General features: G+C 55.2%; 5 protein-coding genes across 21 annotated transcripts; 2 read left to right on the top strand and 3 right to left on the bottom strand.

Annotated features, from left to right (window-relative positions):
- Positions 1 to 92,542: 92,542 nt before the first annotated feature.
- LRPAP1 (LDL receptor related protein associated protein 1) lies at positions 92,543 to 106,702 on the top strand. The gene is made up of 8 exons (XM_082611069.1): positions 92,543 to 92,798; positions 97,576 to 97,720; positions 99,387 to 99,511; positions 99,860 to 99,980; positions 100,333 to 100,491; positions 101,766 to 101,848; positions 103,025 to 103,201; positions 106,230 to 106,702. The coding sequence occupies exons 1-8, from the start codon at positions 92,589 to 92,591 to the stop codon at positions 106,290 to 106,292; spliced, it is 1,083 nt and encodes a 360-aa protein (XP_082467195.1). The 5' UTR covers positions 92,543 to 92,588; the 3' UTR covers positions 106,293 to 106,702.
- A 13,643-nt stretch (positions 106,703 to 120,345) lies between these two features.
- On the bottom strand, positions 120,346 to 147,152 carry DOK7 (docking protein 7). Of its 5 annotated transcripts, none has more exons than XM_082608385.1 (7): positions 147,020 to 147,152; positions 146,902 to 146,947; positions 136,517 to 136,747; positions 134,285 to 134,485; positions 123,923 to 124,042; positions 122,020 to 122,136; positions 120,346 to 121,184 (listed from the first exon to the last, which is right to left on the bottom strand). In XM_082608385.1, exons 1-7 carry the CDS (start codon positions 147,071 to 147,073, stop codon positions 120,469 to 120,471), a joined length of 1,485 nt encoding a protein of 494 aa, XP_082464511.1. In that variant the 5' UTR covers positions 147,074 to 147,152; the 3' UTR covers positions 120,346 to 120,468. The 5 variants fall into 5 exon arrangements, with proteins under 5 accessions (XP_082464511.1, XP_082464515.1, XP_082464512.1 ...); XM_082608389.1 differs by having other exon boundaries at positions 123,923 to 124,148; positions 134,285 to 134,391; XM_082608386.1 differs by having other exon boundaries at positions 147,044 to 147,142.
- A 7,702-nt stretch (positions 147,153 to 154,854) lies between these two features.
- HGFAC (HGF activator) lies at positions 154,855 to 163,149 on the bottom strand. Of its 2 annotated transcripts, none has more exons than XM_082611296.1 (14): positions 162,866 to 163,149; positions 162,124 to 162,307; positions 161,879 to 161,978; positions 161,579 to 161,658; positions 160,791 to 160,913; positions 160,579 to 160,710; positions 160,330 to 160,440; positions 160,079 to 160,253; positions 159,784 to 159,869; positions 158,794 to 159,058; positions 157,084 to 157,223; positions 156,565 to 156,705; positions 156,316 to 156,464; positions 154,855 to 155,107 (listed from the first exon to the last, which is right to left on the bottom strand). In XM_082611296.1, the coding sequence occupies exons 1-14, from the start codon at positions 162,968 to 162,970 to the stop codon at positions 154,925 to 154,927; spliced, it is 1,974 nt and encodes a 657-aa protein (XP_082467422.1). In that variant the 5' UTR covers positions 162,971 to 163,149; the 3' UTR covers positions 154,855 to 154,924. The 2 variants fall into 2 exon arrangements, with proteins under 2 accessions (XP_082467422.1, XP_082467423.1); XM_082611297.1 differs by having other exon boundaries at positions 161,879 to 161,975; positions 162,866 to 163,148.
- On the top strand, positions 159,065 to 172,023 carry LOC309798741 (uncharacterized protein). 5 transcript variants are annotated; one of them, XM_082611299.1, is made up of 3 exons: positions 159,065 to 159,324; positions 159,512 to 159,610; positions 170,481 to 172,023. In XM_082611299.1, the coding sequence occupies exon 3, from the start codon at positions 170,572 to 170,574 to the stop codon at positions 171,802 to 171,804; it is 1,233 nt and encodes a 410-aa protein (XP_082467425.1). In that variant the 5' UTR covers positions 159,065 to 159,324; positions 159,512 to 159,610; positions 170,481 to 170,571; the 3' UTR covers positions 171,805 to 172,023. The 5 variants fall into 5 exon arrangements, with proteins under 5 accessions (XP_082467425.1, XP_082467428.1, XP_082467427.1 ...); XM_082611302.1 differs by having other exon boundaries at positions 159,065 to 159,610; positions 170,481 to 171,479; positions 171,624 to 172,023; XM_082611301.1 differs by having other exon boundaries at positions 159,065 to 159,610; positions 170,481 to 171,504; positions 171,624 to 172,023.
- RGS12 (regulator of G protein signaling 12) lies at positions 164,554 to 282,886 on the bottom strand (the record flags this gene model as incomplete). 8 transcript variants are annotated; one of them, XM_082611288.1, is made up of 19 exons in its annotated part: positions 164,554 to 165,362; positions 173,299 to 173,730; positions 175,070 to 175,223; positions 175,568 to 175,647; positions 177,088 to 177,184; positions 179,066 to 179,192; positions 179,632 to 179,705; positions 180,080 to 180,274; positions 182,162 to 182,238; positions 184,025 to 184,178; positions 184,516 to 184,695; positions 185,676 to 185,819; positions 186,522 to 186,614; positions 187,064 to 187,233; positions 214,074 to 214,095; positions 238,361 to 238,477; positions 253,241 to 255,218; positions 257,475 to 257,619; positions 282,822 to 282,886. In XM_082611288.1, 17 exons carry the CDS (start codon positions 255,116 to 255,118, stop codon positions 165,136 to 165,138), a joined length of 4,221 nt encoding a protein of 1,406 aa, XP_082467414.1. In that variant the 3' UTR covers positions 164,554 to 165,135. The 8 variants fall into 8 exon arrangements, with proteins under 8 accessions (XP_082467414.1, XP_082467415.1, XP_082467416.1 ...); XM_082611289.1 differs by lacking the exon at positions 282,822 to 282,886 and adding an exon at positions 280,874 to 280,934; XM_082611290.1 differs by lacking the exon at positions 257,475 to 257,619 and having other exon boundaries at positions 282,822 to 282,875.
- Between the last annotated feature and the right edge of the window lie 506 nt (positions 282,887 to 283,392).

The raw sequence follows: 283,392 nt of genomic DNA, 5'->3' as shown, positions 1-283,392 counted from the left end.
CGGGCTCCACGGCACCTGGACAGTCCTCCCCCAGCTCTAGCCCGCCAGCATGCAGGCTCCCCTCAGGGCTCACCCCCCAGGTTCAGGGGCCCTACTGACCCCTCACACTTCCGATGGAGTTGGGTGGTGATTCCCCACAGTCTGAGAATATTCTGAGCTCTTATGTTTTCTCTGCAGTGTGCACCAGCCCAGGTGGCCCCGCTGCAGGTTCTTTCCTGCCTGGAGGGGTCCTCGTGCTGGTGGGCTGCCATCAGGCATCATCTGGTGGCGGGGCCTTGCTGAGGGGAACTAAGAGTTGCTGAGGGTCGGCCCTGTGAGGGGCCTCCCACAGACATCTTTCTTAATCCTCACACACACCCACAAAATGATGATCATTGGGCCCATTTTACAGGTGAGGAAACTGAGGCTCAAAGCAGTGGTCACACAGCCCCATCTGGTGGGAACAGGAGTCAAATCCCAGCCTGCCTGCATCCTCTCCTCTGAGACTGGCTGGAGCAACAGAAATGATACAATTAATTCTCAGGGTAAAATAGCCTGGCCCAGGGGCCAGATTGCCGTCCTTGGGGCCCCAGGCCCTGCCCAGGCACTCACAGGCCTCTGCTGTCCACTGGGATGGACTGTGGTGGGCAGCCTGGCCTCTGGATCCCAGTGGAGGATGCTGCTGCCAAAGACCCCAATCTTGGAGGGGTGGGACAGGAAAAACACAGCGTTTCCTGGAATCAGGGTCCACTCTCAGGCTGGGAGGGTCAGGGAGAGCCAGAGCTTCAGTCCCCGGAGGGATGGACTCCCTGCCAGGCAGGAGGCTCTGCACCGACATCAGTAACGCAAGGGCCATAGAGCTGGACACTGGCTTCTACTTTAGTACGCAGCAGCTAATAACAAAAAAGGGGACGATTACAAATAGTGGTGATTAATTCACTAGTTTAAAGGCCACAGTAACGTGATCTTAGTTGACTGGTTAGAAGGAGCAAAGGTTTGGGCTTCCCTGGTGGCGCAGTGGTTGAGAGTCTGCCTGCCGATGCAGGGGACGCGGGTTCGTGCCCCGATCCGGGAGGATCCCACATGCCGCGGAGTGGCTGGGCCCGTGAGCCATGGCCACTGAGCCTGTGCGTCCGGAACTTGTGCTCCGCAGCGGGAGAGGCCACAACAGTGAGAGGCCCACGTACCACAAAAAAAAAAAAAAAAAAAAGAAAGAAAGAGCAAAGGTTTGAGGGAATATGGCCTTTCCAGCTCATCCGGGAGGAGAAGGAAATGAAACAGATCCACTAAGTGCTGCGTGGGGCCGGCCTCACGTGACGGCCGCAGCAGCGGAGGACGGGGGGAGCTGGACACAGGCCACATAATTGCCCGGGTCACGTAGCCCAGAGTTCACGTTCTTTCTCAGACCTGGAAAGACAGACGGCAGGAAAACCATGCAAAACTCTGCTGTGTGAAATGCATGATAAAGCTGGTGATGCTGAAGCTTCCAGAGAAGGTGGTCAGGGCTCTGGGCAGCGACATGAGGAAGGCCCCCAGCTCCCATGGCCAGACTCGCATCTGAGGGTTCAGGTGGGAGCAGCTGGCAGAGCAGACAGACCGGCGGGAGGGGCCCGGGGCCAGGGCCCAGTGGCCAGTTCTGCCTTCAGCACTAGAGGTGGAAAGATGTCGTCTCCAGAGCTCCGAGGGATCGGAGACAGTGTGGAGATGCTGGTAGCAGAGATGCTCCTGGGAGCCCTGGGCTCTGTGTCCCCCACTCCACATGTGGGGTGGCCCTGGCTGGCTAGTGGCGACTGCACAGCTCTGTCCACGGGCCAGTCCGGAGGGTGGAGTTAAAGACAAGAGGAAAACGGGCTCCGTCGTTCCCGCTTGGTCTCAAGCAAATCCACCAGTGTGTCCAGTTTGGTCAACAGAGGTTCAGCCAAGACACCAGCCCCACGCCTCTGTGTCCCTGGGCAGCTGGTGAGGCACGAGCATGTCGCCAGGTGCCTCAGGCTAACCATGGCCGAGCAGCCTCAATGACCCAGGACACAGTGACTCAGGTCTCCAGTCTCCAGGTGTGTAAAGGATGGTTACGGGGCAGGAGGAATGGATGTCTCCTTGACCCCAGAGCATGGCGCCAGGGCCAGCTCAGTACAAATAAAGAGCAGTCTAGGTATCAGAGCTGCCCAGTAATGAGTGAGCTCCCCATCCCTGGAAGAGTCTCAGAGGGGTTGTATGTACACATTCAAAATGTGTTCATTATATGATTCAGTCTAAAAAAGAAAGGACGTTCTGACTCAGGCTACAGCATGGGAGGACCTTAAAGCCACGATGCTGAGTGAAATAAACCAGACACAAAAGGGCACATCCTGTGTGATTCCGCTCACCTGAGGTCCCTACAGGAGTCAGGTTCATAGACACAAAACGTAGACGGTGGGCACCAGGGGCTGGGGAGGGAAGGGGGGAGTCGGTGTTTCATGGGGACAAAGTTTCTGATTTATAAGATGAAGAGTCATGGCTGGTGGTGATGGCTGCATAACGATATGAAAGCACTTACTACCGCTGAACGCGCACTTAAACTGTACACTTACAATGGTTACAGTGGTAAATTTTATGTTATGTGTTTTGACCACATTCAAATTTTTTTTAAAACATGTGTTCGCGGTCACCCATGATGCAGACTGACCACTGGTTGCCGGGGGTGCCATGGTGATTGGGACAGACGCCATCCCTGCTCGGGGGACTTGTGGGTGGATGAAGGAAGCAGGACAGGACAGAGGCAATCCGGGTGCAGAGGGGAGAGGGAAAGGGGAGGAGGGCAAGAGCGTGACGGAGTGTAGGGAAAACCCGGGAGGTGGGCAGGCTTCTGGGGAGAGCTGGGCTCCAGCCTGAGGCCCCAGGAAGGCGCTCGGCCGGGAAATCCATGTGCGGGGCAGAGCTCGGGGCAGAGCAGAGCCTGGCACACTAGGAGAGCCGAACCCACTGGACGGTGAGAGTGGGTGGGCAGCAGGGAAGGGCCGCATCCCCTAGTGGCCAGGAGCCAGGTGGGCTGTCGCCTCCAGGCAGGAAGAGGTGAGCGACCAGACCCCGCCCCTCGTGCCAGGCCAGGCACCCCAAGCACCATCTGACTCAGGCCTCCTGCTCACCATAAAAATGTCCATGCAAAGGATACTATCACCCCCATTTTGCAGATCAGAAAACTGAGGCTCAGTGGATGCGAATTGCACCGTGACGGAGAGACTGTTTTGTGAGCAGTGAGATGGACCGTTAACCCACAAGAAGACATCATCACACGGACAAGAGCGATGGCCCTAACATGGATGCGTGGGCTTATCTCACCGCGCAGATCCATTCAACAACTCCAAACCCAGGTACTTCCCAGCCCTCAGCCCAACAGCCACTCAGCCAAGCATCAGCTCTGCACCCAGCACAATTTCAGACCCGAAGTAGATGCAGAGAAAACGTGAGGCGTCACCTCTGTTCTACAAAGAAACACTCGCCTTTTAAGGAGAGGAGCGGAGCCCCCCACCTGGAAAAAATTAGAACAATCCTGGGGCTGCTGGTTCAAAATGGACCTGACCCAGCCTCCCCTGCTTCGAGCTCATGGAAGGACAAGCCCTCAGAACACTGAGAACTGGAGGCGGCCCTGCAGCCAGTGCTGAAGCCTCCGCCCTGCCCGGTGGACATGGGGGAGATGTTTCATCTCTTCTCTGTTTTCCCAACATCAGAAGTATGTTTCTCCCCTCCACGCATGGCGCTGCTTTCTCCTCCCGCTTATAAATCCTCAAAATCCGATGGAGCAGGCGGTGGGAACAGGTGGTGCCTGCGGGGCGGCAAGCAGGGGGAGCCCCGATGACCTGCGGCCTCAGCAGCCATCCCATCCATGTGCTCCGTCCATCCAGCCAGTGGGACCGGACTCCCAGCAGAGCCGAACCAGAATGTTCCTCCAGGAGCTCGCAGACGAGCCCGAGGAGGGGAGTAGACTGTCCTCTCCGGGCTTGGCCGTCCAGACCAAGGGCCATCCGTTCACCTGGGTGTGGACAGACTGGCTGGGCGGCTTCTTTGTCACCCAAGGACCAAGAAGAGAAAAAGCATCAGCAAGGGGCCTTTGAAAAATGGCACAGAAAAAAAAAAAAGAAAGAAAAGTGGCACAGATCAAGTCGGACAGAACTTCCTCTTATAGACTCGGCGGGGAGACTATGCCCTGAAAATGGCTTATCTTCAGAGCCCGGAGCGAATTTGGAAACCTTCAGAGGGGCGCAGGAAGACCACGTGGAGACACCAACAAAGAGAGAGGGTGACATGAGGACGAAACGGGCTGTGGAAGCAGAAGGATGCAGAACTGACACAGGAGAAAAGAGATGGACGGGAGGGGAAGACGCGAGACCTTGACCGGCGGGGGGCGGGGCGGGTGCTGAGATCCGGAAAAACGGTGGGTGGGAGAACAAACAGTGACCCACAGCCGATGCTCTGAAGCTCCGAAGCTCCGTCCGGCTGGTGGCGCAGGCAGGCGTCGAGGACAAACAGATTAAACAAACCTAGTCCAAGGGAGCCGAGACCTGCACGGCTTCTGGCAAACTTTGGAAGCGATGACGATAAAGCAGCCCCCTGGCCTAGAATCGCTGTGCTGTACGAAGCAGGCAGAAAAACACATGCCATCGAGTGAGGGGGGGAAAGGGTCCAGGAACCCCATTCCCGGCCCGGTTGCCTTCCTGCTGCTGAAGGTCAGAGGCTTCTCGGATTAATGGCAGGCACATTCTGTTTTTCTCATCAATGGCCTTCTGGAAAGACTCATTTGAAGATGAGCCCCAACCCAATGAGGGGTGATTCAAAGCTAAGAATTCAATCCTCGAGACCCCAGGCTGGGGGTCCATGGGGGCAAGTGGTTGGTGAAGCCGGTGCTGCCCCGCGGTCCACTTCCCTGCCCGCCTCTGGGCACATTCTACCAAAGGTGGTTCTGACCAACTGGTGAAACCACATGAAATGGTCCTCTTTTAGGTCAAAATTCCATATGGTTCACCCTGACCCTTGACCTTGCACTTCAGAGAGACTCTCCTTCCATGTCTGATGATGCCTTATTTCCGTACCTGGTACCACCGCACCAGGAGCGATGACTGAACGGAATATTTTGTTTTTCATCTTTTAAAAAGAAGTTATACTGAGTCACATAATGGCCATTTTTATTGCCGCGGTACTTGAGTTACGACTTCCTGCATGGTTATGTTCTAACATATATTTAATGACACGAGTCATAGGGCTGTATTTGCATCAAAAGGCCAATAATTCTCCCAGGGACACATCATACCTGCACTCACCATTTATCAGACTTCCTCATGGCATCTCACTGTCTTCTCAATTATGCCCTAAAATCACCACATGCAGAGTGTTCTCAGTGATATATCACTGGACATAAGATACATTAAAAGAATAAAAGGCTATACAAATACATAGCACCCAAAGCAAAAATAAACAAGTGGGACTACATCAAACTAAAAACCTTCTGCACAGCAAAAAAACCGTCAACAAAGTAAGAAGGCAACCTACCAAATGGGAGAAATATTTGCAAAACATATATCTGATAAAGGGTTAATATTCGAAATACATAAAGAACTCATTACAATCAATAGCAAAAAAGAACAATCCAATTAAAAAATGGGCAGAGGAACTGAATAGACATTTTTCCCAGAGAAGGTGCACAGATGGCCAACAGGTACATGAAAATGCTCAACATCACTAATTATTATAGAAATGCAAATCAAAACTGCGGTGAATTGGGACTTCCCTGGTGGCGCAGTCGTTGAGAATCCGTCTGCCAATGCAGGGGACACGGGTTCGAGCCCTGGTCCGGGAAGATCCCACATTCCGTGGAGCAACTAATCCCATGTGCCACAACTACTGAGCCTGCGCTCTAGAGCCCGCAAGCCACAACTACTGAAGCCCGCGTGCCTAGAGCCCGTGCTCCGCAGCAAGAGAAGCCACTGCAATGAGAAGCCTGCTCACTGCAAGGACAAGTAGCCCCCACTCGCCGTAACTGGAGGAAGCCCACGCACAGCAACAAAGACCCAATACAGCCAAAAATAAATAAATAAATAAATTTATATATTAAAAAAAAAAAAAACACCCTCAGGGAGCTACCATCTCACACCTGTCAGAATGGCTACTATCAAAAGACAAGAAACAGCAAGTGTTGGTGAGGATGTGGAGAGAAGGGAACCCTTGTGCACTCTTGTTGGGAATGTAAATTGGTGCATCCTCTGTGGAAAACAGTATGGAGTTTCCTCAAAAAATTAAGAATAGAACTACCATATGATCCAGCAATTCCACTTCTGTGTATTTATTCTAAGAAAATGGAAACACTAACTCGAAAAGATGCACCTCTGTGTTCATTGAAGCATTATTTACAATAGCCAAGGTATAGAATAGACCTGAGAGCCCACTGATGGATGAATGGATAAAGAAGATGTGGTGTGTATATACACAATGGAATATTACTCAGCCATAAAAAAGAATGAAATCTTGCCATTTGTGATGACATGGATGGACTTCGAGGGTATTAACACTACGTGAAGTAAGTCAGACAGAGAAGGACAAATACCATATGATCTCACTTATATGTGGAACCTAAAGAAGAACAAAAACAAAAAAGCAAGCTCACAGATCCAGAGAACAGATTGGTGGTTGCTAGAGCAGAGGGGAGGAGGGAAGAAATGAGTGAAGGGGGTCAAAATGTGAAAGAAAAATTCCAGTTTAATTTTTAAAGAAATAGTAAAAGGCTATACTAAACTATACCACAAACTCAATAGTGGTTATTCCTACATGAAGAAATTCTACAACATTTTACCTTTCTTTCTTTCTTCCTCCCTCCCTTCCTTCCTTCCTTCCCTCTTTCTCTCTCTTTCATTCTGTCTTTCTTTCTTATAATTTTCTATACATCCCAAATTTTCAAGAGTACGTATGTATTTTACAGTGGAAGTGTACGTCTCTCATGTGAATTCAGAGGTGTGCATAGAACGTGGAGTAGACAGCGGGGTGCCCCCAGTCCCCTTAGCTGCTGCACCACTGCCTCTCCTGGGGGTGTCGGCTGATAACTCACAGCCGCTCCGTTCCCTAGAGCTTTGCCTTCCCACAAAAGGGGGGCTGCTGCACCAGGAGGCCGCCTTCCCGGCCACGAGCAGGCCTTGGCCATGACTGAGCCCACACCCAGCTCCCCGAGGGATTGGGCTGCAGCGACCCAGCCGAGACCCCTTTCTAGCTCATCTGCTTTCCCTGCCCAGTCCTGCTCCCCTTCCCCTTGCCCTGAGATCACCCCCGATAAATCACACTACACGAGGATGGCCACAGCCACGGATGGCCACGAGAATCAGGAAATAAAGAGGCCAGTGTCCAGCGCGTGGTGGTGGGTGGCGCTCACCAAACACAAGTGCCTTGGGCGCCCTGAGGCTCCAGGCCAGCCAAGATCACGGCAGAGCACCGGCATCAGTGTGGGACGTGTTCCACAAAGGCCAGTGCACGTGCGGTGTCCAAGGCCTCTGCACCCCAAGCCCTGCTGGCCCGGGGCCAAGAGTGATGACCCCTCTGCAGAGGCTCGGCTCTCCAGCCCCAACTCCTGTGTGACCAGGGGGACAGTCACTCCTCACAGGCTCAACCCAGGCCCAAGGGAGAGCACGGGGTGGGGTACATAAGCCGCTGCACCCAGGACCATCTGCTGTGTCGTCCACTGTGATGACTGAGGCCCAGGGACCCTCCCGGAGAATGAGCAGCTATCCCGGGTGTGTCAAAGCCACTTTCTGGAAAGCCCCCTCCCCGTGTTAATAGCGGGGAGTCAGACCATGATGTGGGTTCGTCAGAATTAGGTCTCTTCAGGGAAACAGAGAAGCCCCTCTGGGCAGGGGTCCATGGATGGGCCCGACCCCACGCACACAGCCCGGGGGACCAGCAAGGGGGGGCCGCGTGGGTGTCGTGATGCCTAGGCCACCCACGTGCAATCTGTACAGTACCTGGAATTAGTCTTGAGTTTTACAAACATTTAAAGCCCATCATTTTCAACGACTGTAAAATTCGTAAAAGAGCTGAAAGTTCTAGTAAAAAGAGGCCCAAAATGACTACAGGAACGAAAGGGCATGGTTTTTAAAATAGAAACGGGTGAGATAAATGACAAATGTTGTGTGTTTGTTGGGGTGAATCATTTGACAGCAGCAATGATTCCCAGGACGGGTGAGTCAGGCCCCGTGGGAGGGGCTGCTGTCCTCAGGAGGCTGGGGGACCCCCCAGGACGGGCGTCTGTGTGCCCGAGGCCCGTGCCGGCTCCCGACCCAAAATCGGGAGGAAGCTGGGGTTTTGCCAGTGCTCAAAGGCCAGGCAGGGCCACGGTGCTGCCAGGAATCTTCTTGGGCCTCCCCGGGCCCCCGGCCGACCAGATTCACAGCCTGGACGTGAGACCTCATCCAAGCTCCGGTGCGCACCTCATTCACTCGTTCATTCATTCACCCTCTGCGCCAGGCACCGTTCTGGGCTCTGGGACCCCACAGGGAGCGACATCCTCGGGGAACGTGGGTCCTGAGTTCTGGGACCCGCCCTCACTCCTTCTGGGGAGAAACACTCCAGGCTCACAACCCAAAGACCTAACTAACCTCCTGGTCAGTGGAGATGCCTCAGAAGCCTCTGGATGATTCCAGGGCTTCAGGAAAACCTGCTCTCCAGACCTCGAGACTTAGCCTCAGAAGGAGGGCTCCCCCAGCCCCACCAAGGGGAAGGTCTGCCCTGGGGGAGCTCTGAGCCCCCTCCCCTATCCCTCAGGGAGGCTCACAGCATCCCCTGCTCCCCAGCTTGGGTTGGGACCCTCCTGAGGATGAGAGAGGATGACAGGAACAGACTCAGGAGGAAGAGTCCCAAGTGGCACAGACGAGGCATCTGGCCCATCCCGCAGGACACAGGGACCCACCAGCTCTGCCCAGGCCCCAGCACCATGCCCTCCACACACTGCCAGACAGAACCCAGGTGCTGCCTGGCCGTCCCTGGATGAGCATCCTGGGGCCGCTGTAACCAAGTCCCACAAACTGGGAACTTATAGCAAGATAAATTTGTTCTCTCACAGCTCTGGAGGCTGGAAGTCCAAAATCAAGGAGCTGGCAGGGCCGGGCTCCCCCTGGAGGCTCCCAGGAAGGGTCCTTCCCTCCTCCTCCAGCTCACGCGGCTCCTGGGCTTTGTGGCCGCATCACCCCAACCTCTGCCTCTGTCTCCACAAGGCCCCCTCCCCTGGGTCTCTGCACCTCCTTTTCTATCTTTATTTATTTATTTATTTCTGGCTGCGTTGGGTCTTCGTTTCTGTGTGAGGGCTTTCTCTAGTTGCGGAGAGCGGGGGCCACTCTTCATCACAGTGCGCAGGCCTCTCACTGTTGCAGCCTCTCTTGTTGTGGAGCACAGGCTCCAGACGTGCAGGCTCAGCAGTTGTGGCTCACGGGCCTAGTTGCTCCGCGGCATGTGGGATATTCCCATACCAGGGCTCGAACCCGTGGCCCCTGCATCAGCAGGTGGATTCTTAACCACTGCGCCACCAGGGAAGCCCTCCTTTTCCATCTTATAAGGACCCCTGTCATTGGACGTAGGGCCCATCCAGGGTGATCTCATCTCAAGACCCTTAACTTAATCACATCTGAAAAAACCCTTTTTTCAGATAAGGTCACGTTCACAGGCTCTGGGGTGTGGCCGTGAATGTACCTTTTGGGAGTCCCCATTCAACTGTGACCTTCCCAGCCCCTAGGCCTTCTCCCCTGATTTCGGACTTAGCTAGATCCCACAAAGCCAGATCTTTGGGAAAAAAATCTCTTTATATACATATTAATATATATTAATCTCTTTGTATACGTGTGTACACACACACACATACATATATGGTTCTTTTCACTGGAGAACCCTGACAGGTATACATACATAGAAAATAAGCAAGTAAAAAATGGGTAATTAACTCCAAGAAAAAGAAAACTTAGGACAGAATGGAACTAAGCACAGCACAACAGTGACAGCTAACACTGATGGTCTCTCTGTGCCGGGTGATTCTAAGCACTTTATGTGTACAACACATTATCCCTCACGATAACCCTGCGTGGTAAGTGCAACCGTCACTCACACACTCTCCAGATGGGGAAACAGAGGCACGGAGAGGCTTAGTAACTTGCCCCCGGCCACACAGCTGCCAGTGGCAAAGGCAGGGTTCAAACCCAGACAAGCTGGCCTCGGGGCCCCGATCCTGACCACAGTCAGGACATGTGACCCCAACTTGTGACATGACAGCTTAAAAGGATGAGGAGGAGAAGTACGTTTGGGAAAGCTGCAGCCTCAAGCATCGTAACAGGTGTGAAGGGTACTGAACTCCAGAGCCCAGAAGACTAGAGAACGAGCACATTATGTCGTGATCATGTGAACACTCGAAGAAGCGCGTTCAGATGCGCGGAGGTGGTCGTTCTGGGGATGCGTGTGACCCAGGTGGGTGGGAGGGGGTCGGCCTTTCAGGGTTTTTTACCTTTTTGACTACATGCAGGTTTTTCTGTAATAAAAGCAGAATTATTTGGAACGGGGTCCCTGCCTGTCACCAGCCCCCAGGAGGCATGTGACCTCCCAGGGCAGGTGCTGCAGGGTAGGGGAGGCCATGACCACTGGGCTGTGACCCCTGGGGCGCGTGGCCAGCCCCCGCATCCCTGGGGAAGCCACTCTCGGGAAGAGCAGGTAAGTCACAGTCCCCAGGGCTGTCTCGAGCCGCCCGCCGTCCCCTCTTGTCTGCACTCTCGGGGCTCTTGTCATTTTTCTTCCTTCACGCGGTGTTCCCGTCGCCGGCGGCACGGGAGTAACCCTGGCAGCTTCAAAACCTGCCCCACGGCCACGTGATTTGGCCTCCGTTTCCATCTCTGCCTCCTGCGCCTTCTCCCTGCGTCCTCTCCCTGGATCTGGATGTGCCAGGTGGCCCCTCACCCCCAGCCCTCTGCTCCCAAATCTCAGCCTCCCTGAACCACCCCCAGACCCATGCCCCCCTGGACCTCCGGCCCAGCCAGCCTCCCACCCCAGAAACTCTGAGCCACGTCTTATGGGTCTGGTCCCTTCTGCCCACGCGATCCATCACAGCCCAGGTGTCCTCCTAGATCAGCCCTCCCACTTTTTCCCTACTCTTGCCTGGGCACTGCAATGCGGGAACGGCTCTGAGCTTCCCCCCGCCCCGCCTGTGCCCCCGCCCTGCGCCCCCCGGCCCTCCTCCTGGGGCTTTGTCTTCACCCACATCACATACCTGCTCTAGAACCTCACTGGGCTCCCCACGGCCTGCCACTCCCTCTTCAAGGCCCCCAGGATGAAGCCCCATTTGCCACCGCAGCCTTCACCCTTTGCACGAGGCGGGCTGTGTACTCACGGCACGCTGAAAGCATCCCTAGTTTTCCTACCTCTGACCTGTCCACTCCCCCCGACCACCGACTCCCGTGTGCTGTCAGTCTTAGACCAACGCCGTCCCTCCCGCCAGCTTCGCTGGGAACCCCACATCTCCTCAGCTCACCCCACAGCCTTCCCTGTCAGGAAGCAGCACTGTCGCAGCTTCACAGGCCTGGGTGGAATCCACGCTCCCCTGCCCTCTGCCTGTGTGCCAACGACCAAGTCACCGCACTATCTGAAACTCAGTGTCCTTGTCTTTAAAATCAGGAAAATAATTCACAGCTCCATGGGGGGCTGTGAAAAGTCAGTGAAATAACATGTACAGCACACCTGTGGGAGCCAAGATGAGGCAGAGGTAATGAAATGACGTTTCCCCGACCTGACAACTTGGCAGTAAGCGTGGACGTCCCAGCCAGGTGCAAACATTTGGGGGTGGAGAGTATCCACCCTTAGGTCTCAGCACCGCCTGACCCCTAGAAACACAGGAAACCTGGTAAGTGAACAGCGGCAAGGGCTCCTTCCTTTTCAATTTTCTAGAAGAGGATATGCACACTGGTTTCCTTTCTTCCTAGGGGTTTGGTAGAATCCACCAGAGGAGGCCTCTGGGCCTGGAGTTTGCTTTACGGAAAGGTTTTAACCACGAATTCAATTTCTTTAATGCAGGTGCAGCTACTGAGATGCTGTTTCTTCTGGGCTGAGCTCTGAGAGTTTGTGTCTTTCAAGGAACTTGTCCATTTCATCCAAGTCATCCATTTACTGGCCTAAAGTTCTTGTTAATAGTCCCTTGTTAATAGTCCTTGTTAAATATCGTAGAATTTGTGATGAAATCACCTCTCTCCATCCTGATGTTGGTAATATGCATCTTCTTTCTTTTTTTCCTGATCACTCTGGCTAGAGGTTATCAGTTGTATCGGTCTTCCAAAGAAGCATCTTTTGGTTTCATTCGTTTTCTCTATTTTTTTTTTCTGTTTTCTATTCCACTGATTTCTGCTCTTATCTTTATGTTTTCCTCTCTTCTGATTATACTGGATTCAATTTACTCTTCTTCCTGTTTCTTAAGGTGGGAGCTGAGTTCATCAATTTAAGACCGGTTGTCTTTTCTAATACAAGCATTCCCTCAAAATACTACTTCGGTTGCATCCCATAAACTCTGATAGGTCATCCAGTTCAAAATATGTTCTAATTTTCCTTCCAATTTCTTCTTTGACTCAAGAGTTATGTGGAAGTGTGTCGGTTGGTCTCCAAATACTTGGGGTTTTCTAGATAGCATTCTGCTGCTGCTATTGATTTTTTCTTCCATCTTTATTTTTATTTGTTTAACATCTTTATTGGAGTATAATTGCTTTACAATGTTGTGTTAGTTTCTGCTATATAACAACGTGAATTAGCTATACATATATATATATATCCCCATATCCCCTCCCTCTTGTGTCTCCCTCCCTCCCACCCTCCCTATCCCACCCCTCTAGGTGGTCACAAAGCACCGAGCTGATCTCCCCGTGCTATGCGGCTGCTTCCCACTAGCTATCTGTTTTACATGTGGTAGTGTATATATGTCTATGCCACTCTCTCACTTCAACCCAGCTTACCCCTCCCCCTCCCCATATCCTCAAGTCCATTCTCTACATCTGTGTCTTTATTCCTGTCCTGCCCCTAGGTTCTTCAGAACCTTTTTTTTTTTTAGATTCCATACATATGTGTTAGCATATGGTATTTGTTTTTCTCTTTCTGACTTATTTCACTCTGTATGACAGACTCTAGGTCCATCCACCTCACTACAAATAACTCAATTTCATTTCTTTTTATGGCTGAGTAATATTCCATTGTATATATGTGCCACATCTTCTTTATCCATTCATCTGTCGATGGACACTTAGGTTGCTTCCCCCACTGTAGCCAGAGAACATACTTTAGATCACTGGAATCCTTTTAGTTTATTGAGACTTGTTGTAGGACTCAAATTTGGTCTGTCTTGGTGAATGTCTTCTGTGAATGTTTCCACTGCTGTTGGGAAGAGTGTCTACAAATGTCAATTAGGTCAGTTGGTTGATTGAGTTGCTTAAGGCTCTGGCTTGATGACTTTCTGTCTCCTTGTATCAGTTTTTGAGAGACAAGCTTTATCTCCACTTATAATTGTGAACTTATCTATTTCATCTTGTAGCTTTTTCAGTTTTTCCTTCACATATGTTGAAGTTCTGTTACAAGGTGCATAAACTTTCTGGATTGTAATATACCCTCTTGATGAATTGATTGACTCCCATATCCACATGAAATAACCCTCCTTTACCCTACTAATACTCTCTGCTCTGGAATCCACTTTGTCTGACTTAATATAGCCACCCCAGCTTTCTTTGGATGAATGTTTGCATGTATATTTTCTCTGTTCTTCTACTTTTATCCTACTTGTATCCATGTATTTAAAGTTCCTTGTATCACCTCATACTGGTCAGGATGGCTATTATCAAAAAGTCTACAAATAATAAATGCTAGAGAGGGTGTGGAGAAAAAGAGAACCCTCCTACACTATTGGTGGGAATGTAAGTTGGTGCAGCCACTGTGGAAAACAGTATGGAGGTTCCTTAAAAAACTAAAAATAGAACTACCATATTATTCAGCAATCCCACTCCTGGGCATATATCTGGAAAAGAAGAGAGCTCTGATTTGAAAAGATACATGCACCCTAATGTTCATAGCAGCATTATTCACAATAGCCCAGACATGGAAGCAACCTAAATACCCATCAACAGACAACTGGTTTAAGAAGATGTGAGATTATATATATACATATATATATATGTATATATATAATGGAATATTACTCAGCCATAAAAAAGAATGAAATATTGCCATTTGCAGCAACATGGATGGACCTAGACATTATAATACTAAGTGAAGTAAGTGAGACAAAGACAAATATTATATGATATCACTTATATGTGGAGTCTAAAAAATAATACAAATGAATCTATATACAAAACAGAAACAGACTCACAGACATAGAACACAAACTTACGGTTACCAAAGGGGGAAGGGGGGAGGGATGAATTGGGAGTATGGGATTAACAGATACACACTACTATATATAAAATTGATAAACCACAAGGACCTACTGTATAACACAGGAGAATATATACAGTATCTTGTAATAACCTATAATGGAAAATAATCTAATATATATATATATATGAATAACTTTGCTGTATACCTGAAACTAACATAACATTGTAAATCAACTATGCTTCAATTAAAAAAGTAAAATTTAATTTAATTTACAAATAAATAAATAAATAAATAATAAAATAAAGTTCCTTATAAGCAGCGTATTATTGGGTCTTAATTTTTCTTTATCCAACTGACCACCTCTGCCTTTATATTGGAGTGTTTAGAGCACTTACAGTTACTGTAATTTTTTTTTTTTTTTTTTTTTTTTTTTTTGCGGTACGCGGGCCTCTCACTGTAGTGGCCTCTCCCATTGCGGAGCACAGGCTCCGGACGCGCAGGCTCAGTGGCCATGGCTCACGGGCCCAGCCGCTCCGCGGCATGTGGGATCTTCCCGGACCGAGGCACGAACCCGTGTCCCCTGCATCGGCAGGCGGACTCTCAACCACTGCGCCACCACGGAAGCCCTACTGTAATTTTTAATGATTGAATTTAAATCTACTATCTTGCTATTTCTTTTCCCATTTTTTCTTTGTTCCTTTCCCTCTCCTTCTGCCTTCTTTTGGATTAACTGAGAATGTGTTATGTTTCCATCTTACCTCCTTTGTTGGCAGAAGAACAGTGATTTCCTGGGTTAACGTCTGGGGATTCTCTCCACCTGGGCTTACCTCCTGTTTGCTGGTGATCGTGCTCCTTAGCTGAATGCTATCTGATGTCCTAAACTCCACTGCTTCATACCTTTTGTCTGGGTTTTTTGTTGCTTTTCATTGTTCCCCACGGCACCATTTTGGCTAGAAGTGGAAATCCCTATTAATCCCTTTTTTTTGTATTTTTTTTAACTGAAGTATAGTTGATTTACAATGTTGTGTTAATTTCTGCTGTACAGCGAAGTGACTCAGTTATATATATATATATACACATATACACATTTTTTTTCATATTCTTTTCCATTATGGTTTATCACAGGATATTGAATATAGATCCCTGTGCTATACAATAGGTCCTGGTTGTTGACCCATTCTATATATAATAGTTTGCACTTGCTAATCCCAAATTCCTAATCCATCCCTCCCCCAACACCCACCCCCCTTGGCAACCACAAGTCTGTTCTCTATGTCTGTGAGTCTGTTTCTGTTTTGTAGCTAAGTTCATTTGTGTCATATTTTAGATTCCATATTTTAGATTCCACATGTAAGTGATATCATATGGTATTTGTCTTTTTCTTTCTGACTTACTCCACTTAGTATGATATTCTCTAGTTGCATCATCATGAGAGAGTTGCATCTCTCTCTCTCCCTCTCTCTCTCTCTCCCTCCCCCTATTAATCCCTTTTTGTCACAGTCACCTCTCTTGCTTATACCCAAAGACTCCTAAGTGGACACCTCATCCCCTGCCCGGCCAGCCCCGCTCTCTGTTTAGTCTCCGCTTAGACATCAGCCCCTCCCAGGGCCCTCCCTGCCCCTGTGTCTGTCTCAGATGACCGTTTTTGTGCCCTCCAGCCCGTTGCCTTGCTCCACCCCAGCCCTCTTCCCACTGCCACCATCATCTGTCCCCCACCAGACCATGGGCTCCTTGAGAGCGGGACAGTCCCCATTGCCTGGCACTGTGCCTGACACACCGTGAGCCCTCCGGAGATAAGGGGCTTTGTCTTACTGGCCAATGGATCTCACCTCTGCCATCCAGTAGATTCCAGGCCCTTCCTGACTGAGGAAGAACAAAGCACGTCAGGAAAGGCTTGTCTTGTAGGTGAATCCTGACTGGCCAAGTTACCAGTTCCAGGGCAAAAGCACGTGCTGTTTGGTACCCAATGTGGAGCTGTGCCAGTTCCAAGACTGACCCGAGGCCTCGGGCCAGCTCCTCTCCTCTCTCGGCTTTTCTTCCTTCTGGGGTTGCAGCAGTGCCCCCCCCACCGCCACCGCTGGGTTCTTCCGCAGACCCCATGAGTTGGGCCTGGAAAGTGTCGACCTCCGGGCTGCTCACGGGTCCAAACTGTCGTGGTTACTCCCTACATCACCGAGCTCCTTGGACAAGCATCGCAGAGGGTCTGCTCCCCGCATCAGGAACTGAAACACACGGGAATCTAACCAAACGACCATTCAGAGGGTTGGAGTGACGAGTGCTGGGCGGGGGCCGGACGGGGGAGCGGACAGCGGCACAGCCTGGTGACAGGTCCAGAGCGCGGGGAGGGGTGCACAGGCATGATTTTAAACATGGTGCTGGGAGGCTGCCCTGAGAAGGGACCCTGAGCTTAGACTGGAAGGAAAGGCCCCCACCCTGCCCAGCTGCATGTGAGAGGAACACCACCCCGTCACAAGAACCCATCCCGTGGCTGCGATGCTAGGACAGAGGTGTCCACCACCAGGACCTCCCGGGCGTCACCATCAAATGGGCCTCACCGTCAGATGGGCTGTTTCCACTGCCCCCCACTCCCCCTTCCTTGCCTCAGTCCGTGCTGTCTTGGCCTCTGTCTCGGTTATGATTTTAGGACTCTGGGCCTCGAGTTTGTTTCGTTTTTGCCCGGGGTAAACACATCTGTTCAAATTGATGGAGGAACATTTGCAGAGCAGAGTTTTATAGCTTGTTCTTTGAAATGATCTTTGAAATGATCACTCTATTTAAACTAAAAAGTGAGGTCAGATATTCAGGCGCAAGGAAGTAGAGTGCCCGTACTTTTCCAAGCACAATTTGCCTCTGCCCCCCAGGCCTTTGTTCATGCCGCCCCCTCCCCAACCCGGATACCGCCCACCCCAACCTGGGCCCCCTACCCACCTGGACCCTCCCCCACCTGGACCCCCCAAGGCTCCTGGACAACCCCAGCCTGGATAACTCATGCTCACCTTTAAGCAGTCTCCTTGCAGTGCAGCCTGAGAAGGCCCTGGGAAGTCTTCAGGAAGAACTTAGGGGTTGGCGCCCAGGATCCTAGGACCCTGAGATCCCAGGAGCTGGGAGGACGCAAGCTCACCCTCAGTGGAGTCGTGCATTCAGCTCCACTGAGCACCTACTGTGTGCTGGCTCAGAGGGGCAGGAACCAGACAGAGCGGTCCTGAGGGGTTTCTAGTCCTGTGTGTGTGTCGGGGGGTGCGTCCTAGTGCTGTTGTGGGGAGGGAGCCTAGTCCTCCTCCCCGTTACCTCCCCTCCCCCTTTCCCATCCTTCCCCCTCCTCTCCCCAACCTTTCCCTCCCTTCCCCCTCCCCCTCCCCCTTTCCCTCCCCTCTCCCTCCCTCCCCTCCCCCCTCCTCCTTTCCCTCCCCTCCCCTCCCTCCCCCTCCCCCTCCCCCCTTCCAGTGGAAAGTTCCAATGATGTGAGTATGACTTTTCAGAAGGACATGGTCTCCCTGGGGAAGTGCTCCTGAGAGGAGGAGGGAGCAGGAGGGGAGGGTGGAGAGGGAGCCGAGTGTCTGGAAGCAAGAGAGCTCTCTCCAAGAAGGAGAGACATCTCCAAACCACTCAGAGTCCTCTAAGGACCAAATCATCAGACCAAGTGTTTTCTATGGGTGTCTGGCAGGCTGGCCTTGAAGGCAGGCACTGGGGGGCCTGGCGATGCCGCCCTCTCAACAGGCAGTGAACTTGGCGTTCAGGGCGCAGGAGGACGCCGGGCTCAGAAGCTCGGCCGCGGTCGGCTGGTTCTGACCCAGGGAGGCCATCTCACTGTGCAGGTCTCAGCCCCCCACCTGCCAACGCCAGCATCACAGGCTCGTGAGAAAATTGAGCAATTCTTCATCTTGCCAGGCTCTGCCCTGGATAAACGATGACCTTCACCAGCACAGCTCAAAGTCAGGCCTTGAACCAGGTCTCTATGGCTCCAGGACTGACCTCTCCCCCTTGGTCAGTGCCCCCCACGGTGGACACGCCTCCCCACGAGGTCACCCCCAGACCATCCCAGGAGCCCCATGCAGACCCCCAGCTCTGTCGCCACATCCCCTGCCGTATGCAGCTCCCTCGACAGGCCAGCCTCTGTGGTCAGAGCAGGGGGTCAGCGTATGGCTGAGGTCCCAGGCCCCGCTCCTCGGGGATCATCTGGGGTCCCCAGGCTCCCTCCCCCTGTTGTCAGGCAGCCTCTGTGTTCTGGGGGGGCCTCTGGAGGCCCTTCTAGGAGGTCCAGGCCTGTCCAGCAGGGGAGAGGGGTGCTTCCCTGAGCATGCTGGAGGGCGGGGGATGGGGAGTGCACACTGATAGGCAAAGCCAAGAGGGGCAGCTCAGCCCACCTCCTGGCTCAGGGTGGTCCCAGGCCTGTAACCCCAAGCCATCAGGAGAGCAATGGGGTTGAGTCCAGCCCATCGGGGGTCAAGGCCAGCAGCCGGCCCCTGCCTCCCTCTCTGTCTGCCTGAAGGGTTCTGTGTCCTCTCCGACATGGTGAGTCTCTCTTGGTCCACCAAGGTCCAGCCCAGGCTCCCGAGCTGGCAGGTCTGGGGTCTACGGGGGCATGTCCATCCTTTCCATGCCTAAGAAGGCCACCCCTGACCCCAGCCAGCCAGGACCAACCCAGGGCAGCACAGGGCCCACTCCGCCCTCAGCATGACCCGGGTGGGCCTGGGAGAGACTGTCAGCAGCACCCCTGTCCCCACGGTTCCCCTCCCAGGAGACCCCTAAGGGCACAGCAGAGGGACGGGGGAAGGGACACAACCACCTCCCTGCAGGGCCTGTGCCTCTTCTCAAACTCAGGGCTTGCCTCGCCCAGCCTCTCTGCCCCCACCAGGCATGTCTCTCGGGACTAAAATAAACTCAGGACCCTGAGGTTACATAACCCTGCCCACAGACACTTTCCCTCCTGGGCCCGGGAGGGCAGTGGGAGGCCTCCGGGAGGAAGCAGGCTGTCCCCTGCCACCAGCCACCCAGGCCCTGGGAGACCCTGGGATTCATCCAAGGCCAAACTTTGAGGCCAGCCCTGTGCATCCCCACCCAGCAGGGAAAAACCAACTCCACAGGGCCAGCGACTTCCACACTAGACTTCCCAGAGCAGAAGGCTGGGACCTGGGCTTTAGTCCTGCCAACTGCCCGCGTGGCCCTGGGGACCACACAGCCTCTCTAGGCCTTGGGAACCAGCTACCTCTGTCCTGCCCAGCTCGGGGTCTGTGAACCGTAAAGCCCTCATGTGAAAAGCACAGCTGGTGCTAAAGTCCTGCCAAGGACCCACTGGCTCAGCCAACCTGACAGAAAAGCTGCAGACTTGAGGCCTGCCTCCCAGACCAGTGGGAAAGGGCCTGACATCTTCTGGTCAGTTGTAACTAACAGAGGCCTACTCAAACCAGCTCAAGCAAAACTAAATTTAAAATAAAAACATAAAATGTGCAATAAATTTTAATTAATTATTTATTCATTTTTTAATTTAAATTTTTAATTAATTTCCTGACTCTTGTAACTGAGGAATTGTGCACCTTCAGGCATGGCTGGATCCAGGGGCTCAGTGGCATCACCTCTTGCTATCTCTCACTGCTTTCTTCTGCATCAGACTCATCCTCAGACAACTTCTCCCCAAGTGGTGGCCAGATGGCCCCAGAAGCATAGCAAGACCAGCAGTGGCAGCCAAAGTCTCATGCTCGATACTGATTGGTCCAGTTTCGGCCCATCACCAGGGCTAGAGGGACATAGGGCCCTTCCTATTGACCATTCCTTGATCGTATGTCCCTGTTGGAGTAGAGAGGGGTGTTGCAACAACCCAGGCCACATGGACTGAGAGTCGAGGGAAAGGCTGAGCTGAGGGATGAAGAAAAAGAAGGCTTTTTCAGGCTGAGGGACAGCACGTGCAAAGGTCCGGAGGCCCAAGGTGCTGGGGTCGGCACACAGCATCAAGGCACAGCACTCCCTGCCTGGAGGAGCCAAGTGGACTGGAGGAGAAGGTAGGAGGTGAGGGATGTATTATGCTGTTATCTGCAAGCAAGCTGAGCAGTTTGGCCATCGCCTGCTGGCAGTCGGGATGCTGAAGAGTTGATGTGGGCCTGGTGAGTGTCCAGTGGTGGCTGGAGGACATTGGTGAACCAGGACTGCCCGCAGATGGGAGGCTCCAGGTTCCAGAGTCAGGGGCCAGATACTGCCCTGGCTGTGCCAGGACCCACAGTGAGACCTCGACCCAGCGCCTTCTTTCTGGCAACTTCAGTGTCCCGATCTGTAAAACCAGGATGTCTGTCCAAGGGGCCGGCCAGTTCTCCAGACATTCTGGGGTTTATAAGGTGAGGGCCGCCCTCTGGACAGCCTGAAAGGAAACGGTCCTGAGCCCCTGGGGCCCCGACATCCTCCCTGCTGGATGCTGGAGCCGCTCCTGCAGAAGGAGCCATGATACCCCTCCCCCCGCCCCCATGTTGCTGCCCAGTGGAAGGCGGGGTGGGATGGCCAACATCGCTGTGGCAGGGGCGGGGAAGGAGGGGCACCGAGGCAGCCACATCCCTGGAGACATGGCAGGGGAGCCACAGAATCTTCTAACAGAGCCCATCGGAATCCAGTCACTTAAGCTTACATTAGTCTAGGGGGATTCTAGGCCCCAGTAAGGCCATGCTAAAATCGCTCCTGGGACTCCCCTGTGGTCCAGTGGTAAAGAATCCACCTTACAATGCAGGGGATGCAGGTTCGATCCCTGGTCGGAGAACTAAGACTCCACATGCCATGGGACAACTAAGCCCACGTGCCACAGCTACTGAGGTCGCGTGCCTCAACTACAGCCCGCGTGCCATAAACTACAGAGCCAACGCGCTCTGGAAACTGCATGCTGCAAAGGAAGATCCTGTGTGCCGCAACGAAAGATCCTGCGTGCCGCAACTAAGACCCGATGCAGCCAAAAAGAAATTAAATAAATAGGTAATTAATAAATCTTTAAAAAATAAAAAATAAAGTAAAATCGCTCCTCTTTTTGCACTTGGATTCTCTTGGCAGCAGTGGGTTTTGGCTCCCTGACTTTTAAGCAGGAACCAGCAGCAAGAGACACAGGCTTTTTCTGCCTGGTCAGCATCTCCTGCCAGATCCCTCGAGCAGCCCCACCCTCTGGTCTAGGACAGCTGCCCTCACCACCTGCTTCCCATGAAATTCCTAGAGCAGGAGCTCTGACCAACCCCATGGCCAAGGTTCTGGCTCAAGAAGATCCAAGAAGGGTCTGCGTTGACCTAGGGCTTCCTGAGAAGAACAGGTCCCCGAAGAATAGACGTTCAGATCCTCAAGTCTGTGGAGATCAAGAGAGACTCACCTGTCGGGGTGTCAGGAAGGAGACTGGGGGCAAAACACCCCTGCCCTGAAGAACCGAGTCCTGCAAGCCCTGGGGTACAAGGTGGGTGGCAGGGTAGGCTGGTGTGGACCCGCCCCACGGCCAGGCCAGCCAGCCTCCATGCACACACTCATCGGGCCATCAACCCATCCCACCCCTAACATCACCAACCCAGCTCCCCAACCACCCGTCCGCATACCCAGCTAAAACCCAGCTCCCACCCTTCAGCCTTGACAAGCCCAACCTCACACACTCCTTCCACCCACCATTCATTCAGGGCATCCTTTTATCCCACCATCCCCCCCACCGTCCACCTACCTGCACACCCGTCATCCACCCACACGTCCAGCCAGGCACTGACCTGCTCCCCATCCATGTGCCATTCATCTACCCAACATACACCTAGCAGCTAATCATCTAGTCACTCGCCCATAGCCATCCAACTGGCAATGAATACATCCACCCAGTCATCCATCTGACTATCAACAATTCATTGATCCACCCATCCATCCAACCAGGAATCCATCCCCCACGCCCAAGTCCTAGCCACCCATACAACCACCTGTTCAATTATCCAATCATTTATCAATTAATCCACCTCCCACCTAGCAGTCCAGTCACTACTCCATCCTCCCATCTACATATCCATCTAATCAACCAACACCCACTCATTTAACTAACCCACCACCCATCCATCCATCAGTCTACCATCCATCCACCTGCTGCCATCCATCTATCCACTCATTCCTCTTGCCTCTAACCCCCCGGGCAATATGCACAACAATCTGCTCATCCATCTATCTGCCTATTCATCCATTATCCACCCTATCTCTCCTAACCATTCATTCATCCTCCAAACTCCCCTTCCATCCATCCATCCACACACCCACCCACTAATCCATGCATCCATTCATTCATCCAACAAATACTCATCTGTTAAATATTTATCAAGCACCCACCAACATCAGACATTGTTCTAGGGAGTAGACATACCACAGGGAACAAATTAGGCATAGTCCTTGCCTACGTGGAACACACATTCTCGTGGGGTGAGACAGACAACACAGCAACAAAGAGACATGATATATCACATTATGATCAGAGCTAAAATGAGTAAAGCATTAAAGGTCCTGGAGTGTGATGAGGGTCCGTCTCAGGTGAGGTGGTGGGAAGGTGTACGGGGAGTGACACATGGGGAGACGTGGAGTTTGGGAGGGAGATGTGACTCATAGGCGAGCGTTCCAGGCAGAAGGGACAGCAAGTGCAGAAGTCCTGGGGCTGGAGCGTGCCCAGATGTTCGAGGACACAGAAGGCTCCCTCAGCCTTTCTCACAGTGAGACGTGAAGCCACTGAGGGCTTCAGGCATCAAGGGACCTGATCCTTCCAAGCTCTGCCATTGACGTCGCAGGGCTGTGGCCGGGTGACATCCAAGGACTCTGAGTTACAAAGAAAATATGCACCCGACACTGTGAGGATGGCCTCGGCTGCCCCCTTCGTCCACCCGCAGAGCTGGGAGCTGCCTCTGCAGACCTCACTGCTGGGGAAAGGGCAGTGACAGCCAAGCTTTTGCCACATCGCCCCGCCACCATGAAACCTCACGACGGGGGCAGCCAAGGCATCCCACCCAAACTGTAAAAGAGAGAGAGAGAGAGGCCTCCTTTACCCCGAAGGTGGGGCTCACATGTGGCCACCTCTCGGGGAGAGAAGAGACAGCACAGAGAGTGACAAGAAGGACAGAGGGCAGCCTGATGCCACGTGAGCAGCGGAGTGTGAGCCAACCACGTGTGCCCAGGAGCCTTCCTCGTGTCCCACTCCCCCCGCCCCTAGACGCTGGGTCCAATCCCTAGTGCTGGCAGCCGGCGGGAGTGCTGAGGACGTCAGAGGCAGAGGCAGGCCAGGGCTCTACTTGGAACCCCCAGGGGCCGCCAGGCAGACAGCCATGCCCAGGACACTGTGCTAAGGGAGCTGTATCTCCCTGGATGAATCACCCCTTGAACCTGGCTTCCATTCCTGGTTTCCAAAGAAATCTGAGCCCCAGAAAGGCTTCTAGAAGCCTCAGGGTGACAGTCTCCTAGATGGTTCCATGCTGAAAGTTTGTCCAGTTTTGCTCTATCCATCCCTTGGACCATCCTGGGCGGGTTGGACCGGGACACGTGTCCCAAAGGAGAAATCAGCCGGTCCCAGGCAACAACCTGCACTAAGCATGCAGCAGTCACAGTCATCTGCTCTGCCATTCTAAGCAGGGGGTTCAGCCCACCCCTCACTGGGACAGAAGAGGAAACCAGAGCCCCCTGTGTAGGGAGCTGTCATCCTCGAGGGAGGGTGAGTGATGGTCAAAATAAATATCAGCACTGAGCCTGTAAAAAATACCGACAGCGTGGGAAGCCAAACTCAGGATCAAGGGCTTAGAGGAAAATCCATTTTCTCAAATAGATTTGCTCCATGAAACAGTAAAAAGGATTTTTAAAGATTCACTGTGTTGTCAATAAGCTACAAGGGATGCAGCCTCTATAAATCAAAATCAGGCTCACGTCTCAATAGCTGAAACATGGAAGCAGCCCAGGTATCCATCGACAGATGGATGGAGAAACAAAATGTGGTCCATCCATACAGTGGAATGTGATTCAGCCTTAAAAAGGAAGGGAATTCTGACACAGGCTACAATGTGGATGAGCCTCGAGGACATTATGCCCAGTGACATAAGCCAGTCACATAAGGACAAACACTGTGTGTCTCCACTTATATGAGGTCCCTAGAGGAGTCAAACCCATAGAGAAAGAAAGCAGATGGTGGGTGCAAGGGGCTGGGGGGAGGGGAGGATGGGGAGTGAGTTTTAACGGGGACAGTTTCAATGTTACAGATGAAAAGGATTCTGGAGACGGATGGTGGTGATGGTTGCACATTTTGGATGTACTTAATATCACTGAACTGTACACTTAAAATTGTTAAGATGGCAACTTTTATGTTATATGATTTTACCACAATAAAAAAAATTGGGGGAAAAAAGCTTAGAGAGACTAGGGTGTTATGATCCACATGAGGAAGATTCTAGAAGACATTGTCTGCTGAGTGCCCACCCCACTCAGGGGTTCAGTCCTTCCCATCTGAGTGCCCCGCACGCCGGGTGCTCCTGGTGAAGCACAGGTGCATCAAGACAGGCGCCTGGCCCAGCCTTGGCTACCAGCGGCCTCACCTGTGGACCCCAGGGGTCTGCGAGGAGGGTATCATTATCTGTGTACACTCCCAGGAGCACCCAGCTGGCAAGTGGACAATTATCCCCAGTTCAAGGAGATCAAGGCTCACCTGAAGTCACTCTCCCAAGGTCACACGTTCAAAGAAGCAGAGATTTGAAGCCAGGCCACCTAGCTCAAGTCTACTGTGTCATTACTAAACTACAAATTAATCACTAACCTTTGCACTGTGTGCTAAGCACCATACCTATGTTATCTTATCTACTCTCAGGAGACTGCCAGACAGGAATTTTTTTCTCCATGTTGACGAGAGTGAAAATGAGACTGATGGGATGAATCACACAGCTGCCGCAGGACTGGGTTCTGGAAGAACGGGTCAAGCCTCTGAAACTGAAAACAAAAGGAAAGTTTATGCCAGACAACTTAATGCACCCAGGAGAACGGATCCAGCAGAACACGCTTTAAAACAATAGCTAATAATGAAGACAGGTGCCATTGGTATAAGGACAGACAAACTGACAGATGGGACATGAGAGAGTCCAGAAACCAACCCACCTCTGTGTAGCCGCCTGACTTATAACAAAGGCAGCACCGCAGTGCAGTAGGGGGACAGATGGAGGGGATCATCCCTCAATAAATAGCGCTGAGTCGATTGGACAGTCAATGGAAAAAAAAAGATCTTGACCCCTACCTCACACAATACAGAAAAATAAATCCCAGGTGGGCTGAGACCTACAAGCAAAACGTGAAAAAATAAAGCTTCTGGAGGAAAACACAAGTCAACATCTTCCTGACCTTAGCCGTAACAAAGATTTCTTAAACAAACACAAAAAACACTCTCCACAAAATATTTGATAAGTTAGACTACATAGAAAAAAAACGTCTTGCCATCAAAAGACACCATTAGGAGTACTGCAATTCAATACATTATCTGAAAAAGGACTCGCAACAAAAACAGATAAAGAACTCACATAAATCAACAAGGAGAGGTTGACAACACCACAGAAAAGTGGGCAGAAAACGTGAAGGGCACTTCACAAAAGGCGAAATTCAAATGGGTGACAAACATATAAAAAGGGGTTCAACATCATTGATCATCAACCATAATGTGACACACTTCCACCCCACCAGCAAAACTAAAATGAAAGGACAGAAAATAGCAAGTGTGGGCAAGGCTGCGGACCAGGTGGGCTCTCACACCACTGCTGGTGGGGTGTGGTCACCTTGGAAACACGTTTGTGCCCACCCCACGATCCCACGGTTGCACCCAGGACACACAGGGGAAATGCACCCATGAGTTCCCCATCAACTCGTGCTGGAACATTCACAGCAGCAGCTACGATGATAGCCCCAGGCTGGAAGCTTCCCTGATCCCCACAGTGGACACACAAGCCCTGGTGAGGACGAGGACCCACGGCACCACCTGGACTCCCAGGGATGGGGGAAGCAGGCCTGTGTTCCACCGAGGGCAGAAAACCCAGCCCTGCCACCTGGGGACTAGAAGAGTGTGCTGGGCGCCGGGAACCCTCCTTCTCCTGACCTGGGCACTGCACTAGCTACAGAGTGTGTCCAGCTCATTAAAAACCCACTTACTATGTGAAATTTATAGAGATGTGTGTATTAGTGTCCTGGAGCTACTGTAACAAAGCACCACAGGCTGAGGGTCCTAAACATCAGAAACTCTCAGCTCTGGAGGCCAGAAGTCTGAGATCAAGGTGTCGGCAGGGCTGCTTCCTCCTGAGGCCTCTCTCCCAGCTTCTGGTGGCTGCCAGCATCTTCCATGTCCCTCGACTTGTAGAAGCATCACTCTGATCCCTGCCTTCATCTTCACATGGCTTTCTCCCTGTGTGTGTCTGTGTCCAAATGTCCCCTTTTTACAAGGACAATAGTCAGATTGGGTAAGAGCCCACCCTAATGACCTCATCTTAACTAGTTACATCTGCATTGACACTATTTCCAAATAAGTCCACATTCTGGGTTCCTTGGGGGTTAATACTTCAGCATATAAATTTTGGAGGAACACAATTCGATCCACAGCAATGTGTGCATGTCTATAAAGTACATTATACTACAACAAAAGGGTTTCGGTTTTCTTTTTGAGTTAACAATAAAAGTAACTGAGGTGTATTAAACATATGCTGAGCTGGGCACTGCTCCATGAATATTCCAGGCATTACCTCACCCTCACAACAACTGCTCCAGATCCTTGGGAAAGAGGTCTAGATTTGGGGTGCAGTGGAGAGAAAAGGAGGGGACCTATCTGAGGCAGGTGGTCCTCCCATCCTGGGCATCCACCCTCCAGAGGAAGTACCAGGCTCCTGTGTTGTGTCCATGCCAGGCTGCATCTCGGGGCAAGACCCTCATAGAAGGTTGGGCTCAGGTGCCCGTGGCCTGCTCCTCTCTGATGCCCCCCAGGGGGCATCTTAATCAGCAGCTCCCAAAATCCACTGAGAAAAGAGGGAGAGTCATGGCCCCAGCTGCTTTGTCTTTAGACGGATGTGATGCTGAGCTGGACCAGGATGAAAATCAGGCCAAGTGGCTGGGAGTTGCTGACCCGAGCAAAACCGCTATTGTGCTTTCCTTATCATCACACTTTCGGGGCTCAAACTTGCTTTTCTTTCATCATAGCTCAGGGCAACCTAATCCCAAACAGGATTCTAAATAATCTCCTCTCTAGACCTGAAGAAACATGACACAATGGCCGTAATAAAATCTTCAGGGCAAGAAGAAATGGCTGGCTTGATGGCAGACTTGAAGCTGGAGAAAAGCAAAACAGTGGTACAAAGGAAGAGCTTGAGAAACATTTTTAAATGCAAGTGAAAAGAAAAAAAACACAAAAGCGAGAAGCCAGGGAGAATGGTGGTCTCGCATAGCCTGACCCTAAATACGAGGAGACCCAGAAGGAGGCAGGGAAGGAAGGGGCAGAAGCACCCAGAAACTGAGATAAAAAGGCAGAGAGAGCAGGTACCAAAGGATATCGTGGTAAAGTGATCCATTTTCAGGAAAATCAAGGCATCTGAAAAGCTCCCAAGAGGAAAAGCCAACAGATGATTTGAGAGTAGCTACAAGCAAGTTGTGCTCGTGTTTTTAACCAAAATGAAGGATGCCAGAGGACCACAGAATAACCAACATCAGCATGTGTGTGTAGGAAGCATCAGGACCTGAGATGGTCTGGCCCTTTGGCGAAAGCCCCAGAAAGATGGCCCCCAAACGTGATTCTTCAAAGACCCACGCGATCCGTTTTAAATAAAACGACAAGGGGGTGTCATGCTAGAAAACATGTGTCTGAGATATGAGAGTCAGATAAAAACAAGAGAATAAAAGCACTAACCACTGTGGAGAAGGTTGCTGCTGACACGAATTTAAAATAAAGTTATAACAATGCCAACTAAACGGAATGCATTTAAAACCTCAGAGCGATTTAAATGGTACAGCAGGAAGAGTGAGGTTTCCAGGTTCTGAGGACTTAGATGCCCTGAGAGAAGGGGTGAAAAGGAAGATGAAGCCTTCCTGTGTAAAAGCAAGTCAGAAGTTACTGTTCAGATTTTGATTATTAGAGAAACACAAATTTAGGACTCTTCATTTAAAAAGGAAAGTTAAGTGGTAGAATCAAAAACACCATGTCTACCTTCTAAACCATTATACAAGATTAAAAAAGGAGAAAAGATGTGAACAAAAAAAGACCAAATAGAAACCATAACTTATAAGAGAAAAGAGTCTGAAAAAGAATGTATATATATGCAACTGAATCACTGTGCTGTACGCTTGAAACTAACACAACACTGTAAATCAACTATACTTCAATTTTTTAAAAAAGAAGAAGAAGAAGAAAAAAAAAAAAAACAATAACCCAGCAAGGAAAGAGGGAAGAAGGAAAGGATAAAAACTGCATCAAAACTCATTCCAAACCTATCAGGATTTCTGATTGTTTTTTAAAAAACACTCCAACCTCTTACTACTTATGAGAGACATCATAAAACAAAATAACACAGGAGCGTATTAAATGAAAAGATGAGGAAGGGCACAGATTGAAGTAAAAATACAGAAAGCTGCAGCAGGAGCTTTAATATTGAAAAATTGAATTTACAGCAAAAAATACTCAATGTGAACATTAGGGGTCGTATTATGTTGTTCAAATATGTGAATAAAGATGGAGAATAATAAGAAACATTTGTGAGCTGACCAAGACAACAAGAATACACCCCCCCAAAAAAAAGAAAGAAAATTATTATCAATACAGGGAGACGGGATTAGGTCTGCTTTACTGGCCAAAATAAACAAGCCTGGCAGGGCGGAGCCAGAGCAAGCAGATGGGTGAGGCAGGTGCCCTTCAGCGGACGCCTCAGGCGCTGTGGGATGTGCACACATATCCTTTAGACACAACATAATTTCAATCAATATGTAAAATGCAAAATTTATACAGTTCTTGTTTTCTTATCATAGTGTGATGAAGCTACAAATAATAAAAGTTTAAGTAGAAGAGTCAACCACTTAGAAATGTAAAAGTTTTGAAGCAAGAAGGATATAAAATAATGTATTGTTTGTCATAAAATAAATATAAGGATACTCAAGATCCCAATATGTGAGATAGAGCCAAAACTGTCATCAAGCATAAATCCATAGCTGCAACAACTAACGTAATTTTTAAAAGTACGAGTAAAGAGGCTTCCCTGGTGGCGCAGTGGTTGAGAGTCCGCCTGCCGATGCAGGGGAAGCGGGTTCGTGCCCTGGTCTGGGAAGATCCCACATGCCGCGGAGCGGCTGGGCTCGTGAGCCATGGCCGCTGAGCCTGCGCGTCCGGAGCCTGTGCTCCACAATGGGAGAGGCCACGGCAGTGAGAGGCCCGCGTACCTCAAAAAAAAAAAAAAAAAAAAAAAAGTACGAGTAAAGAAATATGCTTGGTGTTCAACTTGGGAGTTTGAAAAATACTCCTGGTTTGAAAGGATGTTTGGCCAGCAGCCCTTGACAGACGCCTCAACCCCCCGCTAGAGAGATGGCTGTCCACAGACAAAGCCACCCTCAAAGCTCTGCCAGCTCCTACAGGTGGACGAATGACCCCCAGTGAGGAAACTGGGCTGAGACACATCACTGGACACCCCCTCACATGCACCTGCCCCCATGACAGGGGACCCTGTGCCTGGACTCTGGGCCCGACACCAGCATCCCTCTGCCATGCCACACCACCTTTTGGGGTGACAGTCACACTACCCCTTCCAGGCCACCTTACCCCATCACCATCTTTTACTGTGGCCTAAAAACCTTGTACCCAGCTGTGATAGGCTGAATTGTGTCCCCCCAAATCCATATGTTGATGCCCTAACCACCCCACCCCCAGGCCTCGGAATGTGATTATACTCAGGGAGAGGGCTTTTAAAGAGGTAAAGTAAAATGAGGTCATTAGGGTGGGTCCTAACCCAATATGATTGGTGTCCTTATGAGAAGAGATTAGGACACAGACATGCACAGACAGACACAGGGAGACAACAGCCGTCTACAAGCCAAGGAGAGAGGCCCTAGAAGAAACCAACCTGTCCACACCTTGATCTCAGATTCCCAGCCTCCAAGACGGTGAGAAGATAAATTTCTGCTGCAGAAATTTATCTTCTCCCAGTCTGCAGTACTTTGTTACACAGCCTGAGCTGACTGGTACAACAGCCAAGAAAGCAACAGCAGACATCCCCAGAGACAAAGGACAGCCTCCCGTGTACCCATCTTGAAAACTTTGTTTGAAGATGAACCCAGCCAATTAAGACACGGATGGAAATAATGTTCAAAACACCAGGAGGAAGATGATGGAATGAAAAGAAGAAACGGTGGGGCCAGCCTGGAGTCAACAACACTGTGACTGTGATAGACGGAAAGACAGACGCGGCAGAAAGACTTCTCGAAAGGGGTATGACATGAGCTAACATCAAGAACACAACCCAAATAATCAAATACTACACAGCGTACTAAGAGGCTCTGGCCTCCTCCTTCACCAGGAACCCTAGGGTCCTTGCCATTAGCAGATCCCTCCATGAGACCCAGACGGTCCACTGGGAAAGCCCTCAGGTGTGCAGGAGGATGCGGGTGTCATCCTGAGGGTGAACCTAACCCAGGCGAGCTCCGGGTGTGCAGGAGGACCCCAGCATCATCCAGAGGTAGGACCTGACCCAGGTGAGCTCTGCCTGCTCCGGCCTCAGAGGCCATCTGGACTTTGCTGCCCTTGGGCCCGCTCTCCGGGGGGGCTGACTGCCCTCAAACAGAGCACCTTGGCACTTCTCCACTTGCAGCCCAATTACAGAAAACCTAAGGGAAAACTACTCAGAATGAAGACTGAAAAAGACACTGGGATGTGTGGCAGAAGCTCTGACGAAGCAAAAAAAAAGAGAATCCAGGAGATTACTTGATCATTTTCCAGCCCTGCGGCTCCACCGTGTAGACAGGTCCCCACCTTTCAGCCTCACTCTCTTCCCCAGCACATCACAGCTCACCCAGCCCTTGGGGACCTGTTTATAAGTGCTCCCCCCCGTCTCCTCCCCAGCAGGAGGCCAGGCACAAGAGAGAGAAAGCAAGAAGCAACTTTGCTCATCACCTGTCACCAGACACTCGTGCGGGTCCTTAGGATTCATCATCGAGCCAGACAGACCATGAACACCTGCCTTCAAATACTTAGTATGTGTGGGGAGATAGAAAATGATACACATAGTATCACTAAATACACCATATTTTTAGCAGGTCATGAGCGCCATGGCAAACCCGGCGTGAATGCCATGCCCGAGGGCAGCGCTCGAGCTGAGTCTCGAAGGCTGAGCAGAAAGGCCAGGGACGGCTGACAGCAATCGCGCCTGGGAGATGACATTCCAGGCAGAAAAAAGAGCTAGTGCAGGTCATCCGCGGCGGGCAGGAAAAGCGGGCAGATAGCGACTCTGTCAGCGTAGCCATGATCCCCAATTTCTCCACCCACCCGCCACTACTGCCCTCCACCCACCCCCGCAGACCCTCCAGGACTTGCCAGCCGTCACCTCGATGGGTGACAGAGGGGGTGCTAGGCTGACCTCATCAGGGGCCGCAGTTCCCCACCCTCCCTGCGTCCACCCTGCACCCTACCTGCGACCTGCAGGCCTCGCACTGAAGTGGGGGGAGCCTAACCCCTACCGCAGCCCGTTCCCTCCTGCCTTGGTTCTCCGGCAGTTTTGCTGGGATGTACCAGGTGTGGTTTTCTTTTTTGTCTGTAATCACTGCACTTCTTGAATCTGCAGGTTCATGTATTTCATTCGTTTGAAAATACTGGCAGCCAATATCTCTATAAATACGGTTTCTGCTGCATTCTCTCCCCGTCTGCTGGGGGCCAGTCCCACACACACCAGCCCACTCACCTCTCTGCTCTTTCATCCCTTGTGTTCTGTGTGCTTGGAGTCCCGGCTGCCCCAGTGGTCACTCAACACCTTCTAACAAGTGGTGCTTTGTTTTGCTATGGTCTTCATCTGGCTTCTCTCGTTCTCAGCAGGAGGCAGAGATCCAAGAACATTTTTAATCAAGGCCCCAACCTGGCCCAGCCAGAAACAAAGCAAACTGCAAAGCAGCAGGGATGGTGAGCCCAGCAGCACGGTCCACATTCGCCGAGTCCCCGCGGGTGCCTGGACCCACGCCGGCCAGCACTTCATTCTCACCTGGACGCTCAGCCTGAAAACTGACTGACCCCCTGTTCATGGAGGTTCTGTCCAGGCCCAGAGCCCACTCTTCCCTCTAAGCAGACAGCTTCCAGAATAGGAACAACAGGAGGGACTGGTGGGCCGTCAGGAGACGGGGGACGTGCGGGGCCTTGGGGTGAACGGGGCCAGGGAGGGGAGGGGGTGAGGGGAAGGGAGGAGAGTGTCCACCTTTCCGAGACCTGGCAACAAGACAGGGGGGAGGGGGGTAGACACAAGCAAACCCTCAGAACTCAGGGAGAAAACCCCTGCTTCCTCCAATCTTTCACCCATATCAGTCCAACCAGCGACCGTGTATTTAGTCTTGTTTAAAGTGAGAACCACACGTCAGTACCTTCAGATGCTTTTCCTCCAATGTTCCAATTATCTCGTCCCCTTGCTTAAGTCTCTGAAAGGGAGCGCATCTCATTTCAGTCCAGCGCAGGCTGAGCACCTGACTGTGCCCTCCCTCCCCCTCCCCCAGGCTGGGGTTAGAGACACAGACATGGGTCAGACCCACCCCAAGCCGAGGGAGGGAGACCGTGGACATGGGACAACCCAGAGGGAATGCTACGTCAGAGGAGAGTGTTAGGGCTGCAGGGGAACAAGAGACATCCATGGGGGTTTCCTGGAGGAGGCGGCATTTGAGCTGAGTCCGAAGGCTGAGCAAGAAGAGGTGTGCTGGGTGAGAAGGGAGAAAAGGGAATTTCAGTGGAAAGATGGACATGGACAAAGGCCCCAGGGCAGGAGCACAGAGGCCACGTTCAGGGCTGCTGTGGAGACACAGGCATGGACAGAAGTGGAGCTGCAGACAGGTCAGCTCAGTGAAGGCCTGCAAAGTGGACTTGACTTCACGCTGCGGCCAGTGGGAGCCCTTGAAGGATGTTTGGAGGTGATGGGGCATGAGCAGATCTGAAGGTGTTTGAATTGGGCTGTCATGGAGGCAGGAAGGCCAGGAGAAGGTGGGGGCAAGGACAGGGGTGGCAGCCGTCTTGGGCCCAGAGAGCGGAAGGCCAAGGAGAGCAGGGGGCAACCTTAGGTTCAGTCTGAGAGCGAGGTGTGGACGAGGAGGCGGGGGAGGAGGGAGCAGAGTGGAGCCCTTCCCTGGGGGCAGACAGGCCGGCCTCTCTGTTCCACCGTGTGACCTCCAGGACCCACGTGGTGAGACCTCCCCAGGACTGGTGACAAGCACCACCTGGCTGCCTAAGGACCCCTGGACTCCTGGGACCAGTTTCCTCGGAAAAGGAAGACATGCAAGGACCATGCTGAGCTGTGACAAACGTGAGCCGCCTTGGACACCTGGTCCCTCAGGTGCCGGGCTCAGGCTCTGGATGCTCTCGGGAAGCGGAGTTGGCAGATGTGATGCACGGCCCAGGGCTGCAGTCTTCCAGCCAGCGGGCCAGTCGCAGGAATCCACAGGAAACTTTGCCCACTCACCTGCATGGGGCTTTCAAAAAGGTGAACGAGGCTGAGTGGGCACCTGTAAGTGTCTGCAAACCCCCCGCAGTTATGGAGACCACACCTGCCACCTGAGGCCCAGGGGACCACCATGTCCCGGCCCATGGACCCATCAGTCCCTCCAGCCCAGACAGGCCAGGGGAAGCTGAGAGGCTACCCAGGTGACCATCAGGTTCCACGGCACCTTCCTGTGGCTGCCTCAACTGTTTATTCTCTCCTGGAGGGAGGGTGGTGCGAGGGAAGGGTCAGGGGGTGCTCCCATGGAGGGGGCAGCGGGTTCCGAGGGAAGGGGCAGAGGGGCTTCTCAGGAGGGGCTGCTTTTCTGAGCTGAGCCCCTAGAGAGATGCAGGCCTTAATTCCAGAGAGAAGCATCCAGTCTGGAAACTTCTGTCCATCCCAGGTGGGCTGGGCAGAAAGCCTGTGTGTTGGCACTCCTCGGGCATAGGGTCGGCCCTGCAGCACCTGCGGCCCTCCACATGCCCCCCATACCTAAAGCCTCGGCCGTGTGGAGAGAAGAATGTCTCGGTGAGACCAGCTGGGTCCTGCTCTAACTCTGCCCCTTCCAGCCCCACCAGTCACATGATGTCCCTGAGCCTCAGTTTGCCCATCTGTGCAGTGGGCAGAATCTGCCCAGCCTGGGGATGCTGAGAGGACCACAGGGGATGAGGAGCTCACGTGGGGCCAGTACGTGGTCCATGTCCTAGGTGACCTCACGGGCGTCCACTCAGGGATGAGCCCCGGGGAGGGGGAGAGGCACACCCCGACATGACACCAACCCCAGGGTGAAGTTCAGATTCAACCTGGGTCATGCATGACTGCCAGCCCCGTGGGCACTGGAGCCCACAGCTGCTTCTTGGGGTGAAGCTGAGACCGAGCCCCTCCCCTCTCCCCAAAGGACCAAAAAGGACCCAAACGAAGTGTAATCTGTCTGTGTTGTTCCAGTTGAGGGGATATCTGTGCCCATGACAACGGACACTGGGGTCCTCTCCATCGGACAGAACCACAGCACAGGGGCTTGAGACCAGAGGGGAGGTCACAGGCTGGGGTGGCCTGGGTGGAGGCCGGACCTCGGCCAGCCCGGCCCCCTGCCAGGGGCCCTTCCGACCCTACAAACCGCATTCTCTGAGCTTTTGCCAAGCCATCTGCCAAAGAAAACAGAGAGAACCCCTGCCTGGTCTGTGCCTCGGGACCACCAAGGACATGGATGGAATACACACACGTAACCTGTAAAGTGCAGTGCGCCCTGTGACATGAAACATCTATGAATGAAAAGGCTGGGAGTGATGCGGTCCAGGCAGTCTTTGGGGGGAAGAACATTCCAAGCAGAAGAGGACCAGTGAGGAGGGCAGGATTGCAGAGCAGAGAGTGACAGGGAAAAGGTGGGTGGGCAGGAGGGGCCACCAGGGCCCTGCGTGTGCTGCCAGGATCAGCTGGGGGACAGGCGGGTGGGCGGACCACGAGAGGAGCAGACACTGACCAAGACAGAGCCAGGCAAATAAGGGCTAGTCCCTGCCCAGCAAGGGGCAAGCTGGGCACAAGGGCCAGAAAGAGGGTGATCTGGAGACATCCCAGCCCTGTGTCCCCATCCAGCAGTCTGATGGGAGCCCCTGCCCCCTGTGCACTGCCCTCAGGTCCTCATCTGGGAACCCGGAAGTCAGAGTGCCTCTTGTCCAAGTTCCCTCTAGGCACGGATGTTCTGCCCGGCAGCCACCAGCTTGGGGACACTCCAGCCTGCAACAAGGAGCCGGGAAGGGAATGCGTGCCTAGGCTGCAGTCTCCCCGTGTGTGCCCTCTGCACGAGCCCTTGCTCACCACCTGAGGTCAAGCGGGATCAAGTGGAGAAAACCCTGAACCCAGCTCCTGCCTTCATGCCAGGACCACGGCACCCAGGTGCCAGAGAGATGGACTGTCCCTGCCCTCATCCATTCACGGTGACCGAGGTTTGAGCTCCCAGTGTCCCCGTGACGGCTGCATGTCGGGTCAGGCTGGCCACAGTCGCTGCCCTTGACAATGATTCCAAAACAGCTGATCGTTTGCAGTTCAACACAAAAACCCTATTTCAAAGGAAGCTATCATGAGAAGTGTGATCCCGAGAGGGAAGAGCTAGCATTTATTTACAGCCATCTGTGTGCAGGGACCACAGGAACGTTGCTTCCTCTTTTCTCTAATTTGTAGCAGCACTCGTTTCCATGAGAAAGTCGGGAACTTGTGTGATGCCAGCACACTCTGCCCTGGGAGCTCTGCTAAGACTCAGCCGTCCCCTTGAGGACTGTTCCCGACTGAAGAAGCAGACAGCCACAGGGACCACTAGGCCCAGACCCAGTGGGAAGGTCCAGGAATTCACAGCCCCAAAGCAGCTTCAGGGCCCTGGGGCACTTTGCCTTCTCTGGGGGAATTACGCAGTTTTCCTCTTGACTCCTGGCAATAAATCCCTGATTCTTCTGCCTGCCAACACAAGGGACACGGGTTCGAGCCCTGGTCCTGGAAGATCCCACCTGCTGCGGAGCAACTAAGCCCGTGCGCCACAACTACTGAGCCCACATGCCACAAGTACTGAAGCCTGCGTCTCTAGAGCCCATGCTCCACAACAAGAGAAGCCACCGCAATGAGAAGCCTGCGCACCGCAACGAAGAGTAGCCCCCGCTCGCCACAGCCAGAGAAAAGCCCACACGCAGCAAAGAAGACCCAACCCAGCCATAAATAAATAAATAAATAAATAAATAATTTTTAAAAATAAAATTAAATTAAAATTTAAAAAAATTTTTTTAAATGAAAATAATAAAATAACTTTAAAAAAAATCCCTGATTCTTCAAAGAACACAGAGCCCAGTGCCCTTCCCCCTCCCCCTCCCACACTGAAAAACTGGAGCAAAAGGAGGTTTGTTTCAAATATTCCAGACGACTGGCACTCTGATGGTATTGTGGGGGCGGGGTCCCCACCCTGGACATTCGGAAGGGGCAGGGATGTATGGAGGGAGGAAGTGCACATTGAACATTTCTGGACAATGGTGGTGCCCGAAGTGCAGGCTGCCTGGGGAAGAGGAAGTTTGGGGTGGAGCCTTGTAGCAGTCAGCTGGTGCTGCATAATGACTATTTCCCTGATGTACAAGCTCAGCCTTTCTGTTGTCTGGTCAAGTCTGGGCTCAGCTGGGAGGCCAGCTCTGAGCGGCCACTTGGGTCTGGGTCTGCTCCATGAGCTTCTCATTCCCCATGGTCCAGCAGCCTGATTGGGACCATCTCCTAGGATGAAGGCAGAGGCACAGGGTGGAGAGCAGGAAACCCTCTTAAAGCCCCAGCCCAGAACCCGCAGGCTCTCTCTTCTGTCCAAGGTTGATGCTGATCACGTGGTCCAGCCCCATCCAGGGTCCCAGACGCACATTCCTCTTTCAGTCAGGAGAAACAGTCTGGTGGCAAAGGGCTTGGATGCAGGACAGAGTGAAGAATGGCGGCCAAGGAAGCCAACTGCCACCCCAGCCTAAGAAACTTTGACTTGGTCCTAGGGTGATAAGGAGCCGTCAGCAAGTGACACATAACAAGGGCTGCAGGGGTGGGAGGGTGAGGTGGGGCTGCTACAGTTCATCACCCAGGGGATGGAGGGAGGGAGTGCACTGCCTGCCAGTGGCCTAGAGAGATGGCACACAGCCGGAGCGCCCGGCTGGTCCAGTGGCTGCGTGGGCCTGGGGGACGTCTGGACCACTGTGGCGCTTTGTCCCTGAGCCCAACTACAAAGGCTCCACTGCCCCTCTCTCCAGAGCCCGGGGAGTCTCTTCTGCGAGCCCCTCTTATCCTCCCCAGATCACGCAGGCCCTGGGCTCCAAAGGGTCCTTCTTCAGCAGGAGGTCTCCCCACCTTTGAGGGGAGGGTGCGCACGAGGACCCCTCTACCCAGCCTCAGTCTCCCCATACCCACTTTTCCAGCCCCTCCCAGGGAGCATCCCCCCACAGAAGGGAAGACTCTCCCGCTCCTGTCTTGTCTCCACGGCCCGAGTGCTTTAGAGTTTGGCTGTGCTGGAGGCTGGCGTGTGCCTTCCCTGCCCAGGGTGCCCCAGTACAGCAGCAGAGGTCCTCACGGCAGCTAGAAGGGGGGCCACAGGACAAGGCCCTGCACCTGTGCAGGCAGTGGGGCAGCAGGAGGCCAAGCGGAGGAGGCAGGGGCTTTCCAGACATCAGAAGCCTCCAGAACTACCCCCATCTCCCTCGAGAAGTAAGGAGCAAGGGAGGAGTGAGATGGAGGCAGGAGGGGGGCTTACATGCCTCCCTGGGCAGTGAGCTCACTCCTTGACTGGTCTAGGGGGCAGAGCCGACATGGGCGACACCCTTCTTCCTGCTCCTTCCCCCTGCCCCTCAGCCTCCTGTCTCTCTCTCTCTCTCTCTCACACACACACACACACACACACACACACACGCCAGGCAGTGCAAGGGAGCAGTATGCGGAGCTCTCAGCCCCCTCTGCCCAGGACTGCCCCGCAGAGATGGGGAAACAGGGCCTACGGCCCTTGGCAGGCAGGGAGGGGGAGCGGGCCGTTGGCAGACGATGGCCTGGGTGGGGGGCCGCCCTGGCGTCTGCACAGATGGAGGAGGCTACCCTGTGTCCAGCGCGGTCACATGGCCTCTGCCACGGCCTCCCCACCCACTGAGCATCTCGCCATCTGTGCACACACTTAGCTGCCAGCTCCGCCACCCTGGCTATGCTGAGCCTGCCCCGTCCCTGCCCCTTTGGCCTACCTGCCCCCAGCAGCCACCTTCTCCGGTGAGGGTTTGACCTCATCACGGCTCTTTCTACAGCCCTCCATGGCTCCCACTGTCCTTGGGACCAAGCCTGGGCCTGACGCTGCCGGCCTGGAAAGTCTCTTCTGCTGGGCCTGGTTCTGCCCTCCCTGCCCCAGACCCTCATTCCCTCGTGGCCCAGCGCTGGAGAACCCCACAATTGCCCCCTTTCCTCTGGATGTGCCACCTGCTGTCTGGGACCTTCCCCCAAGGCCTTGGAGACGAAAGACTCCGTCTGTGACTCAGCTCAGCTTCCCTTCCCCCTCACCAGTCACACCACCTCGGTTCACTCTGGATAACGCATTTTACAGAAGAAGGTGGCCTGTGGGCAGAGACCACAGGGGTGAGGGAGTGAGCCGCGTGGACGCAGGGAGCCATGCCCTGGGCAGCACGTGCAAAGGCCCTGAGGCAGGAACATCCTGGGGAGGCGGAAGGATGAGCAGAGAGGTCATGAGGCTAGGTGGGCTGAGAGTGGTGAGGGGGTGATGGGCTGTTGAGAGAGTTCAGTGCAGGAAGCGCAAGAAGCAGCTCGCAAGTGCCCGGCCCAGAACAGTAATTACTACCCTGTGTGGACCTCCCTCCTGCCAGCCACTGTCCTGTGCACACGTTCGTGCCAACAGTGTTTAACCCTCACAGCAATCCCCTCATTATGTCATCTTGCAGATAAATAAGCAGACAGAGGGGGGAAGTGACCTACCCAGGGCCACAGAGCAGGTAAAGAGCCACAGGTTGGGCCACACGTGTGCCCCTCCGCCACCCAGGCTTGTTTCCAATGGACAGTGACTCTCCCTCCCTGACCACCGCCCCCACCAAGGCAAGGCCCCATCTGGCCTGGGTCATGGGGTGACAGCACAGGACTCAGCACCAGCAACCCTCCCAGGAGCCAGCTAAATGGAGGAGATGCATGCTCCCAAGTCCCTCAGTTGCCTGAGCTGAAACATTAACCCATTCATTCATTCATTCATTCACTCACTCATTCATACATTCATTCACTCACTCACTCACTCATTAACTCATTTATTCAACAAATCCCACTAAGCCCCACCCAGTCCTCAAGCCCAAGCTGAGGACACTGAAAAGCACAGCCCCATCCCCAGCTGGAGGGGTCCATGGACAAAGACAAGAGCCATGGTGAGGAATGTACAGGGATGGCTGAGTGTGAGATCTCTCTCCTGGGCATCAGCCAAAAGACACTCCATCTTCGTGGGGATGGCCACTCTCTCCCAGGTTTTAGGGCCACACTGTCCGTTCCTGTCAGGATTCTCAGGGACACAAGAGACCCTGAAGTCTCCTGCCAGCCCTGCCACCCCACCCGCTCTGTGTCCCGAGCTGGGAAGGGAAGATGTCACCTGCCAGTGGCCTAGAGAGATGGCACACAGCCGGCCTACCCATCCAGACTGGTCCAGATGCTCTGTTGACCACTGAGCTTCGAGACGCCGGCAGATGGGCATAGGACGAGGACCGCCTGAGCCTGCCAGGCCCTCTGGCATATGGAGGTCAGCAGGGTTGCTCAGGCCAGACCTCAGGCAGGGGACTTGGGGTCTGGGGTCCCAAGAATCAAGGCAGATTGGGCGTGGGGCGTGGAGAGACATGTCCTGGCCTCGGCCCAACTGTGCAGAGAAGAGCAGTCGAGAGGGGCTGGAGGCGTGAGACCGCTCCCAGACCCCAGACACAGCAGACGCTTAAGTGAGAGGGAGTCCCTCCCCTGCAAAGGGGCTGCTCCGGGCTGAACTGTGTCCCCCAAATTCACATGTTGAAGCGTTAACCTCCAGTTCTTCAGCATGCGTCCATGTTTGGAGATACGGTCTGTAAAGAGGTGATCAGAGTGGCCCTAACCCAATATGACCAAGGTCCTTATAAGAAGAGCAGATTAGGACACAGACACACATAGAAGGAAAACGACAGAAGAAGACGGCCGTCTACACGCCAAGGAGAGAGGCCTCAGGAAGAACCATCACTGCCCACACCCTGACCTTGGACATCCAGCCTCCAGGACCTTGAGAAATAAATGTCTGTTTTTTTAAGCCACCCCGTCTGCGGTACTTGGCCATGGCAGCAGGAGCAGACTAACAGGGCCGCCCAGAGAGGGCAGCACATGTCAGAGTTTGGTCCTGCCTGGCCCCATCGCCACCCAGCTGCATGGGTCCAGGCCGTAACTGGGAGTGGTTGCCATGGTTACTGAGCACCATGGCCAAGGCCAGCACTTCATCATTTGGCTCAGAGCCTCGCAACAATGGGCGAAGTCCCTGCGGTTCCCACACAGTAACTGAGGCTCAGGGTGGCCTGCAGTGAGGGGCCGGGAAGCCAAGAGCCCCTGAACTCCTGTGCACCACCAACACCTCCTGGGGGGACAGGTAAGCACTCAGCAAGGACGATGGAGAGCAGGTGGTCCAGGACCTACCGCTTCACCCTGGGGAGCCTGGACCCTGGACTCTGGCCCAGGGAGCCCTCCACCCAAAGCTCGATACGCCCAGGAAGCCAGCCCTGCGGTGCCCTCCCAGCCCCCAGCCTCACAGAAGGATAGGGTACCCGGAGAGCCCTGCTAGGGATGGTGACCAATGACCAATGAAGCTCAGGGGCTCCCCGCAGAGCTCAGGGAGATCTGAGACCTGAATTCGCCAGTTGATCTTCCTCCTGGGAGGGATGAGGAGGGTGTCTGGGTCGGAGCCTGGGCTACCCTCACAGATGTGACGTAGGGACCCAACTTGCCGCTGGTCTTGGGGCAGGGCTGGAGCCTCCCCTGTGCTATGGCTTGGCCTCCAGTTTGTTTTCACCGCTCTTGTTTTGTAAGTGAGAAGGCTGGGCCCAGAAAGGTTGCAGCTTGCCTGGGGACACACCTCCGAAGGGATTGAGCAGAATTTGAACCCAGGGGTCCTTGGCTTGTGAGCCCCCCTCAGGTGGGTCCCACACACACACCCCACTGGCTCCTTCTCTAAGGTGTTCCCTCTACTGGGAATGCCCTTCAAAGTTCAGTGCAGACAGGTCACCTCCTCCAGGAAGACTTCCCTGACTCCCCCACCCCACCCAGCCAGCTTGTGTAGATGCCCCTTCTCCAATGTAGACAAGCTGTCATTAGCTCATTCGACACATTCTGGGCAGAACCATGTCCCTATCTGCATCTTCTCTCCATCCCCTGGTGCACAGCAAGGTACAAGCCCTGCTAGACCCACCCCAGTCTGAACAATTGCCATCCTCTGGGCAGCTATGAGTAAACCTTTGGTACCTTCAGCTAAGCTCTTTTCATTAGCTCTGTGTTTGTTTTGGTTGTTTTTGCCCTTTTAAAGTAGAAATTGTTTATTTTTAGCATACTGATGCTGTTGCTTTCTTTTAAAGAAGATGCAAAAACATGCCTGTTTCTTTGCTCGGCCCAGCATGTCTGTGAGCAGCCCTTCTGCTCAGACACCCTTGAGACTCTGTCTGGGCCCCGGCACCCATGGCTCCCCTGGATTCTCAGAGGGGAGGCGCTCTAGGTCGAGAGGAAGGGAACGTGGTGATTCACCTCTGGGGGACAAACCAAAGACGCAGAGGAAAGCCCCTTCCCCACTGGGAACAAGGCACCTTTGGGCTTCAGGGAGGCAGGGCTAGAACGCGGGCATCAGTGCTTCCTGCCACTCCCGGGAGCCCAGTGGCCACCCCTCCCGGCTGGATGCTGGAGCCTGGGGATGCAGCCCGTCCCTGCCCTCGAGAAGCTCAAAGAGCAGAGACAGAGACAGAATAAGAGGCGTGAGGGCTGCGGCCGAGTAAGGGAAAGGGAATGGGGCCACAAAGAGGGGTCCAGAAGGCCTCCTGGAGGAGGTGGCTCCTGAGCTGAGCCCTGAAGGACGGGCAGGAGTTCAGCAGTTGAACAGGCACAGAAGGGATGCAGCAGGAGCGCGCCAGACCCTGGAGGCACAGGAGACGGTCCTGGTCAATGACGTCCGCCGGGCAGTGCTGTGGTAAGGGCTCTCCAGGCTCTTCCACCCACTTATTCACTTCTCTCTTCTTCTGCCAGCGGTGTCCCCACTCTGAGAAGGTCCTATCCTCTGGCCAGGCCTCCTCCTTCAGTTTTTACTCACTTTCCTGCTTCCCTACGTTCCAGCCAAGGAGAAAGAAGACAATCAGGCCAGGAAGCCCCAGCCTGCCAAGAGGGAATGAGCCACGTGGGCATCTGCCTGGGTCCCCCATTTACACACGGGGATGGGAGAGCTGTGCCCACACACACCCACGCGACAGCACGCACTCCTGCACACGTGCACACACAGGGCACTCACATACTCACATGCAGGCACCTACCCATGCATGCACACACACGCCAAGGCCCCCTGATGCCCACATCACAGGCTGGTGGAAAGTGGCAGGAGTCACGGTCACCGGTTGCATCTCCGCGGTTTCCATGGCAACCTCCCTCGCGGACACCCTGGGTTTGGTCCGGCTCGGCGAGAAGCATGGCTCTTCCCACCTTCTGCAGCCTTTCAGAGAAGACGGCTCTGGTGCTGGATGGTTCAGCACTCCGTCATTGCCTTCTGCCCTCGTGGCAGGAGGGGGCAGCAAACTGCCAGGACTGCACTTGCCCTGACCTTAAGATGCTGCCTGACCTCCTGGAAGCTGCCACCTCACTGAGCCTCAGCTTCTCTGAGCCCGTGGAGCAGAAGCCACCGTCTGAGGGCTGGGCGTGCTGACTGGCCCGGCACACGTAGCTGCCGCCTAGCGGCTGTCCCTTGACTCGGTCTGGGGGTCTGGGGTGGGGGCCCCAGAAGGGGGGCTGCTCTGTATGTCGACCTGGCCGGGGTGCCAGGGAAGAGCTGGCAGAGGGCCTGTCTCTGCCTTGCAGTCCCCTCAGGAAGGTCACAGATGTGGCCCTTCCGGTCACAGCTCTGTGGTCCCACAAGGCAGAAAGCCACCTAGGCAGCGCCGGCCACCCAGGGTCCCTGGGGCCAAGAGCTCTGTGAACGGCAGTCATTTTCTCAGCCAAGCGTGGCCTGGGGCCATCCTGGGTCCCCCTCCAGCTGGATCCACGGGCCACTCTCCACTCAGCAGCAGGTGACCTTTCAGGGCCCCTGCCTCTCTCCCTAATTCTCTGCCCCAGCGACACACGCTCCCTCGGGGCCTCTGCACCGGCCTCCCGCCTGCTCTACCTTCTCACACCAGCACATGTGGGGCTCGATCCCAGCATTTCCGCTCACAGACTGCCAGGGGCAACCAGCGTGACCCCAAACCCCCAGCACGCTGTGCCCCAAGCCAAGACCCAGGTCTGCCCCTCCATCGAATGGCCAGACCCGGAGCCATGGGATGGGGGCATGGCCTCTGTCCCTGGGTGGGGACCGGCACAGCCTGCCTGCCCCCCAGCCTCCCTCACTCTTTGGGAGAGGCCACACAGCATCTTACCGGCCTTGTCTTCTGTCTTGTTAAGGAACAGACCGCGTTCCCCCCTGCTGCGGGTCACACAGGCTGACAGACCCTGCCGTTCCTACTGTCCCAGAGCTGCGCACATGGACTCCCGGCTACCCTTCACTGCCCACGCCCTGAGCCCACAGCATCCCTCCTCCATGCTCCTGTCACAGGTCCACCTGTGCCATGCACCCCTGGGCATTCTCCAGACACGGCAGTGGTCACCAGGCACAGTGTCTCCACATGGCCCACATCCCATATGCCCATACAGGCCGATCCAGGGACCACGTGGCCTTCCCCTTCCCTGTATGCACACGTACAACCTGTAGGGGGCGCGGGTTTGATCCCTGGTCAGGGAACTAAGATCCCTCAAGCCACACAGTGCAGCAAAAAAAAAAAGAAAGAAATTGAAATGTGACAGAAGAAACCGTACAATTGCCCCAGGAATTTGTAAGCAGATTCCTTTATAATCTAAGAGCAGGAAAAGCCTTTCTAATCATGACTCAAAGCCAGAAACAATGAAGGGAGATACTGGTGATCCCGAGGTGCAGATTGTATGTGTGCATGTGAAACACTGAGCCCATCAACAAGGTCAAACACATAAGGTCAAAACATGGAAGAAATACAACAATTCATGTCAGGGTCAAAGGGCTGATCCCCCTACTATATAAAGAGCTTTTGATATGACAGGGAGGGAGAGGACCAAATCTGATGAAAAAAAGAGGGGAGGACAGAAGACGTGAGCAGACAGGTCACAGAAGGAGAAACGCAGAAATGCAGAGGCCCCTCAATCACAGGAAAATGGGCTGAACCTCACTTATCATGAGAGAAATGCAAATAAACCACCAGAGATCCCCCCCCCTTCCCAAGCAGAGCTCCACGGAGTTCTGGGCAGGTGGGTGCAGAGTCAAGCACCCTCATCCGCTGCTGGAGGGGGAGCAACGCAGTGCAACACTGGACGGAAATTCAGCGACAGACGGCAATTTCCCTTTAGACCCAGGAATCTCCAATCCATCCGGAAGACACGCCTCCTAGAATGTGGAATAGTGCCTACAAAGGGTGCTCGTCAGGGCAGGGTCAACATTGTCACACCACAGGGCATTTGCCAGTGCCCTGGCTTCAGTTAGAAGGGCCAGGTGCTAAGAGCAGGCTTCCCGGCCCCAGAGCAAGGGCTACACAGGATCCATCCCCACAAAGCTTAAAAACCAGCTTCAGCTTACCCTTCCCCCTCCCCATATCCTCAAGTCCATGCTCTAGTAGGTCTGTGACAAAGTGAGAGAGCGGCATGGACATATATACACTACCAAACATAAAATAGGTAGCTAGTGGGAAGCAGCCGCATAGCACAGGGAGATCAGCTCCGTGCTTTGTGACCACCTAGAGGGACAGGATAGGGAGGGTGGGAGGGAGGGAGACGCAGTAGGAAAGAGATATGGGGACATATGTATATGTATAGCTGATTCACTTTGTTATAAAGGAGAAATTAACACACCATTGTAAAGCAATTATACTCCAATAAAGATGTTAAAAAACAAAACAAAACCAAAAAGAAACAGCTTCATAAGGACCACGCCGACTCACCAGTAAAATAATTGCCGGCCGGGGCACAATTCAACAGTCCAGACACAACCATGTTGATCATTTAAAAACGTATATTGTAAACCTTGGGGAAACCTCTAAAAAGTTTTTTAAAGAGGTGTAAATAAGTCAATAGAAGAGATTAATTGAATCATTTTTAAATGATCTATCGAAACAGAGATGGTAGGAAAAGAAGGGGAAAGATACAAAAAACAAACTTACTAAACGTCTTCACATACGTGCTTCTGAAGAATAACGGTAGAAGAACACAGCTCACTCACGGAAAAGAAAAGAATACCTTCACTTATGAAGGACTCATACCTAACTTCCCATTTACAGAAAAGACCAGCACACAAGGACACCTTGCACAATACTGGGGTAACGGACAAAGGCAGGACGTCGGGGCCATCCACACCTGACCCAGCCCTTCAGAATGAATGTCATGAAAGATGTGTCAAGGAATTACAGTTCTAACCCCAAACTTTAAATCTAGAAAGAACTTGTGTGGCTTAAAACATACCGAAGAGGCAAACAAGTGATGCAGTGCATAAAACTTGGCTGTGTCTTGGTTCAAACTCACAGCTACAAAACAAGTTTGAGGGACATTTTGGCCACTTTCAGTCTGGACAGGATATTACCTGGTATTTGAGAACTAATTGCTAATTTTCTTAGGTATGACAGTGGCCTTATGGTTCTGTATTTAGGGTTAAGTGTCACTGTGTCTGCAGCTTATATTGAAATGTTCAGGAAAAAAAGAGGGAAGGAGAGAAAGAACACACATAGCAAGATGTTGATAACAGGTGAACCTGGGTGGGAGAGATACAGGTGCTCATCTTCCATATTATTCTTCCATTATGAAAGCATTCGTAAGTAAGAAAAAATCCCGCAGTTACACGCAGATCAGATTTCCAGGAGATGCGACCATCTGGTGCACAGGCACGTGCCCAGAAGTGAGCAAGAAGGGCTGCTCAGCGGCCACCATGGCCAGCACCAGGCACACCAGGCTACATCTGCCATGTGCAAGTTGACTGGTCTGGCCCTCGCATCCAACCCACCCTCACCCCCCCGCCCTGCCCATCTGCTCTGATTTCCATCTGGGGATCCACGTGGTTTTCGGGAAGCTGACTCCACCCTAATCTGAGTGTTCTATCCTCCAACCTCAGAGGTTGGTTCAACGATGCTCAGGTGATCTAAGTCAGTCCAGTCAGCTCAGAGTGGATGTGGATAAAGAGCCATAGCCTCAGGAACTGCTGGCAAACAACTTGAGAACAGATGGGGAGGCAGCCCTAGGACAAACCAACCCTGCAGAAGCAGCATGCAGAGGCTAAGGACTGGGTCCTTGGTGACACCCTGGAGCTGCTGGAGCACACCTCACCTGAAGCTGCCACTACCGCTGGGTTGGTCTGTTGTAGAAGCTGATAGATTCACTTAGGCTGCATTTCTGTTGCTCGCAACCTAGAGCATCCTTTAATGCTATACAGTTCTATAGGGGAGTCCTTCAGGCCCTCAATTACAGCCTTAAATCAGTAAACAATTCTGTACCTTGTTTCCCAGAACTCAGGAGTGTAGACCCTAAAATTTAGGAGCGGGAAGGGCAGCTGCAGGCAGGCATGTCAAAAACATGGAACAGTGAGAACTGACAGCACACAAGCAGATGGGATCATCACAAAAGAGGAAGCCCAGATGCTCACCCTCATGCATAAGCAGGGAAATGCATATTAAAGCCACAGTGAGATAGAGCTGCACACCCACCAGACTGGCAAAAGTTCAAAACCAGGGTAAAATCAAGTGCTGTCAAGGATGTGAATGCCTAGAATGTTCGCACACTACTGGTAAGAGTGTCAATTCATGGAGCTCACTTTAGAAAGCAATTTAGCACACCTGAAACTAACACAACATTGTAAATCAACTATACCCCAATAGAAAATAAAAAAATTTTTTAATTAAAAATTTTAAAATTTAAAAAAATTTTTAAAATTGTTTAAAGGAAACCAATTTAGCACATACATACACATGCATATACATATATATGTGTGTCTGCATATTGTATTATACGTATGCATATATGTGTAGGTGTATGTGTATATAAATGTATACATTTATATGGCAAAATAGTAATAACTGGTGAATCTAATTGGAGGGCAGGCAAGTGGTCATTGCCTTATTCTTTCAACTTTTCTGTTTGCTTGAAAGTTCTCTAAAATAAGCTCAGGGAAATTGGGAGATTGGGATTGACACATATACACTAATATGTATAAAATGGATAACTAATAAGAACCTGCTATATAAAAAAATAAATAAAATAAAATTCAAAAATTCAAAAAAAAAGCTCAGGGAAAATAAACTCAAAGAAGGCAAGAAAGGGAAGAAAATATACACAGAATCAGTGGGCAAATAGAAAGCACAAGACAGAAGAGAAGCTTTGAACTTAAGTGTATCAGAAATGCATTAAGTATAAATGGACTAAGAACTCTAATTAAAATCCAACATTGTAGACGGAATACAGTTGCCCGGAGGGGTCAGGAAAAGGTGAGTCAACACCCAGAAGGCTCTGCGTCTGGTGTATCTTGGGAGGGTTTTCTCCAAAATGACTAAGACAACAAAGCCAGAGCCCTCCCACACAGGACAGAGCAGCTGAGGCCTGGCCAGACAGGGCCCCTGGCTGGCACTGCATGGCATCCCCACCACCGGGTCCCATCAGCCTGCCTGGCACACCCAGAAACTCCACCACGGGGGGGTCCTGGGTCTGCTTCCAGGAGAGGGGGCCACTGAGTCACACTGACAACTCCGAGAGGTGTAGTGCCAGGCCGGACGCCCTGTATTAACTGAATGATGGGCCGTCCGGCAGGTCAGACGCTCCCCCCGGGCTGGGCCAGGGCTCCCCCCGCTGTGGACAAGCCACGTGGGAGGGTTAGGGTCAGAAGGCAGCCAGGGACCGGAGTCAGGCTGGAAGCTGACACACGGGGAAAGGCAGGCCGTGGCAGCCAGGGGCCCACCTCCAAACTCAGGGAGGGCAGCTGGGGTGCCGGGGTGGAAACCCCTCCCCGACACCACCAGGGGCAGCCATCAGCCCTCCCTTGTCCTGGATCCCGGCCGTGCTCAGCCTGGGAAGGCCCCCCGGAAGGAGACTCTGCTACTCTTCATGGTCAAAGTCACGCGGGCCCCTCCTCCACTTCTCACTTAGGGAACATCACCACTACGCCTAGTCTAGCCTACACGTGCTCAGGACATTACCTGAGCCTACGGTTGGGCAAATCACCTTGCACAAAGCCTATTTCATAATAAAGCATTGACCGTCTCATGGAATTTACTGAATACTGGACTGAAAGTGAAAAACAGACCTGTCGTCTGCGTCCAGAAGGGTTGTGAGTGTATCGGTTGTCAACCCTGTGATCTCAGGCTGACCAGGCGCTGCAGCCACTGCCCAGTGTCACAAGACGGGATGGGACCAAATATAGAAAAGCCATAAGTCACACCATCATTAGTCAGGCACCACCTGTGTACAAAGGGAAAGATTTACTTCAAGGATTGGTTCATGCAATGGCGGAGGTTTGTGGGTCCAGGATCGCAGGGTGGGAAGGAAGCTGGAAACTCAGGGAAGAGTTGAGTTCAGGTCCACAGGCGGGCTCAGGAGCCCTCTTCCTGGGGGAGGGCAGTGTTTGTTCTATTAAGGCCTAACAGACTGGATGAGGCTCACCCCCATTACGGAGGGTAATCTACTTTACCCAAAATCCACCAATGTATTCAATAGATGTTAACCTCATCCCCAAATGCGCCATCACAGAAACATCCTGACCGGGTATCTGGGCACGTGGTCCAGCCAGGCTGACACATAAAACTACCCAACACAGATACCATTTCTAATAATATTGATAACATGAAATCCCTGGGAATAAACCTAACAAAATATGTGCAAGACAAACAGAAAAAAACAAAATAAAACTTTTTTTGCATGTTGTTAAAGAAACATTAATGGAGAGAGAAAAGAGGTACGTTTAAAAATCAAACATGTACATGAATTAAAGGTCCCCAAAATGTTGTGAAGATATCAATTTCCCCCAAAACGACTTGTAGAGTCAATACAATGCCAATCACAATCTCATGTGTGTGTGTGTGTGCATACGTGTGTGTATAGAACTTGACAATCTGATTCTAAAATTTCCATGGAATTACAAATTACCAAGATTAGCCAAGATACTCTTGAAGAATAACAAGGTAAGAGGGCCTGCCTGCCCTACCAGACCCCAAGATTTCCTTTAAAGCTACAATAAAGCCACCAGTGAGGAACCGGTGGGCACCACGTACGCTAGGGAAGCATGACCTCCCCTGTTTGCTGGAGAAGCCCGGAGATCAGTGGACAAAGGGCAGACCTTTCCTTACCACCAGTTTGGAGACCTGATTATCTAGAGAGAAAAAAATATTAATGAGACTCCTGTTTCACACTGTCCACAAAAATCAATGCCGGGACAAAAATGAGTAATAAATTAAAAGCAATACCAGGTGGATTAAAGACCAAAATACGAACGATAAATCCACAGATCTTTTGGAAAGGCATAAAGAAGAAAATCTGATGATTTCATGTTAGGGAGAAATTTCTTAAGCAGGACACAAAGGGCACAAATTATAAAGAGAAGGACGAATTAATTGGGCGACATTAAAATTTAGACCTTCTTTCTGTCCACCAGTCACCACACAGAAAATGAAAAAATAAGCCACACTGGGAGAAGATATTTGCAGCACAGATGACCAGCAAAGACTCATTAGGAAATATAGAGAGCACTCTTAACTATTCTCTAAGGAAAAGACCAAAAAAAAAAATTTTTTAATGGACTAAAGACTTGAAAGGGTGCTTCAGAAAAAAAGAAATTCATATGGCAAAGGAACACAAGCAAAGATGCAGCCCTGGTGAATACTTAAGGAAATGCAAATTAAACCACATGGAATCCTCTTTGACATTCATTCCGTTGTCAAACATGTTGAAATCGGACAGAACCAAGGGTTGGTGGGACGCAGAGTGAGGGCCCAGCTCACAGGACGCTGCTGGTCCTGCCCACGGCTACAGCCCCTCGGCCACCAGCCAGCGATTCCAGGGAAGGGGTGAAAACCGTGGACAAAGCAGGTCCCTTCTGGGTGTTTCAGTAAATGAGTGTTTGTGACCCGGGCACCAGAATACGATGCTTTCAGTGCCTGAAGCAACATCATGTTAGGTGTGGCACAGGTGTCCACAGGACACACACAGCAACAAGAGTGAACAATAGCCCGGCACCAGCCTGATTGAAGCAAGTCACTAAAGGATTCCTATCACGTGGCCCCATTTATAACAGATTCAAACACAGAGGAACAACCAAACGGTGTGGGTCTGGGGATGCACACATGGTAGAGAAACTGTAGCAGAAAGCCAGAACAAGCTGTCACAGAAGTAGGGTTCGGGATTCCAAAGCGGAAGGGGACTCCGAGGGGGCGGGCATCACTGTTCTTGTGTGTCTGTGATGCACTTAATGGTAATAAAGCAAAATCAATGTGCACAGAGACTCCCCTCTCTGCCAGTGGACTGGGAGGAACTGGACAGCCTCCGACCTGACCATCCAGGTGCACAGGGGCAGTGGATCACCAGGGCAACCCAGTGCCCAGAAGCACAGGAGCCAAGAGGCACCTTAGCAGCACCTCAGCCAACCTGGAGTCACGCCCACAGTGCAGCGCCCAGTCAGCCAGAGAGGCCCTGGCCAGACATCTGTCCGGACAGGAAAGGACCCCGCCAGTCTCTGGTCAGGCCCCTCTCTGGCATCTTGTCTTAAGGGGAATGAGGGAGAAGGACCCAGGCAGGGCATCCCTCCTCCTCCAAGGTGTGGCCATAGCTCTGGTCCCAGGCGGGCATGGGAGAGACCCCTCTTTGATGGACCTTTTGTCCTAGAGTTCCCTTCCCAGCCACAGGCACCCGGGAGAGGGAGGGGACACCACCGTCTGCTGGAGGCCTCCCCTGGCAGGCTTGACCCCATGGAACAAGGGGTCAACATGTGGCAGCTCCATCATTGTCTGGGGAGCAGCAGGGAGGCTCCTCCTAGGTCACACCGAGGTCCCCTCTCCAAGGTCATGCCGAGGTCACCTCTGGAAGGTGTGAGCCAGAACTGAAACCCAGAAGTGTCAGCCTCCAAGTGCTGTGGGCTGCCCCCACGGCGCCGCAGGTGCACATATACACTCACACACCCATTCACACTCACATTCACACACCCCAGCCCACTGACTCACAGAGGACTCACTCCTGGGCACAGCCAGTTGGGTCAGAATACAAGGTCAGCAGGACACCGTCCTTGGTCAGGCGGGTTAGACCCCAACCTGAGAACCGGGACCCGGGCTCCGTCAGCGGCCCGGACGGCCCAGGGGCTTTGGGGACACAGAGACTCGGATAGGAGGAAGCAAGAGAGTTGGAGAATGAAGCCGCTGCCCGTCCCCCTCCCCGCTTCCCCTCCTCTCCCCCACTCCTCACCCCTCCCCACCTTACCGACCTCCCAGTCTCCACACCCTGACCCCAAGCTCCAGCCTAAGCCCCGCCGTCATGCCAGTGATGACCTGTCCTCCCCGGACCCCAGGCAGACATCCCATGTGCATCAGAGCACATGGATGCCTCCCCCAACACCCTGTAACGCAGGTGTGTGGGAACCCCGTCACCACCACCCACCTAAATAAGATGGTGGGAAGAGCAAAGGACAGATGGGGGATACGAGTGAACCGTAGCTGAGGTTGGTCCTTGACCAGTATACACACGAATATGCACATAAGTTCCCCACCTGAGGAGCTGCAGCCAGAGAGATGGTCCCAGCACCAGCCCACCTCCGCGGAAGGCGTGGGGGCTGCAGTGGCTGGAGAGAGCCCCACCCCTCCTTTCCGGTGTCCCCCCCCAGTTATTCTCCAGGTCACCTGGAGAAGCGGCCTCCTTCAGTATCCTGGCTGGACCCCAGAGATCTGTAGGGTCGGAGCGCCCGGGATTGAGCCGCCTGTGCTGGAGGGGGAGTGGGTCCTGAGTCCAGCACTGGCTCTGCGCCCTTTGGTCCTGTGACCCAGAGCAACTCCCGACCCCTCACAGCCTCAGTTTCCCCAGGAGGTAGCAGAGAGAGCCTAGAAAATCTGCTGGATGAATGAGTGAGTGAAGGATTAACCCCCCGCCCTCCTCCCCGTCCCTCTGTCCCGTCATCTCCGGTCCTGCCCGGCAGCACTTACATGGGCTCCTCTGGTCCTTCTTAAACAGGAAAAAGGGCCACTGAACCCTGAACATCTCACCTCCCCTTTGCAGCCAAAGTCCAGGAATCCTTGCTGCCTCGGGCTCATGCTGCCCCTTCCTCCCTGGAAACCCCTTCTCCCTGTCACCCACCCAGTGACACTGCCCTCCTCACGCCCCCAGGGACCTCGGGCTGCAGGACTTTCTGTCCTTCCATCACTTCTTATCCTTGCTTCACTCAACCGGGGATCTCTCCCTCCCTCTCCCCCCACCCCCTTTCTCTCTCTCTCCCTCTCTCTCTCTCTCCTGAAAACCCACCTCCCATGGACCCTACCCACACACAGGCTGGAGCCTGGCATACAGTAGGAGCTCAAGCAGTGCCTTCTCCCTCCAGCCAGTGCATTTGCTCTCCAGACACCCACAAAGCACCCACCAAGTGCAGGCTCTAAGGACCCAGGGGCCACCCTGGGACTGTGGTCCTAAGCAGGAGGGTGGGCAGCAGGGCCAGGTGTTGCCAGGCACGGGACCTTCTGTGGGCCCCGAGGACAGTGGTGGACCGGGACAGCTGGAGCTCCTGAGGCTGCAGTGCCCGGTGGGATCTGGTAGGAGTGGGCTGGACAGAGGATTTCAGGCAAACATGGCGCAGACAGCATTTAAGGTGATGCCAGGGGTCACAGGGCCCTCGGAACCCAAGCAGCCAGGCCAGACATGCTGGGGAAGATGCTGATTTTCTGGGACAGGGCACAGCCATCACTGTGTCACCAGACAGAGCAAACAGACCCATGTCCCCGACGTGAGGGCCGGGCTGCTTCTGCTCTGTGTGCTGTGCTCCAGGGGAGGGCTGTGCTGGCCGGCATGGGTTCCCAGGCCAGCTCATTAGCCCTGGGCGGCCCCTGCAGTCCAGGCTTGGCCGTGGGGTGCCAGGCAGGGTGTCTCCCTGGAGGGCGCTGCCCTGCAGGGGGCTGTGAGGAAGCTCGGCGGGCTTCCCTTTGATGCCACAGGGACTGTCCCCCACGGAGAGCTGTCTCCTGTTCCTCCTTTCACAGTCCCCAAGTTCATGTCCTCAGCTCTAACGACGGTGGCAATTGTCCATTTGTCTGCGTCTATCCCCCCACAGGTCACCCAGCCCATAAGTGCACACACACACGTAGGACAGGCAGTATCCAGGAGGGCGCCTGGCAACAGTCCCAACAGGGGCAACTGGGACCAAGGGCTGGCCGGGAGCCCCGAGCACATGGACCCCAAAAGCCCTCATTGTGAGCCCACAGTGTGTGCTCCTTTCATAAACTCCATTGTCAAAATCCCACAGAAGGAAGAGCTGGGGTTTGAATCGGCGCCACTGGTGCCAGGAACCACACACCTACCTCTGCACCCATGATCCCAGACATTGCGGGGACAATGAAGCGAAAAGGGCAGAGGGGGGGCAGGGCCAGGGCCTCCCAATGCTGAGATGCCATGCACGTTCTGTGGGTCCAGAAGCAGCCTCTCTTTAGCTGTAGGTATTTATCAAGGGTCTGCCACCTACTAGGTCCTTTAGTAAATATTTATTGGGTGAATGGATGGATGACTGGGTAGATGAATGAATAGGTGGATGGATGGATAGAAGGGTGGGTGGATGGACAGATGGACAGATGGATGGATGGGTAGTTGAATAAGTGAATGAGCAGGTGGGAGGATTGGAGGATAGCTGGACAGGATGAACGGTAAGCGAGTAGATGGCTAGATGGCTGGATGAGTGGGTGTGTGGTGTTAATGTGAGATTGTTTTTATGTCCTCAAGCTGGCTTTCTATACTTAGGAAAGATTATTCAGAAATCTGGTTTTTTTCATTAAGTTTTCACTTATTAATGTTACAAAACCAGAAACCTAGATTTTTTTACCCTTAAACGATTAATTTGATCTACAAATCTATCATACTTTTAAGTCTAACAAATTTCAAAATTCTTTTTAAAGGTTCTTTGATTAACATGAGGTTCCACTTTCAAACTTACTTAACAAAAAAACACCTTCAGAAATTCAATTACATTCACAAACTTGATGTACTGTATTTTATCTGATAAACCTTCCCACTCTGTTAAGTAATTCTTGTAAACCTAAAAAGATAACTTCCTAATATGATTGTTTTGTTTCTTGGGGTTTTTTGGCCGCACCGTGCAGCATGCGGGATCTTAGCTCCCCGACTAGGGATCAAACCCGTGCCCCCTGCAGTGGAAGCGCAGAGTCTTGACCCCTGAACGGCCAGGGAAGTCCCCCTAATATGAAGAATCTTAGATTCTGTTAGATGCTCCAACACTGTGTAGTAGACACTTTATGGGATCTCAACGTAAAATCCTAAGTCTAAATCAAGTAATTAAGTGTATATTTTAAATTTGAATTGAAAGGTTGACTTGTTCTTCTCATGGCCCAAATTCTCTTAAACAAATGCTTACAATATCAAAGACACTCAGATTCCTTCACATAAAAATATCAATACTGTGGATTTGATGCCATTAAATATTTCTGTACTTAATCCTAAATATGCTTTGGGGTTTTCAAATGTGCTTATTCACTAAGCAAACAACCAAGAGATTTGGGGCCATTATCTTGCTAATCTGAGGTTGCAAAATACTAGGCCCTCACACCTCTTGGTTGTTTCACTGCATTGATGGTATTTCCATCCACACAGATGGGGCTCCCAGAGACCTGTTTATGTTTTATTATGAGAACTTCAGAACTTAGAGTTTGGTCTTCAACCCTTGACCCCATACAGACCCATCCCGGTCCTCTCATACACATCTGCAAACCCCACCCCGGAGGCTCTATTGGATTTTGCATTTATCAAACCCTCCATGACGGGCACAGTCTTCCCGGTAAGACCACACATTCCAGGTGCTAAGATGATGCCAACTGGATGCTGCAAATCTCAGAGCACTTGAGTTGGAGTCTGTGGACAAGCCTTCTAAGACCCCACCACCGCTGTGTGGTGTTCGGATGAATGCATGGATGAGGGGTGGACTGTGATCTGGTGAATAGACGGGTTGGTGAGTGGATGTACGAGCAGTTGTATAAGTGGGTGGATAGAAGTTTTATGCATGTGTGGGTGAGTGGGCAGTAGGGCGGGTGGGTGTGTAGGAGGATGACGCGTGGGTGAGTGGATGGGTGATGGGGAGGTGGGCTATGGATGGAGGAGAGGCAGCTAGGTTTGTGGACTTATAGGGAGTCGTTGCGCAGGTGGGTGTGTGGTGTGTTAAGGGGCAGGTGGGTCGATTGAGGGATGCGTGGGTGAATGAGGCAGTGGGTAGGTGGATGGACGGGTGGGTGGATGAATATGGGGAAATTTGGGAAGAAGCTTTCAGTGGGTTTGTGAGTGAACGGATGAGTGAGTAGGAGGATGAGTGGGTGATGGACAGGTGAGTGGGTGAATAGACAGAAGAAGATGGATGGGTGGGTGGGTGGTGAATGGTGAAGGAGGAAACGCATAAGTTTCTAGTTTAGAAGACTAGTTGGGAATTCCCTGGCAGTCCAGTGGTTAGGACTTGGTGCTTTCACTGCCGGCTCCGCTCCCATCTGCTCCGTGAGTGTCTTAGAGCAGACGGACATAATGAGTTGTGCCCGCTCAGTCCTCCAGCCCAGGCTCGGGTGCCTGGGAGTCACACCCCAGGACACGGCCCTTGCCACTGGGGCCAGGGTCACGGAAGAGAACTCCGCTCACTGGTGGTTGCTATGGGAAACCCTTGGCTGCTTGTTTTTCTCCTCGACTGATTAAGGAAAGAGACTCATATAGTGACAGGGCGTCACCGGGCCTCCCCTCTGGCCATCTCTGATTTGCCCCCTGACATTTCCCAAAAGCCGGCTAACCTTTTCTGCCGCAAATAGACTGATGGGGCTCCCTCGAGGCGGTCTGGCCTGCACAAGGTCCTTAGGAGAGTTGGGGACCCAGGGGACATTAAAGGGAGCCAGATAATGATAAAAACCAGGCAAGAGGGCAGACATTTCTGTGGGACCAGAGAGCGCGGGGGCTCGGGGGGGGACATGCCAGGGCGGGGTACGGCTACAGAAAAACAGACACCCAGTGGAGTGGGTGGCCACCGGGACCCCCTGACCCATGAGATGGTGAGCTTCCTGTCCCTGGAAGGGTGAAAGTTGAGGTCACTGGACCACCTGGCAGGAAGGTTGGAGAGCCCAGGGAATAGCGAGGTCTATAAATTCTCACCCAGCTCTGAGTTTCTGTGAGTCTGATGCTCTCACAGGATTCTGGATCTTCCTGATGGGGAATCAGAGAGTTAGGCAGCCACTGTCTTGTCAAGGGATAAGGCCTCTTCGGCTGCAGTGGTCAGGGAGGGCAACATGGAGGAGGTGCCAGTCAAGCAAAGAGCTGGGGGAAAAAGCATCGCAGTCAGAGGCAACAGCATTTGCAAAGGCCTTGGGGCTACAGGGTTGGTACGTTTGAGGAAGGGCCACTGGGGCACAGAGAGCACGAGGGGTCCAAGAGGGACTGGCAGTGCCCTGAGCTCAGGGCCCATTCTGAGCACGGGGTTGGGGAGTCCTGGGCAGGCCCCAGGGGAATGACAGCTCCTTCTCACCGCCTGGTCTCCCTGCTGCCTTCCCTGAGCCCCAGGGGTGAGATGGGGGCCCCCTCCCCCAGGTCTCTGCCCCTTGCTCTCTGACCATGAGTTTGGGTGGGGGCAGCTGAGCAGCTGGTGGCCCCCCTTGGAAATCTGACGGCCCCAGAAGTGGGCTCTGGCTGCCCTGCTCCGCATGCACGGCTGAGCAGGGCTCTACCAGTGGCTGGTGGGTGAGCAGAGCTCGGGTGATGTGGGAGGAGCTTCTCATCAAAGCCAAATCCTCAACACAGATTTCTCAGCCACCTCCCCCTCTGCCCATCCCCATGGCTATACCTCGAGGGGAAGGCTGAGTGTGCATCTTAGGGGCCCCCAAGACCCCAAAAGGTAGTGTGTACAGCCCGAAGCAGAGAGTCCCAGAGGCACAGAACCCCCCGCCCAGCGTCTGGGGTGCAGCCCTCATGGCCGAGCCCCCCTGGCTCCCAGTGGCTGGGCGCCCACATTGTAGGAGACGCAAGGCCTCCAGCGGCACAGCCCGATGGGGCCACAGGGCTCGGCCTGCCCAAGGTGCCAGTCAGGAAGCAGACAGCTTGGGGCAACCCTGGTGGGAGGGTCTCCACGGTGACCTCAGGGCCTCAGGACCAGGGCCAGAGTGGTCACTGGACGCTGGGCCCACGAGTCAGCCCCTCGGCACCCGTAGCAGGGCAGACGGTCCAGCATCCCACCCGTCTGCCTCGGCGGGGAGCTGGCTCCGCCCTGGGACAGATGCTCGCTGACCCTGCAGCCCGACAAGGGAGCTGTCGGCGGGCGCCTGCCCTGGCCTTGCTGGATGGACCTGCAGACCCGGGAGGTGGCTCGAGGGGGCTGTTTACACACGTCTGTGCCCCCCTCTGCCCTTTCAACTGTAAATCAAGAATTAGTCACAGGAGCTGCTACTGAGATGGAGGAGTTTGTCCACAGGACTGGAGCCTGGTCTGGGCCCCAGGACAACAGGACTCTCACCCTGGCAGGCCGGGCAGGAGGTCAGGCAAGAGTGTGAGTCAGCCTCGTGCCTCCTGTGCCGCCAGAAGCTCAGTTACAGACCAGGAGGCCGAGTGTGAGGCCCGCCCAGGTGCCACGGCCAGGACGGGGCAGGGCTGAGACCAGAAGTCAGGCCCACCCGAGGCGTCACACCCAGCCTCCATCACGCGGCCCTCACCTGCATCCTGTCCACACCGTCCCCCAGCAGATGTGGGTGAAGCTCACTCTCCTGCCATGGTGAGGGGCTAGGGAGGGGCTGGGAAGGGCTTCCTGGGTGAACGAGTGAGTGCGAGTGTGAACAGAGGGGGCGAAGGGGAACGAGGCCACAGCCACCCCCGCCTTGGGGGGCCCAGCCCAGCGACGCCCTGTCTGCGTCTGCCTCCCCCAGACACAGACGCAGCTGAACACACAGCCTTGACCTGGAAGGGCATCTGGGCCACCTGCCCCAGTCCCCTGGTTTTACTGATGGGGAAACTGAGTCCCAGAGCCACACACTCCCTCTTGGTGTTTCCAGCGACCCAGGCTCCCTCCAGGGTCCCTCCCTCCAGAGCCCCTCCCCCATCTGGGGTCCTAGCACCCCACCCAAGCAGTCAATCTGATCAACGCCCCCAATACTGGCCACCGTGCTCACATGGGGCCACTGGTCTTCTGGAGCAGATGGCATTGAACCAGGGATGTGTCTGGTGGTGACAGGACGGTGCTTTGGAGCAGGTGTGTCCATCTCCCCAGACCAGGCTGACCCCCCACAGGGTAGAGAAGTCCTGGATGGTCCCTCCCAACCCCCATCTCCTCCCACCCTGGCAGCTGAGAAACAAGAGGATGAGGCAGAGGGTGTCCGGGCTGCACATCTTAACGCCCCCCTCCACTGCTGGGCGGAGACCAGGCGCTGGGACCATGCGTGGTCAGGGCCCATCAAGGTCCCTCAAGACAAGGGGTCCCCCGGGCCCGGAGATCTTGGGCACACACCGCTCTGTCCTTCCTGGTGGCCGTCCTCACCAGGCACCACCCGTGTCACTCCTGCCACCGTGTTGAGACACCTCCCACACCACTCTCTCCAAGGGGACAACCTCCCCCTCCTCCTCCCCCACCCCGCCCTTGCCAAATCCCCCACTTGCCCCTCTGCTTTGGGAAGAACAGCCCCTGCCCCGGGGCCTGGTTAGCATGGAAGGAGTGACTCTGTCCCCAAAGAGGCGGCTTCCCAAGGCCAGGTGCTCCCGTGCCCTGGGCGTTCGGAAGGCCAGCACAGCCATACACGGCCCATCCCCGCGCCAGCAGGCTGATTCTCAACCAGACTGTGACAAGGGGTCCCTGGGGACAACTCAGACGGCAATGCCCATCCTCACCTCCTGCCGTGGCATGAACAGCTCCTTCCCTCCCACGGCATGCTCCGACATGGACCGGCTGGGTACCCGGGACGGCCAGGGCAGGGTGTGAGTGGGAAGACCAATGCTGTCCTCAGAGGACAACCAGGGACACGCGAGGCTTCAGGTGAAGGGGGAGTGGGCAGCAGTGGGGGACAGTGCTACACTTGGGCTCAGGAATGCAGGCCAGGCCCAGCCCAGCCACCCTGGGGAAGCCACCACGCCTCTCTGAGCCCAGCTCTCCCTTGAGATCGACCCCCGTGTCTCTTCTTCCAGAGAGCCTTGGGCGGGTCAGCCAGGCCGTGCACGGGGAAGAGCTTTGTGAGTTGTCATGCGCCATCCCCTGCGAGGCAGGGCCCCTCATCAAGGAGTCCGACTCCTGGTGATGGAGTAGGCCCACCATTCAAACAGGCAGATATGTGGATCCCCGTCCAGTAAGCCCTGCGTTCCTGTGATTTTCATGATAAAATCAGAGATGTAGTTTCACAGAAGTATAGAGAAGACCCAAGTGGCTGATGCTGACGATGCTTGGCAGGGAGGGCCCCGGGCCGGCGGCTGTGGTGGACCCGCGGGCAGCACCCACCAGGAGTGGACAGAGCAGGGGCGCAAGGACCGGCTTCCAGCCCTGGATCCCCACTTGCCATTCTTCCAGAAGTTTTGTGAGCATCTTGTTCCCTGCACTGGATCCGTCTCTGCTGGAGATTCCTAGAGCTGTTCGCACGTCCTGCTCTGAGCCCAGACCAACACCACAGCTGCCCGGAGCCCGGAGTCTTCCGTACCATCCCCACCACCTGCCCAGCTCCCGCGGGCTGGAAGGAGATTCTCCATGAGGCTGGCATTTCTGCACAGCCTCCAGCACAGGCCATCTCGAGAATATTTGCACGAGAGACAGACTTGCAAGCTAGAGAGCGTGGACATAGAGACCTCAGGAGCTCTTTCATGAAAGCAAAATCTCCCCCCTCCCCCGAGAGGAGAGCTGCCAACCCTCCAGGGTGAAGAGATAACATCCCCCTTGCAGGCCGCGCTAAGCAGGATTGCCAGCAGCTCCGTCACACCATCAAGGATTTCCTAATTCGGGGCTCCTAGGCCGCGACACAGTCCTGCCCCCTTTTGCCCCCATGGGACGTGGGGGCAAGAGGGCTGATTTGGGCCTTCTGTGCCTTGTTCCCTAACTGGTCAAATTTAGGGCAGTGCAGCAGGCAGATGTGACCACTGCCTGGCCACTTGACCCCCAGCCTCTCTCGGGCACCTACAACCACCAAGGGCCCCCCCTCCTCCAGCCAGGGCCTCACAGGTCCTGCCTCCTGGGCCTTCTCCCATATCACACCCTCACTTGGCCTTAACAGCCCAGCCGCTCTGTCCCTGCCTCAGGGCCTTTGCATGTGCTTATCCCTCTGCTTTCCCCAGGTCATCACATGACTAGCTCATTCTCATCATTCAAGGAGTCTCAGCCTTAATCTGCCCCCCACCCCCCACCCCCCACCCCCGCCCCAGCCCCACCCCCTGCCTCACAGAGGCCTGTACTGGCCACTTTCCAAAAATGGTCATTCTCTCTCCCTGCCCCAGTCACTCTGGCACTTTCGCTCTTGCCTGCATTCACTCATTCACCAGACAGAGCCCTACTGCACGCAGGCACTGGCTGGGCTCAGGACGCAGCTGAGAGCAGACACAGGAAACCCCTGCAGTCATGGAGCTTACGTTCTAACAGGGAGACAGAAAAGGAAATTGAATACACAGATGTAGGCTCAGTGCTGTGTGCTAAGTGGCAGGAAGGAAGGGGCAGCAGGGGATTTGAGCGGGGGATGTGCTGCCGTGTTCCGTTATCCCTTGGCCTTTCTCCTTTTCATGCCACGTTAGTCCTGGGGTTAAACGTGCAGGGACTTTATTGAGGGAAACGCCCAGGAGAGGTGATGGGGAGGTGGGGGAGGCATCAGCGGCAACACTGTGACCTCACTCCAGGGGGGAGGAAGAGTGGCAGCATCCCAGAAAGGTTCCGAAGGCTGATGGGGAGTCCTCGAGGCGAGCTGGCCATCAGAAGGGTCCGGGCGCCCCAGGGATGGGCCTGCCTCAGTGTCCCTGCTGCACTGGGAGCTGCTGCAGTGGGAAGCATGATCTCGGCATGAACGTGGCAATGCATTTCAGCCGGACCCTGGGTCAGTTACGCTGCCTGTAGTTGGAGCCCACGAGGTGTGTCCCTGACCTGGCTGTGTTTGCACGTCGATTGTCTCCACACCAAAATAAACCCTTCTGAGAACGGGCGCCCTCCCCGTGCCTGGCGCCCAGTGCTGAGCTGGCACGCAGATACTTAAACGATGAGAGAACAGGGTTAGTAGGTAGCAGACATGACCCCCGCCCTTCACCTGTGCACCCCCTGCAGCTCAGCTCTGCACCCCCGTCAGGAAACAGAGCCGCGCTCCCTGCCCCATGGAAGTGAGGCCACGTGGCCCTTTTAATCAAAGGGCATCAGCAAATGCGATGCCAGCAGAGGCTTGAAAAGCACTAGTGCCTGGGGGCCGTGCTCTCACACCTCCGCGTGCTGGCTGCGGAGGGAGGCCATGTACCTGACGCAGCTCCAGCCGCGCCACCAGCTGACCGCAGAGCCCAGCCAGGCCAGCTGGGACCAAAGAAGCTGCCCACTCGGTCAGGGAATCTGGAGCCGGGTGAGGTCACTGGTGTTTTAAGCCACTAAGTTTTGAGGGGTTTTACGCAGCCAAAGCTCCCCGGCACACTCCCTTCTTCCTCGGGGTCTCTATTTGCCCTGGAGGGTGAGCTTAAACGCAAGACCCCGGTCCATCAGGAGAGGTGGGCACTGCACCCCTCCCCACCTCCTGGGCAGAGCGCTGGGCTCCAAGCTCCTTCAGCAAGTGCCTAAGTGCAGTGGGTCGATTTTGCTTGGGATAAGGAATTCCACATTGTAACAATAAATACTCTGCCATTTGTCACCTAGATTTCTGAACTGGAAAACAGATGGTGCAGTAATTCTCACTGCTCCACTTCTCAATGAAGGCGCTGAGGAGAAATCACCCCAACCGTGGGAATGGCAGATCGAGAGAGAGGACCGTGCTGCTCAGCCATGCTGGCAGTGTGGCTCCTGAGGAGGACTCGGGCGGCGGGTGACGGATGTGGGTGGCCCCGCCCGCCCAACGTCAACAGCATCCTCGGTCCTGGCAAGGAGGCATGGCTCCCCCATCCCCACCCCATCACACAGGGCCCACCTCTGACCCCTTCCTGCCTCGACCCTGACCCTCTTCCCTGTGCGTGTCCTGGTCCCTCAGGGAACAATTAAGACAGTCATTACCCCTCCCAGGTCACACTGTAAACTGGAATCGAAAGGCCCCTGGCAGGAGAGGACGGAAGGGAGAAAGAGCTGGGTTCAATGCGCTGAATTGTCCTGAGGATCAAGGAGATTTCCCTGAGGAAAAGCTGATCCAAACGGGCCAGCAGCCCTGGAGCAGCATCCCCTCCCCCGGGTCAGCACCAGATCCTGGGCCTAGAGCTGGGGGAGGGGTTTCCCAGTATCTTAATTTTTGAACATTTAAACAATTACAACCTAGAAAAAAGTTACAAATCTCACTACTGGGCATATACCCAGAGAAAACCATAATTCAAAAAGACCCATGCAGGGCTTCCCTGGTGGCGCAGTGGTTGGGAGTCTGCCTGCCGGTGCAGGGGACATGGGTTTGTGCCCCGGTCCGGGAGGATCCTGCATGCCGCGGAGCGGCTGGGCCCGTGAGCCATGGCCGCTGGGCCTGCGCGTCCGGAGCCTGTGCTCCGCAATGGGAGAAGCCACAGCAGTGAGAGGCCCGCATACCGCAAAAAAAAAAAAAAAAAAAAAAAAAAAAGACACATGCACCCCAACGTTCATTGCAGCACCATTTACAATAGCCAGGTCAGGGAAGCAACCTAAATGCCCATCAACAGACAAATGGATAAAGAAGATGTGGCACATATACACAATGGAATATTATTCAGCCATAAAATGGAACGATATTGGGTGATTTATAGAGATGTGGATGGACCTAGAGAGTGAAGTAAGTCAGAAAGAGAAAAACGAATATCGTATATTAACACATATATGTGGAATCTAGAAAAATGGTACAGATGAACTGGTTTGCAAGGCAGAAATAGAGACACAGATGTAGAGAACAAACGTATGGACACCAAGGGTGAAAAGCGGAGTGGGGAGGGGTGGGATGAATTGGGAGATTGGGATTGATATGTATACACTAACTTGTATAAAATAGATAACTAGGGCTTCCCTGGTGGCGCAGTGGTTGAGAGTCCGCCTGCCGATGCAGGGGACATGGGTTCGTGCCCTGGTCCGGGAAGATCCCACATGCCGTGGAGCGGCTGGGCCCGTGAGCCATGGCTGCTGAGCCTGCACGTCCGGAGCCTGTGCTCCGCAACAGGAGAGGCCACAACAGTGAGAGGCCCGCATACCGTAAAAAAAAAAAAAAAAAAAAAAAAAGTAGATAACTAATAAGAACCTGCTGTATAAAAAAAATAAAGTAAGATAAAATTCAAAAAGAAAAGAAAACTTGTGGCAGAGATTGAAATTCAGTAAGCAACTAGACATGACTTGTTATTATAAATTTGGGTAATTAAATCTTAATACTTCTCCCCCTCCAAGAAAAGAAAAAAAGTTGCAAGAATAGTACAGTGAATACCCATATACTCAATTCCTTCTCCAGTAATGTTGTCTAATATATAATCAATACTCAAAATTACCCCAATGTCTTTTCTAGCCATATATTTTGATCTGGGATCCAACAACGAACACCCGTGGTGTTTGGGTGCTGGGGCTCGTGTGTCTGATTTTTCCTTTAATGACCCTGACAGCCTTGAAGGGGCCAGGCTGGTTTCTGTAGAATGTGCCACCATCTGGACTGGCCACGGTCAAATTCAGCTGGGGCACCAACACCCTAAGGGATGCTGTGTCCTTCTTGGCACAGCACATGGGGACACATGACATCCATCTGTCCCATTTCAGGTGATGCTAAGTTGGATCACTTGGGTAAGGGGTGCCTCCTGACACCTCCACCCTAAAGTTCCCATTTCCCTTTGTAATTAGTGAGTCAACCATCACGTGTTTCTTTGAGTGTGAATTTCCTGTTCCCCAACAGCCTTTAACTCAATGGTGTTAGTACCTGAATTAGTTTCCTCTTGCTGCTGAAACAAATTACCACAAGCTCAGTGGCTCTGAATGACATGAAATTATTCTCTTACAGTCTGTAGATCAGGAGTCTGAAGGAGCCTCACTAGGCTAAAGTCAAGGCGTTTCCTTCTCTTTTTTTTTTTTGCCTCCCTGCACAGCTTGCAGGATCTTAGTTCCCCAACCAGGGATTGAACCCAGGCCCTGACAGTGAAAGCCCGAGTCCTAACCACTGTCCTTCCCTTTTTAAGCTTCTAGAGGTGCCTGGCTCATGAGTGGCCCTCACTCCACCTTCAGCCTCTGTCTCCATCACAGCATCACCTGTTCGTCTGACTGATCTCCTGCTCCCTCTTCTAAGGACACTTGTGATTGCGTTTTGATAACCCAGAATAATTCCACATGTTAAAATCCTTCATTTAACCACCTCTGCAAAGTTCCTTTTACCATATAAGGCAACATTCACAGGTTCTGGGGATGTAGGCAGCTTTAGGGTTTAGGGACATATTTGGGGCCATTTTTCAACTGACCAGAGCATCCCTTGACTACCCTCACCTAAAAGAATAAATATTGCATGGGGGTTGAAAAAATGGGGATTTTTCTAAACCTATAGTCTCTCCAACATTGATTAGCTGGCATTGTTCTGTATAGAAATCTTTCCTTCTTTTTAGTATCTCTGTGGACTCATGGATGCTTTGATGTTTGATGTTCATCATAATATCGCCCAAATTTGGCCATTGGGAGCCCCAGCAGCCTGGCCCTCATGTCCTTTGACCTGCCCCCATTGGTCTTTGAGGGCTTCTGAATTTTCTGGCTGACGTGATGCTCAAGGCTCACCTTGGCCCACATCTGGAGTTAGTCTCTTGCGAGACCCTCAGCCCCATTAGTAGGATGGCTTCAGAAACCATTGGCGTGTTGCCTGCTATTGGGGTATCATTGCTTTTAGCTCCTTTCCGTGCTCAGAGCCAGGAAATGGATTTTTAAAATTTTTCGATCATGAATTATTCTGCAACTTTCAGTTCAAGCACAAGCCCCGGGGTCTTCATCACCTTCCCCCACTCTCTTTTCTTCTTTTTTTTAAAATAAATTTATTTATTTTATTATTTTATTTTATTTATTTATTGTTTCTGGCTGCGTCTGGGTCTTCATTGCTACGCGCAGGCTTTTCTCTGGTTGCGGCGAGTCAGGGCCACTCCTCGCTGTGGTGTGTGGGCCTCTCACCTCGGTGGCCTCTCCCGCTGTGGAGCACGGGCTCCAGGCACGTGGGCCCCAGCAGCCGTGGTACGTGGGCTCAGCAGTTGTGGCTCGCGGGCTCCAGAGCGCAGGCTCAGCAGCTGTGGCGCACAGGCTCTAGGCGCACAGGCTTCAGTAGTTGTGGCTCGTGGGCTCTAGAGCGCAGGCTCAGTAGTTGTGGCGCATGGGCTTAGTTGCTCTGTGGCATGTGGGATCTTCCCGGACCAAGGATCAAACCCATGTCCCTTGCACTGGCAGGCGGGCTCTCAACCACTGAGCCACCAGGGAAGCCCCTCTCTTTTCTTCTTCCCTTACCTCCCACTGCCCCCCGAGAGGACCCTGGCTCCCAGGAATATCTCTCTTATGTGATCAACCTTCAATACATACACAATATTTTCAAAATTATTACACAAGTACTGCTACTCCCTGCAACAACAAAGCTATAAAGGGAGGCTCAAGATTTCATCACAATTAGAAAACCATGGGCACTGCATCTGTGTTTTCCTTCCTTTCTTCATGCAAAATCAAACTCTTTCTCTCCCTCCTTCTCTTTTCCAGTAGATTGATGGAGAGATGACAGATAGACACTTAGGTTGTTTCCAGTACTTTGCTGTGATGCATAAGGCTACGATGCATCACCATACACATACATTGTCTCCTATTTGCAGACAAGTAGCCACCACGGAGAAATTCCCAGAAATGGCGAGGCTGGGTCGAAGGGTAAACATCTATGTAATTTTCTTAAGCGTCCACGTTCCGCTCCGCTCCTGGGGGTGTACAGTTTCCCTCCCCCAACCTCATGTGACAGCGCCTGGTTCCCAGGCTCCTCAACAGAGCATTGGGCCACTTTTGAATCACTGCCTATCTGATATGAGAGACACTGTATCTGAGTGCAGCTTTTATATGCTTTTTTTTTTTTCATTTATGTCTGCATTGGGTCTTCGTTGTTGCATGCAGGCTTTCTCTAGTTGCAGTGAGCAGGGGCTACTCTTCGTTGCAGTGTGCAGGCTTCTCATGGCGGTGGCTCCTCTTGTTGCGGAGCACGGGCCCTAGGCGCACGGGCTTCAGTAGTTACAGTGCACGGGCTCAGTAGTTGTGGCTCGTGGGCTCTAGAGCACAGGCTCAGTAGCTGTGGCTCACGGACTTAGTTGCTCCACGGCATGTGGGATCTTCCCGGACCAGGGCTCGAACCCGTGTCCCCTGCATTGGCAGGCGGATTCTCAACCTCTGCACCACCAGGGAAGTCCCTTTATATGCATTTAGTATAAGCATCTTTTCATGTGTTTAAGAGCCACTGATTTATCTTTTTCTTTGAACTGACTGTCCATGTCTTTTACCCACTTTTCTATGGAATCCTTGGTTTTGTATTCAGTTGGTTTTAATGGGTCACAGAAAAGGAACAGGACGCAAAGGGGCATGGGGATCAGAAATGCCCACCAAGGAGGGTGACACCTCCACAGAAGGACTAGGGGAGACCCTCCCCAGAGAGGGAGGTGGTAGCGCATGTCCCCTCAGCTAAGGAGGAGCAGGGGGAGGACTCCAGCCTCAAGCTGGACTCCAGCCTCAACTCAGGCCAGAACTCACACTTGCTGGGTGACCAGAAGGACCCCAACCCAGACATTCAGTTTGAAACAGTTTTGGCCACACAAGCTCTGGCAGAAGCAAAGGCAAGTCATCTCCAGAGAAAAGCATTTTAAACTCAGGCCTCAAAGAATTCCCACAAACAGAGTCTCAAGGTTCAGGGCTTGCCACAAAAAGCTACCCAACACACAAGCAAACAGCTACCCTGAGTGGGTCAGCCAAAACAACAGACTGCAGAATCAGACCCACAGAGACAGAAGATTTTGAATTATCAGGTAGGAATATGTAGAGTTTTTTCAATGTCTGTTCAATGTGTTTAAAAGAATAAAGCACATTAAAAGGGTGATGAAAAAGAGAGGCTGGGACTTCCCTGGTGGTCCAGTGGTTAAGACTCCATGCTTCCACTGCAGGGGGCATGGGTTCGATCCCTGGTTAGGGAACTAGATTCTGCATGCTGTTCAGCGTGGCCAAAAAAAAAAAAAAAGAAGAAGAAGAAAAAGAAAGAGAGGTTATCAAAATTGCCAAGGCAGATTTTAAAAGAGAGTAGATGTTAAAATGAGATCCAAATTAGAAACCCAGGTGGGTTAAGTAGAGGATGAAACCCAGCTGAAGAGAGAATTCAAGAACTGGAAGATGGATCTGAAGACGTCACCCAGAATGCAGCACAGAGAGGCAAAGATGGGGAAACAGGAGAAGCTAAGAGACCCAGAAGGGACACATCCAACAGGATCTAATTAAAGTCTGGACAGAGCTGGTCTTCAGCCAGGGCCCCAGCAGCACAACCTGCACTGAGCAGGGGCCAGGCAGGCATCTGCTCCCAGGGGACCCTGGTCAGGGAGTGGGGAGACAGGACAGCAAAGCCACACAGCGGTGGGATTCTGGGCAGCGCTGGCCTCACTCGGATCCCATGGGGGACTCTGGGGCATGAAATCCACCTCTAAGTTTGTCCTGCCTCAAGACAAGGGGGCCAGCTCTCACACCCGCCACCCTTGCCCCTGGGAACTTGGACTCCAAGGGAGCCCCAGGTGCCCCTGCAGCTGGCGGAGGAGATGGGAGGGGGGCTCAAGGGGCCCGAGAAGAGGGCCCACAGTGGGGGGTAGGCGATAATCAGTGATTATTAAGCTGAGATTTCCCCAGAATATTTTAAAGACATGGCTTCTGAGGAAGGAAGATCAGTGAGGGTAAATAAAGATAAACCCTCATCTAGAAACAAAAGAGTGGGACTGCAGGCTCTCAAAGACTAAGGGAAGATATTTTTAAAAAACAGCCGGAAAACAGAAGTCAGACTGTCCACCTGGACCGACAGACTCTCCATCGACTTCTCATCCGCCAACGGAAGCCAGAGACGTTGGAATCACAGCTTCAGGCTGCCTGGAATCCAAGACCCAGGGAAGCAAACTTTTCCTTCTAAACCCCAGGACTGAGAGAGTTAAAGGTCAGCAGACCCTCAAGAAAGGAGCTTGTACTTCCAGCAGCAGGAGACCTTCCCCCGGCCAGCAGCAGCCCCGTGCAGGATGCAGCACTGGGTGTCCAGCCAGAGGCCCTGGCCTCGCCCCACCGGCCCGACTCCCTCAGAGGCCTCAGTGAGCCCAGATCAGAGCCAGGCGGCCAGGGGCCTGTGGGCTGGTGGTCACTACGTCCCTGCCCAGAGGTCAGGGGGAAGTGGAGGGGGAGGTAGGCCCGCCCGGCCCCTGCCTCGAGGCTCTCTCAGTCCTGGGGAGGGGACAGGGCGGTGGCACAGGCCGAGGGAGCAGAAGAGGGGCCGCGCAGGGTGTGACAGGTCCCCATTTCATGTCTGCCCCGCCCCTAGGCCCCTCTCCCCACCAGCAGGAAAACAAACTGGGAGCTGCAAAACCACGTGTGAAAGAGGGGAATGGCTGGGGTCCTCAGGCACCGCCAGCCTTGAGCAGTGCTGGGTGCCACGGACACGAGGCCCCAGGGCCACCAACGCATCTGCACCCGCAGCCCCAGCCTCTTAGTAAAAAGAAAAGAGTCCAACAGGGGCGGTCAGGGGGAGCTTGAAGACAAGCAACTACATGTGTGCGTCCCGGGCACAATCCTGGGCAGGGAAAGGATGTTAGGGAAAAACAAAGGAAACCTGAATAAAATGTGGACTTCTGTTCCTAATCCCACATCCATATTGGTTCATGATGTGACAAATGTACAGTCTTCATGTAAGATATCGATAATAAGGGAAACTGGGTGCAGAGGCTGTGGGAACTCGGCACCATCTTCCCAATTTTTATGTTAATCTGAAGCTTTTCTAAAAAACAAAGTTTCTTTTTCTTGAGTGTAAATTAAAATAATTATTGTCAAAAGTAGACCACTCTGCAAACTGTCTCTTTCTGGATTACTGGGAATAAAATCCACACCCTGACCGGCCTCAGCTGGCCTCTGCCGCCACGGATCCCCACTCTGCTGTGACCCTGCTCCTGCAAAGGTGAACTCACCACCTACTGCAGACACCCGTGGGTCCAACCTCTGCACCACGCGTCTGCTGGCAGCTGGACGCGGCAGGGAGAGGGCCCCCGCCTTCTGCCCACTGCAAAACCTCAGCTGGTACCTCTGAACCCCAGCTGCAAGGGCATCTGGGAGATGCTGGGAAGGCCACTGGCAGGAGGAAGGAGGGTGGCCTGGGTGCAGAGTGGCCGAGCCCTCGCCCAGCTACCTGGGACCCCAGGCACCGCCCCAAGAGAGAAGCCGCTCGCTTCCCTAAGACACCTGCTGCAGCGGCCAGAGCAGCCCAGCTCTCCCACGCAACTGGGGATCTCTTGGCTGTGACAGAGGTCGGGGCGGGGGAGAATAAAAGAAATTGGAGAAGATAATCCGGGGACTTAACTTAAAGCTTTTGGACTTCGGCTTGTGGAGCTGCTGCAGACCCCTCCCAGCTTGGCTGACAGCAGGGTGGATGCAGGGGGGTCGGCCAGTAGAGGGTGAATTGTCAGCTCTGGTACAAAGGGGCCTTGGGGTCAGCTTCCTCAGCCCTGGGGTGAACCCAAACTGCCCCCAACACTGGGAGTGGCCTCATGAAGGGGAGACAGGGCTGTCCCACCCCCCAGGGGCAGCTCCCCCTCCCAGCGGACCACAGGCATGGTGGCAAAGCCCTCGGCCAGGGGACAAAGTGTGGGAAGGTGAGTACGCTTCTTCCCAACCCCTGAGGCTCTTTCCCCAGGGAGAAAGCCAATGGCTCCAACTCCTGCCTCTCTCTCACCTTTCTTCACCGACCCTCATGCAGGGAGGAGGTTGGCAAACTGGGGGCGGGGGGGGTGTCCGCTGGGCATGCTCAGCCCACTGCCCCCCACCCCTGCCCCCATGCCTGCAGGGGCTGTGCTGTGCAGGCTGGGGGCTCCCCCTGGGGTCTCTGGGCCCGGCAGTTGGTCTCACGCTGGGGGTCGGGTGGGAGGCCCAGCTGGCTTTCACGCTGAGGTGTGTCTTCTGACCAGCCCGTCAGGAAGAAAGGGCAGACCCGCATGGTGGTCTCGTGGGGTCCCGGCTCTGCACACAAATATTGGAAATGACAGTTTACAACTGTGTTGGTATGAAGATGAATATAATCCAAGTTGGGTTATGCTTTCTTCCGGTTTTAAAAGAAGTTCAGGGACTTCCCTGGTGGTCCAGTGGTTAAGACTTCCCCTTCCAATGCAGGGGGTGTGGGTTCAATTCCTGGTCTGGGAGCTAAGATCCCCATGGGTCTCGGGGCCAAAGTCTCGGGGCCAAAAAACTGAAACATAAGGCAAAAGCAATATTGTAACAAATTCAATAAAGACTTTGTTTCTAATTCTTTAAAAAATAAAAAAAAATGAAAGGAGTTCAAACATTTTTCATGGCCCCTAAAAGTCTCAAGGACCCTGGCACTGAGCCCGTTGTGCCCGTTGGAGAAGACGGTTCTGGTGAAGAAGGTTTGGGGGCCCAGCTACTGCCTTCATGCCTCATTTCTCCAAGGGTTCAGGATTCAGAATGGAAGAGTCGGCTATTTCTTGGTCCCCTTGGAGACCCTGGCAGCTCTCTACCCCACCTCTGTTTTATTTCTTTCACAGCACTTATCACCATCTGAAGCCAGCCTGTTAAGTGTCTGCCTGCCCCATCAGGAAGCCCTGTCCAGAGCAGGGTGGTGGCTGACCCCCAGCACCTCGGCACTGCAGGTGTTCTGTAAACAGCTGTTGGGTGGATAGATGATGGATGGGTAGATGGGTGGATGGATGGGTAGGACAGGAGGGAGTGCAAGGAAGAAAAGAAGGAAGGAAGATGGCTAGATGGGAGGGTGGGTACATGGATGGGAGATGGATAGATGGGCAGATGGATGAATGATAAATGGATGGGATGGGGGATGGGTGGATGGATGGAAAAATGGATGTGGGATGGGGGTGGATAAAAGAAAAGAAGGAAGGAAGGAAGGGAGATGTCTAGATGGTAGATGGATAGGTAGGTGGACGAATGGGAGGATGGATGTACTGATTTTTGATTTAATAAGTAGGTGGATGGTGAATGGATGGGTGGATGGATGGATAGATAGATGGATGGATGTTTGAGTGAATGGGTGAGTGGATGGGTGGGTGAGTAGATGGATGGATCACAGAGCAGCCTCAGCGCCATGCTTTGCAGGAAGCTCTATCAGTCCCTGCATCACCAGCACTGGGCCGGGCACAGAGGGAGGGGGCTGGGTAGTACTGGGGAGTCAGCCAAAGCATCGTCAGAGGGACTGAGATGACCCCCAGGCCTACCCCCCAGGCCAGGCCCCTCCTCAGGCCCACTGTCTCCACCTCCAGCCACTCTGATGGCTACAACCCGAGCCCGGGCCTTGAGGCTGCTTCCAGGTTCCTCCTGCGCAGCCTTCACAGGTTCTCTCTCCTGCTGGCTTTCATTTGTGACCGTGAGGACCAAAGCACAGTTCACAGTGATCCTGAACAGACTCTCAATTCTGTGCAGCCATTTACAGAGCTGTCTGTTGAGCTGTTCCCCTGGGAAGGTGGAGGGGGGTCTCGTGCCGCTGCCAACCCCCGGAGGAGAGTTCTCCTCCATTGCTCTCAGCCCCTCACTCGTGTCCCCTCGCCAAACTGTCAGACTGGGCAGGAGCCCAGCCGCTGTCCACCCGGCCTCCTCCTGGAGCCCGGCTCGGGGTCTGGCACAAGGTGAGCGCTCAACACACATGAATGAGTGAATTATCTAAGAAACTGGGGACTTCGCACAGTGACAAACTCCTGGTGCAGGGCTGCGGTCCAGGAGGATCTGGGAAGAAGCAGGCTCTCCAGGGCAGGACCAGTCCACACACACCCACACCCGCCCTGGTGTGTGCAGGACGCACGGGCAGGGCGAGTCTCCTTCCCTTCAGAGTGACGATGCAGATAGATTGACAGCGGCGACAGAGCAGGTGCCCCTAAACGCGCACTCCCCTTCCCAGTTGAGGCCACAAAGTGACACTACAGTTATCTTACTTCCAGTAACCCTCCCTCCCCACAAGTTTCCAGAAGTAGCAAGAGCCCGCGGAGCTACAGGAACCCGCATGGCTCTGCTCCCACGCACATCGCCCATATGAAGCACCGCAGGCTGCCGGCGTCAGGGTCACGAGTCACAAGTCACTTTGATGCAGGGGAATGCAGACGCTGCTGGCAAGGAGGAGGGGCACGTTTGGAATCTGCACCCACTTGTCTTCCGTGAAGTTGTCCTTGGGTGAGTGCCCACCCTGCATTCAGGGCTTACCTGCTACTTCCAGCTGTGTGACCTTGAGCAAGTGCCTTGACCTCTCTGGGCCTCCGTTTTTCCCTCTGTAGGAGAGCGGTTAAGGTTACGCTGAATATCAGCAATAATATATCCATTATGGTTTGGCTTGGCTGCACATAAGCAATCCCAACAAAAGAGGCATAAATGAGATAGAGGCTTATTTCTTTCCTAAGTAAAAATGTCTGAAGGTGACCAACCCAGGGAGGCGTGGCAGCTCCTCAGTGTCCTCAAGGACCCAGACTCTTGCCATCTGCTTCTCACCATTCCCAAAGCCACTTCATGGCCCAAGATAGCTGCTGGAGCTCCAGCCATCAAGACCATGGGACAGGAGGCAGAAAGCTGTGAAAGTACAGGGCAGGAAAGGGCCCCTCCCAGGAGTCAGTTCCTTTTTTAAGCAGCCTTCCTGGAAGCCTCACAGAGAACTTCCTCTTTTATTTCATTGGCCCAAACACAGTCACTTGGCCTCACTTAGCTGCCAGGGAGGGAGGTTGGGAGATGTAGCCTTTTATTCTGACTAGCTCTGTGGCCAGCTAAAACTCGGGGTCTCTTCCCACAGAGGACAGGGAGCAGGAATGTCTGGAAGCACGGTTTTCCTGCACAAGGCAGACCCATAACAACCAGAGCCACTGCTTTTGCTGATGTTGTCAGCATCCCCAGGGACCACCTACAACGCGGCCTCCCCTGAAGTCACCTGCGCCACGTCACACCCCTTCCACCAGCGTTCATCCCAGGCGGGTCCTCTCTGCAGTCTGGAGGGGACCAGGGGGCCAGGGGACAAAACCACATCCAGAGAGGGAGCTGAAGGGCCGGGCTGACAGAGGTTACCCAGGGGGAGAAAGTCCTGATGGCTGCCCGGGACGCCTCTCCCTCTGCCCCTTTCTTCCCCCACCACTTCCTTCCTGCTCCCCTTTCGTCTCTCACCCCCTTGCTGTGGACTGAATGTTGTGTGCCCCCAGATTCATACACTGGAACCCTAACCCCCGGTGTGATGGTTTGTGGAGTGATTAGGGTCACATGAGGTGGTAAGAGCGGGGCCCCGTTAAGGGATTAGTGTCTTTTTCAAATCAGGAACAGAGGGGAGACCTGTCACTCCAGCCCTGCCGAGTATACCCCGGGGAGGCTGTGAGGACAAACCAGGAAGGGGCCTCTGCCCCAGGACCCACCCTGACCCCAGTGTCCCCACCAGCAGACCATGAGGAGTGAACGTTTGTTGTTTAAGGCCCGTCTGTTGTGTTCTGTTTATGGCGGCCTTGGCCTGCCCAGCAGGGACACACACTCGCTCCCTAAGGAGGCCCTGGGGCGGGGGGTGATGGGGTGGGGTTGGGTGGGAGCCTGTGGTGCCCGGGGTGGGACAGACTGCCCACCAAGGACCACAGCTCTCTCAGACAAGCCTGAACTAGGGTCCCTCCTCACATCGGCCCTTTGGAGCCCCAAAGTGGGTGCAGGTTCAGAGCTAGGGAGCTGAGCTGGAGATCTTTCTCCTGTGGGTTCTGCACGGGGGCCTGGATCATGCTCACGTGTAACCTGAGTGTCCACTGAAAGAGCCCCCATTCTCATATAGTGGTCTTTTCACTTGATTATTCAGAGACACCTGGAGTGTCTAGATAAACATGTTTTTCAACATTTTATCCTAAAAATCTTCCAACATGCAGAAGGATAGAAGTTGTTCAGTCAACACCCATATACCCTCCACCCAGGGAGTCACTGCTTTTGTTTGTTTGTAGCATGCTGGATCTTAGTTCCCCGATCAGGTTTCGAACTCACGCCCCCTACAGTGGAAGTGCGGAGTCTTAACCACTGGACTGCCAGGCAAGTCCAAGTCACTGCTTTTTAAACTCACTTTCTCCTCCCTACATCCATTTACCCGCCTCTCTCTCTGTCCATCGACCCTCTTGATTTCCTGCCGCATTTCCAAGGACGTGGCAGACATCAGGACCCTTCGCTTCTAAACAATTCTGTATGCATATCATTAACTAGAGTTCAACACTTACAGTTTTAAGTAGAATCTCCAGAGATAATATTAGTGTCCCAGGGCTGCCATGACAAAGTACCACAGACTGGGTGGCTTGACCAGCAGAAGTTTATCGTCTCAGTTCTGGAGAGCAGAAGTGCAAGATCAGGGTGTCAGCAGGGCCGGTTCCTTCTGAGGCTGTGAGGGAGCCTCTGTTCCAGGCCGCTCCCCTGGCTGCTGGTTTGCTGGCAATCTTTGGTGTTCTTTGGCTTGTAGATGCTTCACCTCAGCTCATCTCTACCTTCACCTTCACATGGCCTCTCCCTGTAGTCTTGTCTGTGTCCCAATGTCCCCTTTGCATGAGGACACCAGTTATATTGGGTTAGGGGCCCACCCTTCTCCAGTATGACATCATCTTAACTAATTACCTCTACAGTGACCCTATTTCCAGATAAGGTCACATTCTGAAGTGCTAGGGGCTTCACATATGAATCTGGGGGGACGCGATTCAACCCATGCCAGTGAGATGTACAAATCTCAGTGTGTCACTCAAAGAGTTTGACAAATGCAAACCCCATCAAGCTACAAAGCAAGACCATCACCCAGACGCTTCCCCCCGTCCTTCGCATCCAAGCCTCACTGCTGTGCCCTGCTGAGGCAGCCCTGTCTTGACCCTTCTCACCACAGATCGTGTAGGTGGTTCTAGAACTTCAGACCAATAAAGTTGGGCTGAAGAGGCTGGTCCGGGTGCAGGGCCGCTATCACTCGGGCACTGGCAAAACCACCAGCTGCAACCAGGGATCAGGAGTTCGAGGAAGAGCCCGTCTAGGTGCCAGAGGGGAATGCACTGTGCTGAGGGCAGGAACCATGGCCCTGCACCCTTGCAAGAACCTTCTACGTGTCCAGGGAAATTCATCCCATGCAAAGATGAGTAAAAAGAAATGAGCCTCCTCTCCACTTTCAAGGCCGTACTGTCTCCCTGTAGAGGAAGACTCTCACCAGACAAAGGTCACAACCAGCAAAACCCGTCATCTAATAATCCAACATGAAGGAAGACCGCGATCCAGGGAAGCGTGGGCAAGGGAGTCTGAGATGGGAACTGACGTAATCCAGGAAATAAATGGAAGAAAAAGACAAAACCGTTTCAGAAATGAAGCGACGAAGTTACAAGGGAGATGAGAAGATAGATGGAAATCACAGTAAGGGACATAACAAAGGGGAAAAGTGAGCAAATGAGAAGAAACAGGAAACAGATTAAACAGGACTAGAGAGAAAACGGTAACTATAAAAGACAAAAGAGCTCAAACATATGCATAATCGAGGTCCTCAAGGTGACCACCAAAACTGTAATAGATCAGAACAAATATTTCAACCATTACTCAAGAAAGCTTTCTTAGAATAAAGGAAGATGTGCGTCTGTGTATCAAAGCACATGCCCTGTACTTGGGTAGGCTGACCAGGGAATGGTGACTAGCACGACATAGCCTGGTCAATCACCGGGCTTGAAAGGCAGAGAAAAAAAATCTGGGCAGCCAGACAAAAAGAACAAGCATCTTATCAAGGAAAGAGGACCATGTTAGCATCAGATTCTCAAAGGGAACATCAAATGCCAGAAGAAATAGAACAATATCTAAAAGATGCCTGTGGTTTGATGTGTGCCACGCCCCCGCCAAAATATATGTTGAAGCCCTGAGCCCCTGTACCTGTGAATGTGACCTTCTGTGGAAATAGGGTCTTTGCAGGTGTGATCAAGTAAAGATGAGGTCATACTTAATTAGGATGGGCCCTGATACAAGATGACTGGTGTCCTTAGAAGAAGGAAAAAAAAAAAAAAAAAGACGCAGACACACGGAGAGGAGGCCATGTGATGGGGAACCCAGAGTCTGAGTGTTGCGGTCACAAGCTAAGGGTCTCCAAGCATCGTCAGCAACCCCAGAAGCCAGGAGAAAGGCTGGAGCACATGAGGTTTCCTGGAGGAACTGATGAGCACACGTTCTCCCTGCAAAGCATGACGGAGAGAATCGTGGCAGTGGCGGGGCTGAGCACCTTAAACGTGACTAACCGAAGACGTTTAAAAAACTATCAGAAATGGGAATGAGATGAGCCTAAGGAGCTGAACGCACACGTGGCATGGTCCAACCTTGCAGCGAGAATAAACCAACACACTGTGGGGAGGCGAGGGGAAAACACAGCAGGCTCCGCGGCTCTGCTTTGTCAGAGCGGGAAGGCACAGGACAGCAAAGCGGACAGTTAGCCGCATTCAGCAGCACAGAGGTAAACAGAGAGAGAGAGAGAATTCCTGACCAGATGGGGAGTGAAAGAAGATGGAGGGGGATTGGGAGACACAAGCTGGACCTCCTCCGCTCCCCGTCCCCCCAGCACAGACAGACAGCAGCCCCAAGCACGGCTCACAGACAGACTCGCCCAAGAGTTTCCCATGAGGTGCAGTGACCACGCAGAGACCCAGCAGGACAAGCCGAGCTGTGGACATCAATCCTGAAGCTACAAGTTCAGATCCCGTGTGAACCCTTCTTTTCAGGCCCAAGACGTCCCCCCATTTTAATCCTGGGCTCTGCCCCATTCTGTCTCCTGTATAACATCCCAGACACATGGCCTTGGGGAACCCATGGGAACCAAAGGGACTGGAGCCTTACCCCTACAGAACCCCAAACTCTCCCGCACCCCCAGGACCCCCAGCATGGAAGGACCCCATGGAGCTCAGGACCCTCTGCCCCAAACGGGTCAGGGCCAAGGGTTATCACGCCCGGAGTCTGGCTTTCATGGGCGAGGGGATGGTAAGCCCCTCGACCTCTCCTTCCTCCCCTGGGTCTGGCAGCCAGCGGGACGGAGCAGGACCCTAGGGGCTCAGGTAGCAATGGGGGGTTTCAGGCTCTGAGACTGCAGCGGGGTTCCTGGTGCGGGTGAGCAGCTGGGCCCACCTCCCTCCCAGGGCAGAGGGGGACATGCACTTACCAGGCTGCTGAGGAGGAGATGCTGGGCCAGGGAAGGGGCGGGCCCAGCCTGGAGGCTCCTCTAGGGACCGGGATGGTTCCCAGGCCTGTTGCCATAGCTGCCGCTTGGAAACCCCTGGCAACAGGGCTCTGGCGTCCTCCAAGACACCAGGAGAGGGGGTGTGAGCAGAGGCTGCGGAGGGGAGATTCTGGATGGAGGCCTCCGTTCCCGCCTTGTGGTTTGAGACCCACCCAGACGCCTTTGCTGAGCTTCCCTGTCAGGGAGGCTGTGGGCGTGGTGCGGGCGTCCCCAGGTCTCCGGGTGAGCGCTGCTGACTGTGCACACCCAGCTCTGGGGAAAGGCTGGGGTGCAGTGTTTGCACAGATGCCCACCATGGCTGACCTCAAGCTACAAGGCAACACCACACCTCATCGGCTCTCACTGTAGAATCAGCCTTGAATTTCAGTCTGAGACTTTCATGGAAAAAGTTGGAAGGAAAGAATCCCCACTACAGTGTGTGTCCCTGTTTCATGTACCCACACGTGCCAACCTTGTCCGGCCCGACACCACATTTCAGATGCGCCGCCCAGCCCCTCCACTCAGGAGAAGCAGCAGCATCCTCCCCAAGGAGAGAGTGTGGCCAGTCAGCACAGGACACCACTGTTCCCACCCACAACCTGCCCAAACCACACCCCTCTGGCCCTGGACCCTGCCCTCCCTCCCCGGCCAGTTCTGACTCACAGGTCACTGGAAGGGCACAGCCTGTGGCAGACTGGGTCCCCACCCACCCCTAGGGGTCCCTGCACTGGCCACTGGCCCCTGCCCCACCTGGGAGCTGCGCATTCCTGTCTCCAGGCCCTCCCTGCCCTGGAGGGACCCTGGCTGGGCCCACAGGCTGGCCCAGACACACACCCACCACCCTCCCCCTCAGGACCCCATGCACCATTCTCACTGGAACACTCTCCACTGTAGGGAGGACAGGAATAGAGCCCAGCCCCCTTCACAGATGAGCAAACTGAGGTTCAGAGAGGTTAGGTCAGGACCCAGGTTGCACAGCCAGGTTGCAGAGCAGCCGCCCTTCCCCCTACTCACAAACACCCAGCCCTTCGCCCAAGGAGTGCCCAGTCCAGCCAAGCCCAGGGGGCCGTCAGGCCTGGGGGCAGCCAGGCCGGAGATCAGAGCCCTGGCTCATATCTCAGCCCTGCCTCTGGCTGACTGGCCATGGGGTGATGGCCAGGGGGCCGGATGCGCCTTTCTGAGCTGCAGCTCCTTTATCCACACCAGGCGTATCCACACTCGAGTGTGCTGAGCCCAGGAGATGCGGGGGGCGCTGGGCGAGCCCAGCTGCACCCGGAATCCTACTCCCCGCCCACACACACAGCGGCAGCTCAGTTATACCACCCCTCGAAGATGCAAAGAAGCCCACGAGACCTCAATAAGGTAATTTTCTTCCCAAATAGTCTCAGAGATCCCATTGTTGGAATCTCATCAGACAAGCTCAGAAGGCCTCCAGGATCCGGAATTACAGCCTCCAGGTAAGTTCAGGTGGGCCCCGGGTCTGGAGGTACAGGTCCTGTAGTAGGAGGTGGCAGGAGGTGGGGGGCTCTCGAGTGCCAAGCACTGGGTGGGGGGAGGTGGTTCTGGGCTTTGTTCCTCTCCTGGCCTCATTGTCTTTATCTGCAAAATGGGGAGAAAGGACCTTTCCCTCTTTAATTCTTGGAAACGCCGGGAGGACAAAATAAGAACATGATTTGGGAAGGTCGAATTTCTCTGCACACAAAAAGTATTCTTTGGCGGGGACTTCCCTGGTGGTGCAGTGGTTAAGGCTCCATGCTCCCAGTGCAGGGATCCGGGGTTCAATCCCTGGTCGGGGAACTAGATCCCACATGCCGCAACTAAGAGTTCACATGCCACAACTAAGGAGCCGGTGAGCCGCAACTAAGACCCGGTGCAACCAAATAAATAAATACTTTTTAAAAAGAAAAGTATTCTTTGGCAAAGTAACTGGGATTCAAATCCAGAGCTGTGGCTTTGGCTCGGTTGCCAGGGGGGACACAACCCTCCAGGACTCTGTCCTTGTATGAAATGGGAACGAGAATCCTTGTCCTGCTACGGCACTGCCACCTGCCCCACCAGCCGCCACCACCTCCTGACTGCTTCTCTGACGGCCGGACTGCACCCAGCCATAGCCAGCATCTCTGCTCGGTACCAGGGTCCCCCTCCCCCCACCCCTCACTGGGTCTTTGAGGCGGGGCTGCCCTCAGCAGCATCCCTGGCCTCTACTCCCTAGAGGTTGGTAGCAATGCCTCCACCCAGTTGTGACAACCAGCTTCCACCCAGGCCTTGCCAACTGTCCCCGGGGGCAAACTGCCCCCAGTTGAGAACCAGCGGTCAGGAGCCCAGATTGTCCTTTTTACCCTCTCTGACTCCTTCCCCAGACTGGGACGGCTCAGGCCCAGCCCTCGCTCTGCTCAGGTCTTTATAAAGCAAGCCCACATCCAGCATGGGGCACCACATTTGGGAGAGAAGGAAGCAGGGAAGGAAGGAAGGAAGTCAGGGAGGGAGGAGGAGGGGAGAGGGAGGGAGGGGGAGGGGAGAGGGAGGGAGAGAGAGAGGAGGGAAGGGAGGGAGGGGGAAGGGGAGGGAGGGGAAGGGGAGAGGGATGGAGGGAGGGAGGGAGGAAGGGAGGGATGTGTGCATGAGCGACTCACTTTGGGGTGACTCTTCATGGTGATGGGGAGGGAGTTCTTGTCTGTCGAGGCCCTCTGAGAGCCGGGTGCTACGCTGAGCACTGCAGGTGGCCACCTTCAGGCAGGATTCTGGGAGATTCTGTCGGCCCCCTGGCAGAATGACCCAAGGCCTCAGGAGCGCAACACTTCCCATCACCCCCCACCCCACCACCTCTTCCGGGTCCTCCCTCCACCTCCACCCAGCGGACAGGAGGTGGGGAGCAAGTTGGATCCAGGTTTTGTGGGGCCTGAAGCTCATACAGTTTCGGGCTCTCTTTACAGAAAAGAATACAAACTTACAGACACAAAATTATGTATGAAAGGGAACATTTATTTAGAGTGAGAAAAAAATGAAGACAAATTTAAATTCTGACAAAACGTACAAAATCTGGAAAAACAACAACATATTTTTATTCATTAGCTGCCTGATCCATCTCCATAATACTTTTCCTGGCACATTTTGGCCGCATCCTTTTCAGTCATCTCAGCGTATGACGATGCGACGTCACATTTGAAAGAAGGAATAGAAATATAGTTGTCTTTCTTCCAGCAGGGCTGATTGAAATTCGTTTTGTCTTATTCAGAGTTAGGATTCGTAGAATGTGGCCCCCGCCCACACATGCACTGTTTGCAGGACAGCTTAGTTTCTTGTGCCCTAAACAACAGTTCTGGTCAATTCCATTTCCTAAGCTTCCCATTTTTAAAAAGGAAACAATGCATGGCGCACGTTTATCGTTGCATACAACGTACGGTAGACCACATTTCCGTTCTGACGAGGTGTTGATGAGCATTGAATCATCTGTACAGTGGTGTGCATGTGAGGACGACTAGCAGGGCCCACAGCTGGCTCCAGTCTGTACCCCTCGTGTCGTGTCCCCTCCACCACCCGCATGCTTGCAGCGCTGGACACTCAGGATGCGTTCACATCCCATATAGCCCTTGCCCTGCATCTTCCCGTCACCCTGCCAAAGGGATGTTTTGTGCCCGGGTCTTAAGTTATACAAGAGGCTGAGTGATGACACACAGAGGTAAGGACCTTGAAACAAAAATTTGATGTTACTCATAGACGCCTAGAAATGAGAGGGCCGGCACACCTGGCAGGGACACAGGAGGAGCAGGGGGAAGGCCTGGACCACAGCCCTAATTGGGATTCTCGCAGGAAAGGCAAGGCAGGGTAGGGGAACCGCTTGGGACTGGTTAGTTTAAATAATTCCAGCAGGCTCTTGGGCACAGGGGCTGTTCCTAGTCGTCTGGTACCTGGCCCTGGGGACCTGGGTGATCAGGGCAGGGGAATACTTGCTTGGTGAGTGAGAGATAAGGAAAGAGGTGGTGCTGAGAATGGGCTCCAGGTCACAGGAGAGATGCAAACAACTTTATCTGTTAGTCTGTCCTTATGGCTAATGGATGCCAAGCAGATAAACACAGATGCTAGGAAAACACCAATCAAGTGAGGAGCTGGGACTTCCCTGGTGGCGCAGTGGTTAAGAATCCGCCTGCCAGTGCAGGGGACATGGTTTGAGCCCTGGTCCGGGAAGATCACACGTGCCGCCGAGCAACTAAGCCCATGCGCCACAACTACTGAGCCTGCACTCTAGAGCCCGCAAGCCACAACTACTGAGCCCGTGAGCCACAACTACTGAGCCTATGCTCTAGAGCCTGCAAGCCACAACTACTGAGCCTGCACTCTAGAGCCCATGAGCCACAACTACTGAGCCCATGAGCCACAACTACTGAGCCTGAGAGCCACAACTACTGAGCCCGTGCACCACAACTACTGAGCCTGTGCTCTAGAGCCTGCGTGCTGCAACTACTGAGCCCGTGAGCCACAACTACTGAAGCCAGCATGCCTAGAGCCCGTGCTCTGCAACAAGAGAAGCCACCACAATGAGAAGCCCGTGCACTGCAATGAAGAGTAACCCCTGCTCGCCACAACTAGAGAAAGCCTGCGCGCAGCAACAAAGACCCAACGCAGCCAAAAATAAATAAATAAATAAATTATTTTTTTAAAAAAGGAGGAGCTGGCAGGGGGACCGACAGTGGGAGGAGGGTGAGCTGGGGGTGCTTATTCCTCTGGCTCCCCCACTTCCCCTGAATAAACTGTGCTCCTCTTCCCAAAACCACAGGTACTCTCAGGCCCCCGAAGACAGTTCACACATTAACACACTAAAGACACAATGCAGGTGAGCATCTCAACGGATGCAGAAGAATTCGATAAAATTCCATTTCTGTTCTTAAGAAAGCATGTTAGCTGCTTCAGAGAAGGGAACACTGTTAATCTGATAAAGGCTATCTACCTAAAACCTCGAGTTAATGGGGAAATGTTGAAAGCTGTCCCTTTGAGATAAGCAAGGAAACAAAGGTTCCCATTGGTACCGCTGTTCAATGTCAGCCTGGATGTGGCAGGCAGCACGGTGAGTCAGGTCAAGTTTGTAAAGAAAGAAACAAAACTGTCTTTATTCACAGGTGACACGGTCGCATGTGCAAGAGAATCTGAAAAATCTTCAGAGAAATTAGGGTAATGAATAGAGAGTTCATCAAAGTTGTTGGACCCAAAATCTGTGCCATGTTCAACTTTACTTCTCTTTTCTTTTTTTTTTTTTTTTTTTTTTTTGCAGTACGCTGGCCTCTCACTGCTGTGGCCTCTCCCGTTGCGGAGCACAGGCTCCGGACGCACAGGCTCAGCGGCCATGACTCACGGGCCCAGCTGCTCCACGGCATGTAGGACCTTCCCGGACCGGGGCACGAACCCGCGTCCCCTGCATCAGCAGGCGGACTCTCAACCACTGCGCCACCAGGGAAGCCCTCAACTTTACTTCTGTATACAAGCAACAGTGTTGGAAAAATAAAATTTCATAATTAGACATTATTTATAACAGCATCAAAAATATCTAAAGTCTAGGAATAATGTAGTGGATCACTATAAGGGAGATGCTTAGACACTGTCAGACACATTAAAAAAAAAGGTCTAAATAAATGGAGATGAGCATGTTCATGGATTGGATGGCTCAATACAGATCCTCCCCAAATTCATTCATTCTTACCATACTGATTTATAGAACCAAAGACATTTCTATCCAAATCCCAACCAAGTTTTTGTGGAACTTAAAATACTGATTCCAAGATTAACATGGAAACACAGATTCAATTCAACAAGTACTTACTCCTCCTGCCACTTGGGAGACAGAATCAAATCAACAAAGATCCTGCCTCATGCAGCTCGCGTTCCAACAGAACTGACATTCAACACAGCACGTCAGCGAATTTCCCGGTGTGACCAGATAGTAGATGTTTGCTTTGGGGACACAAAGAGCAGGGCAGGTGAGGGGCACAGAGATGCTGTGGGCGGGCGGGAGGGAGGGAGGGCAGCCAGCAGATGGTGGGCGAAGGTGATGTTTGCAAGACACAAGCATGGCTGAAACACACCAAGTTATAAGAGGTGTGGTCTTGCTGTACCAGACATCAGGGCACATGATGGACCTTCATCATCAAGATGGTGTGGGGTTGGCACAGGGAAGACTCCGAAACAAGTGGGACAGAATAAAGACCCCCCAAAACAGACCCCCGTCTATGCAGACATTTGATTTAAGACAAAGCTGGTAGGGGTTGGGGAGCGGTGTGCTCCTACCTAAAGCCATCCTTCAAAATCAATCCCAGGTGGAGTAAAGACTCCAACGTGAAAGGCGAAGCTACAAAGAGCTTGGAAGATAATACGGAATGTATTCATGACCTTGAAGTTGGAAAAGCTCCCTTAAGAAAGACACCAAAAGCAGTAACAATCAAAGGAAAATGTTGATAATTTCAGGTATATTAAACTGCCTGTACATCAAAAGACGCCTGTAAAAGAATAAAACCGAGCCGCAGGATGGGAGAAGACATTTGCAACACACAAAATGACGAAGCACGAGTGTCTAGGTTATATAAAGAGCTTCGGGGACTTCACAAAGGAGGAACTCGGAATGGCTGATACAGACAGAGAAGTGCCTTAACAGTCAGGAAAATGCTGTTAGAGAACCCAGGCAGGGAGCCTGTCACAGCTATGCACTGCCTGTGGGCACACAGGTGCCTGTGGACACGGAGGGAAAAGGGTGGGCTTGGCTGTTCAAGCTGCGGACATGCAAGCCAGGGGACCCAGCAATTCCACTCCTGGGCAAATACTCCATGAAACGCAAGCTTGCGCACCTGCTCTTAGCAGCCTTGTTGACAGTCGCCAGAGACCAGGAACCAGCCAGGTGGCCATCATCACTAGACTGGATGAAGGAGGTGAGGCGTACTCTTGAGACGCCTGCCGTGCAGCCCTGAGCATGCAGGAACCAGAGCTCCTCGGAGCAGGGACGCGTCTTGCCAACATGATATATCGTGACATTGGTGGAGGGGAAAAGGTGCGAGGAATACACGCAGTGTGAGTCCACGTGTACAAAGTGCAAACCAAACCCTATTGTTTAGGGACGCATTCAATGTTGTAAAGAAATGCAAGGGGCTGATGACAGTAAACATAGGAGAGCAATTACCTTACCGCTAAGGAGGAGGAAGTCTGGGGAGGGAGGGGTCCCCGGGCTCACTCGTGCTGGGTGGCTTAACCTGGCCGGAGCCAGCGTCGCACCTGCCTGGGCAGGAAGGGTTCCAGGGCACGTCACCATGGCGATTTAGAAATCACTTTCATCGGACTTCCCTGGCGCTTCCACGCACTTCCCCTGCAGGGGGCATGGGTTCCATCCCTGGTGGGGAGCTAAGGTCCCACATGCCACACAGTGCCTCCTGGGAGGCAGGAAGCAAGTCGTGAGTGGAAAACACGCTCTCCTAATGCCTGGTCTAGGATGCATGCTTAGGGAGGCCAGGTCACTCAGTGATGGGACAGCTCATTGTCAGCACTGCCTGGTGACCACTCAGCAGAGCACTGCACGCACCTGCCTTAGAAGGGGCACGCCCTCACACCTCCCAAAGGCAGAGACTCTAGTTGTTTGTTTGCCACTGTGTCCCCAGCCCCCAAAACAGCCCCTGACCCATGGTGAGGGCTCGGCAGTACTTGCTTAGTGGACCAATGAACCTCTGGCTTTATGACAAATACCATAGCAATTGACCTTGGGGTCAGAGGGCAGGATGAGAGGAAGGGGAATCATCGTGTCCTGGGCTAGGTCAGCTGACATGAGTTCGAATCCTGGCTCTGCCACTTTCTAGCTGTCTGACCTTGGACAAGTGACCTCACCACTCCAAACCATAATTTTCTCCTCTGTAAATGGGGGTGTTTACGGGACACTTCCTAGCAGAAAGCCAGGCACCCACACAACACTCATTAGGCATAGAGGTCCTCACTCCCTCTCTTGAGAGCAGGAGGCCCAGCTGTGCTGTCCCCATCAGATGGCTGCTGCAGTCCCAGAAGCGTGTGACCTTCTCGAGTCACGCACCTGTCACTCTTGTCATCAGAAAAGGTGTCCTTTCCCCACCCCCCCCAAGTGCAACCACCCACTGAGATGGGACCCTGGGAACTGGGCCACTTAGGGAAGCGCTCAGGTGGCCGGGGGGAGGCGGGGGGGCAGTGCCAGGGACACTAAGCACAAGTCTTGGGGCAGAGTCCTGGCCACGGCGAGGGGCTGGGCCCAGAGCCGATTTAACTGCACCTCAGTGGGTGTTGCAAAGTTGGATTCACACAAAAAGTACCTGAGTGCATGTCTCTTTGGGGGAGGCTGGATCGCGGAGGAGGATGAACTCTTACAAAAACGTCAACTTTTAAAAATGCTTTTCCTTGCCAAGTTTCAGCCTGGTGGGAGTTTCATGTCGGAACCACTAAGTAGGAGTTGATAACGGACAGGTTAATCATCCCCATGCAGGGGTGCAGGGCTGAGCGATGATCCAGGCACCCAGGTGAGGTGCTTCCCGGGGCTGCCAGCGCGGGAGACCCCAGGGAGAGCAAAGGGCACGGGAGCAGGGGGTGGGAGAAAGCAGGGGAGGGGTCCCCATGTCCCCACCACGGTACACACCTGGGTGGGAGAGGCTTCAGGCCAGCCCCCATCCCCTTGGGACCAGGATGCCAGAGTCTGCAGAAACACTGGGGGGTGGGGGGACTTCCCTGGTGGCGCAGTGGTTAAGAATCCGCCTGCTGATGCAGGGGACACGGGTTCAAGCCCTGGTCCGGGAAGATCCTACATGCCGCGGAGCAACTAAGCCCACGAGCCACAACTACTGAAACCCGCGTGCCCTAGAGCCAGGGGGCTGCAACTACTGAGCCCGTGCACTGCAAGTACTGAAGCCCGCGTGCTAGAGCCCGTGCTCTGCAACAAGAGAAGCCACCACGATGAGAAGCCCGTGCACTGCAAGGGAGAGTAGCCCCTCCTCTCATCGCAACTAGAGAAAGCCCGCACGCAGCAACAAAGACCCAACGCAGCCCCAAAATAAAAATAAATAAAAAATTAAGAAATTTTAAAAAAGAAACACTGGGGGGCAGAGGGGAGTGAGGAGCTGTCTGGAGCCTGGAAAGAGCTTTGAGCTGCCTTCTCTGCCCCAACCCCCAGCCCCAGCCCCCTTCATCAGCCTGCAGATCCTGATGGCTGAGGTCTCCCCCAGGACTGTTCTGGATCTGAAGTGGGTACAAGATCTTCACCATCTATTCCTTTGCCCATCATCACCAAGGGCTTTGTGACACCTTGTTTTGAAGAAAAGGCAGCATATTCTAGGACCAGTCTGGGAACAAGAGAAGAATTCATCATGCCTCCCTCCATCCTTCCATCTTTCCATCCATCCACCCATCCATCTATCTATCCATCACTCCATCCATTCAACATCCATCACTCCATCCTTCCACCCATCCATCCATCCCTCCCTCCCTCCATCCATCTATCCATCCATCCATTCATCATCCATCCATCCTTCCATCCCTCCATCCACTTACACATCTACCCATCCATCTATTCATACATCCATCATCTATCCATCCATTCCACACACCTTCACTGAGCACCAACTCTGAGCCCAGCCCTGTGCTGGAGACAAGGATGCAGGAAACACAGTCACTGCTCTCAGAGAACATATGGTCCAGGAGGGAAGAAGACATGGACAGAAGCACAAGACAAAGACACAAAAGAAAGGCTGGCTCGCGGTCCACATCCTGTGGGGACAACTGGAGTTATCGGTGTTATGAAGAGAAGACTTGAGGGAATTGGCAATTGTTGCCAAAACTGTCGGGTACCCACCATAATAGCTGGCAGAGGAGAAGGAGGACAAGAGACGGTGATGAATAGTAAAAATGTTACCGGGTCAGCAGGTTATAAGTCCCAGCGGCTGAAGGATCCTTGGGGCAGGGCACTGGAGGGTCTACTGGAAAGACAGGTGGTGTGATTGCTACATGGGTGCTTGGAACTGTTCAGGAGGCAGGTAGAGTTCACGTAATGGGTCACAAAGTGGTCTGGCCATAGGAGTAGGTGGCTGGGGTAGGTTGGAGGTCAAGTTCATCAGAGGAGAGCAGGTGGGTGGATCACCCACCTGGAAATTGAAATCACTGAGGATGATAAGGGGAGAGAGTTAAAGAGGGATGCTGTCTCTGAAGGGCAGGGGAGCACCCATTTTCAGTTAGAGCGAGGTCAAGATTTAGACAAAAGGTCTAGGCTATGGCGGTGTCGTGGCTCAGAAGGGCACAGCTGGAGCGTTTGCGGGGGTCAGGGGGCCATGGGGGAAGGGTCAGAGAAGGGATGTACAGAGCCGCACAGGCAAGGCTGGCCTGGGAGACGTGAACGTGACATACAGAGGGAGAAGCAGCAGAACAAGACAAGTCTCCAACAGCTAAGTCAGCCAGCCCTTAAACACACTTGCTCCTGGAAGCTGACCCAGCCCAGACTCCACAGCCCGCGAGGTGAGCACTTTGCTTTGCTCAGGGAGGCGTCCCCCAAGCTCAGCCTCCCTTTGACTCAGCAGGCAATGGATGCAGCCAATTCCTGCGACACAGGTCGAGGGCTCCCCCAGCACTGTGTCTGTCTGTGGATGGACACACCTTCGCCCTCACAGCAGGCAGGGAGGGGCTTCTGCTCCATGTGGAGCCCTCAGCATCCAGCCCAGGCCGGGCAGGGTGGGTGCCCTGAATTGAAGAAGAAGAAGCTAGTCGGCAGCTGCTGAAAACCATCGTCCAACCTTGGGAGATAAGCCAAGGGGCAGAGACGGGCCTCCCCTGGAGCACCTGCTCGGTGCCAGGCCTGCTCTGAGTGCAATTCACTCACTGAAAGGAAGAGTTCCTATTTTGACATGTAGAATGCACACCAAGGAGTGTTTAAAATGTGGGCACCCAACTGGAAGAACGGTGACAAGACACACACCTGTGCTCTGCCCCCTTCCGCCAGAGGGAAGCCATCTTGGAAGTCCTGCATTGAAGATGGGGCAGGCTGGGTCCCTGCATCACCACCTGGATGACAACTGCCTGCAGATCAGGAGCATCTGCCTTTTAGATCTGAACAGGAGGAAGAAGAAACATCTCTCCTCTGGGAGCCTTTATGCATTTTGCATTTATATGTATTTTGTTATAGTAGTTAGCCTAATGTAACTAATAAACAGGATAAGTGCATTAACTGTTAATAGCCAAGCAGCTGGGAACTTGTGCTTCTGACTAAGATGGAGTAACAGGTACTGAATTTACCCTTTTGCCTGAAACAACTAAACAACTGGATAAAATATATGAAACAATGGCTCTCAAGATACTGGACATGAGGCAGGAAGGACAGCAAATCACTTTAATTCCAGGCACCTTAAACCCTTTTCTGGAATAACACAGGCTACGATTTAAAAGTAACTAAATATCATACTCAGCTGAGAAAAAGACTGAAATAATGCCATTTGCAGCAACATGGGTGGGCCTAGAGATTATCAAACTAAGTGAAATAAGACAGAGAAAGACAACTATCAAATGATATTAGTTATATGTGAAATCTAAAGAAAATTGATACAGGGACTTCCCTGGTGGCGCAGTGGTTAAGACTCCAAGCTCCCAATGCACGGGGCCCGGGTTCAATCCCTGGTCAGGGAACTAGATCCCACATGCCACAGGGCAACTAAGAGTTTGCATGCCACAACTAAGGAGCCCGCCTGCTGCAACTAAGACCTGGTGCAACCAAATAAATAAATAATTAAAAAAAAATAATAATAAAAATAACAAAAATTTTTTAATGATACAAATGAACTTATTTACAAAACAGAAATAGACTCACAGACATGGAAAATGAACTTATGGTTACCAACGGGGATAGAGGGGGGAGGGATAAACTGGGAGTATGGGATTAACAGTTATACACTACTATATATAAAATACATAAACAACAAAGACCTACTGTATAGCACAGGGAACTATAGTCAATATCTTGTAATAACCTATAATGGAAAAGAATCTGAAAAAGAATATATATATATGTATATAAAACTAAAACACTTTGCTGTACACTTGAAACTAACACAACGTTATAAATCAACTATACTTCAATTTTAAAAAAAGTAACTAAATATCAATTCCTGGGACTCCCTGGCTGTCCAAGGGTTAAGACTCTACATTTCCACTGTAGGGGGCACAGGTTCAATCCTGGGTCAGGAAACTAAGATCTAAGATCCCGCAAGCCGGCGCCCTCATCGACCCTCCACTTGGAATGCTCTCCTGTTACCTAAAAACTGGGTTTGGCTCTTAATGGGTGTCAAGCCAAAACACACAATCAAGTCAAGAAGTGGGAGAAGGATTTATTACTTGCAGTAAGTAAGGAGAACATCGAGGCTACTTCCCAAAGCAGTGTCGCCCTGAACAGCAAAATTGGGGAAGCTTTAAGCTAAGGGAACATGCATATTCATGAGGGGGCTTGTGCAGGAGGAATTTAGCATAGAACTGGGGCAAGAGTCATCCTAGGTTGACAGTCCAGGTCTTAGTTGATTGAAGCCGGCAAAGATCAGTATCGTCCATTCTCTGGCTCCAGTTAGTCTGGTGGCCAATTGTCCGAGGAGGTTCGGACCCTGTAAAACAGCTCGAGAATATGTATCAGAATAATCTTTACCTTTGAAACAGAACTGGGAGTCTTTATGACTGATTTAGTATCTCCGATATGGTTAAATTATTTTCCTGGCCTGGTAATAGCTGTTTGCTCTTACATTCTTTTGTTTCCTTAAAATCGTTAACTCCTGAGACCTGTTCTTCCGCAAAGGCAAGCATTGTGGCCAGGCTTAGATTACAACATGGCCTACACCTAAAGTGGCTTCTCTTATGTCAAGAAGCCATGCCTGGGGGCTTCCCTGGTGGCGCAGTGGCTGAGAGTCCGCCTGCCGATGCAGGGGACACGGGTTCGTGCCCCGGTCCGGGAGGATCCCACATGCTGCGGAGCGGCTGGGCCCGTGAGCCATGGCCGCTGAGCCTGCGCGTCCGGAGCCTGTGCTCCGCAACGGGAGAGGCCACAACAGTGAGAGGCCCGCGTACCGCAAAAAAAAAAAAAAAAAAAGAAGCTATGCCTGGTTCCCTTTCTTTGGGGTCTCCCTTGTCCCCCATCTGCCTGCACTCCCTCCCAGGCACAGTCCAGCGTCCTTACCAGATGGATTCACCCTCTCCCTTCTCAAACCATCAAAGCACCTAGGGGGTGCCTCTACCCGACCCTATAAGCTACTTGAGGGCCGCAATCTGCTTCTCACTCTTTCCCTGTTTCCTGCTCTTCCCCCAGGGCACTGACCGGCTCACTGTCCCCATCAAATTTGCTGCGTTCAATTTTGCTCGATTTACAAAACAACAGCAGGTGGGAAGAAAGGAAACAGGTACACAAGTATCTCTAATATAGAACAAGTGCATAGAAGATAAGCGGGATGCAGTTCAAAGACAAGTGTTGGGGTGCCAGCGCTCCCTGGGTCATGGGGAAAGCTTCGGGGAGACGGGAGCCAGAAGGCCCAGGACCCCTGGGGCTCCCTGGGCCTCCGCTGTTTTCCTCTGACAAGTGAAGGAGTGCGCTGGGTGGGTCTAGGTTCCTGACAGAGACACTGACGCTGGAGTGCCGAGCAGAGGCCACCTTCCAGAGACCATAATGACAAGGAAGGCTCAAGACCAAGGCAGATGACACAGAAACAATCTAAGGTGCAGCAGACACTCTCCCGATTTCTGAACTGTTTACTCTTTCTACGCAGTCGAAGGGAAAGGGAGCTCCGATCAATCTGAGCTGCGGGGTCGGGGCTCCGTCATGAGGCCGCGGCGTGGTTGCCTAAGAAACGCCTCCGTGCCTCCGCAGGGCTCCCCGGGCCTTGTAGTCCGCCGGCCGCCTCTCTTGGACCAGCCATGCGGGGGAGAGACTACAACTCCCAGGAGGCGGTGCGGCGGGTCCTGGGGGCGGGTCCTGGTGGGCGGGTCCGGGCTAGGGCCTTTTCCCTCCCGCAGCTCCCAGGGTCTCCGCGTCTGGAGGAGGAAGATGGCGTCTCGGAGGGCTCGAGCCTGGCTGCGTGAGCTCCGGCCGCCGCCGCTGCTACTGCTGCTGCTGCTCCTCGGGCCGTGGCCGGCGGCAGGCCACGGCGGCAAGTACTCGCGGGAGAAGAATGAGCCCGAGCCTTCTTCGAAGCGCGAGCCCTGGGGGGAGTTCCGCATGGAGAAGCTGAACCAGCTGTGGGAGAAGGCCCAGCGGGTGAGCGGCGACCGGGCCCCTCTACCTCGGGGGTCCGCGGGGCCGGGACTTCCTCTACCTCGGGGGTCCGTGGGGCAGGGGCTTCCTTTAATCCTGGGATCGGCGGAGCCCAGGCCGGGGTCTCTTCTAATCCTGGGGTCCCCGGTGCCTGGGTCTCCTCTAACTTTGGGGGTCTATGGGGCCGGGGCCTTCAGCCTTTGACAGCCTCACACCCGCCCGCAGATGTAGGTGTGGGTACCCCTTGCCTTTCGCCTCCGGGAAGAGGGACCCTGGCCTGGTGATGACAGGCGAAGACTTGGGAGGCCTTGGTGCCTGGGCAGAAGGGCTGCCCCGCCAGTTTGAACTGGCAGCTTTGCAGCTGAGGCCGAGATCCCTCCCTGCAGGCAGACCCAGGTCTCCTGCCTTGCACGTTTTTGCCTTTTCTCCTACGTTGTATTTCTCTGTATGGAGAAACAAGAAAAACAGGTGATGCTGAGCCTGAAGACAAGCCCAAGGACAGCAGAAGTCCTAGAAGCAAGCCAGTTCTTGTTAAATCGGGTGAGGAGATATGGTGAGGTGAGCGGAGAACACCTGAAACTTAAGACGCTAGTGAACTAAATCTAAATCCTACCGTCCTCATTTTAGAGGAGAAAGCAACAAAGCCCAGAGGGCAAAGGGCGCCTCCAAGGCCACTCCGCCTGGGGGTAGAATTGGGACTACAGCTTGCTGCTTGGGGGTGTGACCTGGACCAGCGGCCTCCTCATTAACATAACGGCCCCTCCTTTGTTAGGTGGGGTTTGTTTTTAGTGAAATGGGTATTTACAAACTTCCCCCAACCCTCTGGGCCTCAGCGTCTTCATTAGATCCAGTCTTCCAGTTTTAAGCATTCCTGAGTCCTTGAGAAGGAGAGTAAAACAAAGTAAGGACTAGTTTTGGAAGAGAGGAGAAACCGGTGGAAAAGAAAGGCGGGGGGAGGGGTAAAGGCTGGGGAAGGGGTGTGGCAGGGAGACTGCAGGGCAGGCAGGGGCGGGTGGATGCCCCCAGGCCCAGCACTGTTCCCAGACCAGTGGCCCTGAGGATTCTGCTGGGGGCCCAGCTGTCAGGGCCCACTGTGTGTGTGCAGCCTGCCCGGGTGAGAGAGAGCACTCTGGGCTGGAGAAGCAGGGGGGCTTCCTGGAGGAAGGGGATCTTGTGTCCAGGAACCTGCCCTGAGCCCTTCTGCTTGCAGGGCTGTCCTGGTCAGCCCCGCCTTGTCCGTCCAGATGCCGCTTTGCATCTGCCAGCCTCGGCAGCCTCTTCACACCCCCTGGCCGGCACCTGCCCTCGAGCTGCACCTGCCTGAACCCGCCACCCCCCCATGCTCAGTCCACTGCTGACCTGGGCAGCCTCAGGTCACATCTGTCCGAGAGAGTCTGACTTGGTTCTCCAGGAACCCCAACCCTGCCCCAGCCTTGGACGGACGGGCCTTGGACTAGATGACCTTTCCGGGCCCCTTGGCCCTGAATTCTACAATTGCACGTACAAGTCTTTTCTGCTGAACGAAATGTGCAGACCTTCCAGGGTGGGGTCCATGCCTGATGGCATTTTCCGGGTCCCTCCTCACATCTGAACGCCTCGTGCGGGTAGGCAGACCCACGGAATACAAGCTGGCCTGTCCCGGGTCTAGGCTGAGAAGCTTCAAGGGCGGCGGCGGAGCTGGTCCCGGGTGGCCAGCTGTGCAGTCCTCAAGCGGTGCCGGGCCAGGGTGGGCACTGCCGGTGCCCAGGGTGGTGTGGGGTGCCTGGCACACCTGTGCCAGTGTTCTCAGCTCTGGATAATTTGCTCTCTGAAAGCATCAAGTGTGTTTCTTTGTTTTCTAAACATGAAGCGATCTCATAGCATGTCATGCCTAGCGTGTACCCAGGGTGAGGGAGAGGAGTCTGATGGAGGCGCCCGCCTCGCCCTCTCTTTCCAGCCCACCTTCTACGGGGGTGGGGGGCAAATCCCGCCTTGGTCCACAGATGCCACGGTGGGGGCCTCCACACCGTGAGACCAGACCAGGGAACTACTGGTGTTGCTCCATCACAGCCCAGCATCTCCAGTCTTGACTTGCTGTGAAATTGTGCAGTTCCTTTTGATCCAAGCGCTTTAGAAGAGCTGTGGGCCAGACGGCAGGCACAGGGTTACTTCCAGAGCCTCGTGAGTCTTGTGACCTCTCCCGGGGTGTTGCAAGGCTCCTGAGCAGGGGTGGGCCGGAGCTGTCCTTGGAGCTTTGGGGGTGGGTGAAGCCATGGGAAGTCGTCCCGAGGGGTGCCCCTGTGGAGATGTCTGGTTGGCGTCTCCCTCCCGAGGTTGCTGTGTGTGTGTGTGTGTGTATTATGTCTTAACCCCTCTGTCCCTGTGTGCGGCCTTGTTCTCTGCACCCAGGCACCACATCCTCTGCTCCAGGGAGGACTCAGGGAGGGCAGGCCGAGCGACCAGGAGTCACCTGTACACCAGGCACTCCTGTCCCTACAGCAGCTCAGAGGCAGGCAGGGCTGTGTTCTGTCCTCGGGGCTCCTTTGCGGACTTTGGGGACACTGTGAGCAAGAGGGCTCTCAGGTCAGAGTGCAGAGCTGTGGCTGGAGGCTGAGGCTTGCATGGACGCTGGTTCCCAGAGACTTGGTTTTTTCGTTTTGTTTTGGTTTGGTTTTTTACCGGTTTTTGAGGTATGGTTGACCTCCAAAAAGCTACGTATTTAATGAGTTTGGAGGTAAGTGTACATCCCTGAAACCATCACCACCATCTGTGCCATAAACACCCATCACCACCCAGAGTATCCTCCCGCCCTCTAGTTATTGTGTGTGTGTGTGTGTGAGTGATAAGAACTTAAGGTAGATCTACCCTCTTAGCGAATTTTTAAATAATAAGTATGCAGTGTAAATAGTGGAGGCTGTTGGGCTGTGCACTGAGCCTCGGGACTTGCATAAACTGACTTTGTGCCCTTTGACCCGCACCTTCCATCGCCTCTTGGCTGTTGTGAATAGTGCTGCAGTGAGCATGGGACCACAGATCTTTCTTCAAGGTCCTGATGTCAGTTCCTTCAGATAAATACCCAGAAGTGGGCTTGCTGGATCACAGTGTATTGATAGTTCTTGCCTTCATTTTTGAGGAACCTCCGTACTGTTCTCCACAGTGACTGCACCAATTTGCATTCCTACCAGCAGTGCCTGAGGGTTCCCTTTTCTTATCCTCACCAACAGTTGTTTTCTGTTTGTTTCCCATAGTAACCATCCTAATGGGTGTGAGGCGGTACCTCATTGGGGTTGGATTTGCATTTCCCCGATGATTCGTGATGTGGTGCATCTTTCCATGTACCTGTAGGCCATTTGTATGTTGTGTTTGGAGCAATATTTATTCAAGGTCTTCACCTATTTTTTTAAAAATCAGGTCATTACTTCTATTCAACATAGTGGTGGAAGTTCTAGTCAGAACAGCTAGGGAAGAAAAAAGAAGTAAAAGTCATCCAAATCAGAAAGGAAGAGGTAAAAGTATCTGTTTGCAGATGATGTGATCTTATATGCAGAAAACCCTAAAGACTTCACGAAATAACTTAGATCTAGTTAACAAAGTCACCGTGGTTACAGGATACGGAATCAACATACAAGCCTCGGTTGCATTTCTGTGCGCCAACATCAAACTCTGAAAAGGAAATTAATGAAACAATCCCATTTACGGTAGCAGCAGAAAGGATAAAGTACCCAGTGACATTTCGCCATGTGTCCTGGGCCAGTTCTTAACCTCCCTGGGTCTCAGTTTACCCGAGCAGCCTGCAGGGTGACTGTGAAAGTTGCAGAGCAGAGGAGAAGGTGCCGGGCTTGTGAGGCCCTTGGCTGAGAGCAGCTCCACGGAGAGCGCTGTGCTCACCCTGAGCCTTGGGCCGAGGGTGTCCAGGATGCAGGCCCAGCGGCGACCACCGCTGATGAGCGGCTTCCTCCTGCCCAGCTGCTTGTCTCATGGTTGTAGGTGATTTACTCTGCTTTAATATTTGACAGAGCCTGCTTTGCATTTGGTGTCTATTAACTGGTTCTTTTCATGTGAGCCATTAACATTTAACTTCAAGTTAAGGAGGTTAGAAGGGTCCGGAGAGTGGCCTTTTTTGCCTGGGCTCCGTGCCTGCCGATGGGGGCACCACTGTCACCCAGGGCATCTCCAGCCCTGAGCCCGCAGGCCTCCACGTTTCAAAGGAAGGCTGGCACCAGATCATGACTCACCCTTGTGAGATGCAGAGCCTCGGACGCTGCTGGGCACCAGTCTGCAGCTCGGGACTCCGGCCCGGACGTTGGCGTCTGGGGAGGTGGACAGCCAGGAAGGTGTGCAGGGGTCAGGTCCCAGCGCCCCTGCCCACTGTCCTGTTATCTGCGGGGAGCGCCTGCCTGGGGTGGCACAGCCATCCGGGGAGCCGATGTGCCCAAGGGCTACCTGGGGGGAGCCCCGCACTCGCAGCCTCCCCAGGGCCCCGTCTGGGAAGGTGAGGCGTCATGCAGCAGGAGCCCCTGGGCCACCAGCACATGCACACTCAGGCCACTGGTGGCGGGAGGCTCCCTGGGGACCAGGGATCTGACGAGGCTGGAGAGCGGCCTCGGGGTGTAAGGGCCGGTGGTCTTCGTGCTGCGGTCAGAGGCCCCTTTGAGGTTCTCGTGCGGGAGCACATGCAGGATTTTGGCCACCTGGGACCCTGGCCCATCTCTGGCGTCTGCTCTCCGAGGTCAGTGTTTTCCGGGCTGTCGCTGGTCATCGTTCAGCTGGGGGTCACGTGTCCTCTTTTCTCCACCCGCAGCTTGATCTTCCTCCTTTGAAGTTGTCCGAGCTCCATGCTGATCTGAAGATACAAGAACGGGACGAGTTCAAGTGGAAGAAGTTGAAGGCTGAAGGCCTGGATGAAGACGGAGAGACAGAGGCAAAGCTTGCCCGCAGTCTCAACGGTATGTCTGTTCTCAGTCCAAGGGCAGCGGTCGCCCAGGCTCGGGCCCCAGCTTCTTACTCTGACTTGGTTTGTGAGCAAGACGAGAGCCGGGGCTGTCCTCGTGAGCCTGGCTCTGGCAAGGTGACCCTCAGCCGTGGGCAGGCACAGCTGCCGGACTGGCCTGTGCGGGCCCTTGGCACGTGGGAGGGGAGGGCCAGGGCGAGGACGTCTGGCCGCGTTAGCACACGAGCAACCAGGGCTGCTTGGTCCAGGGAGGCGGCTGGGATGGCCAGATGTCCACGGTCACCTGGACGAGGAAGCGGGGATGTTCCCAGGGTCTGGCCGTGTGAAGAGCATGGCCCCCGCTGGTCCGAGCCTTGTGGCCCCTGTGGCCCACCCTGCATCTAGGGCTCCCGGTGCATCCAGGTGGCCCGGGGCTGGGAGATGGAGGAGGGTGGGGGGCAGGGAGAGGTGGCCGGTGGTCAGCCCCCTGCCCATGATACCCGCACCACAGGCTGGACACCAGGAACACACACTCTTCACAGCTCACTCTCAAGGCTTCCAGTGGGCTGAGCTTCTGGGCAGGGTGAGTTCTGAGGCACAGGCAGTGTAGACAGGGAAGTGAAGCCCCAGGAGACGAGGTCAGGCTGAGCGGGGTGCTCCCAGGGCTGGCTCAGCTGAGGGTGGGCCCCGGGGCCCCTGTGGGGACCACTTGTGCCCAGCGCTTGTCAGAGGAGGTGCTGGGGGTCAGGGGTCAGGTGGGCCACTGCTCAGATGAGGACCTCAGGGATGGAGCACAGGGGAAAGGGAAGCCCGGATCCAGAGAGGCCCGGGTGAGGCCTGGAGGGGACAGTGGGGACTGTCTGCAGATGGGAGGAAGGACGCCCGGTCCTTCAGAGCAGGGCGGGTGGGGCAGGCCCACTCCCAACTCAGGAGGTAGGTGTGGGGCGGAGGAGATGCTGGGAGGGGCGTCCTCCAGGGCAGACCTGGCAGACCCAGCAGCCCGGCCCTGCTGAGGAGCGCTGCTTCCGGGTCCACTAGGCACCCCCGGCGTCGTGTTGGTGACGATGGTGCTGAGACGCAGGCCCCTGTCTGGCGCAGAGGCTATGGGCGGCGCTTTGTCCTGGGCGCTACGGACAGACGACACCTGGTCGCTGTCCCACAGTGACCGGCCAGCAGCAGGCTGGAGTCAGTGTCCCGTCCTGGCTACCGCTGTTAACTTTTCACTGGAAGCTGCCGAAACTGAGGTTTCTCCTTGTAGAAAATCTTTTCTGCAAATAAAAATATGACTTGGGCCGTGGAAAAGCCTCCCCTGGCCACCGCCCCATCCATTCGGTGGACTGTCGTCCTCTCCCGCCCTCGCTGGAGTTCGCCCCATGACACAAACGGGCTGCGGGTTTGGGTTTTGCAAACCCTTGAAGCTGGTCCTAAAGGCAGTCCCGGGGATGCTGAGCCCGTCCTGCCACACCGCGCTCTCCCCCGCGGGTCAGGGGACGGAGGCATCGGCCGGAAGCGCACGGCGGGAGCCCTGAGGCCGCCAGTGTGTGCAGGGGACGTTGCTGGAGCGGGATCCCCGGGTTTGTTCACGCTCCTTCCGCTGGGTCCCGAGTGGGCAGGAGAGCTGGGCGGGCGGTGGAGGGGCGGCCCCCAGACCACGGCCTCGACCCCCTCCCATGCCCTCCTAGTCATCCTGGCCAAGTACGGTCTGGACGGGAGGAAGGACGCCCGGGCTGTGAGCAGCAACTTCATCAGCCACGGCCCTGACGACCACAGCCTGGAGGACCCCCGGCTGGAGAAGCTGTGGCACAAGGTACCCTCGGTGCTGCCGTCCGCCTTGGAGGCGTCAGGCCTTGACTTTTGGTTTCCTGCCCCTGCGTCCCCTAGTGAAGGGGGGTAAAGGCCGAGACCTGGGCCTGAGTACTCCACCCGGGAGCAAGGGTCCTGCCTGACGTGTGGGAGTGATCCACAGGGGCACCCGTGTAACTAACCCCAGGTGGGCATGGCGGGCAGGGTGCACCCCGAGGTGTGGACAGGTGGGCTCGGCCTACAGGGGGACCCTGAGGTGTGGACAGGTGGGCGCGGCCTGTCGGGGGCCCCGAGGTGTGGACAGGTGAGGACAGCCCACGGGGGTGTTCACTGGAGGTGGCTTTCCTTCCAGGCGAAGACCTCTGGGAAGTTCTCCAGTGAAGAACTGGACAAGCTGTGGCGGGAGCTCCAGCATCACAAAGAGAAGGTCCAGGAGTACAACGTCCTGCTGGAGACCCTGAGCAGGACCGAAGGTGCCCCCGCAGGCGGCCCTGGCTCCAGAGCATTCCAGACAGAGCTGCTGGGGGGTTGGGGGCAGTGCCGTGCTGTCAGGCCTCCCTGCTATCTCAGCGTTTAGGAGCCCGTCGGGGTGCCCACGCACGTCTGTGAGCGTGGGTTCAGATGAACCCGTTCTGCGGTGACACGGGCCACCTCTCCTGTCACCGCTGGCGTGACTTCAGGGGGACTTGTGGGGGGCTCGGGACCCACCCTGAGAGAGTCAGCGGGGGTGGGCCTGCGGCTGCGGCGGCTCCACGACATCTAGACAGAGCTCCGCAGGCGGCTCAGGGCCGGGTCCTCACGGCCTCCTGCCTCTGGCTCCTGCAGAAATCCACGAAAACCTCATCAGCCCCATGGACGTGAGCCGCGTCAAGGAGGACGCGCTACAGGTGGGCCACGCCGAGCTGAAGGACAAGCTGCGGGACATCAGCCAGGGCTTCGACCGCCTGCGGAGAGTCAGCCATCAGGGCTACGGCGACCAGGCCGGTGAGCCCTGCACCCCACTGCCCGGCGGCCCGGGTGACGGCAGCAGAGCCCCTCCAGCCCCTCCGCTCCCAGGGCCACACCTGGGCTGCTTTCTCTCTCCTGGAAGGTGCACGCACCTTTATTTCTAGCCTCACAGCGTCCTTTGACCCTCACGGTGGCCCGCCGCCCCGCGCATTGGGATGGCTGTTCTGCTCCCATGCAGACGGCTCGCTGCTCAGGGGCCGAAGCCGGAGCTCCTCGCTGGGTGCCGCCCCCTGGAGAATGGCCTGGGCCTCTGTGCGCGTCTCCCGCGGGAGTCCGCGGCTCAAGCCTGGTGCGGGCTTGCAGGAAGTCGGCCAGGTGCTCTTTGCACCGTCTTCTGTCACCCGTCCGTTCCTTCTCCGGCCTGTTCCCTGAGCACTGGCCACATGGCGGGTGCTGCTGTCGACGCAGGGGTGCATCAGGGACACGAGGTGGGCTCCCTGCTCCTCCGCATGGCTCGGGTGCCCCAGGGCACGACTCTGCCCTGCTGGGCTCGCCCACCTGCCATGGTGAGGGGACCAGACCACCGTGTGGACCCGCTGTGCTGATCTGCTGAACTGCCATGGAACAGGGACCCCAAGGGCCTGGCCATGCAGAGAAGCGGGGCAACTGGTGCTGTGCCTCGGCCCCTCCCTTCCCAGGGCTGCATCTAGCCGGCCCCCGTTGCTGGCCTGCCGAGTCCTTCCAGCAGCGCCCCAGGGCCCCAGGCAGCAGGGACGGTCTGCCGGTGGGGAGGTGGGACAGCTGGTGAGATGACTGCTGGGCGGGCCACCGTGGCCACTTGCTCCCACCCGCCTCCAGCCATGGGAGGGAGGTGGGTGACAAGCCCACACCCTTGCCGCGTGCTCTCGGGAGTGGTGGCTGAAGTCACGGGGTCCCTTCCATTTGGTTTACTTCGCTTCAGAGCTACAGGGACAGGCAGCGCCTGAGCCTCAGCCTGGAACTGTGGGTAGGGGGACCCACAGTCTGAACCTCACCCCCTCCCCCGCCCCCTGAGCACTCCTGCTTGCTCGCGCAAGGGCTCCTGCGCCCCCGGGCAGCAGCGCTTGACCAGGGGCCAGTGAGGGCATCGCCGAGGCCCCACTCAGCGGGTCCCAGGAACCGCAGACTGAACGAGTGTGGAAGGCGTGCTCGGTCTGCTTCCAGAGGACAGCTGCGCACAGCACCGTGCACTGTGCAGGTGGCCTGTGTGGCCCCGGGCACCCCGGGCTGCCGCCGTGCAGGTCACCGAGCCTGCCTTTGCTCCTTTGCAGGGTTCGAGGAGCCTCGGGTGCTGGACCTGTGGGACATGGCCCAGTCAGCCAACTTCACCGAGAAGGAGCTGGAGTCCTTCCGGGTAGGGACGGCCTCTCAGCCACGGGCTGTGGCGGCATCTCTCCCAGTGAACTTTCTGATGATGTGGGGAAGGTCCTCTTCTTTAGTCCTAGCAGATAAGCGTTTTCACGGGAACATTCTCTCTCCTTGCCCTCTGTGTCCCTCCACTGCCCCGGTTGGCAGGCCGTGTGGGACAAAGCTGGCCTCCAGTGAACAGACAGTGTGGCTTCAGGCCATCTGCTCAGCTTTGGGTGCACTGGGCACGAGCCAGGGCTTGTGGGACGAGCGCATTGACAGGGATTTGGAGGGGGAGCCAGTAGGACCCTACAGGGCCATGGTGCTCGGCCCAGAGGGAGGAAGGGTCTTTGGGTCACCTGGGCATTGCCTCCACGTGGGTTCTGCCGTGGCAAAGCTGCCACAGGGCAGGGGGTCAGGGATCAAGGAAGGGCACAGGCCCGTGGGCATGAAGCTTCCGTCTCCTTGGACAGGAGTGCAGGGCAAGGGGAACCTGCCCGGGGCCTGGGGAGTTAAGATCACCGACACGTTCAGCAGGCATCTTCATGTGGGCCTGTAGGAACCCCTGGGGGGTCTGGGGGAGTCTAGGGGTCGGGCCTGGAGGCCCACCTGCACTGGGGTTGGGGGAGCCTAGAGGCCTTGGGGATGGAGAGGATGGGGGACAGTGCAGGGCTCAAGCGCCACATGTCAGGCTGGATATGGGGTCAGGGCCAGAGGGGACCAGATGCCTGGCAGGTGCCATTTACCTAGAGGGTGAGGGGTCACTGGGAGTGGGGAGGGAGCGCATAGGGTTGCGACCCTTGTCCCCTGAAGGCCGTCAGGTTCTGGTGGGTCCCTTTAGAGAGAAGGGCTGCTCACCTGATTTCCATGTGTGCTGCTTCGTGACCGCACGGCAGCCGGGAGGGCGGAGTCTGCCGTCCTCGGGCCCCGGGGCTGCCCTGGGCGGGCTGCCTGGGAATGGGCGCAGGGTGTGCAGCCTTCAGAGCGGGGGGGCCCGGCCCTGGCCTGCCTCCTTTGTGCCTTTTGCACAGGGATGTGTTATCTATTCAAAAATAAACAAAACTTAAGCGTGCAGCCACCTTCCCTGGGTGTTCTCCTGAAGCAGCCGTGAAATTCCATCAGGAACCCTAGGGTGGTAGTAAGAGCATGTTGGGGTAATTCAGTTGTTTAAACATTATTCTAGGAAGAGCTTAAGCACTTTGAAGCCAAAATTGAAAAGCATAACCACTACCAGAAGCAGCTGGAAATTTCTCATCAAAAACTGAAACACGTGGAAAGCTTTGGGGACCAGGAGCACGTCAGCCGGAACAAGGAACGGTACGCCATGTTGGAGGAGAAGACCAAGGAGCTGGGCTACAAGGTGGGTGTGCGGTTGCCAGCCCGGCCTCCGCGGGGACGGGCACGTGACAGTTCCGTCAGCGCCAGCGTGCCGGCCTCCGGGCCCCCCGGCCTCCCCTCCCTGGGTCTCGGCTTCCCCTCTGCAGAGGGGAGGGGATTGTCTCGCCCTCGTGGAGCTTGGTGGGAGCAGCCATGCAGCTGCTCCTGCCGGGGGGCTGCATAGCCCTGAAGGGGGTCAGCTGCAGGGGGTGGGGGGACAGGGGTTGCCCAGGCCTCCCCACCCCCACCTGCCTCTGGGTCTGTTTAGGGCCAGGCTGTGAACCAGGTGAGTAGGGAAGAGGCGCACACACGCGAGTGGGCAGGCGGGCGGGCAGCCAGGGCTGGAGCTGGGCTCTTCCAGCCACACCACTGGCATCCTGGCCCCCGAAATATGTGGCCTGTCACTGGTTCTGAAGGTCTTGGGAGCTGTCCACGTGGCTTTGGAGGCTCCTGAGTGGACGCGGGAGCCAGCAGTTTCCCAAGCGTTTGGCCTGGGGCGCGAGGAGACCATACTTGGCTCCGGAGCAGCGGCAGGGGTCCCGTGCGGGGTGCTCCTCACGTGCGGCTCAGTGGGGCTTGCCAATACCCTAAATGGGGGCGCTGGCTCCGTTATGGGGTGACGTGTGAACTCCAGACAGTGCTCAGGTGTGCAGGACATCGAGACTGAAGCACCAGCAGGGCCGCTGCCTGCCCTCCCCTGGTCATTCATGGTGAACCCACAAATCCAGGCACTTTGCAGGCACTAAGACGTGAGGGCCCGTCTGCAGCAGAGCCTCTGGTCAAGTTAAGTGAGAAAAGGAGGGGCAGGCGGTGTGGACCCTCCGTAGAGCCAGCCGCACGAGCATGGTACGTCGCCACAGATGCCCAGGAAATTCAAAACAGAGGAGCTGGGCCCTGGAGGGAGCCTCCTTTGTGCCTTTTGCGCAGGGATGTGTTATCTATTCAAAAATAAACGAAACTTAAAAAGTGAAAGAAGACCAAAGTACCGAGAAGGAAGGGAGCGTGTGGATTCTTTCCTGTGTTTGGCAGAGCCGAGCAGGGGGAAGCCAGGCACCCCTCATGGGGCGTCCACCTGCAGATGACACCGTGACGGACTGCACAGCGGGGATGAAGAGGAAGCCGGTGCTCCTGGCTTCCCCGACCGTGGAGAAGGGACTGATGCGCCGTGAGCACCGGAGCTGCCGGAGGAGACCTCCCCAGTTCCCCGCCTGGCCCAGGCTCCTGTGCGGAAGGCCGGCAGCACCAGCCTGTGGGGCTCTGTGTGAACTAGGAACAGAAAGAGCAGAGCCCAGGTCCTCGGGCTGCCGCGGCAGCGCCCACCATCGTGTGACAAGGACAAGCTGGCAGGAGCCGTGGACGAGTCAGGGTCTCCATTTGCTGCTTTTGAAATGACATACCGTAGGCAGCCCGCCACAACAGACAGGCCCCCCCGCAGCCCATGGGGTAGCCCCCCAGATCATGAAGCTCTGGTGACAGGAGGGGACCGTGGTGCTGGGCCCCATAGGACATCTACGTGAGCCTCGTACGTGTGCTGCCGGCAGGAGCCTCACCTCAGACCTAGAGGCGTGCAGACTGAAAGTGAGCGGGTGGAAAAAGGTATTCCACACAAATGGAAATCAAAGCCAAGACAGCAGTACTCACACCAGACAAAATAGACTTGAAAACGAAGATTGTAACAGGAGACAAAGGTAGACATTATATAATGGAATCAATCCGAGAAGATGACATAACAATTGTTTAAATGTAAATGCACCCAACATAGGAGCAACTAAACACATAAAGCAAATATGAACAGACATAAAGGGAGAAGTTGACAGTAACAATAATAGTGGGGGACTTTACCACCCCCCTTACATCAATGGACAGATCATCCAGACAGAAGATCAGGAAGGAAACACAGGCCTTAAGCGACGCATTAGACCAGATGAACGCTATAGATATTTATAGAGCATTCCATCCAAAAGCAGAATGCACATCCTTCTCAAGTGCACACAGAACATTCTCCAGGACAGATCACATGCTGGACCACAGAACAAGCCTCAGTGAATTGAAGAAAATCATATCAAGCATCTTTTCCAACACAAGAGATTGAGACTAGAAATAAACTACAAGAAAAAAAAACTCCAATAAACACAAACACATAGAGGCTAAACAGTACACTACTCAACAATCAGTGGGTTGCTGATGAAGAAAGAAATTTAAAAATACCTGAAGACAAGCAAAAAGACAACTTTCCCAAACCTAGAGGACACAGCAAAAAAAAGAGGGAAGTTTATTGCAATGCAGATCTACCTCAGGAAGTAAGAATCTCGAATAAACAACCTAACCTTACAGTTGAATAAGAAAAAGAACAGACAAAACCCAAAGTTAGTAGAAGGAAAGGAATCAGGAGGATCAGAACAGAAATAAAGACTAAAAAAAAAAAATAGAAAAGATCAATGAAATTAAGAGCTGGTTCTTTGGAAAGACAAACAAAACTGATAAACCTTTATCCAGACTCATCAAGAAGCAAACGAGTGGCTTCCCTGGTGGCTCAGTGGTTGGGAGTCCGCCTGCCTATGCAGGGGACACGGGTTCGTGCTCCGGTCCGGGAAGATCCCACATGCTGCGGAGCGGCTGGGCCCGTGAGCTATGGCCGCTGAGCCTGCGCGTCCGGAGCCTGTGCTCCGCAACGGGAGAAGCCACAGCAGTGAGAGGCCCACGTACTGCAAAAAACAAACAAACAAAAGAAGCAAACGAAAATGGGCCCAAATCAATGAAAGCAGAAATGAGGATGAGGGGGTGGAGAGCAGAAGCAGCGCTATTCCTCGCTCTTCTGCTTCTAGCTGTTCTTGATGTTCCTTGGGGGCAGTTTGTGGTTAACGAGCTGCCTTTATGATTTATTCATGATCAACTCTCGACGGGTAGGTACTTGGACAGCAGGATCACCGAGCTGAGAGTTCTTAGCAACAGGCTGCGTGTCTCAGGTCATGAGCAGATCTGCTAACTTGTTCACCGTGCTGTCCCCGCAGGTAAAGAAGCATCTGCAGGACCTGTCCAGCCGCATCTCCAGGGCTCGCCACAACGAGCTCTGAGGCCCCAGAGCCTGGCCGGCGGCACGGAGGAGGCGCCAGCTGCCTGAGGCTCCTGAAGACGGGCCTGGGTGCTCAGGGGTGGCTTGTCACCAGCAGAACCTCAGGGAGGGCGCGAGGGGGACTGGCCACAAGGGGCCTGAGCAGGAAGGATAATGCCGCGGGCCGGGAGGAGGAGCCCCATGATCCCACCCTGTCCACCCCCTGCTGGCGGCCCCGTGCCCTCGGCACAGCCAGCCGTCACCTCTGTTGGGAATGCAGTTCCCAGCTGCCCGTGGAGTGGTTGTCCCCTATGCTACAGGGTCACAGTTTGCATCAAAATCTTAAAAATCTGCCACTGGAAATGCTACGTACAGAAGTCCTTACAAATACATTGCAGTATTTAATTAAACCTTGAGGTCATTGAGGCGTCACTGGGTCCCATCTCACTCTGTCTGCTGGGCCAGGGGACTTCAGTCTCAGGTGAGGTGAGCGGTTCCAGGCTGCTGTGCCAGCTCCAAGGCCCTTCTTCCACCCCTTACCCCCCACAACCCCTGTGGCGTGAGATGGAGGAGGGGCTGGTGGGCTTGGCTGGGCCCTCTCTGGTCTGGCGCTGTAGTTACGGGGTAGAGATGGCAGGGCAGAGGGGACGGTGCCCTGGCCTCTGACCTGAGCTCCTGGCCATGCAGGTCAGGGTTGGCAAGAGGCCGACAGCCCACGGGGCTCCATGTCCAGCAAGAGGGACCAGCTCAGGGTTGTGTCCACAGCACACGTGGTTCCAAGAGGATCCACCTGGTGCTGTGTTCCCATCTTGGCCATGTCTGATCTCAGCTTCAGCACTGGGACCTGCCAAGTGCAGATACCCGTTAGTTGTTCTTACAAGAAAAGCCAAGGGTAACATGCCAGGCCTATGGCAGGGCACCATGAACACGAGTGGGGAGGTGGCCGCATGACAGGCAGCTTGGGTGCAGCCTCATTCCTCTGTGGGTCGCTTGGCCCGGCGCCAGGCCTGTCTAGCACAGGAGGTAACCCTAACCTGGGCCTTCATGTTATGTCTGCTACCAGCCTGACTGGCTGTTGTGTGCCTCACAGCCCTGGCCAGGCTTCAGGCAGGGCTGGGGCAACTGCACTGAGACACCTGTCGGGCCCAAGGGAGGACTCGGTGCCTGGCTTCCAGGCTGCTCCTGGGAGCTCAGAGCTCTCAGCCACATGCTTAGGCACTGGGTCCCCCATGTGCACGCACGGCCCAGCCAGGCTCACACTGGGGGGCAGTGCAAAGTTGGCCCAGGACGTGGAGTCGAAAGGGGTGACCATCGACTCGGTTTACCCTCGGAGGAGCCGACTGCCTAGAGGCAACTCCTGGCTTCAGACGTGTGCAAGGGAAACGGAGGGGCCTTTACTGTGGTTTGTCATCACTCTGGCCCTGGAGGAGATGGGTGAGGCGGAAGCCACTCGATTCAGGGGCAGTGGCTGCACTGTTCGACTGTAGCTTCTAAACAATCACTTCGAAGTGAAGGGGTGTTTGTGTGAGTGCACAGACATATGCCTGTGGCTCAGTGAGCTCTCCCACAAGTGCTGGGGCCCCACCCCTGCTCAAGAAGCGCAGGGCCCCAGACTCCCCAGGACCCCCTTCCCCAGCACTCCTCTTTCCTAGAGCTAACCACTTGCACATGTTCCCAAATCTGTATATTGGAACCTAATCCCCAAGGTGATGGTACCAGGAGGTGGGATCTTTGGGAGGTGATTAGGTCATGAGATTGGGGTCCTCGTGAACAGGGTCAGTGCCCTTATAAGAGAGACCCCAGAACTCCCTCACCACCTTCCACTGTGAGGACACAGAACCAGGAAGCTGGCCCTACCAGACACCAAGCCTCCACAGCATGATCCTGGACTTTGGAGCTCCAGAACTGAAAGTAAACGTATGCTGTTTAAGCCCCCAGTCTATGGTTTTCTGTTACAGTGGTCCAGGTGGACTAAGAAACCACTCTGTTTTAGTAAGGTTGGATTTCCCTGTTCAAACTTCATAAACATGCAGTTATAGTGGGGGGATGTGTCTGTGTCAGTGTGTCTTTTGAGTGTGTGTGTGTGTGTGTGTATGTTTGGCTTCCAATAGATGTGCTGGTGAGATCCAACAATGTCTAGCAGGAATTTGTTCCTTTTCATTGCTACGTAGTATTCCGTTATGGGGGTGTATCACACTTTGTTTTTACTCCATTCTGTTGATGGACACTTGAGTTTTCAGTTTTGTATGTAACATCAGTTAGAAATGACTGGTGAACATTCGTTGTGGGGGTGGAGCTGCTGCCTCCCAAGCACCTCACTTTCCTCCCCTGGGTTTCTCTCAGGTGCTTTAACGAGGTCCCTGTTGATGGGCAGTTATTTCTAATGTGTTTTTTCAAGATAAGGTGTCCTCAACATAATAAAGCCCACAGCTAACATCATACTCAGCAGTGAAAAGCTGAAAGCTTTTGCTCTAAAATCAGGAACAAGACAAGGATACCCACTCTCACTTCTATTCAACATAGTATTGGCAGTCCTAGCCACAGCAATTCGGCAAGAAAAAGAAAAGGCATCCAAATTGGAAAGGAAGAAGTAAAACTCACTTCTTGCAGATGACATGAAATTATACATAGAAAAAACTAAAGACTACATCCAAACACTTAGAACTGATAAAGGAATTTAGTAAAGTTGTAGGGTACAAAATTAATATATAGAAATCTGTTGTGTTTCTATATACAGTGAAAGTAAACTATCAGAGAAATGAAGAAAATAGTCCCATTTTTAATTGCATCAAAGAGAATAAAATACCTAGGAATAAGTTTAACCAAGGAGGTGAAAGTCCTGTACACTGAAAACTGTAAGACATTGATGAAGGAAACTGAGGAAGACATAAATGGAAAGATATTCCATGCTCATGGATTGGAAGAATTAATATTGTTTAAATGCCCATACTACCCAAAGCAATCTATAGATTCAGTGCAGTCCTCTAAAAATTCCAATGATGTTTTTCACAGAAACAGAACAAACAATCCTAAACTCTGTGGAAACACAAAAGACCCCAAATTGCCAAGTCACTCTTGAGAAAGAAAGACAAAGCTCGAGGCTTCATGCTCTGTGATTTCAAACTATATTACAAACCTATAGTAATCAAAACAATATGGTATTGGCATAAAACAGACACATAGATCAATGGAACAGAATAGACCAGAAATAAACCCACACTTATGTGGTCAGTTAATTTACAACAGAGAAGCCAAGAATATACAATGGGGAAAGGACAGTCTCTTCAATAAATGGTGTTGGGAAAACTGGACCACTATCTTACACCATGTACAAAATTTAACTCAAAATGGATTAAAAAACGTAAGACTTGAACCCATAAAACTCCTAGAAGAAAACAGTAAGCTCCCTGACATTGGTCTTGGCAATGATTTTTTGGATCTGACACCAAAAGCAAAGGCAACAAAAGCAAAAATAAATAAGTGGAACTACATCAAACTAAAAAGCTTCTGCACAGCAAAGGAAACCATCAACAAAATGAAAAGGGAACCTACGGAATGGGAGAAAATATTTGTGAACCACATATCCGATAATGAGTTAATATCCAAAATATATAAAGAACTCATATAACTCAGTAGTAAAAAAAAAAAAAATCCAGTTACAAGTGGGCAGAGGACCTGAATAGACATTTTCCCAAAAAAGACATACAAATGGCCCACAGATACATGAAAAGGTGCTCAACATCACTAATCATTAAGTTTTGTTTTTTGATTTTTGTTGGTTTTCCTATTTTTGGTCACACCTCGAGGCATGTGGGATCTTAGTTCCCTGACCAGGGCTTGAACCCGTGCCCCCTGCAGTGGAAGCGCAGAGTCCTAACCACTGGACCACCAGGGAATTCCATCATCACTAATCATTAGGGAAATGCAAATCTAGATCACAGAGAGACATCACCTCACACATATTAGAATGACTATTATCAAAAAGACAACAGATAACGAATGTTGACTAGGCAGTTCCACTTCTGGGTATTTATCTGAAGGAAATGAAAACACTAACTCAAAAAGATATCTGCACCCCTGTGTTCGTCCCAGCATTATTTACGATTGCCAAGATACAGAAGCAACTGAAGCGCCCATCGATGGATGAATGGATAGAAGATGTGGTACATACATACAATGGAATGTTACTCAGCCATTAAAAAAATGGAACCCTGCCATTTGTGACAACATGGATGTACCTAGAGGGCATTGTGCTAAGTGAAATAAGACAGACAGAAAGACGAATATATGATCTCACATGTATGTGGAATCTTAAAAAAAAAAAAAAACTGATACAGAGAACAGATGTGTGGTTGCCAGAGGCAGAAGGTAGGGAGTGGACAATGCGATGAAGGGGGTCAAAAGGCACAAACTTCCAATTATAAACTAAGTCACAGGATGTAATGTACAACATGGCAACTCTAGTTAACAATACTGTAGTGTGTATTGACAGCTGATGGAAAGTTGGTCTTCAGAGTTCTCATCACAGTCCGTAACTCTGTGAGGTGGTGGGTGTTAACTAGACTTACTGTGGTGGTCATTTCACAATATATACGAATATAGAATCGTTACGCTGTACACCAAAAACTGATATAATTTGTCAATTAAACCTCAATAAAACAATAATAAGGTGTTCTGTCTGACACTGATATTCCAGAATTAAGACGCTAAGCCCAGCACAGCACTGGAGGCCCCCCAGCCTCCAGGGCACCTCTCTGCCGGATCTGTGTCCAGTGCCCTGCACTCCCCTGAGGAGGGTCCAGCCTGGGGATCTGAGGGCACCGGGCATGACAGGACATGAGGGGAGTGGGAAGGGCAGTGATGGGGGTGTCACTGCAGGGGTGCTGGGCCAGGGATGCCCCTTCCCTCTCAGCAAAGGTGGGGAGCCCTTCCCAGACTTGAGTTGGGGTCCAGGGTCCCTGAGACCTCCTTCCACGACCACACAGTGGCCCATGGGCCTCACCCCTGGTGGTTGCAACAGCTTTGCCGAGGTGACCCCCGTGGACTTGGCCACCAAGTGCTGGCTAGCCGCCCCTCACAGCTCTGGAGGAAGGGCAGGCAGTTGTCTGGTCCCCACTTGGCCCTGTGTGGCCGCCCTAGCTGGCTTAGCCCTAGTACCCCTGAACCTCGCTGGCCAGAGGGCAGCCATTATACGTCAGGACAAACCCCTGCCCTTGGCATTTGTGCTCCATAGCCCCTCCACAGACTCCCGGCTCCCCGACTGCCCCTCTCGTGGTGCCCTTGGCCAGGCCTGGCTGACCCCGCTGGGAACTGCTCTGCTTCCCATGACCATGTTGCTGCAGGTGGATGCTGCCCAGGAGACCCCTCGGCCACCCACAGGGCCGGAGCAGGGCGTGGAGACCCTTCCTGGATGCCCCACACATCCATGGCCCTGTGTTAGCTTCATGAAAACTCAGCAGGCTCATCTTATTTGGAAAATAGGAGACCCCAGATGCCAGCCACTCAAGGTCACTGGTAAGGCCCGGGACCCCTAGTTGCCTGTCCCCAAGCAGGTGCATGCAGCCTGCCCAGGGCATGGAGGTCGGCCCCCCTCCCACCCGAGGGAACCCTGACACAGCTGAAGCCCCGGACTGGGGTGCACTGGCCACGCTTTGCCCCCACTTGTGCCTTAAAAGGGAAGCCTGCTACCCTGGAGTCCCATCCAGGGCGTGTGAAAACTGGACTTGTTTGTTGAGCAGCCCCGGGGCCTTTGCATCCCACTAGGCACTTTGCCGCCACAGGCTTGGCAGGGGAGGGGGACTGAAGTTCTAGCCCCACCAGCCTGAGGGACCCACCTCCAGGAGGAGGAGGTGTGGGGTGCAGCCACTTGGGCTCCCCACGGGCAGGCTAACCACGGCTCGCTGGGTCCGGGCTGGGATCACGGCAGGAGGCAGGGAGGGATGGGTCTGCGTGGGCCCTGGTCGGGATCCCCACCAGGCAGAGCAGGGCCCCATCTCATCTCCGAGACCCGGGTGGGACAGTCCAGCTTGGCGAGGACAGGAAGCCCACCGCCAACTCCAGGAACTTCCCAGCATCCAAACTCCCATTGGCCAGTGGAGCGGGGACCAGCCCACCGGCTGGAAATGCCTTACGACTCACCAAGGCCACAGGGAGAGCCCCACCCAGCCACCAGGAGTCCCTCCGTGTGTCCAGAGGCACGTGGCACGAACCCTCACCCTCAGGAAATAACTGGCCAGGTCGACAGTGGAACACGAGTGATTTTAAACCATTTACATAACTAACTAAATGGGTCCCAAGAAGCGGGCAGTCAGCTGAGCGCGCGAGAGCCACGCCATCCAGGCGCAGGGCAGCAGTGACCCAGAGGGGACAGCAGGGGCCCTGCAGAGGGCGCCACGTGGTGGGGCCTGGCCGGGTCCCCCGTGGTTGGGGACATGCGTTTGGTTGGGACACATCGTCGTCACCGGGCCGCCGCCTCCAGGGAAGGTGCGGGCAGGTCGCATCCCAGGACCGGAGACTGCTCGCCAGACTCCGCCTCAGGGCCACCTGGAGCCGCCCGACACCTGTCCAGGCGGCATCTCCCGCCGGCCTGGGGACCAGAGCAGGTGTCAGAGGAGCGTCCGGGAGCCGTCCACCCTCCCCCACCCCCGCCCCGGGCCCGGGCAGCGCGCCCACCCTCGGCTCGGAGCTTGACCGCCGGGACGCAGCAGAGGTGCTGCGGGGCCGCTCCCTCGAGCCGACGGGTCGCGTGGTAGTCCGGCCGCCTCACCGCGGGGTCCCCTTCCGCCTCTGCTCCAGCGCCGGCAGCCGCTCCTCCCGGGCCTGCGCGTGCCGGGCCCCCGCCCTGTGCGCCGCCTCTGTGGCCACGATGTCGATCTGCGCGTAGCGGGAAGCACCGGCCCCTGCGAGCAGCCCCAGGTGAGCCGGCGGGGGCGCACCCACCCCGCGCACCGGCCAGGGCCTGAGCACCGGCTTCGGGGCTGTGAGGGGGTGCCCGAGAGCCCCTGGTCCAGGGCCGATGCGCCCAGTGCTCAAGGCCCCTGCGGACCCACCTCGGACGCCTGCGCCGGCCTCCTGGAGCTGCAGGCCCAAGTAGTGCAGCTGCCTTGTGGGGGAAGGGCTGGCGGGGACGTTCACATATGTGGGCGCCTCACTGCACGACCTCTCGGGTCCTGCGGGGAGAGGGGCTGTGAGTCCCCAGGCAGTGGCCGAGGCTGAGCTGACCCCCTAGACTGTTTGGGAAAGAGCTCCCCACTGCCCACCCCTCACGCGTCCCGCCCTCCTCCTCTCCAGGGCCTGGGGAGCCTCCCCAACTCCCCCGTTTTCCTGGCCATCTTTTCCCACCCCACCCACGTCCCTCCCTGACCGGGGTGCCCCTGGCCCCCACAGCGGGCTGACCAGGGATGCCCCCTATGGCCCGCTGGACACACGTCTATCTTCAGCCCCTGGCCGCCCACCCTCAAACATCCCTCCCGGCCACTTCCTCCTTGTCTCCCGGGTGCCCTGCCCCTCCCAGGCAGGATGCCCCTGCCCTGTCCACGCCCCGTCCCTCCCCGTCAGCTGTCCTCCCGGCTCACCCCATCTGCTTCAGGGACCCTCTTTGGACCGGTGAGTCCCCACAGAGCATCGTTCCCTGAGCGCAGGCCCACACTTCCATCTGCTGTGACACCTCCTCAAGAGTGGCCCCAGGCACTTCAAGTCCCCTCCCCCATCCAAGAAACTGCCCCCTGCCTCCCCCATTTCCTAGAAGTCGATGGTTTCACTCAGCAAACACCAACGGGGCTCCGGGCAGGTGCGACAGGAGCAGGGGTGGGGACCCAGAGTGCCTGGATGCACACCCGATCCGCCTTTCCCCACCTGCCCAAGAGCTCTGCCTGTTGGGCCCTGGTGTCCCACAGGGAAGGACCTCGGCTGCAGGAGACCGGGGTCAAGACCCTGCCTGGCCATTCGCCGGTAGCCGAACCACATGGGGTGGGGAGCCAGAGCCACAACAGAGGGCAAGAGGCCAGTTCCTCCCTCCTCCCTGAGGGCCCATCTCGCGACACAGCCAGGCCTAAGGACTCGCACAAATCCACCTGGCCAGCTCCCGGCCCCAAGGGATTCAGGGCTGGGATTCTGGTGGGGGTGGGATTTGGGGGGAGTGGGATTCCGGGAGGGAGGACTCAGGAGGGGGGTGGGATCAGGTGGGGGGTTGAAGCTCCCACAGGACAGCCTGTCTCTGGCCACCTGCCCATGGGTCCGGGGGAGCTGAGCCCGGGAGGGTCCTGGCTCTGTCGGCACCGGGCACTAGAGAGCCAACCAGCCCAAGGGGCCTCAGTGGGCAGACCCTACCCCACTCGCTGCCATGTCCTGGCACAGGGCACCACTGTGGGCACCACCTTCTGGAGGCCCGCACCTGCACAGAAGCCTGTCACCTCATCCCTTTACCGCCCCAGCAAGGCCAGAGGGGGTCCTCCTTGCTCAGTGGGGAGACTGAGGCCAGAGAGACCCTGTGTTCCCAAGTCAGCCAGCCTGGTGGGAACGGCCAAAGCTGGGGGTGGGGACAGCAGCCAGAGCGGGCTGTACCCGGGGCTGACCTGCGGCGACAGGGATGGAAGGAGGAAGGCTTCTGCTGGACACAGACCCGCTCCCATGTAACCCGAGATGACAGGCAGAGGTGCTCGGGGAGGCACCTAGACCGGGGGTCCAGGGGAAATCTGGGCAGGCTGCCTGGAGAAGGGGGCACATGCTGAGGGGTGAAGCTGGGGAGCGGGGGTCAGGAAGGCCTGGTTGAAGCTAGGAGAGCCCAGCTGAGGGCTGAGACGGGGTCTGAGGGGAGTCTAGGAAGGAGGCCCGGCCTCCTGAAAGCTGAAAGGAGGGCTGTGGCTTGACCTGAGGTCACGTGGACAAGCTCCCCGTGGCTCAGCAGCTAGTGTTAGGGCTGGATCCGCATTTTCCACAGTGGAAGCAGGAGAGGGGGTGGAGGGTTCTGGGCAGCCCAGCATCTCCAGGGTCACACCAGGCAGCACAGGAAGGCTGCTCCATCCCACCTTGGCCTCTAGCAGCATCTGCGGGGGCAGGGGCGCCCCTCTGGTGGCTGCTCCCCAGCCCTGGCTCCCCCAGGCTCCCCTTTACCTCCCATCTCCCTCCCTGATCCTTCAGACTGAGCCTCCTGCCAGCATCTCGGGAGCTGTCTCGAATACTCTCTGGGCCAAGCAGAGATCGGGTGGGTCTGTCCTGACCTCTCCCTGGCCACACGGCAGACCCGGCCCGACCACACTGGGTGTCTCACCCATCACCGCTCTCTGGCCACGCTGTCCTGGGTCTGATTCATCTCTGCTCCCACCGGACCCAGGACCCCTCCTCCCCCAGGGCCCCCACCCCAGAGGAAAGGTTCCTCGTCCTCCAGTAGATCCTGACGCCTGTCCCCTGCCTGGGTAAAAGGGGGAGGGGTGGGTGGACAGCAGGCAGGAGGCATCCAGGACCATCTGGGCAGGCTGCCCGCTGCCCAGTGTCATCAGGGAGTGGCCCTCAGGGCCCCATCCTGACCCAGGGAACCCTAGGCTGGCCCGCATGGGGCTTTCCTGTGGCCCCTGTCTGACCCTGCATGCCCATGGCCTTGCCCTTTCCTTCCTGCGCCCTCCACTCTGAACGGGCCTGGGCTTTGCTTGGCCCACGGGGTCTAGCCCCAAACAGGCACCATGAGCCTCTGAAGAGGAAATAAAAAGATCCCGCCCCAGGCTGGAGGAGGCCTGTACTCCGTCGAGAAAATGAGGCCCAGAGCACACCCCCGACCTCCAGCCACGCCACCCGAGGCCAACCTCCCCCGACTTGCAGCCTCTCCCAGATTCCCAGGCCTTCCCCTGGGTCAGAGCCAGCATCTGCCAGCCGTCACCTCTTAACGGGGCTTCTCCAAGGGGACCCCGCGTCTCCCCCTGGCTCCCTATCTGGGCTTCCTCCCACCAAGGTCACCGATGCCCCTGCCCACTCCTGGGTCCCCAGAGCATCATCACCTCTGTTCTCTGTCACCTGCAGGACGAGCCTCCCTCTTAAAGGCTGCAGCTCCAGGCCAGTGCTGACCCTGCCCGCTCTTACCACGCACTGTCCCGGGCAGGCTGGCCACACTTGGCCACCTTGTCCTCAACTCGCTGCCTGGCCCCATCGTACCCCAGCCAGGGCTCAGCCCGGCTGCACACTGCTGCCCTGCTGTCCACTGTCACCCCTCCCCGCTGCACCCTCCTCCCACTGATCCCCTGCTGTCTTATCTGGCACAGACTTTCTGGCTGGGCTGTGACTGCAGCCACTGTGACCCCATGTCCCTTGTCCCGAGGCTGTGCCAAAGCCAAGGCCTACCTGAGTGCATCGCCGGGGGCCCAGGTGCTGAGGCAGCAGCTCCCTAGACCAAGGAGAACACACGTCAGTCTGTCCATCCAGCTCCCGCTCACCCTGCACCCAGCCCAAGAGCCAGGGTGCTACCCAAGAGTCACAAAGGGCCACCTGCCAGGGAGACCAGCCAGGGGCCCAACTCCTCTCCAGGGGTCCCTGCCCACCCTGACACCCACAAACCCATTTGGGATGAGGCGTCAGCAGCTCGGGCCTCCAGGCCACATCTGGCCTGGCTGCTCTTGTCAGTGTTGGTGGCCGTGTGTCACACGTTGCCAGCTGTGCGGCAGGGTTTGTAGCCATGAGATGCACGAGGGCTGTCATGTCACCCCTGGCCCCGGGCACTGCCGGCCTGCTCTAAGCAGGGCACTCTGGTTGAGCCACTCCTGGGGGCCCCGTGAGATGGGTCAAGGCCCCCAGACCACAGGGTGGCCACTTCGAGGTGCCTGATTGGAGGTGCAGAGAGACTCCGAGAAGGAAGGGGGTTCGGGGGCTTCAGAGCTGGGGGCAGTGTCTGCCGGCAGACTGGGAGGGAGGGACGGTGGCCCACTGCTGGCACATTCACTGCTGCCTGAGCCTCCATCTCCCAAACCCAGTAGGAGATGGGCCAGCCAGGGCCAGGGCACCAGACGGGAAAGGGTCCGGCATCCCCGGCGCTTCTGAGGAGGGCAGCCTGGCAGTGGGGTCTCGTGGGGGGGCTGCGGGCTGGCATAGGGGTGCAGAAGCCTGACCCGCTCTCTGGGAGGTCAAAGGGACTGCCCAAACTCAGGACACAGCACCTCGACCCTGGTCCCGGCCAGGCTGCTGGGCACCTGGGCTGGCCTAACCCATCACCTTGTGTAAAGGTGCCCGGGCAGGCTTGGGGACTTGGGGAGGGCGTGTCTGACCTCCAACACCTGGGACAAGAGCCGGCTGCCCTCAGGAGCCCCTATCACTAACTGTTCAGAGCCCCACCCACAGACGGCACCTGCTTTGCCGGCGGCGAGTCCTGCAGGCACAGCGTCAGACCCAAAGAACGAAACCGCATGCCGTGGGAGATGAGCAAACGCGGCGCCTCCTGTCCCCTCCCCCTGGGCGCCAGGGCCAGGTGGGGGCAGGTGGGTGCACGGGGCCTGCAGAGGCGATGACAACTCTCTGGTTGCCCCCAGCCCTGCCATTCCTGGCACCTGAGAAGCCCACCCCACCCCAGGGAGGGGGAGTGAAGCTGGTGGCCCCAGGAGTGCAGAAGCAGGTGTTCCCAGCCAGGGGCGCAAGGCCCACCCCGTGAGCTCCGGAAAGATAGGGGACGAGACCGAAAGCTTCCTGCAGGGCTACCCTGGCGGCCCACCTGGCCTCACCCGGTGAGAGGCTCCGTGCCCCTGGGCTGCCCTGGGCTGCAGGGGAAACTGAGGCACACCCTCCTGGGGGCTAGGTCCTCCTCCTGAGCCACCCCATCGCCTCCCCAAAGGGCCATGGTGGTCAGTGGCCACTCTCATGGAGGGCCCCTCCCTCCTCTGGGCCCAGGCCCTGGCCACGCCCCTCCAGCCCAGGACCTGTCCCCTCCACAAACTTGCTCCGACCGCTCCCGAGCCCTCACCTGGGCGGCCCACGGTCCACCCCTCCCGCCTCGTCCCTCAGACGGCTCTTCCCTGAAGTCCTGGCCATCGACCTCGGTCCAGGAGACCAGAGTTCACAGGGCGCCCACACGGGCCAGGGGCAGGCCAAACGCCCAGCTCCAGCCCTCCCTGGCTTCACATGGAGGGCGAGTCCCTCGGCCGCCGGGGCCACCACCTGCTCTGGTGGAGGGAGGGCCGTCTGCGGGCAGGGCCCGTGGGAGCACAGCGGGGCTGGGCCTGGAAGATGAGGGCTCTGGCCGGAGCGGGCCGCCCAGGCCTCCAGGGCCGCTCCCCACAGCCCACAACACCAGCACCTCCCGGCCTCTTTCTTTTGCAACAAGGCTGGTGGGTCCCTCTGGGGAGGCGACAGTAGCAGTGCGTCGAGCCCCATTGACAGGCAGCCACCGAACACTTACATACAACATCTCACCAGGCCCCTCGGGGCCCAGGCAGGCAGGACTGTTGTCCTATCTAAGGAGGAGGCTCAGACAGGGGTAATGAGTTGCCTGGGGCCACCCAGCCTGCGGGCAGGGCCCCAGCTTGCCTTTCCCTCCACTGCAGTGTTGCAGGAACCTGGCCAGAACCCTGATCCTCAGCGTCCGCAGGGACCTGGGCCCCCCTGCTCTCTAACACGGTGGTGAACAGGGTGAAATGGGTGTGACAGGGTGGGATGTGGCTTCCCGGGATGTGCAGGGGGACCCTGAAGCTCTGCTGCCCACGTAGGGGAGACTAGGGGTGGGGAGGGTGCTCTAGGCTCAGAGCCAGGACCCTTACTGGCCCAGGAGGTAGGGTGTCCACCCTCACTGGACACAGGGAGCCACCTGCCTGAGCCTATGGGACCACTGAGGACCGCATTGTGGTCTCCAGTGAACATGTGCACACACATCACTCAGGCTACACACGTGCGTGGGCACACGCATACACCTGGCACCCAAGCACAGATCAAACCACACATGTAACACACGTGCACACAGGATGTGCACACGCCACACACAAGTGCATGCAAATGCACACACGCACATGCACACCATGACACACATGCACATTGCATGTCACACGTGTGCACATCTCACACACAGTACACATGCATGCAAGTGAAAGCGCTCACATGCACACATCACACGCTGGCACACACACCACACACACATGCACACGTGCACGAGGCCTGTGTGCTGAGGCTGCTCTCCTTGTTCACGCCTCCGGCGTGTTCAGGCTTAAGGCTGAACAGACAGGCGAGGCCTCTCCCTGCTCTGTGACCCATGGGCCAAAGGAGGCCGAGCCCCTGGATTTCAGAGACAGTTAAAGGCCCCACTGGGAGGGCCAGGGTGGGAGGTGGACAGAGCTGGCCACATGGAAAAGGACAAGACGATAAGAAAAAACAATTTTATTTCCAGGCTAAGAATGTATTACAAACAGTGTCAGGTTTTAAAAATGTGAAGAGCAACAAACGGCTTCAGCCAACAGTGAAGGTACAAAGCGAAACAGTTACAGGTGAGCTGTGTGCGGGACGCAGCCGGCCGGAGCCCAGATTGGATGGACACGGGCCTCGCCTTCCACGGGGGCGTCTGGAATCGTAGCGCGAATGGACAAACCAGGCCACGCAGCCAAAATCCATGCAGGCGAGCAGGCTGAGCCGACCACGGAGGGCGTGGAAGAAGCACGATGCCCGGAGGCGACCCACCGGCAGTGCCTGGGGCCCCTGAATGCGAACGGACAGCCCGAGCCCTGCATCCTCTGGTCCTGACCACCAGCCCTTGGCTCAGCCAGGAGGGCGGAGGGGGGCGCCCGCTGCCCGCACTGTCCCGGGGGCTCCTGGCAAGTGACCCCGACCCTGCCCTTCCCTGCCCGCCCCTCCCCCTGGAGCGCGCAGGTTCAGGAAGCGGCGGCTGTGAGTGAGCCGTCGGGGTCCTGGGGTCTGGACAACCAGACCCCCAGCAGTCCCCGGGGCCTCCTGAGCCTCAGCGTTCCCCCCAAAGGACAGACCACCTGTGCACGCAAGCAGGTGAAGCCCCTCGGACACACAACGCAACGCGTAGGGAGGTTAGTCTCAGGTTCCTGTTTGACTTAGGCACCTGGTCCCTGGGCTCTGCTGCCCCCGACCCGGCCCCCCACCAGCCTCCCACCTTCCAGAACGCACTTCCAGCTGCGTCCGCAGCCCTCCCTGCAGGCTGGATCCCCAGGCCCCCAGGCCGCCCCACCGAGCCCAGCCCCACGAGGGCACCACCCACCACGCAGCCACCGCCCTCAGGGAGGGGCATTTACCTTCAGTCCTCCGCAGACGGGACACGCGGAAAAGAGAGCCGGAGGGGGCCCTGCGTGGGGGGCGCCCGCTTCCCAGGGCTCGCCTGGCCCCGATGGGGCCTCTGTCGCCTGTCCCCGCCGTCGCTCGCCCAGCCAGCTGGAGGGACACCCCGCCGACGGACGGCCGCCCGAGTCCCTGGCGGCTCCGTCGCTGGCACTGCCCTGTGTGGCAGGGGGCTGGTCCCGGGCCACCTGGCGCAGGCTGCGGGGCGTGTCGTAGTGGGGCCGAGGCGCAGTGGGCACCTGGTACTCGGCCGCCCCGGGGGCACAGGCGCACAGGCTGGGCTCGGGCACCCCGCCTCCCAGCAGGCTGAGCAGGGAGCCCAGCTCGTCAGCCCCGCGCCACACGTCCAGGCTGCTGCCTGCGAAGGACGAGAAGCTGCCCGAGTAGGAGGAGTGGCTGCCCGTGGCGATGCCGCTGTCCGAGGAGCTCTGGCGGCCGACCTCCTGCAGCTGCCGTGGCCGCAGCGGCCTGGGGGGTGGCCTCGAGGCACCCGCTACGGCCTCCCTGGGGGCCTGGGCAGCCGCCAGGCCAAGACCCTCGGGCGACGCGCCCGCCAAGGACAGGGACGGCTCTGGCCACGGTGCGAGCCGGCTGCTGGCGCTGACATCCGAGTGGCTGGCCTCTGACGATGAGCTGGACAGGCTGCGGTCGTCCCCTGAGCGGAGAGTCGGGGGCTGAGACTCCTGTGGGGCTCGGGCTGCCCGGGGTGGGCTGGGGAGCCTCGGTGGGAGCTGATGTCTAGCCCCCCCCACGCCCCTGCCCTGCTGAGGGCCTGCGCTCTCTGGTCTCCAGTCGCCACCCTGGGATGGCTGACCCACACCCTGCCTGGACCTCCACACCCAGCGTCACCCAAGATGGCCCCTTCGCCCACACCAGTCCCCTCCCTGCCGTCCCCCTGGGAACCAGACGTGAGCCCCTTCTCCAGGAAGGTGGCAGCCCGTGCACACCTGAGCCCCCAGCTCTAGGGGCCTGCACAGAGAGGCCACCATCCCCACTCTGCACCCGTGGGACTGGCGACAATCACACAGAACAGAGGGCCCGCAGAGCTCCCCCGCCTCTGGCCCAGGAGACCCCACTGTAGCCCCCCATCCACCATCCCCGGGAGCTGCAGCGTCCCCTCGAGGGCTGCCGGCCCTTTCTGTCCATCTCCCCGCAGAGCGCAGCAGCTGAGGGGCCTCGCTCCCGGCAGCCAGCACCCCTGAGCCTTCTGTGTGGGCACAGACGGTGAAGCCACAGCCTCACCAGGCCACACCCCGGTGGCTGGGAAGGAATTCAAACCCAACCTGCCAGCCAGCACCCATGGCGGCACCATGCTTACGATCAGCATCCAGGCTGGAGCTTAGTGAGTGTGGCATCATGAGTGAGAGAACGAATGGACGAACAGAGGGAGGGGCATGAATGAACGAACAGGAGCTGGGAGGTTGCCTTAAAGGGGCAGCCCCAGCCCCAGGGCCACTGGCCCTCCATCATGGCCCAGGCCATGGCCCTACCTGCACTGCCCGGCCAGCCGGAGTGGGAGAGGAGGCTGAGCCGCTTCTCCAGCTGCAGGGCTTCCAGGGCCTCCTGGGCCACTCGCTCCTCCACGGCAGGGCCCCCGGGGCTCAGGTCTGCAGCAGAGAGGACAGTCAGCGAAGAGGCGGCCCCAGCCCTGTCCCCGCGGCCCACCCACTGCTCAGGACATCACAGTTACCCCAGCCAGGGCCGTGTGGACCTCGGTCCAGTCGCAACACCACGACAGAGCCCCTGGGAGCCCCAGCTCCTCCCCACGCCAGCACCCCAGCTGCCAGACACCAAGCTCAGGGTACTCAAACCACCCCCGTCCAGGTCCCCGGTCATCCTGTGTCCTGGGCCCAAGGACAGCACCCCCTGGCCACCAGCAGATGTCCCATGCCCCGAAGCGGACAGTCCTGCAGTGGGTCAGGACACTGGCACACCCTCCTGCTGCTGGTGAGGCAGCAGGACGCTGGCGCTGGACAAACTCACAGCCCCACCACTTGCCCTCCCTGAACCTCACAGCCAAGACTGCAAAACGTGGGAGCAGAGACAGTGCACGCCACGCGCAATGGGACCAAGATGGGAATGCACAGGACATGCCTGGGGCAGGGTGGACCCCGGAACTCTATCTTCTCCCCTTCCCCCTCCCCATTGTATGTGAGGCAGGTCCTGCCTCTGGGCCTTGGTGCCCAAGTGGGTCTGACCGAGCAGTGGTCAGCTTGAGAAGACACCCCCAAATCTCAGAGTGTTAAGGCTGCTGACCCAGTGGAGGCCACATCTCAAGAGTCCCCAAAGATCACAGTCTTTCAACACGACACTGGCCAGGCTCAGCGAGCAGGGACCCACCAGCCCCATCCACACCCCAGCTGTCCACACCTGCCCCATCCACGCCAGCCCCCGTCTGATCCCGGCCGCCCACACCACTACCTGCGGCTGCAATGCGGGAAGCCGCCAGCAGAGGGCGATGCCGCACCACCCAGCAGAGCCCGGGCGGCGAGGCTCTGGTCACATGAACTGCCTCCTTCCTCCCCAGCCCGCCCCCCACCCCGCCCCCCGGGCCCGCCTGGGGGGTTAAGGGGCTGAGAGGCCCACGCTGGGAGAAAGGGGACCTGGCACGTCGCCAGCCACTGTCTCCCTAGGAGGTCCACCTGCCCCCGACCTGGCTATGGTGCCCATGCAAGGAGGCCACGGATGTGAGCTCACTGACCACCTGCTGCCCGGCCACAGGCCTTGGTCTCCCACCTGGACAAGGGGACAAGCACTGCCTCACTGGGGCGAGGGGAGTATCGGTGACCCTGGGAACCACCCACCCAGAGGGCCTCGGTCAAAGGAAGCTGCGATGACAAGGACCAGCCTTTGTCCCTCCCATGGGCTTGGGCCTCCTTGCCCTCCCCGAGGGGAGGGCAGACCTCACCCTGTGGGAGGAAGTGCCCAGGTAGCGTGGCCCTCCGCGGTCCAGCGCCATCCCTGGTCCAGGACTCCTGAAGAGCAGTGTCCCAGCCACAGCCAGGGAAGTGGGAGAGAAGACCAGGCCAGCTCATGCAGCCCTGGCACCTACCAACCCGATGCGCTGAGACCCCAGCTCACAAGGTGACTTCCAGCCCGAACTCTGGCTCCCTGACCAGTCCTGACCCCAGCGACCTCAGGCGAGGGCCCAGCCCAGGTCTGGGAGACGGGCCGGCTTGGAAGGTCTTCGGGGTCTCGGGCTCGGGCCTCTTGCTGGCCCACCTGGTGCAGCTGCAGTAATTGTCCCAACCGGAAGCCTCGGCCTCTGAGCGTCCCAGCAGCTCAGACCCCATGGAGGAGGGGCTGTGCCGGTGTGAATGCCCCCGGGAGCCCGAGATCAAGCAGCCCACCTGACCCTCCCGCCAGGCCAGGCTCCCCAACTCCGGCACCCACCTGGGAGAACAGGCCGCAGCCCAAAGGGGCCCTTGGTCGGGGAGATGCCGCGGACAATGCAGTCGAACAGGAAACTGATCTGCTCTCCCTCAGCTGAGGACAGGAAGAAGACCCCAGCCCCTGCAGAGGGAGGACAGACCCCGGTGTCAGCCTGGCCAGAGCTCGGGTCGGTGGGGCCCCTGCAGGGTGGGCTCAGGGCCGCTGGGCGAGGACTGCCCACAAAAGCCTGAGCCAACCCGTGAGACCTCCCCCCGAGCACCACAGCGATGTCCCCACGGCACTGTGGTGACGTGAGCCATGCAGGCGGCTCAGGCCACAGGCCGGCTCTCCCAGGCCTGAGGGCACCATCCGGACAGCCCAAGTCCGGGCTGCACAGCATCAGCAAGGTGGGAGAGGGCATCCTGCCCGCTGGCCCTGAGCCGTCAGCCATCTCTCGTCTCCCGGGCCGGTGAGAGGAGCTGGGGCGACTTCTGGAGGTTGGGGGTCACGGAGGAGGCCGGGGAGGGCGCCCTGGCTGCGTGGAGAGCCCAGCAGCCCCTCCCTCTGGCCCACGCTCCTTTGAGGGGTGGGCGGGGGGTGCACATCCAGGAGGGCGGCTGCGGGAGCTGGTTTCCTCACCCGGGCTGTGGCGAGGGGAAGCTGGCAAAACACAGGCGGTGGCACCTGCCCTGCAGACGAAGCAGCCTGGCCCACCTCAAAGCCCCTCCCCTCTTCCCGGGCTCGTTTTCTGGGTGGGGGGCACTGGAGCCCCTGGTACGCAGTTGCAGGGCTGAGATCCAGCCTCGGGGCTCGCACCCACAGAGGTGATAAAAGACACGTTTACATACTGAGATATGGGAAAGTCATCGTGGCTTATACACGAGTTCACTTGAATTTGATGCTAACTAAAATAGCCTATTTGTGGTCTATCAAATTGTACATCTGCTTTAATTATTAGAGAAAAGGGCACATCGACCAGCAGTAAAGACTGTCCATGTTAAACATAAAGATTAAATAAATGTCCCTCCTCCTGGGGCACCAGCGCCCTCCTCCTTCAGTGGTAAGCCTCCCTCCCAGGTGCCAAGGCCACGCTGACTCTCTGTGTACGTGCTGGTCTGTTTTTTTATTTTTATTATTTTTTGAAACTTTGAAGAAATGTCACCCTGACTTCTTTGATGTTCTTTGTTCTAACAAGATATAAAACTGTGCTGAAAACCCTGCTTTTCCAGAGTCATCTGGGAAGCAGGTTTCCAGGCTAGTCCTCAGTTTGGCTCAAATAAAACTCTTTTCTATTCTTATTATTGATGGTTTATTGATTATTTCCATTGACAGAGGGGAGGCCCGGCTGGGATCCCAGCCCAGGGGGCTCGGGTGGAGGGGGCACGTGGGCCTGCAAGATGTCAGGGCGGAGAGCGGCCGCAGGGCCCTGCGCTGGGCCGGAGCCCCGCCAGCGTGAATGAAGTCCCGTGGCCGAGTGAATGGGGACACCGGGTCACGGGGGCTGGACGCCCGGCATGGTGTCACCACACAGGAATCCCTCGGTGCCTCGCCCTCCTCCCTCTGCCCAAAGAAAGGCCTGCTCCCTCTGGAAGGAGGGTGTCCGGGGGAGACGGGGAAGCGGCACACTAAAACTGTCCCGGTTACGCTCGCCGGCACTGAATCCCAGGGACCCGGGCCAGTCTCACACGTGGTGAGGCCGCCGTGCCCCTGGGCGGCCACCAGGGCCCAAACCGGTGACGCGCCTGCTCGAGAGGTGAGGAAATGGACGCCCAGAGAGGGGCCACGTCCTGGCACCACGGAGCGTCTGACCAGACGCAGAGCCAGGCCCACCCTGGGGGCCCCCAGGGGCACCCACAAGGCTCGCTGCCCAGAGGGGCTGGGTTGGGGGATGGTCCCTCCCAACCTAGAACTCGAGCCCGGGACCTTGGCCGATGGCGGGTGGGCAGGGAGGAGGCCCCGTCCCGGCCACCCCCGCTCCCCGGGGCCAGGCCTCTAATCCGGAGCTTACGGTCAGCTGGCAGAGGCCTCGGCACAGTCAGTCCCCCGACTATAAAAAACCACATTACGGGGGGAGCGGAGCCGGTGGCATTCCACGGGCGTCTGTGAGCTCCCGAGCCTGAGCCGGCCGCCACCCGGCCTCCGCGGCGGCTCCAGGGGCTCCTGTGGGGGGCCGTGCGTCTCTGAGGGCCCGCCTGAGCCTCACAACCAAGGGACAAGGCCTCCGGACCCAGCGGCAACCTCTTGCTGCCCCGTGGCTCCCCTCCCCACCCCAGGCTTTGGGGGCAACAAGCTCCCTAGGTGTGCCCGGCCTGCCTGACACACCTCCCCCGGGGCGGCCGTCCCCCTCCACGACTCCCCTCAGCCACCCGTAACACCCCTTCGCCTATTGAGATTCTTCTCGGGTAACATGGCCTTTCCTGACGGTTCACCCGGTGATGCTTTCAGGGTACACCTCCTCTGGGGCAGACCCCCCCGACCCTTTACCTCCCGGGTCTGATGCTGTCCCGGCCGCCAGGCCCAGCACCTTGAGGCAGGACCACTACTGAGTCGTTCGCAGTCCCCTGTGTCTAACCCAGGGCCAGGCGCCCAGGAGACCCCCACGCTCAGTGTGGATGGAAAGCAGGGCGTGGAGGCAGCCAGGCCCCCTCCCATCCCCAGGGAAGGGCTCTCCTCATTTCTTGTTTGCTCGTCTGTTTTGGGGGAGGGGAGGCAAGCTAGGGCCTGGACCCATTTTGCCACGTTGTACCGGTGTGGTCACTGCCACGACGCCCCCCCGTGCCTCCTCTCATCCACGTCCGTGAATCCTCCACCCCGAGGCGGGGCCACTCCCCTCTCCCGGGGTCTGCGCCACAGGAAGTAACCGAGGGACGCTCCTTAGGGTTTGGGGCCGAGGTCTTAGGGGCTGGAGACCCCCACGTTTGCTCTCTTGGAACCAGCTACCCTGTGAGAAACCTGGCTGTCCTGCTGGAGGGCGAGGCCCCGGAGGAGAACTGAGGTGTCCCGGCCAACAGCCAGCACCAGGGCCCCAGGCCGTGCCTGAGGCCACCCACCAAACGCCACTGCCCGAGTGACCCCAGTGCACCATGCGGAGCAGAGAGAGCCCTGAGAGCCCTGCCCAGACCACTGACCCACGGAATCGCAAGACAGGAAACAGCACTAAGTTTGGGGTGTCTGTCCCGCAGCAATAAATAACACGGGAAATTAAAGACGGAGGAGACAGTCCTGCGGAGCAGGAAACAGCCGCCTGCGGGTTCACGGACACAGACGCTGTGGATCCTCAGGGGTGCAGCAAAACTCGCCCGCGTTATAAATATCTCCAGTGGAAAAGCATCGTGTTCAACTCAAAGATTCACCAGCCGTGAGAAAGAAAGGCCTTCCTTCAAACGTTCAATGAGCCCAGTTAGATCCCGACCGATTCCCATCTGAAGTTAGTCTTTAATCTCCAGTGTCCAGACCTTTGTCACTGGACCCTATTAAGAGCTCAGTCCCCAGCTCCTCAGAGAACAAGCATTCCACCCTTTGCTGACAAAGACCCCACGGTGAAGTCCAGTCAAGGACAGAGTCTGAAGGCATTGGAGGACTTTCCTGCCGAGAAGGTTCTAGAAAGCTCAAGTCCAGACAGCACTGATTATCAGTCAGAAAGTTGACACAGCTAACTGAGCCCCTTGGGATATTATTTTGCACAGAGTTTCTTAATAGAGTAAAACATCTAGTAATTAACGTTTCATTTGTCTCTGCCCTTATTTGGGGAGAAAGAAGCAAAGTTCAATGAAATAAGTTCATTCCAAATGAAGTTTTAAATTTCACCTGATCATTTCATACCCACTCGGAGGACTCCTATTTAAACAGCAAAGAAAAATAAAAATAAAACGAAACCGAAAACAAGTGCTAGTGAGGATGTCAAGAAACTGGGCCCTTCGTACACTGTTGGTGGGAATGTAAAATGGGGCAGTCGTGGGGAAAACAGTGTGGCAGATCCTCAAAAAATTAAACAGAGAACCACCATCTGATCCAGCAATTCTACTTCTGGGCACACACCCAAAAGAATTAAAAGTAAGGTCTTGATGAGATATATGCATACCCACGTTCATAGCAGCATCATTCACAATAGCTAAAATGCGGAAGCAATCCAAGTGTCCATCGACAGATGGATGGAGAAACAAAATGTGGTCCATCCATACGGTGGAACCTGATTCAGCCTTAAAAAGGAAGGGAATTCTGACACCTGCTACAACGTGGATGAACCCTGAGGACACTACACTGAGTGAAACAAGCCGGCACAAAAGGACAAATCCTGCATGATGCCATTTATATGAGGTCCCTAGAGTCATCAAACTCAGAGACAGAAAGTGGAATAAAGGGTGCAGGGCTGGGCGGGGAGAGGGGATGGGGAGAGAGTGTTTAATGGGGACAGGGTTCGGGAAGATGAAAAGATTCTGGGCATGGTGGTGGTGATGGGGGCAGAATCATGTGCATGAATGTGCTCACTGCCACTGAACTATATGCCACAAGTGGTTTAAATAGTACATTTTGTGTTATGTGTATTTTGCCACAGTAAAACTAAAACAAGCAAGACAAACAAACAAACAACTCCTCCCGGAAGCAGGCTCTGTCCCATCCTCAAGCGAGCCATCTCCCCACCCTCTTCAGCCCATCCCATCCCCATCCGGGCAGGAGGCAGCCATACGGTGCAGGCACCTCGCATCCTCACGGCCACTGCTAAATGCCAGCCACCTGCCCCGACAACACCGTCTGCACACAGTGGGCATCTCCCATTTGGAGACGTGGGATGAGGCTCGCGTGCCATCACATCCAGATGGTCCCAAGAGGCCACCCTGCAGGTCCCCAAGGACAGGAGGACACAGGGCCTGCTTTTCTGCCTAGGAGGAAACAGACTGAAGCAAAACACCCCAGAAAGGAATCCCCGAGTCTGCTGAGAGCTGAAAAGTGTCTGGTCCCGCCCCACTTAACCCCAGTGCCAGGCAGGCGCTGGGCTGGATGACAGCAAAGCAGGGCACACAGTGTGGGGTCAGGTCCCCCCAGGGCCAGACCTTGGCTCCACCACGCTCAGAGGGACAGGCCAGGGCAACTCATGGACAGCTCCGTGCCTCAGTTTCCCTGTCTGTAAAATGGGGATGTGCACACACCACATAGGGTTGGTGTGAGGACCTAGAACCCCACGAAGTATGGGGCCCTGCAGGGGGGTCTCTTGGGGTGACTATCACCCCAGCCCCATCTCTCCCTGGCCCTGTGCAATTGAGGCCTCCCTGGACACCCAGACTGTCACCTCCCTGGACATGCAGAGCGCCCAGAACCATCCCTGTGTGCAAATGCCATAGTGGACTACAAAAGGGTGACAGATTCCGGGCCCAACTTCCACCCCCAGAGCAGAGACTTCAGGGCAGAGGGCTGAAATCAACCACAAACCTGTCAGAAATGTGACAGGGGCCTTAGATCCCAAGGGGAGACTCAACCTCCAAGTATAAACCTGAACAGGTTCTTGACGGGGCCTCTGCACGGGCTGCAACCCAGCCTGGGACGCCTGCCCCACCCCCATGGGCAAAGCAATGGACCGCTCAGCCCAGGCCCACCCTGCTGGGACCCTCGCCTCGCCTTGCCCTCCTCCCCGCCCACCGCAGGCTGGCCCGCCCTCCCTCCCCCTCTCACTCACCGCCTTAACATTCCTGAACCCACAGGCCCTGCCCACCCACCCAGCTGCTGCCCACAGCAGGACCCTGCCTCAGCGGATCCACATCTCGCGCCCACTCACAGCCCCTGCCTCCATCCTGTCCGCACCCTGGGGCCACAGTTGTCGCCCTCAACACAGATCTGTGGGTGGCACTGTCCTGCTCTAGCACCTTTGATGGCTCCCTGCTACCCTGGAAACACAGTGCAAACTCTGGTCCAGATTCCTCCTCTTACCTCACTTCTGCCACCCCGCACACACTGTTCCCGTCACTCAGCAGAGCTTAATGTATGGCTGGAGCACCTTTTCTCTTCCCCCCAGCCCTCCCTACCTTCGGCAGCTGGGCCAACTCCTATTCACCCTTCAGAGGCCCCAGTCAGGTTCACCTCCAGAGGGCCTCCCCAACGCTCCCGGGCTGGGGTCTGTGGCCCTCCCCGGCTCCCCTTGTGCCCCCGAGGATTCTAAACGCCTTGTGTCCTCCCACATAGGCTGAGTCTTCCCAGCCGTGTGCTCCCAGCTCCAACCCCTCACCCAGTGCAGGCCACAGAGAAGCCCCTGAATGCATTCCCTCCTCCCCAAGATTCCTGGGTTTCAAGACTAGGGCTCCAGCAGTTCCAGCGAGACCAGCATTTGGACCACGAAGGCCCAAAAGAGGCACTTAAGGGCTTCTCAGAGCTGGGCAGGCGTAGCAAGACGGTCTCTCCCTAGTTCAGAGCTTCATCTTTTACGCACATATAAAAATCATTTAAAAATGCTCACTGCACCCCAAGGGACTGACAGGATGGCCTGGACCCCGAGGAGCTAGGGAGAAGGAGAGGGGGAGCAGCCTGCACAGACTCAGGGGCCAGCCTTGGACCCCCGCCCACCACCACCTGCTGAATTCCTCAGCATCCGAGGACCCCGATCCTGTCCGCAGCCGGCTCATATGGATGTGGAAATGCCCTTGAAGTGCCCTTGACAGGACCTGCCAATGTAAAGGACGGGGACTTCCTCTGGGGCCCCTCATCCTAGAAACTTCCATTCATGCTTAGGCCCTGTTCAAATGCCCCCTGGCCCTCTCCAAAGCCCTCCCTGGGCTCCAGACACCGGACAGACCCTACTCTCCCGGGCCCACCATTCTCCCTGCCTGCTGAGCCTGTTGGTGGGGAAGGGCCCCCAAATCTCTGTGCCACCCTCACCAGCATGCCCTGCCCCTGCCCTGCAGCCCTAAACACACACAGCGGGCCATGACCACCCCAGAGAGAGAGAATCGGGCCACGCTGGGGGACCTCAAGCTCCCGGCCACCAAGCCCAACCCCCATCCGAATAATCTGAACAGGCTGTCATCCATGTGGAGGCCACAGAGAGGACACGTCCACCCACGCGGTACCCAGAGCCACACAGAGCCCCCCGCACACCTGCCAGGTCCTGGTCACACCTGCCCGACCCCTCCTCCACACTCTACAGGGCCCTCTCCTGACATCCAGTCACTGATGCCTCAGGATGGGTGAAGGGGGCCAGGGTCGAGTTACTGCTCTCTGGAGTGGTCTGAGGCTGAGGGCCCAGGGGGTGTGGGCTGGGGGGCCCAGGGTCCAGGCTGGGACCTGCCCCAGGGGAGAAGATGCTGAGTCCTTACATCCAAAACCCTCCAGGGCCTTCTGGGGACTTTAACCCACTCTCTGTCCCGGTGCCCAGAGACTCATCGAGATCTGGATGCTGGCACCTTCACAGTTCAGGTGACCCCTGTCGAGGGCTGAACGGTGGCCCCAAAGGACAGGTTCACATCCTGGAGCCTATGGCTGTGGCCTTATTTGGAAAAGGGTCTCTGCAGGTGTGCTCAAGTGAAGGCTCTCAGACAGACCATCCCGGAGTGTGGGGTGGCCTTAAATCCAACGACTGGTGTCCTACAGAGACGCCCCGTGATGCCGGAGCAGAGACGGGAGTGATGCGGCCACAAGCCCGGGCACACCTGGCCCCCCCGGGAGCTGGAATAGGCAGGGAAGACCCTCCCCTGGAGCCCCCGAGGGAGCCCGGCCCTCCCCCAACTTTGACTTTGAACAAAACGGTGAAGGAACAGATTTGTGTTGTTCTAAGGCCCCGGTTTGTGGTCATTTGCTACGTGGCCCCAGGACCCTAACTCACACCCCTTCCTGGACCTGAACTAGCTGCCCTCCTCCCAGGACGGCCCGGGTCCTGAGTGGCCTGGTGCTCTGACCACACGCACAGGGGTGCACCGCCCCTTACCACCCAGCCCTGCATCGAGTCCGGTAACAGCCTAAAAACTGGCTTAAACCAGCAGAGCAGCGGCAAGCTTGTCCCTGGAAGAGAACGGAGCCCGGTGGGACCTGCTGGGGGCAGAGGGTCGGGACAGGCTGGCCTAGCCACCCACCACCGTGTTCGGCCACTGTTGACTGGGTGGGTTTGGCCAGGGGCCTCCAGACAGCCTGGAGGGGAGATGAGGATGCCCAAGGGGGACTCTCGCGGTCCAGGGTCCCTCAGCGGGAGGGAGAATGTCCGGCCTGCGGTCAAGGCAGATCCGCTGGGCCAGCCCACGTCGGTGGACAGAGTTAACTCGAGGCCTCGGGCAGAAGCACCAGGGCAGCCCTGTCACAGTTCACGCTGGGGACCCAGGGAAGGCACAGCGGCTCGAGGTTCAGCTTCTGCCCTCGCAGGAAGCGCTGCTCCGACGCCTGGAATTGTTGACGATCGCAGAAGGAGCCCACCCACACCAAGAGTCGGAATTTTCAACCCTGAGGCCTCAGGGGAAAAATATCCAGAGGGCTCTATTACATTATGTTGGGGCAAATAAAACAGTCTCCAAGGAACCGGTCCTCCTGGCCTGCCCCTGCTCGAGGGCACGCGCCAGCACCAACCCCAGGTCTGAACCCCAGTCCTCAAAGCAGCCACAAGCCATCCTGTCTGAGCCTCAGCGTGCAGGGATTCCACAGTTCCAGCCAGGACGCTGGTCTCTCCCTCCGACCCTGCCCGGCGTGCCCCCAGCAGCTCCAGGGCTCCACATGGAGGAGATCTCGGAAGGGAAGGGCCGCCATGTGCCAAGTATGCTGTGACCTGCGACTCCCGGCCAGCCACGCAAGGGAGGGAAACAAAGCTGGGCCAGGGTCCCCTGCACCACCCGCTGCTGTCACCTCTGATGTACCAAAGACGAGGTGGCCCAGGGCTTGCCCAGCAGAAAGGACTCTGGCCAGTGTCCCGTGCATCCTTCCACAACAGCCCAGGCAGGCAGGCCAACAGCTGTGCTCACCCCTCGCTCATGCTCAAAAACTCCAGGTGGGAAATGCACAGGCCCAGCCATGGTCAAGGCCCTTTGGGCGCTGTCTGCAGCTGCCCCACCCACTCCAGGGCCACTGCACCAAACTGCCCGCCCCAGAGGTCCACCCACGCCTCCGCTACATCACCCCTCCCTGCCTCTCTTTGCCTCTCCAAGCTTTTAACCTCCCCCAAGCCCAGGACCAGGGAGCATCATACAATTCAGTGGCTATAGACATCTTGCTGCCTTGAGCAGGAACTTGGCCCTCACCTGCTTGTTCACCTGTTTGCTAAGCGTCTTTGAAGCTTACATCTTGTCCCCTCAAAGGCAGGGCCCTTCGGGCTGCTCGGCTGGGCCAGATCAGCCTGTCCCACCTCACACACCCCTTGCGGAATGAGGGGGCCAGATGCCCAGCACACAGCACAACCGTGTCCTCTGTCCAGAGAAATCCAGGCATGACCGAGGCCCCAGAGCCAGGTGGACCCCCATCCTGGCCATACCGAGAGTGTGCCAGACCCTGCAGTAGGCCCTTGCCATCTTCGTCCTCTCATGAGGCTGCGGGTGGTAGAGAGGGGGGCGGTTAATGCCCCTTTACGGGGGTGGGGAGGTGGAGAGAGGTCGCCCCTGGCTTAGAGCCTCCATCCACCCTGCACACGAAGGAGGGGCCTATGATCCCCCTGACCAGGGTCCCAGGCTGAACGGAGGTGGGGATGCACAGCCCACAGCCCAGCACACTGACCGTGGCCCTCGAGGCTGCCCAGCTGGTCAGCAGGAGGCACTCGGCTGGCCGCAAGCCCAGGGAGGCCACGCAGATAGGCTCGGCCCCTCTGGGGAGGAGGGAAGGGACTTCTCGCTCCCTGCAGTGACAGCAGGTCCACAGTGGCCCCCAACTCGGAGACCAGCAGGCTGGGGGCACTGGAACATCCCCCACTCCCACCATGCCCTTCCCGGCCTGGAGGACAGCTTGCTGGAGCTCGGACACCACCTCGGCCCTCGGGACCCCTGCCTCACTGCTGGGCCCTCGCATTCGGCACCCACCTGTGACGTCCAGCCTGGGAGGGCCAAGGGAGCTGGCGGGTCCACTACGGAGTTTCTCAGCACATCCTCAATAAATGCATCTATTCTTCTTCCCCCCCTTTTTTTTTAAAGCCAACCTGAGCTGCTCTGATGCTCTGTGACCTGGGACGTAGGCCCATGAGCTGCCTCCGGGTGGCCCATGCATGGGCTTCCTGCGGGAGGGGCCCTCCTCTCAGCCTCCAAGCACCCACCCTCCAACAGCAAGAAAAGAGACAGCTGAGGGTCTGGGTTCGACGTTAAAAGACATAACCCTGCCGTGTCCCTGAGAGGCCAGCTGCAAGCAGGAGGGTCGGCTCTGAACCACAGTCGGGCCGGGAAGCCAGGAGGTCTGGGGCTGCCCACAGCCCAGGGTCCCCACGGCCCACATACTTACAGTACCCACACCTGGTCCCTCCTTCAAAGATGAACCCGCTGGGCACGGCCCCATAGCGCCGGAGGTCCGACAGCTTCCACTGCCCCGTGACGGCCGGAGGGACGTCCCTGGCCACGACGAGGATGTCATTGCAGAGGTGCAGGGTGGCGGGTCCGCTCTCCAGCTTGGTGCCTGGAGCCACGGTCACGTGGAACCTGTGCACTGAGGGCGGGGCAGGGGCGAGAGGGAGTCGCTGGGGCAGAGGCGGGGGAGGGGGGCGCAGCATCCCAGGGTCAGCTCAGAGGGCAGGTCTGCCCCGCCCCGCCTCCCAGCACAGCGTCCAGCCCCGAGGTGGCTACACTCACCTCTCCCATCCTCAGGGGGCCCCCTCCCCATCCTAACTCGGCCCCGGCGAGCTCCAGTAAAAGCTCACATGCGACTCCTGGTAGGTCCGCGGCCTCAGGACTCCTGTTCACAGCACGTCCTCTGAGAACCCCCGCTAAGGGTAGCTGCTGTGGTCCCATTTCAAAGATGGGGAAACGGAGGCCCAGGAGGCCCAGCCTCCCGTTGGTCCGTGGAGAGTCTAAGGTCTGCCTCACAGCCCAGCCTGACCGCAGGGACGCTCGGGAAACCGTGGACCCCCTTCCCTCTCCAGTTAGGGGTTCTCCCTGGCGCCGAGCAGGACAACTTGCTCCCCGAGATCTCATCCGCTACCTCGGCTCGGCGCTTTGCCCCTGAAGCCCCTCAGCAGGATGGTCTTCTCTCCCCAGATGCCTCCCACCTCGGAAAGGGTGCACCCCGGAGCAGCCGGGCCCAGGAGTGGACAGTGGCCTACCCGCCCATGCCCACCAGCCTCATCTCCAACCCAGAGGGGCCCAGTCCCAGCCCCACCTCCTCCTCCCTGAGCCCCACCCAAGCCCCTGCAGTGGGGCGTCGAGGGGGCTCCTAGGCAAGGAAGCCCTGAGGGCCTGCCATGCCCGGCCCAAGGAGGCCAGCGACCCCATCAGTGTCCTGGTGATTTCTGTCAAGGTGCCAAGACAGGGCACCAGCTGCCTCTGTGCAAGGGCCCTGCCTGCCCCGTAGCAGAAAAGGAGCCGTGCCCTGAGCCAGGCTGAACTGGTGGGAACCCCCAACCGCAGAACTTTCTGGAAAGGTGCGGCTCTTCCCTTCTGCCACTGCATCCCCTCACTGAGCCGTCCACACATCCCCAGACTAGGGGACTGCTCTGGGGGTGCCCGGAGGTGGGAGGGGCCGCAGCCCCTTAGCCGGGCTGGGCTGGCTTAAGGTGAGCAAGGCTCTTACCTGGGCACAAAACAGTGGCCAAGATCACTGACATTTTAATGATTATTTAAACAACAAAAATTAATGCAAAAAGCCCACGGTGAGCGAAACAGCAAATGTGTGAATCGAGACCAGGCTGGCTGTGGTGCTGGGGCAGCTGAGGATGGGAATGTCTGAGGGTGGCTCGGAGCCCAGCTTCACTCTAAATTCTGACACTTTATTCGTCACGGGCTTTTGGCTTTAATTTTGAATTTTTTAAATATGGTGTTAAAATATCACAGGTTTCGAGATAAATTAGGACGTGGGGGTTAAAATATACACACTACTATATATAGAATGGGTAAACAACAAGAACCTACTGTATAGCACAGAGAACTATACTCATTATCTGTAATAAATTATAATGGAAAAGAATATACGTATATGTGTGTAACTGAACCACTTTGATGGACACCTGAAACTAACACAACATTGTAAATTAACTCTACTTCAATTTTTAAAAATTTTTAAAAAAATATCATGGGTTCTGATGGCTCAGCTGGGGGCCCGCCCGCCTCTGCTCACACAGCCGGGTGGGCAGCGGGGCTGAGAGGTGGGCTGGGTCCCCACATCTCCCGAGAGCACTCCCTGCACCCCGCTACTCCCCTTGAGGGACACCGCTCCTCCTGCTCCGGCTCTGGGCTCAGGCGGCCCGGTGAGAAGCAAAGGGCAGCACTTGCAGATCACTCTGCTTAGCCAGCCGCCCGCTGGAGCTAAAAGCTCTAGTTCAGATGAATGGGGTCAAGTTAGGGAGCTCAAGAGGGGCCAGCCCCCAGCCCCCCGCCCCAATTGCGGCCGAGCAGAGGGCGCTCAGCAAGCACTGGGCTCCGTGGCCTGGAGTCGCGTCCTGGCCTCTGCAGCCCGTCGGTGAGGCCTGCGGGACACTGCAGGACAGAGGCTGGGCCCCCGGAGCCCTGCACCGGTGTCACTCACCCTCACCCAGCGCGTGGCGGATCCGGGCGTCCCAGGCGCACATGGCCTCCCGGCTGTCGAAGCCCAGCATGACGGCCTGCGACAGGCAGACGATGGCCAGTGTGTGGGCCAGGCCCTCGTAGGGCAGGCCGGGCTCCAGGCCGCAGATGTCCTCCAGCGCGAGGCTGCTGCGTTCCCGCATCCCTCTGGCTCGCTCTGACCTGTCCTTGTAGGCCAGCATCAGCAGGCAGTCTGCGGAGGGCGCGGGGGGATGGCGTCAGGCACGCAGGCCCAGTGCAGCTACCGCCCCGTCCCCAGCAGCCCCTCGCCCGAGAGTCTGGGCCCCAGGCACACCCCGGGCAATTCCCCGGCCACCCTGCGCCTCCACCTCCTCGTGTGCAAGAGGGTGACCCCAACCACACGGCCCCGGGCCACACAGCGGAAGTGGGCTCAGAACCCCCCCTGGCTGGCCCGCCCACCTGACTCTGGCCCCCAGCCAGGGCCTCCAGCCTGCCCCAGACCCTGGGGCCACGGGGGCCACACTCAGGCTGCTGGCAGGACAGCACGGAGCCTGCCCAGGGACTCAGGCCTCCCGCCTCGGCCCTGCAAGGGTGGCTTCCTGCCACACCCAGACCCTTCACCTCCTGGATTTCTCCGTTTCCAGGGTGTGACCCGGACTCCAGAGCCGGGGAGGGGCAGGAGGACCACTGGGCTTGGGTCCCTCTGCCAGACCCGATACGAGCCGCCCCCGAGAGCCTGCAGGGGACGCGCCAGAGTCTGTCTCAAGTTCCCATTTCCCTCAACACCCTAATCGCTGTGCTGGTATCCCCGGCGCTCCTGGCTGCCTGTGTGGCCCTGGCGAACCGCCCTAGATCAGAGCACGAGCAACCCTCCTAAGCGCACCCACCACGGCCGCCGCCCCGTCTCTGATGAAGGTGAGGAGTCCAGGGCCTAATGTGAACACCTGAACACTGAAGTGTCAGACAGCCCTGAGCCCCGCACGGACGCTCGACGATCAAGCCCCCTCGTCCGGGCAGGAGAGGACAGAGGAGCGGGCGCAGGAGGACGGCAGGGGATGGAGCGATGAACTGCCTCCTCCGGCCCAACCCCCGCACCCTGGAAAAGCAGCCCCACAGACCCAAGTGACAACCAGATCACAACGAGCTTGACTCAAGACTCATCTTTGCCACCAGATGGAGAACAAGGGTGGTGCTTCCTGCCTGTTTGCCATCAAACCACAGTCACAGCCCCTTCCTTATGAAGGCAGAGGGTGGACAGTCTGTCCCGGCCACCCACCTCTGCCGTCGTCGGGCGTGAAAGCAGCCCCAGGCAGTACATAGATCAGCCTGGGTGACTGGGCTCCGACACACCTGTATTTACAAAATCTGGGGATTGTGATGGGGGGGCTCCACTTCCTATCTGAGACCCTGTTTGTAGTGTTTGAAATGCTTATGTCAGAAAAAAGCAAAGATGTTCTCATTTTGAGGGAAACAAACAAAATCCCAGAACCCACAAAAACCCATCTGCCCACCCAAGGGTTCCAGCGTGTTCTCTCCCTAGCATGGCTCCCTTAGGAAACTCGTGGCCCGGCCCGGAGAGAAATTAGTCACACACGTGGCATGCAGGGCATGTGTTGTTATGGAAGTGTTCCCTGATGTGTCACCAGAGGCCCAAGAGGTAAAAGCTTGGGGAGGCGGTGAGCACAGAAAGACTCCCAGTAAAAATGTGTGTGGACAAAGGGAAGCCACCGAGGCAGCTAGGGAAGGGACCACGGGCCTGAGGACAGCCCTGCCAGCCACACAGGCTGCCCCACCCCCAGACACGCCGACCCCTCCTGCCACTCCTCTCCCCAGGGAAGGCTGGCATCTCTCGGTGGCTTTTCTAGGTAGATGTCTGTCCCCTGTCTATTTCCAGTCTCCCCACTCCCCACCCTGGAAGGTGAGCTCTTGAAGGCAGGCCCTCTTCTGCTGGAGCAGTGACAGCCCCATCCCCTGGCACAGATGAGGGTGAGGGCCTTCTGTCACAGGAAAGACCATTCGCTTTAGTTGTGGCCTTAACAGCAAGGCAGGGCCAGACTGTCACCCCTTTGTTCTAGGAGTTATGCTCCCAGTGATATAGCCAAGAGCAAGGTCCATAACCCTTTCTGTGAAGAGTCAGACAGTAACTGTTTTTGGCTACGTGGACCATGCAGTCTCTGTCACAACTACTGAACTGCGAAAGTAGCCACAGACCACACATAAGTGAATGGCTGTGTTCCAATAAAACTTTATAACAGAAACAAGCAGCGGGCCGGATTTGGCTCAGGGCCCTGGTTTGCCGACTCGTAGTCTAGAGCCTAGTTTGCTACAAGCCCCTGTGTCGCCCCATACGTCACGCTCCTCAGACGCCTCCTGCTGCCAAGCAGGTCTTGCCACCCTGGACGCCTGCACTTGCAAGGCTGGCTTGGGGACCTACATGGAAGAGCCAACATGTGTCCCCAAGACCCTTTTCCCTGGGCTGGTGCAATCTTTCTGGATCCTGGCTCTGTCTGAAATGCAGCTCACATCCTACTCCTTACAGAGATCTGAGAATCAATGCGTACCCTCGCCCGCTTGCAGTGGGGTGAATGGGGGCTCCCCAAAAGACATGTCCATGTCCTGACCCCCCAAATCTGCAAACATGACCTTTTTTGGAGAAAGGGTCTTTGCAGATGTGAACAAGGTAAGGATCTCAGAATGAGTCACCCAGGATTATCCGCGTGGCCCTAAATCTAAAAACGAGTGTCTTGGGACTTCCCTGGTGGTGCAGTGGTTAAGAATCTGCCTGCCAATGCAGGGGACACAGGTTCGAGCCCTGGTTCGGGAGGATCCCACATGCCACGGAGCAACTAAGCCCGTGCGCCACAACTACTGAGCCTGCGCTCTAGAGCCCGCGAGCCACAACTACTGAAGCCCACGCACCTAGAGCCCGTGCTCCGCAACAAGAGAAGCCACCGCAATGAGAAGCCCGCGCACCGCAATGAAGAGTAGCCCCCGCTCACCACCATTAGAGAGAAGCCCGCGCGCAGCAACGAAGACCCAATGCAGCCAAAAATAAATAAATAAATTTATTAAAAAAAACAAAGACGAGTGTCTTTATAAGAGACAAAAAAGGAAACATGGATGCACAGAGGAGAGGCCACGAGAAGACAAGTCACAGGGTGATGTGCCCACAAGCCCAGGAGGCCTGGAGTTGCCCGAGCCGGAGGAGGTGGGAAGGGTGCTCCCCAGCACCTTCAGCGGGAGAACGCTGCTGGATTTCGGACTTCCAGCCTCCAGGACTGTGATACAGCACATTTCTGTTGTTTCAAGCCCCCCAGTTTGTGGCAATTCATTACTGCAGCCCCAGGAAGCCAACACACCCTCAGCGTCACTGATTTCATTTTACATATGAACAGAACAGGGCGAGGGTCACGGCTGTGTGACAGCCTCATCTTCTGCCTGGTGGAAGCTGCCCAGAGTCACAGTCGGGCTACAGCTGGCGCAGCTGCTGTCCAGCCACTCAGCCGGCACCCTCCAGCCCCCCCAGCACCCTCCAGCACCCCGGCACCCTCCAGCACCCCCGCAGTGGGCACCTTTAGCTGAGGCAGAACTCCGCTCCTGGGAGGGGCGTGGGTGGGGCCCTTTGATGGGCAACTGCTCCACCCCCTCTCCCTCCTGATCACTTCGGGCCATGAATTGATCCTATTTTGAAAACCTATTCTGTGAGGAGCGCTGTTTAGTGGAAAGCTGTTCAGTACCAGGCACCGGAGAAACAGAAATTCTCAGGTCTAGGCCTGAGACAAAGCAGGCTGTGCCCGGGAGAGACAGCACCAGTGCCCCCAGGGAGCAGTGACATCACCAGCCCTTCCTGCAGACGCGCCACACAAAGGGACACGGGAGCCTGCACCGACTGGCCAGCTCCACAGGGGACCCTCGCTGGGAGCACCCAGGGCTGCGCCCCTCGCAAGAAGCCCAGCGAGGCTGGTCACTCGGTGAGGTCTCCCGGTCAGCTGCCAAGGGAACATCACTGGCCTCCCCACCCCGCGCTCCGGGCCACCCACTCACGTGGCCACTTTCTCTCCACACGGGCCGCGGGGGCCTGAGGACCCCGCTCACGGCAGCACCCATCCAGCTGAAGTGTGGAGCTGCAGGGGCACAGCCAGGCTGCAACCTGGCCCTGGGCGCCCGGACTCCAGGGGTAAGAGATGAAGCCGCCTCAGGGCCTGGGCGGCTCGCTGCCGGGGCAGCTCTCGGCCAGGGGTGGAGGGGACTGGGGTCATCGTAGTGAAAGGAGGCACGGATGGGGCAATGACAAAAGTGCCAAAGATTAAACCAAGGGTGTGCACGCAGAGGCACAAACACACACTCCTGTGCACGTGCACAGCCACACACTTGATCACGCGTGCGTGCGTGCTCACACACATGTGCTTACACATGCATACCTGCACGCTTGCACATACACACGCACACACTCCACCACTGTGCACGGGCGCCACCGTGGGGACCAGCTGACTCAGTTCACGTCCCACATCCGTGTCTGGGAACCCGTCCCTCAGCTCTTAGAGCCTCTATTTTCCATCTGAGAAACGGACGCCATGCACCCTGAGGAGTCAAGGCAACAGCACAGCCCCAGCCTGGCACACAGAGGCCCTCGGTGACTGCCACGCACCAGCAAGCACAGCGTGGGATGAGCAGGGACCTCGGCCTGGGGCCGGGGACATTGCCCGTCACCATGAAACCCAGGGGAGCGTACCCGCCTCTGGGGTCAGCCCACCCCTGCCCTCTTCTGCCCGTAGTGGGCCACTGAAAGACCCCCAATGGGGCTCCTCGGAACCCACCCCACCTCCTTTTCCATCCCTCAGCGGGGCGGCCTCCCCCATAGCCCTCAGCCCAGTTCATTCCACTCACAAACAATCCGGGGACCCAGGGGACACAGCCCAGCTTCTGCGGAGCTGAAACCCAAGAGGGGAAACACTGAAAAAGGTTGATAAAGAAGAAAACTCTGAGGAAGAGCTGTTCAGGGGACCGGTATTTGATGGCAGGGGTAGACGGCATTTGGGGGTGGACGGCATTTGATGACAGCGGTTGTCATGGGGCCTGAGCACAGAGGTCAGAGTCTCTTCCAAAGGGACAATGGACTCCCAAGGGATATAAGGCGCCAGCCCGGCAGCACCTCAGGGAACAGTATTGTGCTAGAGGGAACAGCCAGTGCAGAAGCCCAGAGGCAGGGACCCAATGGGCAGGGCTGGCATGAAGGGAGGGGAAGAGTGGTCCAAGGTGTAGGCGGGCTCCAGCCAGGTGGGCCTGCTGAGCCAGGCCAAGGCTGCATCCCAGCACACCAGGGGCCCTGAGAGCTGTGAGCAAAGAGGGCCCAGCCTGGCTGCGTATGTCGAAGGGACACAGGGTGACAGCAAAGCTCCAGGCCCCTGCAGCTGTCCAGGCCAGAGGAGCTGCTGGCCTAGGCCGAGCAGAAGAAAGGGGGCCCAAAGCTAGGCTCTGCGGTAACCATGGTGACAGCGGGAGGGGCCTTCCCTCTGCGGAGGCAGCGCTAACTCATGGGACCTCTTGGTGGGTGGATGATGGGGTGAGGGAAAGGAAGAGGAGGGTGATGCTGGATTGGGGAGGGGGGCACCGGGGGAGGGGGTGCGGGGCCGGGGGCAGGGGGCAGGGTTGGGGTTCTGTCCCGGACACGTGAGCCTGAGAGGCCCATCAGACACCAGGCGGCGTGCACACAGGCAGCTGGACACACGCGTCTGAAGATGTAAAAATAACCATGGAGTCAGTCATGGGCACTCAGAGCGTTTACAGCCCGGGGCCGAGAGCCTGGGGAGGATGGGTGGCCGGGAAGACGCAAACCTCCGGGCCTTGTTGGGGGCAGGGGGAGCTGGGAGAGGAGACGGAGGTTGACGCCCACCCACGGGACACAGCCGGAGGAGCGGCTGTTGGATTTAGCCCTTGGAGGTCACAGTGACCTTGGGCAGTGCCTTCAGCAGAGCAGCTGGGCAGCGGCCTGCGGGCAGCTGAGCACTGGGGATGGGGGCTGCTGACCGGGCCTGCCAGCCAGTGCCTCAGGCTGAAGCCCAGAGGGACCCCCCTCTGACCCACAGGTCCAGGCCTGTTCCCGATCCAATTCGGGGGGAAGCGCATGCACTGTGTATGCAGGGCGCAAGGGGGCTTCACGGGCACCCACAGGCAGGCTACCCCAACCTCACCGGCAGCAGCGAGAGTGCACGGTGCCCCAGGCCCAATGCACACCCACCACCCATCCACCCTCCGCAGGGACCAGCTAGGACTTGTCCAGGGCACACAGTTGGTCCGAGCAGAGGCGAGACCTGAGCTCAGGTGCTCCGATTCCCAGTCCGGAACCAGGGGCTGCAGGAAGCCCTGGCCCCCTTGTCGAGGTCTCCATGGGGATGGAATGGCTAGCCACCACCCACACCCTGTCCTTGAGTGCCTGCCCAGCCCAGGACTGAGAAGTCACGCCCATTCTGGGGGACACGGCTGATCCAAGGCCAGAAGGTGGGACCGGAGAAGGGACCCTCCCCACCATCACCACTTGGGACCCCCAACCTCTCGGAATGCGCCCACCTCAGTTAGCAGAGCTGCCACTGCACAGGAGAGGCACGGGCACAGACCAGTGGGACAGCTCAGGCGGCTTAAAGGGCAGGTGTCCCGAGGCCCCGGTTCCCGGGCAAGTTTGCAGGGCCAGATGTTGCCAAGAGTGGCTGGGCTCACAGCACCTCACCTGGCAGGTCCCAGCCCCTGCCAGCCTGCCTGTGAGGGGTGATGCTAAGTCAGGGACCTGCCCTCCAGGAATTCAGCACCTGTCTGAGGACAGGGATAGGAAGAGGATACTGAACTAATACCTCACCTTCAGTGAAAGGAGCAGGTGCTGAGCCCCCAGCCGGCCAAGGGGCTGTGGGCAGGAGGCAGCACCCAATCATTTGTGGGCCAGACCCCTTGGGTCAGCAAGTCTCAGCCCCTGTGCCTATAATGACCCCCCAAAGGCCCTGCCAGCTTCAGGAGTCAGGGTCCCTCCCGGTGGCTTTTCTGGGCTGAATAAAGCCCCAGCAGCTTGCACAGGAATTGGTGAAGCAGGGCCCTCGGAGCGGAGGGCCGGGGAGTCACCCTGGCTGCTCAGGACCCCTCTGGGTGCCTCACCCGTGGGTGGGCCGCCCCTGCCACAGGGCAGCCACGCGAGAGACACCCCTCCCACCATCCTAAGCCTCAACCCGGGGAGGAAGAGAGAGGCTGCCCAGGGTCACCAGGGGTGGGCCCAGACCACCCTCCTCTCAAGGGAAAGGATCCAGGCATGAATTCTCTGGCCAGGACAGAGGTCAAGACCCCAAGGAGCACAATCCCACCGAAGTATTACTGCCTTTTATAAAGATTGTTACTTCTTTCAATAAGAGGTTTTCCCTTTCATCACTTTAAGTGAGGACACGGGGGCGGGGGGAGGGGGAAGCTGGGGCGAAGTGAGAGTGGCATGGACATATATACACTACCGAATGTAAAATAGATAGCTAGTGGGACGCAGCCCCACAGCACAGGGAGACGAGCTCGGTGCTCTGTGACCACCTAGAGGGGTGGGATAGGGAGGGTGCGAGGGAGACGCAAGAGGGAGGGGATATGGGGACATACGTATAGGTATAGCTGATTCACTTTGCTATACAACGGAAACTAACCCAGTATTGTGAAGCAATTATACTCCAATAAAGATCTATTAAAAAAAAAAATCAGGGCTTCCCTGGTGGTGCAGTGGTTGAGAGTCCGCCTGCCGATGTAGGGGACACGGGTTCGTGCCCCAGTCTGGGAAGATCCCACATGCCGCGGAGCAGCTGGGCCTGTGAGCCATGGCCGCTGAGCCTGCGCGTCCGGAGGCTGTGCTCCACAACGGGAGATGCCACAGCAGTGAGAGGCCCGCGTACCGCAAAAAAAAAAAAAAAATCAGAGCTTTTCCTTCCTTCCACTAACTAAACTTTATTGTAAGAAGAATAAGTGGTCCTGGTTAAGAAAAGCAAAAACAGGAGAAAAGACCCAAAGCGGAGAGGGGCCCTCCTACCCCCCACCCGCCTGCAGCCCCTGATTCCCTCCCAACCTCTCCTTGTGGGCCCTCCTGGGAAGGAAACGCTTTTCAAAAACAAGAGTCCTGGGTTTTCATGATGAGAAGGCAGGGCGGCCCCTCCTCTCTCCTTCCCAGGCTCCCCCTTGGCTGCAGCCAGGATCTGGGGAGTCTTAGCTGTGGGGACCCCAAGTACGAGGACCTGCCCCCAAGGCCACCTGAGGGATCTGGTCTTCAGGATAAGGGGGGCCAGGCGGCTGCAACCCTCCCAGCCAGGCCCCCCAACACACTAGAGAGGGGCCAGCTCATCAGCTAAGGGCCAGGGAGGGGAGAGCGAGGAGGGTCCAGAGCCTCTGACCCATCGGGGAATCGCGGCCACTGGCACCGGCCGGGAGGGAGAGAGAGGGAGGGCTGGCGAGAGCCAGGCAGTGGCCCGGCGGGGTCAGCTTGGCAACTCCGCCTCAGGCCAAGCACCCATAAGAGGATGACCGCGGCCCTCGTGCAGTGTGAGGATAAAGGGGGCGCTGCTAAGATAACCAGCAGTGACAGCAGGGGTTCTGAGACCCTGGGGACCAGGACGTGAGATGCAGGGCTCAGAGGACAGCAGCCCAGAGCGGCCGCGTGTACCTTCCACTACCCCTAATCCCCTCCCCACCCCAGTCCCCGGCCGAGTCCTGCCCGAGTGCCTTCCCCCTCTTCTCCGCGACTTCCCCTCCAGTCCAGCCCTGGCGCCTGCCAGGGCAGAGGAGGCTCTTCCCCGACGCCCCTGGCTCTCTACCGCTGGACTGCACGTGGTAAGACCCAGGAAAGGCCCAATGACCACAAGGCCACTTACAGACTCAGAGTCTACGGTGTTGAGGACCCACTGCAAACTCCCCTGCAGTACATGAGGGCCCCCTTCACAGGTGACCTCCAGGGCTGGCCAGAGCTCACCTCTCAACTAGCGCTCTCGGATACTGGCATAAAATCCACCACCAGGGGCTGCAAATCACTACCCCCCTACCAAGAGAGACAAGGCCTACCCCGGGACTGCTCTTCGGGTGGGCCACCTGTCCCAGAGGCCCGCACAGGCCCTGGCTCACCAACGTCCCGGCAAGCAACCCCCAACCAACAGCCAGCCCCCTGCCTCGGGCCATAGCCTCTTGGATCAGCACGGCCTTCACCCCCGCCTCTGCCACCCTCAGCTGGCCGGTGTCTCCATTCCCTGCCGGCTGGGGCCCCCCTCTCTCCAGCTCTGACCCCCCCACCCCCACCAGGCGTCCCTGAGCTCCCCAGGACTAGGACCCCACAGCTCCTGACGCAGGGGCTGCGCATGAAAGACTGATCGGCTGAACAAAGGGTGCACGGAGCCCAGGCCCCCTTGGAGGGGAAGCTGAGGCCCAGGCAGGAGGTGAAGTGTGTCCGCGGCCAAAAGCAGACCCTTCTATCGCAACCACGAGGCTCCCAGAGCCGGCTCAGCAGAAGGGATGGAGGAGGGGAGCCGGGAGGGGCACAGGGAGGGCGCCCTCCACACCCTGCCTGGGAAATGGCAGACACCCCAGGCGTCCCGGAAGACTCTCGGGCAGCCGGGCACGTGTGAGGCAGCGTGCGCTCACACCCCCAGCATCCCACACAGACCCCCGGGGGCCTGGGCCGGCTCCAAGGCACCTGTCTCCGGAAACAGCTGCAGCTGCACAGCTCAGAGCCTCCGGCCGCTGAGCTGGAGATGCCCGGCTTCGGGGCTCCCAGCTGGCTCCTCCGGGCTGGGGGGCCGGCTCCGCTCAGGGGGCTGGGAGGGGGCCGTCCTCTCCTCCCGGGACGGAGCCCACACACAAGGTACATTTCACTCTTCTCGTTCCTACCTGGCGGCCCAGCCTCGGCTCCACCTGGGGAGGGTGGAAGGGCCGCCTGGGGTCAGCGCTGCCCGGAACACCCATCCGCGTTTGGATTCAAAGACACGACTCAATCCCCAACTGGGTCAGAACTTTCTGGGATGCTCCCTGCTGCGTGATGGGGGAGGGGGCCAGAACAGGCTCCTGCCCTTTCGCCCCTCGGGACTCCACCGGCTCCCGCAGGCCCCTCCGAGCCTCAATCCGCCCTTCTGCCAAGGTGGTCCCCGCCCCGGGCCTGGAGTCTGAGATGACGGCTCCCGGGCCCGGTGCGGTCGCGAGAGGGTCCCGCGTCCCAGCGTCCGCGGCAGGCGCAGGCCGAGGTGAGGCCGGAGCGCTCTCCGGTTACAGCCCTCGGCCCCGGCGCCGCCGGCTATTTCGGTCGAGCTGGCCGCGCTCCGGGCCGGCCAGGCGCAGGAGGCCGCCGCCGGCCGCCCCGCGCCCCGCGTCCCGTGCCCGCGCCCCGCGCCCGCTCACCTGCCACCGGCGACGGCTTGCGCAGCACCAGCCACCTACTCTTCCACTGCGGGGACAGAGGGAGCGTGAGCGGCCGCCCGCGCCCCACGCCCGCCCCGCGCCCGCCGCGCGCCCCGACCTTCTTGCCGTCCCGCAGCTTGACCTGGCCCTCCACCAGCGCCGCCTCGGTCATCTTCTGTCATGGTTCCCGCGCGCCCGCCGCGCCTCTCCCCGCCGCCCCGCGGCCGCCCAGCCCAGGGTCACTTTCAAAATAGCTCCGGGAGGGCCCTGCGCCGGCCGGCGGGGCGGGCGGGGCGGCGCGCGGGCGGGGCGAGGTGCGCGCCCAGCCGGCCCTGCCCTACCCACGCCCCGCCCCGGCGCTGCGCCCCGCGGCACCTGAGGCCACCTGAGCGCCCTCCGGAGCCAGGCACACTGCGGGGCCCGGCCGCTGGCGCTCCGGCACTGCTCACCCCGGTGCGGGGCTGAGGGGAGGCGGGCTCCCCTCCAAAAGCAAAGGAAACGTCCGACGGGAAGGGGGCGTCTGCGCGTCCAAGCGCTTGGCCCAATTTTAAAGTGAGCCTCAACCGAGCTGGCTTCGCCCTCTGGCACCTGTCCCTCCCACCACCCCGAGCTGTCACCAGACACCGCTGACCACATAATGACCGTGGGTCGACCCTGGCCGAGACATTGCCCCGCCCCCCAGCCCTCCAAGCCCCCTCTCTGCTCCCCCCAGACCACCCCCACTCCCCAGGCAGGGTGATGGAGGGGGGTTCATTCACGTTCCCTGGCAGCAGGAATCCCAGGGCAGGTTGCTGCCCAGTAGTGAGTGGGACCACAATGCCGCGGTCTCCATGTCTGGTTCCCCCTTCCCCCCAGGGCTGAGAGCTATCCCTCCGGGCAAGGATGGCAAAGAGGTTCTCTGCTGCTCTATAAAGGCCCCCTGAGAGTCCCCTTTGCAGCGGGGGAGCTCTGACCTTCTGGATTTCCCCTCCTCCACCCTGTAGCTCCAGTCCATCTGCCCGGGTTCTTTGGGAACCCAGGTGGTTGGGGGACCCGGCAGGTCTACATCTCAGACTTCAGCCTCCATCTCTAAGACAACCTCTGACATTCATGCCTTCAGGAACATCCAACAAGACGAGGGGCCAGTGTCAGAGATGGGGCAGCACCCTAGAAAAGCGAGGAGAAGCAATGTACCCTACTCCAGGTCCCACCCTAAGGGAGCTGATGTCCTGCCGGGAGGAGAGGGGAGGGGAGGGCTCAGTGGTGTCCTGTTACCCTGAAATCCGCATGGGCAGGAACAAGTGTGTGCATCTTCATCCCATCCAGGTCTTGCCTCTCACGGAGGAGGAACGAACGCTCAGAGCTGCGGGCGCCTCCAGGACTGACCCACGTTGGCTGAGCCCCAAGCAGGGCACAGGATCCGTGGGGGCAGGCAGAGCCCTGGGCTGGAGTCCCAGCTCAGCAGCCACCATGCTGGGCACAGAGAGGGCCAGGTCCATCCTCTCTGGGCACCCACTCCCCCTCCTCACTGTCCCTGGGGAGCTGAGAAGGCAGGTCCCTGGTGGGCACCAGCCTGATTCAGATGCCCTGGGGATGTGTTGCCAAGGCGTAATGCAGAGCAGCGTCACACCAGGCCCAGGAAGTAGCTCTGTGTCTCCTGTGTCCCCTCCTCCAGCACCACCTCCAGCGGCACCTGTGCAGCCACCAGCCACCTTCTGCAGAGCAGTTGCCCGACTACAGAGCCTCATTCATGCTTCCCACACATCTCAGGCCCCCAGGGGCTGGCCCAGGACAGCCGGCGTGGAGCCGGGTGGCGCTGGGGGCTGTGGCCACCAACACATCCGCCACCCCAGGCGCCTGGCACTTGGTCATCCCTGCAGGGAGGGTCAGTGCCCTGCTGCATTCCCGAGCGCTGGACCCGACCCAGGCTCCTGCCATGCCTGGCAGCTGCACCTGCTCCGACACTGGCCCGAGAGAATGCGGGCCGCCATGGGGACAGACAGCTCCCCCTGCCCCACGCCGGCTACTTAGAGGTGGGATGATCTTCCTGCCTGGCTCCCACTTCCAGACCCTGGGTGGGCTCCTGGCCTCTCTCTCCTAAGTTCCTGCTGTGGACCGAATGTTTGTGTCCCCACCCCCCAAATTCACATTGAAGCTCAACCCCCAAGGGGATGGTATGAAGAGGTGAGGCCTTTGAGAGGTGATGAGGTCACAAGGGTGGGGTCCCCAGGACTGGATTACTGTCCTTATAAGAAGAGGCATGAGGGACAAGTTCTTTCTCCTCACCCACCACTGAGGACACAGCCAGAAAGCAGACATCTGCACGCCTGGAAGAGGGCTCTCACCCGACCCCAGCCTGGCATCCTGATCTCTGACTTCCGGCCTCCAGCCCTCCAGTGTTTTTGTTACAGCAGCCCAAGCAGACTAAGACGCTTTCCCCAGCTGTTGCAGCCAGAGTTGCTGGTTGCAAGTGGCAGAAATTGACTCTGGCCACTGAAGCAGGAAGGAATTTGCTGGAAGAATGTCAGGCGTTGAGTAGAGCCCAGGCGAGGTGGGGATCCAGCAGGAGCCGCATGAGATAGGGTGCCAGGGGGGCACAGCCACGCTCCTGAGACCAGACGCCACGCCCGCCCTGCGCCACTGCCCTGCCGGACTCCACAGCCGCCTTCCAAGAAGCCCCCGACCATGGGTCAGAGCTGTACCACCAGCTGGCCACACAGCCACGGGCACTGCTGCTGGACATCACTGCCAAGGACACTGCCACCACTGCCAGACTCCACGGCCCCAGGGCAGTGTCACCCCATCAGTGGCTCTGCAGCCCAGGGACCTGCCATCAGACACTGCACCTGCCACTCACCACCCAAATGAACTTTAACCATCACTCGACTTTTCTGGCCTGTTTCCTCTTCCAGCCTGACGTTATTATGAGAGCCCCTCAATGAGATGATGTATGTGAGGGTCTTTCAAAATGATCACGGGTTTTACAAACACAAGGGAATGATGGGGACCAGGGACAGGCCGCCTTGTCTTGTATCTCCAGGTGCTCAGTGAGGCTGGAGAAGAACACACACCAGCTGATTGTGGCAAACACTATGCCTGTGTCCACCCGAGCGATACCCTGTGTCGCTCCTTTCACAATTCCCAGCTCCCCTCAGTTAGGTGGGGCCATATGAAGGGGCTCTGGCCAGCAGAGTGGGAGGAGGTGATGACTGCCACCTCCCAGCCCTGCACGTCTGCCACCCTCCTCATCCACTGCATGGCGAGATGGAGTGTTATGGACCCAACTGTGTCCCTGCTAATCCATCTCTCGAAGCCCTAACCCCCAATATGACTGTATTTGGAGATGAGATTTTTTTTTTAAATATTTAAATATCTATTTATTTATTTACTTGGCTGCACCAGGTCTTAGTTGTGGCACGCAGGATCTTTTAATTGTGACATGCAGCATCTAGTTGCCTGACCAGGGGTCGAAGTGCAGAGTCTTAACCACTGGACCACCAGGGAAGTCCCTGGAGATGGGATCTTTAAGGAGGTAATTAAGGTTAAATGAGGTCATAAGGGTGGGCCCCTAATCCCATAGGACTGTGGCCTTAAAATACAGGGAGAAACACCAGAGCTCTCTCTCTCTCTCAGCACACACACAGGGCAAGGCCACGTGAAGACACAGCAGGACAGCGGCCGTCTGCAAGCCTGGAGGAGAGGTCTCCCCAGAAATCAACTTACTGGATCTTGATCTTGAACTTCAGCCTCCAGAACCATGAGAAATTTCTGTTGTGTGAGCCCAGCAGTCTGTGGCCTTCTGTTAAGGCAGCCCGTGCAGACTGGTACAGAGTGTGGAAGATTGAATAAATGGCTGCAAATGCCCCTCACCTGCACCCACACCCCTTGAAATGTAACCTCCTCCCACTGAGAGGTGGAGCCTGCCCCGGCTCTACCCCGGAATCCACTTTGAGCAGCTCATGTCCACTCTTTCTTTGGAACCCAGCCACCACCATGTGAATGGGCCCAGGCTAGCCTGTTGGATGACAGAAGATGTGTGGCCTGGTCACCCCACGGCCCCAGCCAAGAGCCAGTCAGCCTCCGGGGGCAGAACCCCCTAGACCCACTGATGACCCAGGTACGTGGCGGAGCCAGCCCAGGCAGCGAGAAGCACCCCGCCAAGCAAGGCCACATTACCAACCCACCCAGCGTCGTGAGCTCAGTACGTGGCTGCTTGTACGTCACTGCGTTTGGATGTCATCTGTGTCATCGCAGCAGCATTCTGATACACAATGTCTGGAGCTCTGCAGAGGAGCCTGGACCCCGCCGAGTCGCCACGGCCAAGGGCACCAGCAAACGTCCAAGCTGAACAGGAGTCCGCACACAGCAGGCAGGATGAGTCGGGGAGAGGCCCCCACCCGCACGTGTTGTGGTGAGGCCGCAGCACAGCAAAGACAAAGGCACGAAGGCTGCCGGGCGGGGTGGGGGGAGGCGGAGTTATGTCAAGAGAACACCAGTTGGACTTCAAGCAGATTTCTCAGCAGGAGTGACAGCAGACAGCGGAACACCACCCAAGTGCTGACAGAGAGTAACTACTGACGCGTGAGGTGCAATGCCAAGCGAACAGCACAAACAGCTTTACAGCAATAGATGTGGAAATGGAGACAGATACACTCACGAAGGTGTGACTTCCTAAAACTAGCTCAAGGAGAAACAGCGTTCTCAAAAAGTCCCAAAGTATTAAAAAATGACTCAGTAGTTAAAGTGCATCCTGTAAAGAAAACACTGGGCCCAGGAAATTTTATAGGAGATTCTACCAAACTTTCAAAACACAGATCATTCCAGCTTTCTGCAGTCCTCCAGTGGATCAGGAAAGAAGGGACATTCTTGAACTCATTCTAGGAGATCAGTGTAGCCGTTCAAAGAGTATAAGACAGTCATTCCAAGAGTATACGAGAGGAAAATTACAGGCCAATGTCACTCAGAAACGTAAATGTAAAATCCTAAACAAAATTTAAGTCGATCCAAAAAAAGCTTATAACAAGTATGACAGAGTGTGTCAGCCAGGGTCCCAGCAGCTGACACTACATTAGGACAATCCAAGGAGAGATTATTCACAAAGGTGTGCTCATGGAAGGAACCACACCTTTGTACATAAGGAGCACAGTACGTGACTGTGTGGCCCCGGGCCAGTTAGAGAGCCGTGGAACCACCTCTAGACCTGAGGTGGGGGGTTCCCTGAACCATGAAGGGGGCGTCATTTACATCTTGGGAGGATCATGGCCTTCAGTTAAGGGACCTGGGTGTATCCCTTGCTGGGGTACCGTCACAAAGCACCACAGACTGGGTGGGGGCTTAACCAACAGAAATTGTCTCACCATTCTGGAGGACAGAAGTCCAAGATCAAGAGGTCAGCAGGGCTGGGTCCTTCTGACAGTTGTGAGAACCTGCTCCAGGCTCTGTCCTTGCCTTGTTGATGGCCATCTCCCCTCTGTGTCTCTTCACATCATCTTCCTTCTATGCATGTCTCTGTGTCCAAATTTCCCCTTCTTAGGGGAACACGGTCATATTGGATCAGGCCCCACGCTAATGATCCCCTCTCTAAAGATCCTCTTTCCACATCAGGTCACATTCTGAGGTCCTAGGGGTTAGGACTCCAATATATGAACTTGGGGAGGACACAATCCAACCTATAACACTGAGGTGACCCCAGAAGAGGGAGGCAGGGAAATCAACACCCCAATCTCACACTCCTCCCTCCTCTGACCTCCCGCTGCGGCTCCCCCAAAGGGCACAGGAGCCCATTGACACAGCCCATCAAGATCAGCCTACGGGGCACAGGGCAAGGTGGGGAATAAATCTGGAGGAGCCGACAGAAGGTAGCTGGCTCCCACCCTGACTCAGCACGGCTCACTGCAGGAATGCAAGGTTGGCTTGACGTTAGACCATCTATAAATGCACGTCACCTCTTTAACAGATCCACACTCAACACTCACAGGGGAGGAGGTCAGGGAGAGCTCACATCAGGCAAAGGTGTGGTGGGACCGAAGCAACACGCTTCCTGGAGGCCGAGAACAGGCGGTCGGAGGTCCCAGATTCACGAGTGGGAGCTGCTCCACCCTCCATGCTCCTGGGGCACCAGCACCAGCCTCTGCTGCCCTGTCTGCGGTCCACGTGGTGGGGCTTCAGCAGCAAGTCCCGGTCCACCTAAGGGCTTTGAGCCCCACCCCTGGCCTTTGGGACGATGGGCACGCATACTGCTGTCCTCCCACTGCCCATCTCTCTTCCTCCGGCTTTGCTGGGGGCAGTGCATGTCCCTGGTGATTTGTCTGGTCCCGTCATGACAATCCTGTTCCCTGCCCTCCCGGCTTCCTCTGCAGCTGGGTGTGGCCATGGGACCCCATTCAGGCAACGGTCAGGCCTCTCAGGGGTCCAAAGGCTGAGTGAGGGGGAAGGAGCGGTACGGGAAGGAATGTTCTAGGCAGCAGTGGAAGCAGCGTCAGCAAGGGCCCTGGTCAGTTTCACGAACACAAGGTGGCCCGAGTGGTCAGAGTGCAGCTGGGGGGCAGAAGAGGGGCTGGAGGCAGGTGGAATCAGACCACACAGAGACTGGGGGTAGGCTCCCAGATGGGGGGGGGTGACATGGAGGAAGCCCTGGCGTGTCACCCGGGACAGGCAGTGAGACCCGGTCCAGGTGGGGCTGTGGAGATGACAGCAGAGGGGAGTAGGGACTGTGGGAAGAAGGACCCCACCCTCTGGGCTGCTCTGGGCAGGGGCCCCATGCCCAGAGCAGGATGGGTGGGGCTGGGGCTGGATGCGCTGAATGCCACCCTCTTCCTGACCCTCCCTGAGACCAGGGGTCCCAGCGCCGGGCACCGCTCTGACCCACCCCCATACACCCAGGCCTCTTCTCCTGACCACAGATGTCATCACATCCCCACCCTGCTGTCCCATCAGGGACACTTGGGACACCCCCAGCACCTTACTACAGCCCACCCCCCCACACACACAATCGCACCCTCTTTGGCCTCAGCCATACTTCTTTACTTTGATTCAAGTAAGCCACTTCCAGGGGCTTCCCTGGTGGCGCAGTGGTTAAGAGTCCACCTGCCAATGGAGGGGACATGCATTCGAGCCCTGGTCTGGGAAGATCCCACATGCTGCGGAGCAACTAAGCCCGTGCACCACAACTACTGAGCCCGCGCTCTAGAGCCCGCACACCGCAACTACTGAAGCCCGCACACCTAGAGCCCGTGCTCCCCAACGAAGAGCAGCCCCCGCTCGCTGCAACCAGAGGAAGCCCACGCACAGCAACAGAGACCCAACACAGCCAATAAATACATAAATAAACAAATTTATAAAAAATGAATAAATAAGCCACTATCAGCCTCCTGTCTCAGGACCTTTGCATGTGCTGCTTCCTCTGGCCCAGGATTCTGGGCCCTTTGGGCATCTCAGATTCCGTGCCCACAGTGTCTTGCCTGGCTGGCGCAACCCACTACCCTCCACTCACCCTGGCATTTGGGCTCCTCCCTTTCCCTGGTTTCCTTCAGAGGAAGTCTCCAGTTTTCCCCGCCTAGAAGACACGGCTGAGGGAGAGCTGCAGTCAGGCAGGCTGCCTTCTTGAAGCAAAATGATAGCCAGGGGTTTTCCCAAATAACCTGTCTTAAGTTCTAGCATCCCCTGCCATGGGACAGCCCAAGGTGCCCGGACCCAAGCCCCACTTGCCTGGAGGAGGGTCTGAGAGGGGTCTGGCTGGGGACAGCTCTTGCTCTGGAGAAAGTCTAGTCTGGATCCCCTGTCCTGACTGCCCAGGCCATGGGGCCAGACCCTCCCTGTGGGGTCACAGGCTCCCTTCTCCTCTGAGCAGCTGGGGTGCTGGCTTGGGGCCCCCAGCCCTGAAGCCACAGCATCCACAAAGCTGGTTCGGGGGTCACAGCCTGGGGGCAGGGAAGGCTGAGCTGGTGGCAGCGGGACAGGCAGTGTGGGCCGGGGTCTTTTTGGAAACGTGTTTATTGCCAATGAGGAGGGAACGGCAGGAGGCACGATGTCCCCAGGGGTGGTCTCAGGAGGGATTCACAGGCCGCTTGGGGGGCCGAATCCGGTCGCTGATCCAGTCCACGTAACTGGCCACGCGGGTGTAGACGCCGGGCTTGTTGAGCTGCCCGCAGCCGTCACCCCAGCTGATGAGGCCGTACAGGTAGGCCACGCCGTTCTTCTCGCAGGCCAGGGGCCCGCCTGAGTCCCCCTGCGCAGAGTGGCCGGTCAGAGCCTGGGGCCCGGCTCAGGAGACTCATGGCTCAGCTCCTCGACACCCATGGAACAGTCCACCACCCCCTCACCCCAAGCTCCCTCGCCCCAACCCGGAACATGACTCCAGAGGGGTCAGCCCTCGAGGTGGGCTTCCTGAGAGCTTGAGCACAGATGACATGGGTGTTCCAAGTAAGGGAGCTGCCCCCCTTCCCCCAACCGCACAGGCAGGGCGCCCTCCCAGTAGGGGGTTGCTGCGGCTCCCTCTTGTCTCCACAACCAGCAGAGTCCTCCTCCATCTGGGTCCCCCCTCCGCCCACCAGCACGCACCCCACGTGCACCAGGCGGCCCCGTGCTCCAGCAGAGGATATTCCCCCCTGGAAACACCCTCTTTGCCACCTGGCAAACCCCTAATCACCCCCTGGGACAAGTGCCAGTGCCCCTTCCTCCATGAAGCCACCCTTGACTTCCCCCAGGGCGCTTGCTGTACCACGTGGTTGAGTGCCAAGCCCCCACCCTTTGCCACCTATGAGTTGTGTGACCCGGGAAGAGTGAGCAGACCTCTCTGGGCCTCAGTCTCCCCACCTATAAAAATGGGGAGTAGGGCTTCCCTGGTGGCGCAGTGGTTGAGAGTCCGCCTGCCAATGCAGGGAACACGGGTTCGTGCCCCGGTCCAGGAAGATCCCACATGCCGCGGAGCGGCTGGGCTCGTGAGCCATGGCTGCTGAGCCTGCGCGTCCGGAGCCTGTGCTCCACAACGGGAGAGGCCACAACAGTGAGAGGCCTGCGTACCGCAAAAAAAAAAAAAAAAAAATGGGGAGTAAAGCAGCTTCTCCAACTCTGCACTGATGTGCAGCCCCGAGGAGCCATTGATAAACGGGACACTGGGTTCTGCCGATCGCTTGAGCCCATTTGGGAGAACTCTGGGTGAAAAGGGGTTTGGCCTTTGACGTCACGTGGACAACCCTGCCCTTGGCTGGAGAGCTGGCACGAGCCTGGGCTTTGGGACCCGGCCCCTCTCGGGCCTCAGTCCCCACCCCCTGTGAGCAGGGACCCCACTCCTGGCCCCTGGGCCTCCAGCAATAGTGAGCGCTCATCCTGGGGGTGCCACCGACCGGGAGGTGGGCCTTCTGTCTGGGCTACTGGCTGGCCCTGCGGGTCGGCCCCTCTCGGCTCTGAGCTCTTGGGGCGGGCGTCCCAGCTCACCTGGCAGGCGTCAGATCTGCAGTCGAAGTAGCCGGCGCACAGCATGTTGGGGCTGATGTCTGCCCCGTACACCTCCGGGCTGCTGCACTTGCGGTCGGCGACCAAGGGGACCAGGGCCTCCCGCAGCAAGCTGGAGTAGCCACTCACATCTGACGGCAGACAGGGGGCACTCAGCCTGGGCGAGGCTTGCAGGGCCGGGCCACTGCTCCCGGGGGCACGACGCTGGCCCCTTGCGCCCACCCCACTCACTCTCATCCTGGTGGCCCCAGCCCGCAATCTGGCACTTGTGCCCAGCAGGGAAGGTGCTGCCGGGCTCAGGCAGGCAGATGGGCTGGACGAACTGGGAGCGGACAGCACAGCGCTCCCCCTTCTTCTCCAGCCGGATCAGGACTGGATGGGAGAGAGGCCGGGGGTCAGCCTGCGGCGTGGGGGCCCACAATGGGCCAAAGGTGGCTGCTGAGTCACACGGGGTACAGCCCCGCCGGGCAGAGGGGCTGTGGCCTGGGAGGCCCAGGAGGCCACAGGAGGGCCAGCAAGGCTGGCCAGCCAGGGTTTCCTCCAGCCAGGCCAAGGCCACTCAGCCACACCAGGTGCTCTTGCTGCCCTCCCCCTGCCCTTCCCCGCTCTGTCTCTCCTTCCCCTCCCCCTCCCTCCCACCCATCCCCTGAGCGTCTGAGGACCCTCCCCTGCCTGGCACCCACTCCCAGCCTCTCCCCTGGTTCTGGCCCTGGGTGTGCACAGAGCACACAGCACCGTCCCGGGCCTCACCGAGGTCATGGTCAGTGGGGTTGAACACTGAGTACAGTGGGTACGGGATGTACTTCTCTATGCGGAACGTCTGCGTCACGGCCGTCGTGCGGTTGAAGAAGTGTTGGCCGAGGACCACAGAGACACTTTCCCTGGGGGGGCTGTGCAGTGGGAGCTGGTGGCAGCATGATTCTCGGGCCCCTGAGGTCAGCTCGCCCTCTACCCACGGGGACAGAGCATCTGGTAGACGACCCCAGGAGGGTGACGCTGTGCAGGGCCCCCCCCCACCAGGCCCTGGGAGAGACCTGAGCAGGGGCTGGGGTGTGGGCCGTAGTGCGGTAGGGAGTGGGGAGCTAGGGCCACAGCACCGGTCCTGGCAGCACCGCCTCTAAGGCAGCGGCATGAGTGACCCTGGGGGGCCTTGTGCAGGTCCAGGTGGGGCCTGCGCTGAAATGCGCCCGCGTTGGTGCGGATCCCAGCTCTGGGCACCGGTTCTGCCCCACGCCCCTGCTACAGGGGCAGGCCTCCTGTGAAGTCACCCGTGGGGCCAGGAGCCTGAGCACTCCCCTCACCGCCCGCACCTGCACACGAATGCCCTGTCCCACCCACCTCCACCAGCCCTGCTTGGCCCAGGCCAGGGACCAGGGTGCTGGGGTCCAGCCCACAGGGGACAGGCACCTCCATCCAGCTTGGCCCTCCCCAGCCCCTCCCTGGACGTGAGCAGAGGATGCCTGCTCCCCTTCTCCAGCCTCTTAACCACCCCCATCCCATCCATACTGGGGAGGCCTCAGGGGTCCTGTTTCACAGGCCACACAGCGGTCAGCACAGGGCAGGACTTATGCCCACTGCCCCCCACCCCTACGCTGTAGTCCCTGGGGTGACTGATAGGGACTCACCGTCGGAGTCTCACGCTGCCAAGCCCCCAGCCCCCGCTCACGTCCCACTCCCTGGGATGCCACTGTCAGGCCCGTTCCCTCCCACTGAACCCGCCCCAGAGACAGCCCCACACTCCCCACGGCAGAGCCCTGTTCCCATCACAGCCATGAGGAGCGGGGGATGGGCTGGCCTTTCTTGCTCTGAGCTCGCTGCCCCCCACCCTGGGGTGCGGTAGTGGGCCCCGCACCCCTGACCCTTCCCCCGGCCACCAGCCCCAGCCGGCCCTCCGCTCGGGGAGCCCGCCGAGTGGGCGGGGCCTAGGCTCCCTGTGCCCCACGGTGCCGCCAGCTCGGTCTGGGCCAGGGGGCGGGGCCGGAAGGGGCGGGCCCTGCGAGGCACGGGTCACACCCACCACCCTGCTGCGCACGCGCTGGCCGCCCCGCCCCGCCCCTCCCTGAGCGGGGAGACCTGGAGCTCCCGGGGCGAGGAGCAGGGCTGCGCGGCCACAGGGGCAGGGACAGGGACAGGGACAGCACCCCGGGGCAGGAATGGGGCGGGTCTCGGCAGTCTCCATGCCCAGCACTGGGCTGAGCGCTGAGTCCCACCTGAGTCAGAGGGGCAACGGGGAACGGAGGGACCAAAGGACGGGGTTTACACGGGTAGGTGGCGGAACGTGGGGACACATGGGTGATGGTTAGGACAGGCGGGTGGGTGCGTAGATGGGTGGCGGGTGGAGAGTGGATGATGGGTGTATGGCCGGGTGGGGGGGCGGAGGCTTAGATAGCGGTGGGTGGAGAGGTGGATGGCTTGAGGGACGGCGCAGGGGTCGTGAACACTGGGGCCAGAGCCGCTTACCTGTTGGAGAAGCAGTGGGCGGCAGACACCACCCAGCAGGTATGGACAAGGCTCCCGGCACAGAAGCTGTTCCCGATGTAGATGGCGGCCAGCCAGGGGTGAGAGCCGGGCAGCGAGGACGAGCCGCCGATGATGCGTGGCCGTAGAAAGCTCCTCTTCTTGTGCCTCTTGCCACAGGTCTGGCGTCCGGCTGGTCCAGCTGCCGCGGGCCCAGGCAGGCTCAGCAGGGCCTCGGTGGGCGGGGGCTGAATTCTGGCAAGGGATTCTGAGAACACAGGTCACACACCCCGGGTCCCTTCTGCACACCCCAGGCCAGAGAGGATCCTGGCTGCGTCCACCATCCTCAGGCCCCCCACGGTTCACCTGCCTCCTGACCCAGCCTAGGCAGCTCATCTGAAAGAGGGTCCCCAGCTCTGCCCCTGTGGGCACATGACTTACTCTGAGCCTCAGTTTCCTCATCTGCAGGATGGGGAGAACCGTACCCAGTCACAAGGCTTTGTGGGAACCAGGGTGGCCTGGCACACCTGGCAGGTATTCATGTCCTTCCCAGCAGCCTGGGACCCCAGAGCCAACTCGGGATGGTCAGAGAGGCCTGGAGCACGGGGCCGGGGGCGGGCTGGCCTCATGGAGCAGCCCACTCCCAGGGTCTGACTCCAGGGTACTCACATTATCCACATGCACCCACACTTCCCTGTCTCTGGGGACCGTCCTGGCACAGTGCAGCCCGGCTGGACCACCCAGAGGACCCGGTGACCAACTCGCCTGCTCTGACCTCTGGTGTCAACCCACTGCGTGGCCTTGGACCAGCCCTGCTGTGGTGAGCCTCAGTTTCCCCATCTCTCCGATGGGGCCGTGGTCCTCCGGAGAGAGGAGGCCTGGCATGCGGCTGGAGTGGGTTGGGCCACGGGGAAACCGCGGTGATCTCATAGGGGGCGGGGCCCGCGCTGCCCCCACCCTGCTGCTTCCGACCCAGCCACTAGCTGCGCGCACCACAGGCGGCCAGGCGGCAGTACTCCCAGGAGAGCGCGCTGTCCTTCACCACGTAGCACCAGGGCCTCTCGTCCTTGTCCGGGTTCCTGGGGTGCAGGGAGAAGCGGGTGGGCAGGGGAGTCAGTCACAGCTCCTCAGTGACGGGTGGGAGGAGGGAGCCGGGGACCCCTAGCTGGGTGCGGCTCCTGGCATTCCACCCACCCCCACCCCACAGCCCCTGGGCTCCTCTCGCCACGCAGCCTCCCAAGCCGAGGGGTCAGGACCCAGGGACAGGCCCTGCCCGCCCAGTGCTGACCGGCAGTAGGCGTGGGGCCCCAAGCCGAGGAGGGCCGCGGCGCCCACGGAGTCCACGTGCAGCTCCTGGTAGAGCAGGTCGGAGTTCCAGGCCAGGCAGCTGAGGCCCGAGGCCGCCGTGCTGGCCACGCCTCGGTACTCGGTGCCGCTCCCCACAAAGCAAGGCTGGGCCGGCACTGCGGGCGGCACGGTGCGCTGTGAGCCTGGGCCCCAGCACGCAGGGCCACGCAGCTCTGAAGCCAAGCGACTCACCAATGTTGCAGAGCCGCCCAGCGTGGTCTGGGGGGCAGGCGCATACGGTGGTCCCGGTGGCCACGATCAGGTGACAGGTACCCCCGTTCAAGCAGGGGCTGCTCAGACAAACTGGGGGGAGGGCTCAGAAGCTGGGCCTCGAGGGGCAGGGGCAGGGCCTGGTTCCCACCCGGTGCCCGTCTCTGGGTGGCCCTGGATGAGCCCCTTCCCAGGGTGGGAGGCCCAACGATACGGCCCGCCCCCCCGTACCTGTGTGGCGGGTGCCCTGGCACCGGACCTGGCCCCCCGCACACTCGCACTGTTCCACTCGGCCCTGGTGCACGCGGGCCCAGCGATCGCCCATCTCCAGGTACTCGTAGCGGCTCTCGTCAAAGCATTTCTCTGGGGGCGGCACAGTGAGCTGCTGCTCCCCGCGCGTGCGGCAGGCGCCCCCCTGCCCTGCAGCCCCCCACCCTGCTCACCCGTGCCGCAGTCCTTGCCAGTGAAGGCCACGGGGCAGGTGCAGTGGTATGATTCGGGGTCCTGGGTGCTGGAGCACGAGCCCCCGTTGAGGCAGGGGCCGGAGGCACAGGGATCCAGGGTAGCTGGGCACACGCAGCAGAGAGGGGTGTGTCTGAGAGCCCGGCCGGGCCTCGTGACCCCCTCCCCACGCCGTGACTCTCCCTGATTGCCGAGGGCCCGCCGCCTTAAAGATGCCCCTCCCGAGTTCCGTGGTGTGTACGTGCCCTGGGAGCGAGCGCAGGCATTTCCCCTCCTCACCACATCCTCTGCCCAGCTCTCAGACCCTGGGAAAATGGGCCTCTGGCTCTGCATCCAGCACCCTGAAAGCCCGACCCCCATCAGGCAGCGCAGTCCTCTTCCGTGTGCCCTGGGACCCTTGTAAGTGGGGCTGCCAGCACCACACCCTGCGGACCCCTTGGGCCCTCTCCATGTCCAGGGCTGTTCCTGTGCAGCCGCAGGGCCCAGCCTGACCACCAGGGGGCGCTTTGACAACCCCCCCCCACAACCGCCGGCAATGGCCAAAGCAGTTATGTGGCCCCCTGAGAGGGCAGGACCCGCGGGGCAGGGTGTTCCCCACTCCCCACTCCTACAGGCCCCGAGGTCTGCAGTGGGATGAACCCCGAAGCCTCCTCCTGCACACCAGGCAGGACCCCAGCCCCAGCTCAGCTCTGACGCCCCTCAAGCTCACCGCCACCCCTGGCCCAGCCCCCTCCTAGCTTGTGCTCAGGCCCAGACCCCCGGCACCCACCTGGGCCCTCCCGGGGAGTGGAAGCCTGCACACAGTAGCCCCAGGCCCTGTCCCGGTCATAGTTGTGAGTCGTGGCACACCTGGGGGTGACGCATATGGTGACATGGGGGTCCCAGGCCAGAGACCCGCCCACCCTAACCCCGACTCACGCAGGGACCCACGCTGACCACTCTGGGGCTCTCTCCCACTCACTCCCTCATTCATTCATTCACTACATCTGCTGTGTGCCAGGCTCAGTGTGGAGTACAGAGGGCAGGGAGCAGAAGCGTCTCCAGGGCGGGCACGGGGACTGGGACCCACCACTTCCTGTGGGCACTTCCCTCTGTAGTGCAGGAGTGGACCATGCGGCCGCCATAGCGGAAGGGGAACCTGCAGGGCTGCCCGGCCTCGGTGAGCACTGCTAGAGGAGACACAGGGGTCAAGGGTTCCCGCGCTGGTCACCTCCCAACCCCCATCACATACCGCACTCCCTAAGTGCTGCTGTGTTCCTCCAGACCCCCCATCTAGGTGTAGCCTGCCACCTCCAAGAAGCCTTCCTGACCCACCTGTGCCCCCAGGGCTGCTATTGGAGGGTGCTGCCCTGGGCAGGTGGGTAGGCCCTCCACCATGGGGTCCCTCTGCCTTGGGTGCTGTCGCTGTGGCTGGGGTCCTGGGGGTCACCGAGGTTACAGGGATCGCGGGAGTCCTAGGGGTCACTGTGGCGTTACATTCTGGGGGTTCCGTTGGGTTCTAGGAAGAGCCGAGAGGCCTGTGATGGGGTCGGTGTGGGATGGACCCCGCTCACACTCAGGCCCTGACTCTGTTTCCATATTGGGGCCCTGAGGTCTTGGAGTAGGGACCAGGGGACACTGGCTCTCCCACGGCCTCAGCTGGACCCTGTCCCCTCCCCTCCCACCGAGTCCAAGGAGTCAGGCTGAGCTGGCTCAGGGTCTGCCAGGCTGGAACCACGGCCCTCCAGGCTCGAACCCTGGGGGTCTGTTCTGGGGGACAGACGAGAGCAGCTACAAGGCCTTCAGAGGCACCCCCCCGCCCCCACCTCAAACACGTGTACCCAGCAGAGGCCCAGAGTGGCGAACAGTCTCCATGCCCCTGGGTGGGGGCCAGCAGGTTGGATCCCCAGGCCCCCCGTCCCCCAGGCCAGCCCAGCACGCCCACCTTACCCCCGGAAGGCTGGCTGTCGCCACGCTGGGCCCTTCACCCACCCCACACCCTGCTCTGGCCTCAGCCCCAGGACCCAGAGTGGGCACGGAGAGCCCATGATCACAGTGCAGTGGGGTCAGTGCTCACCCTGCCAGCCTGGGGCTGAGCTCCTCGAGGCACCAGCAGCAGCAGCAGCAGCAGGGACAGACCAAGTGGGGGGCAGGGGCTGGGGACCCAGGCCCAGCGCCCCATGGCTCCTCCTGGGCTGGCGTGAGGAGGAGCAGGAGGCGGGAGCAGAGTGGCCAGGGCAGGTGGGGGTCAAGGCCGCCTGGAAATGATTAACCCCTGGCTGCCTCCCATGCCAGGCCTACACGTCCCCCGTGTCTGCTGCCCAGCTCACCCTGCCTGAGCCAGCCGTTCCCTCTGGCCTCAGCCATGCTGGTCCTGGACCTGACAATGTCCTCGACTCTCAGCTACGACGCCTCCTCCAGGAAGTCTTCCAGGATGACACGGCAGGAAGGGACCTGGACCCCCACAGCCCCAGCTTCCGGTCCCTACCTGGCCACAGGGCTGGCCATTGTCTATTTGTGAGCTATACTAACCAGAGCACCTACACATGCTGAGCCCTTTTCAGGGCCCAGGCCTGGAGCATGGGATGTGGCCCCTGGCCAGCAAGAGGCCAGGCACAGAGAGGAGGGTGTGTGCACCGTTGCACACTGTGCCCCCCGGGACGGGGACCTCTGCCGCCCTTCTCTGCAGCACTTCTGCCTGTGCCTCCCAGGACGAGCCTGAGGTGGGACCTCCGGGAGGAGGGGGAGTGGAGAGGAGGAGGTGGGCAATACCAGAGCCCTGCCTGCTGTCCTAGCTCCTCTCCCCCACTGCAGCACCCCCTCAGGAAGCCCTCTGGCCCCTGGGCTTCCCCTCGTAGCCGGGACCACCCGTGCCATCCCGCCTCTGTCCTGGGCTGCCCTCCTTCCCATCCCAAGCACCGGCCAGGCACCAGGGCCACAGAGACCTGGCCTGGGGTCCTGCCCAGGTCTGTGAACGGACACTGGGGTGTCGCCCCCCAGATGCGGCCACAGTTGTCGCCCCAGCTGGCCCCTAGTTCGTGACTGCAGCTGCAGGCAGAGCTGCCACGGGAAACTCTTCTGCAATTTGAGGGGCCGCAGAGGCGGCGGGGGGGCTGGGGGTGGGTGGCCCAGTCCCCATGAGTCATCTCAGCTGCCTGCACAGGGCGGAGAGAAGGGCTGGCCTGGGGATGGGCCTGGCACTGCAGCTGTCTCACTGTGCGCCCCCAAATCGCATTCTCTCTGGGTCCCCGTTTTCCCCTCTGTGCAGACGGAGTGAGAGCAGAAACTGAGTGGGCACTCAGCTTGGCACGCGGTGAGTGCTGGCCCCTCTCTTCCACGTGGGCATCCCCAGCTCAGAGCACAGCTCCCCAGGAGCATCCAGAGCAGCCCCAGCGGCCCAGGGCGCGCTCAGGCCTAGGGCCCTTCTGACAAACCTGACATGCATCTCGGAGGAGGGAGGGGTGCTGGGGGCCCCTCAGCTGCTCAGCGCCGGGGTTCTGCCGAGGCACCTGGGCTGATGGCACCGTCTCTATCTGCCCTGCCCACCCAGCGTCACACGGCAGCCCTGCCCACTGGCCTGGGCTGCTACCCCGTCTCCTCCCGGCTCGCTCAAGCCTCAGGACCTCTGCACAGGCTGACACTCTTTCCCAGGCCTTCTGGGCAGGGCAGTCAGGCTTCCCCTGAGGTGGTCCCTCCACAGACACGCCCTGCCAGACCACCTCCCTAAATGAGGCTAAGGGCGGGGGGTTGGATCAGAATGGCCTGAAGGGTCCCCAGGCCAAGCTCTGCCCCCACCGGCGGCCACCCCAAGAGGAGACCCTGCACCGAGCTGCAGGAGACATTGTGATGTGGACAAGACCAGGGCCCTGGACGGGGCAGGACCACGTCCCACTGCCCACAGGCTAGGCCTCGTGCCCCGCGAGGCCAGCCTTATTTCCCTGCTCACCTCTGACCTCACCCCCGAGAGCTGGTTCTCCCCAGCCCCCTGCCGATACACGCACAGGGCCACGGGAACAACGGCTCCCTGAGGGCAGGGTCTGGGTCCCAGGACCAGGCACGAGGCCGACGATCCGGTCCTCAAAGACGCTTTATTGCGGGAAGGCTGGACGCCGAGCGGGAGCTGGGGCGGGGGCCGGGGAGCCCTGAGCCAATGCTGGCGAGTGTCCGGGGCCAGGACCCTCCCCGCCCTCTGCTGGTTCGGCCCCCCAGGGTGGCTGAGGAGGCCCGTCCAAGGCCCTCAAGATAGGCTCAGCTGCCCCCTCAGGATCTCTGCTCTCCACGTGTGTGTCCAGGCAGGCGGTTGGGGCGCCGGGTCGGGAGGGAGGGTCGGGTGCACGGGCGGCAGCCTCAGACGAAGGTGGCGTGGTGTGGGCCGGCCTTGGGCTTGGCGGGTCCCCCCAGGATGGGGCTCAGGCCGGGGCGGTCTGATGTCGGGGTCCCGCCGGCCCGTGACCTCCGGGGGCCCGTCCACACCCCCGAGACGCTGCTGCCCGGCCCAGGTGCCGAGCCAGCCACACGGTCCACATCGACGATTGTGCTGACTGGGAGGCCCCGGCTGCCTCGGGCCCCACCTCCTGCCGCGGGGAGAAGAGAGAGGCTGTCACCCGTCTGCCCACCCTGGGCTGGAGACCCCACCCTACCTTCCTGGCACAGACGGTGGCAAGGGGCTCCTGAGACCCCCACATGCATCCCAGGGGCAGGCGACTTCCGACCTGGGGCCGCCGGGCCTGGCACAGGGAGCCCTCTGCAGCGGGGAGGGTCCCAGACCGAGGGAGCTGCAGGCTGCAGGGGACCAAGCTGGGGGAGGGGGTCTGGGGGCGCAGGGCCCAGGTTCCGTGTGGTGGGACCGGCGCGGCCCCTCACCTGTCACGGGGACACCCTGCACCGTGCCCTCGCCCGGCGCAGCCAGGACAGCAGGGACAGCCCACCCACTAGGGTGCTGTCCGCCCAGCTGGGGCCCCCTCTGGGGAGGAGCTCACAGGCCAGGCGGCACCCGAGCCCCTGCAGCTCCCCACCGAAGCCCTGGGGCCATCAGGGGCACCCACCCCCATACGACACCGCGCTGCCCCTTGCCAGGGCGGGAAGGGGGAGGGGTGCATGGCTGTGTGTGGGTTTGCGTCGCGGGGAGCACGTGGTGCCCCTCGGTGGGCGCTGAGGTGGCGGAGGAGCTGGGGCAGGGGGGCGGGGGTCCCAGGGCCCCTCAGCGGGATGCAGCCACCCCTGGGGTGGGGGGTGGCTGAGGAGGGCCACGTTGGGGATGGTCTCGTGAGAAACCTCCCAGCCACCTCCGCTGCGCCTCTCAGACACCCCCACGGTCCGGCCCGCACCCCACTGCGGCTCAGGTTCAGGGCCAGCCCTCCACTCCTCCTTGGGGGGCTGTCTGCAGCCGAGGGGCCGTCAGGGAAGGGCTCCAGGGGGAGGCATGCTGCTGGGCTGAGGGAGGACCAAGCACTGGGTGTGCGTTGCCCCAGACGGGCCTGGACCCTCAGGGCGCTCTGGGTCTCCATCCACAGAGCTCGCTGCCCGGCGTCTCTGAGGGCTGCGGCTCCCAGTGGGGCAGGGGCCTGAGCCCCACCGCCAATGCCCCCCAGGGCCCTCGCGACCTGGCCATGCAGTTGTCCACCTGCCTGTCGACCCGGGCCTACTTCTTCAGCCACACAAACTCTGAGTGCTTCACGCTCTCCTACCCCATCAGCAACACCCCAGGCCGAGTGCCCCTTCCTCCAACCTACCCTGCCGCCTGCCCCCTTCCAGGCTGCTCAGTGGTCAGCCAGGCCTCTGCCTTCAAGTCCCCACCTAGGCCCCAGGAGTTCCAGGCTGCCTGAAACTGCCTTGGAAGTTTTTAGATCCCGGGCTGGGCAGCCACACCTCCCTGCCAACCACCCCAGCAGGCTGTCACTGTGCTGTCACCCTGGCTGGTCCTGGGGGGGGCCCCTGGGGGACAGAGGTGCAGTTCCCAGGAACCAGGTCGCTGTGGGCAGGGCACAGGGCGCTCAGCAGGCGCCCTCAGCCTCGGCTCCCTCCACCGAGCCCCCCCAGGGCTCACCCTGGGGCCAGGGGCCAGGCAGAGCCCCAGGCCCTGGTGTGGCCAGGTGTAGTGGGAGGCTAGCATGCCTGTGGGGTGCTCTCAGTGAGCCTGGGAGCCAGGAACCCTCAGGTGCCTGGGGGAGGGTCAGGAAGAGACCCAAGGAGGGGGGAGCCCCAGCCCCAGGCTCCCAGTGGACAGTCTGCAGGAGTCCAGGCGCAGGGACACAGGGTCCCGCTCTGCTGACCGCCCCTTCCAGGTCTTGCCGGTGGAGGTGAAGACTCGGCTCCCTGCGTGGGTCCGAGGCTTACATGCGGGAGTGGGGACGGCCGTGGGGGTCAGGAGCCTCGCCTCCCCTTGCAGGAGCTGCTCTGTGGCCCCCAGAACCCCCGGGGCAGGTCTGAGCCTGCGAGAGGGCCTTGCGTCCTCTCTGATCTATCTAACGGAGGCGGCAGAAGGAGCCTTTGCCGGGCCTCCACGGGCATGGGCCTGACTCAGGGCCTCACAGGGGCTGCTCGGCTGCGGCACCCTATTTGGGTAGAGCAGCGGGAAGTGCGGGTGGGGAAAGCTGTCTCTTGGGGGTTCCGAGGGCCCACGTGCAGCAGCCGTGACTAGGAGCTGCTCTGGACAGCCAGTCTGTTAGTCATTTAACAAACCTTCAGCTTGGGCCTGCGGGACCCACCCCTCCCCTGCTTGTCGGTGGCTTCCCAGGGCCAGCAGATGATGGGGTGGGGCTGGCCTGCGCTTTGACGGGGGCCGTGCAGAGGCAGGGCTTTGCTCCCCAACCGTTTGTCCCCATCTGGGGCATTTGTCTGGAGCATCAAGAGGCCCGTGACCCCACGCAGGTTGAGGGGCACTGCCTTTCCTGTCCAGCCCCGTTTGGACCCCCCAGGAGGACAGAGGCCGGCGAGGGGGAGGGGCCTCAGCCACGGGCCCCTCTGATGCCTGGGCAGCTCGGGTGCTGCCTCTGTGGACAGGAAGCTCGTCCCCGGGCCAGGGACGGGCGTGTCACAGGGAGGGTGGCTGCGGTCCAGGCCCTTCCTGCCTGCCCGCCCAGACTTGCCCTCCTGAGGAAGTGGCAGCCCCAGGCCTGTGACTCAGTGTCAGGGGCCCAGCCCCATGCGGGCGTCATGGCCTCTGTGCCAGGGCCTGCCCAGGGCGGCTGCCCTCCCAGCTTCCTGAGGCTCCCCTTGGCTCTCCTGGCGGGAGCAGCAGCGCGGGGGACCCTGCAGGGCTCGGGGGCCGCCGCTTCCGAAGGGAGCCGGGTCTGCCCTGTTCATGAGGGTTGCTCCCCGGGCCTCTGTCCCACGTCCCTCGGACACGCGCACGCGGGGCCGGAGCCTGCGCCGCATCCGCCGCCCCTCAGGCTGCCCTGCTGACCCCTCGTCTCCCCAGGGACCATGGGCCCTGCCCCCCGGCTGATTCCGACTCTGCACAGTCAGGCCCTCCGCAGGGCGCCCTGCTGGAGCCTCGTGGCGATCGGGACCCCAAGAGCCCCTCCCGAGAGCCCACCTATCAGCCCCTCGCCGGCGGCCAGGTCTGCTCTGGCCCTCAAGGCTCCACATCGGGAGAAGGTGCAGGCCAAGTCAGGACCCTCCTCCTGGGGCCGGTGGGTGCAGGGCTGCATGGGTGGAGCCAGGGTGGTGGGTGCAGCCTGACCCCTTGGCCATCTCCAGCTCTCCCTGGGTGCTGAATCAAAGCTCTTCATTCAGCAGATCTGTACTAAGCATCTACTGGGTGCCAGGACTCCCGCTCACGGCAGCACAGGGTAAAAGGGGGGGACAGTGACCGGGCAGTCACAGGGCCATACCGAGTGCAGGCGTGCAGACGGGCGGAGCCTGGGGAGGGGACGCGGGCAGCGGCTGCAGCAGTGCCGGCCCCAGGTCGGGGTGCGGGAGGTCACGCTGCCAGCCACTGGCGGCCCGTGGCTTCCACTCTGAGAGACCCAGGGGCCGGGTGGAGCAGACCAGCCGCAGGGCACATGGGGGAGACGCACGGAGAAGGGGACACGAGGAGGATGGACGCGCGAGGGGAGACCCAGGGCTGTCGGCCTGAGCAGCCAGGAGGATGGAGCTGTCACAGCCCATGCTGGGGTTTGGGGAGGGGTGCTGGGTCAGCCCTGGGAAGCCCGTGGAGGCCTGTGGAGTGGACCGGGTGCGGGCAGAAGCCCCCAGACATCTAGCAGAAGGACTCAGGTCCATTCTAGCCAGGGCAAGGCCGGAGCTCCAGAACATGCTCTGCTGGAAGGGGGGTTCTGGAGAGAGTCCTGGCAGGGGGCTGCCTTCACCGGGACCCCCGGCACCAACGTGACCCCGAGAAGGCCAGGCAGCCCCCCACATGCACATCACGGTTTGTGCTGGGGAGGCTGGGCTGTCCTCCTGGAAGGCAGGTGTGCGCGGTGGAGGTGTCCCCCGGCCGCCCAGACAGAAGGGCCAAGGCTCTGCTGTAGAGAGGGGACATCTGAAGGGACAAGTGCAAGCTTGGCAGTGGCAGGTCGGCAGTGCAGGTTCAAGAGGCTGGGGCCCGGGCTGGGGAGATCCGCGCGGCTGTCCCGGGAGGCCCTGACGCCCCAGGGGATGGACAGCTGGATCCCCCCTGTGGCTGCTGTCCCGTACACAGCTGCGCTTCCCCCGCTGTCCCCAGCCCAGGGCTTCCGCCTCACCTGGGACTGAGCAGGTGTGACACACCGAAACTGGCTGGGGGTCCAGGCTGGGGCCAGGGCTTGGCTGACCACTGAGCAGCCAGGTGCAGAGGGGCTCCTGGGACTCACGGCCAAAGCAAGGTCACGTGGTCTGGCTGCCTTCACTGCCAAGGTGAACGGTGTGGCCCTTATGTGGACTTGTGGCCTCTGGTTAACTGCTCCAGCCCCGTTCCCATGGAAACCAAGTTACTAGGCTACAGCGACCCCTGGCAAGCGGGAGAGCTCCACGCACCTGCTAGGAAGTGCGCTGAGGGCTCCTGACCCCACTCTGGTAACTGGACGTTTCTCTGGGGACCCTGGACACTGTGGCACAAGGTCCCCAAGTCGGGCGACTTCTGCCCCATCCAGTGAGCAGCATCTCTTTGTGCTGAGGCCCCGGGACCCCGGGCCAGGACTGGTGGCGAGGGCTCCTAGGGAGGGGTGGGTGGCCCTACTGGCAGCCGCATTCCTGCAGGAGGGGGACGGGAGAGGCCCGGCCAGGACCCTGACCCAGGCGTCCAACACCAGCACGGCCAGGCAGCAGTGAGGGGAAAGCCTGCCCAGTGCCTGGCTGAGGGGCTGCAGTCGGGGTGGTGCTCAACCACTAGACAGAAGGCGGGGTGGCTAGGGAGGGAGTTCTCTGAGCCCAGGGCCCGGGAAGGGCACCAGACACCTCCTGGGACAGCAGGTCCCACAAGGTCAAGCCCTGCACCTGGGGTTCCCGTGTCCAGTTGAGTGTTCAGCCCGGGGCCAAGGTGAGGACCTGCCCAGCCCAAGGACACCTGGGGGCCGGGGGAGGGGGATTGCTGGGCCGGGGCCACCCACCCGCCCACTCGCCAGTCAGCCCTGAAGACAGCTCCTCTCTCTCCCTGGGAAGAAGGTGCCCTTTGGGGGCGACTCCCACGCCCTCTCCACGTCTGCCTATGTAGACACGGGGTCTTCGCCTGCTAGGTGAGCGAGCCCTGAGGCCGGCTCCACCTTCTGCAGGGCCGTGGACGCTGACCTCGGGACCTGACGCTCGCGCTGCTGGGACCGAGGACTCACACCGCCACCCAGCCAGTCCTCCCCGGGATGGGAAATGCCCACCAACGCCCAGCAATGCCCAGAGTTTTGCTGGAAACCAAACAGGTTAACAGTGGGGAAGGTGGCCAGGATTAGGACCAAATGCACGGCAGGCTACACTGGAAGGCTGCGTCCCGCGGCGGAGGCTCTGTGCCTGGGCCCCGCAGCCATTCAAAGACCTCCATCCCTCGGCCGCATCGGGCACTCACAGGTCTCTCCGTACGAGGGTGCTGGGGACCGAGGGCCAGGGTGCAGGCGCAGCACGGCTCTGAGGGGACCCTCCACACATGGGGACGCGTTGCGGGCAGCCCCCCACCTGCCCCGGGCTGCATGGCCCAGATGCGGCCCCGGTTCCCCACCCCAGGGTCCGGCGGCATCAGCACGCTGTGTCTCTCGCCCTGCTCGGAGGGGCCACGGTGGCCACCACCTAGGAAACAGCTCACAGCAGCTAGAATCAGCAGGAGGTCTGGATGAAACCAGCCCTCTGGACCCCGAGGATATAGAGTTCAGCGCCGGGTCCAGACGCGCGCTGGCCCAAGGGTGTCTGCAGCGCCCTACGCTGGCTGCGGAACCTTGGGTCCGGTTCCGCGTCACAAAGGTGGACGCAAGGTTCACAGGACGAGCACAGGATCCGTCCGGTGAGCCCAACGTGGAGGCCGTCCCACCGAGGGCCTCGCACGGCAAGCGGGCACCGCACAGGAGGAGCGGAGGCCCTTCCCAGCTCCAGGAGGACGCGGCCAATCACAGACCCTCACGGTCCCCCCCGTCCTCCCTGTTTAGGACACCCACGGAGCCAAGCTTCCAGGGTCCCCACCTGGGCTCCTACTCACCAGGGACAACCAGTGCACAGGGGGGCACCAACGGCGACGCACCCCGGAAATGCAAGAACTCGCTGGTCACGTTGCCCACGCTGCCAGGCCACAGGTGGGAAGGCCGAGCCCCGCACTGGGTAAGCCACGTGGGCCCAATGCTCCAAGCCCGGAATGTGGAGCTGGAGAAGCCCGGCGGGAGCTTGGAGGAAAAGGCTGGACAGAGGGCAGCCAGTGAGCTGGGGCTCTGGGTTTACAGGGAGCGAGTCAGAGGGATCCGGCCCAGCCGGCTCACCCACAACCGCCTGGCACCCCATCCTGCTTCCACCCGGCCCCCGACCCCGGAACTCTCAGGGAGGGGAGAGCCGTGGCCCCGAGCGCTCCATCCCAGCCCCTCACGGTGTCCCCACTGTCACACCCAGCCTCCCGGTGGAGCTTGATACTGCCGCCCTTACACAGCTGTGTCTGCGGGTGTGCATGAGGCGCTCAAGAACGTCTGCTGAGTGAATGGTCTGCTTTCGAAAGCCAGTGTAAAGTAAACCCAATGAATTCCATTAAAATGTGCAATGTTTTCCCTGGTTAAAATACACCTGTAGTTTTCTAAAGAGGAAACAGATGTTCAAGTGAGAATGGAAAGCGCTTTAAACCAGTCCAATGAAGAGATGCAGAGTTTATTTCTCCTGGAAGAGCAGAGAGTCAAAACACAGGTGAAACTACACACAGGTGTCTACGGGGAGAGCAGAGGGGAAGTCGGGTCGAAGTGCAGGAGACATGCAAGGAAGGCCGCGGCTTCTCCCGGCTTCACGTCCGTGGGCTGTCTCTGTGGGGAGGGCGCCAGGAGCCCGGCCCGCAGAGCCAGTCCCCAAAGCGCCAGTACCCCACAGGTACAGAGCCAGAGGTACAGAGCTGCCCTGGGTCCCCACGGAAATGCGGCTGCAGGTCCAACAGGACCCAGTCCTGGGGCAGGACTCAGACCAGAGGAGGCCTCCCGCCACCCCCAACAGCAGCCACAGCTAGTGTCTGCCCACCACGGAGCCCGCCAGCGAGGACGGCGGCACCAGGGGCTCCCCGGGCACATGCCTGTGCGGACAGGCTCCTCCCCTACACCTCGGGGCCGGGGACACAGGCCGTGGCCCTAGTGCGGGGCGGGAGCCCCTTTCCCAGGAGGCCGGGGGCCTCGCTTCACCTGCTCACACTCACGCAGCTAAGGAACAGCTCCACCGCCAGCCCTTCTGCTCACCTTGACAAGTTCGTGCCTCCGTCTGGAGGATTGCCTGTGACCACCCAGGGTCAGGGAACCTCAGGGGAATCCCAGCACCCAGCACGCAGGGCCCCCACCTGCTGTCTGACCAATGGGCGGAGGGTGAACACCCCTCCCTGCAGGGTCAGCGCAGCCCTCCTGCTCTAAATCACACAGGCTTCACCCACTTGCTCAAGACAAACACTGTTTTTTTCAGCCTTGAGATTAAAATACTAAAACCGTTAGCTATCCAGATTGTAATAAAAGTAACACATACATTTTGCAGAAATTCCCAGGGCCTTGCTTGGTGGCATTACTGCCGGGGACCCAGGGAAAGATGGCGGGAGGGCACCGCCGGGCCCAGTGCGGGCACCGCTCACGAGCGTCACGCCACAGGGGGCCACCCCCTCCAAGCCCCCCGCCGCCCATCCTGGCCACACTCTGACCTCAGCGGCCACCGGGTCCTTTTAGAGAAGGCAGAGGCCGCCAAGACCAACACAGTACCTGAGGGGGCCAGCACGCTGAAACCTCCTTAGAGGGATTAAGGGGCGGAGGGGGTAACTTTCCACCGCTGACGCTTTCTAAGTGGGTGGACAGCACCGGGCAGGTGACCCCGGGCTGGCAGGCGACCCCGGGCGGGCAGGCAGGGAGGAGAGGGGTCAGAGAGGAGCAGGGGCGTCGCGCCCAGAGGTACCTGGTCTCGGAGGTGCGGCCGAGCCCGGCGGGGTGGGGGGTGGCGCCAGGAACGTGCTGTTAGGGCTGCTGATGTGCCCCTCCCCCATGAGCGTCAGGTCAGCCACGTGCTCGCCCTCCACGGTCTGGACACTCCCAGCCTCCGCCGCCTGCGCCGGGGGGCTGGGGGTCCCGGAGGCACAGAGAGGCGGGCTGTCGGCCGAGCCAGTGCTGGTGGCGGGGCTCTCACGGGGCCGAGGAGCGCTCTCCTCGCCATGGCCTGTTGTGGGTCTCGTGCAGAAGGCCTTGGGGGCGGCCGAGGGGGAGAGGGCGAGCCCCGGGGGGCCAGGTGGCAGACGCAGGAACTCAGGCAGCACCAGGTCCTCCTTCCTCAGCAGCCCGCGCTGGTCGTCTGCTCTGTTGCTCTGAGCTTTGGAAATGAGCTCAAAAAACTCTGTTGGAAGAAAACCCACGTTGACCAAGTGTTATCACGTTTATCTTCCGGCAGGCACAGCAAGCGCTTCTGGCAAGGCCTTATCCCGCCGCCCCTGGCCCTCCCCCTTCCTCCTGTTCCCACCCTCACAGTCACAGGGAGGCCGCGGGCCACGCGAACAGCTGCGCTCCTCCCTGGACTGGCTCCGGTCCACCGCAGCCCGCGGCCCATGTCTGCGCTCCGCCCGCATTTGATGCCATCTTCTGAGCAGGAGGGAGGCCACTGACCAGGCGCCACGGCCTGACACAGCCAGGAGCCCCTGGTGCCTGGAGCTGGTGAACCAGCCTAGACCCGTGTGTGGGAGGCCTCTCGGGGGCACCACGCCGGGGCAGAGGGCGGTCCCGAGGGGGCCTGTGAGCAGCGCCCGGCCCTCGAGCCCTCTCCCCACCACGCACCCTGCCCCGGGAGCTCCACAGCCCCCCAGGCCGCCCCTTCCCGGCACCTCCGCCCTGCCGGGGACGTCCAGCTTCTTCGCTGGCTCCCCAGAGCTCTTCTTTTTCTTACCTGGGTGGATTCTCAGTTGTAACTCGAGTTCACCATCCAAAATAGATGGTGTCTACACTGAGCCTTCTCGAGGCTTAAGTTACGCTCTGAGCTTCTGACCAGCAAGGAGCTTAAAAGCTCAAATCTTAACGGCTCTCAGAAACGCGAGAACTTCAGGGCAGGCGTGTGTTTTACTCTGGCACGTGGCCGGACGCCACGGGGAGCTGTGACTAGCCCAGCTGACCTGCCCAGGAAGGGTTCCCTGGGTTACAGCTCAGGGCGCAGAACAGCTCCTAGAGCTTCTCTCTGTCACGAGCTTTCGGAAGAAAAGGAAGGAAGTCCCCCACACCTCCTCTCCGTCTCTCATGCAATCCTTCTTCTGTCCTGCAGGCCCGGGGGCGGCTCGGGCGTCCGGCCCCCATGGCCGAATGCGCACAGCCTTTCCTCAGGGCCCCGACAGCAGAGGCCAGCGAGGCCCAGGCCCTCCCACCGGCCTCCTCCTGCCGAGGACCCTCAGGGACGTGGACCCTGGTCCTGAGCCCTCCTCTGAGCCGGGACCCGGCTGTGAGGGAGGACAGAGACCTCCTGCTGCAGCCCACGCGGGGGCTCCCTGACTCCTAGGGCCCGGCTCTCGGTCTGAAAACTGGGGCTTTAGTAGAGTTACACCGACAGCTGCAGACAGACACAGGGGCGAGTGTTCAGTGTGACGGGTCACGGCCACCCCAATGTCAGTAACTCAGAGAAGCTTCTAGTGACTGGACTGGAAAACTGACACTGCATTCACGAAAAACGTGGAAGTTTTAAAAAGTACACATACCCTCTGCTTCGTCCAAATTAATTTTCTGATATTTTTTTTTCCCAATCTTTGCAATAGATTCTTCTCTCTTTGAAAGCCGGGGATCCCTAGCATTCTTTCCATTTTCTCCTTTAATTTTAATAGAATTAGACTTGCCTAGTGTTCTTTCCTCTCCCTGCGTCAGAAGGAAAGTCAAAGTTCCACTCACATTTCAGACACATGACAACACAGTTCATCAGTTATATAAAAAGGGTCTTTGAAACACAGATTGCATTGATTTGGACTTTACATGCGTTGCAGAAACATCCATCGCAATGGTAAGGATTGCAAAAAGAACAGCACGTAAGGCACACCCACCCACCCAGCGATTCCCAGGCTAGTGGGAGCAGGCACCGCAGAGGGACCCTGAGAAGACCCCCCCAACCCAGGGTGCAGGCCCACCAGGGCAGAGAGCCGCTGGGGCCGCCTGCCCCTGAGCTTTGCAGGCAAGGAGCGAGGCGGGGGGAGGAGGGGAATTACCATAGCCGAGTGATTTCTGGAGCCGGCATTTACAGCTGTGCTCTGTTTGATGGGCACACTTTTCTGTTTATCTGTGGACGCTGAACATAGTGAGATAAGCTTTATAAAACTGCAGTGAATTGCAAATCCATCTCAACGTTTAACATAATCACGTTTATACATCTTTGAGATCAATGCTGTACAGAAGCCAAAGGTATCAGAGGTCCCTTATGTACATGCGCATTCAGGCCTGAGCACCCATGCGGGGTCGAGGGACAGAGGACCAGCCTCCTCCGCCCGCCACGTCTGGGTGAGCTGTGCATGACGGCGACGGGGAGAAGGCTCGCAGCTGACTGTGTCTACTGGGACTCTGTGGTCCCGTGGTGAGTGAAAGCACCTTTCGGGTACTATTTGGCACGAATGTCTTTAAAAAGTAGGAGAGTCTCACATTTACTATGTATCTTCAAATACGGCCATCGCCCCAAGTCAGGGCTGCAGGCTGGCCCCCTCTGGCCCTCGTGGTCCACAGACCGCTTCCCTGGCCCAGGATGGGCTGGCAGAGTCCCAGCCTTCCCATCTGTGAGCAGCGTCCCAAACACACCGCACGCACCTGCCCGCAGCGGTGCCTTCAGACTCACCTGCGCACGAGCGGGCCGGGAGGTCCAACCTTATCAGACCCCGGAGGGAGGTGCTGAGCACCCGTGCCCCGCTCAGGCCGCTCGGCCCCTGAGGCCGGTAACCATGCAGGAGAAGCGCACACAGCACTCTCCAGAACCCAGATGGACCCACAGGGGGACAAGAAGCAGGCACTGGAGGCCGAGGGCAGAGGGGCGACCGCAGCCCGGGGCACCCCTGGGGAGGGAGACGGCTGATCGGTAGCCCATTTCAGAGCCGAGCCGGCGCGGGGAGGGGAAGGGCGGCTCCTGACACGGCCGCCTCCTTGCCCTGTTCAGGAGGCTCCAGAAGGCTCTCTCCAGGAGGCGCGCCTCCGCTGCCCCCACCTGGGAGTGCAGGTCCCCGTCCCCAGGGCAGGGCTGCGGGGCTGAGGCAGCGTATGGGAAAGGGCCCTGTGAACCACTGATTCCTTGTGCACTGGGCACAGGGGGCCCCAGCCCCCCACCTCAGCCGCTGCTGGGCCGACACGGGGTAGCGATGCCCCAGAGCCCCGGGTCCCTTGTGCAGAGGAATGGGGAGGCCTCCCAGGAAGAGAGCACTTTCCAGGGCATGATGGACCCTCGGAGCGACCGCAGGGCGTTCGCAGGGCCTGCCGCCCCTTCTTACGGCAGAGAAGACATGCGGGGGTCCCAGCGAGAGGCCCTCGCACTCCTGGTCCCGGGGCCTCCTGCCCACAGACAGACGCCCAGCCACGGCTGGACTCGGCCATGGCAGGGGGTCGCCGAGCCCCGTGAGACCCTAAACCCAAGTGAGGCCATCCGCAGTGTCACTCTGAGACCACGGGGCAGCAGGGCCGGGAGCTTTCGGGGGGCCGAGCCCAGGGACCCAGGAGGCCAGAAGGGCCAGGGCAGCGTCACCCTGCTCACCTTTCCCTCGGGAGGGGTCCTTCTCCTCCAAGATGACCCGCTGTCCGTCCAGACTCGAGATGGGGGCTCCAAGGTCCAGGGGCTCCTTCTCTCCACTCTAGAGGCAGAGATGGTGCAATGAGCGGCTCACCCAGGCTGGAGCTTTCCGGAACAACTGCATGTGGTCCATCAGCCAGCAGGACCATCCCAGGCTTGATGGAGTCATGCGCCAGGTGACCCCAGGTCCTGTCACCTCGGCAGGGCCAGCCGCAGACGCCTGACATGCAATAACCAGGATCCCAAGCGCCAGCGGGCCTGCCCGGAACGCAGACGCCGGGAGGAGCCCGCGTGACAGGGCTGTCACCCAAATGATGGCTGCTGGCAACACTGGGCCGAGGCGAAGCCCCGGGGGTGGAGGAGCACTTGGTGGGCGCCGGTACCACCTGCATCCACAAGTTGGGTGCTTTTAGGCGTTAAGTCAAGCTGGCCTAAGTCGCAGCATTACCTCCAACCTGGAAGAGGGGGCCTCAAGCCCACCTCCCTGGCCCTCAATGCACTAGGAGCTGTGGGAGTAGCGGGGAGATGCCTCCCTGTGGGCAGGAAGCAGGCGCATCTGAGGCCCGGGATCCTGCCCTTCTCTCCTGGGGAGACTATCTTGCTGTTCAAGTCCCACATCCTCTGTCGAAGAAAGAATCTGAACTGTCGTCTGGCTCTTAAATTGCTAAGCGACCAAACGCCCAGACAGAGCTCCGGCTGAGTGGGGAACGGACCAAGGCTAGCAGGATCCTGCCTGGCTCATGACTTCGCGGCCCACAGTTCACTAAGGAGGGTCAGCAGGAGGGTCCAAGGAAAGCCACATCTTCACAGTCCATCCACAGAACGCCCCGTACCACCCTCCACGACTCTCCTGGCCCCAAGCCCTGAGGCAGCTGGACCACTCACTCTTCCCAGTCAGGCCTCAGCATCCCAGTGGGGAAGGAGCCCCGACCACTGGCCAGCCCTTTGGGACTGAAGCCCCCCAGCAATCCCACAAGCACGCTTCCATGACTCACCCCACTTTACAGATGGGGAAACAGGCACGGGGACTAAGGATCGCTTAGGATCTCAACAGAGTACAGGGAGGCCACATGGAACCCAGGCCACGTCCCTCTCCATTCGGCATATTCTAGACTCCAGGACGGCACCCCCATCCCCCAGTGAGCTGGGCAGAGGGCTTCGGGTTACCCTCAGGAAGTCTGAAAACAATTTAACTGGTCCTCTTGTTCACGTCAAAGTCTTGAACAATTCTGGACCCCATTTCAGAGAAAATAAAAATCCTAAAAATACTTGAAATCATAGCTCTGATAAAGTATAATTTCTAAAGAAAGGAGAACACAGGCCAATAGGTCATAAGTCATCACATTTCAAAGCAAATGTGTGGAGGTGCGGGACCGCCCTCCGGCTATAGGGACGGGGACTCTGCTCTCATCCCTGCTTCACCCATGCACGGAGGAACCCAACGGCCCAGCTCCGAAACACCAGAGAGAGCTGTCAGACCCACAGCCTATGGGAAGCTGGACAGTGAAGCAGCGGATGCCCGACAGGCTGTTGCAGATCGGGTCATGCACGCCACCGCGTGCCGTCATCTGATCAGATTTGCAAACGGCGGGAGGCTGCAAGGTTTTCATTTGTTTCTCTTCTTGGTTTCCCTGGGCCCAAACCCCCAAATCTCAAATACCAACCCAAATCCCAGAGGGCACGACCAAGGTACGAATAAGCAGCAAGCATTTCCACCAAAGGGTGGGAAACAGGAGGGCAGCGGCAACGTCCTCCCTAGGGCCTGCTGGGTGGAGAAGCTGCACACAGGCGCTGGGTCGGCCCCATGGCGTCCTCCCGTTATGCCAGCCACAGCTCGCTTCGCAGACAACGGGGGCAAGCTGGGCCCCAGCAGGCAGCGCTGAGCTTGTGGGCGGCTCGGGGGCCCAGGGGCCCCGTGTCACTCACCAGCCTGGTCACTCACCAGCCGGGCCACCAGCTCGCTCAGGCGCAGGCCATACTTGGCCGCCACAGGCCGCAGTACCTCCGTGACTGGCTTGCTGGGCTTGGCCTTGAGTCCCACAGACCGGTTAATCGGCACCAGATCCAGCCTGGTTGGAGGGGGAGAAACAGGAGCACGTTTGCCACAAACACGTGGCAACTGTCACGTGGACGTTCCGTCTCAAAAGCAGAGCAGCGTGGCACCCATGGGCATCACCAAGGCAGCCCCGGGTTCTGCACGAGAAGAGAGCCCACAGGGGGCTTCTTTAGGGTCTCGTGGGGCTGAGCCAGGACTGTCACACCTGACAAGGAGCAGCCCCTCCCCAAGGGTCAACCCTGCCCCGGGTGCAGCCTTGCCGTGGTCGCCAGCAGGCGGGGAGCTTGACCCTTTGGCCCCTGGGGTGCCTGGGGCCACGTGCGGCTGTCCCTCTGAGCTCACAGTTGGGGGGAGCCGGCACCCCCAGTAGAGCGGAGGCCAGCGGGACAAGTGGTCAGAAACAGCCTGTGGCTCTGGAAACCTCATGAAAATGGCAATTGCATTTCTCTTACCGAAATAAAGTGCGTTTTTCTAGGCGCAGGTCCCTAGACTCCAAGATGCTACTGTCCTGGTGCAGCACCAGAGGCTACGGAACACATGAAAGGAAGAGAGACGGGCGTCAGTGGGAGCCGGGGCGCACAGCTGCACGGAGCCAAGTGCAGCTTCAAGAGCAGCCCGCCAGAGCCGGAGAGAAGGCCTCAGCTCCCTGACCAGCTGCTGTGAGCCCACAAAGGGTTCTGCGCGGCGAGGCGGTGCTCTCGGGACCCACCTCGGCCACACGCGCGGTTCAGACGAGGAGCACAGAGCAGAGTTGGCCGCGAGGCCCAACACAGGCCGAGGCGGCAGGGAACCCGCACGCTCAGGTAAACACACACAGGTTAGCCGGCTCCCCCCTCGGCAGGATCTCCCACAGGGCAGACGCCCCCAAAGGAAAGGCCCTCGGTCTCTGCAGCCCTGTACCTTGTCCCCGCCCACCAGGAAGAGGTCCACAGCAGCCCCGTTGATGCCGTGTCGCTCGCAGAGCCCGGCCAGGATTTCCTTGATGGAGAGCCCCTCCCTGACGAGCACCACGCAGGCCGTCCCGTCGGGGAGCTGGATGCTGCAGTGCTTGGTGGCCTTGTCCTTCTCGGGCGCCAGGGTCCTGCAGGCCTCTGGCTGGGGGGCAGGGAGACGGGGGCAGGTGCAGGGTCAGGGAAAGTGCGGGAGGCCCCAGGGAAGGGCCATCGTAACTTGCACATGTGTGAGGGGCCCAGCAGCGCGGCTCCCTGTGCACACCCAGCCCCACAACGCAGACACATTCCGATAAAGGCACAGTGCGCTGTGCGCACACGGCCGCTAAGTTGTGGGGCTGCTAGTTGACAGAGAGCCACCCCCTCTCAACTACAGGCACCGTCCTCGCAGTCCCAGCCTCCAACCTCTGAGTGTAAACTTTTACAAGGGCCATGCTAACTAGCTTTCCTACTAGAATAGGATGGGCCTTCCCACTTTTGTTTTTGGGGGTCCGGTCTTGGCCTCCCTGACCCGGAAGCACATGGAGTCACTCTGCAGAGCCCACTGAGGCCATCTGGGGACCAGGAGCTGCCTCGCCCGTCTCTCAGCCTAGGAGCCGGGGACGGACAAGGCAGGCAACCTCTGCTGCTTCTGGTCACATTTCTGGCTCTTTCTGCCCGACCTCGCAGGCCCAAGGCCTTTCCGAGAGGAATGGACGGACAGACAGCAGGTGGGCTGCAGGGAAGAGGCTAGGAGAGGGGGCGGGACGGCCAGGCCAAGGCTCAGAGGCAGCGGCACACACCTGAGGGTATGAGGCCCCTCAGACCCTGGCCCCCAGGTCACGAGGAGCAGGCGCAGGGAGGCCGGGTGTGAGGGGCACGGGGGAGTCTCAGCTCCTTCCTCCGCGGGGCTGCCGGGGGTGCGCCCTGCAGGCAGCCTTCAGCCTGGGGTGCCTTCTGCCCAGAGAACGCCCACCACCTCTGCCCGGAGCGGGGGATGTGGCCCAGCCCACCTGTCCCACTGCCAGGCTCTGCGGTGGGGGACATGCCTGCAGGATGGGGAAGCGAGCCTTCCAGAGCAGCAGCACCTGCGACGTGATGTCTGCACTGTGGGTGGACTAGGCAAGAGCGGGGTGGGGTGGCCCCTCCCCACTGCTCAGAGCAGGGCTCCGACGTGCTCGGGGCAGGAGCTGGACCGGGGACCAGCCCGCGGCCGCGCTCCCCGTGGCAGACCTCTGGGTCCCTGAGTTACAGCTCCGCTTCCTGGCTACAGACGGCTCCCCGCATGCCTCTCTAATGCCTGACTTGCCCTGGTTGTCACTTCCTTACCACTCTGTCCTCCGAGGGTCTGAAAATCTCTTTCTCCCAAATATTACTTCAGAAAACTAGTTTGCAGGTGGTAGACTGATTGCAAAATGGCCCCAAACATGCCCTTCCCACAGACGCACGGGCAATAATAAATGTTCTTTGTCTTAAGCCACTGGGTTTTGGGATGGTTTGTCAGGCAGCAATGGCTGACTAGTGCATGGTCCACCCTCACGGCTCTAACTGGTATTGTTATAACTGAAGAAGAAATGACATTCTACACTCACTACTGCCTGACCATCTCAAGTGACTAGGAGGCCAGCAACAATAGGGTTTTCCAAAATTGCCATCAGATGACAGCTAACCAGCTAGCAGGTCAGCCCAATGCCTCCTCTCCACCTAACTAGAAACTGGCCCAGACAAGCAACTCAGTGGGGCATGAGGAGAGAGCGCAGGGCCAGGCAGGACCCGGGCCCCCGGCCCGCAGCAGGAGCCGGAGGGGAAGAGCTCCGTCGGCACAGCCCCCAGCGCACAGGCAGAGACACGGGGGTGTCTGAGCTCACGGGACATGCAGGTGCCGAGACGAAGAGGAGTACCTGCCTGCTCCCATGGGCGTCCAGAGAAACGTGCCTGAACGGGAACTAAAGGTCTCAGAAATAAACCCAGAGATATTCTTAGTGCTCAAGGGGCGCCCTCCCCATCCATCCAACAGCTCCTTTACGAGGGACATGGCTTTGCGGGGACTCACCAGGTCCAGGCTCCCGGCCGAGGACATGGAGCCCTGTGACTCCCGGCGGCCCAGGCCTCCATTGGTGTGCAGGGGGTCTGGAGGGGATACAGGGACTCAGAACACCCAATGGCACCAGCTTCAGGCTTGCTCGCTTAATGCAGAAGTGCAGAAACCCCCCGAGTGTGGTCATGTCCCCCACAGCCCCACACCTCCTTTAGGCTGAAGAGACACGCTCGAAGGACAGGAGCCAGGCTCGGAGGCCCTTTGGTGGCGCAGCCTCGCCCCTGGCACACAGCCGGGGCCGGGAGCCACAGCCCAGGCCCGCGCTCTGCTCTGCTGGCGGCCACGCGGCTCCCCTGGCTCCTGCTGCCTTGTCTTAGGTCAAAACGCAAGCAAGTGCAAGGCCTCCCTGCCCTTCATTTAATCTGGAATTGTTATCTCAACATGTGGCTTCACGTGCCAGCCGGTTATGGCATCTTTTACCGACGGCTCACTTCCCGTCTTCCTGTAAAGCCCTGAATGAGCTGACAATCGCGCCATCCGATGTCACTGACTGAGCTAACTGTAATCTAAAACTCGCGAGAACTCTGACGTAGAAAGGACCTTTAAAAACACAGGGCCTAGGGCCCCCGATCATGCTGCTGTGCCGGGGCCTGGGGGTGGAGCAGGGGGCCTGATTACACGGAGGCCCCCAGGTCCCACTGACCCACCTGCCAAAAGCAACGGACTGCCAGGCGAGAGAGTCAGGACGCCTGGGGAGCGTCCTGGGGTCAGGACTTAGGGCCTTTACGGGTGGTTCTCTAAAGATGTGCCGGGTATGGGGACCCCGGTCTCCTGGGGTCCCGCTCGGGGACACAGACCTAGAGAGGCAGGCACTCCCCCATCTCCGGTCCTCGGGGGTCCCTGGCCACACTGACGACACCGCTCCCACCCCCAGCTCCGGCTGCCCTTCCTCGTGGAAGAATAGCTGTACGGGCTGCCTCAGGCAAGGCCCCGGAGCCTCAGGGCACCGGCAGAGGCCCACAGCCTCCCTACACTGCCCTCTGCAAAGTGGGCATAAGACCTGCCTGCGGCCAGCTCTGAGCAGGAGGTGAACCCTCTAAAGCGCCTGGCACAGCACAGGCACCACCCCCTCAGGTGCTCCCTGTCCAAGCTCCCTCGATAAGCCGCCCAACCTAATCTTGGGGCCCGGGTCTGGAACCTGCAGGTTAGTTCCCGGAAAATAATCCCTTTCCTGACAGTGGAGAAGAAAAGGCCGCCAAACCCTCCCACGCATGCTTCCTGCGCCCAGTGTGCGCCCCGCCCTTCTCTGCCCTGTCCCCCCTGCCCAGGCTGCTACCCGTCCACCCACCTCCCTCCCGGAGCATCCCAGCCCCATCCCTGTCCCTCTCACACTGTCTTCTCAGCCACATCCAAGAAAGAAACCAAGGGAGAGAAGATCTAGGATGGCAACCTTTAAAATTTACAATAAAATTACAATTTTGAAAATGCTTGGTACCCAAACTATGGTGTCACATTTTCTTAAAGAAATTACAAAAGCTCATGTACCTCTCTGCACACAGCAGAAAAGCAAGAGGCTGTCTGGGTGGACAGAGGGCAGGACATCTGTATTTTCTGCTTTTCACTTGGTTGTATTTTCCAAATTTTCTACCAAAAGCACCCATTACTGCTCAAGCAAGAAGACGGTGGTACCTGTGAGGTGCCCTAGGCTGGTGGGTTAGAATGCACCATGCCCCCTCTCAGAGGGCCCTAGAACCCCCGGCTTCCCCAGCCAGGCCGCCCCAAAGGGCCACGTCACAAGCACAGCCCACACTTCCTCATTCGTCCCCGAGAGGGCCTCACCCCCCTCCCTCCCCGACCTGCACACGACAAACCACGAACCGCTTGGACGGTCGCCTTGGTCCTTCTTCTTCTGGGACCGCCCGGTGCTCCTGGTCCTTGACCAAGAGAAAAACGCTCCTTTTCGTTTCTTCTCGCTGTCCTCGTCCCCCAACTCTTCATTCAGGGACCGTCCTGATTTCGATTTTCCATTCAACTGCCATCAAATGGAAAACGTTGTTAAAACAGTGTGAAGTTAATTTAATATCACATGAAATGCATGGGAAAGGGAGCTGGAGCAGGCTGCCAAGACAGGTGCTCCGCGGGAGGGTCCAGGTCCCTCAAGGCCAGAGGCGCAGCCCCGCCAGCCTCTCCAAAAATGGCAGCTGGAGCCCCCCGCCCCGACCAGAACCTCAGACAAGACGCATGGGAGGTGTGAGTGCTAAGAGGGCCTTGCATTCCCTGCGGGTGAGGGGATAAGCCAACAGGGGCGTCTACTGTCATCTCTGCAGAACAGCTTTCACTGGGGGGGCCAGCGTGGCTGGGACGGGCACCTTCTTTGGCGTGGACGCGTTTGAGTGGTCGGAGCTGACGCTGTGCTTGGAGGTGGGGCTGCTGGGAACCTGCTGCGCATCAGGCAGCGGGCGGCCCTCCACCTCCGCCAGGATGCACTCTTGGTACAGCGGGGATTTCAGAAAGCGAGTGTAGCTGTCAAACTTCATCAGGTTGAAGATCTGCCAAGGAAACACAGCGCTGTCCAGTGACACACGGAACTGGACACTTGGCCCTGAAGGTGTGGGGCGGCGCCAGGCCACACACGCAGCAGGGCCTGTTCCCAAAGCCCCTCATCGCCCCCGGAGTCGTTGCCCAGGCTCCTTTATGTCTGATCACACTTCTCATAACACGCCAGCCCTCGGTGGCCACGCTTACGATCAGCCAATTCCAATAACCCACATAAAGCGCCAGCGTCTGAGTGGCCTCAGGACAGCCAAGGTGCAATCTTGGAGAATCTTTACTTTGTTAAATAAGAATGAAACCAGGGCTTCCTTGGTGGCACAGTGGTTGAGAGTCCACCTGCCGATGCAGGGGACACAGGTTCGTGCCCCAGTCCGGGAAGATCCCACATGTCGCGGAGCGGCTGGGCCCGTGAGCCATGGCTGCTAAGCCTGTGCGTCCAGAGCCTGTGCTCCGCAATGGGAGAGGCCGCAACAGTGAGAGGCCCGTGTACCGCCAAAAAAAAGAAAAAAGAATGAAACCAAAGGCAACTGGAAACCTAAACGAAGTGAGACCTGCCTTGAAAATACCTTCCTCCATTTTTTTAAACCTCATTCATATGACTCAGCTACAGAAGTAACCTCTGCTAAGGCCAGTGGACATGTGCTCTAAAACACATTAAGTCCAATGCACACTTTTCATCACAGTGATGTCCTAAAACTGAAAAAAATCCAAACATCTATCGACCTCTATGTATATCACCGCCCATGGACCTGTGATGACACACAGATGCATAAGGGAGAGTGTCAACAGTCAGGTATGCCGTGGTGGGGACGTCCTGCTCCAGGGCTCTGCTGAACCCTGGCTCTGAGATGGAGCCCAGTGGCTGGGGTGGGGTGGGGTAGGGGTGGGGGTCCCACCGGCACTCTCCTCGCAGTCTGGTGCCTGCGGGGGCTGCTCTCTGGGACCCGAGTCCTCTGCCCGCACCCCGGGCAGTCACCTGGAGCTGCTGCTCCTTGAACATGTCAGGGTGGGGGGCGCTGAGGATGTCGTCCGCCAGCTGGGCCTGGCTGTCAATGTTGACCGGCGTGGTGGCTTTGCTGCTCAGGAACTTACTGAAGATCTCGCGGGCCCTGTAGGAGAGCTGAAGGGACAGTGCGTGTGTGGGACATGCAGACCACACACATGTTTTCTGACACGGGTCCAGGCAATGGAGACACATTTTCTTAGGGCCTAATAAATATTTCTTGCTTGGATAATAACTAAAAGTACCAGCCAGTATGAAACTTTTCAATAAATCAGCTCCTCTCCAAATCTTGTCAAAGCGCAATCTGAATGTTCCAAAGACCGGGGGCATCCGGGTGCGGGCAGCGCAGGTGCTGTCGCATGGTGTGGTCTCGCCAAAGTGGGAGGGAGGTCTGGGCAGCACGGAGCGTGAGAAGCAGAGAAGAGGCCTCCTCTGAGGGAGGGGCACAGGCTGCCTCAGAGCGGGTCACGCCGCGGATCAGCACCCACACCAGCGGGGGCTCACCTGCCCCCACGCAGCCTGCAAGGGGGGCCGTACGGACGGGCATCCTAGGATGCTCTTCTGCCCAGGATTTTCTCTTAAATCCCCTTCCACACACGGAGTGGCAGCACATGTGCTGAAAGTTTTAGGGCCATTTATGCAAGCTATGTTTAGGCAAAACTAAATATCATATATATTAAGAAACATTCTGAAAACGAATTTTTTTTAATCGTGTGAAAATATTTTTACACGGACTTTTCAAACTGCACTATGTGTGAACCTACGCTAACATCACCCTGCCCTTTAACCACTCCCACTTCCCAGCCTGAAGAAACGTACCTCTTTTTTGTCGTGTGCGGGAACATGATGAAAATATTCACAGGCCTGCCAGAATAAAATGTTTTCTTCACTGAATTCCTTCCTTAGAAAATCCTAAGAAAAACACCATAGATTAACCTTCACACAATCCTCGGGAAAGGCAGGTACGTCAGTAGTGGCAGTGGGACCTCCCTCCTCTTGCGCTCTGTTCCATTATTCCCACTTTATTCTTATTTTCATCTTTCACAGAAACCACGGGTGCCAAGCGCCTCTGCAGAATTTACCTGGGAGCAAACTTAAAAGCTGCCCTCACTGGGACCACTTGGGCCTTCCCAGCTGTTTCCTTAGGAGCTGAGCATGCCTTCCTAGTAGCCGGCCTGGCTAGCAGGCAGCTGCTTCCAAGGGTTCACAAGAAGCTCTGATGCCCCTCACAGCAGAGAGAGGCGCCCTCCAGCCCCTGGGCCTGAGCGCCCGGGGTAGAAGCAAGAGGACAAGACGCCTGCCCTGCCCAACCCTGCCCTGGGGTCCGGCTGCAAGAGGTGCCCGCTGCCCGTCAGACTCACGGAAAAGTAGCGAACTCCGAGTGGGTCCTGCAGAAGCCGCTCGAAGGACACAGCCCAGCTGGCAACCCTCCGCTCACGCAGGCGCCGGCAGCTCTGCACGCTGGGGAGGCTGGCATTGCTGCTCAGGCTGTGGTTGCTCACGCAGTCCTTCAGGTCGGCGCCGTTCAGCTCTGCGGGGCCAGCACAGACCTCACTCACCTGCGGGCCTGTCCCCCTCCTGCCCACGGGGCCCTCACCATCTGTCTTCTACAGGAGGTGCGTTCAGCCGACACAGTGTGGTGAGTGCCCACACTGTGGCTGCATCGTTCTGGGCACCCTGGGTACCGGGCCGAGTGGGAACGAGACCGAACCCACCTCCTGAGGCCACGCACGCACACACCCAACAAGGATGCTCGTCACAGGTCGCGGCCGCCCTGGCCGCGGGCACGGCAGGGGCTCCGAGTGAGTCCACCTGAGGTCGGGACGGGCCAGGAGCCAGGGCTGGGTGACGGGCGGGCTGAGCAGAGAGAAAGGGGCACCGGTGGGGTTCCCAGGACCCGGAGAAACACGCACTGTTGCTAAGTGCACCGCAGTGCCCAGGCAGGGAGCTGAGGACCAGGGCACACGGAACCACCTGGAAATGCTCTGCTTAGACCCCGACACACAAAACTTCCCCACAAGAACAGCTCTCGGTTTTGTGTGTATGTGACCGGAAACCCGCTCCTCAACGCACGCTGACACGCTCAGAGGCAGGCACATGCTCATACACACTCACAGGCAGGCACACGCTCACACACGCACCCCAACACACTCAGAGGCAGGCACACGCTCACACACGCTCACGCACGCATCCTGACACGCTCACAGGCAGGCACACACTCACACCCTCCTCCCCTCTCTCCTTGGGGCTGGGGTCCTGGAAGACCCCACGTCTTCACATGTGATTTGTATCCAGTAACAGGGGCAACAAAGGACTAAACACCACAGACGCTCAACCCCCCAAATTAACCTCTCCTCCCAACACACTTCCCAGTACACGTTCTATTAGAACCAGACAAACTGAGTGTAAAGGTTCACGTGGAAACCCAAACACGAAATGCTGGAAAACTACACAAAACAAAGCACAGAGGCAGGGCCAGCGCCACCGAACGTTACACACGTCGCACACCCACACCCTGAACGATGCCGCTGCAGAAGCAGATGCGCCACTGGGACAGGACACAGCCGGATCACTCAATACACGCTACAGGTCAACTGTGACCAGCTGGACAGTGACCAAGTTGGGGGGCTTGCAATACGCACTAGAATAAATGCCACACAGACCAAAGATTTAAACATAAACAGTGAAGTCAGAGAAACACTAGAAGAAAGCACGGGACAGTTCTCTGAGATACCTGAGTGAGGACATCCAGCAGGCTCCCGCCCAGAGCCGTCAGAGACAGACTTGAAGTCTCTGTGTGTGAGAGCAGACGGGTGGTGCCAGAGGCAGTGGGCAGGGTGGGGGACAATGTGGGTGGAGGGGTTAGAGGGTACAAACGTCCAGACGTAAGAGAAACAGGTCCTGGGGATGGATGGCACGGCCCGGTGAGTGTAAGCAACAACACTGCATCGCGCACGCGAAAGGAGCTAAGAGACTAGATCTTGTAAGTTCTCATCACAAGAAAGAATTCTGCATCTGTGCCTGGTGAGGGAAGTTAGCTAGGCTCACTGTGGCAATCATTCCACAATATATACAAATTTTGAAACATTATGTTGTACACCTGAAACTAACATAATGTTGTATGTCAACTACACCTCAAAAAAGTAAAATCAAATCTCTGTATGTAAAAAACACTGTAAGCTAAGGCAAAAGACAAATAAGAAACTATGGGAAATACATGTAACACATTACACAGCTGAAGGACTAATTTTCTTTATATTTAAGAACACCTACACATCAATAAAAAAAAAAGATCAATAAACCAAAGGAAAGTGGAGGAAGAGTATGATCTGTCACTAAGTAGGGGCTTAAAATGCCCCCAGCCCCAGGGACCCCCACACGGAGCCAAAGAGAATGTGAACCGTGAACCAGCGTCAGGGGCAGTGTCAGGGGCCAAGCAGAGAAGCTTTCCTGCTACATTTCATGCTGATAAACAGGGTCATCCTCAAAAGATGAAACAGTCTATTTTAAAAACACTCAGTAAAGTATGAGCACCAAGACATTTTCCTCCAGCTTTTTTCCCTTAAGGCAATGATGGTTGAGCTGAGAGTTGAGGGATGAACAGAACTTAACCGACCTCAGAAAAGCGGAAAAAGCCTTCCACGAGGGGGACAAGCATGTGCAAAGGCCCTGTGGCAGAAGAAACATGGCTCACAGCCAGTGTGGCTGGGCGGCCGAGGAGCAGGAGAGCTGGCAGGCAAGGCCAGCAGGGCCGGGAGGTGGGCACCCAAGCTGTGTGTATTTCACCCTGGAGGACAGGGATAAACAAGGGAATGTCAAGATGGGAGAAAATATTTGCAAACAATTCAACCGACAAGGGCTTAATTTCCAAAATATATAAGCAGCTCATACAACTCAACAACAGAAAAACAAACAACCCAATCAAAAAACGGGCAGAAGACCTAAATAGACATTTCTCCAAAGAAGAAATACAGATGGCTAATAGGCACATGAAAGGATGCTCAACATCACTAATTATTAGAGAGATGCACTTCAAAACTACAATTAGGTACCATCTCACACTGGTCAGACTAGAAAGTCTACAAACAATAAATGCTGGAGAGGGTGTGGAGAAAAGGAAACCCTCCTACACGGTTGGTGTGAATGTAAGTTGGTGCAGCCGTTGTGGAAAACAGTATGGAGGTTCCTCAAAAAACTAAAAATAGAATTACCATATGATCCAGGAATCCCACTCCTGGGCATATATCCAGACAAAACTATAATTCAAAAAGATGCATGCACCCCTATGTTCACAGCAGCACTATTCACACTAGCCAGGACATGGAAACAACCTAAATGTCCACTGACAGATGAATGGATAAAGATGTGGTACATATATACACACTGGAACACTGCTCAGCCATAAGAAAGAGTGAAATCATGCCATGTGTGGTAACATCAATGGACCTAGAGACGATCATACTGAGTGAAGTAAGCCATACAGAGAGACAAATATCATATGATATCACTTACATGTGGAATCTAAAGTATGACACAAATGAACTTATCTATAAAACAGAAACAGACTCACAGACATAAAGAACAGACTTGTGGTTGCCAAGGGGGAGGGGGTTGGGGGAGGGATGGAGTGGGAATTTGGGATGAGCAGATGTAAGCTATTATATAAAGAATGGATAAACAACAAGGTCCTACTGTACAGCACAGGGAACTGTATTCAGTATTCTAGGATAAGTCATAATGGGAAAGAATATTTTTAAAAAAGAATGTATATATATATGTATAACTGAATTGCTTTGCTGTACAGCAGAAATTAACATGACATTGTAAATCAACTATACTTCAATAAAAAATATTGAAAAAAAAGTCATCACATCTATGCTAAAAATAAAACATTCCGTTAATAATAATAATAATAAAGAAGGGACTTTTTGTCCTTCTGGCTGCACGTGGAGAGTGGCCAGCGGAGGTCCGGCTGAGGCTGGATGGTGAGGGCAGGGTGGGGGGCAAACTGCAGACAGAGCAGCTGAACCCATCAAGGATGTCGCAGCTTTTACTTGTCAAACAAAAGGTGTGTGGATTCCAACACGCAACAGGCAGAGCGATGTAGACCAGTGCACACAGGACACGAGGGAGGCGGGGGGTGGGCAGGCTTCCCAGGCGCCCACCCCCACCCTGCCCAGTGCTGCAAGTTTGTGGAGGGACTGAGTGAAGGACAAATGAACACTGACCGAATACACGTGTTAAGGGAAAGATGACCCGTATACCAATTCATTTTTATAAGATTTAGCCAATGTGAATTATTTTTGAAGACTCACAGATCAATAACTGACACTTGAAAAGTCTAATCGATAAAGAAACATTACAATTAAAAGAAGAAAGGACCCCCCTGGCCGCTCGTTGTGGGCTGCGCGGCTCAGCCGGCCAGCAGCAGGCACACCCTGAGGCCTGCCTTTTCTGATGCCTTGGCGGGAGCAGGGCGGTTCCTGCCGTGGAGTCTCAGGGGCACTGGTGTCCTGCACAGAAAGATGCGCTGGGCCTAGAAGGGGAGCGGGGGTGGCGGCGGGGTGGAGGGCTGGGGCTGGGCTCTGCCTGCAGACAGAGCCTCTCCTGGGAAGAGTCATTTCAGCTGGGGACGCAGGCCCTGGACCCCAGCTCCCATCTGACCCACGAAGTCAGAAAGTTATCCCGCGCTGGCTTCCCGGGCCTCCCCGCAGGCTCCTTTTGCTTCTTCTGGCAGACACACCCACACTGTTGCTTCTGGGACCTGAATGCCTGCTCCCTGGGCCTCAACTCAGGCACCAGGAGCTTCGAGAGGGGACAGCAGTGACCCTGCAGGAGCAGCTCCAGGGCCAGGCCACGCTGCCTGAGGCCGCGGCCCCGGCCGTTTCCCTCCACCTCGGCCAGATCTCTGGGAATGTGCACACACTTCAGAGTGGGAAAACTAGAGACAATGCCTGGCTGCGTAAAGCACGTCGGTACACAGTTCTTGTCATCATGAGATCTCCTGGTGAATCTTTAGGTGGCCGATTCTTGCAGAAGAACGTGAAGAGCCATGCGGTGGGTGCAGAGCCCTTCGGGGATGACAAGATCCTAGCACTTCTGTGTGTCCATGACACACGGAGAGTCACCTGGGCCTTGACAGCCATTGTCAAGTTCTGAATTTCATAATTCATGCCACCTTTAAACTCACTCTGGAGTTGCTCTCGACACACAGAAAACAGTGCACATGTGTGGAAGGACTGCCCTTGAACACAAATGAAATTCCTTCCAACGCCAGGATTCCTACCCCAACTCCAAGGCCAGAACAGGTGATGGAAGAAACCCCACTATGTCTAAGCCACTGCCTGAGTCTCTCTGGGGTGTCAGGTGCTTGGAAAACAACACACTCATCCTCCAGCCAAAGAAGAAGACGTCCATGGAAGACACCCCACATCCCACCTTACAGCTTCACTTTAGAGAATGTTTCCTGGTTTCTGTTGTTGCTGTTGGGTTTTTTTTTTTCCTTTCAATTCACCAGTTTAAGTCAGAGTAATGCTTTCCTGGTGAGAAAGTTTTTGAAGTCTGTTTCAGATCTGCTGAAAACTAGGAAAGCCACCACCTTTACATTGGCTGGACAAACATGCAGGTTACCGTGTTGCAAATAACTTGAAGAATGCCTTACTATTAACATTTTATATATAATTCTGTAACTCAGGGCTTTCATCCATCATTATCTCACCAGAATATCTCATCCAAACCATAACCTCCAGCACTTTAAATATTTAAATCACAACTCAAGGTCAGGTAATAGGGCTAACTGCCACCGGCCTCCAAGCAGACGGGCCCCCTCGGCACACATACCTGGACACCGCGCAGTCTGCCTGCCCCCGCCAACCACGACAAGGCACAGACCAGAGGGACTTTACCTGGGCAGAGCCGATAAGAGCCACTGTGATGCCACTTAACCAAATACTTCCAACCATTCACCGCAAACCACCCCTCTGAATCCATACCAGGGTCAGCCAGCACAGCCCCTGGGGCCCCAGGCTCGGGCCACACACAGAGACATTGTTGCTTAGCTCACGCTCCCCAAAGAGGTAAATTAGTGCACTTTCTCCAGAGATCCCAGTCCACAGGCTGACAAAGGCGAGTCTCTCCCTTCGAGCTCACGGAGAAGGAACCACCAGTATACTTAACACAAAGCATCACAGAAGACGCATCCATAATTTAGAGCAGACCTTTAGCCTGCTGCTACCTCTGACGAATGTGAATTATTTAGCAGGCAGAACACAGCTCCAGAAGCTGTTCTCAGAGGCACAAAGGCTGAGGCTGAAGCCCTGGGGGCCTCTGGGCATTTGTTTTCTGTTAAACTAGCAGTGGCAAAGGAAAAAAAAATACTTTTTATAATAAAACTCTTAATTCCCCTATTTAAAAAAATTTAATCCCATAAACATAAAACTTATCTTTTTAATGAGAAGGTGATCACCAAAATTGCATAGTATCAGGAATAAGTATTCACTAAGTAATAAGCAACTACCCCAAACTGAACCACTTTTAAACCATAAGGAGCATTTTGAGGTCAAAGCAAAGCATGCACGTGACTGTTCCCTGAAAGCTTTGTTTATAAAAACTGGCAGCGGCTGGATCTGGCTGTCAGGCTGACCCGGCTATAGATTCTTGGATGGACACGGCTGCATAAACAGCTACAACTAGGTGACAGTTCTGTTAAAAAGGTGTTAAATCAATCTCAACATTTTCCAAGCAAACAATTCAGGAAAAGGGTTTAACGATGCAGCAGAGCCCCAGTGGGTCCCACTTTCCTATCGATGTCCTTTCTGACCTCACGTTTCTGAAGTGCAACCATCTGCCGATGAGGCAGCAGAGATCAGGGGGCGCAGAGGCAGAGTCAGGCCGGGACGTGGGGTCCCGGTCCCTCTGCGTCGGGCCCCTCATCTGCCCAGGGACTCAGGCAGTGCTCAGAAAGGCAGCTGATCAACTGGGGAGACAGGACTTTGAATGAGGCCCGGAAACACCTCCACTGGACCTAAAGCTCCCCCTTTCTTAGAGCCACACGTGCCATCCTTTAGGGGCAGCTTTTAATTTCGATATAAATCAACCTTGCAGAAAATTACAAAAACAGCAAAAGGAACACCCATACACCCTCTCCCAGATTCACTGGTCGTCTACATCTTGCTCTACTGGCCGTGTCACCCTCTCTCCTCTCCCCGTCACTCCCTTCCTCCCAGTCTCCTTCTCTAAACACACAGGCCGGTAACTCTTCCCCAACTATTTGAGATTAAGGTGGAGACAGCACAGTTCTTCACCCCTGAATACTTCAGTGAGAATTTCTGAAGTACAGGGACATTTTCTTTCATGACCACAGCACAGCCATCAAAACTGGAGAAAGTGACACAGTCCGAGTTCCAGTTTCACCAACGATGTCCTTTCTGGCTATTTCCCTGTCCAGGGTCCAATTCAGGACCGCTTAGTGGTCGTGTCTCTTTAAAAGATCCCGGCCTGGGGCTTCCCTTAGTGGTGCAGTGGTTACGAATCCGCCTGCCAATGCAGGGAACATGGGTTCGAGCCCTGGTCCAGGAAGATCCCACATGCCACAGAGTAACGAAGGCCGTGCGCCACAACTACTGAGCCTGCGCTCTAGAGCCCGCGAACCACAACTACGGAGCCCACGTGACACAACTACTGAAGCCTGCGTGCCTAGAGCCCGTGCTCCGCAACAAGAGAAGCCACCGCAGTGAGAAGCCCGTGCACCGCAATGAAGAGTAGCCCCCGGGCCTCCCTGGTGGCGCAGTGGTTGAGAGTCCGCCTGCCGATGCAGGGGATACGGGTTCGTGCCCCGGTCTGGGAGGATCCCATATGCCGCGGAGCGGCTGGGCCCGTGAGCCATGGCCGCTGAGCCTGTGCGTCTGGAGCCTGTGCTCCGCAACGGGAGAGGCCACAGCAGTGAGAGGCCCGCGTACAGCAAAAAAAAAAAAAAGAGTAGCCCCCGCTCGCTGCAACTAGAGAAAGCTGCTCACAGCAATGAAGACCCAATGCAGCCATAAATAAATAAATAAATAGATAGATAAATAAAGTTATTTTTAAAAAAGAACTGATGATGCATACACTGCCAAAAACAAAACCACTAACTAGACTTTAATCTTTGTTTACAGTTCTTTTTGAGATAAAATCCACATACAGTGAAATATATAGTCTTAGGTGCAGGATCCTGTGAGTTTTAGCATCACGTCATTTACTTTTACGCGCAGGCCCAGCGGCCATGGCTCACGGGCCCAGCCGCTCCGCGGCATGTGGGATCCTCCCGTACCGGGGCACGAACCCGTGTCCCCTGCATCGGCAGGCAGATTCTCAACCACTGCGCCACCAGGGAAGCCCACGTCATTTACTTTTTAAAGCCTGTACTTGTTCATCAAGTGAACTGGTCCACCCTTCAAACCAGGCCTTGAGAATATCTGCCATATGGCCATTTCAACAATAAAATTCAGTTCTGGGGGAAAACCCAGGTGGAGACTCAGGCCCATGATGGTCATTCTGGCTCTGGGTGGCATAATGCAATAGACTGCATGGGCCTGAATATCTTTATGTCTTGGTTTTCTTTTTTTTTTTTTTTTTTTTTTTTTTTTTTTTTTTTTTTTTTTTTTTGCGGTATGCGGGCCTCTCACTATTGTGGCCTCCCCCGTTGCGGAGCACAGGCTCCGGATGCGCAGGCCCAGCGGCCATGGCTCACGGGCCCAGCCGCTCCGCGGCATATGGGATCCTCCCAGACCGGGGCACGAACCCGTATCCCCTGCATCGGCAGGCGGACTCTCAACCACTGCGCCACCAGGGAGGCCCTATGTCTTGGTTTTCTCATTAGGGGAGAAATTGACAATTGCAGGGCTTGGGGCAAGAGTACAAGTTAAGATCTTTACACCATGCATCTAAATACTGAAAAAATATCAAAGAAGCTAACATGCTGTTAAGTAAGATATATTCTATTCTCCTCTCTTCAAACGCCCTGGAAGGCTAGGCTTGAACTTAGAATTCTGGAACTTGCCCGAGTTCTGCACTGAAAGGTGCACAGGGAGGGCTGCCCGGCCCTCCCCCCGCCCCGCCCTACCCGCCTCAGCTGCACGTCCAAGTCTGCCACGTCCTGCCCACGCTGCACAGTAGGCTCCCTAAGAGTATTCACTCCATTCCCCAGCTGCAGCCCTGGCACGTCTTACAAATTTAAAGCAGCAGGCCTTTTCTTTTTCTCAAAGCTATCACATATGGAATCCCTGTGTGTGGGCTGGGCCACTGGGAAGGAAGAAGATACAGACAAGAACAGGTGGGACAGACCTCGGCCACGCTCTGCTTGACCTGGTGCAGCCTCGGGCAGGCAGCCTAGCACCTCCTTCATGAAAGATCTGCCACTATTTACAGAGCCCTTCTGACGAGGAGAATGAAATGTCTATGGAGCCTGGCAGCACCTCCTCAGCACAGAGTCTGCAAACTATTGATCCATCAGCCCATTTTACAAAGGAAGTTGCTGAAGTGTGAAGCCCTCCTATGACCAGCCTGAGATTAGCTGGTGAAGGTGCTGAGACAGCGTCCATGTGCTTCAAGGGACGCTCCCAGTGTCACCATTCATGAGCTCCTGGCCAGATGTCACAGCCCTGGCGAGCAGGCAAATGCCTCACAGGTCAATAGGGCAGCGCTCAGTGTATGGTATCCTTCCATATACTTCCCAGGGCCATGGGAAATGTGGGCCCAAACACCAGAAACCTAAATGCTGAGTCTTTCCTGGAGTCATTACCAGAGAGTCGATTTATAACTGTTCTGGCAGAGCAGAACAAACTTTCCGTGTCTGAAATGACACAAGTCCTTCTGGAGACTGAAATGCCAAGCAGATGGGGGTGAGATGCTGGGAGAGCTTGCGAGGCCGTGTGAGTGGGCAGAACCGTAGCCAAAAAGGGTCAGCGTGGGAAGTAACGCGACACGCAAAGGGGACGTGTCACTTGTCACATGAGTGCTCAGGATTCAAGGCGCAGCGCTAGCAACCGTGACCACACGTGGGCTGCCCACTAGCCGGCATCTGACCACAGGGGGCCTCCAGGACTCACCAGAAAGGGACATGGGACACTTTTCAAAGATTAGCCCTAATCAAATTCATTTATTATGCTGATTTGAATGAAAAAAATTCTCATTATTCACTTACTAATTCCTTAATGAAATCAGTGTATTTCATCTCAGTGAATAAAATACATACACTCTTTGTGAAGACCTCGTTTTATTCTGGGGCCAAGAGCCACACGTGAAGTGTAAACCCTCCAGCTGTGGCCTGACCCTGTCTGGAGGCCACTGCTCAGTGCAGAAGCCCAAGGACCCCAAATGGGGGGCTCCACAAGGAAGACTCAAAACTGGTGCTCACCCCTGCCTGCAGCCGAGGCACAGGAGACTAAAGGCAGAGCTGCAGGCGCCAGGCCTGCACTGAGACCGTGTAGGTGGGAGGCCAGGCAACGGGCACCCTCCCCAACAGGACAGGGGGCTAGTGGGCTGACCATCAGAGAAGGAAAAGGATCAAGGGGATAAAATCATCAAGGACATGTGGGGCAGGCACCACCTTCATCAGGGATGGCACTGAGAGGCCACTCCTGTCAGTGGAAAAGAGGTAATACCGAGACACAGGTATTTTACTTTTATGTCAGGTATAAACTGTACTTTTTGGCTATGGCATCTGTAGCCTGGGATTCTGGAACAGTTATGATTTCACATAATTTTAATAATGAAGATAATATGTCAGGTGCAAAACTAAACAAATGTAATACCTGTGCCTTTTACGTGACTTCCAAATAAAGCAATCAAATTCAGAAAGTCATTTGTCCCAGACTGGGCTCCAAAAATCTGGTCACCAGGCTGGCTCCTGTTCCAGGAGGGGTCCTCACCCCGCCCCCACCTCACCCCCAAAGAAGGCAGGCAGCTCTCCTGCCCCTTCTCCTGCAGGAGGCGGTGCTGAGTGGTGGGGCTCCCAAAGCCCCACCCCTGGTCTGGATGTCTCCAGTGGGTGGCGCTCAAGGCAGAGGTGACCCAAATTGAGGTAGCATCAACAAACTAAGGGGTCTGCAATCTTCACAAGCGGCATGAAGGTCAAAAACAAGCGGAGAAGGAGGAACTGCTCCACTGAAGGAGATAAAAGAACCACGACAACGAAATGCCAAATGTAATTCTGAACTGGATCCTTTTACCATAAAGATGACATTTACTATGAATTGGCGAAATGAACAGAGTGTGAGGATAAGATGGTAGCAGTGTATCGGTGTTAATTTCCTAATTTTGATGGTTGTATTTTGGTTATGCAGGAAAATGTATTCATTTGTAAGAAATTTACTCTAAAGTATTCAAGATGGTAAGGGTATCATATCAGCAACTTACTTTCAAATGGTACAGGAAAAGTTCTTTGTCCTACAGCTGCAATTTTTGAAAGTCTGATATAGTTTCAGACTGAAAACAAATTACATGGTGCAAAAAATAAATAAAAATAAAGGTGTGCCCTCTCTCCCCGCCGCCTGCCCTGAGGATCTGCCGAGCCTGACTCTCCCATGGAATAAGCAGAAGATCAGGGCTCCGCTACACGGGGGAACCCAACCATCCTCCACGTTCTCTTCCTCAAACTGGATGGGCCGTTAAAATGAGTAAGAAGTAAATGGGGCCACCCCCTCCTCCTCATTTCTCAACATACATCTGTTGAAGGTCTACTTTGTGGCAAGCTCTGTCCTGGGAGCCAGAGTCTCCAGCCCAGCTCTACCTGGCACAGCTGTGGTGGTTCACGGTGTGGGTTCTGGAGTCACACTGTCCTCCCCCTTCTGTAATGCTACAGTAACAATCGTGTACTAATGTCACAGGGATGCTGTGAGAACTCCACTCCTCACCAAGTCACTTCACCTTTCTATAAAGCCACAGTAGTAACTGTATACTGGCATCATAAGAGTATTGTGACAAGTAGTACCAGGCACATAGTAGGCATTCAATAATATTGGTTGGATAAATAGATCACATGTTCCAAATACAAGCTAATGAGATGGCACAGGCTGAAAGGCATATAACTTCAAATTATAAACATCTTGCAGTTTTAACGCACAATTCATAAAATATTTTCTACTTAAAATTTTTAAACATAAAAAATAAAATCCCTTATTGATCATTACCTAAAATTCTAGTCCTATCTCCCCTCCCTAGAGGAAACCCATCTTATTAATTTGGTGTTGATCCAAATTTTTGTTATGCTTTTATGAACATATATGTGTTCCTATCAAAACAATGTATATTGTTTAGGAGAGCTACTACTTTTCATCTTCCTGAACTCCATTAGCTCTAAAAGTCAGGCCTGGCCATGTGACTGATATGCTGTGGGTTTTCTAGTTAGATGAGAATGTTATTTGTAAATAATGATTATTTCGTTTCTTCCTTTACAAGTTTTAAAATTTATTTTTCTTGCCTTATAGTGTTGGCCAGAATCTCCAATATAATGTTAAATAGTTGCTAAGATATGAAACATCTTTGCCTTATTCCTGGGTCTAATGTTTAACTATTAAGTATAACTTTTAAAAAATGAAATGGGTATTAGCAGACTCACAGGTATAGAAAACAAACTAGTGGTTACCAGTGAGGAGAGGGAAGGGGGGTGCAATATAGGGGTAGGGGATTAAGAAGTACAAACTACTGTGTATAAAATAAGCTACAGGATATAATGTACAACACAGGTAATATAGCCAATGTTTTATAACAACTATAAATGGCGTATGACCTTTAAAAACTGTGAACTACTATATTGCACACCTGTACCCTATATAATATTGTACATCAACTATACTTCAATTTTTAAAAAAAGGAATGGGGACTTAATTTTATTAGATACTCCTTTGCCTCTACTGTGATAATCATACAGTTTTACCCCTTTAATCTATTAATATAACACAATCTGCTTATGTGACCGTGATATTCCTTTATTGAAGTGTAAGCGCCATGAAGGCAGGGACTTCGTTTTGTTCACCAATGTATCCCCAGTGCCTGGAACAGTTTTTAGAAGAAAGTAGGAGTTCTAAAAATAACTGTCAAATGAATAAATGGTGACTTGAGTGGAAAATTCTCTAATGTTAAACTATCCTTGCACTCCTTGAATAAACCTCACTTCATAAGGATGCATTTAAAAAATGAAAACACTGCTGGATTCAATTTGCTAAAATTTTATTTAGGAAGTTTCCATATTTGTTCACTAAGTTAAATTGGCCAATAATTCAATTTTGTGCCATCCTTGCCCAGTTTTGGTATCAAGGTTATGCTGGCTTGATATGAGCAGGGTAGGGTAGCTTCCCATCTTCTATACCCTGTGTGGTAGACCATGTTAAGTCCAAAATATTTGCTGCCCCTGCTTGTGAGAGGGTTACCCATGCCCCCCACCTCAGCATCAGTCTTGGCCTTGTGATGTGAGAGAGCGTAGCACGTAATGCTTGGGAAGGAAGCACTGCCCGGCTCTGCCACAAGACTCACAGTGTCCCATAGAGGAACTGCTGCAACAGCGAAAACACGCAAAGCAAAACAAGGCCAAACTGCAGTGGGCGTATAATGTAAGTAAAAAAGAAATTTTGCTTTCTTAGGGCCACTGTGATTTTGGAGTTATTTGTTATTTGCAACATCATTTATCCCAAGCTGATTGATATACTCACCTATAAATTGGTTTGGGCATGTTGCCTTTTGCGGTGTAGATCTTTGACTTCCAAATCATTTTTGCTTATGTTGATTTATCTAACCAAAGTTTCCTTTTCTTCTTAGGCCAACCATATTTTCCTAAACGTTGTCCAATTGACCTGGTAATCAGATGCATTAGTATAAAGTTATTCATAGAATTTTCTTATAACTTTAGCTCTCTGTTATCTTTGAAGTTATCTTTGTCTTCTTTCTTCCTCATTCTTAATGTTTTTCCCTCTTTTTCTTGATCATACTTACTGAAGACTCATTTTTTTGTTTTATTAATCAGTTATATACTGTTTGTTTTGTTTTCCATTTTGTTAATTTCTACTTTATGTTTTTCCCTACCTTATTTTGAAAGCTTATTTCCTGTATTTCCCAACTTTTCTTTTTTATAATATATACATTTAATACTACAAAATTTTCTCTGAAAACCACTTTGACTATATCCCACTGGTGTTAATATGTAGCACTATAATTACTGAACAGTTCTAAACTGTATTATAATTTCCATCTTAATTTTCTCCTTGACCCATGGATTATTTAGAAATATAGTTTTAAAACTTTCAAATGTACAGTTTATTTTGTATTGTCTTTTTGTAATTGACTTCTATTTAATTACACTGCAGACAGTAGATGTGATCTGTATGCTATAAATATATTTTTAATTTGTAGCAACTGCATTTCTGGAGTAGAATACTGTCAACATTGGTAAATACTTCATGTATCTTTGGGAAAAAAGTGTACTCTCTATTGGATGTAAAATTTTATATATATAAAATTTAAGTTGTCTGTTTTATAATTCAAACATTCTGTGATCTTACTCTATTTCTTATCAGCTTGATTTCTTAGTTTCTGAAAAAGGTATATTATAGTCTTCCCCTAAGAATACTTGTCCACTTTTACTGTAGTTCATCTAACTTTTTTTACAAGTGAGAGACTCTATTTTTGGTGCACATTGCCTGCTTTCTTCTTTTTTTATTGTTTTTTCACTTGAATTATTTTGTCTGGTGTTAATATTGCCATACCAATTTTCTTTTTCCTTAGTATCTACCTAAGAAAATAATTAATTTCATTTAATTTTTTCAATCTTCCTGTGTCCTTTTGTTTTAAAATTGAATTTTAAACAATCTAAATGGAGAGTTTTCTCCTTTGATGCCCTTTCTCTTCCACTGATCTTATAATCTTCTTCAGGGCCTCTCCTAGGCTCTTTTCTCTATGTAGTTCTTCTACGCAATTTCATCCACTCCTAGTACCATTTATATTGGAAATGCAATTAAAACAGCAACAGTGATATTGACAATAATAATGGCAGCTATCATTTGCGTAGCTTTTCATTATGTGCCACGTACTGTTCTAAATGCATCACAGATATCAGTTCCTGTCATTCTCACAGTAATGCTGTAAGATGGGTCCTGGTACCCATCTTACAGACAGAGAACTGAGGTGGCCAGCTGGTGGCAGGGTCAGGGTTTAACCCAGTCCATGCTCTGACTCGTTGGGTGTCTTATCACCTCTCACGTCTCCAGCCATCTTCCAGTTCCCACTTGTCTCATAGGTTTGAGACTCCTCTTTTCTGCATGATCTCTAATTACTCAAGCTTACCAAGGCACTAAATTCAACTGGTGGATTGATGACCCTTAAGCTCATGCTTTCCAGGCCCAACCGTTTTTGGCATCCATACTCAGTTACCCAACTGTCTACACCACATCTCCACCTGGAAATTGCGAAGTATCTCAAAAGTCACAGGTCCAAAGCAGAGCTCTTGTTATTGCCGTTATCTGTTTCTCCCGACCCTGCTCCTTCCCACCCCTGCCGACGCCGTGACCGTCCCCCAGTGGAGGTCTCCTCACCCTGTGCTCTCCTCACAGACACAGAATCACCCTCTCTCAGGTTTCCACTACCCCAGCTGCTCCTTCTCGGCTTTTTCCTGGCTCTTCCCATCTCCCCAAACTCACATGAGGGAGAGCCTCTGCTCTCATCTCAGGGCTCGGCTCCGCTGGACTCGCGGGCCTCTGGCTGGACCAGGCCCTGCCGCCCGGCTCCATCTCTCCCACCACCAGCAGCAGCACATCCCGCAACAATCCACCATCTCCCAGAGGCAAGCACGGCCTGTCCAGCAGCCTCTCTCGGAGGCTCGGGTCACCTTACACGCAAGTCCCTGCAAAGTCTTGTACGTTACAAGGCTTTCCCTCCCTTCTCTGAACAACAGCATCTGTTTGAGGGTGACACGTTGGCCTGAAGTAATCTCGATTAATGCTGGTTGTAGATACTGATGGAGGTCACTCATCTAAAAGAAACAGTTTTTTAAAAGGCAAACAAAGCCAGACTTAGTATTTATTCCTGGGGGAATGACCTGAAGATTTTTAAAGAGCAAGACAGTAAGTGGCTACATAGTGAAGATCACAAATGTACAGTCACAAAACAATGAAAAAACCCAACTGCCCTAATATCAATGGCTGTTTGTGGCTTGTGCTACACTTCCAGTGAAAGCATCATACACAGATTCCAAAAATGCTGTATCTCCACCAGCTCAGACAGAAAGAAGTAAAGGTGACTCTGGAAAACTGGCAGTGACTCACAAATTAGCTCCAAAATGTATATAAAATGCAAAAGGCCTGGAATAAGCAAAACCATCCTGAGGCCACACAACTAGATCTCTGAACACACGACAGAACAACAGTAATGACGACACAAGGTGCTGATCCAATGACAAAGAGACCAATGGAACAGAAGCTGGAAGCCAGAAACAGACCCACAAATACACGATTACCTGATAAAGGTTCTGCTTCCTTTCAGTGGGGAGAGGATCGCCTTTTCAATAAATGGAGCTGGATCAACTGGGTCCCAGAGGGGGAGAATGAATCTTGTCCCCTAACTCACATCATACACAAATATCAGCTCCAGATAATCAGAACTTTCAACGCAAAAGATAAAGCAATGATGGCTTTACCTTCATGATCTTCGGAAGGGCAACGCCTGCTCTAAAAGGATATAAAAAGCATCACAGAAAGGGAAAATGATAAATTGGATGATACAAAGATTAAAAACTTTTGGTCATCAAAAGAGACCACGAAGAGGGCTTTCCTGGTGGCGCGGTGGTTAAGAATCCACCTGCCAATGCAGGGGACATGGGTTCGAACCCTGGTCCAGGAAGATCCCACATGCCGCGGAGCAACTAAGCCCGTGCTCCACAACTACTGAGCCTGCGCTCTAGAGCTCGTGAGCCACAACTACTGAGCCCACGTGCCACAACTACTGAGCCCACGTGCCACAACTACGGAAGCCCGCGCGCCTAGAGCCCATGCTCCACAACAAGAGAAGCCACCACAATGAGAAGCCTGAGCACCTCAATGAAGAGTAGCCCCTGCTCGCCGCAACTAGAGAAAGCCTGCACACAGCAACGAAGACCCAACGCAGCCAAAAATAAATAAAATAAATAAATTAAAAAAAAAAAAAGAGACCACAAAGAGAATGAACAGGTAAGCTGTGGGGGAGCTCACCTGAATACATAAATCCAATGTAAGAATCATTTCCAGGATCTATTTTTCAAATTTCCTACATACCAATAAGGAAAGGTAGATGATCTAGCAGGAAAATGGGCAGAAGTCTTGCATAAGCACTGAGTTGAAGAGACAGAGATTAGAATTAGGCCAGGCCAGGCTGGAATTTGCAGGTGCCAGGAGGAAAGCTAGTGAAGAAAGAGCTCCAGAAATCTCAAAAGAGACCCCTGGAGTCTGTTGCTGAATTCTAAGGTGTGTGCACACGGGGTGAAACCCATGAGATCAGGCAAAGAATAGCTGGGAGCTGAAGGATGAACGTTCCCAGAACTCACACAGGGTTGTGAGATTTCTGAGTCCCCACTAGCTCTGGTTGAACACCTGGCCTTCAAAGGAGACCCCACATGTGTCAGGCTTAAGTAGTGGGGCTAAACTAGCTTACAGTGAAAGCTACTTTAGATTTGCCCTAGGAAAAAAAAGCCTAAAAACAAGCCTCAAAAGGGGCCAAGCCAAGCCCCAAGTAGCTTAACTGCCAATTAAAACAAACCCCTATACTCTTCAAGGGAAGACAACAAAATCCTGCACCCAGTCGAAAATCACTAGACATGAGAAGATGCAGAAATGTGACCCACGACCAGGAGAAAAATTAGGCAATAGAACAGACCCAGGAGTGACAGCAAGGATAAGTCATCAGACAGAGACTTGAAGACACTTAAAGATGTTGTAAACACGCTCTAGAATTTAAAGGAAAGCGTGAATATATGAGGAGAGAAGTGAAGGGTTCTAAAAGATCCGAAAGGAACTTCTAGAGATGAAAAATAAATCTCTGAAATGAATAGTCCACAGGATGGAATTAACAGCATATTAAACACTGCAGAAGAATAGATCAGTGAACTTAAACACAGAACAAAAGAAACTATGAAACATGAAGCATATGGAGAAAAAAAAAAAAAAAAGACTGAAAATGAACAAGTCTCAGTGGCCTGTAGGAAAAACCCAAGTCCCCAGAGTGGGAGAGGGGTAAACAATATCTGACACTCAACACGGCCCAAATGGCAGATACACAACAAAACCAACCCAAGACTCATCATAATTAAGTTGCTGAAAACCAGAGAGAGAGAAAATCTTACAAGCTGAGAAGGCAGGCCCAAAGGCATCTACTTTCTCTTCTTAGTTTTCCTAATCTGCATAAAAGCTGCTTAGGTAGAGCTCTTGCAAAAAGCCACTGAGCCCTCCCCAATCTCAAGGTCGACTTCTAGACCTTTCCCCTAAATTATTTTGGCCAATCAGATTTTCAACCCAATCTATGTAATACTTTCTCTGGGCAACTTTATACCTATTCTCCTGAGAGTGAATCTAATAAAATTTTCAAACTATTTGGCAAGTCCTTAGGTAAAAAGCTTCAAGCATTTAAAACAATATTAACTATTTTAGTAAACTCTTCATTGAAGTGTAATACATACCAAAAAAGGGCACAAATCATGAGTGAGCACTTGTGTAAGAGGCAGAACACGGGCTCTGGCGGGAGCTGCCTCAGGGTGACTGCTCCCCTGACAGGACACACGGCTTACTAGACCAGTCCTTACACTGCTCTTCATGCTACGGTTTCCTAAGAGACGCTTTCCTCCCAGGAATCAAACTAATCAATCCCCTTGGAGTGGAAGGATACACACCTGCTTCCAGGTAGGGCCTCTGCGGGGAGGATGAGGAACGGACACAGGAGGGTCACAAAGGGGACCTCCACAGTGACTGCAGTGCTTTGGAAGAAAGGTCTCAGGCAAATATGCCCAAATGTCAGCCAGTGTGACTTCTAGGAGGAAGGTATGTGGTCACTGGTTTATTACTTTTGAACTTCTGTTTGCTTGAAAAAAATTTCACAGTATAAATAATTACTAATAAAAACTCTCTCCAAATATCTTGTAGAACTGGAAAGAAATCAGCACACTGGAAAGAATCTTGGCAGAAATCAACTCTCTATCCTTCCAAAAACTAAAATCCAAGTCTGACTAGTGTTTACAAAATACTTAGTACTTCGTACCCTATAAATACACTATGTAACTCTGGGTATAATTTTTAGGTTCAAAGCAAACCATAAGGTATGTTACAATATATTAAACCAAAACAAAGACTTCTGGTTAAAACAACCCCTCTCACGCAGCAAATAACAAATTAACATTCCATCTCTACTAGTTAGCAAACATTTTTGAAAATGTGCAATTAGGCTGCACTGTTCTTCTGATGAGGAAAATATGACTTCACCAGAATTCTGTACAAATACCCATGACACCACTCTGAAACCTTTACATTTCTCCTCTTTCGTAATTTTACAGGATGCAAATTCATTGCCAAAAATACTAGAGATTATAGTACCTAATATTTTATTTTTAAAGATTTTTTTTGATGTGGACCAATTTTAAAGTCTTTATTGAATTTGTTACAATATTGCTTCTGTTTTCTGTTTTGGTTTTTTGGCTGCGAGGCATATGGGATCTTAGCTCCGTGACTAGGGATCGAACCCACACCCTTGCACTGGAAGGCGAAGTCTTAACCACTGGACCGCCAGGGAAGACCCAATACCTAGTATTTTAAAGAAGGGTGCAGTTTAACTCCCTCAATTAACAGGCACGTAACCCTCACCGCCAGGCAGCTGCTGTAAGAGCCCCGGAAGCGGCCTGATGCGCAGGGCCCACTCCCGCACCGCGACCCCACCAGGCGGGCAGAGAAGGTGCCATCAGGCCTTGAGAAAAGACAAGGCACAGACAGAGAGAGGACGGCGGCCTGTGAGCTTCCCTCCGTGGCCGCGGAGCGCACGGTGTGAGCGGATTGGCGGCGGGCAGCTAGCCAAGGAGTTGCCCGGGGGAGTCAGCTCTTTCCAGAGAATGACCAAAGCAACAGGAGTTTTTCTGTGCCTTGATGTATTCTCTCACACAGAAAGGCGTTCAAGGAGAGACCCTCTAAACCCCAAATATCTGAAGCAGTAAGAGTCACTTCTGGAAACCAAAGTTTACTGTGAACGTAAAGCGCGAGGGAAAGAGAGCCGAGAGGCAGACCTGGATGGAGGGCTGAGGGTTGGACTTAGGCGAGAGGCAGGAGGGGTCCCAAGGCTGGAGGTGGGGAATGAGGACCCTCGGCTGGAGCTGACCCAGACTGTGCTCACCATGGCTCCCCGGGTGTCCAGCAGGGTCATGGAGCGGGCAGAACCGGGAGATGTGGCCCCGCAGCCATGCCCACTGAGCTACGCTCAGCCCTGGCCAGGTGTGTACAAACTTTTGGGAGAAGAGCCCTGGTGGGCCCTGGGAAGCGATCTGCTGGGCCTGAGACTACTCACCACCCAGCACCTGGAGGAACGGGTGGAGAGGACTGGAAGCTCTAGTCTGTGATGACCTACTTTCCTCTCTCGTTTCCTACTGAAAGCTATTTCAAAACAAGACAAGACAAACCGGCACATGGCAGCTCCCCAGGTAAGTATGGGCAAAGTGAAGAAGAGCCACCGACTCTCCTTTCCCCACGTCCAGCACAGGCGGGGGCGGAGCAGGGGGATTAAAAATCAGCCACAAACTTAGCAAAAGCAACCAAAAAATATGGCACAGTCTGATGCCATAAGCTTCAAACAAGAAAAAGAGAAAAGAGAAAGAAAAAAAGCCAAGAAAAGAGAAAAGATAAAAATGTTTTGACAGGTTCTGAGTCTAACCCATCCCTGAGTCCCCAGCAGGTGTCCTGGGGAAGGAAGGTGCACCGACAAAATAGGGAAAGTCAAGGATACACCCTTGTGAGTAGAGCCCAACTAGTACTGAGGGTGTCAGCTCAGGCAGGAAGGACACGGGAGCTCAGCACTGTGGTCTCTCTGGGCTCAAGAATGTCAGTGCCAGAAAGCACAGTGATAAGGGCCATGGGGACTGCTGACATCCACAGATGGGAGGATGACGTGATAGATGGGTAAATGTGTGGGTGGGTGGATGGACAGAGGGACGGATGGATGGGTGGGTGGATGGATGGATGGATGGATGGGTAGGTAGATGGATGTGTAGATGAGTGGGTGGACAGAGGAAAGAAGGTATAGACTATGCAAAAAGCAAACACAGAGTCTGGTCTGGAAGAAAATATAGCCTAAAAAACTTTAGAAATTCTTCATGTTCTATGAGAGAAAGGGGAAAAAGCACAGTTGATGAAACAAATTGAGGACAAAATCAATACTATTACAAAATGAATAAAAAGTAAAATAAGAGGCAAGATATATCTGAAAAATCAAATTAATAACATAGAAAAAAACCTTTTACAACTAAATTGCCTTTGAGTATAACTGACTGGCTTTCTCAAAGAAGCAGAAGAGAACACTCTTGGGCTCTTAGAAACCTCCCTGGTGAGTGAGAGTAAAGAGGCTGATGGTCTGAACTGCTTAATGGTGGCCATGTGGTCAGAATTCCTTCCGAAGATTTGCAAACCTATCTGATAAAGGATTAATAAACATAATATACAAGGAGCTCATACAACTCAATAACAAAAACCCAAATAACCAGGTTAAAAAATGGACAAAAGACCTGAGGTGAATATATACTTTGACACAGAAGACATACAAATGGCCAACAGGTACATGAAAAGATGCTCAACATCACTGATCTCAAGGAAACGCAAACCAAAACCACAATGAGATATCACCTCACACCCATTAGTCGGCAGTCTTGTCTATTATCAAAGAGACAAGAGAAAAGTGCTGGAGGGGGTGTGGAGAAAAGGAAACCCTCCTACACTGTTGGTGGGAATGTAAATTGCTGTAGCTGCTGTGGAAAACAGTACGGAGGGTCCTGAAAAAAATTAAAACTATAACTACCATATGATCCAGAAACTCCATTCCTGGTTATTCATCCAGATGAAACAGGATCTCAAAAGATATATGTGTCACCATGTTCACTGCAGCATTATTCACAATAGTCAAGATATGGAAACAAGTTAAGTGCCCATGGAGGAACGGATAAGGAAATTATGGTGTATATATATATATATATATTACATATAATGGAATATTATTCACTCTTTAAAAAAAAAAGAAGGAAATCCTGCCTTTGCAACACCATAGATGAATCTGGAGGACATGCTAAATGAAATAAGCCAGACACAGAAAGACAAAAGCTGTATGACCTCACTTCTATGTGGGAACTAAAATAGTCAAATTCACAGAAGCAGGGAGTAGAATAGTGGTTGCCAGGGACTGGGGGGAGGGGACACGGGGAGACGTAGGTCAAGGTATGAAAAGTCTCAGCTGTGAGATGAGTAAGTACAGCGTGGTGACTCTAATCGTAGTGTTTTGTACACTTGACATTTGAGAAGAGAGTCGATCTCAGTGTTCTCACCACACACACAAAAGATGCCTACGTGAGGTGACAGATGTGTTAATTAGCTTGATTGTAGTGATCATGCCACAATGTGTATGTATATCAAAATATCACATCATATACCTTAAACACATACAATTTTTTTAATCAATTATACCTCAATAAAGCTGGAAAAAAGTAAAATAAAATAATTTTTAAAAGGGAAAAAGAAAAACAGCCTTGTGTAGGAAGCAGTTACTGATATCAGAAGTGAGTCCGAACGACACGCACGGGTGGGTACTGAGCACGACCTAGGGCGCTGACCTCACCTATAACCGGTTTCTCTTTGGCTGCATCTCACAGCCCAGGTTTATGACGTAGTCCTGGTCACTAAAGGACCATTGGCTCGACACCACACACTCAGCTGCTCTCCATGTTGACTGTAACTACCGATGATCCTAACCTGCCAGCACAACTCTCAGCTACCAGTTACAAAGGAACTAACCAGCAAGCGCAGAGCCTCCACCAGACCCCCGTCCCCCTCTGCCAGTACTGAGCCGGCAGGACTGAGGCGGCTCAGGCAAGGCCCAGAGTTTATGGAGCCAACGTCAGTGCCCCAGGCTGGTGACACCCAGGCTCGGTGGTCAGGGCTCCTCAGCTGCCAGGTGACAAGGAGCCCCACCACTCGGCCTTCCCTCTCACTTCCTAACCTGCCAGCCCCCTTCCTGATGCCCTATCGCTTGGCTGAAGTTGTACTTCGTTGGAAAGGGGCAGACGGAGAAAAGCAGGGCAGACAGTAGATATAAAATCAAAGGCCGTCTCCATTCAGAAAACAAACAACAATTAAAGAATGCATGTCTTTCATCTCAGATATTATTTCTGATTTCAAAAGGTCCTGGTTTTTACGTTAGAACAATAATCAGAAATATTGCAAAGTACTGCTTATTAATTTACGGCAACAGAGTTTAAAATCTACTTCAAAACGATTTGTCTTTGTTAATCAGAGGTAATAAACGGCAGCTTCTGGAGAAAGACAAAAGAAACTGCACACGTGTCCCCGTGGACACTGGCCGCCACTGGGTCCTTGGGCCTCGGATGCAGAAGCATCCTCAGAGGGCCTGGCCACACCCCATGAGTCCAGCAGACAGTTCTGCTGCTGTATTTTACAGAATGGGATTCTACTAAGCTTGCTTGCTTGTTTTTTGAGAGGGTTTCACTAAGAAGGAAAAACTGTGAAAGCCACCCCCCTAATGGCCTAACGCAGGTCTTAGCCCCGAGGCCCTGGCCGCTGTCTGCCATACTGTAAATGCCCGAATTCAATTTTCACTTGACAAACACCTCCTGTGCCATCGCTGTGCTGAAGCCACCGCGCGAAGGTCACTGTCAAGTGGTTGGAGGGAGCAGACAAGCCAGTGACACCGATAAATAATTAAAATGACGGGACCTCGTCAGCAGTGTCGGAAGGAGATGAAGCCTAGGCTGACACTCAAGTGAAGGCCGGGGTGGTCAGAGCAGGGCTGCGGGGGGCGCTGCCTCAGGCCAGGGAGACCACGCTGGCAGCGGACAGTACTACGCGAGCCCACCGAGACTCAACGCGTCTGAGGGGCCACGGGAGACCGGGGAGGAAGCCTGCCAGCCCGTGGGGCCGAGCGAACCGCGAGGGGCGGAGTATAGACGGAGGAAGTGGGAGGGGCCGGGATGCAGGGGGCGGAGACGGAGGAAGGTCACCGGGAGACCCTGGGGCCACAGCGTGCTTGCGGAGAAAGAGCGAGGTTGGAAAGGCTAGGCTGGTATGTGTATGAAGCAGCCGGAGAGGACGTGCCCCAGACCCCAGACCCCAGACCCCAGACCCCAGGAGTTGGAGCTGCGTCCCCCACGGACACAGTCCGACACGTGCCTGCAGATGCAGGCGTTTATTCGAAAGCTCCCTAACGCCCCAACTTCCCAACCTCAAAGGGCGGGTCCAGTATCAGCAGAGACAGCCTGGCCCTTCCAGGGTGTGGGAGCTGGGTGGGAGGGGAAGTCCTGGCGAAGCTGCTTGGTACTACAAAGTAAAAAAGAAAGAAAAGAAGAGAGTAAACTTTAATTACAATAAAGCTGCCTTGTGCCAAACCCCAGGTTCAGGGACTGGAAGGCTCTCTCCCCTCCACACGGGAAGGCCTTACGACGCCACCAAGCTATGGCCACCAGCTCCCCAGGGTTCCGTTCCCACGCTGGGGGATTCGGTGTGAATAAGCGTTTGGATAATTTGCCACAAGGCAGATCATTGCATTTTTAAGCCTCTCTCACGTGCTAGGATGTTCTTCCTTCTCTTGAGGTAGAATCTGCCTCCCTGGACTCACTCCTGGTCCTGGTTTGCCCTCCACAGAGACTGACCTCTAATCCTTCCTTCACAGGGTGGTCTCTGGCTTTGGGCCACTCTCCTGAGAAATCGAAAAGACACACTTCTGGTTGACAAAGATTGTGAAAGTAGCATTGTCCAACTTCCTTAAAATAAAGCCACAAAACTAACTATGTGGTGAGAACACACATAATAAAAGTATAAAGTGTGAAATGAGTCCAACAGTTAAATGAGTCCAAATGATCTCACCGACAAGGTTAACTGAACACAAAATATTTCTGAGTGATGACTTATTAGTCACCCAAACTAGGCCGACGACTAGGTGGGGGCCGCACAGCTTGTGAAAAGGCTGCTCCCCAAAGCCGGCCCTGAGTCACTGCAGGACTTGTTTCCCATAGAAACAGTTTGTTCCTGGAGCCCCCAGGCCCCCAGGAGCCGGAATCTCCTGCTCAGCACAAACATGAAACATCTCTGTGGACACACGTTCTGAGTTTGTGCCTGGATCCTCTCACCAGCCCCGACCGCGGATGGGGTAAGGTGACCCCAGGAAGCAGGTGTCAGGAACTGGAGTGTCCAGGGCTGAGATGGGGAGCAGGGCACCGTGAGCCTGGCTCTGCAGTGAGGCAGACCTCAGAGCCTGGGTCCCAGCCTCTTAACTTGGCGTCTATGTGACCCTCTTTCTGCCTGGGTGCTTTTACTTGTAAAGATGGCAGAATATAATACATACCTCCTGGAACTAACATGCAAAATAAATGAGATCACTTTTTCTTCTTATTTGTAATCAGAAAAGAAATTGAAGATGGAAAATAATAAAAGCATGGAAAAACTCAATAGGACACATATAACTGTCTGGTGCAGTCCCTGAAATTGAAGGCGTGCTCAAGAAATAGCGACCTTGGCCCCTCCCTGCTCTGCCGCAGAGGACTCATGAGGGAGGGGCCCATCCTGAGTGGCCCGGGGCCTGAGGCAGGCAGAGGAGGAGGGACCAGGGGGTGGGGAGCAGGGCAGGGGAACCACTGCCACCAGCCAGGGCACCACTTCCTTAGAAAGGACACAGGGCTGTGAGTCTGGGGCTTAGCACACTTGGGAAGTTTAGCTTTCCAACAATTGTAAAGTGAAGTATATAATAAAACTCCCCGGGGTTCCTGCATCTACCGCTGACAGAAGAAAACTTTAGAGATGAATAAAGCTTAATAATTATGATTAAATTGAACATATTAAATAAACTTCTCAAATGTATAAATTTCCTGCAGAAATGAATGCCTTCTACCAGAAAAGATAAATGAGCACACAGGAGAAAAGTTAACATAAACAGAATACTGTAAAAACCACTCACTTTTATCCTGGATTTGGTTACAGGTCCTATTTCCTCTCATTAAGGAAGTTTTTCCCACTCCTAGCTTAAGGTGATTAAATGACATGATTATTGTTGAACATAAGACAGGTAACATAATTCCTTTTATTAAAAAAATAAATCCCCAGACACAAACTTTAGGATCTGCCTGGTCTCAGCTTCAGGTATCTGCACATTTCTTGTACTTCCCACGGCTGGACTGACCCCAGCCGGCGGACGGTGACTGGCGTCACCTTCCAGGCCGAGCCCCGCCACATACCTGCCACCCTGTCTAAGGCTCATGACTGAAGTCTGTAGTTGTTGGACAATAGAAACCCTTGGTTTCTCTTTAACTTACAATTAAGAGGGTAACCTTGAACCCCGTGACTCCCCAGCTCTGGCAGTACTTGGGACCCCCAGCCAGCAAATAAATGAAAATAAAGTGCTGATACATTTTGACAAATTATAAAATTCAACTCTCAATAGACAGAACAGAGTAATTAAAAACAAGTAAAAAAAACAAAACTGTGAGCAGAGGACTTTTATGTGTATTATAAGAAATAAGAACATTTGGAAGAAACTCTCCAAATCATTTTGAAGAGTTTTTAAAACTCACGGAACTAAAATGATAAGGGTTACATCAAGAAATATCTTAAGTGAAGCAGGACATCTCTGGCCATCTGCTTTTCGGGCAAGTCCCATTAAAAGAATCCCCTGAACAAAATCATTTAAAGGCAGAAAGAAAGCTTCCTCTTCATCCCACACCTCTCCAATTATCTACTAAACTTTTCCTAAGAAAGGGAAATTTAGCAACTGAGCGTCTCACCCGAATTTCCAGAATTGCTCAAATTCAGCAAGAGCTCTAAAACCTTCACTTGCTGGTTTACAAGCTAGTTCTACAAGGCGGGCAGCAGGTCTTTACTTGCTGGCACAGGAATGCCAGGGGACGGGCGAGGGTACTGTCACACCGAGCACGTCCCTGCAATAAACTTCCAGAACCCAGGCAGCAGCCACTGGGACGAATGGAGAGCTGCCCCCACGCTGGCCCCAACTAAACCCTCTCCCCACCCAGGGATGCAGAAAGGCCAAGGAAACATCGTTAGGAGTGAGCCCACAGCAAATACACTCCACATTGGAAAACTTTGTTAAAAATAGTAAAAATATACATCAGAAATTGTGACTTACCACCATCAGACACAGTTGCAGACTGAAAGAAAAGAGAGAGAGACATGAGTTAATTGGGCCTCATGACAGGTCAGGAGATAGTACGTCCACGTGAGGAGCAAAAGCAGACTCTGGCCGCCCCCGTTCTGGGAGCGGGTGTCCAGAAGACCAGCCACCTCACTGGGGCGCGTCCCTGCGCTTCCTGGGCGAGCCAGGGAGCGGGCCGGGCGGAAGCAGCCCGTCTCCACTTGGGGACAAATCCCAGCACGTTTGACATCGCCATCTTAGTAACAACCTCAGTGAGAGCAGCGTTACAAACTTCAGTCTGATCAGCCCGGGCTGGAGTCCGTGAGGCACACCCACGTCCAGGAGGCAGGCACCCTGCCCACTGTCCGTCCAGGGCCAGCCGCTGCCCTGGGCACATCACAGCCCTGCTCAGCGCTCTCACGCCGAGGCCCGGCCTGCGCAGGGGTGAAACCACCCCGGTGGTAGCAGAGTAGAGGCTGGCCCACAGCCAACCCCGACCGCCAGGCCCAGCCACCCTGAGCAGACAGATAGGGACAGGCCAGGACTGGAGGGAGGAGGCCATCGAGAGAGGTCCCAGAACGACAGGCGGGCTGGGCTCCCAAAGAGCTCTGAGCAATCCTCCGATGGGGACAGCTGAGCAAGACCCCCTGGGGACCCACCTGCAGGTCAACAGTTCTGAGGCTGCAACCCAGGGAAGGGCACCTGGGACATGCAGGGAGAGGGCTCCGGAGAAGGAGTTGGGAAAGGGAAAAGCTGGGCGGAGGCAGGAGAGGGTGTCGGTGGCACAGACACCAGGGAGCCTTCACCACGGGAAGGGGAGCGGGCTTCAGTGCAGGGCAACCTGCTGCCTTGTTGACATGTCCTGGTCACAGCACAGGCACAGCTCCGAGAGCAGCAGGCAGGCAGGGCCCCAAGGCAGGGACGGGGGCCGGCGGGCTGTTGGTGTGGTGCCGGGCACCGGAGCGGGTGTGCTGCCCTCTGCGTCTTTGCCCAGCATGGGGCTGGGCGCAAGGAAACCTCCCAGCCACGCCCTAAGAATAAACCCACTGCAGAACCCCCAGGCCTTGCACGCCTTCCTCTCTGCAGAGGGAAGGGAGACCAGAGTGCATGGCGTGGGGAGTGAACGGGGAGCCCCTTCCCAAGTCCTGGGCCACCCCAACAAGCAGAGGTCATATTTTAAGACCCCTAAGGCCAAAGCCAAACAAGTGCGGACAGAGGTGCCCCAGATTAGCTGCTTCCAGTGGAAGCCCCATCCCCCTGGGGGAGAGAAAGCATGTATTTGTGGCCGAATTTTGAAAAGAGCCACCATGTCAACTGCATCCCCTACTCATTGTTTGGCCCTCCCGTCGCCAGCGCCAGGGCCCCCCAGACCTTGCCTCCTGGACTTCACGGAAGACAGGGGACCCTCTTGATCGCAGCCCCTCACCTTGTGGGACTTACACCTACCCTCCTGCCCCCAAGCGTCTGTCCTCTGACAGCGAGAGGAAGAAGCTTCCTGACGGTTTTAGGATGGGGCTCGTCAGCGTTTCACACCATCGTGAGTCCTCGGTCAGAAATACTCTGGAACTATAACCTGGTACCTTATCTGTATATTTTTCAATAGTAAAAACACAGGCTATTGTGGATCCAGCTTTTAAACCTTCATCTTGCCAGACAGGCAGGCAATGAGCAGGCCCCAGCGAACCACCAGCCCTCACATGCCAAGGGTCTGGTTTTCACCGGAGAAGCGTGGGGTGAGTCTCCTTCCCAGGGCTGACGAGTGCACTGTGGGAAGCTGTCCTTCTGCCCATGCTCACAATAAATCACCTACAATGTGTTGTAAATTAAATAATATCAAAGGCAAATTACTCCCATGAGATTATGAGACGAAAATCTGCAAGGCCATACACAAAAGCAGAAATACTATCAATAATAATTTTGAAAAATTAGTCATAAAATGCAAAATCCACGAATGCGAAGGACGTGGCTCACTTCCTGTTACAATCATGACTAAAACTAAAGTCTCAGGCTTTAGCAGACTGAACAAAATGTGCTAAAAAATCTCACACGTATCCCCAAAATGAACTGAACTCAAGATCCAGGACACAGGAGTGTGCCTGAAGCCAAGAAGGCAGTGGCAGCTGAGTGTGGGCAGCCCACGGGGAGGCGGGGTGGGCTGGGGAGCATGGACATGGCGAGCAGGGCGGGCTCAGCACATCTGAAGAGGCTCCAGCTGGGGGGCTGCCAGACTCCAGCGTGGGGGGCCGCCAGACTCCAGCGTGGGGGGCCCTCTTGTGCAGTGTGAACAGATCCAGGTAAAGTTCCCCAAATGTGCTTTTAGAGCAGTTTTAGATTTATAGACACATTGTGAAGCTAGCACAGAAACAAACATGCTTTCTAACATACTGCTGCTCCACAGAAGCAAGGGGAACCCCTGAGGGGGGAGAGAGGGGGAGGGAACGGAGAGCAGCCAGCAGACGCCAAGGCCGCCAGGTGGGACGCAGGGCTGAGCGGTGCATGTCCACTCACTCGGACGCTCCTGGGGCAAAGAGCCCCAACTCCGGCAGCCACAAACACAAATCCTCCGGGAAGGCCCACAGGAGCTCCAAGAGTGTGAGGCTGCCCAGACGTGAGCTCACAATTCAAAAATCCCCCCAAACCCAAGGAAACCCCACCACGAGAAAGAATCAGCAGAAACAGCGATTAACAGAATCTCAGACACTGAAGGTTCTAATACAGATGTCAAATAACCATGAAATTGTGAAGAAATAAAAGCTGCAATAAAGAAAAGAGGAAGTAAGGTGGTAGATATGAAAAATAACCCAACAGAATGATTGACAATGAAAACTACAACTGTTGAAATCAAACACTCAGTAGAGAGGTTAACAGAGAATAGAGGTTGAAGAGAAAATTTGGGGATTGGAAGACAGAGCTGAAAGAAATCACACTGATGGCAGCACGGAGAGGAGGCACAGGAAACAAGCAGCAGAGACTAGGCTGCACTGGGAGGGTGCACAGAGAGGGTGGAGGATGCACAGGAAATCCTGGCCAGCCTGCAGCAGGGCCAGCGAAACCCCCTTCAGGAATGAGAGCTGCTCTGCAGATGGGCACCCACTGCCCACAGGCCGTCCCTCCGGGAACTTCTCCAGGATGCCCACCGGGAAGAGGCATCCTGGGTGCAAGTCTCAGTTGTTCCGCATTTTCCAGGAGGGGCTCAAAGTCTACAAGCCGCAGCCTCAGAGGAGGTACTTCCTTCCCTTTCCCCACTTTGGGTAGCTGTGCCAAGAGTGCCTTCCAAGTACTAGGCGTCTGTGGAGCCACAGGCTGGTGGCCCCCATGTGCTGAGGGTTCTCCCGGAGCAGCCGGATATCCCCACCCACCCAAGGCCCTAAGCTCTGCACAGAAATCCTTGACGAGAGGCAAGTTCGCGCTGGGATGGCTCCTGACATGAATCAATGCAGAAGGATCGCCGGAACTAGGTACGCAGCCCTGCCTCGCCGTCTCCCACCTTCTCTGTTCACGACTTGTTATCCTGGCAACTGTTTCCATCCCAACCAGACGTTAATCTGAAAGTAAAGCTCTATGGAGACACACTTTAATATCACCTGGACATAAAACTACTGTCCCCCTCCAAGTTTCCATACTTTTGGAGAAGTCGATGATGACTTCCTGACCAGATTATTTAATCTGCAAATAATGTATAATTATCATTAACCTAATTCTCCCATTTACTATCTAATATTTATTCTATTTATAAGCACACACCTGGGAGTGACAGAGCTGGGCCATCACATGAACCGACATGAGATATCCCCCAAAAGGGCCCGCTGGATCCCTAGTCAGAGTCTGATTCCTTGGCCATTTTGAGAAGGATATGGAAGCAGGCTACGGGGCACATCGCAGGGGCTTCATTATCAGAGGAGGTGAGGCTAAAAGAGTTGACACAGTGCAGCACGGGTGACAGGTGCTGTCATGGGAGGGGGCAGGGGAGGGGGCCAGTGCCTGGTGTAGGGGCCGATGAGATGGTGCAGGCAAGCAACATGCCGACAACAGCCTTGGGGGAAAGGCAGGCAACCCCCAAATCGTTTCTATTGACCTTGGGATTGACATGTCCAATTCTGACCAAATTACCCTTGTTAAGCCTGGCTTGCATTTTTCAAGCACATCTTGGTTGACAGGGGAAGCATCCAAAATGGCAAAAATTCAGAAACTCCCATAGATAATTCCCAAAGAAAATTCCCCACAAAGGGTAAGAAGGACTAATTGCAGCTCAACATGACTTTTGTTTGTTTATTTGTTTGTTTGTTTTTTGCGGTATGCAGTCCTCTCAGTGTTGTGGCCTCTCCCGTTGCGGAGCACAGGCTCCGGACACGCAGGTTCAGCGGTCATGGCTCACGGGCCCAGCCGCTCCGCGGCATGTGGGATCTTCCCGGACTGGGGCACGAACCCGCGTCCCCTGCATCGGCAGGCAGACTCTCAACCACTGAGCCACCAGGGAAGCCCCAACATGACTTTTAAAGTTAGGCATCCTCAAATTTCCTGGCATGCTTAGACCACTATAAACATTTTCACAAATTAAAACTGAACTCGCCTAACGTTTGTTCTGATACTCAGTATAATTTGTATCAACGTGTTTTCATTAGCCTGTACTTCTTGGGTTCTTCTCACATTCCCATATCACACGCTATTCTTATAAAAAGTACAGCTGCAGAAAACAAGCTGTCAGTTAAAAGGTGCCAGAAAGTGAGCATTTTTCTGTGCTTACAGTTTAAACACATACCATAACTAAACAGCTCTAAAAAGGTCTATGATATGTCTCCAAGACTGGAGTTTACACTAATGTAAATACATTTGTTTTTAAAAACTTACAAAGTATTTTAGATATGTAATTTAAGTTCAAACAATCTCCATACCTCAGGTCAGCCTCTTAAACCTGATAGTTCAGTGTTAACTGATTTGGATCTATTCCCAGCAGGAAATGTGTCTGGACCACACATGTGAATGGATATTTTATTTTTAATTAATGTTTTGAACGTTTTAGATAATTTCTATGAAGAGTGCTATATGATTCTGGTTTATCAAGGCCGATTCTGTCAGTAGCATTTGACAATAGCAGTTATGAGAATATATCATTTCCTAATTACACGATACATAGTAATATACAGATATATATTTTCAGTTTTGAGCTACTGGCAAAATTTCCTACTTTGAACATAAATATTAAATAACCCTCTCTGGTTCTTAAAATAAGAGACCAAAGGCTTGTAACCTGCCCAAACGTTTTGAAAAAAGAGATAATCCCAATGATGAAAAGCCTTAAGAATCTAACAATTCAATTTGCATCTAATTTATATTTATTTGGCCTTTTAAAAGCTTGATCCTCTAAGTTTTTTTTTTAATATTTATTTATTTGATTTTTATTTGGCTGCACCGGGTCTTAGTTGCGGCATGTGAGATCTTTAGTTGCGGCATGAGAACCCTTAGTTGCGGCATGTGGGATCTAGTTCCCCGACCAGGGATCGAACCCAGACCCCCTTCATTGGGAGTGCAGAGTCTTAGCCAATGGACCACCAGGGAAGTCCCGATCGTCTAAGTTTTAAAGCGACTGCTCGCTGGATGAAGCACAGAAGAGAGCGGGTGGTATGGGGCAGGAAGACCCCAAGGGGCAGGATGAAGGGCCATCAGACAAGGGATGGAGGGCCACTCTGCTAGTCCCACCCACACGCCAGCCCGCCCTCTGCTCCGAGAGCTCAGGGGTCTTCACACCAGGCCACGACCCTCTAAGGAGCTATCAAATCAATTCAGTGGATCGTTAGCAGCATTTGTGAAGAAATGAGATAAGATGGGATAGAATAATGTGAAGAAAAAACACCACGAATGCCCCGGGGTCTCCGCTGTTTTAGAGCCTGGCCTCAGAGCTGCATGTCTGCGTGCACGTGAGCACACACACCCCATGTGTCCTGATGTGACACGCATCCCCCGCGCAGGCTATAGTCCTGGGGTGGTGCGTGGAGAGCACCTGTGCAAACGTGGGGAAGCCGTGTGTGAACAGCTCTGAGAGCAGAGAGGCAACCTCTCCCTCCCCTCGGCCTGGAGCACCCCACCCGTTCCCTAACGCTCACCTGCAGCCTCACCTGGAGAGCCCACTACCTGGGCTGCAGCTTCACCCACGCCTTCTCCAGAGAAGCCTTCCACAGCCACGACGCCCAGTGCTCCGGTTACATACAGGACACAGGGGTGACCTCCCATAGACCTCGAGGGGCCCGAACCAAAGGGGCAGTGCCCGCGCCCCAGCCCACCCAGGATCCACAGCATGGCACACACACTGTGCACTCACACACACCCCGCACTGTTCCTTCCCAGCAGTTTCAGCCAGAGATACCTGGACACAAGGCTCACGTGCAGCAAGGAAGAGGCAAGTAGTTCTAGGTTCAAACCACGACTTCACAGCAGAGGGTCTCTGCGATCCAGAGACTGTGGTGACAGCAGGACGACAGCACCACAGGTGTGTTCAGTGCTGCCCAGCGACCAGCGGGGTGGCTGGACACAAGGCAGGCTGGGGCTCACCAGGCAGCTCACGGCACTTCCTGTGAGGGGTGGGGACAGGCAGTGGGGGCCTGCAGTTGGAGGGCGCAGGGGCCCCGGCTCAGAATGCAATCTGTGCGTCTCCTGTGTGTGTGTGTGTGTGTGTCCCAAAGAGCTCTTCAATCTCCAGTAAAATCAGAAAAAAACGAAAACCCACAATCACAGCATTTTCCTAAGAATTTAACAGCTAGTATTTCCATGTGCCCTTGGAGAAGCCTCAGATCATTAATTACAAACACTTAAAAGCCCAAAGGAACACGGACGAGGTGGCACACGGGCGCCACACTAACGCTAGGGGTTTGAGGTAAGCATCCAAATTTACACGAGAACCCTCTGGCCTCACTGCTGAAATGAAGACAAAGACCCCTTCCACACTGGCCAGCCCAGCAGAAGAAAGACCCGCATCCCCACTGTGTAGACAGGGCGGGAAGTCTCAGAGGGTCTGGGACAACTTTCACGTCTGCATCCCCACAGGACAGCCGGACTCCTGCAAGTCAAGTTAACGTAAACACTGGCGTCCTGGGATGTCCTGGGTAGGAAGTGGCACTGAGTATAGCCTCAGACAGGTTCGCTCACCAGGAGCTCCTTCTGGATAAAGAGTCCACCGAATCCGAAGCCCCCTCTCTTCTGAACTTGGAACCCAAACCCAGGAAACGTTTGAAACGTTTTCTCATGGAGGCCGAGATGCAGCCACCACTTGAAAACCTCTGTTCGGCGGAGCTGGAGCCCCTGTTCCCCAGGCAGGCCAGGGGCAGTGGGGGTGGGGAGGCACCGGCCCTGGGGGTCAGGGAGCGTGGGAAGTGGGGAACGTGCTGGGACGGCTTCCACTCACTCAACAAAACGCACGCTCCTCCAGATGCCGGGTGCCTGCCACAAACCTGCAACCCAGGCGCTTATGCGAGGGTCCCCGCCGTCCCGGGGAGGCAGGTGTCCAGGAGCGCATGGCACAGAAGGGGGCTGACGTGGGGCAGAGCGAGCAGGGCCCCCAGGGCCCCAGGCAGGAGAGTCAGCGGGCGAGGAAGTATAAGGTCAGACAGACTTGGAGGGTCTCAGAGGGTCGAGCCCAGGGGCCTGCTGACCGCAGGGCTCCGGGGTCGGGGACCCCGGCAGGAGCAGGGCTGGGCCCTTCCCCCAGGCCTCCCGCACGTCCTAAGGGATGCGGCTCCAGATCTGCAGAGGTGGGGCGGGGAGGGCAGCCTCGAGTAGCAGCGGGATGCTGGGACACAGACAGGTCCTGCTGTTTCAGGAGGAGGTGGGCCCAGCTTCCACGCCTGCCAGATGAGAACCGTGTGCTCAGAGTCGAGGGGAGAAGCGCTCACTGAGAGGACCCAGGAGAAAGGAGCCGCCTGCGGCCATGCAAACAAACAAGAGAAAGGAGGGACAGGATGCAAGGGAAGAAGCCCAGTTCCAAGTGACCAGCCTCTTACAGAAGAAAGGGAAGATGTGAACAAAAGGGAAGATGATCGTTTCCTTCAAGTATACTAGGAGGCCTTCTTCTTCTACAGATAACAAGAATCAGAGTGTTAAAAAAGGAGAAAAGAATTTGTGTAGCCCACAGATCAAGTGGGGAACAGTGGACGGTCCTGGACAGACCGAAGCCACTGCCCCATGCAGTTTTCAGACGAAGAGGCCTGGGGCAGAGCAGGCCTGAGCGACTGGGGTGCACCCAGCACGACAGGATGCCCGCTGGCAAAGACTGCTGGACACGCAGCCCGGTGCCACCCCGGCCAGCTCTGGTCAGGACCACCCAGGGCGGCAGAAGCAGGAGAAGCTGACGTAGGGGGAGAGGCCAGTGAGCACAAGTCAGCTCATCTGAGCTAAAAAGAAACTCGGTCAACTGAAGGGCTCGCTGACAGCCCATCAAGCTTCTCCCGAAGAGGTTCAGAGAGAGCGGGCCCAGCGCCTCAGACACGCCAGCCCACAGAAGGGCACGAGCTCAGATCTGCCCCCTGCCCACGCCGCCCCCAACCAGGAGAGGGCCAGTGGGGTCCTAGTGTGCGCTCTGCAGGGAAGGAAGCAGGGGCCCACGCCTGGCCACCCCTGCGCCTCCCGCTTTAGGCTCTCACTTCCCCAGCACACGGAGCTGCCTTCCTCAAGGGCTCCTCCCCGGGACACGCTGCTCAGCATCCGCATTCCCTCAGCTGTGCTTGGACCGCGCCATCCCCTCAGCGGGCGCCCGCAGCCTTGACCGCTGCCGCCGCCTTGACCACCATGCAGCCCGCCCACTGAGGCTGGTCCTGACACCTCCCTGCTCAGCGCCGCCCAGAAAAGACTATTTTACAGTTTTTCACAGGGCAGACTTTATTTTCAAATCCCACCCAGAGCCCAGCACACGCAGGGGTAAAGCCCTTGGTGTCAGGCAAGCTCTCTCCCTGGGACTCCAGAGCCCAGAGGCACCTGCCTGGGCAGAGGGAAGGCCACACGGAGCTGCCACACCGGACTCTCCCAAAGACCGCCCGAGTGCGATGCGGCAGAACCTGTATGCACGTCCGGGACCCACAGGGCTGAGCGCCCTCCCGGAGCAGCTGAGCCACCGGAGCGGACGCCCAAGCAGGCCGGACATCTCCACCCGGCGGCACTGGGTGCTGCGGACATGGACTGTGGGTCTGGCTCAGTGAGAGCAGAGCAGGGACGCAGGGTCAGGTCGGCCGAGGTGGTGCCCACGGTGGTGCCCGGGGCCCCCGACCTCACGGGGGGCTGCTCCCACAGCCCAGAAGGCGGTGTGGAGCCTGCCGCTGGCTGCGGTGGCGCGGGGTCACCAAACTCTCCGGCCCGGCGCTCTGCCTGGCAGGGCTGCGTCACCGGACGGCACATGGCCAATTCTGTCGCAGCCCTCCTGGGCGGCGGCCCGGCCACAGCGTGGAGCACCGCCGCAGCCCCCCACCCCAGTGAGCCAGTCAGACACGGCAGGGGTGCTTGGGCGCCACTCCAAGGTCCGCAAGGGGGTCCAGAGAGGGAGCCCACTAAGCTTTCCTTCTTCCCGCAACAATTTCTTGTGCCTCCTCAATATGCAATCTTCCTAGCCCCTGAGGCTGTAACAGCCGATCGTGGTGTGGTTTAAATATGATGAATAGCGTTGTTTTGGCAAAGGGGCAGATACATTTCAAAGTCTACTTATGTTGGACCTCATTCCTAAAAGATGGGGAAACCGACAGGTTCATCTGGCCAGTGAGGGCCTTGCGTTCCTGCCGGGTCCGCATCCATCAGCTTCCCTGTGCGCTTCTTAGATGGCTACGGGAGATGTCTCCTCTCAAGGCTCACAGGTTCTCCTCTCCAAGATGAAAGGCTCTACGAGAGACACAGCGCCCTTCACAAGTCACGGCTTTCCTTGAGGACATGCACAGTGGACGGGGCCCGTGACACACCCATGGTAGAAATGGACAATCTGAGGCTCGGGGGAGGCACAGAGCTGGCAAGGGGAGGGCGGCCTTCCCACACGGACCCCCCAGCCCTACTGCCCTTCACCCCGAGACGTCTCTCGCTAGGACTGACCTGGAGGCCACGGTGCTTTCTGCCCCCTTTCCCACCGGCCCGCAGGCAGAGCCGGCCAGACCCGGAGGACTGCACACTGCCCTACCACCTTCCAGCCCATTTCCTATTGCTTAAAATATGACCTTACCAACCAGATTTTGTTATTTGCTGGGTTGAGCATTTGCAAAATTTCAAAACGAATCCAAATCGTTTATGTAGGCAAGTAAAAGGCAGATTTCTAGTGTTGTTTTTTTTTTCACTCAAAAAACATTTTCTAAAACTTGCTTCTATATACCATGGGAACGAAAATGCAGCCTACATATATGTACAAGTTAGTAACTGGTCAATTGGTGCATATATTGGACACAGTGTATCCAAAGTTTCCTTTTCCACCAGGACATGAAATGGAATGGACAGGAAACGTTAGTACTACTCCTGCAGAGAGGGCCAGAGGCGGGCAGGCAGCAAGCACTCCCGTAAACATCAAAGCCGCCAGCCCACCCCCTCAAGTGAGCTTTATCAGTACAAGGAGTTTTCAAAATACATAGTAAATATTTTTAAAATCCATTAAAATCTGCACTTCCTTCACAGGCATGACTCTTGGCCTGTCCAGCAGACCTACTTCTATTTTCTATTTAAAGGGAACGATGCAGTCATTTTCCTAAACCCAACACCCAAACCTGTCACTTCTGAGCAAGTAGTTCCTCCTGCTGTTCTCTACAGAAGGCTCTAACTGATTTCAGAGAACATTTTAAGACGAAACAACTCTCAGAAAAGAATGAATTTAAACTGGTACCCAGTAACTAGGAACAATCTTTTGTAAATAATTTAAATTTATTTTTGCCTTTACATCAACACAGCACAGCCACGAGAGGAAAGTAAAAATTATTCTTTTTATTTAATCTCAAATCTTTTAAAAAACAGTTTATAGTAAGTTCAACTCTATAAGCTTAGATACTAATCAATCATTCCATACGATTGCCAGTAAGTAGTTCCCCAAGTATGTATATGAAGCAGAACCAGCTCATTACATTTAAAAATGCTAGATATATGCAACCAAATCACTTTGCTGTACACCCGAAACTAACACATCGTAAATCCATTAAAAAAAATAAAACTATACTTCAATTTTAAACAAGAGAAAATGTTAGTTATAAAACAGTAATTTAAAGAGTAAGAAAAATTGTAATACAGGTATCTGGTCGAAATTGAATATCTCAACAAAATTAAGTCACTCATCTTCAAAATCTATTAGAATCACTATGGTAAGGACAAGGAAACATGGATGCTCTCTGTAAGCCTGACTTAGAACGCGGGCAGTGTCCCCCGAAAGGTTGGGGGGACCCGGTGTGACTGACCCCCAGCACAGCCTCGCTCTGGGTGTTGGTCTGTGGTCCCAGAGCCGGGCTTTTACCTCCACGGGACTCACTTCAGGCTCCATGATGTAGACACAAGAAAGACATTTTCAAAGTTTACACTTAAAAGCTACCATTCTCTAAACACGCTGAAAATAAAGCAGTAACCAAGATGCCAAGTTTCCTTAAAACAATTCCGTTTAAGTGACGAGAAACATCTGGAGTAGCTTACCTGCTGACTGTTTAAAACGTGAGTCTCCTTTGGCAACCCTTTTTCCAAATTCATCTTAAGACAGGAGAACTTCTGACCCGCACCAGGCACACAGCTCTAAAACACACCATGCAGCCCCGCCGCACGCCTGTGCACGTCAGAAAGTTTAAAGACATTTCAGATGAAGTTCCATCCCGCTCCCTCCGTAACCCATAGCAACAGGACACTGCAGGAAGCTGTGGTTTGCCAGGGATTCAGACTCTATCTCAATTGTCTCGTACAAAGAAAAAAAAAATTCCGTTTACATAAATCATGCTGTGAGATCATTTTAAAAGTATTTCCTCTACCAAATCAGAAGAATAAACCTTCAGCTGATAGGGGTAATTGCTCAGTCAGTACAGCAGCTGCAGAGAATTTGTTTTTTAGCAGCGTGGTGCAGTGCGCCGCCTAATTACAGAGGCTGACGAGTCTATTATGAGCTCCACGTGCACGTGTGTGCAGGGCCAGCCCTGGGAACCTGCCGTGTTCCTAAGACCTGTCTCGGGGCCCGGCCCCTGCTCCACGATCTGCCGTCTGCCTCCCAACACCTGACACAACCTGAACGCGAGGGGGCCATGCAGGTCCTGGTTTTAAAAGCAAGAAGGAAAGAAAAAGAAAATTGTTTCCAGAACCTAGGTATCACTGCAGAGCTACCTGCTGGCTTTCTGGACATTCGGGCTAAACTGCTCTCCCCAAGGTGCTTCCCTGTCAAAACCTCTCCGCAGCAGGTGCCCAGGGTCTCGTCTGAGGGGCTCCAGGAACGGCCCTCGCTCCTGGCGTGTTAGACCGGGAGGACCTCGGCACGCATCCTGTCCAGGGCTGCGGGCACAGTGGTGCCCACGGGCCAGCGGGCGGGGATGATGGCCTGGGGCTGGGGGTCAGGCCGCCAGCCGGAACACGCCGAGCCCACCCTACTCTGTTTCCGTGGGAGAAAGTCGCACACGGCCAGCGTGAGTGTCCTGTGCACGGGCAGAACTGTCAGAGATAACGAGCGGGCACTGGCTCGCGCTGCCTCAGACAGGCTTTCTCACGCAATAAATGTATGGAGGCAGGAGAGGGGAAGGAGCAGAGGCTGCCACGGTCACCCTCTCCGCCACCACGGGGCACAGGAACAGGCCGATGGGAGGCTGGGGGCTGTGGTGAGCCAGCGAGAGGGATGGGGGAGACCTCGGCGGCTGGCGGACAGGGAGGGAGGGCTGTGTGGAGGGGCAGGGAGGGGACCCGCAGCCCCGCCTCTCCCTCTGTGCAGCCGCCCCGGGAAGGGGGCTCCGGGACATAAGAAGCCACTCCTTCCAGCTCCCGGGGTCCCCGGTGACCGCCTGGCCTGGAGGGGCTTCGAACCCTTTCCTTGGCAGGGCCTCATCTCTAAGGAAAGGGGGGGTGCCCTTACAAACAAGGCCCTCTGGGCACACAGACGTCACGGCGGGAGGAGCTGTGAGGTACGCACTGCAGGCCTGCAGGGCTGAGACGCGGGATCAGACACAGCGACATCCTTTCCACTGCCCAGCCTCCCCTTCCAGCATGCACACACGCATACAAGCACCCATCCATGTGCACACACGCACACACACCCATCCACGTGCACATCTGCACACACCCATCCACATGCACATGTGCACACCTGCACACACGCACCACCCACACGCACACGTGCACACAAGCACATGTCCAGAGAAAACCTGCTGGAGGGTTCTGGAAAGATAACCATGGGGTTTTCACAGCGATCAGCCGAGCCCGTGACTCTGTGACCTGATCACCCTCCTCGCTGATTTCCGAGGGGCCTGTACTAATTCACAGGGTTTTGGAGGAGGTGCTGGCCTCCTAGCCAGAGCGGGGGACAGCAGCATCCTAGCCCCAAAGGCCCACCAGACAGACCCTGGAGATGACCACCAGGGACCAAGAAGGGCAACAGACTGCAGGATAGGCCACGCCCACAGGGAAAGCAAAGAACCTCCTGGGACCTTGGGAAAACCCAGCACCCAGGTGCTGGGCCGCCCATGGTTACCACTTCAGTGTCAAACTTGTCTTTATTTTAATCATTTCAGACCGAAATACATGTGTCCCTGCAGAAGCAGAACAATTTCACTTTGCGTGTTTTATCATGTTCAGCCCAAAAAGGAGCCCAGGACCATCAGGGTCCACGTGCAGCTGTGCCCTCTGGGTTCTTCTGTCCCTTCAGGCTTTCTCTGTCTCCTCCTTTGCTGTCCGTAAGGCAAGGAGAGGAAGGGGTGGGGCGAGAATCTGGCCACAGACTCCCCGGTACTAGATGGTGTCCTGGGCAGCCCAGAGCCCGGCTCACTTCCTGGGGAAAGAGAGGTGCCCGGAGCTCCTGGAACAAGTGACCAGGACATCCTGAGCACCAACCACACCCACCATTGCATCCTCCTTATTCTGGTGGGAGTGTTGACCCGGGGCCAGGGGGTGGCGGCTTCAGACCCAGGGCCACAAAGCCCAGCAGAGCCCCTGACAAACCCAGCAAGTGCTGGTCCGGGCAGGAGAAGAAAAGGCTGGTGGCAGCGGACGGCGTGGAGCTGCCCAGCTCGGCCTTGACAGGACAGCCTCCTCTGTGAGCTGAGGCCAGCCACCCTGTTGGCACCTCCACAAGAGAGCAAACAGCCGGAAAGCAGGGGGGTCTGGGGGGCACCCCGGCCCGGAAGCCCAACGACAGCACCCACGGGCGAGTCCTGCAGCTGGAGGAACCCAGAGGCCTCTATTCCCTGGGACCGCACCTGCCCAGGGGTCCGTCCTGAGCTAAAAACGGCATGAGAGTCCCCGTGGGGTGCGCGGACCGGGGTCAGGGCAGCTCAGGGAGTATGCTGGGGAGGGGTTCCGGCCAGAAGGGACAGATGAGAGGGAGGGGAGGGCGTCCAGCGGGAACTGGGGACCCTGGCGAGCTGCATCCCAGGGCCGGGGGCTGCAGGTGGGGTCTCAGGGCCAAAGAGCTCCTTCTTCGTTCTGGGTTCCTTGCAGAGTCACCTGTCTCCCCAGGAGCCTCTGACCAGTCACCATCCCCCGCCCCACGCCAGTCCTGGAAAAGGGAGGGTATATTCTCCTTAATACCCTGGACCCACCAGGGCTTCCCGAGGCTTCCGCCCAGCCCTGGGCACAGTTGGGCCTGGAGGGGACAGACACGCACTTTACTCAAGGTTCAAAGTAACCAAGGGAGATGAGCGCAGACAAGCTCAGAGACAGGCTTGCGTCAGCCTGCCTGGCCCCTCGCCCCTTCACGAGGGCAAGGAGGCCGGCGAGGGCCAGACCACCCTCGCTCGGGGATGCCCAGACTTCCCGAGGAAGAGGCTAAGTGGGTAAAGGCACAACCAGAGGAGGGTGCACAGTGACCATGGTGACCGCCGTGGGGAGATGCTCAGGAAACGCGGCCTCACCTGCCCTCCCAGCTCCTCACCCCAGGCCTCCCGTGGCCGCCTCAGGGTCTCGGCTGTGACCCTTGTGGGTGGGGACCCTCGAGTCTCCCCACAGTGCTGCCCTCCATCCCTGATCCGAGGTGAGAAGTCTGACCATTCGCCATCTACCTGGCCCCAGCCCCCCACTCCCCAACCCCTCCCCTCACCCGGACCACCACACGGCCCAAAGGGTAATCCTAACTGTCCCCTTTCCCGCCCCAACACCCCTACTGTTTATTCTCAGCTTAGCAGCCAGAGGGACCCTTTCTAAACCCTGAAGCTACTCTGCCCACCTCCTGCCCATCCACAGCACCTGTGCCCCACCTCCCGCCCCTCATGTCCATCCATCCCTGCTGGGAGGCCAGCTACTCCGGGGCAGGGGTTGGTGTCAGTTTTGTCCAGTGCTGTCCACAGAGCCAGAATAACGTCGGCACACAGTAGGCGTTCAAAAAACAGTCACTGAGTGAGGAGACACTCAAGGTACTGAGAAAACCTAGTATATGCCCCTGAGTTAATAGGATCTTAAAGAGAATTAAGATAATTTCCTATGTAAATAGTTTAAAGAGTAGACTAGCATGTGAAAAACCAAAATAAGCAAAAACTGGGACTTCACTGGCGGTCCAGTGGTTAAGACTCCACGCTTCCAAAGCAGGGGGAGCAGGTTCAATCCCTGGTTGGGGAACTAAGATCCCACACGCTGCACAGTGTAGCCAAAAAAAAACAAAAACAAAAAACTAAATAAAATTTTTTTAAGAATAAGCAAAAACTTCAAAGTTAAATTCCCCTAGAAATAGCAAAACAGCAAAAGTAAGAAATGGGTAAAAAGAGCTTGTTTTGAAATGTCTGAGTAGATTTCACCCTGGATAATGGGACTTCTGTAAATCGCCCAGAGTGTCCCAGAGGTGAGCCAGAGGTGGGAAGGAGTGAACCAAATCAGACAAGTGGCCACAGCCGGCAACTGGGCTCTCAGTCTCCAGTCTGAGGCCCAGCTCGGGGTCCTGCTGCCTTTGCTGTAGGGGGTCAGTCTCAGGGGCCAGCCCAGCATAGCTCAGGGAGCTGGTGTAAAGCAGCTCACTCGACCTCAGCCTCAGCATCAGAGGGACCAGGCGAAGCCCCCTACCCCCCAAAGCCCCCCTCCCTCCAGAGCAGAGAAGTCTGGACAAGTGGCCAGGGAGGGAACCGCGTGGCCTCAGCGCCCCCTGCTGTCCAGGCCGGGCACTGCCAGTCCTGCCAACAATCCCTGGGCCCGCTCAGGTGAGAGCAACCAGCACAGGCTGCCCTTGATGGCGGGAGCAGCCAGGTGCGGAGAAGCTCCTGCCAATGGTCAGCAGTGGCTCAGCCAGCTCCACGCACAACACGGGTCAACAGCCTCCAGTGGGTGATGGGGAGGGGCAGCTCCCGGAAACTGGGCTGGGGCACTGTTCCCTTTTAGGCCTGCACTGCTCAGCTTGGGACCCCTGCACCCGGGCCCCGCTCCGAGGCCCTGGGCACCTTGAAGATGTCCCAAAATGCAAGGCCCTCCTTCTGAGACTGTCTCTACACACTGCAGGCAGAGGCGGGCCTGCAGTGCAGACTCCACTCTTCCTGCCCTGCCTCTCGGGTCCCGCGCTCCTTGGTGACCGTCTGCCGTGAGCATGACCCAAACTCACAGAAACCCACCCGATGCTTCCACACCTCCCGTCTCGAGAGCCCTCCAGGGGGGACGCCCCCCACCTCCCCCCACCTGTCACCAGCTCCCCTCCCCTCCCTCCCCCTTCGCCCCCTGCGACACAGCCCCACCAAGTCACAGGGAAAGCGTAGCCACGTCCCCGCTTCTCTCCATGGTTCTGCACTGGACATGCCACCACGAGCCACGGCCACACAGATGGAACTGTGCAGACGCGTTCTCTGGTGTCCACCTGCTCCCATGACACACCATGCGGCAGCCGCAGGGCGTTCCAGCACGAGCCAGTCACACTGTGGGTGGGAGAGGCGGCCTCGTCTGGGAGCCTCACGACAACGCTGCCTCGAATTGCTGCCTGTCCCGTGGTCCACACGATGCCATCTCAGACACGAGGGATGCTGAGTCTCAGGACACCTGTGTCTTCAGCGTCCCTAGTGATGGCGAACACTCCCCCGTGCTTGGCAAGAGTCCGGCTGCTTCACGTCTGCACCAACATTCACGCCGTCCGCCAGTCTTTTCCACTCCAGACCTCCTGGGATGTGGACCCCACTGGCTGCAATTTGCCCCCCTGGTGACTAATGTGGTTGGAAGCCTTTCTAAGGCTGCATTTGCCACTGTGGGTCATCTCTCATCAGAGTCCTGTTTGAATCTCTTGCCCGCTTTGCTTTGATAGGTGTTGTGAGGAGCCTCCGTGGGTCACCACACTCGTGTCCCCCCCATCCTTGCCCTCGAGGGAAGGTGCGCTTGCATGAACATAGGTTCCGAGTATTCGCTGAGTCAGAGTCAGCCTTGGTCTTTATGGTTAGTGCGTTTTGTGTTCAGCTAAAAAAGTCTTTCCCTCCCCAACACCACGGACATGTGCATCTACTTTATCCCCTACTAACTCGCGTTTTGCCCTTCCCAGGGAGATCTGCGACACAGCTAGATTAACTGCGTTTGCACGGCGTGAGGGAGAATCAGGTTCTCTTTCACTCTCTTTTTCCATGTAGACCCCTACTTACCCCAGCACCACTGAAAAGACCACACTCACCCCTGCTCTGCACACACGGCCTGACGTCCACAGGTGCCGGGTCTGTTTCTTGCTCTCTCCTACTCCACTGTCTGTCTATCCATCTATCTGTGTGCCGCCACTTCCATAGTTTTACGTTTCTCTAACTTTATAGTAAGTTTCAGCAGCTCATAGAGGACGTCTTCCTACCTTCTTCTTCTTCAACAATATCTTGGCTACACTTGGCCCTTTGCATTTCCCCAAAATTTTTAGAATCATCTTAAGTTCCACAAAACAGCTGTTGGGATTTTGGTTAAAATTACATTGAATCTACATGTCATTTTCCAACTGTCCACAACTGATTTTTGTATAGTGACCATATATCCAGCAACCTTGCTAAACTTACTCATTAATTTTAAGAATCCATAGATTCTTTTGGATTTTTCCATGTTACGATCACATCATGGGAGAATAATCACACTGTCATTTTCCTCTGCAAGTTTTTTTAACCTCCATTGTTCTACTTTCTTAGTACACTGACTAGGACTTGCAGTAAACATTTAAGTGGAAATGGTAACAGCAGACATCTTTCCTCGCTCGATCTCAGAGGGAAAGCTTAAGTCTGACACATGCTATAGGCTTTTTTATATCCTTATCAGGTTAAGGACATTCCCCTTAATCCCTATTTTGTTAAGGTTTTTTTTTAACCATGAACAGATATTGAATTTTACCAAATGCCTTTCCTGCTCCTGTTAAGATGATATATGATTTTTCTACTTTGTTAATGTGGTGAATTACACTGACTGATTTTCAAATGTTAAAAAAAACCACTGTCCTTGGAACAAACATGAACAGCTGGATCCAGGAGACATGATATAGTTTAGGACCTTCCACCTCTCTCACCAGTGAGCTGCCCCATAACCCTCCTTTCCTCTAAGGTGTCTCTCAGGTTTTGGTGCCAAGGTTTTGGAGGCCTCATAAAATGAGTTAGGAAGTAATGCCTCTTTACTGATTGTTTTGATAGTTTTCTGTTTCATTAATTTCTGCTTTGACCTTCATCACTGTCCAGCTTCTACTTCCTTTGCGTCTGTTTTACAGCTCTTTTTCTAACCTCTTGAGGTGACTTCCTACTTTCCTTCATGTCTAACATTCACTCATAAAGCTACAAATATTCCTCTAAGCTCAGTTTTAGCTACATCCCACAGGCTTAGATGTATTTTCTTTATCATTCAGAATATATTCTAATTTCCACAGTGATTCTTCTTTGAACTCTAGATCACTCAGTCTCTCACTCTGGACGTGAGTGCGGTATCTCCTCTTTGCCACTGGTTTCTGCTACACCTGCCTGTGGCCAAGGACAGACTCTGGATGAAGAGACGTCCATACCTGTTGAGACTTGCTTTATGGCCCAGCACATGGTCAGCTTTCCTACATGTTCCACGGGGAGGAAAGGATGAATTTACTGGGTGCCGCACACATGAGTCCAGCAGGTCAAGCTGGTCAGATCCTTTACCTCTTACTGAACTTTTCCTGCTCAGTCTGCCAGTTACTGAGCAAGGAGTTAAAAAATCTCCTACTGTGAGTACGGATTAGTCCAGTTCTGTTCCTACTTCTGTCAGTTTTTGCTGTGGACGTGTTGAGACTGTGTAACTGAATGCAGACAAAAGTTATAACTGCAGCTCCCTGCTGCCTCACTATGACGGAGGCTCCCTGTCTATCTGTGGGGCGCTCTGCCTGGGAGACCACTTTGAGATCAGTGCGGCCCTGCTACCAGCCTTCTGATTAGTACTGCACAGTGTCTCCTCTTCCGTTCTTCCATTCAAGTTTGATGTGTCCTTAGCAAACAGCATAGCCAGACTTTTAATGCTGCCCTGACAGTCTCTCCTTTCTAACTGGGATATTTGACCCCTTTACCGTTATTGTAACTACCAGCACAGTTGGACTGAACCCCCTCACGGAGGCTGCCTACTTGTCCTTCCTGCTCTTCACCCTTTGTCTCTTCTTTCCTCCTGTCTCACCTTCTTTCAAATTCAGTATTTTTTATTATTTCATTTTTTTCCTTCCATTAATTTAAAATTTACTTATTATTTTATTGTCTTAAGTTACCCTGGAGATTACAACATGCATCCTTACCTTATAAAAATCAAATTTTAATCACACCTTTATCCTCTTCCTAGCGGAGATGAGCACCCAGAAACACCTGACCTCCATTCCCCTCTGCCAGTGCTCATCCTGCTGTGCTGTAATTTAATTCCATGTACTTTCAAACCAAACAAAACACAATTCTTCTTGTTTTACACAGTCACCACTCATTTGGATTGATTGATACATTCACCATTTTATCGCCCCATTCTGTGCGGTCCTTCCTGGGTCCTCCTCCTCGCCCAGCGTTTAGAGGGCCCTCCGTCTGAGTCTGCTCCAGGAGGCCCAAACTAAGACACAGTGTCCCAAGGGCCCAGGAAATGGATTCGGAACTGGCCTCGTGCAGAAGAGCCGGGCTGGTGGCAGCCGCATGCAGAGGCCCCGGCAGGGACAATTAAAGGCAAGATGTGAAAGCTGGTGCCTCTGGGGCGGGGGCCAAACAAGGGTGTGAGGCCCAGGAACGGGGATGGCCCAGAGGCTGCCTAGCACACCTGCCGAAGAGTGTGGGACAGAGGGAAGAACAGACAGACAGGGCGTTCAACAGGCTTCCCAAAGGTGAGTGTTAAAGTTATTTGTGCTTCTACATTTTGAAATCTTCAGGCAAAAAGGTAGCAAAGATTGAATCCCATGTCTCTAACATACTATTTTGACAAAAGAGGTTCACAGGTGATAGAAAGATCGTGTGCTCTGCAGTCCGTGATCTAAAGGACACTGTGCCTGCACGCAGCTTCTCATCTGTGAAATGGGGACACTCAGAGGGAAAGGGTAGGGGAGGTCCAGCCTGCTCTCAATCAGCCACGCAGATAACAGCAGACCCCTGGGTGTCTGTCGTGATGAGAAGTAAGCGGTGACTGCAGGGCCTGGAGCACTTGTCTGGAAGCAGACCTCGAGCCACCACCAAGCCACATGCGCTGGCTCCTGGTCCCCTGGGGCTCAGGCCCCTGCAGAGACCCTTCTCCCAGGACGATGCAGAGATGACACCTGGCCAAACTCCCAGAGGGAGAATGCAGGTTTGGCGGGGACCCCTCTTCTTGGGACCCCGGAGCCCCGAGGCCCTGAGCAGGGGCCTGTTCCGGCCTCAGGGCCCCCCGGGGCTGCCCCATGGCCGCTCCTGCTCCCACCTCCCAGAACCATGCGCCCCGCCGCCCCAAAACCCACCCGGGGGCTTCCCTGGTGGCGCAGTGGTTGGGAGTCCGCCTGCCAATGCAGGGGACACGGATTCGTGCCCCGGTCCGGGAAGATCCCACATGCCGTGGAGTGGCTAGGCCCGTGAGCCATGGCTGCTGAGCCTGCGCGTCCGGAGCCTGTGCTCCGCAACAGCAGAGGCCACAACAGTGAGAGGTCCGCGTACTGCAAAAAAAAAAAAAAAAAGCAAACAAACAAAAAAAACCCACTCAGGACTCTCTGAAAACCCTCTGGCATCAGTCCCCCTTCTCATCTGGATAATGAGGTGATTTCAAGGCCCTTTCTAGCTCTAACAGCCAAGGATTCCAGCTTAGCATCAGAACACAAATTAACTTACTGTTTTAAGCAAAAAAAAAAAACCCAAAGTCAAGTTATTCCAGATAATTGTTATTGAGTTTGTAAGAAATTATGGTTAATTTTTAAAACATTACTGAACTCGAACAGATATTTGCACACTCATACTCACAGCAGCATTAGCCACATTAGCCAAGAGGTGGGAGCTACCCAAGTGTCCATCATCAGACAGACGGATAAACACAATGTGTGGTCCATCCATACAGTGGAATATTATTCAGCCTTAAAAAGGAAAAAATTCTGACACCTGCTACAACATGGGTGAACCACAAAGATACTCTACTAAGTGAAAAAAGCCAGACACAAAAGTCAAATTCCTGAAGGCAGAAAGTAGGACAGTGGGTGCCAAGGGCTGAGGGAGGGGAGGGGGAGTGAGTGAGTGAGTGATGGGCACCGAGTTTCAGCTGTAGGACGTAGGAGCCTTCCAGAGTTGATGGGTGATTTTTGCAAAATGATGTGAATGTACTTATTGCCCCAAACTGGACACTTAAAAATGGTAAATTTTATGCTCTATTTTACTACAATTAAAATATATATCTATTGACACCCTAGACAAAGGCAGAAAAAAGCCAAAAAGAAGATATTTTCAAAACCTTTATCTGACAAAGGATTTGTATCCCCAAAATGTAAAGAACTACTACAAAATCTATTTTAAAAATAATAAATAAAATAAAAATTTTAAAACTACAAGAAGGACATGAATAGGCTACTAATTCAAAAAAGAGAAAACCTGATCAGCCAAAGAGCCCGTGATGGAATGCTCAGTCTCACTCACAATCAGTGAAATGCAAATTAAAATGAGTTGGCATTTTATTGAAACAGGGAAAATTTCAGTTTGACAGTACCAAGTGTCGGTGAGCTGGGTAGCAAGGCCCCTGGTCCTGCTGGCGGCCAGAGCCTGGGTGAGGATCGGCCGAGACTGTCACAGCAACTGACTCCCCATAACACGCTCTCACAGCCCCGGCTGTGCACACGGGCACCTGCATGACACTGTCCGCTGCAGCTCCTCTCAGAGAGGTCTGTTCCCAACCTTCTATCATGTGGCCGGCAATAGCAGAATGGATAAAAATCTGTGACATATTCATAATGGAATGCTACATAACAAGTAAAATAAACTAAAACTACAAGGTAAAGCTTGAAAGCATAATACAATGTTATAAAAGTGGCAGGATAAGACATGCAATATGATTACAACTGTGTAAAATTTTAAAACACACAAAATGAACCAGTGAAAGGACCACAGCTGCAAGGTCCAGGGTGAGCAGGGAGGGACGACCAGGCGGGGCACCTAGGATTTTAGGGCAGTGAGACTGCTCTGTGTGACACTATGATGGTGGCTGTGTGACCTCAATCCATCTGTCCAAACCTTTAGAATGTACAGCATAAGGAATGGCTTCCATGCACGCTATGCAACCTAAACTAATAATCATGTACCCAGCACAGCGGCACATGGGAACTCTCTGTACTTCCTGCTTAACTTTTCAGTAAACCCCAAACTGCTCTGAGAGTAAAGTCTATTAATTTTTTAAGGATTACATATCAAAGAAGAGAACCACACAAGAGGATACTCTCAATACGTGTGGATCAATATCATATCTTTAAAGGGGGTATGGGGCTTCCCTGGTGGCGCAGTGGTTAAGAATCCACCTGCCAATGCAGGGGACACAGGTCTGAGCCCTGGTCCGGGAAGATCCCACATGCTGTGGAGCAACTAAGCCCGTGCGCCGCAACTACTGAGCCTGTGCTCTAGAGCTCATAAGCCACAGCTACTGAGCCCACACGCCACAACTACTGAAGCCCATGCACCTAGAGCCCATGCTCCACAAGAAGAGAAGCCGCTGCAAGGAGAAGCCCGTGCACCATAACGAAGAGCAGCCCCCCGCTCGCCGCAACTAGAGAAAGCCCACGTGCAGCAACGAAGCCCCAATGCAGCCAAAAATAAATAAATAAATAAATAATTTTTTTTAAAATAATGAAAAAAAATAAAGTGGGTATGAAACAGAGCAGGACCCTGGGGGGGCCTCCTGGGGATGCATCCCCAGTGCCTCCCCCCACCTCTTGTCTGTAGAAAAGCTTTAGCCTCCTAGGCCCTCTCCAAATTCCAAACAGCAAATTTAACCAGAGAAGTGAGAAAATTCAGAATCAAAAGAAAACAGTCAAGCAAGACAAAACAACAATAGTTTAGCCACTGAACAGTGTCAAGGACCTCTAGTTCCTCCTCAAGGGCTCCAGATAACATCCTGAGCTGTGTCCTTGAGCTGTTTTGCAGATACTAAAACCCCCACCAGGTGGAAGAAGTTATGCAGGCTGCCCACCAGCACGGAGACCCCCAACAGGCTGGAAGGTTGAGGGTTGAGATTCCTGAAACATCACCCAGTTACCTCACCACCAACCAATCAGAGAATTGTGCACAAGCTGATCACATACCCCATGACCCCCTACCTCACACTGTCTTTAAAAGCCCTTCCCTGAAATCCATTGGGTAGTTTGGGTCTTTTGAGCATGAGCTACCCATTCTCCTTGTCTGGTGCCTGTACCTTCCTTCCCCACAACCCAGTGTCAGTAGATTAGCTTTTCTGTGTATTGGGCAAACGGACCCAAGTTTGATTTGGTAACAGGCAATGATAGGCCCCCAGAGGGTTCTTGTGTCTATTACGGCATCTGGCACGTAAGAGAGGACGGGACACACCCTGATGCTTTGTAGACCAAGGAGCAAAGGAAGAGGGTCCGGACAGGGCAGGAGCGGGTGGGGCAGGGGAGGGGCTGGGTGTGCACAGAAGCCCCACTTGAAGATTGAGTTTACAGGAGAGGGAGAGGTGGTAGAAAATGGGTGGTATTCAAAGGAGATTCAGATGTATCAGTTTTTAAAACCTGGAGAATGAAAGAAGAAACCCTAAAATGAAGTTACCTCAAGATCATCGAGGGAGCGGGTGATGCTCAGCCTCCTGGACCTCCCGAAAGATCTCCGGGCAGAGGTACGCTGAGCCGGTGGCAGGAGTCCAATGCCCCGCCCAAACTTTGAGCCCTAAAACAAGAAAAAGATGTCGTTACCCTCTCGGGAGGAGACATTATTTCTGCCTGACACACCGCCGGGAGAGACCGGAGGAGAGGAGGCCTCAAGGTCGTCCAGGTCAACCTCACGTTACGAACGAGTCACCACAACCCAAAACGCAAAGTTGAAAAAAAGAGTCATCCAGGGGCTTCCCTGGTGGTGCAGTGGTTGAGAGTCCGCCTGCCGATGCAGGGGACACGGGTTCGTGTCCTGGTCCGGGAGGATCCCACATGCCGCAGAGCGGCTGGGCCTGTGAGCCATGGCCGCTGAGCCTGTGCGTCCGGAGCCTGTTCTCCGCAGTGGGAGGGGCCACAATAGTCAGAGGCCCGCGTGCCGCAAAAGGAAAAAAAAAAAAAAGACTAAAAAAAAAAAAGAGTCATCCCAGGGCCCCCGAGCGTTTGCTGTGCCACTTCCAACTATGTGTCCAGAGGACAACCCCAGCCTCAAACTCCTCGTCCAAGGGCAACGGAAAAACATGTGCGCATGTCTAGGAAAGCACAGTGGGCGGAGGAAATCATTAATAATATAAAGGCTGGTTTTCAACAAGCTCGTGCTTTCACATAATTTTAGAAGCATTTTAGGAAATTAAAGAATCTCTAGACATTCAGCTGGTGTCTGAAGACCAAACCAACCCAAATGCATGAAATAACCAGCCATTAAAACATCTTATTCTTTCTCTGGGAAACGACCAGAATTAATTCACTGTCATTATGCCAGACATCTCCCCAACTGTGGTTCCAGCAAATGTCATCACATTTTAAAAATAAAAAGCATCACAGCTGAAAATCTCTGACTTCCTGGGTACTCAAAAGCCTAAGTGACCGGCTTCAGGCATAAAGGAAGCTACGGGTTTCTAAAGATTGCGAGGCCTCAGGCTCTCTCTGCTCCCCACCTGCGTAGGGACGCCGGCATCTTGCAGAAAGACAAAACCTTGCAGCACTCCCTTATAAAGCTCTCTGGGCTAAGTTTCTGCACAGCCAACCTCGCAGACACCACCCCCTGCAGAGCAAGCGGAGGGAGAGAAAGATCCAGAACGAACTAACAGGGAAAGAGAGGGAGGGAGGGAGACACAGAGACAGAGAGCAGCGGAGACAGAGGGAGAAAGGAGCTGACTCAGGGAGAGAAGACGCAGAGACAAGCCAAGGCTCCATCTCAGATGCGTCGTCACCACCAGCAAAGGGCTCCCAGGGCGTAGTTTCGCGTCACCACATGTGTTCAGCAAACCCTACCATCCCAGCAAGAGCCCAAGAGAGAAGCCGTGTGCACACTGTCCCAGTAAACGCATCCTCCGTCTCCGTATGTCCACACCAGGCGGTGATGTGCCGCCAGCCTGCCCACCCGCAGTCCCCAGGCCAGTGGCGGAAAACAAGGGTGACACAGAGGGTGCTGGGAGCACAGAGGGCAACACAGACGCCCCACGGGGCTGCCGTGGAGCTGGGGCTAAGGGCAGGCGGGGGCCACTGGAGGAAGAAGGCAGTGAGGGTGCCCGGCCACAGCCAGACCCCCATGGGCTCGAGAGCGTCACTCTGAAAGGGACAATGTCCATGGAGCCATGCAGAGGTGAAGCTGCATCTGGGCTGGGGCTTGGCCAGGATGCCTCTAAAGAAATCAAGTTGCACAGAAGTCCTGCCTGTCCCCAAATGGGCCCGGGGGACTGGTCACACTGCCTCTCAAAAGCTGAGGAAAAGCCTGTTTACAGGAGCCTGGCCTCCAAGAACCTCACCCCTGCCCCGAGCTGGGTGAGCCTGTGGTTCCAGTTGTGCTTCGCTCCCGGGGACAGGGACAGGCGCCCAGGCCGCCCAGGCCCCGCCCCACAGGGCTGCGCTGTGACCACTGATAAGCCCACTCAGGCCTTGTCAAGACCCACACCCTTCCCCGCATCTGTGTCCAGGTCCCCCCTTCTCCGCCCCCACCCCACCCCCAGGAGCAGCACCCTCTGCTCACTGTGGGGCCTTGTTAGCAACTTACTAAATTTGACATATTTTCGAGAAAGATTTGTCTAAGAAGTGCCTTTTTCAAAAAATATGCCCAAAGCTGAGTCCATGTGTAAAATGTACCTGGAGCCCAGCGATCTCTCTAGAGACCCTCACCCCTGCCCCAGGGACCCTCCTCGCCGCACGGTGTGCCCCTTCAAGAGCCCCCTTCAGCCCCTTGCTGGGGGGCGGGGTGTCCCAAGGCTTCCACTCTCAGCAGGAACTGGAACCACAGGTCCCCAGCACCACCCCCCTGCACCATCTCCCCAGCTGCCTGGAGGCCGCGGGCAGCAGGGGCCTTTGCTCTGTGTGTGCTCCCTTCTGGGACTACCTGCCTGGCCGGGTGGCACTTGCTCAGAGAACGCACAAGAGCAAAACTGCGTGAGGACCCGGGTGCCCAGTAACAGGGAGCCCATCACTGGGGACAGGGGGTCCACGCGGCCGGAAGGAAAGCAGCCGTCTACACGTGGCCGTGCACGGGCGCATTGCGGGACTGGGGCCTCAGAGAAGGAATAACGCCTACAGAGGTGTGAATCGACCCCGTGGTGACATTTCACCAACAGGGAGAATTTTCAGCTCTTATTGGCTGCTCCTCAGCGAGAGTCCCTGGCCCCCACCCCAGTGTATGAAGACGGCTGTGCATCAATAAACTGCTGGAAAATCCCCGCTGATCTGGCGCCCCCTGCTGGCACTACATCACTCACTCTCCCCAGACAGAACTAAACAGTAGCGATTAGGCAAAAATGGCTACAAATCCGCTTTCTTCAAAGTCAACTCCACTTTTTAAATCGCAAACTCATCTCAACTGCTTGCGAAGGTGAGGGGCTGAGGGCTGTCCCAGCTCCACCTCTCTGCCCGCAAGCGCCCCGTATGAGGGCCAGCCGCCGGCATGGACCTCAGCGTGAGCCCTTCGTGCTCCTGGACCCTGCTCTGGATGGTCAACTCAGAACAGGAGGGCAGAGGGCCCCTGAGGGAAGCCTTCGAGAGGAGAAACAGCCAGCAGATGGAGTGAGGGCAGAACCGGGCCGCTGACGCCTGCCCGCCTGCCCACTGCCCAAGGAGAGGTCTCATTTTAGCACAAGCAGTGACCTGGACCAGCCAGTCCAGCCTCCTCAACCTACAGATGAGAACCCGGCAGCCTGTGAAGGGCCTGCTCGGGCCCACACAGCCAGCAGGACCCAGACCCAGATCTCGTTGCACCACAGTCAGAACCAGAAACTCCTAACTTAAGGGTATAAACACTAGACCAGAAGCCCCAGCGGGGCAAGGGCTGTGTCCCCCCTCAACAGTGCGGGGCACACAGCAGGTGCTCAGTAAGCACTTACTGAACAAATTAACCAAGGATGCCATTTAGCTTAAAACAGAGACCAGATCATCTGAAGACCTGCCCAAGAGAAGCCGAGGAGTAGGATTTCCAGCTGACATACTTACTTCTCCCGTCATATCAGTCAGAAAGCAAAACCATAGCAACTGCTCAACAGAGAATTTCCCACAAAGAACTGCTAACCAGGAATCAGAGAACTGAAAGGGCAGAAAGAGACTCCAAGATGCCAGGACGGGAAGCGGCTGCACCCCCGGGGCTGGGACAGTACGCGACGAGGAGGACTTATTTAAACTCTGCAGCCAGATGAGGGGCAGGTGGGACCCGGACCTCGGACCTCAGAGGGGGCACAAGCAATGGCTGGTGTCTGGGGGGTGACAAGACCCCGGACAAGGCGGGGAAACCGCAAACTGGACTCAGCGGCAGCGGCAGGAGGACCCTCCTCCTCTCGCCTGGCCGCTGGGAGCAGAGCCAGGTGGGGACCCAGCTGGCAAGGGGAAGAGGGCACAGACCCCCGTCCTAGAGCCCATCACAGAAGGCAGGCTTGGGGCTGAGGGACAACAGCTGAGTAACAAGCACAACTTGTGAGATCTGGTTCCTACAAAACTCTCCATATCAGGAAGAATTCTAAGCCCAAAATCAAATCAATTTTAAAATCAACAAAATTCCATTTCCAACACAACACTGGACAAACACAGAGCGGTGACTCTGGAATAACATGTGGGAGCTGAAGAGGGCTCCTGGTCACAGTGAATCACCTTCTCGAGAAAGAAGCCAAGACTAGGTGTCCTGCTCAAGGAAGAAAAGGGTGAATATGTAGGAAAGGACATCCAACTCAAGAAAGAAAATTAAGGAATATGTTTGTTTATTCAATAAATATCTAAGAGCCAGGCAGTCATCAAGAGTGAAAACCTTAAAAAGACAGAAACAAGGTATGTGGCAAAACTTCCAAGCCAATAAAGGAGGTGATGAAGAAAGCAGGAAAACCAACAACAGCCTTGAAAACAAAACACACAAACAAAGGCAGGAAAGGAGGAGAGAGCCTAGGAAAAAACAGACTTACAGAAAGTATACAGTAATATCATGGAACCAAAACTACACATGCCAGTAATCCCAATAAATATAAATGGACTAAATTTGCCAATTTATCACAGTCTTACTCTTGAATCTCAGAATGTCAAAATGGATCAGGAAAAACATCCAACTACCTGCCACTCATAGTAACAATCCTAGAACATAGAGAAATGGAAAAGTTTAAATAAAAGGACAGAAAATGCTGACTCAGAGAAAGCTTGTGTAGCTATGTTAATAACAGACAAAACAGATTTCATCTCTAATAGGGTTTTTAAATAAGAGATTCTATACACCAAAAAGGAAGAAAGTGAGGAAGAGAGGAGGAAAAGGGGGAGGAAAATGCCACCATTGTTTTTATAACTTTATGAGGTTAGAATAAACTTGATACCAAAACCAGACAAAAACAATGAGAAAAGGGAACACTACAAGATAGTCTTACTCATAAACACAGATTCAAAAATTCTACAAAAATACTAGCAAACCAAACCCATTAGTGTATAAAAAGATAAGCACAAGTTAGGCTTATTTCAGGAATGCAAGCATGGTTCAATATTCAAAACTCTATCAGTGTAATATACCATGTTAGCATTTTAAAGGAGGAAGCCCATTTGATTGTCTCAATGAACACAAAAAGAACCAAAAAAGAAAGGCCAAAATTCAACACCCATTCATGATGACAAGTATTAACAAATACGAACAGAAGTAATCCTGGCAAGGCAGCTGCACAAAGAAAGCAATGAATCAATTGTACTTTTATATATCACAAAAGTTGACATTTACAATTTTTAAGTAGGTACCCATTTACAATAGTAATAAAATGTATAAGGTACTTAGGAATAAATCTGGCCAAATAATCTAAGAAAAAATCTAATTAACAACATTTATGAAGGTAACTATAAAACTTTACTGAAAGAAAATAAAGAAAACCTAAATAAATGAAGAGAGGTACCATTTTCATGGATAGGAAGACTCAATATCCTACGTATGTCAGTTCTCCCAATAAAAAAGTCAACAGGGCTTCCCTGGTGGCGCAGTGGTTGAGAGTCTGCCTGCCAATGCAGGGGACACGGGTTCGTGCCCCGGTCCGGGAAGATCCCACATGCCGTGGAGCGGCTAGGCCCGTGAGCCATGGCCGCTGAGCCTGCGCATCCAGAGACTGTGCTCCACAACGGGAGAGGCCACAACAGTGAGAGGCCCGCAAACGGCAAAAAAAAAAAAAAAAGTCAATAGCATTTTTTTTTTTTGGAGAATTTATTAGCTGATTGTAAAATCTATATGAAAGAGCAAGGCTCAAAAAAAAAAAAAAAAAAAAAAAAAAGAGCAAGGCTCAAGAAAAGCCAAGATCAGAAAAGGTGATTCGGCCTATCAGATACGAAGACTTACTACAAAGGTACAATTTTGAAGGTAAAGTGCAGTTGGGGTATTGACAGTAGAGGACAGAGAACTGAGACCCATGTATGTGAACACACAGCACACGGCAGAGGGCACCACTGGGCCTCGTGAGAGCCTGAATTTAGTGCTCCAACAACTGGTCGTCCACATAGAGGAAGCAATGAACTTGCCACCCACATTATTTCATTCACAAAAATCAACTCCAAAAAATTTTAGGGGAAAAAAAGGAGAAAATCTTTCTGTCCTCAGGGTAGTAGTGAATGTGTTATGTCAAAAGTGCAAGATAAAGGCTGACAAGCTGGACGACATTAAAGTCAAGAACTTTTGTTCATCAAAATGCCACAGCACACGGAACATGGAGAGGGCATTTGTGGAACGCTTGTAATCGGCAAAGGTTAATAGCCAAAATCTGTAACTCCTACCAATTAGAGAGAAAGACAACCCAACAGAAAAATGGGCAGTTTTCAGTAGGTGCCTCACAAAGAGGAAATCAAATCTTTGTGCTCGAGGGAATGCAAACTAAAGCCACAACAAGATACCAGTTTACAACTAATAGATTGGCAAAAACTGGAGGAGTCTGGCGAAGGCAAGCTTCAGCAAGGATGTGGAGCGATCTGAGTTCTTACAGTAGCTGGTACGGGACTGCCAGGAAAACCGCATGTTTCTGCACGGTTACAGCATTCTGAGCAAATTTTACTGAGACTTGGGACCTGTACTAAAAGTTTCCACGTCCTGGGACTCAGCAGTTAAATTATGACCAAACAGATGGTGAGAACTCCAGGTGAGACTGACATTTCAAAGGACTGAGGCCTGGAACACCTCCCAGAGAGGCTGATCTATGTCCCTCCTGAAGACACCCACCTGCACTGCAAAGGGTGAGAGCAGAGGCCCAGGATTTCTCCCCTGTGTCCACAAAGAGGATTTGCTTAGAGTAACGGTGTCTCTCCCCCTTAAGGAGGGGAAGGGGGCAGCACGTGTATAATCTCCTGGATCCCTGTTTTGGGAGTTGAGGGGTGATACCCGATGTGGTTCTCGTTGCTCCAGTCCAGGGCAAGGACTGGGCACGAGGGAACCACTGTCGTATTGTACATCAGTAATTAAAGCTGTGTCTGCTCCAGAGACCTGTCTACTGTCAATACAAACGGATACAGAGACCAAAAGCTTAACACCTGGCCCTGATACAAACCAGCCATTCCATTCTTTGGATAGACCCTGAGAAATGCCTTCATATACATGCCTGGAGACGTGTGCGAGAATGTTCACCAACGCATCATCAGTCATTTTGTTAATGGCTCTGTGTGTGTGTGTGCGCGCGCACACGTGCGTGTGTGTGGTGGTGGTATACTCACACGATGGAATGTTACATAGTTAGAATGATGAACTGCAGCTGCAGATGGTATCATGGATAAATCTTTGAAATGATATTCAGTGATTTCAAAACAGGTTGCATGAGACTGTGTTATAAAGCCATTTTTATAAAGCTGAAGAAACAGCAAAACTAATCAATAAGGGATTCAAGCACTTCAAACACTTGTTTCTGGCAGTGGCCACTTAGCTCTGAATATTCTCACTTTTCCTGGAAACTATACAAAACCAAAGAACAGTAAGGGGTGGTATTGCTTTGTGTCTCTGCTCCTTTGCTCCCGTTTCCTTCACCTCAGTGTTCCCCACTCTCCATCCTACAGACTGCATTCAGCTCTGGGAAGCCCTGCCGTGCCTATTCCAGGAGGGCCCAAGCGCTTCTCCCCTGCTCCCCCTAGCACCTCCACCGGCCTGGGTCTCAAGGTCCACATGCAGCACCGAGCCCCCCAGAGAGCGCTCAGTGCACGTGGTCAGAAGGAAGGCCTTGTGGAGAGCGAGCCCGTAGGGAGCTAAGGAGCCCAGAGTGCCCTTCCCAGCCCACCCCCGGCCCCGGCCCCTCTGCCCAGTTGTGTTATCTCCCCAGACCAGCTGACTCTCTCCATTGTTCGCTTCCTTTCCTCTTGCTTGGGCAGAGAGTGATGCAATGTTGCCCAAGGGCATTGTTTACAAGGCGTGAAGATCAAAGCTGCTGTTTTTAGAGGGAATTATATCATGGGGCCCTAACCTGGCCTTTTTAGTATTCTCCAGAATTTTTTAGAATCTATTTTAAAACTTCCTCTCATTGTACTAGAAAAACTGCACAAGATCTGTCTGTTGAATCCAATACTCTCCTGGCTGGATAGCTGATGAGCCTGTCATTAGCAATGCCATAAAAATACCACTACAGCTTCCAGTACCAGTCCTCACTTTGATCTCATTAAAAGAATTAAGAAAGTAGTTTTCATTTTTTTCTCCTAAGGCATTATTTTTAGTAAGTAAAATATGTTCAGATTCCCATAATAAAACAATCAAAACAATACAAAATAAAATAATAGTGTCCTGGACCCTTCCCAGTTTTCACTTACTAACCTGAGGTAACTACTACTATCTGTTTGGAGTGTTTCCTTTTAATTTTTTCTATATACTTACATATAAACATATGTATGCTTTAAAATGTCATAGGTTTATTTGGAGGGTATTGAAATACGTTACACAAAAGCAGGATCATATTAAATATGCACGTGACCTGCTTTTTCACTTCGGGCGCCTTGGGGGGCTGTCCACGTGGGTAATAACCCGCCCCACCCCCCCATGGCAGAGCCCAGAGCCACAGTCCCCTCGGACCAGTGATGGACATCTGGGCTGCACACCTGCCTATGCAGCCACACTTCCCAGCCCCCCTTGCAGCAGGGTGCGGTCACGTGAGGAGGCCTGGACAATGAGGAGCAGCAAAAGAGCTCCTGCAGCTTCTGCTGGGACTCCACCGCTCCCTCCCCCCCTCCTGCAGACTCCCCCTCCTCCTGCAGGCTCCCACCTCTTGCAGGCTCCTCCCCCTCCTGCAGGCCCCCCTCCTGCAGGCTCCCTCCTCCTCCTGCAGGCTCCCCCCTCCTGCAGGCTCCTCCCTCCTGCAGGCTCCCCCCTCCTGCAGGTTGGAATGTAGACGGAAGCCATCTCTGTCTGCACCTTCAAGTGGAGGCACAGCCGGGTGGACTATGGCAACAAACAACAGCAGGAACCTGGCTCCTCATGAACAAGGAGGCTCCACACCAGCCCTGGGCAGCCCCACCCAAACTCTTAACAAACTCTTAATAAAATGGAAAAGCATCCATTTATAAACATTATGTAACTCTCGTCAACAATGTCATACACTCGGCTAAGTCTACGAGTGATGCCCTCCCAGCCCCCAGCCCAATATCTCACGGCTCCCCACGAGGAAACAGTTCAGGAGCATCACCTGAGTCAGCGCACTAGGAGTCAGAGCCCTGGATGTGACTGGGAGGAGGTCAAAATGCCGAGCATTCCCTCTGCAAACCTCCCACTTGACCAGTGTAATGAAAGAGCCTGAGAGGCAGAGAGGTGTCCACCTGAACAAGCAAGCGTAGGAAAAGTGGGCCTCTTCTCTTTGGCCGGTTTCCTTCCAGGCTTCCACAAGAGTAAGGGGTCCCAGAAAGCCAAGGGGTCCCAGAAAGCTGAGATCTGGACTGAGCTAGGGTATAAAAGACCAAGAAGACAGTGACAAAGCCCTGGTAAAGGAGCATCCTGAAAAGATGACTGTCTGGACAGAGAACTAATAGGACTTAGAGACCAACTGGTGACTGAATGCAGTGGTATAGTCCCTCTAAGAGTTGGCTTTCTTTGTGCATACAGAATAGAAAGGCTGCGTGCCAGAGTTTCAAGGGGAACATTTAATACAAAGAGTTGTCAAGTATAACATGGAAGCAATCATAAACACAGAGACCACTAAAGACCATCCTAGGGCTACGAGAGAGAGACAGAGAGACAGAGAGAAAGAGAGAGAGAGAGAGAGAGAGGGCGCTATGGGGAGGGCATCAGTGGCCGTTCCCCAGGCCCGGGATCAGGTGTGCTTGCCCCTCACTGGTTGCAAGCAACACCCCTCAGGGGCACAGGCAGCCAAGGCTGGCTTAAAAGGAGAAGCTGGAGGGGGTTAGAAGTCCACTAGGGGTGTGAAAAGCTCCAAGGTTTCCCCAGAATCCACAAGGCCATGGAGGGCTGTGCCCATGAGCAGGGCTGCGGCTGCACCGGCAGGAGTGGAGGCCCAAGCGCGGCCATCAGCTGCCTGGATGAGCCCTGAAGGCTCCACACACACAGGCCCCTCGGCAAAGACCGAGACTGACCGGCTCCAGGCATCTAAGGAAATCTCTGCCCCGTCACTAGCTGACCTCTAAGCGAACCAAGCCGAGGCCTCGTGGTCACATACAACAAAGAATGCACTGGACAGAATGTGCTCAGAAAAGCCCCTAAACAAACAACAACAAACAGCAAGAAGGGAGAGCGCATCTCCGCTCCCAGGATAGCTGCACGGGGCTCCCTGCTGTTTATGGGTTGCGCTAAGATCAGATGGAGTGTGCAGAGGGCGCCAGATGCTGGGCTGAGCCAGGCGGCCGAGTCTTTCGCCTCTTAGCGCCCAGCCCACACCTCTTTGCCAGCGTTGGACACTGGAGCTGGGCCTCGCAGACGGTGCTCTGCCGGCGTGGGCTCGATGGCCGGCTCTGTCAGCGGGGACTGCGCTGGTTCCCGCCGGGCTGTTTTCCAGGCGGCGGGAGCAGACTGTGCCCGCCTCCTCTTCAGGGCCATCGTCCTCCGGCAGCCTGTCCCTGGGCAGCCCTGGCTGCAGCCCCGTGGCCTCCTCGCCTTGGTGCTAAGTCTCCGCCTAGTTGCCGCCCTTGCCCCTCTGCTGCTTCCTCCCTGGGTTCCGTTAGTGCCCGCTTGGCAGTGGGCCACCTCTGGTCTGGCTACCAATTCTTCATGCTAACGTCTCCCTGTTCAAATCGCTGGTGTGTTTTCTGTCTCCTGGCCAGATCCTGACGGACACAGCCTGATTTTGCACAGAGTAGGACACTGAAGCCACTGTCACCACAGAGAGGAACTGACAGTAACTCTGGACACCAACTGCTCGACCTTCCACGACCTCTGGCCCCTCCCCCTCCTGCTCCTAACCCCTCTTCCTCTTCCCATTTCCAGCACTTCCTTCCTCCATCCCTTCCTGGCCTGTCCTCTGCTCATCCTGACAAGCCGCCAGCCTGCTCGAACCAGGCCAGGAGGGACACCAGGAGGCCCACCTTAGGACCCTGGAAGCTTCTGCCGCTCCAGCAGGGGCTGTGGGATTAGACTGCACTAATAATGCAGGGGAACCCAGTTAGCAAAGAGCAATGGATACACTTCCAGAGATTAGAGCTGGAATGCAATACAATACAATTTATTACTACTTATTTTTAGATAAATCATGTGTCCCATCACATCACAAAAGGAACGCCACCTGACTGTGGGCAAGTCGCTCAATGTGTATAAACCCTGCTCTCCTCGTCAGTAAGATAATGAGCTCAGAGGGCAAATAAGGAAATAAAGCACACTGCAAACAGTGAATGCTACACTGCTATTTTCCAGCACTGGAAACATCAATCCCATGTCAAGTACTTCATTCTTTTGTTACAGTATAAGCAATAACAGCCAATACCTTCGTTTTCACTACATTTTTGTTGAAGGTTAAAGAACATTAAAAAGAAGCCCAAGACCCTCCTAAGTATAGTCCATTGCTCTCTGACAAAGGCGCAAAAACAATACAAGGGAGCAGTGATTGTCTTTTCTACAAACAGTGCTGGAACAAGAGATAGCCGCATGCAAAAAAAAGTGAATCTAGATACAGACCTTACACCCTTCAGAAATTAACTCAAAATGGATCACAGACCTGGATGTAAAATAAAAAACCATAAAACTCCTAGAAGATAGCACAGGAGGAAACCCAGATGACCATGGGTTTAGTGATGCCTTTTTGGTACAACACCAAAGGCACGATCCACCAAGGAAAGAATTGATAAGCTGGACTTCATTAAAATTTAAAACTTCTACTCTATGAAAAACAATATCAAGAGAATGAAAAGACAAGCCACAGAATGGGAGAAAACATTTGCAAAAGACACATCTGATGAAGGACTGTTACTCAAAATAAACAAAGAACTTAGGTGGCGCAGTGGTTAAGAATCCGCCTGCCAATGCAGGGGACACAGGTTCAATCCCTGGCCCAAGAAGATCCCACATGCTGTGGAGCAACCAAGCCCGTGTGTCACAACTACTGAGCCTGCACTCTAGAACCCACAAGCCACAACTACTGAGCCCGTGTGCCACAACTACTGAAGCCCACACACCTAGAGCCCGTGCTCTGCAATAAGAGAGCCACCGCAATGAGAAGCCTGCGCACCACAACAAAGAGTAGCCCCCGCTCGCTGCAACTAGAGAAAGCCTGCGCACAGCAACGAAGACCCAACGCAGCCAAAAATAAAAACAAATAAATAAATAAATTTATATTTTAAAAAAAGGAACTAAAGGCCTATTTCTTAAAAAAAAAAAAAACTCAACAGTAAGAAAACAAACAATCCGATAAAAATAGGTCAAAGATCTTAACAGACACCTCAACAAAGAAAATATACAGATGACAAGTAAGCATATGAAAAGATGCTCAACCTCACATGTCATCAGGGGAGATGAAAGTGAAACAACAGTGAGATGCCACTACCTACGTGTCAGGATGGCAAAAACGCTGAACACTGACAGCACCAAACTGCGGCCAAAATGTGAAGCAACAGAAACTTTCATCATTGCTGGTGGGAATGCAAAACGGTGCAGCCACTTTGGAAGACAGTTTCTTACAAAGCTAAACATTCTCTCACCACACGAGCCAGCAATCCCACTCCTTGGTACTTACTCAGGAGTTGAAAACTTATGTCCACACCAAAACCTGCATGCACACAGATGTTTATAACAGTTTTACTCATAGTTGCCGGAACTTGGAAGCCACCAAGGTGTCCTTCAGAAGGTGAATGGATACATAAACTGTGGTACCTCCAGATAACGGAATAGTACTCAGTGCTAAAGAGAAATGAGCTATCAAGCCATGAAAAGACATGGAGGAAACTTCAATGCACATCACTAAGTGAAAGAAGCCAATCTGAAAAGGCTACAGACTGTATGATTCCAACTATACGACAGCTGGAAAAGGCACAACTACGGAGACAGGGAAAAATATCAGTGGTTGCTGGGGGAGGGCAGGGGAGGGCTGAACAGGCAGAGCACAGAGGACTTTTAGGGCAGTGAAACCACCCTGTCTGATTCTACAATGGTGAATACACGTCACTATAATCTGTTCAAGCCCACAGAATGCGCACCACCGAAAGCGACCCTAATATAAACTATGGACTCCGGGGTTACTGACTGTGACAAAGGTACCCTCCGGTGAGGGATGCTGATGGTGGCAAGGCTGCGCGCCTTTGAGGGTAGAGAGAACTCTCTGTGCCTTCCTCTCAATTTCATTATAAACCTAAAACTGCTCTTAAAAATAAAGTCTTTAAAATAAAAGAGACGACTAAGCCCAAGGTTTGACTCATGAACCTGCTTTGTCCTGACTGCTGAGCCTTAGACAAGTCACTTAGCCCTCGAGGACCGGTCACCTCACCTGGAGAGCGGGTAGCACGGCACCCTGTCTCTGGGTCTCCTGAGGTCAGAGGCCCTGTGGGGAGTCTGAGACTTGCCACCAAGTGAACGGGCATGAGGGTGCTCCGCAGTACGCCAGACAAACACCATTTATTCCTGCCAGTGTAACAATTCACATGCGCAGTGGCAATGGAGAAAACCCATTTGTGGGATATGTATTAAAAGAGGTGGTGAATTCCCCAATTTCTGATAACATTTTAGCCACCTTCCAGGGCCTTCCCTCCCCAAGCCCTCCCCCAACCAACAGGGAAGCCCAGGCCGAAGCTGCCGCCCACGCCACCCACACTGCCCACCCCACAGGTGGAAGGAGACCCCAGCCCATGCAGTTCCACCGAGGGAACGGGAGGGAAGGTGCGCACAAGGGCAGAAGTCCTGCTGGCCCGGCCACTTAGGAATTCAGTCAAAACTTGCGTGACTACAACTGTGTTTACAAAAGCACCAATCTATGCTTAGATACATCACAGTGTCACATGGTCGTTTAGGGGAGCTAAAACTATGGGAGGCCTGTCTTTTCCTTCGTCTTTAAGTTTTCTCTGATGTGTTCTACGATGAAAAGTAATAAGACTTGGGAAGGGGACGGATCCTGAACGGAACGTTCAACAAACTCCACAGCCCAGGCCACAGCCTCCTCCAGTCTTTGGAGGGTTTTCGTGTGGGATTTTCAGCTGCTGGGAACAAAAATGTGAACAAACCCAGAAAAGGTGTTTTAAATCACAAAGGTCCTCAGAAGACGGCTCCTTCCAAGCCAGCCAAGCTGAGAGGCAGCCCTCCTCTCAGCCACGGCTGCGTCTCAGCCCACCCGGCCAGCACAGATGCAGCACCGCCCAGCCTGCAGGGCCAGCCCTCCTGCTGTGCTGAGCCCCTCCCCCCACTCCGAACCAAGCTCCCGGCCCCGCCCCCAGCTGTCTGATGCTCAAGCCACGAGCCACTGCCGACTTCAGCTGGCGTTTTTCTCTCACAGCAGGACTTTCTCAATGAAGGAAACACCAAGGTGAAGCTCCCCGTCCTGAAGCGACCAGTCTCTGTGCTTCCAGAATTTTCTTGCTTCAAAAGGGCGTGAGGCCTCAGCCACTGGGGCCAGAGACGAAGTGGGCTTCAAAGGGGCTGCCGGGACAGGTCCCTCCGGCACCCACGGCAGCAGGAAAGGGTGGGAAGCAGGGAGGAGGGCCTCACCCTGGCCAGGAGGTCACCATCTCTTCCACCACTGCCTGTCCCACCTGACGTCCCGCCCCGCCCCGCCCAGAGCCAGGGCAAATCCAGGCAGACATGCCCTGAAGCCGACATAGGCCATAGGCCACCGGGGCAGCCAGAGGAAGGCGGAGCTGGGCAATGAAGGTGCCGTCGCCGTCAGTAACTGACCGAGTTATGAAACCACGCTCACCTTTCCTGACCCTCCCCAAACAGGCTTACCTTTTTGTCTTCCTTAGTCTTTCTAACATTTCGATGGGGGCCGAAAATGTTCTGCATCCCGAGAGCCTTCCTGGCCCAGTCCCTTTTCTGGGTGCTGGGCGGGGGCTGCGCGGGGCTGCCCTCCACCCGGTAGCGGTCAGCGGGAATCTTGCTCATGGGAGGGGGCAGCGTGCCACAGTTGATGCTGGACCAGCCGTCGGTGGAGTCCGTGTAAGACTCCTGGTCGCTGGTGTGCCCACACTGCCACTCCTGCAGGACGTGGACCGGGAGCCACCGCTGGCCAAAGCCACCACCGGGGCCTGCAGCGCCCCTCTTGGAAGGAGGGACCAAGCACCGCAAGGAGGCCGGGGGGCCTTCCGCGTGAGGAGTGGGCCCCAGGTGCTTACCGAGGTCCCGGCACCTGTCGGCCTGCGGAGCGGCCTCAAACGGGGCTCCCTCGGGGTCGTGGCCGAAGGCCCCGTTCCAGGGGCCCCCCCAGGGCTGGGAGCCCCTCCCGACCACACCCTCCCAGGCGCTGCCGCTGGGGCCGTGCCTGCTCGAGCTGGCGCCCAGGTCCAGCACGAGCACTCGGCTGCTTCTGTCCTCGTGGGTGAAGTTCCCGATGCCGCTGTCGCTGTTGCTGCTGGTGCTGGTGTTCTGGTGAGCATCTGCGTCCCCGTCCGCAAAGGCCCGGGCCCGCACGCCCTCAATCAGCTCGCCCATGTCGCGGTACAGCACGGAGATGAACTGCAGGACCGGGAGCGAGGACGCAGGGAACTCCAGGCAGCCATTGGTGTCAGGGTCGGCCGTGCACTCAAACCCGAAGCGCCGGGCGATGCCCTGGTGGATCTTGTGACTGAACAGGTCCGGGTCCACCATGAACACGTGGCAGGACGTCCGCAAAGCGCCCTCCTCCTCTTGCGCCAGGCTCCCATCATCGGCCGCCTGCATGGTCACCAGCCCGAAAAACCTCCTGTCGTCTGGGCACACGGCGCTGAATGCCAGCCTCTCGGCCGGGTATCGCGCCAGGACGGCAGCCTTGTCCGTGCACAGCTGCACGCAGTCGTGCATGATCTGCATGGTCACCAGCGAGTGGATCTTCTGTTCGGCCCGCAGGCGCCGCAGACAGCCCCGGATGGCCTGCACGCTGTCCGATTCCAGGCTGCAGCTGGTGGACGGCAGCTCGATGGAGCCCAAGTAGCCCACAACCATGGCCACGTTCAAAATGCTTGCGTCCACCCCAAAGTCTTCATGAGTCTCCAGCCCAATGCTGAAAACAGAATCATCGTTCACGACTCTAGGTATCTCCTCCTTGGAAAGCAGGCTGGTATTTGGATTATTTACACTTTCATGGCCAAGGTCAAATCGCCCAGTGGCTGATTCTGAAAGGGATCTTTGTTTCAACTTCAAGGGCTCTGAACTGCTTGCTCGAAGACCAGGGTTTTCAAAGATCATGTTGAAAATCCCTCCAGACTGCATTTCCTCAACGACTCTCTCTGCTCTGTTTATACCTAATGCCTTAGAGTCGAGTTTGGGCTTCAGCCAGCCTTTTCCTTCATAAAATCCAACCTCTTCGTCACTAGAGCAGGACTCCAGGTGGCCGATGCCTTCACCAATCACCATGTGCAGGACACCAGAACATTTCCCGATTAACTTCACCACGTCTTCATGGGACGCTTTCTTCACGTTGATCTCGTTGACAGCAAGTATCTGGTCGCCAGCACGGAGGCCCACAAAATCCGCAGGGCTGCCTCTCATGACACAGCTGAGCACACAGGGCGCCTGCCCGGAAAGCGCGAATCCGTACCCCGCCCTTCCTCTGGCCACCTCCACGCTCCGCATCCGGGGGGGCGCTGTCCCGAGCAGCGGCCGCTCCCCCAGGTCCCCTGCTCTGTACATCTCAAAGTGCTTCCGAGACCAGGAGCATAGCTCACTATGCCAGCGGATCCATGGTTCAGGGAATGCTGGAAGCTACCGTAGTTCTCCTTGAAATAATGCCCTAAGGAAGAAGAATAAAGAGCTCGTTGTTAAAGATCTCATATTTATACTGCTTACTGCTACTACCCAAACATAAAAAGATAATTCACAACAAAACCGTCACAGGAAGAGTCTCTCATTGCCACACAAATGTCAGCGTGAAGGAGATACACTATCTCTGTGCAGCAAATCTTAAAGTCAGCCTAAGAAATCTTGCAAAGCAGAAGGCATTTCCCAGGGCTGGTATCCTCCCCAACTCCGATCTCGCCAAGGCTAATCCCACCCGGGTTTGAGGCACACAGGACTCCCGCAGAAATCTGCTTCCTCCCTGTCTGGATGGAAAGAGGAGAGCCCTTGGACCCTAATCACTCAAGGCTGTGGTCCAAGGACCAGTGCCCAGCTCCCCGGAGCTCCCTGCCATGCACTGAGCCAGGGGCGGAGCCGAGGGTGGAAAGGCAGCTGCACGACCCCTAGTCCAGCCTCGTCTTTGATCACAAGCTCCCTCCACGCGAAGTTCTCCCCCAGGGAGTGTTGTCAGCTTGTTTTCCCTCATATCCACCACCCTCGCTCAAGTAACTTATTTTAAACAAAGCACCGTGTGGAGAAAACACATTAGTCTGAAATATTGGGTTGGCCAAAAAAGTTCGTTTGGGTTTTCCCATAAGATGTTACAGAAAAACCCAAAGGAACTTTTTGGCCAACCTGATACTATAGAGGCTGCCTGACAGCACAGAGGAAACAACCAAAAAGAGCAAAGGAATTTAAACTTAACTGTTCCAGGGGGATGACTTCACAATGGAAAGTATTGGTTGTCATTGAAAACAAACGCATGTCAGGATCCTCAAGACCACCCCTGGGTTTCCAGCAGGAGGACACGCAGGGCTCAGGTATACTCGGGGCTCTGAACCATCACAGTGAAGGACTGTGAAGCACAACCACCGAAGGGAGAGGGCCCGGGGGCGAGGTCCAGAGAAAATAGGCGCTAGCTTCCAGAACCCCGTCCCATGGAGTCACGTGGGCTGCACTCCACCCCCCCAGTGACATGCTGTCCCCAGGGAAGCTCGTCAGAGACTCAGAACCAGGGCTCTCATTGTGGGCCCGCAGGCTCCGCAGGCCCCTCTGCCGAGCACACACCGAACTCCAGCCCCGGGGAGGGGGGAAGGGTGTCAGCACAGACACAACAGGGGAGGCCCAAGGAGCCCCCCATCCCGACACCCCAGCTCCCGGACGCCAGCCCAGGGCCAGCCCCGCACACAGGCCTCACAGAGGGCGGCAGCCAGGCCCGCTGGGAGGACTCCTCTCCCCACAAAACCCTTTAGAGATCACTTTGAAAAGCAATACAGTGAGTGATTGATTGTATTGTGAAGATCCAAAACATAATAGAACATGTTTTTTAAAGAGTATATGTTTTTTAAATAATTGTTTTAAAGTTGTCAGGAGAAATTCTCACGTCTTGGGATAAAGTTTCCAGTAACAGAAGCGTAACTCAGAGTAACTGATGTATACACACCAAAAAGTGAAAGACTGGACAAAATGGAAAGTATATTATTCGATGACTCCAGGAGCAGCTGCAAGTGACAAAACACTGACACGCAGGACGCATGCTTGAGTAGAATTATTTTATGACAATAAGAGTGAAAAAAGCAATTTATTTATAAACTACCATGTTATTCAATATCTAAGTGATGTTAAATTAATCATTTAAATATTAGGACTGGAATTTAACTATTTAATATTCATCATTAAAAATGTGTATATTAAAGTCTGCCATGAACTGTGCTTCAGGGTCTTCTCACTGGATCTTCTAAAGGGGTGTGGGCTACACAACACCCCAGAGACGCCACATCCTGATCCCTGGAACCTGTCACCTCACGTGGCCGAGGGGACCTTACAGATGTGATTGAGTGAAGGGTCCCGAGATGGGAGGTCACCCTGGATTCGCCAGGGGTGGCGGGGGGGCCGTGATCACAGGGTCCTGGAAGAGGGAGGTGGGAGGGGGGCAGGAGGGGGGAGTCAGAGAGCAGAGCGACGGGCCTGGAAGGCGAGGGAAGGGGCCTCCCCAGGGGCCCCCAGGAGGAACCAGCCCTGCCCGCACCCGGCCTCCGCCCGCGACACTGATTCTGGACTTCTGGCCCCAGACTATAAGGGCGTAAATCTGAGTTGTTTCAAGCCACTGAGTTTGTGGTCACTTGTTTCAGCAGCTACTGGAAAACTCGCAAAAGGGGAATCACCCTACTGGTGGGGAGAGGGGATGCAGTGCACGCATGACACATCCCACCTGAAAAATGCTCACAACAGCGTCTGGCTCCCGGCAATGTAGGCTGTCACCATGAACTCACTGGGACAGGGTTAGCGAGGCCCTCCCGGTTCCTCCAGGAACAGAAAACCCCCGGCCTTCTCTTCCAAACAGTAACAGATGCTGCCTGTATGAAAAAAATAATTTCTCAGTTTTATATGCAGAATTACTCCATGATTCATCCGACCACCATGGAGTCACAACACTGTGTGACACAATTTTCAATGACAGTCTTGTAGGTGGTTTACCCAAACATTTCTATTAGACTCACTGTCATATTCTTCTATCGATTAAAAATAGTTTCTAATTCATACTAATAATATCTGATACCTAATAATCACATTTTGTAATCCAACCTACAGGTTAATTTTTCCTTAAACTGTACCAATTAATAGTAAAACTGGTGGAGCAGACAGTGGAATTCAGAAGAAACCACAGGGCACTAGTTTCCAACCTCACCGGGCGCGTCTGCCACCCAGGCTCCCGCTCTCGCTCCCGCATTCCAAGGCCCCGGCTTCCGAGCTCTGGGCAGAGGCCAGCCCCGACCCACCGCGCACGGCCCAGGTGATCCGCACATGGGTGACAGCATTTGCAACACCCCAACTTGAGACCGTCTGCTACGGGCTGAATGTTTGTGTCCCCAGATTCATACGTGGAGATGCTAACCCAGTGGGATGATCTGGAGGCGGGGCCTTTGGCAGCGATCAGGTTGGATGAGGTCATGAGGGTGGAGCCCCCATGATGGGACTAGTGTCCTTGTGGCTCCAGAGGAGACACGGGAGCCCCTGCGCTCTGCACTCCACCATGTGAGGAACCAGGAAGCGGGTCTCAGTAGACTCCGATCTGCCAGCGCCTTGACTTCGGACTTCCAGCCCCAGAACTAGGAGAAATAAACGCCTGTGGTTTAAGCCCCTCGGCGTAGGGAATTCTGTTACAGCAGCGGAGCGGATGAAGACATCATCTAATCAGCCAGCATCCTTGTTTCGCAGAAAAGGTAACCAGGTCGGAAAGAAGTGCTTCTTCCAAGGGCCACCTCCTAATGGCTCAGTCAGCTAGAACACCAGGGCCTCCCCTCTCTGCACACCCCGCTACCACCGTCAGCCACTCATTCTTCAAACCAATGAGATCTAGAAATAAATACCAGGTGCCTACCCATTTCCCCGGTTTAGATCTGGCACAAAATGAGTCCTGTCCTGATGAATTTCTCCATTCACAGGCACTGAGTGAGTGCCTACCTGGGCCAGGCAGCGCCCCAGACCAAAAAGCTACAGAGAGGGTCCCAGCCCTGTCCAGCAGCCCGCCGTCCCCAGAGAGGGAGGGGCAAGAGGAGGCGAACAGCCATCACTCCGGAGCAGGGCGAGTGCCAGCCCCGGCCCTATGCTCGGGTGCCCAGGAGTCTGCGGCAGACGGGCCGGGAAAGCCATCCCAGGAGGGGGCGACTGGCACAGCCGCAGTTCGGCCTCCACCTCTGCCCATGCAGACGGGCGATCTGTGGGGACAGCGCTGCGGGTCTCATGGCTGTGCCGCAAAGGCGACAGATGTTCACGGGGCAACAGGCCGAGCTGAGCATGGGGTCAAAAGACCAAAGCAACAAAGAACAACCACAACAGGGCACGGAAACGAGCGGGAGGGAGAGAAACTGAGGACCAGGAGGCAGAAAGCACCCAGCACACGGAGGAGAAGCGGGAAGTCCAGGAATAAGGGCAAGACAGCCCCGGAACGGCGGCAGTGGGGAAGCTGCACGGTCCACGGCGTGCACCGCGCCGCTCTGGGGCTTTACACTTACTAACTCGTGTGTGTGAAACGTCGCTATGATGTAGGTACGATTATTATTCTCATTTTGCAGATGAGGAAACGGAGGCACAGAGAAGTTAAGTAACTCGTCTTCAGCTGCACAGCTAATCAGTGTCAGAGGTGGACTTGAACGCGGCTGTTCTGGGCTTTCTCTCTCCCCATGCGGAGGGGCTCAGAGAGGAAGCGGAGCAGTGGTGGGCCGTGCCCTGCAGCAGACCCCTGCTCCTCAAACCCATCCCCAAAGCTACTGTGTCCCAGCAGCTACCTACAACCACCACCCCAGCAGTGCCCACAGCGCCGGCACCCGCCACACACCACCTCCCCCGACACCCCTTGTGGACACACAGACGCGCGGAGGACCCAGCACACCCCCAGCAGACCCACGCCAGGATGCACGCTGCTGGTCCCCATGTCCCGGCCGCCTCATCCCCGCCGGTCCATTCCAGCGCCCGTTCCCGACCCCTGCGAAGCCCTCCCGAGCCCACGGCCACTCGGCCTGCAGCAGTGCCGAATCACCCGGGAGGATGCGCGGGTGGACTCCGCTCATCAGGGCCACTTCCGGGCCCCTTACTGCCACCAACAACCAACGCCCTCGCCAAGCTTTCATCCTGAAAGGGCCCCTTTTCCACTGCCTGCCACCTGACAGCCCCCACCGACGTCAGGGAGACCCTTCACCTGTTCATCGGTGTCACCAGGTGCCCACTGTGTGTGGGACTGGGCCAGACACGGGGCTGCCTCAGGAGGGAACGGTCCCTTCCTGTGAAGACCTCTCCGCAGGGGACCGGGAACCGGAGGCTCCGACAGCAGCAGCTTCCCGAGGGCGTCTGCACAGCTGCTGCTCGGGCCACGCGGCCTGGTGAGCGGCTCCCAAGGGACCCTCCAGGGAGGCAGCCCAGCTGCTGCGCTCCGCGCATGGGGCAGCATTGTCAGCTCTGTTGTCCCTGTCCCCTCTCCCTGAGGACCCACTTCCTCTCTGAACACAAAGCCCCCACGTGGGTGACCCCAAGGCCTGACCCCGGAACTCTCTCCTGAGCGCCAAACCCGTTTCCTGCGCTCTCAGCCGCCCGTCACCTCTCTCTGCGTGTTGACACCCAAACACACCCTTGCTGGAAGCACGCTTCTCCTCTTCCTCGGCCCCGACGTCCACCTAAGCCCACCCACCCTTCTAGGCGCCAGGCAGTACCTCGGTCGTCCCCACTTCCCCCTCCACGCCATCCCTCCCACCCGGCTTCACCGTCCCCCTGTCCCCGACACCTTCCACCCACATGGACATCCCACCCCCAGCCTTCTCCGTCCCTACTCCTCCTCCTCACTTCAGCGGCCACTCTCGCGGTCACCCCTGTCCAGCCTGCTCGTCTCCGGCCACACGCTGCCCCGGAGCCCTGGAGCCCCCCGTCGCAACAGCCCCCTCAGCCGTCCTGCTACTCCGGCCCGCCTCCGCTCCCTCCACCCTGCCCGCCAGGCATCAGCCCAGGGACGCTCCTGTCCCCCCACTCATGTCCTCTGCCCCCATCTGGGGACCCCCTCCCCCGCAGGAATGGCCTGGGCTTTCTCCACAGCACGTGCTGCGGGGCCGCCATGACACAGGGCGCCCAGGCCCCTGTCCAAAGCCACGTTCCCAGCCCCGGGGCTCTCAGCACTCCCGTCAACCTCGCAACTCTCCTCTGGTCACTCACACGACCACCCAAACCCACCCGGCCTTCGCCTCCCTGCCCTCAGCTCGTGTCCTGTCCCCTCCTTTCCAGAGAAGAAAGACACCCCGCAGGCCCTCCCTCCGCAGTGCACACCCTCCCCCTCCGTCAGGCCAGCTTCTCCCCCAGGCCCTCGACGCCATCCCCACCACCTCGGGGGGCTGACACCGCCCGCCTGGGTCTGAAAACACCCAAGCCTCTCTAGCCCTAAAAGGAGTAAAATCCCTCAGTTGACTCCTGAAAGCACTGAGAGCATTTCCTCTAAGATCAGGAACAAGACAAGGATGTCCACTCTCACCACTTTTATTCAACATAGTTTTAGAAGTCCCAGACACAGCAGTCAGAGAAAAAAAAAAAAGAAATAAAAGGAATCCAAATTGGAAAGGAAGAAGTAAAACTGTCACTGTTTGCAGATGATATGCTACTATACACAGAAAATCCTAAAGACACCATCAGAAAACTACAAGAGCTCATCAATGAATTCAGCAAAGTTGCAGGATACAAAATTAATATATAGAAACCTGTTGCATTTCTATACACTAACAATGAACTACCAGAAACAGAAACTAAGGAAACACTCCCATTTACCACTGCATCAAAAGGAATAAAAAACCTAGGAATAAACCTACCTAAGGAGGTAAAAGACCTGTACTTAGAAAATTATAAGACACCAATGAAAGAAATTGAAGACAACACAAACAGATAGAAAGATATACCATATTCATAGATTGGAAGAATTCATATTGTTAAAATGTCCATACTACACAAAGCAATCTACAGATTCAAAGCAATCCTTATTAAAATGCCAAAGGTATTTTTCACAGAAATAAAACAATTTTAAATTTTGTATTGAAACACGAAGACCCCAAATAGCCAAAATAATCTTGAGAAAGAAGAACAGAGCTGGAGGAATCCCACTCCCTGACTTCAGACTACACTACAAAACTACATTAATCAAAACAGTATGGTACTGTCACAAAAATAGACACATAGATCAATGGAACAGAATAGAAAGCCCAGAAATAAACCTACACACTTATGGTCAATTAATCTATGACAAAGGAGGCAAGAATATATTGGGTTGGCCAAAAAGTTCATTTGGATTTTTCCGTAAGATGTTATGGAAAAATCCAAACTAACTTTTTAGCCAACCAAATATGATGGAGAAAACACAATCTCTTCAATAAGTGGTGCTCGGAAAACTGGACAGCTACATGTAAAAGAATGAAATTAGAACATTCTCTGACACCACATAAAAAAATTAACTCAAAAAGGATTAAAGACCTAAATGTAAGACCAGAAACCATAAAACTCCTATATGAAAACACAGCAGAACACTCTTTGACATAAATCGTAGCAATATTTTTTGGATCTGTCTCCTAAAGCAAAGGAAATAAAAGCAAAAATAAACAAATGGGACCTAACTAAACTTAAAAGCTTCTGCACAGCAAAGCAAACCATCAATAAAATGAAAAGATAACCTACTGAATGGGAGAAAATATCTGCAAATGATATGACCAGTCAGGGGTTACAGCTCATACAACTCAACATAAAAAAATCTGATTAAAAAAATAAGCAGAAGACCTGAATAGACATTTTTCCAAAGAAGAAGTGCAGATGGCCAACAGGCACATGAAAAGATGTTCAATATTTCTAATCATCAGGGAAATGCAAATCAAAATCACAATGAGATATCACCTCACACCTGTCAGAATGGCTATTATAAAAGCAACTATACTCCAATAAAAAAATGTTTTTAATTCTAAAAAAAGAATGTCTATCATAAAAAAGAACACAAATAACAAATGTTGGGGGCTTCCCTGGTGGCACAGTGGTTAAGAATCCACCTGCCGGGGCTTCCCTGGTGGCACAGTGGTTGAGAGTCCGCCTGCCGAGGCAGGGGACACGGGTTCATGCCCCGGTCCAGGAAGATCCCACATGCCGCGGAGCAGCTAGGCCCGTGAGCCATGGCCACTGAGCGTGCGTGTCTGGAGCCTGTGCTCTGCAACGGGAGAGGCCACAACAGTGAGAGGCCCGCATACCGCAAAAAAAAAAAAGAATCCGCCTGCCAATGCAGGGGACATGGGTTCGATCCCTGGCTCAGGAAGATCCCACATGCCACGCAGCAACTAAGCGCGTGCACCACAACTACTGAGCCTGTGCTCTAGAGCCCACAAGCCACAACTACTGAGCCTGCGTGCCACAACTGCTGAAGCCTGCATGCCTAGAGCCCGTGCTCTGCAACAAGAGAAGCCACGACAATGAGAAGCCCACCACTGCAAGGAAGAGTAGCCCCTGCTCACACACCTAGAAAAGCCCATGCACAGCAACAAAGACCCAACACAGCCAAAAATAAAAAAATTTTTTTAAAAAACAAATGTTGGGGCCTCCCTGGTGGCGCAGTGGTTGAGAGTCCGCCTGCCGATGCAGGGGATACGGGTTCGTGCCCCGGTCTGGGAGGATCCCATATGCCGCGGAGCGGCTGGGCCCGTGAGCCATGGCCGCTGAGCCTGTGCGTCCGGAGCCTGTGCTCCGCAACGGGAGAGGCCACAACAGTGAGAGGCCCGCGTACAGCAAAAAAAAAAAAAAAAAAAAAAAAAAAAAAAAAAAAAACAAATGTTGGCGAAGATGTGGAGGAAAGGGAAACCTTGTACACTGTTGATGGGAATGTAAATTCATGCAGTCACCATGGAAAACAGTACGGAGGTTGCTCAAAAAACTAAAAATAGAACTATCATATGATCCCGCAATCCCACTCCTGGGTATATACCCCCCAAAAAACAAAAACTCTAATTCAAAAAGATACATGCACCCCAATGTTCATAGCAGCATCATTTACAATTGCCAAGATACGGAAGCAACCTAAGTGTCCATCAATAAATGAAGAGATAAGGAAGATGTGTATATACATACATTGGAATACTACTCAGCCATTAAAAAGAATGAAATTTTGCCATTTGCAACAACATGGATGGACTTGGAGGGTATTATGCTAAGTGAAATAAGTCAGACAGAGAAAGACAAATACTTGTCACTTACATGCAGAATATCATTTATATTACAATAAATATCACTTATATGTGGAATCTAAAAAATACAACAAACTAGTGAATATAACAAAAAAGAAACAGACTCACAGATACAGAGAACAAAACAGTGGTTACTAGTGAGGAGAGGGAAGGGGGGAGGGGCAATATAGGGGGAGGGGAGTAAGAGGTACAAACTATTATGTATAAAATAAACTACAAGGATATATTGTACAGCACAGGGAATAGAGCCAATATTTTATACTAACTATAAATGGAGTATAACGTTTAAAAATTGTGACTCACTAAACTATACCCCGTAACATATAATATTGTACACCAATAACATATAATATTGTACATCAACTATACTTCAATTAAATAAATAAATAAATACTTGCCCTGCAAAAAACAAAATAAAGCAAAACAAAAAGATGCAGCCTCAAGCAAAGGTTATCACAAACAGGGAACAACCATGGAAACAGGGTCTGAAAAAATCCACAATAACCCAGGGCTGGAGGACAGTCCAGGGCAGTTTCCACAGAAGGACCAGGAGATGGAGCACCACAGGAAAGCTAAGAGACCAAGAGGATGGATCCAGGAGCTACCGGGGGAAGGAAAGCACGTGGATAAATTCAGTGAGAAGCCTCTCTGTTCATCTGTCACTGCATCACCCACAGGGCAGCCGGAAAGGGTTTTCCCAAATGAGCAGGGTGTATTTGGGGTTGGATGACTTAAATTGTAGCTTATGTGGAAAACACAAAATTCTCTTTGGAGAACTTTGGAGGCAGCTGAAATTGAAGCCAGATTTTAGCATTTGGTGGGATATTTGACCTCATTTGACTTTAAAAAAAAAAAAGAAGTGGGAAAGGAGAGAAAGAAGCTGGAAGAAATAGCAGAGGGATCCAATGGCAGCTAAAACAAAGGTAAGGTCCCCCCCCAGGCCCACGCCCACAACTCAGGGGACGCAGGCCACCGTGCTCAGGTCCCCAGACAGAGAAAAGCACTGCGGTTTCACTGCCAAGTCTCAAGCCACAAGTTATGCCAAATCTCAGGGAATGGTTTGCAGCCAGGCTGCTTCTGCGCAAGAAACTGGTTACCACAGTGCCAGGGGACACAGCTCTGGTGATGGGTGGATAGGTGAAGGGACAGACAGATGGACAGATGGGGAATGGGGAGATGGATGGGAGAAGGTAGGGATGGATGGATGGGGAGAATGGGGAGATGGATGGGGGATGGGACGATGGATGGGGGAATAAATGGATGGATGGATGGATGGGGGATGGATAAGTGGGTGTGGGATGGGGATGAATGAATATATAAATGGATGGAGGGATGGACAGGTGGGGACTGGGGGATGGATGAATGGTGGGTGGATGGACTGACTGAATTCATTCGTGGTGGTCAGCATTTGCCCAATGACACCTCTCTGCCTTGTTGGCCCAAAAATTAATGGACCACTTCCCAGAGCTACAGAAAGACAAGAACCTTTCAATCCAAAGGGCCCACCAAGTGCTAAGCAGGGTAAGTGAAGAAGTCCCACCAAACCTTCAGAGAGAAAGGTCTCACATGAAGGAAGAAAACCTGCCAGCAGGTGTCTGAGGACAGCAGAGCCCAGCCCTCAAGGTGCTATGGCTCCCGCACCCTTGCTGAGTAGGCACCAGGCAGGTGGAGGCCAAGGCTGGGTGCAGGTGCGGGTACACCGGCCACGCTCACCAGGCACTTACGTGAGTGAGCTGTACTATTAACCTACCCCCAGCCAGGTCTTCAGCCTGTGGCAGCTCTAAAAGGTGAGGGTACCCAGAAAAAGCAGCACGTCCAGTCCGGCCATTTGGATGTGATGGTCACGCACACTCAGGGAGGCGCTGAAGCAAGGCACTGCGGGTCCACAGCCACCCCTGCGCCCGCCGGCAGGAGGGGCCGGACACCCCTCAGCTGGAAGCAGAGTCCCCATCTGCCTGACTCGGGGGGTTCTTTTTATTCACCCATGACACAGCCTCCCACCCAGTGCGGGGTGGCCCCAGGAGGGCTGGGCCCCAGCCCCCATGCACACAGCAGCAGAGGCACAGACTGAATTCAACAACCAGACAGACAGACAGGTGCGCTGCGGGCGGTGCTCCGGAACCACCCTCCACCGCCTGCTGGTCGGTGGCCGGAGTCCGGATACCCCAGGCCAAGAGCACGTGCCACGCTCCCCCCAAATGACTTCTTGGCCTCTGGAAAAAGAAGGGAGGGCTCTTTTTAAGAGGACCTCTGGTCGGGCAGTACCTTCTGCGTGTAGAATTTTACACCCCTCTCCTGAATACCAGAGGCACTAAACTAGCTCTGCTGATAGCCGCCTGTCCATGTCGCCCCACAAACACGTAGGAAGCCTTTGCTGTGCAGGCAGTGCTGTTCTGGGAAGAGGAACGGAGACAATGGGGCTCGTCCGGGGGGAGCCTGTCCTGGAGGAGCCGTCCTGGGAAGGCCCATCCTGGGGGAGCCAACCTGGGGAGCCCATCTTGGGGGAGCCCATCCTGGGGGAGCCCATCCTGGGGGCAGCCCATCCTGGGGGCAGCCCGTCCTGGGGAGTCCACACTGGGGGGCCCACCTTCTGCCTGTGCAAAATAGCTGAGACAGAGCACAGCAGACCATTCCAGTCAAGGCCCTTGGACTGCGGAGCTGGATGCTGGGGGCCCAGCCATATCTCTCGTGTGACACTGGTCAGATGATGACCTTGCTCTTGTACAGTGGAGACCACAGAGCACCTTTCCTGGGGGGCAGGCAGAAGCCAGGCTCACCCTAACTCTTCCACGGTCTGAGGAGTCACAGGGCCCAGTGGACAACATAGGACCCCACGCAGTTCCCCGAGGGCTCGAGCCCCTCACCCCTACATCAGCCTCGCCTGCACCCTCCCCTTTGGAACGTCCCTCCCAGACCACTCACTAGCCCAGATGACACGTGGTGTGCATGTGCAGCTGTGCAGGTGCGAGTTCAGGTGTGCAGGTGCAGGTGTGCAGGGGGGTGCAGGTGCAGCGGGAGGTCTCCGCGCTCACATCCTGTGCCCACTGGAGCGGGAAGAAGGCTCAGTGAGCACCTGCTGAGCCGATAACTGTCCAGGACTTGGCCTCGCTGTCTCTAAGTGTTAGAATTTAATTACTTTAGTCCACAATGTCTAAACTTTCTAAAAAGAATAGATATGACTTTTGTAAGGAGAAAAAAAAAGTTAACTGAAGAGGGCAATGGGTTTTTCTACACAGGCCACCGTCATCAGGAACACCTAATTCCCAGCTGTACAAAAATGAAGGCTGCCTTCTCTCTCCAGACCCACATCAATCCTGCCCCACGGCGGGGACAAAACAGAGGAGACCTGTGCCCTGCGGCAGGCCCCCACCACTGCTGTGGGGTCTCAGGAGACTCTGCCAGAGCTGCGATGGGGATCAGCAAGGGGGTGAGACCTCAGCAAGACCCCCTGCCCTGGTCGCACAAAAGCAAGTCCAACTGCAAGTCCAGGGCAGAAGGTGAGGCTCACCCCATCACCACATCCATCAACAGAGGTCTGGATCAGTGCCAACTCAGAAGAGGGAAAGGGATCCGAGGAAGCCAGACATCAGAAAACTGGCGAAATCCACTCTGTTACGTTTCTTCCCTGAAATGAAGCTAGAATCCCACCCTCATCCCCTATTCCCAAAGCTCATCAGCCCTGAGCCCCTGAACCCAGCCCAACACCTCCAAGGACAGCTGGCAGCCGAACCGCCCATCAGGTGAGACACGCAGAGTTCCCAGGCACCCAAGTCCCTGCAAGCATCCAACCCAAGAGAAGCAGGGAGCCACGGTGGGCTGGATCAGGTGGCCAGCACCACGGGTCACTCTCCGCTCGGGTCACCTGCCTCTTCCAAGTACACGACCTATACCCTGAAGGATGGTCCTGAGGGTCAAGTGCCAGAGCGGACTGACACATTTCTACTTAAGGAGGGGAACAACGGGCAGGCGTTTTTCAGACCACAGGGCCAGGAACTTGTTGAGTATATGGTGTCATATGTTCACAAGCAATGCATACAGAAAGCCCCCAAACTAAAATCCAATTAGCCTAACTGCATCTAGGTGACACAAGAGAGGGGAGACATGGACCTGCCATGAGTATGACCTCCAGAGTGGCCCTGTCTTCACCCCACTTGCATTCCTCCTGCACGGCTGAGCTATCCCCCGGGCAAGCTCGCCTGCATCCACCTCCTCCTCTCCACACCTGCTCTAAACTCGTCATCACTGTCACCTCCTGCCACCTAACTCTCTTCCAAGCAACCCACCCACAAGAACCCGAATGTCCCCAAACACCAACTCCTCACCTCACCTTCCGCTTCTGTTCAGGGCAGAGTCCTAGTGCATGTGATGCCACGTGAAAGCTGCTGCGTGTGAGGAAAGGTGGAAGAGATGGACAGCGCCCCGTAAAGAGACCTGCTCATTGAACATCTGGGCCTCTAGGATGTCCACGGGCACCGTCCCTCACCCTGCAGGAGCCCAAAGCAGAGAAGGGCTTATCTCAGAGAGATTTGAGGGATGGCTCTTGTTTGATGGCGTGAACACCAATGAGATTCACAGGAGGCCCACAAAGTTTTCAAGAAAACGGTATCAGTGGAAACACTGCCAGCTTGAACTGAAAGAGTCACAGGTAGTACAAAATGAAAATTGGGCACTGGATCCCAGAAAGTCTACTGGCGGGAAGAAGGCTGAGAGAATGACTCAACTTCAAATGTGTGCTGCCTTCACGAAAAGGGAAAGAGAAGAATGAGGAGCACAGCAGGCAGAGCGAGAGCCACTATCCCCAAATCTTCAGACCCAATGAAGCGATTTCCACCATTTTCCAGGCTGGATTAAAGAGTTGCTGTGCACCTGTGACTCCTTTACGCCTTCCCTTTTCCCTCCCTTTTTGAGGAGTGTCTACAGTGGTTACCCTATGTCTGTCCCAACACTGCATTACTATTCTGGGGAGGGGCTGATAGTTGGTCTTCAGTTCCGGTCTACAGATGGAGACGAAGGGCACCCCCGGGGCTGTACTCAAGCAACTACAGCCGGGGACCCTCACCCACACCTGGAGCCCGTCCGGATGACGGCCTTCTGGACTCTGAGCTGATGCCATTGTGGAGGGATCTTGGGAGCAGTGTGTTTTGTATGTGCGAGGGACGTGAACCACTGGGGCCGTGGGCTGGACACAGAGAGGCAGCCTCTGAGATGGCCCCAACGATCCTGCCCCCCAGTTGTCCCACCCTCAGCAGCCCCCTCCCCCGAGTGCAGGCTCCACCTGGGGCCTCGCTTCAAATAAACCGAATATGGCAAAAGTGATGAGACGTCGCTGCCAAGACAGGCTACCCAAAGACTGCCTCCCCGCCCCTCTCGCTCAGGGAAGTCAGTGGCCAGGCTGTGAGCTGCCCTGAGAAGCAGCCCACATGGCAAACAACAACATCTCTGGCCACCAGCCAGCAAGGTCGTGCGGCCTGCCAACGTCACAGTGTGACCTTGGAAGTGGATCTTCTGAGGCCACCAACTGCTATGAGAGTGAGCTTAGGAGTGGCTCCTCCCCCACTGCACCCTGATCACAACCTTGTGTGAGACCTGGAACCAAGGACCCAGCTAAGCCACACCCGGGTTCCTGACCTCAGGAGCTGGGAGGCAGAAAACACTTGCCGTTTCGGGATTTGTTGCCTGCCAGCACTAACTCATGTACCACGTGATCCAAAACACGAATGTTATCCCTTGATTTGTTACCATTCCTGCTGTAAATATACACAATACAGCGCCATATTTATTTCTAAGCAGCAATGCATGATTAAGTATTTTTCCCTCAAATCTAATCTGTGATGAGGTGATTAAGGAAATCATGCTGCATAAATCAGAGATAAACTGACCAGGAATGGGAAAAACTAGCTAATAAAAATGACTACTTTTGGATGACCACCTAATCAATCAGTCTCACAAGCTAAATATAACAGTCCCGTTTTACAAATGAAGAAACCGAGGCTCAGGCATCTCGCCTACAACCATGTCCGAAGACAGAGTAAGGATTCAAACTCAGGCTGACCAGTTTCAGTTTGGGCCCTTAACCACACTTTTTACTATTAGCACACGAGCAAATGCCTGTGTAGAAACTGGCCTCCCCTGAAGTATTTCTGCTAACAAAAATTATCCACCTGGTTCTCGAACAGTCTATCTCAATTCCTTGGTAGCTTCATCTCCCAAATTTGTACATTAATCTAAGTTTAGGAGGCAGGTCAGCAGCCCCTAAAATTATTAGGATGCATGGTTGTTGAATAATTTATGATAGACTGAACAGAAGAGTACCACATATAAAATGTTCCAGCTCAGCATTTTGTTATTACGCAGAGTTTTTTGCGTGGGTTTTTTTCAAAATGTCAATTCTTAGGGTTTTAACACTTTAAGCCCAGAGAAACCAAGAGGCCAGGCTGCAGGGACACGGAGCAGATGCCTGGGTTCTGGCCTCCGGGGGCACGTGCCTTCCTGCTCCCAAGTCAGCCTCAGCAAGACTCAGGGCATCACGAGGCAGCCACCCATCGACTAGCGATGGAGACGAGAACTTACTAAACAGCAAAGCAGCTCTTAGAATTAGGAAATACGACAAATACAAGTAATATGGAAAGAAGAGAAAAAATAAGAAAGAGGGGAAATGAAAGACTGGCAACCTTAAGAACTTTTAAACAAATCAGGAAAATGTATACAGAATTATTACTCACAGTCTAATAACGTTAAAAGGAAATGGAATTCTGAAAATAATGTGAACTTGAAGACATACAGCTCTGTTGATGTCGTACTTACCATGCAAAGAAAGTTTAAACACTAGCTTTAAACTCATCTAGTTCCAGGGATGGGACTTCCCTGGTGGTCCAGTAGCTAAGACTCCGCATTCCCAATGCAAGGGGCCCAGGTTCAATCCCTGGTCAGGGAACTAGATCCCACATGCTGCAACTAAGAGTTCACATGCCACAACTAAAGGTCCCACATGCTGCAACTAAGACCTGGCACAGCCGAATTTTAAAAAAATATGGAGAAAGGAAAAAAAAATTTTTTAATAAATAAGAAAAACTCATCTAGCTCCATCTTCTTTCAAGAGAACACATCACGGGTGTTCTTTTTACAGCACTGAACTCTCTCTAGGGGACGGGCCGAGTACACCTCAGCTGCGGAGGAAGGAGAGGGCTGCCCCCAAGGAAGGGAGACCCACGGACCCCTGCGAGCGCCCGAAGCGCTCAGAACAGAAGGGCCTGTGGGAACAGGATACCTGCAGGGCAGCTTGAATATTTTCTCTCTGTCCCCGGTGCCCCTGCCTACGCCAGGCCTCAACCAAGCAGCCCCCTCACCAGCAGTTCTCCTTTTCTCAAAGTGTGGAGAAGAAAGTCTAGATTTAGCAGAAAAGATACTATTTCAAATTACAAAGGTCCATTTTACTGGTGCAAAAATATTACTCTATTACACCTTTCTGAGTGATTCTAATCCTTTGTAAAGTTTACATCATGAAAAATCCAAATGATAACCAGTTAAGAGCAACAAATGTGTGAGATCTCTCTCATCTAAAAGAAACAAATAAAAGTGTAAAACACAACATTGTAAATCAACTATACTTCAATAAAACAATTAATTTTAAAAAATAAAAAATAAATTTTTTTCAAAGGCGTAAGACCTCCGACAAGCAGAAGGCAGCATCATTTCACACCAGCTAGGCTCACACAGGCACTGAGGGGCACAGACCCTGCAGCCTGAGAGGACACAAAAGACACCTATGTTGTAACCAGGAACCCATGTCCATAAAGGCCGTCTCCCGAGCACACGGCGGGCCCGATTGCTGGCTGACCAGGGACCCGCTGCTGCCACTTCGCCTCACTCTCCAGTGTGACGGGCGTAACAAAGATGCTGAGGTCAGTGCCTTGGGAAGTAACTTTTAAACTCCCATCACAATAAGAACACTTTCTACACAGGAAGGAATTTAAGAAAGGTCTCAACTAAGGAAAGGAGGAGCTCAGCAGAAGGCAGGCAGCCGGACATCCAGGTGGGAGATGGCAGCGTGATGGCAGCAGAGACGGGGCAGGAGACAAGCAGGGGAGAGGCTGGCTGGGCTGCCAGCACCTGCAGCGGCCGCTGCTCATACCTGCCGGCCGCACCTCCACAGCCCACCCTGCTCCAGCCCGGGATCTTCCCCAGCTGCCGCCCAGGGTCCCAGTCCAAACCTCAACGCTCACCCCGGGCAGGTCCACCTTCACCACCCATGACCTCCCTGCTCGCCCATTCATTCATTCATTCATTCAATAACTGTCCAGTGGCCTCTACAGCAGCACGGGGTAGACAACTACGATCAGGTGACCAGTGACGGTCCCGCCCAACCAGGGCCAGCCACCCTGGGGGACAAAACAGCTCAACGGGCCAGTACCATCACACATGGAAGCTGGAGGGACCCACAGGAGGGCAACCGTAGCCCTGACTCCATTTGAAAAATTGCTCTTCCCTGAACCTACCCTCTCCCCCTCCTTGGCTCAGGTGGCCCCCCAGACCCCCGAACTCCCCCAAGCCTCATCACCCCCCAGCTACCCGGCAGCCCCAGCGGAGGACACCCACACCTGGGCCACGCCTGCCATTTGCTCAGCAGCCCGTCCCCTCCCAGCCCTGGGCAGTGGTCCACACGCTACTGTGGGTGCACAGTCGGGTATGGGGGAGAAGGGGACAGGAGGCAGGTTTGAGGGGGCAGGGGAAGTGGAACAAGACAGCCATAAGGAGTGGCAGGAATGTCAGCCCAGGGTCCACCTGCCACAAGGTTAGAACACACAGAGGCCGGAAGCCCCAGAAATCCCAACTGCCCAGAAGCACCACACCAAGCAGAAGCTCGGGCGGGCCGGGCGCCCTCCCACGCTCCCACCCAGCCCCCCGCAGCCAGGGCTGAGCGGAGGGGTCCGAGAGCAGTGACACCCTACGCCTGCCATCGACAGGCAGACCCTGCCCTCGAGCTCCTGGCTTGCTCTGGGCACCAGCCTGGCCATACAGATTCCAGAAAGTAGACAGGACAAGCTGGGGCTACAACGTTTCAGGCTCTATAGCTGATGGAACTGCGGGGCTAGTTTTGATTCCAGAAACAAATTCTACAAATTGAAATACTGAAGGTTAAACCATCTCAATTTTCCATTCCTGTTGCTATTTGACTTTCCCTCTTCAGCTCTGTTTGGTATTTATTTCTGTTTGTGGTTTTTAAACCTGGGCGGGGGGGGGACTATAAATAAAGTTGCTGGATGTAGCAAATGAAAAGGAAGGCCACTCAGTTAAACCTGAATTTCAGATAAAAGACGAATAACTTTTTAGTATAACTGTGTCCCAAATATCGCACAGTTTTTATCCAGCGAATCTAACTATGAAGGGACAGCCCCCCAGTCCTGAGGCAGAAGCCCCCCCCAGAACCTGGCTGTCCTGCCACCCTCCCAGCGGCCCAGGACAGGAGGCACAGCCAGACCCTCCTCCCACCTGGCTGCCTGGTCCCCGCCTCCTCGCTCACCCCAAGGCCGGCACCGGCGGAGAACCATTCTCCTCTCCAAGAAATGGGTCTTTTCTCAGGCCTCCTACAGAACATCCCGCCACGTCCAAATCTGGTCATTCGCTACAGGAGTCAAGAGGAGGAAGCCGCAGGGTGTTGCACTGCCCTTACTGTCTTTTTCAGTGGGGCAGATGGGAACCTTTCTGTGCTCGGCATCTCTCTCAGTTACTCTCAGGGAGACAGAAATCTGCAAGCGCACAGAGTCCCAGTACCCGCCTCAGCCTACACACGGGCTCAGCCTGCACACGGGCGGGCGGCAGGCAGAGCCCTCGGAAATCAAGGCAGGACGCGTGGCCAGGCCACGTGGCAGGAGGCGCATCCCCTGCCCACGATCCCACAGGGCTCCTCAACTTCCAGGTCCAGGCAGGGTGTGGTGGGCCGCATGGTGGCCCCAAGGACATCAGGTCCTAATCCCCAGAACCTGGAAATGTGACCTTATTGGGAAAAAGGGTCTCTGCAGATGGGCTTGTGTGAAGGATTCTCAGATGAGGAGACAGTGCTGGGTTACCCAGGGGGCCCTAAATGCCATCACAAGTGTCCTATAAGAGGGAGGCAGAGGGAAGCTGAGACACAGGGGAGGCCACGTGGAGACGGAGGCAGAGACAGGAGCATAGGGGCCACGAGCAGCCACCGGGAGCCGGAAGAGGTGGGCAGGATCTCCCGACAACAGGGGCCCCCGGGGGAGCCCAGCTGGGCCCTGCCCACACCTTGATGTGGACATCCGCCTCCAGAACAGCGAGAATAAGTCCCTGCTGGTGTAAGCCCCCCAGCTGGCAGTGCTTTGTTCCACGGCCCCAGGAAACTCACACAAGGTGGGCCCAGGAGCCCCCCAGCCCGGGCCCAGCCGCCCCACCCTTGTGGTGAGGAGTGGACTGGCTGTGAAACGCTAGGTGCACACTCCGGGCAGGGCTCCAGGCCACTAGGGATGGGGCTCTGGGGAGCAGGCGGTCTGGACACCTCACGCTGCCCAAATGCCTCCAGGTAAAGTATGTCCCAGGCCGGGCTCCTCAGGACTGCACTCAAGAGCCACGGAGTCACAGGCTGGCCCGCAGTAGGGGCTGGACACGGATGTGCCCACAGGCGCACGTCCACTCACAGCAGCCACGCTAACGGCACCAGGAACTTCCTACGGGCCACATGGTCCCCAGCACTTCATACTCGTTATTCTAGCTCATCCTCACGACAGCCTTATCATTAACCCTATTTTACAGACAGAAACTGGCACAGAAAAGCAGTCTGCCGAGGTCGAGCTAGACACCGGGGTGGGGTGAAGAGCAGGTACCAAACAGAGCCCTGCATCGAGGGAACCCACACCAGCAGGACCGCCCCCCCACCAGAGGTCAGCGGACAAAACCCTCGTCCTCACCCCTCGGTGGCTCACGTCGGACGGATGCAGCGAGGGGTGCACACCAGCCAACACGCTCCCCACACTGCTTTATGTGTCTAAGAAGACATCCTAGAAGAGCCGCCCTGAACTTCATCTCATCCAAGACTTGGTAAGGAAGAGCTTTCTCCTAGGCTGGAGTGGCTCACTCCCCAATTACTTGATTCTCTAGATGAGAAACAAGTAAACCCCAAAGGTCAACGCCTGGCTACTAACCAAAGTGCCAGGAGGTCCGTCAGTGAAGTGAAAGCCTCATGCATCCACCTGTGCTGCTGTATCAAGTTCCGACCAGGTACAAAATATACAAACCAACTCTTTGAAGAGCTATGAAAGCAGGCAGAAACCGGAGGGGAGTTATCCTCTACAAGAAGAGGGGTGCACTGGGTAAGGTGTGTGTTTGTACACGTCTGGAGCTCAGGTAGAAGCTGCAATCCTCCAGTTTCTAGTCACAGGATGGAGTCTGGGCATGGCAGGTGGCTGGAAAGTGAGCAGAACATCTCAGTGTCTCAGACAGGAGGTAGCTGGGGAGAGAGGAAGCCCTGAAATCTGCTGGTAAACTCTGCCCAGGCCCTCGGCCAGCCCCTGAGCAGCCTGCGCACAGAGAGCCTCCGAGGAGGAAGCCAGAGTCCAAGCACAGTGGCGGACGTGATACAGAGAGGTCAGTGTGAGTCCCAACACATCAACACTCTTGAGAAACAGCACCACCGGTGGATCATCCACAATGTCCAGCACACAGTCAAGTATCACTAGATGTTCACAGAGACAGGAAGTGTGACCCACAGTCAAGAGACAAAGAAGCCAGTGGGAACTGATCCTGGGATAACCTAGGAGTTGGAATTAGCAGATCAGAACTTTAAGGCCGCTAATACAGTGTGTTCAAGGACTGAACGGAAGATACAGTCAAATAAACAGGTGGCCTATCTCAGTAGAGAAATGGAAACTATAGTAAAGAAGCCAGTGGAAACCCTAGAAATAAAAATGACAGTAACTGAAATTTTAAAACTCATTGAATGAAATGGACTTAATTTAGACTGGAGATGGAAGAAAAGGAGATGAGAAAGAGAAAAAAAGTTTAAATTAGAACAGGGCCTAAATGCCCTGTGGGACAATAACAAACATCAACCATACATGTAATAGAAGTACCAGAAGGAGAGGAGAACAAATGGGGCAGAAAAAATATCTGAATAAACAATGACCACATTTTCCCCAAATTTGGTAAAAAATTATAAACTTATTTATCCAAGAAGCTCCACAAACCCTGAGCAGGATAAATACAAAGAAAACCCTCATAAGCACATCACAGTCCAAGTGCTGGAAGTCAAAGGCAAAGACACCACGTGACACATGGGGACAAGGCGGCGATGGCGAGGCTGACACCTACACAACAGCAGCCGGAAGACAAAGCGAACCAGAGGGCTGGGAAGGAGAAACCGGAATTCTACAGCCGGATCTTTAAAATTCTAAAGATCCTTTAAAACTGAAGGAAAATGAAGGCAGTTCAGATAAACCAAAATTGGGAGAATCTGTCACCAACAGGCAAGAAATGCTAAAGGAGGTGTTTCAAGCTGAAGAGAAAGCATACCAGATGGAAACTCAAATCTACGAGAGGGAATGAAGCACAACAGAAATGGTGAATGTGCGGGTAAATGTTTTGACATATTATTTTCCTTCTCTTAATTTCTTTAAAATACATATGACTTTTTAAAGCAAAAAATATAACAGTGTGTTGTATGGTTTATAACATATGTAGATACAAGACGAATGACAACAAATAGCTCAAAGGGAGGATAAATGGAATTACTATTATAAAATTCTTAACATTTTTTCTAAAGTGTTACACAATTAACTCTAAACAGACTGCAGTAAGTTAGTATACATATTTTAGACTACTAAAAATTAATGCAAAGAGGTACAGCCAAAAAGCCAAGACAGGAATTAAGATGGAATACTAGAAAATATGTGTGTATATTTACTATAGATAAATACACATCTGGTACATGCAATACATAGATACAAACATGTACATACCTTTGTGTATGTACACACATATATGCATGCATTCAATTAACCCAAAACAAGACAGGAGAGGAAAAACAGCAACACCACCAAAAAATAGGGCAAACAGAAAACAAGTGGAGACACAAATCAGCCCTATTAATAGTCACATGGAACGGAAATGAAAAGCTACGACAAAGGAGTGAGGAGCGGGTGGAGTCAAGGCTCTGAGACAAGAAGGCCCAGACGTCGACAGTCGTCACAGGCCGTCCCAGGTGAGTGACAGTACCTGGGCGTTCACTATATTCTTCTGTTTACTCTGTATCTATTCAAATAATTTCTATAATGAACACTTTCTAAAAATTGGTATTAAGAGTGTTCCAAATATTATTTATGCCCCTTCCCCCCCAAAACTGCTTTGGAAAAGTTTGTGTTTGTTATTTGTTTATTTATTAGCTAATAAAAATCTTCAATTTGGGGGAAATTAAAACACTAAAAATGGAAATGGAAAAAACACTCACATTCAAAAGCAGAAAGTATGAAATGGGCTTTATGAGAAGCTAACTTTGAATGTCAGCATACAAACAGGCTGAGAGTAAAAGGATGGAAAAGCCATAAGGTGCAGACAGTAAACATGGACAGCTGGGGGAGCGTATCAGTGTCACATAAATGGGCTTCAAAACAAAAGCTCTGTTCATCAGGAAGACAAATCATCCCAAAAGTGTACAAGCCTAATAACAGGGCTTCAGATATATAAAGCAAAACCTGAAAGAACCCAAGGCAGAAATAAACAATCCACAGTCAACGATGGAGATTTTAACACTTTTCTCAACAATTATTAGAATGACCAGAATCCCTACCCCCCAAAAAATCAGTAATATAGGAGATCTGAACACCAGTTTCTTCTTTGTGCCAGCCACAATTTTAGGTGTTTGAATTTGGCCATGAATAATACTGAGGAAAAAAAAAATCCTTGTTCTCAAGGGACTTCCCTGGTGGTGCAGTGGTTAAGAATCCACCTGCCAATGCAGGGGACATGGGTTCGAGCCCTGGTCTGGGAAGATGCCACATGCCGCAGAGCAACTAAGCCCGTGCACCACGACTAACGAGCCTGCGCTCTAGAGCCCGTGAACCACAGCTACTGATCCCGTGTGCTGCAACTACTGAAGCCCGCACACCTAGAGCCCGTGCTCCGCAACAAGAGAAGCCACCGCAATGAAAAGCCCGTGCACCACAACGAAGAGTAGCCCCCGCTCGCCACAACTAGAGAAAGCCAGCGCGCAGCAACAAAGACCCAACGTGGCCCAAAATAAATAAATTTATTTAAAAAAAGAAAATCTTTGTTCTCATGAAGGATATAGTCTAGTAAAAAATAGGGGGAAAAAAAGAAAGATAAGAAGACAGAATAAAAACTCAAAGTATCATTAATTATTACCTTCTAAGATAAATAGAAAAGGAAAATCGAAATAAAAAAGAACTATTGAACAATAAAAGGCATAACAGAAATAAAACAATTAACAGAAGAGTCAGAAGACAATGCAAAGCAATCTCCCAAGAGCAGAACAAACATCAAAGAGATCAACAAGAGGAGAAGGAAGATCAGGGATTAGAAGGTCAGCCCAGGAGCTCCAGCCTCCAAATAAAAGGAGTTCCAGAGAGACACAAAACCGAAGGAAAGAAAACTAAGAATAACACAAAACATCAGGCCTGGGGCTTCCCTGGTGGCTCAGTGGTTGAGAGTCCACCTGCCAATGCAGAGGACACGGGTTCATGTCCCAGTCCGGGAAGATCCCACATGCCGCAGAGTGGCTGGGCCCGTGAGCCATGGCCACTGAGCCTGCGCGTCCGGAGCCTGTGCTCCGCAGCGGGAGAGGCCACAACAGTGAGAGGACCACGTACCTCAAAAACAAAACAAACAAACAAACAAACCAAAAAGTCAGGCCTGGGGTGAGGGGGGCCACCTGGCCCAGGACAGTGATGAGAACGTACATCATCAACTGATAGTTCAGAACATGGGGAACAAGAGAAGCTCCTGTGGGGCCAGATCACACACAGAGACCTGAAATCACCATGGCATCAGCTTCCACCAGTGCCGGAAACTACAAACAGTGAAGCAACATCTTCAAAATTCTGAGAAAATAATTTTCAGTAGAATTCTATACCCAGCTAAACTAAAAGTTAACTGAAGAGTGAAACAAAGATACTTTCAGAATCAAGGGCAAAAGAAAAATCTAGCTAATGTTTCTTAGTTATCATGAATATGCACTCAACAGAACAAGCAGTGAGCCAGACAGAGAATAGACGTCCCGAGCGTGGGGACACGGGAGCGCAGGCGTGCAGGTCCCATGGGGACCAGGACAGAGTGGGGCAGGAAGCGGGATGCCAGGAGCGAAGTCCCCAACAACAAGGGCCACCACAAGAGAGGTGTGGCAGGGCACGTGCTGGGGTGAGAAGAGAGAGGTTGACAGGGGAGCAACAGGGTTGGGTGAGAAAGGAGTTGTGCTCAGGTACCGTGTGGTTCAGTAACAAACACGTGAGCAGTGGACACTAGTCTAACCAAAAGAAGGTGATGTGACGAAGCTGAGAAATGGAGGAAGAGGAAGCAGTGGTGCAGCAGAGGGGAGAAACAGCCCTCCCTCACACCTTCGAAAGAAATCAAATACACACATTTTAAGACTAGCAGCTTAAATGGGCAGTAAATGCCTAAGAAAATAGGATGCCTGAGATGACTGCCCCTTGGAGATGGGGACAAGCAGGACAGGAGAGTACCTGCTGTCTGATTCTTTAATCAGTAGCCTTAGCTCTTCATCTGGTGTCCTAGAAGGATGGCCACTGTCAAGGGACAAAAATGGTGCAGCATGGTGTGTGTAAAAAAAAAAAAACCAAGGAAGGAGACACATCGGGATATCACCTGATTACAGGGTTGGGGACAGTAAGGCCACAGGAAAAGAGAGGAAAGAAAGCAGAAAGGACAAACTAGGCATTTTACTTGCCTGGAGTACATGATCTCGGGGATGAATCTGGTGATTCCCCAAAAACCGCAGGTAAACTTGTGTCTGTATTAAAATTGCACGTGCACGTGGGTTAAGTGTACTTCTGAGGACTGACTACAGCTCTTGTCAGAGGGCTAAAGGAGCTGGTAACCACCACCCCCAAAAGTAAGAATGAGTGATCTGCCAGACTGGAACGCCAAGCAAAGCTCATCTTCTCTCCCGGGACAGCTGCGGCCTCTCCTCCGGCGCACAGCAGGGGACACCGCGAGGCCCTTCTGGACGCAGGAGCGGCAGCGCCCAGTCGGGGAAGGTGTACGAGATGGCTGCTCCCCAGCCCAGGACAGGAGAGACCACAGCCCTTCCAAAAGTAGTCAGGGTGGTCCGCAACGACATCGGGTCCGAGGCCCTGGAACTGTGAATGTCACCTTATAAGCAACAGGGACTTGGCAGGTGGGATTACATTAAAGAGCCCTTGCTGGGAGAGGACCCTGGGTTCCACACGCAGGTGCGACCACAGGTGTCCTCAGGGGAGGGAGGCAGAGGGAGGTGTGAAGACAGTACACAAGGACGGAGGCAGGGGCGCCAGGGCAGTGTGACATGGGGCCCAGGGCCGAGGTGTGTGGGACAGCCTCCAGAACTGCGAGGGGTACATTTCTGCTCTTTAAGCCACTAAACTGGTGGTAATTTGTTACAGCGGTCACGGGAAACGCATACACGTGCTAACCAGAAAGTAAAAGGTTTATGGGAATTCCACCAAATTCAAAGAAAATGTAAGACTCCCTGGCTTCGCTGTGTTTTGTGTACTTGCTACACAGCATGTGTTAAGTCTTCACTAACACACTGTTTTCTCCTTCATTCTGATCCTTTTGCTTGGCCCGTTTCAGACAAAGACAAGTGTCAAGAGACAATATAATCAGAACGCAAACATGTTCTCACCTCTGCTGTGGGAGATGCAGGCGGGCGGCATGGGCCACTCCTTCCACTGGGCAGGCAGCCTTGACCGCCCTCACCTCCCCCGCCTCCCGGCCAGCTGGCCCCTCCGCCAGGGCCACAGTGGTCCCGGCCTCCCAGCCCGCAGCTGTCCTCTGCCTGGCCACTGGCCCCTTCTTCTCAGATGCCCTCCTTCTAGAATGAGGGGGAAGGAGGCCTGCCCTTGACCCCGGGGCGCAACAGTGTCCAGGCCCGCTCCTCTCGGCTGCACAGGCCCACTCAGTGCCTGCCTCTCACCTCCTGACCCTGCACAGGACACTGCCACCCAGCACCCGCCCACAGGTCAGCTCCACACGTCCGTCCAGCCCAGGTCCTCCTCTGCCCATCCCGGCCCACAGGCGGTCATGCAGCGCCTCGGCTGTGGGCGCCTCAGCGATGGGCTGTCCCCATCTGAGGAGCATCCCTGAAGCCCAGGTCCTGTGCCGGCCACCTCTCGCCCATTATCTCCAGGCCTCAAGGCCACTGGGTCGGAAGGCATTCTGAGGAAACCTCACGCTGTGGCCATTATGTTTCCAAAGTAAAACTTCAAACATATTCTCTCCACTCACCGCCCTCTCCCCACTGCCTGCTTGGGCTCCGGCATCAGACCTGGGTGCGGGGGGGGGGCGCTCTGGGGAAGTGGCGCCTTGCCCGCAGGCCTCACTGTCCCGCCTGCAGGTCCCCCGGCCTCACAACGGCCCATCCCATCACAGCATGTGAAAGTAACGGACACTGACCACACGGATCCACTCACAACCCTGAGCAGCCTCACAGGCAGGTCCCGTTACACACCCAACCCAGCAATGGAGAAACTGAGGCACAGAGAGGGTGGTCGCCTGCCCAAGGGCTCTGTCTACACTCACAACTCTGGGCTGCTCTCTGTCTACACCCACAACTCTGGGCCACTCTGTCTACACTCACAACTCTGGGCCACTATGTCTACACCCAAAACTCTGGGCTGCTCTCTGTCTACACCCACAACTCTGGGCCGCTCTGTCTACACCCACAACTCTGGGCCGCTCTGTCTATACTCACAACTCTGGGCCACTCTGTCTACACCCAAAACTCTGGGCTGCTCTCTGTCTACACCCACAACTCTGGGCCACTCTGTCTATACCCACAACTCTGGGCCACTCTGTCTACACTCACAACTCTGGGCCACTATGTCTACACCCAAAACTCTGGGCTGCTCTCTGTCTACACCCACAACTCTGGGCCACTCTGTCTACACTCACAACTCTGGGCCACTCTGTCTACACCCACAACTCTGGGCCGCTCTGTCTACACCCACAACTCTGGGCCACTATGTCTACACCCAAAACTCTGGGCTGCTCTCTGTCTACACCCACAACTCTGGACCACTCTGTCTACACCCACAACTCTGGGCCGCTCTGTCTACACCCACAACTCTGGGCCTCCCAGTCTCACCCCTCCACCCCTGAGCTGCAGCACGGAGCCTGCACCGGGAAGCCGGCACGGCACTGCACTGCGTTGCTGCAGTGGATTTCCAGAGTTGGGGTCTCTGGAGGCGGCCTCTGGCCAAACAATGCGGCCGCCCGTGAGATCGGACAGGAAACTCGGGAGCCGTGCGGACTCGGCCCGGGGCGCGCGGGCTCGGCCGCCGTCCGAGCGAACGCGGTGGGCACTGCAGGCCCGCGGCTCGGCCCGGCCCCGACCCCCGGCCCTCCTGTCCCGCCAAGGGCCGGCCCCGCGGCGGCCCCACAACCCGGCCAGAGTCGGGCCTGGGAACAAAAGGAGGGCGGCGGCGGCGGCCGGGCGGCCCCGACCCTGAGGAGCCGGCCGCCCCCAGCACCCTCCGCTCCGCTGGGCGGGGCGGACCGCGGAGGGCGCGAGCGCGCGCCCAGAGAAGAAAGAAAGCGGAGGCGGGGCGGCCAGCGCCCGGCCCGCAACCTACCGGCCGCTCGCTCTCCGGCCGCGATCCGCTCCGCCCGCGCGCCCAACGGTCGCCTCCGCTGTCTCCCAGGGCCGAGGGGCGGGGCCGGGAGAGGGCGGGGCCGCAGAGAGGGGCGGGGTCGATGGGGGGCGAAACCAGCGCGTGGGCGGGGCCTAAGGGGCTCTTTGGGGGCGGGGCCAATACGGGAGGGACCGGTGAGGGGCGGGGCCGGGTAGGGGAGGGGCTGATGGGGCGGGGTCGAGGGAGGGATGGGACCCCCCTGGGGGCGGGGCCTTGGGAGGAACGGGACCTCCAGGAGAGGGGTGGGGCGGGGTCGTGGCCTCCAAGGGCGTGGGAGGCTCTCAGCATGGGGCCGGAGTGCTTGGTCTATGGAGCTGGGACGGGGAGTCCAGTGGACGGGATGGGGGGCGGCGCTTCCACGGGACAAGGGAAGAAGGAGACGAGGAACGGATCTTGAGGGGGCGGATCTTGAGGGGCGGGGACCCCCGGACAGGGGCGGGACTTCCGCTACCCGCGAGACGTGGCGGGTCCTGCTCTGGCCGTGGGTGCCCTGCGCCGTCGTCCCGTGTCC

This window comes from Mesoplodon mirus, assembly GCF_964341445.2.
Source record: "Mesoplodon mirus genome assembly, chromosome: 2".
NCBI lineage: Eukaryota > Metazoa > Chordata > Mammalia > Artiodactyla > Ziphiidae > Mesoplodon > Mesoplodon mirus.
The sequence above is the reverse complement of the archived record's forward strand: the minus strand, read 5'-3'. Positions and strand labels throughout refer to the sequence as shown.

Excerpts from the sequence above, each read along its gene's own strand:
- LRPAP1 (XM_082611069.1), top strand. The coding sequence starts at position 92,589 with ATGGCGTCTCGGAGGGCTCGAGCCTGGCTGCGTGAGCTCCGGCCGCCG. Across the intron at positions 100,492-101,765 it reads GGGCTACGGCGACCAGGCCG|GGTTCGAGGAGCCTCGGGTG; the intron begins GTGAGCCCTGCA and ends GCTCCTTTGCAG. Across the intron at positions 101,849-103,024 it reads AGGAGCTGGAGTCCTTCCGG|GAAGAGCTTAAGCACTTTGA; the intron begins GTAGGGACGGCC and ends ACATTATTCTAG.
- DOK7 (XM_082608389.1), bottom strand. The coding sequence starts at position 147,073 with ATGACCGAGGCGGCGCTGGTGGAGGGCCAGGTCAAGCTGCGGGACGGC. Across the intron at positions 124,149-134,284 it reads AGGGACCAGGTGTGGGTACT|GCTTTTGTGGGCAGTCCTCG; the intron begins GTAAGTATGTGG and ends GGGTTGGCTCAG. Across the intron at positions 121,185-122,019 it reads CGGCTGGCCGGGCAGTGCAG|GGGACGACCGCAGCCTGTCC; the intron begins GTAGGGCCATGG and ends CTCTCCGCTCAG.
- HGFAC (XM_082611296.1), bottom strand. The coding sequence starts at position 162,970 with ATGGGGCGCTGGGCCTGGGTCCCCAGCCCCTGCCCCCCACTTGGTCTG. Across the intron at positions 160,711-160,790 it reads TGGCAAGGACTGCGGCACGG|AGAAATGCTTTGACGAGAGC; the intron begins GTGAGCAGGGTG and ends TGCCGCCCCCAG. Across the intron at positions 159,059-159,783 it reads CTGCCGCCTGGCCGCCTGTG|AATCCCTTGCCAGAATTCAG; the intron begins GTGCGCGCAGCT and ends CTGTGTTCTCAG.
- LOC309798741 (XM_082611299.1), top strand. The coding sequence starts at position 170,572 with ATGCCCACCAACGCCCAGCAATGCCCAGAGTTTTGCTGGAAACCAAAC.